Here is a 249,862-nt window from a genome sequence, read left to right on the forward strand (position 1 = left end):
ATAATTTTAAAAAATAAGTACTATGATACTGTACAGTTTATCAGAATTTTCAGAAAAACAGAATTATTGGTCACCTGCAATGTGTTTTTTGTGTTTTTTGACAATTTTAAAAAATTAACAATCGAATTTTCCATTTCAGATTTAGATCTCGCACAACCTAATTAAGCTTTGTTTCCATTTTATCAATAATATATTATTAAAGTTTGATTTCGAAATGGCTATTCTTTTATCATGGTTTTAGAAACCTATTAAAATATTCCAACCAATTAATTCTAAACTATATTAAAAATATAACAGTAAAAAATCAGATAGATCTTAAAATGTAAGTGACTGTGCTTTTCAAGGGAAATAAATCTTAATTACCAACCGGTCGTGCAATGGTTACTTTTAAAATAAAACTAAACTTACATGTTACCCATGTTATTTTGCAGGGGATCCGTCGGACACAATTTTCAGTTTTCGGTTTTATTCAACCAACAATGGACATCGAGCTACGAAAAGCTCAATTGACCGTACGGGTCAGGTGAGCTGTTGCAATTAGCATCTATTGTTCAGTCGTATATTTTTAAATGGATAACGCATTTTAAATAAATGTTGAAAACGTTGTTTGAAGAAGGTTAATGTCGATAAGTGATTAACACTTTTTAACGTGTTTTTTTTCCCCAAAAAATTCTAAAAACTATTAGAGGCACACATTAGTAATATCTTAAGTTTTTGGCCACGAAATTATCATCGTATCTTCTAACAAGCTTCTTTTTTTAGATAAATTAACTTATAACATTGGTTGCAATGAATTACATTGATTTCCAATTGAAATAAAAACCGATAATGTCACATGTAAAATAATCGTGGTTATTTCACTCCTCTGACGTCATACGACAATAAGCATTATCAAGACGGTGTCGATAACGTCGGATTATTAAAACAAATTGGGAATGCGCAGAAAAAAATGTTCCTTATTTATTTATTTATTTATTTCAATTTTATAAAAAAATATTTGCCCTTGCAATAGTAAGAATAGCTAACAAAAAAAATCAAATATCGAAAATATTTTACTCGTGACCTAACAATAAAGGCAACAGTAGTATACCGCTGTTCAAAACTCGTAAATCTATGGACAAAAACAAAATCGGGGTAACAAACTAAAACTAAGGGAAACGCATTAAATATAAGAGGAGAACAACACTGATAATAAACGCATACTACGCGCATCTGTGAATTAATGTTTGTACGGTCACGCTCTATTTGAATTCTTCGATAAGTTATTCATTATTTAAAAAGTTGAATTGACCAAGGAAACATTCAGGTTGTTGTCAGTCATCTGGGTATTGAATTTTTTTAACATTCGATCTTTTCTATACACTACAGAATCATCGTAAAACAATACCTCACTTCAAATTGCACCTAATTGAATATTATGGCGGATCCAGAGGGAGTGTCCGGGGGTTGGAACTCCCCTTTTTTATTTGAACGATCAATGCATTTGAATGAGAGCATATAGTTGGAACCTCCTCCCTTTACCCTGGGTTGGGACACCCCTTTTTAAATGGCTTGATCCGCCTCTGCAACATTATCAAATTTGTCGGCTTTTTCTACAAACTTGATAATATTGAGTAAGGTTCAGTGTGAAATATTGTTTTACGATGATTGTGTAGTGTATAGAAAACTTAAAACATGTATTTTGCAAAAATAATTAAACCAATACATGTAGTAAGCTTGGTTTTGTTTCTTTAATGTGGTACCTAACACTACAGGGAGATAACTCTGTAAAGTCATCTAAACGTTTTGATTACGTTGTGTTGGAAATGGAATATTAAGCTTCTCAGTGATCAAAATTGGTTGTTGTCAAACTGCTATATAACCAGTGTAATTTTTCTGATAAAATGGTTGGTTCAAAATTTTTGAAATTTTTATATTGTTGTTAAAGGGTCAAAGTAAATACTTTGTCAAAATTTTAAGAAAATTAAACGAGCCAAATTAATTTTAGTGAAAGTGTTGGGTACCACCTTAAGTTGCTTCTCTATAACGGAGTACCAACAAAATCATGTTTTCCCTGGCTTTAAAAAGAAATAACGTAACGAAACTATCCACATAACATGCATATCTTTTTCAGGGAATGTAATAAAGTATTAATTAAAAATGATGTGTCATCATCTGAAGGTTATATGCATTTATCCTGCAATTGGGTGTCCTACTATACAGATACAGCCCTACAGATATTGCTATGCTGTATCTGTATACTATACAGATATCGCTTTAAAGCTTCGCCCACTGCCGGACTCAGTATTGTTTGAACCTGTGTGACCTCAGAATGTGTATCCCAGTTGCATTCCAATGACGATGACAATTGTATATTTCAAAACTTGAATGTGTATGATTGTGTTACAAAATCAACCATGTCAATTTCAGCATGCATGTTTAGTGAATGTCAAGTCTGAAGCGTAGGACAACTCTACACTTCTGTTTCAAATTTGACAATGTTTTGTTATTTGTTTTTACGGTTGAAATTAGTTGTTATGTTAAAATAGATAATTATCCATCTTGAGCGATGTGTTATTGTTAACTATTCGAGATTCTTTTTTTTTTGCGAACCCGTCTTCAGCGTAATGTGTGATTTTGATATTACTACTCGGGCCTCAATGGATTACAAATCGAAAATAAATGTTAAATATGTCAGTTTTTGTGTCTTTCAAAAGACAAACAATATACAGAATTAATTGCAGGATAACGACAATAACTGTTTAGTGTCTTTAAAAATCAGCCGTATTTGTACTCGGTTCGAAACAGGTGTAGTAGCTCGCTAAAAGCTCGCATATACCATTTTCCTAGCGTCGTACAAATACAGCTGATATTTAAAGACACTAAACAGTTATCGTCTATGAATCCGGTAATAATAGTTTAAGAAATAAATAATTCACAGAAAATTAGAATATCTAACAAATATCAATACTCAAATGACCGACAACAACCTGAATATTTCTAGTTACTAACACTAATATACAATTAATATATCTTGCAAAGAAAATGGCAAAAGTAGTTGGCACACACACAATCTGGATGTATAAAAGAGAGAACGGAAATAGGGAATGTGTCCAAGAGACAACTACCCGACCATAGAACAGACAACAGAAGAAGGTCACCAACAGGTCTTCAATGCGGCGAGAAATTCCCGCACCCGGAGGCGTCCTTCAGCTGGCCCCTAAACAAATATATATATACTAGTTCCTCGTGTATATTCAAATATAAATTGCCGAAATTATAATTGATTATTCATACGACCTATTCAACCTATTCCTGTTTCCAATGTAAACAACTACTAAAAATTATTTCTTTTGCAATTTTTTGAAGGAAAACATATTTCACTTGTTAATATTTTGGGTTTGTAAACTATAAATCATTATTGTTTATGCTTATTGCTGATATTTTAGTTCATTCTCAAACAAATTCGACAACCATCGATTGCTAGTTTCAACAGGTAATGTACATTTCATCGTGTTTTATATTTCTCCGCCTGCAGGATATGAGGCCATTTTACAAAAGGGGGAAGTTTTCCAATATTTCAATCAAATAATAACATTAACACATTAAACAATAATTTAAATACTTTTTTTTTAGATTGCAGTATAACGACAATAATAGTGCATTGACTTGACATATCAACGATATAAGAATTCGGCCCGAAACGGGGGAAAAGCTCGGCAGAGCCTTGCATTTCCCTGTTTCTAAGCCCCATCCTTATATCGTTGATATGTGAAGTCAATGCACTATTATTGTCTCTGTAATTATAGTCTGAGCTGGGTTAAAGCGTTCATAATCAAGGTTGATCCACAAAAGCACACTTAAATATAGAATATTGAGTGTTTCCATTTTTTTTACAATATTATACTTCATTTAAAGAAAACATCTTTACAAAAATCTCCTAAAGAATAAATAAAAAAGTCCCTGCCTAAGATCTGAAGCCATTGGTTGCTATATTTATGCGTCTAAAGTCATATCAAAATTTATCAAAAATGGTGCACTTTCCCTCGATCTTCACTCGCTGTGATAGTTATACAAATCAGTACATAACTCTTTTATTCTACTTTCTTAAATTTTGTCTTTTTGGTATATGATTTATTAGCTCAAATATAAATTAAATAATCAACAAGGAGACATTCTGAAATAACTTAGAATTATCTATGTTTGAAAAGTCGAAACAGTGAGACTTCTTGAAAAAACGGAGAATTATTTGGTATTTGATGTCAGACTTGCTAGGAGATATTTTGATAAACATATTAAAACATACGGTTGATGTCTTTTGAAAAAAAGTAACTTTTCAATTACGTAAGAACATTATTTTTTTTTAAATAACGTTCAAACAAATCACTGGGGGGAAATAAATAAAAAGTATTTGAATATAGAATTAATGTTTTACAAACGAGTGAATAGAAAATGTTTTGCCTCACTAATTCACTTATTTTCTCCAAAATTCTTATGTAAAAGTCGATTAAAGGTCTTTTTAAAACTACTTCTTGAAATTTAAAAAAAAAATACTTTAATAGTTTAAGAATATATCACATAGTAGCAATCATACAAGAGAAACATCTGAATCTTGAGGTTTAAAGATAATCTATCAATCGTTTGATATCGTTGAATATATCGGAAGTATGTAAGAAAAACAATTATCATATAGTATTAAAACCAATTCTCTCGTTTGATGATGTTCGCAACTCTGTTTCAAAATAACAAGCTTTTAAAAAGAATATAATTATAAATTGATAGTATATAAATATTGAAAAAAGATCAAAATATGGATTAGGGGCTCGTTTTTGAGATATGTCATTGAACATTCGGCGAATTATAATTCTCTCCAGACTTTCATATATTAAACTGAAACACCTTTTTCTTTCAAAAATAACAAGGATTGTATAAGATTCTAAATGAAGATAGTTAATGCTATGTGTATTAAAAAAAAGGAAAGAAAAATAAGGCTTAATGGGTAAGTTTTATTCTTTTTATGGATAAACCCAAAGGATTCAGAATATCTTGCAAAAATAAAAAAACAAAAAACAAAACAGGAGCGAACTATAATGTTTCTTTTTTTTTTGTTTTTTTTAAACAAATAAAGTTTCAACAATATAACCATTTTAAAAAGCTATGGTTTAGTTATATTCAATGTATTTCAAATAAAAACCCAAGGGCCGCGTAGTCTATTTAATATATTGAAATTCGAAAGTACATTGACCCAGATTGTTTTATATTCAAGCAATTAGATACTGTTTTGTCAACAATAGATATAATTGAAGCCTGATAAATATCATAAAACCAAATAGTTAATTATGTTTCCAAAACGAATAAAACAACCATTTAAATGCAGGCAGGAAAAACACATTAAAACGGATGGCACCCTCGTTTCCCCATTCAGAGAAAAACGGCAGCCATTTTGCCTCTATCACCAGAACTGAGCACTTGTATTGGGTGTTGACGTGAATATCGATTGTATGCTAGTTTGTATAAATTAACTGTTTGGAAAAGTATAAATTATTCGAAATACTAGGGATTTTCTTATCCCATACATTGATTACCTTAGCCGTATTTGATACAATGTTTTTGGAATTATTAACTTATCAATTTACTTATATAATTTTTAACTCACCCCTCTGTAATGATCAACCTCAACGTAGACATAACCAATTTCGACTTGAAAATCGCCTTCAGAAGCACAAATTGATTTCAAATTAAGTTCACATAAAAGAGAAGCTCTGTTGTAGTTGTAAGAATGACATCGTTTTCGTCGGATACATTTTTGAAAGCATGCCCGAGGTGATATTTTTTCAAATGTACGATAAGTAAATCCTCGCAATTTTACATCTCGCTTATCTGGATTTATTCGGAAAGTTTCTGATGTACATTGCTCAGCAGACGTTTGAAGGAATTTAAAAAGTAACAACAGACCTTGATAAATACCAAGACGCATTTTCTTCAATCAAACTTTTAGAAAAGTTCTCTCTGGACTATGCCTATCTTTTACAAGGGATGGTATGTGATATAAAATATCAACTGCATATGACGTGTCATAAGTATTTATATGCATGGATCCGTTTGTATTTTAATGTTTTATAGTAAAGAATAAATAATTCACAGAAAATGGTAGTATTTCAACAAAAATCAATAATCTAAGATGTTAAATGAGACGAGGAAGTGTTTTTAAGAACCATTTGTCAAACTGAATGCATATAATTACCATGATTGCTGTTCAACTTCGTTCTTCATTTGGCCATTTTAACATTTTTTTATTCGAGCGTCACTGATGAGTCTTTTGTAGAGGAAAATCGCGTGTGGCGTAAATATGAAAGTTTAATCCTGGTATCTATGATAAGTTCATATACTAATACAGGAATTTAAAAAAATTGGAAAAATGGTTGCAGACAAACAAACTGAAAATAAATGCATTTATATATTAGATGTTAACGAATGTCTAATTAAATTACTTAAGGTGTATTTGGCAAACCCGTACCAAATTTTGGGTTAATATGTCTTCAGAAAAAGGCTAAACAAAAGGTGCGGGAGTTTCTCGCTACATTGAAGACCCATTGGTGGCCTTCAGCTGTTGTCTGATCTATGGTCGGGTTGTTGTCACTTTGGCACATTCCCCATTTCCATTCTCAATTTTAAACTTTAGAACCAGAGAAGAAAATGTAAATTTTAAAGAAAAAAATCAAAACAATCTCTGAATGGTAAATACCAGACAGGTATTCCGATTGTGTCTAAAGTTAAAGTGCACCAACATGTGTTATACCATAAATATTGATATTTTGGGGTGTTTAATTTTGGCTGTGAAATAAAAGGGATTTTGGACAAAAAACATGTCTATAAAACTTTTTAACTTTATTGATATCCATATTTTCGGTTGTCATTTAATGAATTTGGACCCTAAAATGCCTTTAATAACTAGGGATAAGTACATCCCCTCATTATTGATATGGCTGAATCCTTTCTGAATGGAAACATATAGGTTTTTCAAAACAAAAATGCTATAGGTTGCACTTTGTAAATACAGCTGTTTCTCAAAACACGCCTCTTTTGGGGAGATCTTGAATATTCATAGAAAATTAATTTTGTTAACATACTTGTTCCCAGTTATGCTCTCTGTGTTCCATCTCTCAGAGACATAACTTAGCAATGTTACCAGTAAATAAACATGTGCATATGGTTTACATTGCAATCTGTGGTAACCTTTCATTCGAGGTAGGGGTAGTTAAGAAAATAAGTGTTAGTTTAAACTCTGAGAAGTTCAGGGCATATAAACGTTGAAAATATGCCGCACAGCCCTATATTTTGACCTTTGAAAAAAATTGTGGTGCATATGAACATTCAATTCTAGGATAAGATTTTTTTCAAACCTTCATACTAAAAGTGGTACAGTTTTAGCCGTAAAAGGAGTTCCTATGGGAAATTACATTGTCAATATTTACAGAAATGCAGCCTTTATCGTATCAACACGGTAGAAAGTTTCATTCAAGTACTAGTATATAATTATATGAAATGTTTTGTCTAAAAAGAAATATAGTATTATCTTTATTTTCATATTATATATATGTAGGACTCGGAACCCCGATGGTACTCCGAACCGCGATGGTCACGCTGAAGTGCGATGGTCTACGCTGAAGTGCGATGGTTAACACGCTGAAGTGCGATGGTAACATCGTGACGTTAACTTGCTGATATTTACGCTGAAGTGCGATGGTGGTTACGCTGTAGTGCGATGGCCAACTTAGGACTTCGAGTAAAAGCTTGAAAATGCACATGGGCTGTTGTAATAAAATAAAACCATTAATATTTGGCTGCTAGCCTCTTATTTGGAAGATGTTTAAACTTCTGTTTAGATCAAACCAAAGACTTTAATTTTTGTTTTAATCTAATATTCCAAGTCTCTGATTATTCTTTTAGCACGCAAGAGTATGGAATAAGGTGTTCAAAGGAAAAATTAAAAAAAAAGATTCAGCGTGTAGGTCTTTATAATAGTACTAAGAAGTGTCCATCTCATTTACTTAAATATTATGATAAAACTTAGTAATTGCTCACATTTTTCTTCAATTTATATATACATGTTGTACCTTGAATGTCGGAACAGTATCCACGAAGTAAAAATACCGACAAGTAAATTTATGCTTTACTAATAGCGAAGCTTGTCAATTATTTCACGAAAAACAAAGATGAGGATGATAAATTGGGAAGTACAAGTAGGGTTTAGTCAGGTTAATTTCTGTCCGACATGTTTTAGACTGAAACCATAAAAAAACCAAGAGCGACGGTGTTCTTTCAAAACAAAACAAAAATATCTCGGGAACAAAACAACATTATATGAACTTGATATAGCAAAATCATTGAAACATTGCTAATACTATCATATTTTTTTTTTAATTTTTAAATTGCCCACATAAAATCATGTGACGCTTACCGTAAGATAAATTAAGATTAATATTTAGATTAGTATACTGTATTTATCGTACAAAAAGTCTGCGGCATAATTCAGAATACCGGTTAGCCCATTTGGTGACCACGTTCATCTTTCAGCCGCTTTGCTGCCTAAATTGTTTTAACATATTTTTTTAACCTCAACATGTAATGCTTAAAACTGTTCGGGACTTGAATTGTTTGTTTCTTTCTTATTTCCTTACAAAACACTATTCTCCTGCCTGCGAATTCATGTTGTATTTTGAAAACGTCATATTATTCAAACGTCATACACAAAACCATCGCACTTCAGCGAAAGGACCATCGTACTTCGGCGTGGACCATCGCACATTAGCGTGACCATCGCACTTCAGCGTCCCCATCGCACCTCCGAGTCCTACATATACATGCCCATTTAGCATTGCATTTGCTAGAAATATGTTTAAATTGTCATTTTGTTCATATGGCAATGTCATATATGTATTGATACTATGTCATGCATGTAAAGGACAACGAAATGTCAACAAAAGTTTGATTTCTTCCCTTGGAATGTACTTTTTATTGTATTTTTTTCTTTTTGAAACTCTTGTAAATAATAAAACAATAATATGTTTTCCCATGCACGTACATGAATATACATGATAAAAATATAGTTAACAGTGTAACCATTTTGTATCCATGACATACCTCCGTGTCATTCAAATGTCACCAACTCTAATGTATACTGTGGATTCATTATTATTCGTTTGATACCAATTTTCGTGGATTTCGTGGTTTCTGAGAACCACGAATTCTAACGGACAACGAATCACAAACTGTATAAAGGAATGTAAGCAGACTTTTGCAAATACACGAAATTAAATATCCATGAAAATAAAAATATTCTTCAATCCACGCAAATTGGTACCCACAAAAATAAATAAATTCACAGTATTGTACACGTTTTGTATTCATTTTTTTTCTCTCTTCAAATTTGATATAATAGATGACCATTAAACCGTTGTAGAATTCTAAACGATGTTAATCTTTATGCGAGAGAACCCTTTGGATTTAGTTTAGTTTATAAGTGTATTTATTCAAATGAAAAAACAAAAAAAGTTTTTTTACCAGACATAAATTATAAAAAAATCCAGCCTGAAATTATCTACATAGTATAAAAAAAGAAAAAACAGATTGATTTACTAATCAAATATTGGGAATTCTTAACTGATTGAAAAAAAATCTTCGGAGTGAATACAAGTTATGAATAAGGTTATGTAATCAAATACTTTATTTTAACCAGGCTGACTTTGGTGCTCAATATCGTCTCTGTTCTTTTTTAATAACCGGTGCGAAGCCTATTTCGAAAACAAAAATTGGATTCAAATTGGATCATAATCACTAAATTTTTACCAATGTTTGAACGCGATTATTTCCCTTGTTGAAACTCTTAAAAAAGAACAGAGACGATATTGAGCACCAAAGTCAGCCTGGTTAAAATAAAGTATTTGCTGACATAGCCGACAATGGTAGCATTGTTTGGTCCTGTTTTTTTTTATAACTGACAATGCCTTGGCTAAAAAAAACAAATAATAGTATACAAGACACAGCACAGAAAACTAAAGACTGAGCAACACGAACCCCACCAAAAACTTTGGGTGATCTCATGTTCTCCAGAAGGGTAAGCAGATCCTGTTCCAAATGAATTTTAATATAAAACAAATACTTTCATGCATTGAATTGGTTGAAAAAGGAGGAGTAAGAAAACAATTCGTACTATACATGTTTCTAACATCAAATCACGAATTCAATTGTTACTTGCCATTGTACTTCCAAACAGTTTTAGACCTGCAAAGCGGTTTATTTTTGCATAGGAAAATCGATGTCTGGCATATCAAATTATAAGCCTGGTATCTTTGATAACTATTTGTGCGTTTCGTTAACAAACGACTAATTAGCGAAGCTCGCTTTAAAAAAAATAGTGTTAGTTACTAGAAACATTCAGGTTGCTGTCAGGCATTTGCGTATTGATATTAAAGTCACATTCTAATTTTCTGTGAATTATTTATTCTATAATCTATTGTAACACTAAAATACAAACGGAACCATAAATATATAAATACTTATGACACGTCATTTGCAAATTATATTTTATATCACAGACTATCCCCTGTAAAAGACATGCATAGTCTGGGACGGTTTTGAAAGTTGGAGACCAAAGAGAACTTTCCTAAAATTGTGATTGTAGAAAATGCGTCTTGGTATTTATCAAAGTCTGTTGTTACTTTATAAATTCCTCCAAACGTCTGCTAAGCAATGTACATCAGAAACTTTCCGAATAAATCCAGATAAGCGAGACGTAAAGTTGCGTGGATTTACTTATCGTACATTTGAAAGAATATCACCGACGAAAACGATGTCATTCTTACAACTATAACATAGCTTCTCCTAGATGTGAACTTAATTATGACGTGTTTTTGACGGAAATTCTAAGAATGAAATTGGTTATGTCTACGTTGAGATTAATCATTACAGAGGGTTGAGTTTAAAATTCAAGTTAAGCCCCAGTCCCACTAGACCACGATCGCACCACGCTCACTGCAATCTAAGATAAATTCAGATCTCTGTGAGCTCGCAGTTTAAGCGGCATAAAATTGAAAATGTTCGTTTCAATCACGTTGCTACCACGTCCTCAATACATTTCTTCAACTAACCCGCTACGATTATACCACGTTCTCACCACGCTTTTTCTGCGACCTCAATACGATTAATAGATCTTTCTATGATCATTACGTCCTGACTACGACCATACCACAATTTATCCGATTGCAACACAATCTTGCCACGTTTCTATTGCGATTATATCACGCTCTTACCACGACCATACCATGGTCATACCGCGATCCTTCTACGCTCCAAGCAATAGCCTCCACATCGTGTTCCATATAAATACTGTATCATTCTTTCTATTTCTCATCGATACGTAGAACGCAGTCATGCAACCAAAATCTACGTAAGGGTAAAAATAAAGGTAGAGGCAGAAGGATATCTGATAGTAACAAATCATGATCCAGAAGATATATACCAAGCAACCCAATCTGAATCACAACTTATTGCTGGTCCATCAAGATCAAATGACGATGTTTTAGTGAACAATAGTAGGGATGACACAGATGTGTCAAGAATGATTGATATGTTGGAGATAAAGGACAAGAGGTCCAAATTATATACAGACAAACAAAGACTGGAAATCTTTCATAAATTTTGTATGACAATGAGCATGATGATCGTAGTATGAACGTAGTCGGGACGTAAGAACAGCGTGATGACGACGGCATAGGCGTATTTAAATCGTACTATGGTCTTGAACAGTGTGGTATAAGCGTAGTATAAACGTGGTATAGTCGTAGTGGAAGCGTGTTTGGGTCGCGTTAACAACGTGATGCACGTAGTGAGGTCGTAGTAAAGTCGCTGTGAGATCGTACCGCAGTCTCTCCGACTAGAATCGCGCTTACACTACGATGTCGCTACGATAGTACAGCGACCTTTGCGATCTAACCACGACCTTACTTCGCTCTCACTACGCTTCTTCTACGACATGATTTCACCATGACCGCTCCACGATTGTTTTGAACATGTTCATAGTTGGCCACGCTCATCACGATCATGTAGACCTAACTACGACTGTACTATCTGCACGATCGCACTACGATCGTCAAAATCCTCATTTTTTCACAGATCGTAGTGAGATCGTAGCCTAGTGGGACTGCAGTATAAATGAATAGATAAAGAAAAAGTTGGCAAATAAGTTAGTATTTCCTTTTGAATCCAGAGAAAATATAATATTTCTACATGTAACCATTTAAGTATTAAGACATTCTGGAACTCCGTTTCTCCGGTAACTCGTCAAGCAGTCAGTTGGGTTAATATTCAACACATATATAAGTAGTAATGCATGTGGTTGTTTAATTTTGTATTTTTCTTTTTTCCCCCTTCTTTGTTATATATTTGTTTGTTTTATTCTGATTGAGATTGTGACACGGTATTGATGGCTGTATCCCTATTTTCACAAGTTTACCTAGTATGTCTTTTTTGTCACGCATCGTTATAAATATAATGGAATTTGATACGACTGTCATACAAGTGAGAGGTGTAACGCTATACAACCAGGTTCAATCCACAATTTTCTACATTTGAGAATGCCTGCACCAAGTCAGGAATATGAGAGTTGTTGTCCATTCGTTTGATGAGTTTTATCATTTGATTTTGCCGTTTGATTAGGAACTTTCCGTTTTGAGTTTTCATCGGAGTTCAGTATTTTTGTTCTTTTACATTTTAAAACAATCAGACCTAATTAGTGTACAGGTCCAAAAATAAAAATCATAATCCTACACTTTCCTCTTATCATGCTTTTATATCATTAATTTAATAAAGTGCAGGTTTAGATAGGCAAACAAACGAATATTGATGTAGAGAGCAACATTTAAACATCAATGGTTGGGGAGGGAGTGTTTTTTTTTGTCTGAGTCAGAAAAAGATTTTTTTACAAACCCTTAAAAATTTAACAATATAAGGTATTTGAAAAACCTGGATTAGTAATTTCCAAATTGTTATGTGCTTGACCACAATATTTTTTTCATCCAATTTGGTATCAGAATATTTTATTTTGAAGACCCCACCTCTTTTGATGTAAAATGGTCGTACCCTTCTACTGTTTATGAATACTCCTTTATTACGCAGTAGTAATTTATCCCTCATATCTCAAACCATCGAAGGAACTATAAACGATAATCAGTGCTTTCATTGAACAAATTTCTGAATGTTCTTTAAAAACGATTTTCTGCACTTAAATTTTCCTATATATCATACAGTAAAAGGTCCAATAACTTATCTTGAAACTGCTAACAAGCGCTCAGATGATAACAAAAGAGATAGAGAGGACTTTATCTTTTTATATTTGGCTATTTTTAAAATCATTGTCTAACACCAGTCTTTTATCAATTGTTGTTAAATGAAGATTGTTGATAGTTGTCTCATTGGCAAACATATCACATCTTCTTTTTTATATAATGACCTAGATTCAGCACAGTTTAATATTTGTTATTCATGAAATTTCGTTTGCCTAGATTCTGGGAAGTGTTTTTTTTTAAAGATAACCCGATCCCTCGTCTATAGAGCTCTTAAGTGAAAGAATAACTAATCGAAGAATTCAAATAGAGAAAAATGTTAAACGAATGAAAACAGCACATTAATTAACATACGCGTGTAGCGCATAAGTTTATTATTAGTGTTGTTAGGTCACGAGTTGTATATTTTTCGATATTTGAATTCTTTGATTATATATTCTTTTTTTAAAACAAATCGTTTTTTTAATGCAATTAAAGTATATCATATACATTTCAAATCTACTTTATGTCAACACATAAGTAATGACTTACTAACTGGTGATACCTAATTAAGGGAAGAAAACTATATCAGCAGAGACATTGATTGCAGTTATCGATCTTTTGTTCATCTTAATGAAATAATATCATCTCTGGTTAATAAGTTACTTTGTAATTTGTTACGTGCCGTCATGTTGTGACCACTTTGGATCCGCAGGGGGTCACTAAGTTTCATATGAATATCCAGACGTCTACTATTAATAGTGACGTCATAACTATATTATTGTAATGGTATTTTGATATTTATTTTCATATATAACTGGCAGGAAAAGTCCTGTTAGACCCCAAACGGATTCAAAGAGGGTTAGAAAACTACATACAAAGGACAATATACGGACAATAAACTTTTAAATTATCATTTTTAATAAATAAATTTGGTGTATTTACTGTCTTCTGATTGGTTAAAAGTATTAGTATTATTTTCAATGTTGTCAATTTATATTTAAAAAAGAACAGAGACGACATTGAGCACCAAAGTCAGCCTGGTTAAAATAAAGTATTTGATTACATAGCCGACAATGGTAGCATTGTTTGGTCCTGTTTTTTTTTTACTTTTTCCGTTTTGTTTTGTGGAAAACCGATGTACCCTCTTGAAATTAAATCTATGTAGGTGCTAGATTAATCATGTGATAATTTATGATACCTCTATATACTTTAAATAAGATTAAGACCATTTGTAATTGTGTTATACAAAAGAGGGGCGAAAGATACCAGAAGTACAGTCAAACTATAGATCGAAAATAACTGACAATGCCTTGGCTAAAAAAGACAAATAATAGTATACAAGACACAGCATGGAAAACTAAAGACTGAGCAACACGAACCTCACCAAAAACTGTGGGTGATCTCATGTTCTCCAGAAGGGTAAGCAGATTCTGTTCCAAATGAATTTGAATATAAAACAAACCCTTTCCTGCATTAAATTGATTGAAAAAGGAGGAGTAAGAAAACAATTTGTACTATACATGTTTCTAACATCAAATCACGAATTCAATTGTTACTTGCCATTGTACTTTCCAAACAGTTTTAGACACTTCACTTTACTTTAAATCTGTAAGGTATAATTAATTGAGAGCAATTGTTATATAATAATTTCAGAACAGAACAAAGATATTGTACACCTGCAAAGCGGTTTATTTTTGCATAGGAAAATCGATGTCTGGCATATCAAATTATAAGCCTGGTATCTTTAATAACTATTTGTGCGTTTCGTTAACAAACGACTAATTAGGGAAGGTCGCTTTAAATAAAATAGTGTTAGTTACTAGAAACATTCAGGTTGCTGTCAGGCATTTGCGTATTGATATTAAAGTCATATTCTAATTGTCTGTGAATTATTTATTCTATAATCTATTGTAACACTAAAATACAAACGGAACCATAAATATATAAATACTTATGACACGTCATTTGCAAATTATATTTTATATCACAGACTATCCCCTGTAAAAGACATGCATAGTCTGGGACGGTTTTGAAAGTTGGAGACCAAAGAGAACTTTCCTAAAATTGTGATTGTAGAAAATGCGTCTTGGTATTTATCAAAGTCTGTTGTTACTTTATAAATTCCTCCAAACGTCTGCTAAGCAATGTACATCAGAAACTTTCCGAATAAATCCAGATAAACGAGACGTAAAGTTGCGTGGATTTACTTATCGTACATTTGAAAGAATATCACCGAGGGAATGTATCCGACGAAAACGATGTCATTCTTACAACTATAACATAGCTTCTCCTAGATGTGAACTTAATTATGACGTGTTTTTGACGGAAATTCTAAGAATGAAATTGGTTATGTTTACGTTGAGATTAATCATTACAGAGGGTTGAGTTTAAAATTCAAGTTAAGCCCCAGTCCCACTAGACCACGATCGCACCACGCTCACTGCAATCTAAGATAAATTCAGATCTCTGTGAGAGTTTAAGCGGCATAAAATTGAAAATGTTCGTTTCAATCACGTTGCTACCACGTCCTCAATACGCTTCTTCAACTATCCCGCTACGATTATACCACGTTCTCACCACGCTTTTTCTGCGACCTCAATACGATTAATAGATCTTTCTATGATCATTACGTCCTGACTACGACCATACCACAATTTATCCGATTGCAACACAATCTTGCCACGCTTCTACTGCGATTATATCACGCTCTTACCACGACCATACCATGGTCATACCGCGATCCTTCTACGCTCCAAGCAATAGCCTCCACATCGTGTTCCATATAAATACTGTATCATTCTTTCTATTTCTCATCGATAGGTAGAACGCAGACATGCAACCAAAATCTACATAAGGGTAAGAATAAAGGTAGAGGCAGAAGGATATCTGATAGTAACAAATCATGATCCAGAACATATATACCGATCAATCCAATCTGAATCACAACTTATTGCTGGTCCATCAAGATCAAATGACGATGTTTTAGTGAACAATAGTAGGAATGACACAGATGTGTCAAGAATGATTGATATGTTGGAGATAAAGGACAAGAGGTCCAAATTATATACAGACAAACAAAGGCTGGAAATCTTTCATAAATTTTGTATGACAATGAGCATGATGATCGTAGTATGAACGTAGTCGGGACGTAAGAACAACGTGATGAGGACGGCATAGGCGTATTTAAATCGTACTATGGTCTTGGACAGTGTGGTGTAAGCGTAGTACAAACGTGGTATAGTCGTAGTGGAAGCGTGTTTGGGTCGCGTTAACAACGTGATGCTCGTAGTGAGGTCGTAGTAAAGTCGCTGTGAGATCGTACCGTAGTCTCTCCGACTAGAATCGCGCTTACACTACGATGTCGCTACGATAGTAGAGCGACCTTTGCGACCTAACCATGACCTTACTTCGCCCTCACTACGCTTCTTCTACGACATGATTTCATCATGACCGCTCCACGATTGTTTTGAACATGTTCATAGCTGGCCACGCTCATCACGATCATGTAGACCTAACCACGACTGTACTAAAACCTAACTGCGATCTGCACGATCGCACTACGATCGACAAAGTCTTCATTTTTTCACAGATCTTAGTGAGATCGTAGCCTAGTTGGACTGCGGTATAAATAAATAGATAAAGAAAAAGTAGGCAAATAAGTTAGTATTTCCTTTTGACAAGTTTACCTAGTATGTCTTTTTTGTCACGCATCGTTATACATATTATGGAATTTGATACGACTGTCATACAAGTGAGAGGTGTAGCGCTATACAACCAGGTTCAATCCACAATTTTCTACATTTGGGAATGCCTGCACCAATTTAGGAATATGAGAGTTGTTGTCCATTCGTTTGATGAGTTTTATCATTTGATTTTGCCGTTTGATTAGGGACTTTCCGTTTTGAGTTTTCCTCGGAGTTCAGTATTTTTGTTCTTTTACATTTTAAAACAATCAGACCTAATAAGTGTACAGGTCCAAAAATAAAAATCATAATCCTACACTTTCCTCTTATCATGCTTTTATATCATTAATTTCATAAAGTGCAGATTTGGATAGGCAAACAAACGAATATTGATTTAGAGAGCAACCTTCAAACACATAACGAACGCGTGAAGCGCATGAGTTTATTATTAATGTTGTTAAGTCACTAGTTAAATATAGTTTTCCTCTTATATTTGATGCGTTTAACTTATGTTGCGCATCAAGATATTGACAGAAGTTTAACGTAGCATGCATTATAGTTAAAAAGTATCACTACAAGTATTATGTAAGTGATCATATTGATGGTTTTATTATCCTTACAATATGACGTTTTTATCTAAAGTTTTTATTAAAGTTTTTTATCAAACCGTTTAGATCCTTAGAGAAGAAGTGATGTTTCGGTCCATCAAATACAGAAATGTGTTTATTTATTGACTGTTGTCATCATTTCGAATGATTGTTTTGCGTGAGACAGCATCAGTCAGCATAATAAATGCTGACTATGCGGTATGGGCTTTGCTCATTGTAAAGGCCGTACAGTGACCTATAAGTGTTAATTTCTGTGTCATTTTGGTCTCTTGTGGAGAGTTATCTCATTGGCAATCATACCACATCTCCTTTTTATATTGTTCAAACATTATCGTAATGAAATTTCACGTCTGAACGAACTTGTCATGAATATTTTATCATCAGTAAAACTTCATATAGAGAATGTCTAATGAAAGATCGACTTGTAATTTTATATATTATATTTCACACTAAATTATATTTAATTATGAGACAATCGACAAATATAACTACTTTAATTAAATTGGTTGACATATCACGTCTCATCAAGCGGAAACCCAGTTGAAATAGAACAAAAGAATCGAAGCTCTTTGTTAGAGAAGCCGATAAATGTCTACTGTTATGTGTATTGTAGTAATTTTCGTAGTTCATAGACACAAATAAAATGAATGTTTTCGGTTAAATTACGATGTATTTTATCATAAAAACATCATTTGCATAAGCTTTCAATAATATTTATCTATTACATAATTAAGCAGAACAATTAGATATCAAGTCCTTCCATTATGTGACTCAGGAACCAATTTAAAAAAAGGGCAACAATTGCATTGAAAAGAGAAAATCGAGTGCACCTTTTTATGCTAGGGCGCGTTTGCGTTGAATATTTTGTCTTGAAAACGTAAAAAGCAAACGTATTTGATACATCATCTCGCTTCAGATTCTATTATTTTTATATATATCAAGACTACAGGTTGACTTGATAACATAGAAAATTCATAGTACTAAAAGATGAAATATATGGGTCAAGTGAAATACCTTTCTAATGAATCACAAAGACTTAGGTGCGTTCGAATAGCGACTTTTTACGAAAAACACATGACGATAGACTTTAAAGTTGGAAAAAAAATCTTCGAAAAAACTTCATTTTTTGTGTGTGATATCTTCTACAACTGAAAATTTTTAGTATGCCCTTCCACAAAATATTGAATTCTTTTTTTAAGTTTATGATTTTCGAAAATTTCAATTTACAACCGCTCAGACAATAGTTTTAAGAGGCTTTAGTTCTTTAGCTAGAAGATACATTTGTCTTTTAAAATACAATTGGCATATAAGGATCGTGATCCTGCTATGTGGATAAATTTATCGGTTTTTAAGAGCTTAATTGGCAGCGCGTCATCCCTACAATGTTTTCCATTTATACGATCATAAAAATGAGCTGGCGTAATGGGGAGATAATTTTGACGAAGTATAATCCTGACTGTCAATGAACTCATCATGAATATTTTTATCATTATTAAAACTGAATTTACTGACATTGCAAATAAAAGATCGACCTGCGTTTATTTTTGATATCATATTACATATTACATATATATGGGTTTTTTCAATATCACATCCGTATCAACCAGAAACACCAATATAATCCCATGAAATCTGGTCGAGGAATTATATTGGTTGAGGATTATTGTGTCATGGTAAATGTTTTTTTAACATAATATTATTTGTTTTTTAATTTGTAATCCTATATTTTACATTTTTACCTATAACATGTATGTCTGGTTGCTTTGTTTGCACAGTGTTGTCAATATAATTGAAGTTTTTGTGACAGTCATAGAAGTGAGAGGTTTACCTAGCTATAACAAAGTTGGTACATGTACTTCTGGTGCAATAAACAATTATATATCACACAAAATAGGATTATGTCAAAAAAAAATGTTATGTTCCCGTTGTAGATTAAAAAAATTGAATTTTGTCCTCCTTGTAAATATAGAAAAGAACAATCGGACGATATATTCAATATTACCATTATAATTATTTATCAATAGCAAAAATAGGAAACGACGTAAAGACAAACAACGATTCACCGTTTCAGAATCTAATGCACTATGGGTAATATTTTCAAAAGTGTACACCAAAACATCGTGATTGGTTTAAATCGAGATTAACAATAGAAATTCAACCAATGACGTAACGTTATTTTCATTTTGGTAAACAAACAATGAGATTACCCATAGTCATTTAGATTCTGAAAAGGCGAATTACAAAGCATTACACAAAAAAGTGTTAACAAGTTAATACATATGATTTTGAATTTAATTCAAACATTATTTTGTTAAGGAAATAACTGAAATGGATTTGATATCAGGTAACAGCCTATATTCTCCTTGAATTGGTTTACATTGTCATTTCGGGGCCTTTGATAGCTGACTATGCGGTATGGGCTTTGCGCATTGGTGAAGGCCATACGGTGACCTATAGTTTTTAACTTCTGTGTCATCTTGGTTACTTGTGGAGAGTTGTCTCATTAGCCATCATACCACATCTTCTTTTATATATATATATATATATATATACATCCTATCCAATACAAATCAACAAGTACATATGGCATACATTTGTGTACAAAGACAAATACATTGTAAGATAAATAACTCAGATTAAATAATTTCAATAGTATCTCTCTCTAGCAATACAAGAACAATGGTCATAATACAATAAAGATGAACACAATCATGCTGTGGGCAAAATTATGACCACAACTGGTTTTTCGATTTGTTGAAGACCATACGGTGGCTTATAATTGCTTACAGTCACTCCATATTAGCAAGTTTAAATCTGGTGGACAGTTGTCTCATTGGCAATCATACAACATTTGATTATTTTATATGAATCCTATAATGGGAATTATAACATAAAAATCATTAGGTGTGAGATGAATATTATATAGACTTGTACCTAAATTCGTTGCTGAATACTGTTACTTTGTTAAAGGGGACAAGAGATGCCAGAGTGATATTTAAACTCAAAGTCGGAAATAAACTAACAACAACATGACTAAAAAGAAAAAAAAATGCCAACAGAAAAACAGTAGAACGCAAATTGTACATAGAAAACAAAAATACTAAGTAATATACGAACCCCACAAATCACTTGGAATGATCTTAGGTGCTCTATTAGAGGAAAACACATCCTGCTCCACGAGTGGTGCCAGTCGTGTTTCTAATAGTAAGGTTGTTTGTTTCTAATCTCATTTAACCAAGGAATACATTTAACCATTTGAGATTGATAATTTTAAACAGTCTAATTAACTAAGCTTTTTTATATTTAGGTTTTATCAGATTTTCATATATTCAAAAATATGTTAACTCACAAAAATATTGAACTACGAGTAAAATTCAAAACGGTAAGTTGCTAATCAAATGGCAAAATCAAGAGCTCAAATACATCAAACGAATGGATACCAATTGTCATACATCTGACTTATAACATGGAGGATTAAACCTGGTTTTATAGCTAGCTTAACCTATCACTTGTACGACTATCGTATCAAATTTCATTATATTGACATCGATGTGCGAACAAAAAAAAAAATAGGTAAAAATGTCGAAATAGGGATACAGCAATCAACATTGTGTTATAATTTTAATCACAATAAAAACAAACAATTATGCTCATAAAGAAGAACAATAAGGCAAATATATAAAAGACATTCGCAAAATTTAAAGACAAGAACACAAAAATTTACAATAGTACAACATATGCAGTGAAAAAGAAAATACCAATAAACATTTAAAAATATTATAAAGAAAGGTATCCTTTAGGAGTTACCACATGCTAAAACAAAAACTGACCACATGCTAAAACAAAAATGCCTATAATATGGTTTTTTTTTCTATTTTATAAAAGTTTGAAAAGCAAGTATTAATTTCTCCCTTTATCTAATGTTCAAAATCTACTATCATAAATAATAATATGCATTATTCATATTTGGGTCTTTTTCGGCGTTACGCTCCGGGTTAAGGATGCTATATACTTTTAGGAAGAGAACACATGCATAAGCCATTACTCAAAATGTAAGTTTGGCAAAAACGGTTTATATTATTTCCTATAGTAGAAGAGGAATGTTTTTTTATGTTTCATTATTTAAGGTGATGCTCTAACAGTTTTGGTCAAACTGGAAATAATGGTCAATACTTCTCTACATATGAACAGGATAATGACGAGTTTCTATTTAACAGCCGTGCCGTGAAATACCGGGGAGGAGGGTGGTACTAAAATTGCACAAATTCCAATCTATACGGAGACTACCAGACTTTAACACAACCACGAAATCACGTATCCACGAACAGGCAAGTTTTCCGCAATCCACGAAAATTGGTACCCACGTAAATGAGCGATTCCAGAATAATTTATTTCATGACACTTTTGCCATCAATTTAATAACATTTTGTCATCTTTCCTTAGATTGTTATCAAATGGATTTTACGAAGATGAATCTTCACGAACAAATAGTAAAAGTTATCAAAGGTACCAGGCTTATAATTAGATACGCCAGACGCGCGTTTCGTCTGCATAAGAATCATCTGTGACGCTCAGATCAAAATTGTTAAAAAATCAAACAAGTATAAAATTGAGGAGCATTGAAGACCCAAAATTACAAAAAAGTTCGGCCAAATAGGGCTAAGTTTAAATTTTTTCACTGTATGAATTCAGTTATTTTTTTAATCCTCGTCTTAAATTTGATTATGTAGGAGTTCTGGGAACAGTATGCACTGTACGTGTAATGTGAAATGAAATTGCTCACAATTTATTTTTATAAAATATTGGGCGCAAAACTAATACAAATATGTCTGTAAACAGATATATATGGAATATTTTATTGCAGTTTTGTTAAGTAGGACCAATTAAATATAGCAAGGGACAATTTAACTTTCTGGTAAATGTATTCGTCCACCGTTTGTCCCGTTTTAAGTATTAAACTTTTAAATTTACAAAATCATATACAAAATAAGCATTTGATCCGGATTCACTGGTTCATGAGCGTCACTGATGAGTCTTATGTAGACGAAACGCGCGTCTGGCGTACTAAATTATAATCCTGGTACCTTTGATAACTACTACTATCATGGACATGAAAATATATCAATTTGAAGGGAAACAGTTTCTCATGGCCACATATTAATTTTTCAAATATTCATGTACGTGTATCTTTAAAAATATTCATAAATTATTTGATGGTATTGTGGTACCGTTTCCTCGCGTGTGAAGGTGTAGAGTTCCAGTGCCGGATCCAAGGGGGGATTCCAGGGGTTGGAACCCCCCTTTGTGTGGATGATCAATGGTTTTGAATTGGGACATGTCGTTGGAACCCCCCTTTTAAAAATGACTGGATCCGCCCCTGAGTTCGATCATCAGCCGGTTCCAATCAAAGATTGGCTGTCTCTACTAAAGTCGGACAAATATGTCCGGTTAGGATGTTATATCATCGTGTAGACTGTTACCATGTAAATTACAACGTTAAAAATTTGTTTCAGCGAATAATAAAATTGAGAATAGAAATGGGGAAGTGTCAAAAGAGACAACAATCCGACCATAGAGCAGACAACAGCCGAAGGCCACCAAATCTAGATGGAAGTCGAATTTAAAATTCATCTTTTCGTCCTGAATATGCAAATTCAGATTACAATTGCAATAATTACCTGTCTACTTTTATATTTGAGCGTTGTGCAAAGTCTCTTTTTTCTAGTCAGAATTTTAAGAAAAACATAAAAAAAAGAAATAAAAACAGCCTGCCGTTTTGACTCGTTGCGTATCAAAATCTTATATTTTTTTTGTTTTTACTCTATGTTTGTTTTTATGACATTTTCACTTTAACAATTTATGGAGTTAAAAAAAAATCGGCGGTTGACCCCAGACAAATTTTTTTATCAATAAAATACAATAACTTAATGGACATCAACGGATATAAAACGAAACAAGGTTGTACAGTGAAACCTGGCTAAATCGAATCCTGCATAAACCGGAAACCTGTTTCAACCAAACATGTTCTTAAGTACCGTCATATCAAATTGTATGAGTTGTGAATCTGATAAAACCGAACATCGGCCAAACCAGTCAAAAACTTAAGTCCTGAAGAGGTTCGGTTTAATCAGGTTTCACTGTATTTTAACTTTTATAGCATTTCAAACTGCCATTCCTTTTAAACAAAACAGCACAGATGAATCATATATTCTAGATTATTTTAAAAGAAAACATTGATATAGTGTAGGATTTTCTCTTTGAATTTTATAAAAAGAATAGAGTACACTTTTTGAAAAAAGATTGACAATCGACGCTTATTCCAATCTTTTACATTTACCAAGCGACAATTCTGAAAAAAAAGGTTTTGTCATAAAAATTATAAGAAAATTTAAAATAAGAATATCAGATAACATTAAACTAAGCATATAAAATATAGAATAACGAAATGTTCGTCTGCAAAACATATTGACAAAATGATTGTCAATAACAAACCATGAATGATAACTCAAATCGATCACATGAGAGGTAAGGGATACGTATGGTCATACGTGATCTTATGTCAGTGAAACGTTGGACGGGAACATCGAGAACCGTGTGATTAATAAAGAGGCATGTTTTCTACAATTTTTATTATCTTGTTTTTTTTTCATTGAAATATTGACAAAATTTCAAGTGTATTACTGTTAAAGTCTATTCATACTATGTTTAAACTTGGCAATAACCTTTCACGTCAGTTGCGTACTTCGAGTTACGAAAGTATGTAATTTAATATAAATTCTTTACTTTTAGGGAAATTGTTTTTTACATATTATATTTCCATAATTGTATTATATGAACTGTATTAATATATCGTTTATTGTCCCCATTTCCATGGTTCAGTAATTACTTGAAATAAAAATTGTAATGTTAATATTTCTCTTATAATGAGTAATATGATAACTATATAATGTGCGTACCTTGCTAAGTCCTCATGCCCGTCAGACAGTTTTCACCTGACCTCGACCCCTATTTCATGGATCAGTGAACAAGGTTAAGTTTTTGTGGTCAAGTCCATATCTCAGATACTATGAGCAATAGGTCTAGTATATTTGGCGTATGGAAGGATTGTAAAGTGTACATGTTCAACTGGCAGGTGTCATCTGACCTTGACCTCATTTTCATGGTTCAGTGGTTATAGATAAGTTTTTTTTGTTTTGGTCTGTTTTTCTCATACTGTTTGAAAAAGGTCTACTATATTAGATGTATGGAAGAATTGAAAGCTGTACATGTCTGCCTGACATGTTTCATATGAACTTGACCTCATTTTCATGGTTTATTGGTCAACGTTTAGTTTTCTTGGTTTAGACTGTTTCTTAGTAACAGTAAGCAATAGGTCAACTATATTTAGTGTATTGAATAAATGTAAGGCGTTTTCGTTTGGTTTATATGACATTGACCTTATTTTCTTTGATCATGTTCAGTTGATGTGATAGGTTTAGTAAAGCTATATATTTAGGACTCTCAACATAATATTAATGGTTAGTAATGAAGGCGAAGCATTTCAGCGTGTGCACGCTTGTTTAATTATGTGTGTTTATTGACCTCTTGCACACTGTTGTGTCTAAGGATAACACAACTTCGAACCTTAAACGAAAATTATGATTATTGCAATGTTGTCATTATTCTTTGTGGTGAAAAAATATATGTACTGTACTATTGTGAATATGTCAAACACAGAACAACAAAAATACCGAACTTTAAGAAAAAATCTCTCACTTGTATGTCAGTCGCATATGATTCTATTAAATTGTCAAATCAAAATCTTAAACACATCAGATGAACGGGACACAACTATCATATTCCAAACTTGTTACAGGCACTCCCTTATACAAAAATATGGTGGATTCTACATGTACCTGCGTTTATTACTAGAAAAACCTGACAACTGTATGTCAGTCGCATATGATTCTATTATATTGTCAATAATGTGTTCGTAGCTCAAACACATAAAAGGAACGGTAAAAATATTTAGCATACTGTGTAATATCAAAGTCTGCATTTTTCTTCGACTTACTAACACCTTCGGTCGAATAGTATAGCAATATTGAAAAGTATCATTAAAAGAGAGGCGAACGATACCAGAGGGACATTCAAACGCAATAGTCAAAACTAAACTGACAACGCCATGACTAAAATAATACAACAGATAAGTAATAGTACACAAAACACAACATAGAAATCTCAAGACTGAACAACACGAACACCTCTAAAAACTGGGGGTGATCTCAGGTGCTACGGAAGAGTAAGCAGATCCTGCTATGCGTGTGGCACCCGTCGTGTTGCTTATGATAGTCCAAACCCGGTTTTAAGTCTTATTATGTTGTTCTTGAAAAATGGACGGGATTGTAATTAGGTCATAAGGTACACATCCGTTGTCATCTGTGAAAGGGTATGCCATAACGGTCGACCAACTCGTAATGGCGTCTGTAAAACGTACGAAGGGATGATTTCAATTTCACCACTTGGAACTCTTGGTTAAAATAGTACCAGAATTATAATTCAATACGCCAGACGCGCGTTTCGTCTAAATAAGTCTCATCAGTGACGCTCAGATTAAAATAGTTGTAAAGCCAAACAAAGCTTCCTTGTGAGTAGCAATCATCTATCATGTAAATAATTACAGGAATACAAGCCTTGGAATGTCGTATCAACATGGAGATATATGTTCCGTGAGCAGGCACTAATTGAATATTGCTAAATAGAACATTTGTAGAAATGTAAAGTTCATAATTGGGTAGCCGAAAACATCATTTTGACTGTGAAGTTCTGTTCTAAACTGACCTTCATTGTCAATTTCGAGATGTAAGTCACGATATGACAGACTCTGTATTTGCTGTATCCAATATTTTAATTGAATAGATGCATTCAACATAGTCAGCAAACTTTTAAATATCTAATGAGAGATTATCATCTTTATTGCGGATAGTAATCTTACATGTTGGTACTTACTACTTTTCTTTCCTAATAAAGCGTGCCTGTATGAAAGATAAAGTTATTTGCGAAGTTTCAGAGAATTGTTCATCAAAAGTTATAAACAAGCTATATCAAATTTGGTACCGGTCGTCAATATCTAGGGTAGAAAACCCTTACTGTATCGAGTGATGTAATTTACAGGAAATAAAGGACAATGATTATTACATTTCATGTCAGGACAGGAGGAGTAACTGCTTTTCGTGTTAATGCATCTGCCTATGAAGTACATATATACCAGTTGATCTGAAATGCCAGGGATTGAACTACCTGTCATATTTTCTACATGCTTTTAACTATCAAGATCTCTCATATGTATTCTCACAGATCAAAGATGATAGCCGTGCAGTTTTCAGAAAATATTAGCTATTTTATGTTAACATATGTCAAAAATATACTTTTTGAAATGTGGTTTGCATTTTTTTTAAGATAATGCTATATATGCTAATTTTCTTCTTTATAAATTATATTCTGTTTTAGATTTTGTAAACTAATAAAATAATTATTAAACATGTATTTTGCATGAATTAAAGTTCATATAACAACTGCCCTACACGTATGGTAAACACAAAAAGAGGTTGGTTTTGTATACTGCTGATTCATTAATTATCAGGGATGGAAGAGAACTTTCGTGGGTATCTCATGCGTGGTTTTGATAATCTCTACGTACAAAGTCTATAGCAAACTTGCAATTAGTTAAACTTTTGTATTCGTGGGTCACCTGTACCCAAGGAACTCACGGAAATTGGTGTCAAACGAATAACGATGAATCCACTGTGATGCAGAAGTAACTCATGACCTCAGAATCATATCTTTAACCCTTAAGGAGCTATTGAACCAATGGTGCATAATTGTGAAGTCAAAGTCATTTCTCCAAAAAATTTGCAATCGTTTCTTCATTATTAAGTTGAACTTATAAAGTTCCTTGTAAAAAAAGACCGTACACACACTTTTAAAAGTTCCTCTTTGTAAAGAATGACTGCGCACACACTTACAAATTTCCTTGTAAAGAATGACCGTGCACTCACTTATAAAAGTTCCTTTAAAAGAATTACCGTGCACACACTTATAATAGTTCCATGTAAAGAAGACTGCGCACACACTTATTAAAGTTCTTTGTAAAGAATGACTGTGCAGACACTTATAAAAGTTCCTTGTAAAGAATGACCGTGCACACACTTAAAAAAGTTCCTTTAAAAGAATTACCGTGCACACACTTATAATAGTTCCATGTAAAGAAGACTGCGCACACACTTATTAAAGTTCTTTGTAAAGAATGACTGTGCAGACACTTATAAAAGTTCCTTGTAAAGAATGACTGTGCACACACTTAAAAAAGTTCTTTGTTAAGAATGAGCGTGCACACACTTACAAAAGTTCCTTGTAAGGAATGACCGTGTACTCACTTATAAAAGTTCCTTTAAAAGAATTACCGTGCACACACTTATAATAGTTTCATGTAAAGAAGACTGCGCACACACTTATTAAAGTTCTTTGTAAAGAATGACTGTGCAGACACTTATAAAAGTTCCTTGTAAAGAATGACTGTGCACACACTTAAAAAAGTTCTTTGTTAAGATTGACCGTGCACACACAAAAGTTCCTTGTAAAGAATGACCGGGCACACACTTATAAAAGTTCTTTGTAAAGAATAACCGTGCACAAATTATAAAAGTTCCTTGTAAAGAATGACCGTGCACACACTTATTAAGGTTTCTTGTAGTGAATGACTGTATAGCTGGCATATACATTTTTACAGATTATAAGATATCACATGATATGCATGATCTTAACTTGAAAATACTTTTATGTAGCCTTTTTGTCTCTGCTAGCAATTATAAAAAGGTCCGGTAAGGTTGCCTATATGAGACATATATACAAAAGAGTCCAAATGACACGGATTTACACAAACGTATGGAACTAGAGATCACCATATGACCACCTACTACGAGTAAAATGTGTACTGTATATGAGAAAATCTGAAAAAAAATCAATAAAAAAACAACGGCTTGATTTATGACAAAACAATAACAAAATTCGAAAACATGACACACTGCAACAAGAGAAAACCACTGAATTGAATACTTCTTAATTCGGTCAATGTGCGCAGTTGTTTCTCCATAGGCGGTAATGGCAACGTTTTCTTTTGTTGCTCAATCCATATCGTTAACTTGAATATATATGATGGTTCGTTTCAAAGCTGACACATTTTCACATATGTGGTTAAATTTTCGGGGAACGAAGTGAGATTACTTTTCCATAAATTAGCAAACCCCGAGAATCCTTTCGTGATGCAGCTCCTCGTGGTAGAAAAAAAATCCCTTTTTTTACACAATAAATTCTTTGAAAATTTAATATTTTGAACACATTTAATAGCTCCATAGTTTTTACACATTTATTCTTTCTTTCCCTACTTTCTAAATCAACACGAATGGTTAAACTCAGTCACTTGTTTATTATAGAAACGTGTCAAATATCACTACACAGAGATTTTTTGTTTACACGCAACTTTTGTGTTCCTCAATCACTAACGCATTAGGGATATTGATTATAATACGCATAAAAGTACAAATTCTTTATGGCTTAATCGTGGCACACACATTTGTTTGTAGTGTTCCTGAAACATTGTGTTGATCCAGCAAATGAGAGAAAAAAGTGATTAAAAATTTGGTATTGCATTTAAAAAAATTTTGATGGTCAATGTAAGTGCAATTTAAATTGAGCGGAATTGATTAGATTTTTATGGTCAAAATAAGTACAATTTGTTGAATTTTTGGAATATAAGTGTTGTTTTTTTAAACGTAATCAGAATGCATTCGATACATTAACGTTTAAAATATTGACAGACGTCTAACTTAGCATGCTTTATAGTTAAAATGTATCACTACAGGTACTATATAAGCATGGTAACCTTTTTTTTTTTTTTTTATTTCAAACCGGTTAGGTCCTTTGAGAAAAAGTGATGTTTCGGTCTATCAAAAAAAATTTAAACAAAGATGTGCTTAATTATCGACTGTTTTCATCATTTTGAATAACCTTTTTAAATGCATTGTTAAAACATTACCGTAAAGAATTTTCACGTCTCAATGAACTTGTCATGAATATATTATCATCAGTAAAGATCGACCTGCTTTTTTATATATTATATTTATCAAATTTGCTTCTTCAGAATCTAAAAAAACATGGGTAATTCCATTGTTCGTACTCAAAAATGAAAATAAAGTTACGTCAGTGGTTGAATATCTATTGTTTATCACGTTTAAAACCAACCAAAATGTTTTGGTGTACGCGTTGGAAATATTACGCAGAATGTATTAGATTCTGAAACGACGAATTGTAAGAAAATCGAGAAATATTACTACGTTTACTAAATTGGTTGACATATCACATCTCAATGAACTCATCAGGAATATTTATCATTTCTACAACTCAATAGACTGACATTGCAAATAAAAGATCGACCTGCGTTTATTTTTGATATCATATTAAATACAAAATAATATTAATTTGTTTGGCAATCGAGAAATATAACTACTTTAACTAAATTTGTTGACATATCACGTCTCAATGAACTCATCGTGAATATTTTATCATTATTAACTCAATATACTGACATTGCAAATAAAAATAAAATCGACCTGCGTTTATTTTTCATATCATATTACATACAAAATAATACTATTTATTTTGGCAATCGGAACATATTTAACTTAATTAGTTTGTTTACCAGGCCTATAGCCTTTGATTTTGGGAATCTTTTTTTCTCGTATATTTTAGTTCTATCGAAAACAATATAATAAACCAGTAGAATAAGAAAAAGATTAAAGTGAACGATATCAATTCGCCTTTTTAAGATCTAAAGGACTATGGGTAATCTCATTGTTGGTACAAAAATGTAAACAGCATGTCATTGGTTGAACTTTCATTGTTTTGTACATTTTGAACAAATCACAACGTTTAGGTGTACGCTCCTGAAAATATAACCCAGAATACATTAGATTATAATACTTCGAAATATCTTTTTCTAAAAAGATGTGAACTGATTTGAGTTGTAAACAAAATCATGATCACAATTCAAAATGGCTAACAAATGCATAATGGCCAAATCAAGAAATCATCAGCTTGTCCAGTTAATTTGTGTTTCCTTTATGTTATATAAAAAAAGGATTTCCTATGGATTTTTCAAAATCACATCCGTATCAACCAGAAACACTAATGTAAATGGTTTTTTTTTACATATTTGTTTGCTTTTATAGTGAAATAATAACACAATGTTGACTGCTGTAATTCTAATTTTGACATTTTTACCTATAACATGACTTTTGTATGTTTGTCTGCTTTGTTCACACATCGTTGTCAATATACTGGAAGTTTATCTGACAGGCATAGAAGTTAGAAGTTATGCTAGCTACAACAAAGTTACTACTTTGGGGGGGGGGGGGAGGGGGGATTGATCATCGAAGATTCAGTTGCATAGATATGCAATTGAAGTCTTATCTAACAATTAAAGTTCAATTTATTACACAATAACTCTACTGTTTAATAGTAAAGAACAACCAATATTGATTTAAACTGATAAATATGACATCTGTTCTTTTTCAATTTTCATCCAAATCATATATATATATATAAATACGATATATACGATATGTTAGATTTAAGGTTTATTGTTTTCCCTCTTTTTCCAAAACAGAACTTAAAAGCATAAGATACATTAAAGGTTTAATTATAGTTATCAAGGGTACCAGGATTATAATTTAGTACGCTAGACGCGCGTTTCGTTGCATCGACTAATTATCATATTTAATCAACATTCTTAACAACTCCGCGGATACCGTAGATCGATAGAAAAGCTGATTCATCTGAGGTTTCCTGTTTGACAACTCGGCGGATTCCGTAGATCGATAGAAAAGCCAAATCATCCGAGGTTTCCGATTTAACAACTCGTCGGATTCCGTAGATCGACAGAGAAGCCGAATCATCCGAAGTTTCCTGTTTAACAACTCGGCGGATTCCGTAGATCGATAGAAAGGCTGAATCATTCGTAGTTTCCTGTTTAATAATTCGGCGGATTCCGTAGATCGATAGAAAAGCCGAATCATCCGAAGTTTCCTGTTTAACAACTCGGCGGATTCCGTAGATCGATTGAAAAGACGAATCTTCCGAAGTTTCCTGTTTAACAACTCGGCAAATTCCGAAGATCGATTGAAAAGCCGAACCATTCTCGGTTTCTTGTTTAACAACTCGGCGGATTCCGTAGATCGATAGAAAAGCCGAATCATCCGAGGTTTCCGATTTAACAACTCGTCGGATTCCGTAGATCGACAGAGAAGCCGAATCATCCGAAGTTTCCTGTTTAACAACTCGGCAGATTCCGTAGATCGATAGAAAGGCTGAATCATTCGAAGTTTCCTGTTTAACAATTCGACAGATTCCGTAGATCGATAGAAAAGCCGAATCATCCGAAGTTTCCTGTTAAACAACTCGGCGGATTGCGTAGATCGATTGAAAAGACGAATCATCCGAAGTTTCCTGTTTAACAACTCGGCAAATTCCGAAGATCGATTGAAAAGCCGAATCGTTCTCGGTTTCCTGTTTAACAACTCGGCGGATTCCGTAGATCGATAGAAAAGCCGAATCATCCGAGGTTTCCTGTTTCACAAATCAGCGGATTCCGTAGATCGATAAAAAAGCCGAATCATCCGAAGTTTCCTGATTGGTGTATTAAAATATAAATAGACGTAAAATTGTACTTGCTGCTTTTATGTAAGTGACCTTTTAATGATTCTGTCGAAGTATAGTTTCCAATAGCTCTTTTTGGAACATATTGTATTAAGAACATTCTTCATGTATAAGACAAATTATTTAATCTATTTCATTCTACTTCTTTATATAACGAAATGTGTTCAATCGCTGAGTGAAAAGGGAAGAAAATGTCTTTATTCAGATTGCTTTGATATTGAGCAAAACACTACGTTTGAAATCCAGCATATAAAATAAAAAATCAACCTGAAAATCAATATACACATTCACGTGTTTGGAAATTAACGAAATGTTAAATTTTAGGAACACATTCTTATAATTATTCTTTTAAGAATATGAATCATTTCATTTCTTCTTTAGAATACATGTATCTTAGATGCATGTACCGTGATTATACTGTTCCACGGTAGATGAGCTTTGTCCGTTCCGTTTACAAAAGACATATCAGCGACGCTCGATTAAAAAAAGTATATATATAAAAAAAAATGAAAACTAATTACGAAGTTGAAGAGCATTGTTGGCCAAAATTCCGAACGGTTTTGCCAAATACTGTTCTGGTAGTCTAAAATAAATCTTCATTGACCAGTACACTTATATACGCATTGATGTCCAGATTGTTTTTGTGCAAACCGCTTTTGCTCTTTTCTTTGCAAAATACATTAATTGTATATTAATGTTAGTAACTAGAACCATTCAGTTTGTTGTCAAGTATTGATATTTGTTTAATATTCTTACTTTCTGTGAATTTTTTCTTCTTTAACCTATGGTTATACTCAAACACAAACGGAATCATGATTATAAATACTTATGACACGTCATTTGCAATTAATATTGTATATGAAAGACCTTCCCTGTAAAAGATAGGCATAGTCTCGGACAGTTTTGATAGTTGAAGACTAGACAGAACATTTCTAAACATTTTATTGTAGAAAATGCGTCTTGGTATTTATCAAGGTCTGTTGTTACTTTATAAGTTCCTGCAAACGTCTGCTGAGCAATGTACATTAGAAACCTTCCGAATAAATCCAGATAAGCGAGATGTAAAATTGCGAGGATTTACTTATCGTACATCTGAAAAAATATCACCGCGGGCATGCTTTCAAAAATGTATCCGACGAAAGCGATGTCATTCTTACAACTACAACATAGCTTCTATTTTTTGTGAACTTAATTTGAAATCAATTTGTGCTTCTGAAGGCGATTTTCATGTCGAAACTGGTTATGTCTACGTTGAGGTTGATCATTACAGAGGTGTGAGTTAAAAATAAGATAAGTAAATTGATAAGTTAATAGGAGGCAAACAAGTTAATTATTCCTTTTGAATCCAAAGAAAATATAATTGTTCTACATGTGAAGCCAATTTTTTTATTAATAAAGGACGTGATTGTGGTTACGAAAATTGAAGTTTATCCATCTGATACGAACAGTACTTGGCAGTCGACCAACTCGTGATTGCGTCTGCACATGTTTGAAGACATAACTTTAACTTTAACCGTTGAACGCATCGGTGTACTATTAATTGTCTGTTTGTCTTTATTCTATTTGAGCCATGACGTTGTCAGTTTAGTTTGGATCTATGAGTTTGAAAGTCCCTCATGTATCAAACTGCTTCAAAAGAAGACTTACTTCCTTTATCTTTATATAAATCTATTATTTTAATTATTCAAAAAATAAATTGATGAAAAACTGCAACTTTCTATCGAATGTACTACTTGATGTATTTCACTTGACAGGGCTGGATTTCAACGGTTGGCATATCATAAAACCAGTCCATCTATAGAAAGATGTTTTAAATAAACACATCAATGGAGTGTCCAGATATGGTCAACAAAAAAAATTAACAATTATAGGTCACCGTACGGTATTCAACAATGAACAAAGCCCATACCGCATAGTTAGCTATGAAAGACCATGAAATGACAATGTAAAACAATTCAAACGAGAAAATTAACGGCCTTATTTATGTACAAAAATTCAAATATGTAACACATAAACAAACGACACCCACTGATACATATGTATTTCTATAAAACCTGTATAATATTGATCTCACAATTAGAAATGTTGAAAGAACGATACTTTTAAAATATTTAGATGAAGCAGATACATAAGTGCTTTAATTATTTATCAAAGGTGGGCTTATAACTTGCTACGCCAGATTTAAATCTCATCTGTGACGCTCGCATAAAAAAAGTTGTAAATCCAATAAAGTATAAAGTTGAAGGGCGTTGAGGACCCACAATTCCAAAAACATAGTACCAAATACGGCTAAGGTAATCAATGCAAGGGATAAGAAAATCCTTAGTATTTCGAAAAATTTATACTTTTGCAAACAGTTAATTTATACAAATTACCATGAAATTGATATTCACGTCAACACCCAATGTAAGTGCTCAGTTCTGGTGAAAGATGAAAATGCATATGGCTGCCGTTTTTCTCTGAATTGGGGAACGAGGGTGCCATCCGTTTTTATGTGTTTTTTCCTGCCTGCATTTAAATGGTTGCTTTATTTGTATTGGAAACATAATTAACTATTTCGTTTTATGATATTTATCAGGCATCAGTTATATATATTTTTGACAAAACTTTTGCTGAGTATCTAATTGCTGGACGATAGATTGCAAAAGAAAACAATCTGGGTCAATGTACTTTCGAATTTCAATATACTAAATAGACAACGCGGCCCTTTGGTTTTTATTTGAAATACATTGAATATAACTAAACCATAGCTTTTTAAAATGGTTATATTGTTGAAACTTTATTTGTTTTAAAAACAAAAAAAGAAACATTAATGAAGTTCGCTCCTCATGTTTTTTAATTTTTGCCAGATATTCGGAATCCTTTGGGTTTATCCATGTAGTGCCATTAAAAAATAAAAATTGCCCATTAAGGTGGTACCTAACACTACAGGGAGATAACTCTGTAAAATCAGCTAAACGTTTTAATTACGTTGTGTTGTTAAGGGAATATTAAGCTTCTCAGTGATCAAAATAAGTGTTTGTCAAACTGCTATATAACCAGTGTAATTTTTCTGATAAAACGGTTAGTTCAAATTTTTTAAAGTTTTTATATTTTTGTCAAAGGTCAAAGTAAATACTTTGTCAAAATTTCAAGAAAATTAAACGAGCCAAATTAATTTTAGTTAAAGTGTTGGGTACCACCTTAACCCCTATTTTTCTTTCCATTTCTGATTACACATAGTATTAGATATCTTCATTTATAATTTTATACAATCCTTATTATTTTTGAAAGAAAAAGGTGTTAAAGTTTAATATATGAAAAGTCTAGAGAGAATTATAATCCGCCGAATGTTCAATGACATATCTCAAAAATGAACACACTGATCCATATTTTGTTCTTTTTTTCAATATTTATATACTATCAATTTATAATAGTCTTTTTAAAAGCTTGTTATTTTGAAACAGAGTTGAAAACATCATCAAACGATAGAATTGGTTTTAATACTATATGATACTTGTTTTTCTTACGTACTTCCGATATATTAATCGATATCAAACGATTAATAGATTATCTTAAAACCTTAAGATTCAGATGTTTTTCTTGTATGATTGCAACTTTTTGATATATTCTTAAACTATTAAAGTATTTTTTAAAATGTCAAGAAGGAGTGTTAAAAAGACATTAAATCGACTTTTACATAAGAATATTGGAGAAAATAAGTGAATTAGTGAGGCAAAACATTTTCTATTCACTCGTTTGTAAAACATTAATTCTATATTCAAATACTTTTTATTTATTTCCCCCCCAGTGATTTGTTCGAACGTTATTTAAAAAAATTATGTTCGTATGTAATTGAAAAGTTATTTTTTTTCAAAAGACATCAACCGTATGTTTTAATATGTTTATCAAAATATCTCCTAGTAAGTCTGACATCAAATACCAACCAATTCTCCATTTTTTCAAGAAGTCTCACTGTTTCGACTTTTGAAACATAGATAATTCTAAGGTATTTCAGAATGTCTCCTTGTTGATTATTTAATTTATATTTGAGCTAATAAATCATATACCAAAAAGACAAAATTTAAGAAAGTAGAATTATTTACCAAAGTGTTATTTACTGATTTTTATAACTACTACAGCGAGTGAAGATCGAGGGAAACTGCACCATTTTTGATCAATATTAATATGACGTAAGACGCATAAATATAGCAACCAATGGCTTCAGATCTTAGACAGGGACCTTTTTTTTTTTGTTTAGGAGATTTTTGTAAAGATTTTTACTTTAAATGAAGTATAATATTGTAAAACAAATGGAAACACTCAATATTCTATATTTCAGTGTGCTTTTGTGGATCGACCTTGATTATGAACGCTTTAACCCAGCTCACACTATAATTACATAGATAATAATAGTGCATTGACTTGACATATCAACGATATAAGGATGGGGCTTAGAAACGGGGAAATGTAAGACTCAGCTGAGCTTTTTCCTTGTTTCGGGCCGAAAGCAACTTAATGAAACAAAACCAAGCTTACTATTGGTATAATTATTTTTGGAAAATACAGATGGGTGCGGTCCTAACCTTGACAAAAGTTAACTTAGAGTTAACTTGTTGACTGCTTTTTAAGTTAACTTGAGAATTTTTAAGCAGACCAGCAAGTTAACTTCCTCTACGGTGGACCAGACCTACGGTCCGCTTTTTTATGACTGCTGCAGACCTATCGACGGATCTGTTCCAGACCAGACCTGTGGACAAGTCTGCTTTTGACCAGTCCTAAGACAGGTCTGCCCCAGACAAGACCTGTGGACAGGTCTGCTCCTGACCAGACCTGTGGACAGGTCTGCTTCTGACCAGACCTGTGGACAGGTCTGCTTCTGACCAGACCTGTGGACAGGTCTGCTTCTGACCAGACCTGTGTACAGGTCTGCTTCTGACCAGACCTGTGGACAAGTCTGCTTTTGACTAGACCTGGGGACATGTCTGCTTATGAAATTTTATCGTTTTTGCGACTTTTCATATCAGACTTGAGCTTTATTAAAATATGTATAAACAACATTCGCATTGTTCTTCCCAAGAAGGCCTCTGATAGCAAATTTCTTTACTCGCTATACTCTACTATAGACATTTTTAATAACAACACAATTCTTTCTTTTTTTATTTTTATATATTCTTATAAACATTAGTCAATTACATAGAGCTATCATATCTTTTTAATTGGAAGGCGGATAGAAATTAGGGTTATCCAACGCATCGGAACGACATTCATATATCATGGGATATCAACATCTTTGTCGACGTTACAGTAACTTCGTTCCCCGTGATTTACCTGTCCCTTCATGATTTTTACTTTACGCATTTATACATGCATGGATATTTCATTGTTATTCTACTTATTTGGATTGGATTTACTATTCTTTTTCCGCAGAATATTCTTACAAAAATTGTACAGTTGTACAGTGTCCGGATATGTACGATGTGGTAAAACTACCAACAATCTCGACAAATTCGTCAGATTTGTCGAGAGACTTGTACACATGAATGAAATAGTTGTCACTTGACGTTTAACTACAAACAAAATCAATCAACCGACATAATAGATTAACAGTATACTATTACCAGAAGAGAACCTCAAATACATTTTTTATTAAATATCACAAATGAATTCAGTCATGTCAGTGTTGGTACATGTACTTGGATGATGCAGCCTGAATATTTTCGTTTTACACACCCTAGTGACTGTTCAATATTATGAATACAGAGATGAAACGCTGACATTCTCAATGTATGCGGGAAAAAAATTGCATTAATTGTTTTCCTTATTGCTTACATTTGCCGTCCTACTAACATGTTCAAAGGAGTGCCAGGAGAAGACATAATTAGGCACCATCCCAACAGCGGTCATTTATTTTATACATTGAATCCAGACATCAAAAATATGGCTGATTTATTATGCGGATATATATAGATTTTTAAATTAAAGTGCACATATGCAGGTCAGTTTTTGTTCGATGCAGTCAAATAATTTTGTTGTATAAGTCAGCATGAGGTATCAAATCTACTGAAATTTTGTTACGTATCAATATTTTGAATAAAAGGAGGACATGCTGACATCCAAAATTAATGCGAACAAAAATTTGTTGTTATTATCATGATTATATTGCAATATAACTGTCCATTGTATTATACATTGAATCCTGGCATAAAAAATATGGCTTATTTACTACGCGGGTATACATGGTATATAGATTTACAAATTAAAGTGCACATATGGTCAGTTTTGGTCAATGCGGTCAAATCATTTTGTTGTACAAGTCAGCATGAGGTATCAAAACTATTGAAATTTTGTTACGCATCAATATTTTGAATATAAGAACATGCTGGCACTCAAATTTATGCGAAACAAAAATTTGTTGTTATCAGCTGGTTATTGTATTGCAATATTGCAATCCATTGTATTATACATTGAATCCTGACATAAAAAATATGGCTGAATTACTATGCGGGTATATATGGTATATAGATTTACAAATTTAAGTGCACATATGGTCAGTTTTGGTGGAAGCGCTCAAAATATTTTGTTGTACAAGTCAGCATGAGGTATCAAAACACTGTAATTTTGATACGTATCAATATTTTGAATAAAAAGAGGTCATTCTAGCACCCTAAATGTATGCGAACACAAATTTGTTGTTATTGTATTGCAAAATTGCTGTCCATTGTATTGTACATTGAATCCTAACCCAAAAATATGGCTGATTTACTATACAGGTATATAACTTTACAAATTAAAGTGTACATATATGGTCAGTTTTAGTTGATGCGGTCAAATAATTTTGTTGTACAAGTCAGCATGGTCAGCATGAGGTATCAAAACTACTGAAATTTTGTTACGTATCAATATTTTGAATAAAAGGAGGACATGCTGGTACCCTCAATTTATGCGAACAAAAATTTGAAAAAATATGGCTGATTTACTATACCGGTATATAGATTTATAAAAAAAAGTGCACACATGATCAGTTTTGGTCAACACGGTCAAATAATTTTGTTTTACAAGTCAGCAAGAGGTATCAAAACTAATGAAATTTTGTTACGTATCAATATTTTTAATAAAAGGAGGACATATGCTGGCACCCTAAATTTTATGCAAACAAAAAATTGTTGTTATTGTATAGCAATATTGTTGTCCATTGTAATATACATTGAATCCTGACATAACAAATATGGCTGATTTACTATGCTGGTATATAGATTTACAAATTAAAGTGCACATATGGTCAGTTTAAGTTGATTCAGTCAAATAATTTTGTTGTACAAGTCAGTATGAGGTATCAAAACAACTGAAATTTTGTCACATATCAAAATTTTGAATAAAAGGAGGACATGCTGGTACCCTAAATTTATGCGAACAAAAATTTGAAAAAATATGGCTGATTTACTATGCGGGTATATAGATTTATGAAAAAAAGTGCACACATGGTCAGTTTTGGTCAACACGGTCAAATAATTTTGTTGCACAAGTCAGCAAGAGGTATCAAAACTACTGAAATTTTGTTACGTATCAATATTTTGAATAAAAGGAGGACATATGCTGGCACCCTAAATTTATGCAAACAAAAAATTGTTGTTATTGTATAGCAATATTGCTGTCCATTGTAATATACATTGAATCCTGACATAACAAATATGGATGATTTACTATGCTGGTATATAGATTTACAAATTAAAGTGCACATATGGTCAGTTTTAGTTGATGCAGTCAAATAATTTTGTTGTACAAGTCAGTATGAGGTATCAAAACTACTGAAATTTTGTTACGTATCATGTTTAAAGTTTTCTATACACTACACAATCATTGTAAACAATATTTCACACTGCACCTTACTCAATATTATGAAGTTTGTAGAAAAAGCCGTCAAATTTGATAATGTTGCAAAGGCGGATCCAGCCATTTTAAAAGGGGTGACCCAACCCAGGGTAAAAAGGGGGTGTTCAAACTATATGCTCCCTTTCAAATGCATTGATCGTTCAAATAAAAAAGGGGGGTTCCAACCCCGGACACTCTCCCCTAGATCCGCCATAATATTCAATTAGGTGCAATTTGAAGTGAGGTATTGTTTTACGATGATTCTGTAGTTTATAGCAAAGATCGAATATTAAACAATTTCAATACCCAGATGACTGACAACCACCTAAATGTTTCCTTGGTCAATTGATCTTTTTATATAATGAATAACTTATCGGAGAATTCAAATAAAGCGTAACCGTACAAACATTATTTCACAGATGAGCGTAGTATGCGTTTATTATCAGTGTTGTAAGGTCACGAGTAAAATATTTTCGATAATTCCATTTTTTTATTAGCTATTCTTATTATTGCAATGGCAAATGTGTTTTTTTTTTAAATTGAAATAAATAATGTAAGGAAATTTTTTTTTCTTCGCATTCCCAATTTGTTTTAATCCGACTTTATCGACACCGTCTTGATAATGCTTATTGTCGTATGACGTCAGAGGAGTGAAACTATTTTACCTGTGACATTATCGGTTAACTCATAGATCAAAAATAGACTGCCAACGTCATGGTTTAAAAAATAAAAAAATAAATAGACAAATAAAATGAAATAAACACAAAATAGAAGAATAAAGACTAAGCAACACGATCTTAAAAAAAATTATGGGGGTGACATAAGGTGCACCGGAAGAGTAAGCAGATCCTGCTCCACATGTGTCTCCCGTTTTGTTGCTCATGTAAGTACAACTGCGGTAATGAGTCTAAATTGGTAAGTCACATTCGTGAAAAGGGAACGAGATTGTAGTTGCGACATAAGGAAAACATCTGCTATCACCTGTGAAAAGAATATTCTATAACGGTCAACCAACGCATGATGGCGTCTGTACAAATTACCCAAAAAAAAAATGTTTCATTATCACCATTTTAAACTCTTTATAACAATTAGGTAAGACATCTATCGGATTTAATTGAGCATCTAAACAGGTCTCGGTAAAGGCAACAGAATCAAACTAGATGAAATTAATAGATATACCCATGACAATTCATGTTAACTTCAAATTACAATTACTTATATATGTGTCAACAGCTCAGTATTATAGTAAGAGGAACCTTAATGAAGATATTCCAAACAATTCAAAAGCACAACAATTGACATTCTTTCCAATTTTGCAGTAATATCAAAAGTCTGATTGCATTTCACTACTAACCTACATGTTCAATTTGAATAAGGAATACATCCTCCTTTAATTATAAACAGATTATACTGTTCAAAGGGGATTAATTCTTCATATTATTAAGTGTGACCCTTATTGACTTTATCTTCCATATGCATGGAATAACTATTTAGTGTTCTATTGTGTATTTTATTTTATTATTATTTCATTGTCCATGTTGTCAAAACAAAAATCAATGTAAACATTGTATAATAATTAAAACCCGCAAGCGTCCATATTCTGATGAATGAAGTATTTCAATTTTGATTTTTTTACTAACAGACATTGTGCATACATTTTTTTTAGATCAAGAGAAACCACATTCGACTGAAAAACACAAAATGCACCATATATAATATATAAAGCAATATGCTGGACCGTATAACCGAAACAACATTTGGTGAGTTTGGTGTAATATTTCAACAGACAATCTGTATTCTTAGAAATATATTTATTATGCCGTTTTACTCAAGAAGCTACATTTCAGTAAGCGTGATCTTTGTTAAATTTCCTGTATAGAAAAGTATGAATTTATCGAAATACTAAGGATTTTCTTATCCCATGCATAAATTCCCTTAGCCGTATTTGGCACTTTTTTTTTTTTGGAATTCTGGGTTCTCAATGCTCTTAAACTTTGTACTTGTTGGGCTTAACAGCAATTTTGATCTGAGCGTCACTAATGAGTCTTATGTAGACGAATAAATTCATCATAGATACCAAGACTAAAGTTTGTATATACGCCAGACGCGCGTTTCGTCTACAAAAGACTCATCAGTGACGCTCGAAACGCGCGTCTGGCGTAATAAATTATAATCCTGTATCTTTGATAACTATTTACACCACTGAGTTGATGCCACTGCTGGTGGACGTTTCGTCCCCGAGTGTATCACCAGCCTAGTAGTCAGCATTGTCTTCATATTCGAATGAAACTTTGACATCAGAAAGGGGCGAGACCAGGTGCGTCGACAGTTTAACATATAACAACGATTGTTACGTCAGACGCGTATTTCTTTTACACAACTCATAAGTGATTATGACGTTTGAACCAAACATGTTAGCGTCTCTTGCAATGCATGCATGACACCTCCGTGCGAATTCACACTCAGTCTAAGTATCATCAATGGAAAGTTAATAACATATCCGAAAAAGTGCAGACGTTGTGTACTAATATAATTATACTTCCTTGTCTTTATATAAATGTATACACTTCAATCTACCAAATATTCAACATTAGCAAAACAAAAAAAGAGTTAAAACGGATCCAGAAATGAAAATGTTTAAACAAATTTTAGTGGGATATCCTTTATTTTCAAAACCAATATGATAGGTGAAAAATATCACCAATAAAAGAACTAGACAGCTTTGACTGAAGCCATTTATTGAATAACCATCCATAGATGTCAATTTCTGAATACTTTTTAGGGCTTTGCATATGGCATTTAAGGGGAAACAGAACACCTTAGGGAGTTAACTCTTAAAAATCAGCTGAGTTTTTAAATCACATATTGTTAGTTTTTCAACGATCAAAATTAGTGTTTGTCAAACTGCTTTATAGCCAACAAAATAATTCCTGTAAATTGAGTGGTTCAAATTTATAAAAATTTTCCTATTTGTGTAAGCAGGTCAAAGTACAATGTAAATCTTTTGTTAAAACTTAATGAAATTAAACGAGCCTAAATTATTTTAGTCAAAGTGTAGGGTACCCCCTTAAAAAACCCAAATAAACGATGTGATACTTCATGTATTTGGTTTTGATGTTATATATATATGTTATATTTGTTATTCTCGTGGGATTTTGTCTATGTGTGTTACATTTTAGTGTTATGTCGTTGTTCTCCTCTTATATTTAATGCGTTTCCCTCGGTTTTAGTTTGTTATCCCGATTTAGTTTTTTGTCCATGGATTTATGAGTTTTGAACAGCGGTATACTACTGTTGCCTTTATTTATATGATTTTTTAATGTGATCAGTCAATTACATAAGAAAATGTCTGTCCCAATTAATTCAGGAATATGCTAGTTGTTTTCCATTCGTTTAGTAATGTATGTGTTTTTTTTTTGTGTTTTGTTAGTCCGTAGTAGGACGTGTGTTCACACCTTTTTTGTTGCAGGATCGTAATTGTTGTCATATTAACCATTTATGTCTGTTCGAGTTTGCTCACCTAACTTTCTCAATATAACAGATATTGAACTATAGATAACTGTCATCCATCAAGTGGAATATCTAATGAATATTCTATTCTTACAAACATAATGCTTCAGAGAAGTTATATGATAACTTTTGGTGACATCTGCTTCTAATGCTTTTGTACAAAGTCAAATTGTAATTTCTTATCTGATTGATATCATTCATGTTATACCTTCTGTGAAATCTTTACTGTGTATTAACACACTGTTTGTTGATTATTTTGCAAATGTACAAAATAATTAAGTACATGTATATTTGTGTGCTGATATTTTATATTTGATAACAGTTTTACAGTTGACTTTACGTACCACAGAAGCAAATTTCTTTTTTTTCTAATTGTTAACTCTCCCTGATTAACCAAAATGAATATTTTGCTTGTTCGCTTGATGACTGATATGTAAAGTGAGATGAAACATAAATACGCGTAAACCATTGTAGAAACAATGATGAAGTTATCCAAAAAGTGGCGCTTAAAAGGGGCAAAAATCAATCGATCATTCAATGGTAATTAACCCTACCCTTTCAACAATAGGAATAGCGATAATCACGGACAAAAAAGCGGAAAGCCGATACACATACAAGGTGAAACACAATAAAATCGCGAATGAAAATGGGGAATAAATCACAGTGACAACAACCCGACCAAAGAGAAGAAGTCAGTTCATGGCCACTGATGGGTCTTCTTTTATTACCCGTGCACTTTCTTTTTTAGTGGAAGCAAGTGTCATCACACATGTCCAATGTCATTTTGATATGAAGGTTAATGTTTTTGATTTCGCGTGATTGTTAGCCAATGAAACTAACGGATTCAAGTGAAACATACAGTTTCCTGTAATGTAATTATATACCACATTGATGATGAGAACCACACAACTACTTAACACAGCAAAAACAATGATCTTGTCTGAAAATGAAGACAGCAGTATTCATTCGATGTTCAATTCTTATAAATATATTAAGTAAACTAATCATAGATACCAGGATTAAATTTTGTATTTACGGCAGACTCGCGTTTCGTCTAAAAAAGTCTCATCAGTGACGCTCGAATAAAAAAAAGTTAAAAAGGCCAAATGAAGTACGACGTTGACGAGGTTGATGAACATTAAGGACCAAAATTTCTAAACGTTTTGCCAAATACAGCTAAGCTTATATATTCCTCAGGTAGAAAAACCTAAGTATTTCAAAAGTCAGACGTTTTTTCAACAGTTCATTTATAAAGATGACTGTATCAATGATAATTTATGTCAGCACAGAGGCACAGTAAGAAGACACATAGTATGTTAAAAATAAAAAAATAAAAAAAACCTTTAGCTATGGCATCAATATGAGGCCGAATAAGTTGCCGGAGTATGTTACTCTTGATATTAAAATGTTATTCGCTTTGTTATTTTCACACTCAATAGATAATATCAAAATTTGAAATAGAGCATAATGGGTAATTCTTCAGATCAAACGACTATTTTGGTATCAAAAGATCTAACGTTGAGCTACAGACGTATCGTATCAGTGTGATAGTAACCATAACATATTTATATTGGTGATTTCAGTATTTCGTTCTCATCACTCAATATAATTACTCCCTTGTTTATAATCCCCGTACATTGTGAACATATACAAGCGTAACGTAGCAATTGTAGTACATACAACGAGGCAAAATGCACGTTAATGCAGAACGATTGGAAGCTGACATTTAAAAAGTTGAAATCATCACGTTTGTCGTATTTATGGTTTAAACATGCTGAATAAAATTGAGAATGGAAATGGGGAATGTGCCAAAGAGACAACAACCCGACCATAGAAAAAAAACCAGCAGAAGGTCACCAACAGGTCTTCAATGTAGCGAGAAATTCCCGCACCAAGAGGCGTCCTTCAGCTGGCCCCAGAATTGAAGTTTTCAATTTGTGTCATTATCAAGTTTTAAGAATGTGAGATGAGCTGCATTCAATGATGTCTGGTTTAACCGTCTTAAAAAATCGTATCACGGTAATACTATTTTCGATATTCATAGGATACCCGCCTCTGGTTACGGGATTGTCTTACTGTGTAGAGGACCCCTCGGTGGCCTTGGAATGTTTTATACATTGGTTGTTGGGTTGTTGTCTCTATCACACTTTCCCATTTTCATTCTCAATTTTATTGTATTTGGAGTATGCGGCTTGTATATAAAATACTGCAAGTCAAACAACACAATGACCCTCTGCTTTAAAGTTGTGTTGCCAATTATCACACTTTATTTGCGGTATGGGCTTTGCTTAGTGTTGAAGGCCGTATGTTGATTTCTATATGTTAATTGCGGTGTCACTTGGTCTCTTGTAAAGAGTTGTCTCATCGGCAATCATGGCATATCTTCTTTTTTTTATATTTGATTACGTAAATACATTCTCCCAAACAAAACTTACGGAAAAAATAGGCGATCATTGCAATGTTAAATTCCCAAAGAGACATTGGAAATGCTACGTACACACATCTAGACAGTTTCAGAATTGCACGAGGAGTGTGAATCGTGTTGTTATTTTATTTTCTTTAAGAAAATCACTGTTTAGAACAAATATGACAAGTGTTTGTACAAACAAAAAAATTATCATGACTTGTTCATGGACAGCACAGCTTGAGCCAGACTATAAGTCTTAGATGCATGATTTTTTTTTATTAGTTGTTAGTAACTTTGAACTAGCTATGTATAGCTGTCAGTAACTGCGCGTACTCTCAGATCTGTACTTAGTGTCTTTTTGTTGTTGGGATATACAAGTACCTGGCCACGTCCACTCTGTGTAATATTTCTATTGGTATCCATCTGATCAGTTAAGCCGTTTTCAACTAATTTTCATAGTTCGTTCTTATGTTGTACTGTTACACCACTATCCAAGGTTATGGAAGGGTTTGGATCCCGCTAACATGTTTAGCCCCGCCACATTCTGTATGAATGTGCCTGTCCCAAGCCAGGAACCTGTCATTCAGTGGTTGTCATTTTTTGATGTGTTACATATATGTTTTTCGATTCCAATTTTGTGTACATAAATTAGGCCGTTAGTTTTCTCATTTGAATTGTTTTACATTTATCATTTCGGGGCCTTTTAAAGCTGACTTTGCGGTATTGTTTTTACTCATTGTTGAAGACCGTACTGTATCCTACAGTTGTTAATATCTATGCATTGGTCTCTTCTGGAGAGTTGTGTTATTGCCTATCAAACCACATCTTCTATTTATATAAACATATTTGACCACACTATATTAAAATGCCAATTTTCCAAAGTACCGATTTGTTGTAATGGAAACCACCTCGACGGTAACAGGTTAATCAGTAAGACACTAATTCTTGTGTATGGATACAGTTTAAATGTATACTTTTGTATGCTATAATAAGGTCAGTTATGGTTATGGTTTTAGGTCTGATGCCGTCCTGACCTTTCTGATAAAGATTAAAGTATTATTAATCCGTCTTTGAGATAATTATAGCAGGAACTTTTTAAAGTTTTATATACATAAAAGACATTTGGCTCATTTTAGCAGAACGCTTTATGACATATTTATATTAGATATTAGTCATTCTACGGATAAAATAATCAGATGCTTGAATAATTCAGTCGTTGAATTCCGCTTTCTTACGATGACCACATGAACCTTGCATACATATAAAAAAAAAAACACTACGGAGAGGACTTAATAATCCGGGTTAAACCATTAGCAGCTTGTTTGTCATTTCTTTTGCACTGTAGTACTATCATTACAAACACATAAGTAAAATATAAGTTCAAAAGTTAATTCATTATTGATTCAATATATCTAAGTGCAGCCTATAGGACATAATTGACTTGAATTGTGAAAAAAAAAATTTAATCAAATATATTTTTCTTTATAGCAACATATGGCAATCAGAAGATTATTATCCCTTGTAATACATGCCATTTATCTCAATGTTCACCAGGTAAGTTGAAGAAACTTAAAACTTCTCATGTTTATATTTACTTATTTATTAATTTTATTGCGATTTTCCTTAATATTTTTCACTCACATGAAGCAATCGAAATCATTTTAGTATTTCGTAAAAATTAATCAGTTTTATATGAGCACAAAAAAATGTACAATGCCTCTTAAGGATGTTCGCTACTCTGTTTAAAAATAACAAGCTTTTTAAAAGACTGTTATAAATTGATAGTATATAAATAAAGAAACTAAAAAAGCAGAAAAAAATAGAGGGTCCGTGTGCTTGTTTTTGAGATATAAGCCATTGAAAATTTGGAGGGAAATAATTCTCTCTAGATTTTTCTTTCACTTAACATTGGCACCTTTTTTGTTAGAAAAAAATATGAAAAAATAACAAGGATTTCATAAGATTTTGAAATATGGCATTTTAAACAATATGTAATAAAGATATGAAAAGAAAAGTAGGGGTTAGTGGGTAAATTTTTGTAATGTTAATACATGGATAAAATCAGAGGATTCGAAAAATCTGGCAAAAATTCAAAAAATAGAGGAGCAAACATCCTTAATCTTATTAAACTTTAACAGTTAGCTTCAATTTCCCGTTTCAGAACCTAATTGACTTCATAATTATCAACAACCAATACATCTGTCAAAAAACAAAATAACGTCACGTTATTTGTTGCATTTTCATTGTCATGACGTTGTTTTATATGATTAACAAATTACAACGTTTTGTAGTATGCTATGCTAAAATATTACCAATGATGCATTATTTTCAAAAAACGAAAAATGATGTCGTTTGTCCAGTTAGTCGTCAACTAACCCTGTGTGTAATAGCGGGATTTCTATATTACAAGCGCTACGAATATATTCCGTTTTCTGTTGTAAAAATGTCGTCGTAAATGTGAATTCCAAAATAAAATAAAAAATTAATCCTGGTATCATTGATGAGTTTCATGAATAGAAATCACCTTTTCTGTTTTCAGCTTGTAAACAGTCATGTCTATAATTCCAAAACAGACCAGAATAATCAAGTTGTTTATTGTTGTTGGAATTGCCTGCTTTTTTCTTGTCTATGAAAAGATGAACAGTCATCTTCAAATTTATGAAGTACGAGGACTTGATTTATTCAAATCATTAAGAACGACATTTCAACAACAGCTAGATATACAACTTATTACAAAGACCAGACCTCTTCTAACTATTTTTACAACTTGGGTGTCGGACAATACAAAATATGTCTGTCGAAATAATACAGTTAAAAACTGGAATCTGCTACAAGAAAATGTCGCAAGAATTCTATTCACAAATGAGACTGATTTGACTTTAAGAGTGAAATCGATGGGTTGGAAGGTTCTTCCAGTAACTAAAGTTGCTAGTACAACAAAGGTACCGGTGTTAATAGATATGTTTTACTCAACTTTTGAGGCTGAGGATTCAATATTTTATGCTTACGCTAACGGCGACAACCTCTTTACAAACGACCTTCTAGAAACTTTAAAGGTCATCTTGAAATCAAATTTAAGTAAAGCAGACGACCTGTTGCTAATCGGCAGACGAATTGACGTGCGGGATGTTAAAACCGTAGAAGCAATTGATCACGAAGCTCTGAAATATACAGCGTATAAAAGAGGTTCTATTCATACACCTTATGGAATCGACTACTTCATTATTAAAAAATCCTATCCATTTCATGAATTCCCAGACCTGGTAATTGGGAGACCATACGTAGATTCGTTCCTTGTTTCGGAGGCAGTGAATCGTGAACCTGGTCACGTGGTTGATATAACTATGACGTCACTTGCTGTACATCAGGTCACGTTACCTGGAAAACAGGGAGTCGATGAAGGTACAACGAAACAAGACAAAGACTATAATTACAATCTTTTGAAATCGAGAAATCCAAACTACTCTAGAGGAAATACAAATTGTGCTCAATATTATACTTTGTTTGACACAAATATGACAATTGCAATTCGAAAAAGGCAGCATAGCATTGACGAAAGATGTATATGATTAAAAGGTTAATTTTCAAATAAATAATTTTAATCACCGATAAAAGGATTTTTTTTTCATGCATGGTCGTTATCTAAATAAGCTAAATTGTCGGGATGTTTTACATTTTTCCTTTGTTGTGTACTCGCTTATAATATCAGAGCCTATGTACTGGTCGTTATAAATAATTTGTGTGCATTTGACATCGAGTAAGATTCTTCTTTCCGTTTCATTCACCAAAACTATGCACGTTATTTGTTTGGGTGAATAATACTTGTCATTATATTGTGTGAAAATTTAAACAGAAATTGTACTAGAAAACAAATATGAAATATTAAAAATGTGTATTATCGACAGCATTATTGATAGCTTACCTCACCAATTTAAGTTTTCTTTTCTAATCTTTAATATAAAAAAGTCAGATACTGTTCCAATGTGTCTTCATTTTTCTGTATCTTGAGAAAAAACAATTAGCTTTTTATGATGTCATAATTGTTTTGACTAATAATGGCCCCTCGAGATTATGTCGAAAGTATGTATTTAGGACTCAAATCTATGGCGGGTTCTAAATCTATGGCAGATTCCTAATCTATGGCAAATGTGACGTTACAAACGCCAAACAACTCAAATCTATGGTAGATTTTTGTTTTCCCCAAATCTATGGCAAATTTTTTAAATGCGTCACAATTGAATAACGCCATATTACATCGTCGCCCTTGCAAACGTTGGCGGAACCCATAGATTTGAACACCATTCCAGATATAGGCATTTCCCTCGACAAAAAAATTTGCGGATAGTCTCAAGGAAGATGTGACCTGTTACTAGTATCTTGAAGGCAGGCGAAATGTGCTATACCGGCCAAAGCCCGCGATGAACAACGGCACCGCTTTTTTCATCGAATTTTTAAAGAAAGGAGTTATAGAAAACATTTTACTGTCTACGGCTGGCAAAGTTTATAAAGTGAAAGATAAAAATCCGGATATTAATTTGATTTAAAACGTCATTAAATTAAAAAAAATGATGCATTAACGAAGAAATAAATATTACATGTACTTTTGAAACTGTTTCATTTCACTTTTATTTATCATTTCTGTTTTATAAAAGAAAAACTTCTTGTTTGTTAAGGGACTTACTAGACTAGTTGGTTTAATGAATGGGTTAAACAGGTACCATGCAAAGATTAGAAAATGTTTATTTTTAAGGGGCACATCATTTCAATCTTGAAGTCTGTATTAAGGTATATGAATTCGTCATTTACGTTTTATTTTTACCATTACGATTCGGTTGACCACTATGGAATGTTTATTTCACAAATGTTTATAGATATGCTCCCGTTGTTGTACATGTCCACTTATTTATGACAAATCATTGGTCGTATAGGTACTACATTATTTTCCATTTGCAATAGATTTGGAAACCGTGAACATAAATCCGCCAAAGATTAGGAAATTACAAAACTTGCCATAGATTAGGATTGTAAAAAATCTGCCATAGATTTGGGATGCCATGACGTCACATTTGCCATAAATTAGGAATCTGCCATAGATTTAGAACCCACCATAGATTTGAGTCCTACATGTATATTCCAACTTTTTTGTTTTTAGCTTCTTTAATGCGGTTGCGGTACATTTTCAGACACCATTATATGTGTTACGTCTTAATTTGAATTAAAAGTGACTCAAAAAGCTAATTGTTTTTTCTCAAACTGAAGATACCGAGAAATTATTAATGCTTTGAAGCTGCTAATATTAGCCGTTCTTTCATCGTTTCATTTATGAAACAACGTTCTACCAATACATAAACTTCAATTATAAAACGGATAATTAAGTTTATGTTTTATCCTTTTTTTAAACACATGTGACATTCAGTAACTAGGAGAAATAATAGATATATTTCACATTCGGCCTTATAACGATCGATCATGGTACAAAACCAACACAAACTGGCCTCCAATAAGAAATCTAAAAAAAAAATCCAAAATTATAGAAGTGCACACTGAGATAGACACCGTGTCGAGAGGAAGAAGAAAAAACTTTCAATTGATCGCCTCCATATTTGTGAAAATAGACGAAACATATCAATTTGACATTCAAACTCTTAAGTCAAAAATAATTTACAACGCCATTGCTTAAAAACACCAACAGACAAACGATAGTACAAAAATACACAACATAGAACACTAATGAATAAGAACCTGATTTGTCTTTGTATCACATTGTTAATAGTTATTGCATATCAATAATTACATGTTAAATAGTTTGTTAAAATAGTATTGCTTCACAATTTATCATTTGATATGTGCAGTTGTATTATTGTTTGCACTAATAAAATTGCGGTCAAATACTTTTTATTTCTCTATCCATAGAATAATACCGGTTTCAGTGATTTATAAAATCGTAATGTTACAGAGAAATCATTTGTATAGATATCAAGACTATAATGTTATTATATTTATACATGACATCTGCTATTACATAATCTAATAAATTAGATATAGATTTTGAATCATTTACAGGTAAATGAAAGTCTAGTCGCCATCCTTTATTTATTTGTATTCCTTATGTCAATTTCCCATTACAATATACCAAAAAGATTATCGATTATTCAATGATTTCAGATGTTTGCATGTTGGATTTATGATTAATATTTAATTGAAGTTTTACAGTTAACATTAATCCAGAAGCAAATTTCTATTCTATTCTCACATATATCAGGAGAGTAATTTTGTGTATGCTGGATAGCTCAATTTTAAGGTTGAGATAAAACGTAAAAAGTGTAACATTGAAATAACAAAAAATACGAACTTCGAGGAAAATTTTAAACGAAAAGACCCTCATCAAATGGCAAACTCAAAAGCTCAAACACGTCATACGAATGGATAACAACTGTCATATTCTTGACTTGGTACAGGCGTTGTATGTTATATAGAAAATGATGGATAAAATCTGGTTTTAAAGTATGTTAAACCTCTCACTTGTATGTAAGTAGTCGCGTAAAAACCAATCATATGGACAACGATGTGTGAGCAAAGCAAACGGACATAATAGGGACAAATATAGAACAATAACACAATGACGGGATGTATAATTACAGAGCAACTTTATATTAACAAAGAAATGCAAAAATGATCATAGAACACTAACACTATCAATCTGTTGGCCTCATTAATCTGGGTGGATAAGTCATTTTATCAACCTCATAAAAAGTCAATAATTATATGATGTTTGCCTCCAGCCGATTCAAAGATGCAACAACAAATCAATTTCGATATTGTATGATGTAATCAGAAATGTGGATGCACACGAAGCGGATATTTGTTCATTGAATATAATAATGTATTTTATTATCATAAGGGAAATATATATGTTAACATAGCTACTACTGGATTATCCGAGTTATCCAGTTAGTTAATACACATAGTTCAACAAATTTCAATTGGATAAATCTGATAATTCACCGGTGCTAATACAAAACGTAAAATCACGAAAATACTGAACTCCGTGGAAATTCATAACCAAATGCTCAAACACATCAAACGAATGGATAATTTCGCATTACAATTTAACAAAACGTTTTTATCGAATATTTTCACGCATCATTGTAAATATAACGGAATTTGACGAGACGTCATCAAAGTGAGAGGTTTAGCGCTTTCAAACCAGATGTAATCCACCATTTTCTACGTTTGAAAATGCCTGTACCAAGTCAGGAATATGACAGTTCTTGTCCATTCGTTTTTGATGTGTTTTGTCATTTGATTTTGCCATTTGATTATGGACTTTCCGATTGGATTTTCCTCTGAGTTCAGTTTTTTTGTAATTTTACTTTTTCAATGAGTACGGATGTTCGCATGTTGAATTAGTGATTAATATTTTATTGAAGTTTAACATTTAACTTTGCACCAGAAGCAAATTTTTATTCTACCGAATTTGTATATTTCACACATATATCAGAAGTATGGTTTTGTGTCGGCTGGATGGCTGGTATAAAGGTTGACATAAAACATAAAAATGTGTATAAACTAAAATAAAAAAAAAAAAAAAAAACGAACTCTGCGGATAATATAAAACAGAAAGTCCATAATCAAATGGCAAAATTAAATCATCAAACACATCATACGAATAGATAACAACTGTCATATTCCTGGTTTGGTACAGGCAATTCTTATGAAGACAATGGTGGAATAAACCTGATTTAAAAGCTAGCTAGACCTCTCACGTGTACGAAAGTAGTTGAATAAAACCCAACTATATGGACAACGATGTGTGAATAAAACACAATGACATTAAAGGTAAAAATAGGGGCAAAGCAGTAAATATTGTGTATTATCTAAAATTACTATAAAAACAAACGAAGATGCTCTTTGGTCGGGTTGTAGTCTCTTTGACACATTCCCCATTTCCATTTCAATTTTAAAGAAAAACAAAAAGGTGTACTAACAATGCACATAAGGAAAAACGAAAGACAAGAGTACAAAAAAAATTTACTATAACACAATAACACAATGACGGAATGGTGTCATACAACCAAATCATAGTACGTCACATCCGGTTGCATACGAAAAAAGGCGAAAAAAGTAGTCCCTTAAGTTTGACAGTTGGGGGAAATTAATCCTACATTTCATTGCAGTAAAAAAAAATCTGGTGCATGTACATAAACATATATCTTGTGTGTTTCAAAGCACCATTATCTTTTTTATTTGGTATTTTTATAGAATATTTTGGAAACTTGAGGTAACATGTTTACTAAAGGTAGTACACGGATGTAAAAAAGAGGTGAAAATTTGATTTCTTAACTTTCAGTGATGGTTTTTCCTTCTTATATGCAATGAAAATTTTAATGAAAAATTTTGTCTACAGTACTGAACAGTATATAACTTGACTCATACCAAGTATTTGTTTTATTTGAAACAAGGATAAATCATGCACAAGTTTTTAGAAAAGTGCAAATCTAACAAAGACTAATAAAGGAAAATGAATGTTGGTATTACACCTAATACGGGAAGCGGCACATTCACCTTTGACCTTATGAGTACTCTCATATAATAAAAATTGCACGTGATTTAGGGGTTATATTACTTGACAATTATATAACCTGAGTGGATAAAGTCTCAACAACACATTTCATGAGAAAAAAATGCCTCAAAATAGGACTCTACCATGAATGTTAGTAGACAGAGCAAGCCATACTTGGTGTTTTCGTGAGCTTTTTCTCACATTTTTTCCTTATTTCTTATATTCTGCTATAATAGAAAACATTTTCCTAAGTGAATCTTTTAGCCATGGCGTTGTCAGTTTATTTTAGATTTATGACTTTGACTGTCCCTTTGGTATCTTTCGTCCCTCTTTTAAAGCTATATATTAATAAGCATACTTTTTAATCAGAAAAAAAACCAAATAATTCACTAAAATGGAAGCTATGTATGTCAATCTGTGGGGGATGGATAGTTTATTCAGCTTGAAATTTTAAATAACTCAACTATCATAATATTCCTCTCATACAGGAGTAAAAGTTACCGCAAATATTTAATTTATTGGCCTTAAAGTTTTGAAGAAATGATGTATACATGGATCAAAAGAGACATTATAAAAAAGACAAAGAGGTTCATTAGAGGTATTTATCATCCTTAAATCATATTTTGTATAATATTCAATTATTTGTAGGCAGATAAAATAGATGTCGTTTTTCATTATACTAGACCTTTTTCAAACGATTGTACTGACTATGACCACACCTGCCGTGTAGTAATGCATGAAATAACCAGTATTACCAAGCTCATGCAATATAAAATTCTACTCAGGACAATATTTCCCAATATTCATGCAATAACCCTATATTACCAAGGGGGAAAAGTCACATTCAGTTTATTAAACAAAAAACTCTTGTTTAAGTACCGAACACGTCAAATTGATATTACCAAAAGTAGACTCAATAGTAAAAGTAATGATGCGAAAAAAGACAAATAAAAGAATACTATACTAATACATTATTCAGATGATAAATAACAAGTGAAACTGCGAGCTACTGCTCACTGATGATACCCCCGCCGCAAGTGGATAATATTAATAGTGTAAAAATATGCAAGTGTTCAGTAAACAGGAAGTTGTCAAGTGATGAATCTGAAAACGCATCACACGGTATAGCTGACTTATATAAATCCTGAAACCAAATTTCAGAAATCCTTGTATTGTAGTTCCTGAGAAAAATGTGACGAAAATTTTCAACTTGGCTATCATGTGTAAAATCATACAAGTGTTCGGTAAACAGGAAGTTGTCGAGTGATGAATCTGAAAACGCATCACACAGTATAGCTGACTTATATAAATCCTGAAACCAAATTTCAGAAATCCTTGTATTGTAGTTGCTGAGAAAAATGTGACGAAAATTTTCAACTTGGCTATCATGTGTAAAATCATACAAGTGTTCGGTAAACAGGAAGTTGTCAAGTGATGAATCTGAAAACGCATCACACGGTATGGCTAACATATATAAATGTTGATACCAAATTACAGAAAGGGTGGATGTGTAGTTCATGAGAAAAATGTGACGAAAATTTTCAACTTGGCTATCATGTGTAAAATCATACAAGTGTTCGGTAAACAGGAAGTTGTCAAGTGATGAATCTGAAAACGCATCACACGGTATGGCTAACATACATAAATGTTGATACCAAATTACAGAAAGGGTGGATGTGTAGTTCCTGAGAAAAATGTGACGAAAGTTTCATGGGACGGACTGACTGACGGACGGACTGATGGACGGACTGATGGACGGACAGACAGAGGTAAAACAGTATACCCCCCCCCCCTTTTTTAAAGCGGGGGTATAATGACATTTCATAGAAACCACACTTCTAGACCATGGTGTATTGTTTGCGAATTTGATAGGGAATATTTATCAACAGGGTCTTGTTATCTTCAGATGCACTTTAATGGGAAAAGCACAAAACGTTTCATGACATACCCTAGTTTCATCATTTTTCGTTTCAGACAATGGTGACGTTTTACAAGGTCTGAGGAGCAGCTGCAAGCTTTGAATACCAAATGAGTTTTGAAATGTATATCCCAGATGCCAGTGAAGTTGGTATATTGCTACTAAGGTATGGAATATTGATAATTTTAAAATCAAAATAGTCTCTTTTGTCAGAAATACTGGTACTGAGATGACTGATCATGTAAAATTCGAGGCACAAGTCTAAAATGAAAAAGAGGCGCACATTTCGTTCCCATTAGAATATCATTTTTTTTAAACGTCTACTTGAGGCAAAATTTTCCTTTTTGTTACATATAAACAAAATATGCTGTATGTTATTCCAAAGTAATAAAGCCTGGAAATCGCGTTGCTAGTTACATATCATACCTACTAGTCTCATCATAAAAATAAGAAGATGTTGTGTAATTTCCAATGACAAAAATTATACACCAAATTCTAAATGAAGTGGATGTCTCATTACCTATTACGTAACTTTACCTCATTTGCAATCTTTACATGACTTTTGTATATTTATTTAAGTATGATGTTTTGTTAAAATAATGTTCATTGACATATGTATCTAGAAAGGTAAGCAATTTGTACTTAAAATCCAATATATTGACAAAACATATTGAGAAAATTGGCATTGATAGATTATACCTTTTAGAATGTGCTTTATGGTTATATAGGTCCTCAACTGTTTCGGTTTTGTTTATGCTTGGATGTCAAATATTCAACTTCTGTTGAAGGTAAATCCAGATAATCGCTTAGGACGCATGAAATTTATAAAGTGCTTAATTAATTTATATTATTCGCATAAATTTGATGCTATAATTGATTAAAAATGAGGACATATAGATCTACAGTGACACTTTTCTAAACGAAAAATAACACTTTATGAATTCTGGCATCCGGAGCTCTATTGTGTATTAACCTTTATCGAGCCAATAATGTTTAAATACGTAGAAACATTCAATATAGGAGTTTAAAAGAGAATATAATTGAGATGGAAGCTTGCGTGGCATGAGAGAAATTACTGACTTTCAGCAGGAAAACTGAAAATCATAGTTAATTAAGATTGGAGTCGATTGCATATGCAACGTTCGTGATATCTCACAACCTAAGTGTGTGAACAGGCTAGTGATATCATCGTAACAGTAGTTCGACTACATAGACCAATTTGTCACCTAGGACTCACAGAACAAATATGAAAGTAGTCCTTCTGCTACAAACATAATACCGTTGATGTTGTTAACTGTTCAATTAAACTAGCAGATGAATATCATAAACGTATTTTTTTTTATATTTGAATCATTTCGAGCCCAAATTTAAATGATCTTGCAACAAAGTCGTAGGATTTATGTGCTCTATAGTATTCTAGTAAAAGATTTTAGCAACCCAACATGCTATATTTAGAAGTATTAGAATCCCCGACTTTCATGTGTCACTACACACACATGGATTGAATTAAAATTGACATGTTAAAAGTTGTTACATTTATAAATTAAGATAGAAATAGTTTTTCTGAAGTTATACTTAAGGTAAAATATTGACAGGGTTGTGAATTTTTAAAAATTGTGATAAATAAATACTACACAACAACGTTCAATCTGCAAATTTGCAAAGTAAAAAATTGTACTTTCCTCGCCGGGATTCGAACTCATGATATTTTTGTATCGTGACAACACCACCTGAACTGTGTCCATCGCTCTAAACCACTCCACTACCTAGACTGAACTTAAAATTCAGCTTTCTGTGGCCTAGTGATACTTTTCCTCTTCAGTAGAATCTATAACTGTAACCCAGTACATGATATATTAGGCATGAAGATAGAATTGATTGCAGATTAGCTAAATATCCAACGTAAAGGATCGTAAGATACAGCCCAAGAAATATTTATTTTGATAAGTACGTCTAAACAAGTGACACCTCTATAATTAACAGATCAATACAGCGGCTGAAACAAATTCAATATACAGGGATTTTAAATGTGTGGTATGGCACCTTATAAGGGTATATGTTGAGCAGGGAAACCGTACAATCTACATTTCATTAAAAGAGATTGCATTGGTACGTTAACGGGTAAGAAACCGTGACATCATAATATCTCTAAATGAGGCATTACAATTAACACATCTTCCAAGCTTAAAGTGAACTCACTTTGAAAATAAATTACAACCAGCACAATGAAATCCTCTTACGAAGATATTTTACTGTCGGATATAAGTAGCCCGGTGATCATGTTTCTATAACGCATTGAACTTGTCAAGTCGGTACTGGTTTTGAAAGAATCGAGAAATTTAAACACACTATATTTTGCTGTGTATTAAAAGTAATAAGTAACAACCTCCCTCAGATGCTAAACTGAGAAGAAGGAAGAATGGAAAGGCAACGATTTTGACGACATATCTGTTATGTTATTGTTAGTAATTATAACAAATGATGTATCTTGTTTTTGTAACAGGTAAACAATCAAATCAGACATTTGAATGATAGATGCAAATTATCTAATTAAATGACAATATGACACGTCTCGTGCATAGGGTGCAACAAGTGCACTTCGGCGTCTTAAAATATGGTATAATAAGTGTGTTAGGATAAAATGTATGTATTGGCCATAACAGAAGATATGCAGCAGTAATGGATTTTTAATGTCTTACATCATTGTGTAAATTTTACATTTCACATGTGTAATATTTTGCTCGATAAACTTTCCTTACGTAAGGTAAGTAATATAAATGAAACTGTTTTATGATTCTAGATTTTTAAAATATTCTCCATTGAAAAAAATTATTTGACCAAGAATTTAAAGTTTGTAGGATTTCAGAATATCTTAAGATTTTATTATTCAAAATTATTTTTAATGTAAAGATTTAGATTACGAGTCAATTCCCCTAAATGTCATTCACAGTCGAATTGTGTGTATCTTAAAAACTAACCAAAAATTACTAGATTGAACTAGTGAGCTGTTTGGCTAATTCCAGTGGCAAATATTTCAGGAAAAATAAATGGGTCGATTTGAAGGGTGACCATGTTGACTTCCACTGTAATAATATTGATTATAAGATAGGTAGAGAAAGTTTGCCTGGTAGGTAACTTCGAGATTTCCAGAAGAGTTGAATAGGTTCTTTTGCTTGCTAAGACTTGGACATACCCAAGAAGGGGCATCAGAGTTAACACCATCAACATGCAAATCGCAAATGACTTAATTCAAACAATTCACGTTGTCAAGCATTGGTTTTAATCCCTAATGTGAGAAGTCAAGCGATGAACGTATTACGATAATCTTCTGGTACGTACGCAAATATCGATATATAACTTCAACCCTAATAAATCAATTATAAGCTAGAACCATTTCAAGCTATATAAACCAACACAAAAGTTCCGAATTTATAGATAAATCCATAAAGATTATAAAAGAATGAACATAACGGTAAGGATTGTTCTTGATTTTCCTACGATGAAGACATTTTCTTTCAATCAGTTTATTTGAAGTATTGAGCTATCATGTCAGTTACTGCTACAAGTCCTTTGTTAATTTATGTGTCATTGTTATTTTGCTTAGTTTTTTGTGTTACCTATTCTAGCATCGGACTCACACATTTTGTAAACTGATTTTACTGTGCGTATAGTTGTGTGTTTATTTATTCTACATTGGCTAGCGTATAAGAAGAGGGTTGAGATCTCAGAGCTGCATGTTTGCGCCTGTTTCAATTCAGGAGACTCTGGCCTTTGTTAGTCTTGTAATTTTTATAAATTTAAGTTCATCTGTATGTTTTGGAGGTTATTATGACATCTGTTTTCACTGTACTTCAATATAGTACACATTTTGTTGAGAGGTGAAATAAAGCCCGCCACCTGGTGTGGGATTTTCTCTCTGTGTTGAAGACGCATTGATGGCTTTTGATTGTTTTCTGCTCTTTGAACGGGTTGTTGTCTCTTTGACACATTCCCTATTTCCATTCTCAATTGTAATCGATATATTGTTTCTTCCCGAATGATTGACATGATTTTTCTGTTTGATTTCAAATTACTTTTTTTCATAGATGGAAACAACAGCAACATGGATGAACATGTATAGCAATATGACATCGACTCAAAATGGCGGATCATACAATGTGACAAATGATCTAATGGCGACAGACGTTAGCGATCCGACTAAAAGGTTCATTAAAAAGACATCGGACATACTTATGATTGTTATTTTAGCCGTCATATTGATGTCACTCGGTTGTACCATAGAACCAACAAAACTTCTGCAGCAGATAAAGAAACCAGTTCCTCTCATTATCGGAATGGTATTACAGTTTATAGTATACCCGTTGATGGCATTTGGATTTGCGCATGCGTTTCAATTGAATAAGTATGATGCACTTGGAGTACTTATTCTAGCAACCTGTCCTGGAGGGAGTATATCAAATTTGGTAACTTTCTATTCGTCTGGAGATGTGTGTTTAAGGTAATTTATATGTATTCATATAAAAAAAAGCATTGAATGTATATTTTTGCGAGATATTCGAAATCCTATGGTTTTATCCATGTAGTGACATTAAAAATTAAGTCTCATAAAATCCCCTTGTTAAATTTTAAAGTTTTTGAAAGAAAAAATGTGCAAATGTTAAAAGTAAGAAAAATCTATCTAGGGAATCATTTCCATGCAAACTTTTTAATGGATTATAATTCGACAACAAGCTTATAATAAACCCGTAATTTTTTCTGCTTTTTTTTAGTTACTTTATTTACATACTTTCAATTTATCACCGTCTTTTAAAATGCTTGACACTTTGAAAAACAGTAGTAAACATCATTAAGAATACATAAGTATTATACAGAATTTGATAATCTTCGTTTTTTTTTCTCGAAAAACAAAGTTGATACCCATGGACAATTAAAATTCATGTCGCATTAAAACATACACGATGGAAATAAAACGACGAAAAGAAAAAAAAAACAACAATTACTAAACACAGAAAACTAAATATTGTTCAAAACTAACCCAACGAAAAACCTGATTGTGAACGCAGTTGACCCGAAAAGGCAGTTCCTCCATATAATGTGGCACCCTGTGTTTTGTTCATGCAAATAAATCATATTTCAAATTTGTGGACTAAATTTATAAATATCCTTATACATGTTATAATGATTATGATAAAAGAATTATTACCATTTAATTTCAGCGTTTGCATGACCACAGTTGCCACTACAGTTGCAATAGGCATGATGCCATTAAATCTGTGGGTGTATTCCCGTAGTTTCATTACATCGACGCTAAGTGTGCCATACGTCATCATAGTCATCTCTTTGGTTACGATACTTGTTCCTGTAGCTATCGGAATAGTTATCTTGAAGAAGCGTCCAATGCTCGCGTCATATATCTTAAAGGTATTCTTTTACTTTCATATGCCTTAAACAAGATACTAAAGTTACTAGAAATCATTCTTTCTGAGACACGCTAGAAAGGTCACTTGACTAAGTTCTACCTTCAACTATTCATCAACAAATATACCATTGAAATAGGTTTGAATATTGTAAAAAAATCATTTGAAAGGTCAGATAACTAAAAATGCGAAAGATACCAGTCGAAAATAAACGGACAACGCCATGGCAAAAAACGATAAGACCAAATGACAAACAACTGTTTACATGTACAATGCACAACAAAGAAATTGTGTACACATCTATTCATTATTGTGCTATATGCATTGATTGTTATATGAATTGTTCATTTAAATGTGTGAAGGCCTTGTGTGAGACTAAACAATTGTATGTTAATTCAGTTACCTTCGTTAGATAAAGAATTTAGTATTATTATTATAAAACTGAAGACTGAACAAAAGTTAAACAATCCCCGCCAAAAACCAGGGGCATCTCATTTGTTCTGAAAGGAAAAACAGACACTGATCTTCATGTGGCACCCGGTGTATAATATTCTTTTGCAGGCTGTTGGAGTGCTTTGGATGCTTTGCATTGTAGAAGTAATTGCTTTCAATATTTTTTGCAGGCTGGTGGAGTGCTTGGGATGTTTTTCATTGAAGTAGTAATTGTTATCAAATTTTTTTGCAGACTGGTTGAGTGCTTGGGATGTTTTTCATTGTAGTAGTAATTGCTATCAAATTTTTTTGCAGGCTGATGGAGTGCTTGGGATGTTTTTCATTGTAGTAATAATTACCATCAATATGTTTTGCAGGCTGATGAAGTGCTTGGGATGTTTTTCATTGTAGTAATAATTACCATCAATATTTTTGGCAGGCTGGTGGAGTGCTTGGAATGCTTTTCATTGTAATAATAATTACCATCAGTATTTTTTGCAGGCTGATGGAGTGCTTTGGATGTTTTTCATTGTAGTAATAATTACCATCCATATTTCCATATTTTTGGCAGGCTGATGGAGTGCTTGGAATGCTTTTCATTGTAGTAATAATTACCATCAATATGTTTTGCAGGCTGGTGGAGTGCTTGGGATGCTTTTCATTGTAATAGTGATTGCCATCAATCTTTATCTCTATCCTGGATTGTTCCATTCAGATTGGAAAATGATTCTTCTAGCAATTATACTTCCGTGGTTTGGAATGTCTGTTGGATATGCAGGTTCAAGAATTGCATGTTTTTCTCACAAACAATGCCGAACCATCGGTATTGAAGTATCATCGCAGAATGTTGCCCTATCAACGACTTTAATTTATCTATCTTTTGAAACGGATGATGCAACAAAAATAGTTGTCTTTTCTTTGATTTTTGGAATATTTAGCATTATCTCCCTTGTTATATTTACTATTATCTTCAGAATATACATTAACTGTAAAACGAGAAAGAATAAATCGTTGAACGGAAGTGGACCAAAGGAGAAGAAAGAAAACATTTACAATATTTCCATTACAATTGCTTCTCAAGATTGAATTGAAAATTAGTGTGTTATATCAAAGACTTATAATACCAGTGATTAGTGACTCGCCTAGCTATCGTTTAATGACAACCTTAGCTGTATATGGCATTTATGAATATTAGGTCCCCTATGCTCTTCACTTTCGACTTATGAGTCTCATGTAGAGGAAACCCGAGTCTGGCGAATATATAAAATTTCAAACCTGGTAACTATAATGAGTTTATTAATCTCGCGAAATGAGTTAAGTAAATAACATTTTTTTGAATATATATATAAATATGTTTTGAATATTCTTTTGTGTCAAATACTATCATCAAACATGTCAAACGATACTGTTGCTATTTAAAGTCAAACATTGTAACACTCTAGAATAAAATAAATTCATGATTGCAATTTTCCCAATGTAACATTTCTATCATCTAAAATTAGCGATAACGTTCCTTGTTTTATTTTAATGAAAAAAGGGGAAAACACGTTTTTTTTTGTTTTTTTTGTAAAGAATATGACATTTTGCAAATTATTGTTAATGTAAATTGAGATGTATAATCACAGAAAAAAACTATTATCTATAGTGGGAGAACTGTTGATTTTACATGCAGATTTTTTTGTTTTTAATAAAACCGAATACATGAATGAAAAAAAAAACAATGATGAGCAGCATTTCTTCTAAATATGATCAATTTAAAGGGAAGGGGGCATGTTGTCTAGCATTGTTTGATTTCTGATTGTTTGGATTCTATACTAATAACAAGTAAAATGACAAAAATACCGAACTCCGAGGAAAATTCAAAACGAAAAGTCCCTAATCAAATGGCAAAATCAACTGTCATATTCCTGACTTGGTGCAGGCATTTACTTATGCCAATAAGGCGTGTTTACCAGAATTTATTCAATTTATTATACTGCACGTTGAAATGTCAGATTTTGATTAGAGAACGACCATTTGCTATTCTGGTGGGGGTGTGGGGTAGGGGGGTGGGGGAGGAGGATTTTGAAAAATAAATAACTCAGCCTTGATAATCACAAAAATAAATGGTTTGTTCTGTGGTAGTTGGAAAATAAATTACTTGACTTGCTATGTTTTGAAAATAAATAACTCAGCAGGTCTAATCGAAAGTATGAGATGGCACCAGATTCTTCATAAATTCATCTTTTTTCCAAAAATAAAATCGGGAAACACTTCCCAAATCTTTTAATAATAAAAGTATAAATATTATTTAGATATACTTGAAATGTCTGAAAATTGGTTTCATTAATTTATAACTTGATGTATATTTTCTCAGGAACACTTACCTCACTTTTATTACAGGGCCGTAACTGCGTTGAGGCAAATGCCTCATGTATAGGAAATTTCAAAACCAAACGCTTATCTTCATTTCAAATTGTGTTCACGGCGAGTGCCTTGCAAGAAGCAAGTTCTATTCTTCATCAGACGAAACCCTTGAATTTTTGGGATAAATAGTTTTTATTTTTTTGTCTTTTGATCATTGATTGCCCTTCTGTATTCTGTGAGCTTGCTTTAGTAATTTTGTCATTAACTTGATCATGAGTTTAAAAAAAATCAGCAGCCACAGACTTAACTATGTGAATTACATTTTTGCTTTATCATGCATCTTGGTCTTTTGATGTTGTCCCTAGAAACTTAAGTCTTATACTGAATCTTTACATTTTGCTTTGAGACCCATCACCAAAATATTGTCAAAAAATTATTAAAACAGAACTTGCATTTTCAGATTAAGAAAGGGTCTGGGGAACACCCAGAAAGCATGATTTAGCATCATTTTTTCTATAGCTTCTTGGACCTTCAGCAGCATTAAAACTCTTCAAAAAACATGATTGCCAATAATTTTAAAAAAGACTAGTTAAAACCAAACTTTAATGCTGTGTATATATGTGACCAGCCACGACATATCCAGGCTTATGGAGGTAGAACGTCATTGTGAGAAAATCGCCGTTAACTATATGTGACTAGCCATTTCCAGGCTTAGGAGAGTACATTGTCTAAATTAGATTATTGTATATTTATTTAGAATATTCCGAAACAAAACCCTCTGTCATGTTATTATGACATATTTGTTGTAATAGCAATGAAACGAGTCATTTCGAATACCGGTATGAAAATGAGACTGTTCTATGACGACTGCATTTATTGAAGCCACTAATTTATAAAACACAAAATTATTGTATTTATCGGCTTTAAGTGATGTTCAATAGCGTATTTGAACTTAAAGACTTATATTTACTACAATGCAAACAATTCTGAGCTCTATTTTAGAACATGTAATTTAAACTTGTTGAAATGAAGTTAGTTTGAAATTTGACAAAGTAAGCTTTAAGAATTCCTTTTTTTTAATTTAGATTTGTTATGCACGTCTCTAAACATAGTATGCGACGCGTAACAGTTTATAAGTAGGTGTTCTCATATATTAATTTGATACGGTGCATTTATTATGGATATATTTCAAACTTCATTTATGAAAGAAAAACTTTAGAGCTGAGCATTATTTGTTTGTTTGTAGGTCTATTTTTGAACATTTAATTTAAACTTGTCGAAATGAAGTTAATTTAAAATTTATCAAAGTAAGCTTTAAAAATTCCTCTTTTTTTAATTTAGATTTATTATGCATGTCTTTATACATAGTAAGCGACGCGTAACAGTTTATAAGTAGGTGTTCTCTTATATGCATTTGATACGGTGCATTTATTATGGATATATTTCAGACTTCATTTATGAAAGGAAATCTATAAAGCAGAAATTTGATTTTTGTTTTTTGTTTGTATCAATTTAAAATGTAGATTCAAATATTTTTCACTTCAAACGATAAAGTAAAACTTCTTCAAAACTTATATATGATGTATAGTTCGGCGTCCGCAAAAAGGAAGCCAACGAAAGTGTTTATCTCTTCTTCAAAAATACGTATTTCATTGAATCTCGATATTTATCATGTTTGTAATTTTTCTAACAATGACGTTCTACCTCCATAAGCCTGCAAATGTCATGGCGGGTCACATATGCAATACATGTATATGCAGGTGGAAATATAGAAGATTCAATTCTGCTGAGGAGGATGATTAATTCTGATTAAATGGTACATAATGACTTGACTATGCATGTATTATTTATAATAAACAAATAATTTAAAAATTGTATGTTTTCGAATATTATAAATATAGTTGTGAAAATAAATAATCAGTCAGTGATGAAAATGAAAAATCTTGCTTCAAAAATGCAGAAAATAGATAATCTGTCCTCTTAATTTACAAAAATAAATAACCAATCCAAAACAAATCCTCCTGGATCCCCCAGAATATCAATTGGTCGTCCCCTTAGCTAATACGAGGGAGACAATTTACTCTATTCCATGGCCGAGCGGGAGACAATATTTATTGTAACCCTCTGGCTAAGACCAATCAAAAATTGGTCATTTAAATGACAATTACTTGAATTCACAGACAGACGTAAATACCTGCCATGTCAATTCCATTCCTTCGTATGAGCTATCAATACCCACCATATAACTTTTGGACATATCTAAACTTATTTCTTCATGCAACAACAGGGTGGAGATTTGTACTGAAATAAGTTTAAAGTCAGTGAGCACACAATAAATGACATATACTATTTATATGATGTTCGTTTAAGATGGTGGTTTGTTTTCTAAATAATACATTTACGTAAAAAAGTGATATTATCGGTGGTCATATGAAGCCGTATAAATCCCTATGACACCTTTAATGTTGTTAACTTTAAAATAAGGATCGTTGTAGCTGCAGCAGCAGATCAGATTTCGAGTCGAACAATCCAAGAAAAGGACTTTGAAGCTCTCATTCCATCGGTGTAACACAATTCTTGATCCGTTTGCAATACACGGTGCAACTAGAGAGTTGTCATTCATCAGTGAGGCAGAACATGTAATAGTGGTTAGGGAAATCTACCTTTAAAAATTAAAATCACAAACATACTGAAATTCGAGGAATATTCAAAAAGTACCATTCATCGTCAAATGGCAAAATCAAATGTTCAATTCCATCAAACGAATTTTTAACAACAGTCATGTTCCTGACTTGGTTCAGGAATTTTCTTATGGTTTTAAAGCTTTCTAAACCTTTCGCTTGTATGAACCCGATTTACAATTATCTATCTAGATACTAATGGATTTCGATTTTCTTTTAAAGCCACAAGTGTTGTATAATGGTATAAGCAATTATTGTATATGATACTAACTTAGAATTTATTTGCTAAATGTTAACCTGGTATCTATCATAAGCGTATTGGATGTGTAGAATGTTTGTTCGGAAGTCACGTTCGCTTAGGTGTGTAGAATGTTTGTTTGGAAGTCAAGTTCGCTTGGGTGTGTACAATGTTTGTTTGGAAGTCACGTTCGCTTGGGTGTGTAGAATGTTTGTTTGGAAGTCACGTTCGCTTGGGTACATAGAATGTTTGTTTAGAAATCACGTTCAATTGGGTTTGTAGAATGTTTGTTTGGAAGTCACGTTCGCTTGGGTGTGTAGAATGTTTGTTTGGAAGTCACGTTCGCTTGGGTGTCTAGAACGTTTGTCTGGAAGTCACGTTCGCTTGGGTACGTAGGATGTTTGTTTGGAAGTCACGGTCGCTTGGGTACGTAGAATGTTTGTTTGGAAGCCACATTCTTTTTGGTACGCAAAATGTTTGTTTGGAAGTCACGTTCGCTTGGGTACGTAGAATGTTTGTTTGGAAGTCACGTTCGCTTGGGTACGTAGAATGTTTGTTTGCAATTCACTTTCGCTTGGGTGTGTAGAATGTTTGTTTTGAAGTCACATTTGCTTGGGTGTGCAGAATGTTTGTTTGGAAATCCCCTTCGCTTGGATTTGTAGAATGTTTTTTTGGAAGTCACGTTCGCTTGAGTGTGTAGAATGTTTGTTTGGAAACACCTTCGCTTGGGTGTGTAGAATGCTTATTTGGTCGTCACATGTATGTGGTTGTGAAGAACGTCCGTTTAGCGGTGTGGATGTACAAATGCACTCTAGATTTCGTCCGTTTTGCTGTACGGATGTATATCCCTGTCACGTCTGTTTGGTTGTGCAAGATGTATAAAATCTCTGGCATGTCTGTTGGTTTAGTAAAATGTATAAACACGCAGTCAATTGCAAATCGTGTGTTTCGAAATACGTACTAAACCTTAAGACAAAAGAAAGATTAGCAACTTCTTATGTCATAACTTTTGAAAAGAAATCTAAGTTCCTATCCTACTTTGTCTGATAAAACCATACTGTGATTTACACTTGACCTGAAAAGAACTTTTTATCTAGTTTGAATGATTGCCATGTATAGATTACTGAATATAGTTGTTACAGGTATAGTTACATTTCATTATATTTAGTTTCAATACATCTTCCAAAATGATTTCAGAAGACGCATTCTCGTTAAAGCCAATGATCAAAAACGAAGCATAGTTGTGTATTTGATGTAAAATTAGGGGTGTAACGATGACAAACCGGTCATCGAGGAAATTTTGATTTATGAAAAGGCTACAAAATTATTTTAGGGCTATATTGGTCTTCTTAATTTTTCCTTAAAAAAAATAATAAACCTGTACTGTGTTACAACCGTATATAAAACCGACGAGGAACTGTATTATATATGCTGGATACTGACGTTGATTGTGAATGTATTGGCTTGTTATGGTGTTCTTTTGTTTGTCTCTATAAATATATTACTTTTGCTGTTCGGTCTGTGTTTAGTGGTATCCATTAGACGTTGCTCTGTACTTATACATCCCGTCATTGTGTTATTGTTCTATGATAATTTTTGTATTCTTGTCTTTCATTTTTGCTACATGTAATATGCTTTGTCTGTATGCCTTTTTGTGTTTCTTTGTTACATATGAAGTTGCTCTGTACTTTTATAGTCAGTCATTGTGTTATGGTTTTATGATAATTCTGAATTCTTATCTTTCATTTTGCTAGTCTGCCATGTCTTAATGCCTTTTTGTGTTTCTTTGCTAAATATGACGTGACTCTGTACTTTTATATTATTATATTATGGTAAAGTTTTTTTAGATATGTGTTTGCTTTTATAGTGATTAAGAAAATAATGTTGACTATAATCCCTATTTTTGACATTTTTACCTATTTTTTCTGTTTGTTTTGTTCACACATCGTTGTCAATATATTAGAATTGTAAGTGACTTCCATACAAGTGAGAGGTTTAGCTAGCTATAAATCAAGGTTTTACCCACCATTGTTTTCTTGAAATGTCTATGTATGTTGCATTGTTGTTTTGTGTTTTTGTTACAATTTAGTGTTTCTGTTGCTTTGTTGTTTTCCTGTTATAGTTCATGTGTTTCCCTCGGTTTAAGTTTGTAACTCGGATTTGTTTTCTCTCAATCGATTTATGACTTTTGAACAGCGGTATACTATTGCTGCCTTTATTATACACTTTGTTGAAATATTCCTGACTTGGTACTTTAAGAAATGATTGTAATAATTTTTTTCTGTCTATTCAAAATAACATAAAAAATGCGGCGCACATTCTAAAATAACCTGCTAAAAATATATTTCTTTTTTTTTTTTTTTTTTTTTTTTTTAAATTTGACATTTGTTAGTGGATACATCAAATACCGGTACCTTATCCCGGCCTCGTTAACCGTTAGTAGCATATAGTCAATTTTAACTGTAATACATACATTTATAAATCATTGTAAGTTATAATATATCCAACTAAAACATTATCAATACAGAACGATCAATAAATATGAATAGATAAAAAAAAATATAAAGAATAAATAAATAAAAATCACAGAAATTTGGAATTTTGGAAAAAACAAAAAATTAAAAAAATTAAAAAAAATTAAAATAATAAATATATTTTACTTACAGCATTCATAATGTAGCTTGCAGGATTTATTTATTCAAATATTTGCGTACAGGCAATAACTTAGAGGAACATACATGTAGTTATAAACATGGACTAAAACATCAAGCATTATATATAAACCAACATATAACAGTATCAATTCATAACATAGGTGGCGATGTGGATAAGGAAAGAAATGTACATAAAAATAATTCCGGTACATGATGTACCAATTTTTTGATAATCAACCTAGCCTTCTAAAATTGGAAGCCAGGGGTCCCATCAGATATTGGCCATATGAAAAGGTTTTCTTTTAAAAAATAAATTCTTTTCTAGTGCCAGAGATTCTTTGAGGTAGTTTTTAAGTCCTGTTAAATTTACCTTTTTTTTCACATAGTTTTGTTCTGTAAATATAGAATTTTGTCAGGAGTATTATTAAGTTTTTTATCATATTATTTCCGTTGTTACCTAAATTTCCAAATAAAATAATATCTATATTAAATGGAATCAATATTTGTGTTTGGTTATAAATCCAATCACCAAGTTCAATCCATAAATCTGAAATTTTATGGCATGTCCAAAATATTTGCTCAATATCTTCAATAGCTTCATTACAGAAAGTACATTTATCTGATTGTTTTATTTTAATTTTAAATAAAAATTCATTTGTGCCTATGATTCTGTGCACTATTCTGTACTGGAACCAATGAAGTTTAGAGCTTTTTGTGGTGTAGAAAGACATATTATGCACTTTTTTCCAATCAAAATTTTTATTTAATCTTAGAGACCATTTATCTTCACAACTAGGCCTTGTACTAAAAATATACTTCTTACAGTTAAATTCAAAATTCCATTTTAAGCCGGAGTAGACCATAAAAAAAAGTTGATGACGTAACGGTCACATGACAAAATCATGTCTATGAGCTGAACGACAAACACTGTCAGCAAATAAGAAGAAAATTAAAAATTGAATTATTTGCACATATCTTTTTATTTTAGCATGTTTATTTGGTTTCGTATTTAGCCAATGTCAGAATCACTGGATATATCATGGACATTCCTGCTTTTACTTCAGTTCATACCAAACTGATTGGTATCAGGCATCGGTAAGTTAATACGCAACAAATTGGTATCAAACATCGGTCAGTTCATACGCAACTGATTGGTATCAGGCATCGGTAAGTTCATACGCAACAGATTGGTCACAGGCATCGGTAAGTTCATACGCAACTGATTTTTATCAGGCATCGGTAAGATTATACGCAACTGATTGGTCACAGGCATCGGTAAGTTTATACGTATCTGATTTGTTTCAGGCATTGGTAAGTTGATACGCAAATGATTGGTATCGGGCATCGGTAAATTCATATGCAACTGCTTGGTCAAATGCATCGGAAAGTTCATACGCAACTGATTGGTATCAGGCATCAGTAAGTTCATACGCAACTGATTAGTTTCAGGAGTCGGCAAGTTCATACGCAACTGATTGATATCAGGCATTGGTAAGTTCATACGCAACTGATTGGTCACAGGCATCGGTAAGTTCATACGTAACTGATTGGTATCAGGCATCGGTAAGCTTATACGCAACTGATTGGTTTCAGGCATCAGTAAGTTCAGTAAGGGGGTGGGGGGAAGGTTATGTTTTTTTTTCTAAAAAAAATATTCTGGTCAAGCAGATGACAACAGAAATATTCTGAATGCAAATTCCCCTATACCTTGTAGTGTTAAATTTAAAAATAAATCGTTCGTGTTTTGCGAGAATCCCCCCCCCCCTTTTTTTAAGTAAAATTGTTGCTTCCTAAAACCCCTAAAATAAATACTTTTAATAAATAAATAACCTAAAGAATATATGTGTATTTTTTGTGTATTTTTCAATTTTTCAGAAAACGTGTACTAAAGCGTCCTACATGAGAAATCCCAAAGATGTAATGCAAAACAAATTTTAATTGGCAAAAAACACACAGTAGAAATTAAAAACAAAAATGAAGCATGGAAATACAAAATTGTGTGTATTTTTTTAATCGTCCATATAGATGAGTACTATCTGTTATATATTATTATGTCACCCGATCGACAATGTCGGGTGACATATTGCTTTTCCTCTGTTTCTTTTTCTGTATTATTATTATTATACGTCCACCTATTTTGTCCGGCAGTTTTCTCGGAGCCAATGGAACCAATCTTAATGATAGTTAAGTATAATAGGGAAAACAAAATTTCGGGTTTCTGTGGGTCTTAAGACCATCAAAAATGGCTGCTGTTACCATGGAAACAGAACAATTGTGGAAAATTCCAGTTTTTGGTTTTGGTGAATTATTTGGAGATGCTTGAACTCAGAATCATTATATTTTAATACAATGTAGGTGCCAGCCATTTACTGGTTTTGGATGATTTTGGCAATCATTGGAACTACTATGTTGCCATGGAAAATACCCCAAAAGTTTCAAAAATATCAAAATGCTCCAAATTTTTTGAAACTTCATAGTAACGATAAGCAACATTGGTATCTTCAGAATTTGGCGTTGGAATTTCCAAAATGTGTGCCGTTACCATGGAAACAATGCAATAAGGTCAAAATGCTCTAAAAACTTCCGGGTTTATTGAATAATTTTGGTATGCTTGAACCTAAAATCATCAAATTTTCATACAATATAGTTGTCCACTATATACAGGTTTTGAATGATTTTGACAATCATTGGAACTACTCTGTTACCATGGATACAGGATCAAATATTTCAAAATGCTCCAAAATTGATGAAACTTAATATTATTGTTGACTGGCATGTCTGGATGAGACTTTTGACTTTGGAATTTCCAAAATGGCCACTGTTGCCATGGAAACTGCAAAAAAGTCTAAAATTCTCAAAATGCTTTGAACTTAATGAAACTTGATATTATTGTTAAATGGCAAGTAATGATGAGACTTTTGACTTGGAAATTTTCAAAATGGCTGCCGTTGTCATGGAAACAGCAGAAATGTCAGGGTTTTTTTTTAAATGCTGTGAATGTACTTAAAATTTACAGAAAGATGTATTGCCATGCAAATATATGCATTCACTGTTAAACAATTTTTAAATGGCTGCCACTTAGTGGCAATTTGGGGAAGGGTGACATCTGCTATTGCTTGCAATGGCAATTCTAGTTATTATTTAGTTCGCTTCAAACTCTGTTCAGTCATATGTTTAGCAGGTTGCATTTGGACAGGATATCTGAACTGGTATCGGTTTTGATATTTTTACTGGTATCGTTTGCGATATTTGAACTGGTATCGGTTTAGATATCTAACTTGGTATCGGTTTAGATATTTTTACTGGTATCGGTAGAGATAAATGAATTAGAATAGGTATAGATATTTGAATGTACTGGTATCGGTTTAGATAATTGTACTTGTATATCGTTTTAGATATTTAAACAGGTATCGTTTCAGATTATTGATATGTGTACTGCTATCGGTTGAGATATTTGAACTGGTTTACATCGTTTAGGATGTTTCAACTGGTGTTGGTTCAGATATTTGAACTGGTAACGGTTTAAATATTTGTACTGCTATCGGTTGAAATATGTGTACTTGTATCGGTTAAGATATTTGAACTGGTATCGGTTTAGATATCTGAACTGGTTTCGGTTGAGATATTTGTACTTGTATCGGTAAAGATATTTGAACTGGTATCGTTTTAGATATTTGAACTGATATAGGTTTAGATATTTGAACTGATATAGGTTTAGATATTTGAACTTGTTTCGATTTAGATTTTTGAACTGGTATCGGTTGAGATATTTGTACTTTTGTCGGTTGACATATCTGTACTGGTTTCGGTTGAGATATTTGAACTGGTATCGGTTTAGATGTTTCATATGGTATCGGTTGAGATATTTGACTGGTATCGGTTTAGATGTTTCATATGGTATCGGTTGAGATATTTGAACTGGTATCGGTTTAGATGTTTCATATGGTATCGGTTGAGATATTTGAACTGGTATCGGTTTAGATATTTGAACTGCATGGTATTGGTTTAGAAATTTGTTTGCCTTTTTTACTGTTTTTTTTTAAATGTGCAGCATTCAGTTCAATAGTATTGCTTTCAGGGGAAGTGTAGAGAACATAACTCAGTGTTAGCGTTGATTCAGTCTCAGGACGTCAGTGATTGGATAGACACTAAAATAAAAGGACATAATGGTAAGTGCATCTATACATTGCAAAAAAAAAATTGGTTGCAATGAAAAAGACCCTGATTTCCCAGCGAAATAAATACCGATAACTTCATGTGAAACAAATTTGATAATTTCACTCTTCTAACGTAAGATAACAATGTGTGTTAACAATATGTTGTCATCGTCGATTAGTGGAAGATATTAGCAAGCAAAATCGAGGGAATTGTGCAAATGATGATACAAGCATGAAAGTTACCACAAAGCATCATTATCATATACTTTTTAAGAAATAACTGCTGTCCATTAAAAAAAAAAAAAATTCAAAATGGCCACGGTCATTTTCTAAAATGGCTGTTTTCTTCAGTTTGAATATACTGATTTTCTGGAAAACTTTTCTTTGAACTTCTTTTAGTAAAAAACAATTATCAGGTTTGGCGGCTACCTTCCTTACATCACATATTTATAAAAAAAAAAATGATTATTTGACATATCCAGTATTTGCGCATGCGCAAAAATGTTACAAAATTCTTTAAAAAACATTTGAACTATTTACTATATATTTAGTGTTTTTGGATGGCTAATGATATTATGAATTGGTTTAATAACATAATTCAAGGTTATGATACACATGTGTTTAACACTTTTGCGCATGTGCTAACTATTTATAGACATCAAGAGCAATTTGTATGCACTACCAGGCAATTATCAGGTGTTCGATGGATAAGTGTAACCGCAATTCAGCCACTTTTGGAAATGTTTAGTGAGCAAATTCACTTGGAATTGCCTGATTTTTACGGAAAAGATAAGTCTATCGTCATGTTTGGTGGATTGCACATGGAAATGACTTGTTATATATATATATAAACTCTGTATGATATAATGCGTGATAGGGGATGGACGTGTTGTCTTACTGAAGCCAATATTGCAACACCAATAACGGCATATTTTTTTTAATGTATGTTCAAATGTACCTAGGACTAGACAGGCGCATCAGACAACTTCATGTATTTTGCTTGAACTGTTAATTTCGGATTATGAAAGCTAAACTCAGAATGTATAATTATGTCATGTGACGTTCAATGATTTAAAATCCTGGTGTATAGAGTCATCGCAGCCACAGTTTCATTCCTGGCGTTCAATTATAAAATAAGAACGTCTTCTGATTTTGGTATTATGCTAATTTCATGAGTGAGGTTTTGTACTTTACAACAGTCCATATAAAGCATGATAGCGTATTATTTTAGGTCTTGATCGTGTAAATTATGCTCGAGCGTTACCTACCCATCTCCAAGATATGACTTCCCTTCGCGAACATCACTCACAGGTGGCAATGGAATTTGAAAATGATAATTTCACTGTACGTAAGACCAGCAAATCTCTTTCTTATAACACAATTGATCATGCACAAAAACAGAATAATGCAATTGTGAAGGGCGATGTTGGTGCCATAGGATTAACCGAAGATCCAGTTTAGACAAATGGATGGTAGCTGAACCAGGAGTCAGTATACCAGAAGATGAATTTGAAAGATCTTGAGGTTTGGGTCATTCTATAACAGATGAACGACCTAATGAAGACTCTACGAAAACACAAAAAGATGTCTTTAAACAGCTTTTAAGACTTTGTAAAGTGATGAACGAGTTTGGAAATTCAATTCTAGAAGAGTCGTCAGATTTGTAAAAAAAATACTCCATTTAGGAAATTGTTGAACAAGTAAAATATGTAAATAAATTCCAAGATATTGGTCCAAACAATACGAAGATCTTTTGAAGCAAATGCAAAACGAAGGAGAGCCTGCTTTTTATAACCAAATAAAAATATCAACTTCTGTTTTTGGCCGTAAAATGAAACTTGAAACGTCTTTGTCAAAAACAAAGCTAGAAACCTTAAAAGAGATTTCGATATCTTTTCTAGACTTTTCATTTCTTTTCACAGTAGACAGTTTTACTTGGAATATTTCTTTATCCATAAAAACAAACTTCTCCTCCGTCTTTATCTCAAGATGTTTCTTGAAATAGTGGTATTAAATCGCTTCAAATGTGTTTACTTGAAACATTCTGCGATTTTCTGATCCCAATTCGGACGCATTTATTGTTGGTGGGACAGCTATGGTTAATTCCAGGTCACAAAATTGTGGAAAAATATTTGATTTTTATGCAAATGATGTCATACTGCCTCACATAAAATTTTGTATCGATAAGTATTCAAGAGTAGACATTGCATTTGATGTTTACTTAATGAATAATTTAAAGGCTGTGACAAGACACAGGCAAAACTTTTGTGCCAGATGGAAAGGTGTTGGTTCTGGTAGAACACCGAGGGTTTGGAGTAGTATTCTCTGTGAAGATGACAACGAAATGAAATTGTTCAAGTTTCTTGCTGACAAAATTGCTTCTTAAGAGACTAATAAAAATGTGTATGTTATAACTCATGGTGAAAATATTTTTTGCAATTTCAATAAGGATACTTCCTATTTACCCCTTGTAATCATGAAGAAGTAGATACACGAATGATTGTCCATGTTTGGCATGATTATGAAAAGTGTTGTAAAATGTAATTTTATGTAGTACTGACACAGAGGAAATTATGAATTACAGCAATTGCAAAACTCGGTAGGACACATTGTGGATAGGTTATGGAAGGAGTAAAGACTTTTGATGGCTTCCTGTACGTGACTTATCAAATGCGTTTGGTCCTTGTATAGCTGCTCTTCCTTTAGTCCATTCATTCAGTGGATGTGACACTTTGTCGAATTGTCGCGGGAAAAGGAAGAGGTCAGCTTGACATTATTGTTTGGCTTAAGTATGAAGCGAGGCACGATGTGAATTGTTTGCCAGGAAGCAGCGGCATTATGATGCAATTCTGCCTACAAGAGGTTCTTTTCCAGAGCACATCAAAAGAGAAGTTAATCAAGGAGGAGTTGTTTGGGCTCAGCCTGATTCATCTATTCGACAGACAGGTACATGTACCAAGACATGAACACTGGGGTTGGATGAAAGAAAGAATCAATGACAGTTGGAAACCGAAATGGACTTCTGTGACTGCCGTTGCATCCTCGTGTCTGAAACATTTGAAATGCGGAGGCAAAAATTCAGCTGTGTTGGTAACTGTAAATACTACCGTTCTGACCTTCCTTGTACGGGTTGTTGTATAGGCAACTGTCAGATAATTATAAGATAAGCAACCTGTCTTTCTAACCAAACTAGGCATTTAAACTAAACAAAGAGTGTTATCACTTGTTAAGTTGATGGAAATTATAAAAATATTTTCTCCGTATCTGCCTCCATTTTGGAACCTGAAATCACTATTTTTCTTCATTTATGTGTTGTTTTGTCGTACTTAGGAAATTTTTTTTAACGTTTTATCATAACTTACATTGGATTATACCTATAACACATTTTTCAAGGATTTATATCCCATGTGAAGTTGCTTGAAAGTATTGAAATTGTTGACTTTTTTGCTGGCATTTTGAAACCGGAAGTCACCTTTAGTTTCATTAATGTATTGTCTGGTCGCAATTAAGAAACTGTCATTTACTTTTTATCAAATCTAACATTGAATTTTACATATAACACACCTTTCAAAGGAGTAACGAAGTATTGCCGATTTGTAAAGACGCCATTTCCAAAATGTGTGGTGGCCATTTTGAAAAATTGATTTTTTTCTGGTCAGTAGCGGATTTTTTTTATAAGTATCATTTAGTTAACCTTTATACAAAATTTCATGCTTGTATCACGATTTGCACAATTATGTCCATAATATCTCCCACTAGATGACGCTGCATTAATATCATTGATTGATTCACTTCTTAATCGATATACGTTCAGGGGCAAATATTTTATGTATGTTCTGCACGACAAATACAATTGAAAAAGCGTAGACAAAAAAAAGTGCCTACCATTTTTTAATTCATTTCTATTCAATAGTAAATGGTCAGTTTAATAAAAAGTATATCTAATACAATAACTGGAATTTCAACTCGCGACCGCACATCACTGATATTTATATGTCATGCGCGTCGCGCATTCGTGAATTAATATCTTGTTCTGTCAATCGTTAAATATTTTACTATATTTGAATTCTTGGATTATTCATTCTATAATCAATATTATATTGTTTGTTAATGGCTATCGACTTCTAATTTAGATTACATATACTACAATGTATTTTATGCATGTATGTATGTATATGCATCCTCGGGTTTCAATATGCTGTTCCACGCCTAGAATCACAGCAACTTTTATTGACCATGTTGTCAAAGAGCTCGACCATTTACTTGGCCTTTTTAACATTTTTTATTCGAGCTTCACTGATGAGTGTTATGTAGACAAAACTCGCGTCGGGCGCACATTTAATCCTTGTACATTTAAAATGTATCTTTAATGAATTTATTTATTTGAAACCACGAAAACATGTTTCAGATTTTAGTCATTTCGAATTCCTGACATTTTGGTTCGTTGCATGTCAAGGTTGTAGATAGTTTTTCTACATATAGAAATATTGTTTTCACGATTTGTTTTATAAAATCAGAGACTTTAAGATACTTTCACAGGTATGCAACAAATATAACTATAGGTTGATGAATATTATCTTGGAGTTGTGATTTCCTGATGTTAGGAATTATACAATATCCTCGATAAAAGAAAAAAAATATGCAGTTACAATGTAACGTTGATATAACAGCAACACAATAAAAAGAGACACAAGTTCTTTAAAAATAGAGGTTGAGTCAACCAATCTATATGTCATGTTATATACCTGCTGAAGACTACCGAAACATAAATATATACTACTAGTAGTAGTTGTTGCATTTGGTTTGAATTAAAACCTAGTAAAATGTAAACTGATAAATATTTTAGTCGCATATTACGTCGGGGCATCAGATGAGTTTGTGGAGGGAACATGGGAGTGGGCATTTAGCGGGGAACCAGTCACATTGTCTAACTGGGCATCAGGACAAGGTCAAGGAACTAATGCGGATGCTAATTGTCTAGTTATTTTTAACAAGGATCCAAATGTGAGAGGCACGTGGTATGACGAAAAATGTACCCATCTTTACAACTTTATTTGTCAACAAAGGTGAGGACTAATTCTTAACATGATTTTTAAAGCAAAGCGTTAAAATGTCAAAGTATGTAATTTTCGCAAAAAAGGGGCGTATTATTTTCTGATTTCTGAAAAATCCATCAGGTATTCACGATATCAAAAGTTGGAAAATGTTTGAAATATAAAACGTTAAATGCAGGAAGTAATTAAAGAAAACAAAATAAGCGATTTTGGATTAAATTATTGAGGCAAGTAAATAAGTTCCGTGAACAAAACACCACACAGAGAAGTAAAGAAGACCAATTAAACAGACGAAACAATGACAAGACTCGAGTTAGCACGACTGCAGAAATAGTTTTGCATTTACCTTTAAATTATAGGTTTGTTTCCTGGTTTATTGTTCAAAATATACCCGACGCTAACAAAATATTGCATCGTTGTCTATACACTTATAAAGCACAAAAATGTCAGTATTCACCTCAGAAGCTAACAAAACCTTTAAATAGACTTATTAAGAAGGGATATAGTTACGAAACTGTTGTCAGGTCATAAAAGATTGCATATTTTGGCGTTAATATTGATTCACTTATAGGGTCTTTGAATCGGAACTAAACACATTTATTATTAATAAACCAGTTGTTGGCATGACACGGGTTATGTTCTCCTCATATATGTTTGCCTAATATTCATATGATGAAGACATAATTTTTCAATCAGTTTAATTGAAGTCCGGAGCTGGCATATCAGTAAACTGCTAGTAGTCTGATGTTATTCATGTATTACTGTCATTTTGTTTATTTTCTTTGGTTACATCTTCTGACATCAGACTCGGACTTCTCTTGAACTGAATTTTAATGTGCGTATTGTTATGCGTTTACTTTTCTGCATTGGCTAGAGGTATAGGGGGAGGGTTGAGATCTCACAAACATGTTTAACCCCGCCGCATTTTTGCGCCTGTCACAAGTCAGGAGCCTCTGACCTTTGTTAGTCTTGTATTATTTTAACTTTTAGTTTCTTGTGTACAATTTGGAGTTTAGTATGGTGTTTATTATCACTGAACCAGTAGATATTTGTTTAGAGGTCAGCTGAAGGACGCCTCCGGGTGCGAGAACTTCTCGTTGCATTGAAGACCTGTTGGTGACCTTCTGCTGTTGTCTGCTCTATGGTCGGGTTGTTGTCTCTGACTTATTCCCCATTTCCATTCTCAATTTTATATATATATATTGAATTGTCTCTCATGGAAGAGTCTTTGCACAGTCTATGTGAAGCAGAATCTGCTTACCCTTCCGGATCATCTGACATCAAACTAAACATCATGTTTGTTTTTTGATCGTTTTTGCAATGGCATTGTAAGCTCGATTTCGACCTCTGAGCTTGATTTTTCATTTGGTATCCTTCGTCTCTTTTAAGCTTTTATTCTACAACTTTAATCTAACTCATGATAAAAAAAACACACATATATTTAGAAACTTTTTTTTATGAAAATGTAACACTTATGTAACGTCGTTTATCCTCTTATTAGGTAGTGGATGAAACAATCATGTGTTCGATTTTGTGTTTAAAGAAAAGAGTTGTATGAACAATGTCATTTAATTGTGTTTTTATTTTATTTTCAGTGCTTCTGTGCCAGTTGTTGGATAAAGTATAGACGTTACAAACCCCTTATGACTTATACATTTGAATAAATAAGTAAAATAATACATGCATGTATTTGCAGCTTTTAGAAATCAATTAAAGCATTTTCATAAATATAATATGAACCTTCCATGTTGTAATGTTACACTACTGCTGCAGGTTAAGGTGAATATTTGCGCTTGTTAAAATCCGCTTTATTTGTTTGCATATGTCCTTAGTCAGGAACCTGATGTTCAGTGCTTGTCGCGATCGTTTGTTGATGTTTTTATCGTTTCTCGTTTTTATATAGATAAGACCGTTGGTTTTCCTGATTTTTAATTGTTGTACACTGGTAATTTGTGTGCCCTCTATAACTAGTTGTTCGCTGTGAGCCAATGCTCTGTGTTGAAGTACGTACTTTCTGTTTATCAAAATTCATCCCTGAAATAATTGTCTAACCGATATATGCCAGTTGTCTTTATATAAAACATAACCATCGTCCTTAACATGCATGAAATATTTGCCACTGGATGTTAAGCACCCAACAACCAATTATATAATGACGTCTTCTGTTCCTCGATTATGACATTTTAGAATTAGATTTATTAACAAATTTGTACCAACCATAAGCAATGTGCATGACAGGTGCCACATGCTAAACAGGAGTTTCTTATCCTCTTGTTAGACCCCAAATAATGACCCCTCTCTAGTGATGTTTACTTTGCTCATCTTTGTTTTGTTAAATACTGTTTTGCGGACATGTTTGTCTTTTCATCATTTTTCGTCGTTTGAAATGACGTCTGTTTCATCTAATTGTAATTTCTGTTTCATCTAATTGTAATATCTGTTTCACCTAATTGTAATATCTGTTTCATCTGATTGTAATGTCTGTTTCATCTAATTGTAATATCTGTTTCATCTAATTGTAATATCTGTTTCACCTAATTGAAATATCTGTTTCATCTGATTGTAATATCTGTTTCATCTAATTGTAATATCTGTTTCATCTAATTGTAATATCTGTTTCACCTAATTGTAATATCTGTTTCATCTAATATCTGTTTCATCTAATATCTGTTTCATCTAATTGTAATATCTGTTTCACCTAATTGTAATATCTGTTTCACCTAATTGTAATATATGTTTCATCTAATTGTGATATCTGTATCACCTAATTGTAATAGTAATATCTGTTTCATCTGATTGTAATATCTGTCATCTAATTGTAATATCTGTCATCTAATTGTAATATGTTTCATCTAATTGTAATATCCGTTTCATATTGTTGTAATATCTGTTTCAATATGTCATTGGGTTCACCACGCGACTGGCTGGACGTAGGTTACGTAGGCAGGCAATAATTACCATTTAGGCCCTTCTAGTGATACATGTACCTCTGCTGGTGGTCTATCAGTTCCCAAGGATATCATCAGCTTAGTAGTCAGTACTTCGGTACTGACATGATTTGTTACAAACCTTTTTGAAATTATCTGTTGATAAATTTTAAAATTATTAGAAACTAAGGTCTTAACTCCCTTAAGCAAAGTTGACTACTGTTATACATGTACCGCTGTCCCAGGTTAGGGGAGGGTTGGGGTCCCGCTAAAATGTTCAGCCCTACACATTATTTATGTATGTGCCTGTCCCAAGTCAGGAGCCTGTAATTCAGTGGTTGTCGTTCGTTTATGTGTTACAATGTACATCTTTGTTTTCCGTTTATTTTTTGTGCATAAATAAGGTCATTAGTTTTCTCGTTTGAATTGTTTTACATTGTCATTTCGGGGCCTTTTATATGCGGTATGGGCTTTGTTCGTTGTTGAAGGCCGTACGGTGACTTATAGTTGTTAATTTGTGTGTCATTTTTTTCTTGTAGAGATCGAGTTGTCTCATTGGTAATCATACCACATCTTCTTTTTAATGCTTAGATGGATTTGGCAATTTTTTTTTAAGATCGTATTTTGGATATAAAGCTCTTCAATTGTTTCAGTTTTTATACATTTGACTTTCAAATTTCGGCTTTGAGCGTTCCTGACGCCTTTTCTTTGCTTTGGTTTTACAAGGCGGTACGGATTTGTTGTTGACGAAAGCTGAAACGCCCGCATTGACCTCCGAAATTTAGTCAATTAAGTTTGGAGTCAAACGAATCGGTCACGTGCCGAATTCGAACTCACAACCTCAGTGTTAACAGGCTAGATACACAGTAGTTCGCCTAAGCCATCGAGGCCCTTTTATATCACGTTTAATGTCAATGGAAATGATAATTGTGTCAAATAGTCAACTTCCCGACCAATGAGCATAAAAAATCCGGAGGACACGAATGGGTCTTCAACGCAGCGAGAAAATTCCGGCTACGGAGGTTCAATATCTGACACCATGTTCAATAAGTACGAAGACATGTTGACAATAACAAACTATATTTATTAACCTTCTATACAGGAGAGTGTCATAATACATAACAAAAAAGTCCGGATCGTATCCGGTCAAGATATGTCAATATTACAGTATGTGACATCCCCCTTTTTCTAAAAGATGAAATGAAAATGAAATAATTTAATGAATAAATGAATTTGAGTATTACCCAGTTAAAATTAATACTGAAAGATTTTGACTAGAAATTTATACTGCATTGGTTTTGACTAGAAATTAATACTGACTAGATTCATGTCTCTTTTCCAATTTAACTTAAAGTCTATATATTGTCTTTTCTGACAACTAACTAAAACTAGCTAAATGCTTTCTAAAATCTACTTGATAGTTCAACAAAAGTATTTTACATAGTCATTTAATTTGGTTGGCTGTTTGACTGTTCTTCCAGATCTTGTCACAGGTGACTTAGATGGTTCAATACGTTCCTTTTCCTCGGACGCTACGATTTCACTGCGGTCTAATGTTTGTGAAGTGTTACAGACAGTTGAAGTTTTACAGACGGATGTATTGTGATTGTTCTTAGAATGTTCTTTTTCAACTGTGTTTTCATTGTAAGCTGTTGGTCTTATATGCCTACGGTTTCTTCTGTAACGCCTGTCATCTGATGTTTTTACTACATAGGAGCGAGCGAGGAGTGTGGTGTTTTTGAATTATTTTTCCTGCTTTCCATTTTCCATCTGTGTACATTACAATAGAGTATCCTTGTTTTAGCTGTTTTAATTCAGGTCCACAACGTTTATCATAGTTGGTTTTAGTATAATTTTACTGTTGTTGACGTTTTGTGGTATCAATGAAGTAGGAAGTGATGTTTTAATCTCCGATTTAGGAACAATTGTGGTGGTGAAATATCAATTTCCAACGGTGTGTTACGGTAGTCTAAAAGAGCTTTGTGCGGATCCTTGGATTTCATAATTAGCTTCTTGATGGTTTGAACACTTCTTTCTGCTTGTCCATTCGACTGAGCATAGTGTGGGCTGCTCGTGGTATGTTTAAATCCATATTCGGTAGCAAATCTTGTGAATTCTAAACTGAGGACCATTGTCAGACACTAATTCGTCAATATATCAAAATCTTGACATTAGTCCCTAAATAGTCAATGGTGTTTTTGCTAGTTTCATTGTCTTGTTTCATAACTTCTGGCCACTTTGAGTAGTAGTCTACTACTAATAGATAATGTTGTTTTTTAGGTAGCTACTTTTGACCATGGTCTCTCAGGTATTTCCGGCATTAACATCGGTTCTTTTGCGTTGAGAGACTGATATTGAGCGCAAAGTCCACATGCTTTAACTTTGTTCTCGATGTCTTGTCCAATGCCGATCCAGAATAGTACATCACGTGCACGGCTTTTGAACTTTCCAATTCCAAGATGCGATTTGTGTATTTTGTCCAACATTTCATTTTGTAGCGCTTTTGGTACAATAGCTTTGTTTGACTTGTACAATTGTCCATCGATGACTGAAAGTTCATCACGGTAAGTCCTATATGGCCTCAAAGAGTGTAACAGTTCATATTTTTTATTTGACCATCCATTAAATATGACATCTTGTAATTCCTGAAGGTGTTCATCATTTGCAGTTTCGTTCTAGCATACATTTCTGGTGCAATTGGCAATTATGATATCAAATGAATGTCATTCACGTGTAAATCAGGTACTAATACTTCCTTTGTTTCTTTTAGGAACGATCTACTGAGATGATCTGCTAAAATCATCTCTTTGCCTGGTTAATAGTCAACTGTAAGACCATACTTTTGTAATGCTATTAAAAGTCACTGTAATCTAGGCGGTGTTTGGTGAAGCGGTTTCAGGAAGATTGATGGGAGCGGTTTATGATCTGTATCAATTTGAACTCGGCGACCATATACATACTCATGGAATGTATTACATCCATAAACAATTGCAAGAGTTTCTTTCTCGATCTGCGGATATCGTAGCTGTGTTTGAGTAAGAGCACGTGAGGCATACGCAACTAGTTTCTGATTTTTGTATCAGTACAGCTCCAAGTCCTTTTGAACTAGCATCAACACTGAGTGTAAGCGGTTTGTTCGGATTGTAGTATTGAAGCAGTGGTGCATTTGTTGCCATTTCTTTCAACTTCTGAAACCTAGTTTCTTGTTTTTCTTCCCAGTGCCATACTGTGTTTTTCTCTAAGAGTGTTCTTAACGGTTCACTGACTGTTGACATATTTGGCATAAACTTACCAAGATACTGAATAAAACCTATGAAGGTTTTCAGATTCATGACGCACTGCGGTTTTGACATTTATTGACTGCACGGATTTTTTCTGGGTCTGGTTTCACGCCTTCACATGTTAGACGGTGTCCAACGTATGTTACTTCCGGTTTGCTGATTTCGCATTTTCCGGCACTGAGTTTCAAGTTGTATTCTCGCGCTCTGTCTAGAACCTGTTTAAGACGCATATCATGTTCTTTGTGGTCTGATCCCCAAATAAGAATGTCGTCGATAATCGCTTCTGCTCCTTCTATGTCAGATACCATTTAATACACAATTTTCTGGAATACTTCCTATGCTGAATTTATTCCAAAAGGTAAATAAACTCATCATAGATACCAGGACTAAATTTTATATATACGCCAGACGCCCGTTTCGTCTACAAAAGACTCATCAGTGACGCTCGAATCCAAAAAAGTTTTAAAAAAAGGCGATCAAATCTATAACGTCCAAATGGTGTATTAAATGTGCATATCTTTGAGCTCGGTTCTTCTAGTTGAATATGCCAAAATCCACTGATAGCATCCTACTTACTAAAGACTTTAGCGTTTGGTTTTTGCGAGATAACTTCTTCTACGGTTTTTAACGGATAATGTTCACGTTAAATTACCTTGTTCAGATCCCGTGAACCAATGCATATTCGCATTTTGCCGTTTGGTTTAATGACAGTAACCATTGAGTTGACCCATTGTGTAGGTTCTTGCTGTTTGAAGATTAAAACAATGTCCTCCATACGATCAAATTCAGCTTTGATCTTGTCTTTGATAGCTATGGGTATCTTACGCGGTGCGTGTACAACTGGTGCTACAGTTTTCTTGATACGTATCTTATGTGTTACTGGTAGACATCCTAGGCCTGTGAATAAATCTCCATATTGTTGTTCCATATTTTCTGGTAAAAATGGTTTTGTCGTTTCTTGCGGATCGCTTGTGTTAGTGATTGAATGTATGCGCTTTAGGAGTTTCATCGCTTCGCACGTTTTGGCATCTATGACAGATTGTACATTACGGTCTACAATGTGAAATTTCACCTAAGATTGATTACTCCAACAGTGTCAATGATGTGTCCTGAGTATGAACGGTGGTGGCGATACTTGTATTTTGATGATAGGATGCGAACAAATGGTTTTCAGTTTGTTTAGGGAAAGTACGTTGCACTTTGCATCTGTGTCTAGCTGAAATGTAATTGGTACGTCGTTGACGTTGATTGTTTCGGTCCATTCATCGGTATTCAATTGTTGATCATCAATTGTAGCTACAAAAAGTTCATCATCATCAGATTCATTGCATATGTCTAAAGTGTGCATTTTCTTTGATGATTTGTTTGATGACAGATAGACTGATGCAAAGTGGTTGTATTTATGGCATTTGTTGCACTGTTTCCCAAATGAAGGACATTTTCTACGCTCATGTTTACCTCCACAGTTTTTACATTTGTTTGCGAAATTGGGTGATTGCCCCATGTTATTCTGAGGTGGTCCCCTATGTGGTGTGTATTGCTTGCCATACTTTTTACCTGATGATCTTGATCCTTGTTTGTTAAACATTTTAATTGTTTTATCTTCGCTTTCCATAGTTTTAAGTTGAGACTTATAAAGTTCATGAGTTCTAGCGAAATTTATAGCCTTTTCTAACGAGAGTTCGGACCCTTCAGTACTACATTTCTCCAGAACTTTGTGGTCTTTAGTTCCTCCGGCGTCGCATATCCACAATCTTTAACCAATATTTTGAGGTCAGTGAGATATTCTCCGAAAGTGTCAATTTCTTTTTGTACACGGCTTAAAAATTTGTATCGTGAATATATCTTGATTGATTTAGGGCGGACGTGTTTTTAAAAGTTCTGATAGTGCACTTCGAGTTTCTTTTTGTCATCTTCCGAGAGAACCCAGGTTGAGTATATGTCCCTACCTTTGTTGCCTATCCATATCATTTATAGATAGTTACATTTTTGTGCTTCAGCAGTTTTAGCTAGAGGTCTCGCGAACCAAAATTCTGTATGTTGTTGAAAAGATTTCCAAGCGGTCACTAGGTCTAGATCTGTCGCTTCCCAGTCCATTTTAGAATGAGATCCTGATAGTGCATTCATGATGGATGGATCTACGGATGGCTTATTTTCATTATGATGGGCGATGGTTCAGTCTGACACCATGTTCAATATATGACACCATGCATGTTCAATAAGTACGAAGACGTCTGATATGTTGACAATAACAAACTATATTCATTAACCTTCTGTAGTATTTGCATTCCAGAATTTAGGTTGCTCTCTTGTGTACCCTACTTAGGTTAATGTATATAAACAGTGTGATTGGACAAAAAATACAGTATCAACTGAACATACTTTCCAAAACTGAGGGATGAATCAGGTGTAGAAAAATATGAAATAATTTTACATACAGATGAAAATGAATTTTTGAGAATTTTTTTTAATTTTGTATTCACTGCACCGTAAAAGACATAAAAGTACTAGCGGCCTCAGGTTTTTAAAAATAGCAAAAAAAGTAAACGGTCATGATACATATTCAAATTCATTTCTGAATAGTAAAATGTAAGTACTTCAGTAACTGTGAATGTCGATTTTTTTGCAGTGTTAGAAAGTGGTGAAAATTCTAAAAAGGCTATCATAATGATATAGCCTTTTTAGAATTTTCACCACTTATGGGCCAGGAAATACTACCGTGCCACCTATACAGGAGAGTGTCATAATACATAACAATAAAGTCCAGATCGTATCCGGTTAAGATATGTCAATATTACGGTATGTGACACGGAGGCAGCTGGCTTCATCAGGTCCCTGAATAAGAATATGTATTTGTCCAAAGAAAATGATTGTTGAAGCCTTCTGTCCCCTACTTGTGTTCAACTTCTACATGTAAAATTGAGAAAGGAAATGGTGAATATGTCAAAGCGACAACCACCCGACCATAGAGCAAACAACAGCCGAAGGCAACCAATGGGTCTTCAATGTAGCGAGAATTCCCGCACCCGTAGGTGTCCTTCAGCTGGCCCCTAAAATATGCATAATAGTACAGTGATAATGGACGTCATACTAAACTCCGAATTATACACAAGAAACTAAAATTTAAAATCATACAAGACTAACAAAGGCCAGAGGCTCCTGACTTGGGACAGGCGCAAAATTGCGGCGGGGTTAAACATGTTTATGAGATCTCAACCCTCCCCCTATACCTCTAGCCAATGTAGAAAAGTAAAAGAATAACAATACGCACATTAAAATTCAGTTCAAGAGAAGTCCGAGTCTGATGTCAAAAGATGTAACAAAAGAAAATAAATAAAATGACAATAATATATAAATAACAACAGACTACTAGCAGTTAACTGACATGCCAGCTCCAGACCTCAATTAAACTGATTGAAAGATTATGTCTTCATCATATGAATATCAGGTACAATCCCTCCCGTTAGGGGTTTAGTATCATACTATCATAAAATATATGAGAAGAACATAACCCGTGTCATGCCAACAACTGTTTTTTTAGAAATAAATGTGTTTAGTTCCGATGCAAAGACCCTATCAGTGAATCAATGTTAAAGCCAAAATATGCAATCTTTAATGACCTGACAACAGTATCGTAACTATATCCCCTTTTAATAAGTCTATTTAAAGGTTTTGTTAGTTTCTGAGGAGAATACTGACATTTTTGTGCTTTATAAAGAATATTTCCATAAAATTTTGGATGTGAAATACCTGAACGTATAAGATGTCTGCATGTTGAGTTATATTTACGAATTATTTCCTTATACCGGTGATAAAATTTAGTAAATGTTTTGACCAGTTTGTGATATCGAAAACCCTGGTGTAATAATTTTTCAGTAATACATAAATTTCTCTCGCTAAAATCTAATACATTGTTACATACACGAGCGAATCGTACAAGTTGAGATATATAAACACCATAAGATGGTGACAAGGGAACGTCACCATCTAAAAATGGATAATTAACAATAGGAAATGAAAAATCATCTCTTTTATCATAAATTTTTGTATTAAGCTTCCCGTTTATGATATAGATATCAAGATCGAGGAAAGGGCAGTGGTCATTGTTATCATTAGCTTTATTTAAAGTAAGTTCTACAGGATAAATTTCTTTAGTATACATACTGAAGTCGTCATTATTTAGAGCCAATATATCATCCAAATATCTAAAAGTATTGTTAAATTTTTGTATCAAATGTTGTTTTGATGGGTCTTTGCTAATTTTAGTCATAAATTGTAACTCATAACAATACAAAAACAGGTCCGCAATAAGTGGTGCACAGTTAGTCCCCATTGGAATTCCAATAACTTGACGATATACGGAATCTCCAAAGCGAACAAAAATGTTATCAAGTAAAAATTCAAGTGCATAAATAGTATCAAAGCATGTCCAATTGACATAGTTCTTTTGTTTATTGCTACTAAAAAATGATCTAAAAGAGTTTGAACATATGTACTCGCATTCCGACTTTTTAAATGCCCAGTTAATTAGGGATGTGAATTTTTTCTTAATAAGAATATGAGGCAAAGTGGTATATAGGGTAGAAAAATCAAAACTTTGAACAGATTCAAAATCACCAATACATGTATATGCATGCAATTTATCAAGTACTTCCAACGAGTTTTTGACACTCCAAAAGTAATTAATTCCACTATTTTCAAAGGCCTTATTTGAACAATTTATTATCAGGTTTTTTATTGTACCAAGTGTACTAGTAAGTAAAACAGACAATTTAGTAGTTGAACAATGGCTGGAAGATGAAATAAATCTATATTTGTAAGGTTTTTTGTGCAGCTTCGGAAGCCAGTACATAGTTGGGACTTTCATTGTGTTTGGTTCTGCTTGTAAAGAAGTAGCTAAAAGTTTATGTTTGTTACAGATGTCGTTTTCTGAAAATGAAGTCAGTTGGAATGTTGGTGAATTCGTGATTTCCTTTTGCAGAACCTCTATATAAAATTTACGTCAAACAATAATGATATTATTAGCAGCTTTATCAGCCGGGACAAAAACAAATTCCTTGGCTAGTTCTGTTAGTTTATTTTTGATACGCGAAATAGGGTTTTTATAGTTTTTGTTGAGGGTAAAATGTTCTTTGAAATGTTGTATTCGAATATCAACTATCTTCATTACTGAATTAAAAAAAGAGTCCAAAGATTTTTTGTCAGCTTTTTCCCGTTTTACCCATTTCAAACAGTAGGCGCGGAGTGAATCGTTGATGATATTACGACACTCATTCCAGTTAATAGTTGACGGGGGACGATATTTAGGTCCTTTACTGAGGAATGATTTTAACTCTCGGTCGCGAACGATGTTAAGGTCTCCTGTTATAACATGGGAAATTGGTCCATAGGTGTATTCTGAATTACTGCAATTACACGACATAGGTGTATTTTCAGTGATATTTACATCTTTACACAATTGGCTATAATTAAACACATATTTTCGGGTAGATTTCTTGTAAATATAACAAATGAGAGGGAGTTCAGTATTATCAAAATATCCAGGAATTTGGTCTTTAACAGAATGGTCGTTAAAAATACCGGCAATATTTACAAAATCAAAACCTTTATTGACATACTTTATTTTAATAAAATGTTTTTTATGATCTTCAGGGCGATCAATTTTTGGAAACAGTTTAGAATAACAATATGCCATTATAATTTGGACAATTTCATACTTAGGACTGTAATATGAAATTGTGTTGCAATCCTCTAAAATTTTATTTAATTTATTTATAGGTAAAGAACAAAGCTTGGTTAACAGATAATGTCTGCCGTTGTTTTTTGAAATGGAAATTAGGTCCGAAATATTTGTATGGTTGGTCCGAAATTTTCTTTGATTGCGATTTTTTCTGCGTCCATGAGAACGATTTTTACGAACAGTTTTAGAAACTATATCCAAAATGTTAACAGAATCGGTTCTTGATATATTGCCAATGTATATGTCTTATGTAGTATATATGAGGAAGTCCTTTATTCTGGAGACACGAGATTTGACAAAACAAAACCTTCAATATAATTTAAAGAATTTAATTGCGTAATGCCGTTTTTTTTGTTGTTACATGTACATAAACCAATTGCCTGTTACCATGATCATCCAATAACAGGACCTCTCAAACTGAAAGAAAAAGATATATTGACAATTCATTCAATGGAGTTAAACCATGAAACTCTTTCAAGAATCAACGCTTATCCATTGTATCTATATCACTTATATTAAAGACCGTAAACAACCGCTCCTTTTCTTCAAGAAAACTTGACTTGACCATGGTATTAACGTTTTATGATCGAAAATACATATGAATCGTTTTGAAAAATGACAAACATGAATGTTTTTATTTTATTTATTTAGTCAAAATACTTTTTAAAGAGGTTCAGAAGGAAACGATGAATGAGTAGGACAAATATGCTTTATAAAATGTATAACAATTTCGATACTCAACATACATGTAAATGTGTATGTTCCTCTCAAAGGTTAGGTTGATTCAAAAGTTGTCTTGGCTAGAGGTATAGGGGGAGGGTTGAGATCTCACAAACATGTTTAACCCCGCCGCATTTTTTGCGCCTGTCCCAAGTCAGGAGCCTCTGGCCTTTGTTAGTCTTGTACTATTTTAATTTTAGTTTCTTGTATACAATTTGGAAATTAGTATGGCGTTCATTATCACTGAACTAGTATATATTTGTTTAGGGGCCAGCTGAAGGACGCCTCCGGGTGCAGGAATTTCTCGCTACATTGAAGACCTGTTGGTGACCTTCTGCTGTTGTTTTTTTTCTATGGTCGGGTTGTTGTCTCTTTGGCACATTCCCCATTTCCATTCTCAATTTTATTTGGAATATCTTAATGTTTTATTGTTTGGAATCTTTGTTATTGATTTTTATTTATAACTATTCTTCGACACCTGTCGATTTCGACCTTGCCATCTAATACAGAAACCTGTTTATTGTAAAAACTAGCATGTTGAGTTTTATAAATACACATAATGTTTTTATGTACGTGTTGGGTTGCTGTCTCCCGGGAACTATTATTTATTCATTCCACAGCTTAAATTAAATGTTTAAAATTGGATTGGCACACTGTATATATTAACTGGTATGGAATGCACTTAAAATTCAATTTTGTCTTGTGAAGACTCGAGGACCTTTAAAGCTGACTATATGAGTTTTTGAGCATTGTCAAAGACTGCATAGTGACTTATAGTTGCTTAAACCTACGTCATTGTGGTCTCTGGTGGATAAATGTCTCATGAGCAATATTAACATATTTGCTTATTTTTTCATATTAGAGACAAAAATGTTAACATAAGAGGGGCGAAAGATACAAGAGGGACATTGAAATGTCGAGAATAAACAGACAGCCAGACACCGTCATGGCTAAAAAAGAAAAAGACCAATAGACAAACAAAAGAACACAACATAGAAAACGTAAGACTGACCAACACGAACACCACTAAAACTGGGGGCGATATCACGTGCTTCGGAAGGTAATCTACTTACTTTTCCTCACATATAAATTTTCCAACCTGGTTACAATCTACGTCATCCCACCATCCATTATGAAAGTCGCCCTTCGTCATAAGACAATCCTGATGGTGAAGCTGGTTGTCTGGAGCCCCCGGGTACCAGTTTGTGTACTGAAACGGTTGTCCGATAGACGCCCATTCCCATTGTCCCTCTACAAATTCGTCTGAGCCGCCTAGCCAATAACCACCTGAAAAAAAGAATTGTGTTGGAAAATCTTGGGCATATATCATCATTGACATCAACAAGTATATCGCCTGGATATGATTGCATGATTGTTATAATATTGTTTGTTTTGAAATTCCAGTTGCAATTGGTTTATACATGATAGATTAATGTAGTACAAATTATTACAGGAAGATAACTCTGTAAAAATCATATGGCTTCTCAATGATCAAAATTAGTGTTTGTCAAACTGGTATAGTCATATCCAATGACATTTTCCGATAAAGTGGTTGGTTCAAGATTTTTCATTTTTTTATATATATTTTTGTTAAAGGGTCAATTTTGAGAGTTAATATTTTGTCAAAATTTTATGAAAATTAAATGAGCCAAATTAATTTTATTCCAGGTGTTTGGTACAAGTCTGTAGATTCAACTTTTTTCACTGTTTTTAAAAACGCAATTATGAAACCCATATGCATGGTTTGGATAACATTTGTTGATTTCATTACTTCTAGTATAGTATACTATCTTAACATTTAAACAGTATTCTTGAATGTAAACAACAACATAAGTATAGCAATGCACTTAAAGGCTTTTTGTTCATTACTATTCAAGGACTCCAGATTTGCCAAACAGTGAAGCATCACTTATTCAAAATATTCTTATAGATCCCAAATTTGTATACCTACACCCAGTTAACCGTCTGTGCTATTGTGTATTATTTTAGGTTCATATTGATCAACTTCTGGATTTTTTTAGAATTTATAACAGATCGAGAACCAATGACGAAAAAAAATCATAATTCTAAGTTGTCCATTTAATTCATTATGATATTGTTATCATATAAACTCGATAGCATGTCATATTTAAAGCTCAAGAGGGTATGCATAATTGATATGTTTAAATAAAGGTGACCATATTTTATAATTTGCTTTCTTATAATCTCTAAATCACAAAAAAACGTCATTTAACTGTTATATGTATTCCGTATTTTATATCGCCAATGGCAGTCATCAGGGTTAAAGAACATCATCAGTTGTTCGACCTGTTAGTCAAATGCGTTTTGTTTAAATATACCTTTTCACTTTTTTTTGTCTTTAGGAAAATGTTGTTTGTGCTGTTTTTAGACCCTTCTACAACGAAATTTCTTTTACATGCACACGTATAAAAATTGCGGTTTTTATCCAACGCAATCATAGGTTTGAACGTAGTTTTCAATTTAGACTCGTTCCATATTTTATATATATATATATTTATACCTCCAAGCCTTTTCACCTGTGCATGTATAAAATTGTTTTCTGCTGCGGTTTCTATGGCAACCAAATAGGTATTTCGAGTTTGACACAACATCTAAAATGTACAAATCATGTGACATTCACATGATAAAATATTTTACCATATAAAATATATATATATATAATACCTGCTGTATGTTTTTTAAAGGATATAACTATTCACCAAAGCGCAAATGAAGTTGATGTAAGCATTAGTAGGCAATAACAGTCCCCCTACATTAATAATAGAAAACAATTCTCTTGAGAATACTATCACCCAATTCATTACAAAACATATTGCTATTTAAATATCAAGAGAAAAGAGAAAATAATTGTTTATTGCTTAAATATAAATCAGATGTAGACATCTCATATCTTTTGGGCTGATGCCACTCAGATACAAAAAGCCTACACCTAATACATATATAACATTGTTGCGCCTGTCCCAAGTCAGGAGCCTCTGACCTATGTGAGTCTTGTATGGGTTTTTCTTTTCTTTTCTTAAAAAGTTTTTTAGTTTGGTGTGACGTCCGTTTTCATTGAACTAGTAGCCGCAATTTTGCAGCGACCTAAGTCAGGAGCCTTTGGCCTTTGTTAGTCTTGTATGTTTTTTTTGTGTGTTTTATTTTTGTTCATTTTTGTGTTTTTGAATGTGGTGAGACGTCCATTTTCGTTGAACTTGTACATATTTTGCTAAGAGCGACCTGCTGCCCCTTCCCGGATTTTATTTTCTGGCGGTGTTGAAGACCAATTGGTGGCTTTTGGCTGTTTGTCTGCTCTAACGGTTGGTTGTTGTCTCTTTGACACTATTTCCATTTTATTAGAAACACACAGAAAGTGTTGATATGCAAATTAGATGTAATAGATACCGTGGCATGTTTCCAGGTCACGTGATGAGCAGTATAAAAGAAATAACAAGACGAATCAAAGTAAACCCATCCTGTTCTACAAATACTTTCCTGTGCTAAACATCCAGGTGGCGCTGCAATATAAAAAATAATTATTTTTTAGGTCCTTTTTGGTTTTTAACTCCTAACGTTTTCGGTCCTTATACATTCTTATCTTTCGAAAATTCGGCTATGAGCGTTCCCGATGAAGGTTATTCCAGAAAAAAGCGCCTTGGACGCATGACATTTATATAAGTTTTGTTCATGTAGATTTGTATAAAATACAAAATGGCTAAAAAGGTACATGTCTGATTAAACAAATAGTCGCGTCTATGAATACGGTGGGTGTTAGTAGAGAACAAACCCCCGGGTAGTTCCAGCTCCGAGCCGCCTTCTACTCTTCACTCAAGGAAAAAAGTCCCGGAACGGCAACGATCGCTGTACGGAGTTTGGATAGAGAAAGAACTGTTGTTATTTCAGAATCAACTGACTTCGCCTCGGTTTTTGTAAAGATTGTGTTGAATTGTCTCTGATTTTGGATGTACTGTATTGAAGTAAAAATCATGTTACATTTTTGTAATATTGATTATGTAGCCACTCTAGTTTTAGAAATCAAAGTTATACTGTTTTTTCGACATCGCATCGAGTGAAATTATCTTAAGTATTTTTAAGGTGGTAACGAATATCTTGATTAAAATTTATTAGACTTTCATAAAACTTTGAGAAACTATTAAATTTGACACTTTGACAAAAAAATAAAAAATTGAAAATACTGCAACCACACACTTTATCGGAAAAATTTAAATGGATTTATAGCCGTTTGACAAATAAGAACTTTGATCATTCAGAAGCTTAAATTTTCTGAACAATAAAACCTGAGAAAAACGTTCAGCTTACTGTTACCGAGTTGTCTCCCTGTATATATATATATTTAAATTCAAGAGTCTATCTAAAAATGAGGGTACATTTTATATGGCCTTCCAAATACCGTTTCGACCCCTAACATCACTGAAGAGACATTTATTGTCGAAAGCCGGATCTGGTGTACAAAAAAATATTGACACCTTATGTTTGTGGCATAACATCATGGCCACAAGTTAATTGTTTTCTGTTTAGTATTAAATTTGTATTAAGATCCATTTTGTTACATCTTGTGATCAATTTTATTTGGCAATCGCCAATGGCAGTCAGCAAGGTTATAGAACATAAGTTGTTCGACCTGTTAGTCAAATGCGTTTTGTTTAAATATACTTTTTCACTTTTTTTGGTATTTTGGACAATGTTGTTTGTGTTATATTTGACACTTCTACAACGAAATGTTTTTTACATGCACACGTATAAAAATTGCGGTTTTTATCCAACGCAATCATAGGTTTGAACGTAGTTTTCAATTTAGACTCGTTTATATATAGTGTATATATGTTTACAGAATTACAAAAAATTCTTGGTGTTCCTAAATAGAAGGAAAGTACTAACAGAAGAAGAAGAAGTGGTGTTATGTATATACATGCATGCCACCTTGATGTCTCTAATGAAAAAAAATCGAAATAAGTTAATGTCACGATTTTTTTTTAATTGACTAATTGCAAAGCAAAAAAGCATATCGAAATAACAAAAAAGATATCATAATATCATTCTGTCTCGTAACGCATAGAACAGGCTAGCAAACATCAACAGACATGGGGCACACTTCAGAAAACGGCCAACGACCGATATTAAAAGTGGAATGTCTTCGTTACTGCCATCAACACCAATGGCGTACAAGGGCAGTAAGAAAGTAAGTATCCTAACGTGTGTGTGTTGGTGGGTTTTTTTTTTTACATGAAAGATTTCCAGCAAATTTTCAAAATGAAGAGCAACATTACGCTGCGATTCCCTAATTATTTTCATAATAAATCATTGGGTCGTTGTCTTGTGATCTTTCATTTCATAATCTTAATTAAGTTCAGGGATATGATATTATACGAGAGATTATAATCTTTAATGTTCGATTTCCATGCGTAAAAAGTGATAGAACGAATAAATTATAAACTTACAATTGCAACTCAGAATGATTCCCAAAATTACATAATATACTTTTATTAAGATTTCCATCAGACCTATATTGTAATATTCACGTACAATGTAGACCTAAGATCAGCTGATGACCTTATATTTTATCTTTTGATTTAATCTTAGTTTATAATTCATAACAATAGGTACACATTATCTTGCAAAACTGTCTGACATTCTAAAACTGTTATAATTGGAGTTCTTGACTTTGGAGGGCAGCCAAGCTGACTACATGTATAAAAATAGCATACATGTTTACATTAATATCTATCTTTCTTTTATATTTTTCGGAGTTTAGTATGACGTCTATTTTCACTGAACAAGTATATACTTTTCACAGGTGCTTGGGTATATGATATATGTTGTTTTTTATTTTTATTTTAATTTTTTTCAGTTGATTCAAATATTCATTTTTTTGTTTCTTTGTTTCTTTAATAGTAAGGATAGTAAAAAAAACATTTTTCTCTGAGTCTCGAAACTAGGTGAGACATGCACAGAACTGATGAATATATATTGTAAATATAGACAATTGAATATTTTAATCAACAAAAAAGAAAATATTTTTTTTTTGTCTGTACCATATACCCAAGCGCCTGTGATATTTTTTTTGAGGGGCCAGCTGAAGTACGCCTGCGGGTGCGTGATTTTCTCACTGTATTGAAGGGCGCAGGACATTTAAGCGAAAAATTTTGAACTAATAGGGAACATTTGAGAGCCAACCTGAGAGTTCATTTATACGCCGGATTAATCCGTTCACCTGTATTTTTGATGGCCCATTTTAGCGAAAACCTACCTGGTTGAAGTATACTAAGCTTTGGGCAGAAGTTCAATGTATTTTAAAGGGACAAAAAATAATGATCCAGAGTCGTTCAATGACCATTATAATGAGCAATGTTATAGTTGTCACCCAGCTATTTACGTTTTTCTTGATACTATTATCAAATACATGTAGCAAACAACAACACATACAAAAATACGAAATGTAGACGAATGTTCATCAAAATCTAGACAAGTTACAGCAGATTTCATTGAGTATGTAGCCAAAGGTAGTATCTTTGGTTAGCTTGCTTGTTAGCTGAACCGTGAATTCATTATCAGGTCAGGTATACTACCCTTCTTTCGAAATAGCCTAGTCCAACAGACAGATAGATTGGTTACCTGCCGGACTAGTCTACTCTTAAAGGAGGATAGTTTACCTGACCTAACAATGACTTCACGGTTCAGCTAACAAGCAAGCTAACCAACGATATTACCTTTGAATACACACTCAATGAAATCTGCTGTAAAGAGAAAGAATAGTTACTAATGCAATTCAACAGTAGTGTACAGGGGGAATATCTGGAGACCATTACGTACGTTCTCTAAGACATAAATTCCCGGCTAGAACGAACTTTTAACATTTGATTAAATCTTTTAGACATTTAGTGTTGTAATTTAATGGACATCATATGTTTTATATTGTGCTGTCTTGATTCTATTAAAGTTTTTTTTATTTATTATATATTATAAAGGGTTTAATATATTTCGTTAAAATGGGCTTTGACAATTTGAATTTTCGCTAAAATGGGTTAAAAATCAGGCGCTAAAATGGGTTCTACTTTGACGCTAAAACGTCTAATTTTTTTCGCTTAAATGTCCTATCGATGCGCTGAAATGTCCTCCGTCAGTATTGAAGACCCATTGATGCCCTTCAGCTGTTTTCTGCTCATTGGTCGTGTTGTTGTCTGTTTGACACATTCCCCATTTCCATTATCAATTTTGCATAAATTTTGTCAGATATGAACATGTTTTACCCGCCAAGTCATGAACTCATATAATCTATAATGGTTGTCGGTTGTCTTTGTCTTTCAAATCTGTTTTTCGTTCATTCTGTTGTACACAAAACGGTAAAGGAGATACCACCCAATTTCAAACTTGATCTGTGTTTCGGGCTTATAAACAGTGTGTAGTAGTTTAATAACATTAAGTTGAGACAAAGAAATTGTACAGAACGGAAACGACAATGAAATTCAACACTTTGAACGTTTATAAATGGGCATAACCGGTCAGGAACGGTAAAAGTGGCATCATTAATGTTCAAATTTGATCTGTTTTTTTTGGTAATAAGCGCAGTGTATTTTTTTTTTTTGATATTCGGTTGAGGCAAACTTAAGTTAGAAAACGGACACCTATTTGGGAACATATACGACGGACGGACAGGACTGACGAACAAGGGCTAGACTAAGTGCCCCATCGCCTAGCGATTTGTTTAATACTCACAATTCGTAAAAGATACATTTTCATTCATTATTTTCTATTTAAAGTATTCTAAAATGGCGATTTCATTTTGTGTGTCGCGCCCATGAATATATTTTACACTGAGGCAACAGACGTAATTTCGCCAAAATAGTTTATCGAATTCGAAAAACAAGAAAAGAAAATCTAACAGACCAATCAACTAGAAAACAACGAATTTGAATTTAATGGACACAACTTTAAACAAATAATAAGCGCTCCCATGGGAGGTATTTTATCGCCTACATACACAGATTTACATCTGGCCTCTATACTAAAGATGATATTAGATATAATTTAGTTCGTAATTACGAATTACAACATCTGTTATAAATAACGATTTCAACCAATTCGTTATAACAGGTTTAGTCTGTTATAACAAACTATGTAATTTGGGATGACGTTTTAAATTCGTAATTTCGAATTCAAATTATATTTTGGAAGATCCGTGTATTACCTTATCGTTGTCCCGCTAGAACTATTGATGTCATACAACAATTACTCTGATGTCTAGTAATGGCGGACAAATAGTGATAAGGTGTATAAGCTTTTGTAAAAATACAATTATGGTCCGTTGAAAAGGTGAATATCCAAAATTGTCAACACGAGAAGGTCATTTCACTGAGGGCGAAGCCCGAATTGAAATCACTTTAAAGGGTTGACAATTTTGGATATTCATCGATTCTAAGGGGCCACAATTGTAATATTATTCCAAACTAACAGTGGAAGGGCGTCTTGAACACTTACTAGTACTTTATTCTTTAGTTACAAACACAAGCTGACGGTTGAAATACAGTTGTGTCCTAGAATTTATCGAAGGTACAAAAAAGATATCGGTGGCCCTGAAAAGGACCGTTGATAAGAGATATCATCGGCTGCTGGCATTAGATTCCTGTTCAAAGCCTGATTTCCTCGTCTCTCGATTGGCATCCAGTGTGACATGAACGCTGCCTTTTTGTTTATTTACGTCTGTGATGCCAGTTTCATGGGAGATAACACAGGTACAAATCTAGAAACTCAAAAGGTTATTCAGCGGTGAATAATAGGTTAATAATAGGTTATTCACCGCTTGTGTAATATATGTAAGGTAAAATGTTGTAATCTTCATATCTCTGAAGGTGTATTGATAACCAAATACACAGTGCCATGTTGTTCCTAGACTTAACAAAACTTTTATTATTAGCAGGTAAGTAACACTATGTTTGATTTTTTTGTATATAAAAATGTGCTATATTCTTTTGGGCCATTTTATTAAATTTTTTAACAAGGGATGAATCGTTACTTTGTCAAAGACCCCCTTAAGAAAATTGTTAGGCTTAATATATTCAAAATTTCTTTGAAAAACTCTTGTACTGATAGCAAAATGTTCCTGTAATATCAATGTTTCTTTCTGTTTAGTTATTCTACCATCGTACGTAGAAGGATCATGCCAACCTGGGTGGATACATTTTAAAACTTCGTGTTACTATTTTAGCACAAACTCACTAAATTGGCAACAAGCTTCGGTAAGACACTATGTACCATATCTAAATATTTTAACCTTTTTAAATCATTGAGAAAAAAAATGTGTATTGACTGTTGTATTGCATTCGTCTTGTCCATCAGTAAATTATTATGTTCGTTCAAAAAATATTTCCGTTACACTTCCTTTTGTGCTACAAGACAAAATGACTTAATTTTTTGTTAGATGCTTTATAGTGACGAGTCGTTCCGTATATAAACGTTTTAGATACTATTATATCAGACACACTTTATGGAGTCATTTGTCATGATTCAATATGTTAATTAAATTTGAACGATCGTCATACTTAGATTCCATATAATACTGACCTAAATGCTTGGTAATAAAGAGTTGTATAAAGTTAGATATTACCCCAGAATCTACGAACTGTTTACCAATACTTTGAATAATGAGTTATGGTAAACATGTATAATATCTGTTTTGGAATATCATCATTACTTTACCACAGAAGGAACATATTTGTTTCTTTAAATGTCAATTCATGTAGTTCCAACCGTAAGCTAAAAAGTGCTATTGCAAACGTCAGTGAGGCAGTTAGAAATGTTAAGATAACTTACGGCTGTTTTCTGCCCTTAAGTTGTGTTGTTGTCTCTTTGACATATTCCCCATTTCTATTTTTAGTTTCTTTACATGTGAAAGTGACAAGGCCTTGGACAAAATCTTGGAAAATATGTTTGCGTCTTATCCTTACATATTAAAACTTGTAAAAACATGTAAACCATTCAAACAGTAGCAACATGCATTTGTGAATGTAACCTATCGAATTAGACTTTTTACCAGGTTTGTAATAACATAAGCAACACGACAGGTGTCACATTTGGAACAGGATCTGCTTACCCTTTCGGAGCACCTGCAATCAACAGTTTTTGGTGGGGTTCGTTTTGTTGTTGTTCCCCTATTTGGGACTTTTTATTCACGCATTGATGTGGATATACTAGTAATGGAACTAATTGAGACTGTCGTTCAAGTGAGAGGTTTAGCGCTACAATACCAGGTTCAATTCACCATTTTCCTTATTTCTTTCATCACAAATAATACACGATGGTTTTGAAGTATAGATTTTGCGTACTAGTAAAGTAAAGTAATCTTTATTTAAAGTTGGGGTTTCATATATACATAATAACTGACGTTGTTTATCATCTTAATAACGTGTTATAGTATTCTTGTATTTGTCTTTATTAATATTACTTTTACTGTTGAGTCTGTTTTTTCAGATATCCATTTGACGTGACTCTGTGCTTCTACAGAATACATCATACATTGAACGACAAAATTATTTTATTAATTAATAATACTTTTACTTATGTATCTTGTCATACTTTGAATGACAAAATTATTTTATTTATTAATACTACCTTTACTGTCAAGTCTGATTTTAGTGATATACATTTTACGTGACTCTGTACTTATGTATCCCGTCATACTTTTAACCACACAATTATTTAATTTATTATTATTATTTTTACTGTTAAGTCGTTTTTTTGTTATATCTACATTACGTGACTCTGTATTTATGTATCCCGTCATACTTTGAACGACAAAATTATTTTATGTCTACCTGTGCGAATTTCAAACGCGCAATTTTACACCAGTACTTAAAACCTTCCATCCTTTATGGGTCGATTTTACATAGATAAAAACAATCGTATAATATAAGTAAAATGAGGATGTTTAATTTGATGTATGCCTTTTTTGTGCTTCTTCGTTACATTTGTTGTTTTTATAGTGAATAAGATGATAACACAATGTTGACTGCTGTACCCTTATTTTTGACATTTTTGCCTTTTGTGTCTGTTTGTTTTGTTCACGCATTGTTGAAAATATGATGGAATTTGATGCGACTGTCCTACAAGGGAGAGGTTTAGCTAGCTACTTTTTAATGGTTTTTATTTATATTCCTCAGACCGATTGTAAGGGACGCTCAGCAAAATTAGTCAGTGTAGATACATCACAGGAGAATGGTTTTATTGCTGAAGAAGTAGCTAAAGTTGGTGGTAAGTATTATAATGTACTTATAATGATTAGTTAATGATTTAGCTGTTGGTGGACGTTTCGGAGGGTACACCAGCCCAGTAGTCATCACTTCGGTGTTGACATGAATATCAATTATTAGGTTATTTAAAAAACATTCTGTTACAAAACTTTGAATTCTTCCAAAAACTAAAGATTATCTTATCCCAGGAAATAGATTCCCTTAGCCGTATTTGGCATAACTTTTGTAGAATTTTGGGCCCTCTATGCTTTTCAACTTTGTACTTGTTTGGCTTTGCAACTTCTTTTTTTTTTAGCGTCACTGATGAATCTTATGTAGACCAAACGCGCGTCTGGCGTATTAAGGAGGCTCGAGGGTATAAAAATTTCAGAAAAAATTAAACATTTGTTTTTCATTACAAATTTTATTTATTACCTTTTGTAGTTGTTACTTTATCATATGGTACAAAAAACATTCAAAACAATTAATTCGTGTTGGCCCCATATGACTTTTAAAGTGTAAATATCATTGAAAAAGTTCGAAATTATCTCCCTTTGGTGGACAAATTCAATTTTTTGGCTTTAAAATTGAAATATCTCTTTTAACTCATCGGTGACCTATATTTTTTAATATAATTTCGATATATGCTGTACTTAAACTAAATCATTGTAAAATTTGAGCGATTTCTGTAATAAATTTCTTATTTTTATTTCGATATTACCTTTATTTCTCCTATTAGTCCAACAGAAAAAAAAAACACTTTTACAAAGATGTATGCTTCTTTCGAAGGCAGATTGTGAGCGCAAATGAACGGTGACCCCATTTGTTTATTTTATTTTTCTATTAACTATAAGATAAAGTTCATTTATAGAAAAAATATAGAGAAATCCTATATAAATGATTTAGACCCGTGAACCCCCTTAAATTATAATCCTGGTACCTATGATAACTATTAGTAATATATACATTATATTTACGTTGAGTTTTTTTTTTACTGTTTTTATCTCTTTCCTTTGTTAGTAATTGTCCTTCATTAAGAAATAAAAAATGGAAAACAACACGTTTAATAATTTATTGCGTCCAAAGCGCTTATTTTTTTTACCTTTATCAGGAACGCTAAAATCCAAACATTTGAAACCCGACGATGTATAAGCTGACATTGCCAAGGTTGATAAAATCAACAGAACACGAAGCCATTCAAAGCTGGAAATGATCTCAGGTGCTCTTGACGGGTTCATGTTGGTACAACCCCGGTAATTAGCCTAACGGAGTATCACTGTCCCAAAGAGGGAACATGATTGTAGTTACCACATTAGGAACATATCTACTATTATTCGTAAAACAGGTTTTCCATAACGGTCGTTAATCTCGTTAAATAAGTAAAATAAAAAAGATCCAGCGGACACGATGTTTGCATACTTTCAGTATCAGAAAGTTTACTTTGACTAACTGTATCACAGAATTACCACATAGTTCATTTTTATTTGGAAAGGTTCATACTGGTTCGATGGTACAGATCATGATACAGAGGGAAGATGGATATGGGCATCAAGTAAAGAGCTATTTGATTTTACGGCCTGGCTTCCACACGAACCTTCAAATTTTGAGAACAACGAAGATTGTTTAATGACACAGAAAGGCTACAACGGACAATGGAATGACTATGCTTGTTATCATGCTATTCAGTTCATCTGTGAGCTTGCGTAAGTAAAAACGAATAACACAAATTTCTTTATATACAGAAAATGAATGGTTGGAAATGAGTAAGCGACACAAAGACAACTCGAAATAGTCATCAAACGATCCAAATAGTTTTAAGAAGTGCAAACTATAATGATAAATACATAAAATCAAGACATTTAATTTTGAGTGAAGGATGATAGTGATCAAGAATTTAAGCATGTGATAAAAAAAAAAATCGCTATACAAGTGCATTCCTGCTGAAATTAAATAAATAAGTTTTTTAAAGGGCATTATTCATAAAGCATTATTTTCTTTTGAACATTGATATATTCATTGTAACTTGTATTTCTGTTTTCTTTTTCAGTTCAAATGATCCTCCAGTTGGGTAACAGGTTCTCTCGTCTTCACAACTAGTAAACAGATGAATGTTTTTAATTAAAAAAATACAAATACGTTGCTTACTCTCAACGTTTATTTGAAATGTTTTCTGAGTGTAGTCTGTTTTCTTTCTATAACCCATTTTAATTGATCTTTAAGTTTACATTTTGGACGTTTTTTTGTATAAAAATCTGTTTAAGCGGGACGGAAGTGGGTTAATTTCATTCTGTTTTGTCCTATGCAATACTATTCATACAACAACCACAATCCAGAAATATTATTCGGATCTGATCTGTATTGCTTTGTTAATAGAACATTATTTTTTAACGACAAGTTTGAGTGGCCAATATTGTAATGAAATGTTCAAAATTGAGGTATTACTAAATCAAAACATTAAATATATAAAACACAACTAACTGCCTGATTTGTAATAATACAATTTACGATAAAAACATCCTAACTCTATATTCTTGAACATGTCTACAATAAACCTAATCTATTATTTTTTCAGAAATTTAATAAACGTCACAAAAATTACGACACTTTTTGTGGCGGTGATAAATCCGTGTGACGCACAGTTTATGTTTCGTGTTTTGTGTCCTTGTGTGTTGCCGTTATTTCATGGGAGATGTCCGTTGTTATTCCTTGGTTTTCATGTTTTTACGTAACATTATATTATTTATGTCCTGAGTGTCCTATATCAGTTTTTATCAAACACTTCGTTTTTATGTATTGTGATTGATTGTTTTATTTGCAGTATAATGTTTCTGTTGTACCATTGTTTTCCTCTAATAGTTGATGCATTTTCCTCGGTTTGAGTGTGTGATCAAGATTTATTTTCGCTTATGGTTTATCTGAAGGAATTTAAAATATCTACTGTGAGTACAGACAAACTGATGCATCTAGACAAGTGTGAAGGCATGGAGACAAATACAATTTATATGAAGTCTATGTTTCTGAAAATTAACTACTTATGTGGATTTTGATGTGCATTTTTTTCGAGTCTGCAAAAGATAGCAAAACAAACAAGCACACGAGTTTTATTTAATATGGCAGTTACACAGTGTTTACAAGTGTCTGTTGTCCATCTTTTGTCCCTTTAAAGCAATACTGTTCACAACATTGATTATATGAGGGGAGCTTCTCAAATGTTTTCCAAGCCTAGTTTATTTTTCCACCTTCTGCAGGAATGAAAAAGAATGAATATCAAAATCCAGAAAGTTTATAACTTTTTGAATCATAAAATGCATTTGAAATTTAATCATCTAGGTTCTGCTACCTTTGGACACGGGAATATTTTTAATTAAATACTGTTTACATTTTTTCTATATTCCTATCTTTGAAATGTTTTTGGCTTAAGTTATAATATATTAGGAAAAGCAGTTAGAAAATTTTGAACTTGGAAAGCTTATTATGGCAAGTAAATACAAACATTACATCTCGCGTTGTGAAAAATATTGCCATGTTTAAAATTCATTGAAGGATGCAGATTCAAGAATGTCAACTAAATTAGGTTTTTACGAAAGGACGGACTTATGGACAGACAGGTAGAGAGATTGAAGGTACGTTGTTCATGTTGTTTTACTATTAATTGATTTATGACTACTGATCAGCGGTATTATACTGTTGCCTTTTATTTTAGTTTGATATACAGTAACTGTTGATGTAAACACATTGACGTGTATAATGATGTAGTTTTCTGTGCACATAAGGAGTTTGAGAGGGTTTGCTAAAGATAAAACAATGAATTGTGAGGAGACGTCAATACCACACGGCAAAACATAACGGTCAAAACTGTCATAATAATACACTTACCGTCAGTAAAGCCCCGGTCACAACAGATCGTTCGATATTTTGTCGTGGAAGATCTATAAAATAGTTGTCGTAGCACTGTCGTGCAAAATGTCAAAAAAATATTTCGAGTGGTCACATCAGCTACGACATATCCACGATGGTTCCACGATGGGTACACGACAGAAAAGAAGAATTGTAATTGTACAGTCGTGGGTTTGTCGCAAGTCGGTCCTATGACAGTCGTGCGATAATCGTACGACAATCGTGAGTTTTTTGGGGCTATTTTACAGGTTTTCATGTCATGGGATGCGCGTGTTACTGTGGTGTCACTGTTGTGTCACTGTCGTGTACCTGTCGTACGACTGTTGTGCCACTGTGATGCGACTCTCAGAGAAAGCTATTGAAACATGCCAGGCTCCATCTGTATAAATTCAACGAAATCACAGTCAGATTCCCGCTCCAACTCTTGCATCTGTGTACTATACTGCCCAAACATCAGGCGCCGTTCGATCCATGGCTTACCAACCAACGTCGGGCGTTTCGCTGGTTCCTTTACTGTTCACGGACTCGAATCAACGCTTACAGAACGAAATTTTGCCCTTATTGGAGTCCGGGAAGGTGCCTATTCAGCAGGGCCAAGCATAATCATTTTGATGGAATAGCCATCTTCTTTAAACAGTAGACGGTATGTTTTTCCAAGCATTCATTCCAGACTGTATCACGAGTGTATTGCGACAGTCGTGAGACGATTGTTTGATTAAAATGGTTTATGTTGATACTCACGACAATGTGTTTATCGCACGACAGTTGCACGACGGTTGTAAGACACTTTCACGACAGCCACAAGACAGTGACACAACAAAAAATCGTAGAGCAAAAAAAGGTGCATATTCAAATTGTCGTGCCACGACACACGACAGCGCCACGATCCTCAATATATCGTGCGACTGTCGTGTTATTGTCGTATGACGAACACAGATGACCCGCGATTTGACTTAATTTCATGTCATGGCGCTGCATAGATGTATCGTGGGTTCGTTGTGACCAGGGCTTAAGGAAACTATCTTTTTGGGTGATTTATGCTTATACAGATTTCTGTATTTCTAACTTAAAAACGAGCATTTTGCGATAATCTATTAGACATCGTGTTTATCAAAGCTTCTCTGACTGCGGTAAAAGTCCATTTTCGACAGGTTAAACGATTTTATTCAGATATTATTTTGTATTATACCAGCCCAGTAGTCAGCACTTCGGTGTTGACATGAATATCAATTATATGGTCAGTTTTATAAATTTTCTGTTTACAAAACTTTGCATTTTTCGAAAAACTAAGGATTTTCTTATCCTAGGAATAGATTACCTCAGCCGTATTTGGCACAACTTCTTGGAATTTTGGGTCCTAAATGCTCTTCAACTTCATACTTGTTTGACTTGAAAATTGTTTTGGTCTGAGCGTCACTGACGAGTCTTATGTAGACGAAACGCGCGTCTGGCGTATTAAATTATCATCCTGGTACATTTGATAACGGTTTTGTATTATATTCACCAACAAAATATTTTTTTTAGTTATTCTTCCATTGTATATAGATGGTAAGATATAAAAAACATGAAATGATTTCTAAAAACGAGAAAACTAACGGCCTGATTTATAACGACACAAAAAAAACCAAATAAAATAGACATGACCCTTACTGAAGTACAGGCTGACGACATAGGAGATGCATATAATATATATCTTTATTTACCAAAGTCATAACAACTATAGGCATACAACATATAAACTACACAAAGTATACATAGATAGCAGAAGGTAATGTGTTAAACATATTGCATCATGTTAGATCTTTATGTTTGTGCACGAAATATAAATTTACCCAAATTACATAATTCTCTAAGATTATTAGAACTCATTAATTGTATATATTTATACATAGAAGGTTTTCTCCAATAATATGGTTTTATAAAATACGATCTAAGACCTTGATAAGTAGGACATTTTAAAATAAAATGCATCTCATCTTCAATGTCATTTTAAAAAAAAACTACATAGTCTATTACTTCTAATACATACATACATAATCTCTCAGGGTTAAACATATGTGTTAGCACTCAACCATCCTTTGAACTGAAAAGTGATATAACAGCACAAACTTTAAAACAAACTGTAAAAACCAATAGAACTCAGATTGATTGGAAGTACAAACAAAAAATCTCAAAAACAATAGATTCAAATCACCGATTTAAAAGTAGTGTCAGTTTTGAAATCACTGAAGACAAGTCCAACGCCAAGTTCTACTAATGAGCAAATCATGTTCTCCCAGACTACAATATCATTTTGTGCAGATTCAACAGATTTAGGGGAAAGACATCATAGATATTCTGATAAACGAATGAGTGTGTGCCATATCGAAATGTAAACAATATATACAGGTTGAAGGATCCTATATACTGATACATGTACATTTAAAGCAGAACAATTAGTTATTTTTCTATTTTAAAAAAAACAATGTTTGTAAAAGAGGGACGAAAGATACCGTAACGATTTCACAATATTTAAATTATGAATAACACATACTATAATAAAAATTTACATTCAGAAATAGGATTAACAAACATGCACAAATTAATCTGTCTACATGAAGGACATTTTATTACTGTGTTATAATAGAGGGACGAAAGATACCCGAGGGACAGTCAAACTCATAAATCGAAAATAAACTGACAACGCCATGGCTAAAAATGAAAAGGACAAACAGACAAACAAAAGTACACATTACACAACATAGACAACTAAAGAATAAGAAACACGAACCCCAATTGTAACCTTTAATCAAATTTTATTGAAGAAAAAATTGAGTTTATCCGTATTGTATATAAACTTACAGACTATATAAACACCTAATGCTAGTGTGTCCATGCTGTCGTCCTTTCTTCCTCTTGAAATGTCTTCTTCTTTCAAATAGTGTTTTGTAGACTGATTCGTTATTGTTAGGGTTTGTTTTTTTAAGGGGGGGGTCAATTAATGTCATAATACTGTTGGTATTTTTCTTTCTTTTGGTATTTGCCACCATTAATTTGTATTTATTATATTTCACGTTACAAAGCCATATTTTGATTGGCTAATACGAGGGTGTTAATTTACTCTTTCTCATGGCTGAGCGGGTGACAATTATTGTGAATGTCACGCTCTCATCCAGGCCATTTAAAATTCCATAATTAAAAGGACAATGAATTGAATTTACATCAATGAATTAAAGACAATGCTTAAATTCTACTTTTTGGCTCAGATTCTATTATCTGACTGCCAAAATAAGAAATAAAACATCTCGCTTCACTTCTGTTGATTCTCTTATACCCATAACATTGTTATGTACGTGACGTCATAGGAAATACTTTTAAATAAAATTCATCTGTAAAATACAATAATGATTGGACATTCAGTAAAACATATTAAATAACACATAGCTGAGAGGGTGATCGGATCGGTACCCCTCGAAAAATATTGTCAACCTAGGCTTCTCTGCGACTGACAATCTTTTCTCGGGATACCAATCTACTCTACCACCCTCTCAGCTATGTAAACGTCTTTGTTTGTTTTGATCATACATTCGCTAAGAGATGATAAGACATGATCAAAAGTTTCCAAATATTCTGAACATTTTATCTATGATGAACTCCTTGATCTTAAATGCACGTCGACATGTTGTCTAATGAAATTAGAAATTTCTTATCAATAACAGGTAAGTTTGAATTTTATTTTCTTTTTTCTTTAACGCATTCATTTCTTTCTATAGTTGAAACAATCCTTCGCATTAGAACGTCTTGAAAGTATACGCTTAAAATCATATGATACGAGTGACCGGTGAAACATAATGTTAATCCAATCCATGAACCAATGCATATATGTATCATCAACTTAGTCAACGATTTTATCATTTTTACGCATATCGTTTAATCGTCATTTTTTTTTTATCTCGATCTGTTATGATGTGATTTTAGCTTATTATTTGCCGTGTTTAGAAGCCGTAGTTCACCAATTTTCACCATTGTATTAAATAATCAACAAAGAAGCATGGATATTGAGCACGTTTATAACATGTACCATAAGATAATAGTTAATTTCATAACAGATCCATGAGTATTGCGATCACCGGATTTTTACGAGAAAGGTAACTCCAAGTTAACTGCATACGGAAAACATATCAACGAATTATTAACTGGAAGCAAACAATTAAACAAAAGTAAATTTATAGAATTTTCTTGAGAAAAAAAATACAAAAGTTTTATAATAAAAACAAGCCATTTAGTTGAAAAAAATATATATGCATCATTTGTTTTTAGTTTGAAGTTTCATCTGACTTGAAGATAACTATCAAACTCCTTTATATATTTTTTCATAAAATAAATGGACACATTTTTCAAGGCTACATTTGACATTTTGTAATTGGATGAAATAGTATTTTAAATAAAAGAGGAAACGATTTATAAAAAAAAGAAATAAAAAAAAGTAGATGATAAAATTTCATTAAAATGAATTCGTGTAAACACGCAACGCATCTGACAAAATTCCTGTCTTTTTTATTCAATTATTTAATTAACAAAGACAATCTGCGGTTCGATGTACCCATGTAAGTTACTGTTGATGTAAACATAACCACCTTTAACGAATTCGCTTTTGGTAAAACAATGATATCTATGAAGATATAAACAGAAGTCCGTCAAAACTGTCAATCTAAGATTTTAACCGTCTTTCAGAAAAAAAACAATTTTTCTTCGAAATTAGTAACTTTATTGAATGATTTGTGTTGATGTAGATCTCATGATATCTGACTTAGAAATGAGCATTTTTCGATATGTACTTAGACATCTTGTTTATATAGCTCTAACCTGACATGCGTAAACGTCAGTTTTTAAAAGTTAAGTAGACGATATTATTAGGACAATGTTTGTACTCTATTAAAAAATAGTGTTTCTATTTTTAGTTTTTCTTCCATTGTACGTGGGTGCATCATGCAGATCTGGATGGGTTGAATATGAAACGTCTTGTTACTATTTTAGCACAGACTCGCTCAATTGGCGTGATGCCTCGGTAGGGTACTAATATAATCGTAATCATATTTTTCAGTTATCTTTCACCATGTCAAACAAATGTAAATGACGGAGGAAACGCCTTTTGGAATTTTGGACAAAAATACGGCGATAGACTATCTGTTTGTAAAATTTGAATTATTCGAAATACGAAATCATTGCTATACCAAGAAAAGCTGCATTTGACAAAACCGTTCGAAACACTGACCCTCAATGAGTATATATTTTTTTTAATTTAGTCGGCCTAATTTGTATTCCTTAACATTATTTTAAACGTGCATGCATAAAAATAATGTTTGAAATACTTGTTATTTGTAAAACAATAATTAGTGAGCCACACCAGTGAGTCTTTTGTAGACGTAACGCTTGTCTGACGTATAACATTATTATCATTGTATCTTTGATTATAAACGTATTTACACTTTTGGTATTTAGCTGAATTTCGCCTCCGAATGACCTTAGATCACCTCCGAATAACCTTCTGACGTCAAGTAACAATCTCTTTTTAATAATGACGTTAATAATTTGGAATTGTTCTGTTAAAGTTTACGGAAACCTGTGTGATTTTACGTAATGGCGGACAAATTTGCATACAAGTGTAAATACGCCTATTGTTTACATACACATAATCTTTTGACGGTTTGTCAATAATAACACCATTCTATGCCCCCCAAAAAATCAAAAGTTTAATGCTACTGTTTTTTGTTTCTACCAATAGAATGATTGTCGAGCTCACTCAGCAGAATTAGTCATCATAGACTCTAAAGAAGAGAATGCGTTTATTGCAGGAGGGGTAAATAATCAAACAGGTTAGTTTCATTGTCATTAAATATTCATAAAATCTAAATATTAGATGATTTGAACTATATATGTGGCTTTTTATTTTAAAATGTATTTTTAGTTTGTATTCAAATCTTTCTCTGTATGTACTGTCTAATACCGCTAACAATAACAACAGCTTGCAATGCATACAATTTGCCTAACGTACTAAGTTTCATATTGTGTTCTCCTGCTTAAATAAAGGCAACAGTAGTATACCGCTATTCAAAACTCATAAATCCATGAACAAAAAACAAAATCGGGGTAACAAACTAAACTGAGAGAAACGCATTAAATATAAGAGGAGAACAACGACACAACATTAAAATGTAACACACACAGAAACGGACTAAGCATTAGACAAAATCCTATGAGAATAACAAATATAACAATATAACATCAAAACCAATTACATGAATTTTGGATAGATAAGTAGACACGTCTATGTATTGTCTAGTATTGTCTAGTACATATTAAGCAACAACAAAAATCAACAATCAGTCTCTTTCTTGCATTTTAATTTAATGTTTGAATGGCTCTTTCTTACCTTGTTTCTATATTTAATCCTAGAACCGATAATAATTTTTAAATTTTTAATAAAGAAATAATTATCAAAGGTACCAGGATTATACTTTAGTACGCCAGACGCAAGAGACATAGATAGATTGCAAGAAGTACATGCGTAGTTTAAATTGTTTAAATTTAACATCAATAAGATAGACAAATGTATTAAAGACATTAAAAAGATTTTAGGCGAATATGTTTGTTACCTAACTTTTTTTTAAAAGGAAACGATTTATTTTTGGACATTTTTTATGCAAGTGTGAAACAAACCCAAATCTTCGTAGCTAAACCTGTAAAATTATCATTGATGTGACGTTGATAGTTCTTGTTAAGTGATAAATTTTAAAAGGGTACGAGCTATTGTTTGATTTTAGTTTTATCTTTTTCTATCAAGGATCATTCTGGTTAGACGGTTCGGATGAATTTACAGAAGGAACGTGGGAATGGGCGTCCAATGGAGAACCTTTTGGATTTACAAGCTGGCTTCCACATGAACCGTCGAATTACCATCACAACGAAGACTGTCTTATGACACAAAAAGGGTACAATGGCAAATGGAATGACTATGGTTGTTCACACCGAATAAAGTTCATATGCGAACAGAAGTCAGTATAAATACTATTTTATGTTTCTACCATTTATTCCCATAACCTGATAGAACGCCTTTTGAGATATTTTGGTCGTATTTATAGTAACATCAAATATTAAAAATCAATTGTGGTACTTAAAACAGCTAAAACATGAAACTAGCTGGCTGCATTCGATAATTCGTTCGGAAGACCGACGATCACGGATTAGTCGCAAGACTTCCTTTCGACACTTTTTAAATTTAGTTTAAACAATATTTTATTTTACAAAAAGTGCGAGAAGTTTTAATTATACAATATAAATACTAGGATTCGGAAACAAGAAAAACTTATATAAATCCGTCTGCCTTAATCTATTTACATTTCATACAGACATGTACTAAATCCAAAAGAAAGTCATAATATGTGGATCAATTAACATACAATATGATAAATATGACTGGATGGAGGATAGGTTTATCTGCTTTAAACAAATGTTTTGAATTGAATATACAAATGCATAATATATTTCTTAAGTGAACACGAAAAGATACCAAAGGGATAAACCAACTCATTAGTCTGAATCAAACTATCAATACCATGGCAAAAACACTACCAAAAACACCAGTATAATAAACAACAACATAGAAAACTATAAACTCAGAAACACGAATGACACATTACCCGGGAAAACTATCATTTAATTATCAATACAACAACTGATTAAAGTTTATTGTATATATACTTTCTGTTTTCAGTTTCGAAAATCCTATCATTGGATGACTTGTGCAGTTTCATCTTCCTAGAACTCCATACGAACCGGATTAAAACAGATTTATATATCATAAGACTATTGCATTATTTGAATAATATGCATTAAATCTTGAAATTTTGGAGTGCTTATACATTGCCTTGTTTGTTACATTTTGAGAAGGATCTGCTTATCCTTCCAGAGCACCTGCAATAATCATTTGGTTGTTGGGGGGAGGGTCGTATTAATATGTCCTAAATTCTACATGCTGCGTTTTGTATACTGTTGGGTTAGTGACAGATCAGCCTTAGTTTAATTGTACCCAAACTTTTTTCTACCCAAAACTATAAAAATACCCAATAAAGGATTGGCATTAAAGAGGGACGAAAGACCCAGAGGGACAGCCAAACTCATAAATCGAAAATAAACTGACAACGCCATGATTAAAAATGGAAAAAAGACAAACTTACAAACAATAGTACAAATGACACAATACAGAAAACTAAAGAATAATCAACACGTACCACACCAAAAACTTGGGGTGATCTCAGGTGCTCCGGAAGGGTAAGCAGATCCTGATCTGTGGCACCCGTCATGTTACTTATGTGATAACAAATCCGGTAAACTGTCTAATTCGGTAGTTCACTTTCATGAAAGCGAAGGGGATTGTAGTTATGACGTAAGGAACATATCCGATATCATTTGTGAAACGGTTATTCCATAACGGCCAACCAACTCGTGATGGTGTCCATAAAAGTTACGAAAGGATGATTTTAACTTCACCTTTTCGAACTCTTGATGTAATTGCTTCCTTGTGAGCAGCAACCCTCTATCAAGAAAATCATATTGGGAAATGCAAGCACGGGAATATCGTATCAATTGAAAAATATATACCCCGTATGCAGGTGCTGCTGGCATGTTGCTACCTAGAAATGGAAAGTTCATAATTGGAAAGCTGAAATCATCTCTTTTGTCGTTAAGTGTTGTTTTCAACCGACCCTCATTGTCAAGTTCTAGATGTTAGTCAAGATATGAGGCCGTATACTTTATCTCTAGTTAAATGGGGTAGATGCGTTCAACATAGTCACCAAATGTTGAAATAGTTAGTGAAAGAACATCATCTACATGTATATAGCAGAAAGTAGAGTTAAATGATATTGCTAACTTCTTATCTTTCTTCCTAAGAAGTTCCTGTATGAAGTCAGCCTCAAAATAATAAAGAAATAAATCGACAAGAAGAAGGACACAATTTGTTCCCATTGGAATGCCGAAAGTCTGTTGAAAAACACGTCCTCCGAACGTAACAAATATGTTGTTAATCAAGAAATCAAGCATCTTGATAACGTCAGTTTCAGAGAATTTTTTGTTTGAATCAGAGTGATCTTTTAGGTAGGATCAAAGTAGGATTTATCCCTCCCTAAGACAAAATACTTGTATCTACTTTGAACATTCTTTTTTATGAAACAAAGCAATACCAAACTCTTTCAATTTGTCTTTTAGTGTGGAATGTGGAATACTTGTGTAATAACTTTGTTTCAATAATCTGAATATTTCTCATGACGTACAAAATGTTGATATGTATTTTCCACGATATGTTCCTGTTATCAAAGTCATAGATAGACACGATCCCAGTATCCGTTAAGGTAACTAAGTTTTTCTTATCTTATTCGTTAACTGCTAGTAAGCGGATCTCATGGTGCAATATTGACAATTCATTAATACAGATACAATTGAAATTAAAAGTGTCTACATGCATATTCATCTTAAAAAAAATGTACTTTATCGACCACATAGTAACTAATTATTTGAAAAGATCTAGTTTGTGTGAGGTTTAGCCAGCCTAGCTATAAACCAGGTTTAAGCCACTATTCTCTAAATAAGGAAATGTCTGTACCAAGTCAGGAATAAGACGGTTGTTTTCCATTCGTTTGATATATGTTATTTTTAATTTACCTTAATATTTTAATCATTTATCTAAACATGTTTCAAAAAATACAAAATAAACAGATCCTAAAATACAAATGTATCACGTGTAAATAATTTGAGCAGTATAATCGACCTCATTAATGACACTTCGAACTTCAAAAACAGAGACGGTTCATGATGTTATATCAAATAAATCGATATTGTATGATTGCCAATCAGAAAACTATTCATTAGAGTCCAAATGATATGGATGTATTTAGCAGCTATAGATCACTGTACAAACATCAAATATAAACAATAGAAAAAACTTTATTATCCACTCTTATTGGCACGACAAAATATGTGAATAGTTCAAAAAAGAGCAACAACGGCATCACTGACGACAACATAATACACTAAAACAAATATGACACCTACTCTGATTTGTTCCATTGATTAATAACATGACTTGTCTTGGCATGCAAGCTTTTTTGAATGTAAATAACTTTAAAATGCGAACACAACTTTCAAATTCCTGCTTATCCACCAATCATTGGTTTTTATTAATAGCTTATTATATTATTTCTTAAAAACCTTTGACACAAAAAAAAATAGATATAACATTTTCTCATTACGCTTCTGTTTTGCTGTTTGATTTTTCTCTCTTTTTTCTTTTAAAATTTCAGGTTGTCGTTGATTTTTTTAGTTTTGATTGTTAGTTCCATGTATCTTAAAACTGTATTCAGTGATTTTGTTAATTAAAGAATGGCGTTGCGTTCCTCGAATGAATTCTGCACATGTTTACATTTTACATTAACAATCCAAACTTTTCTGATTGAGTTCTATCAATATATCGCCCAGCACTAGAAATTAAAGTAACAACAGACGCGTCTTCCTCCGCCTCATTCTAGACTTATATCTCGAATTTGACATTCATGGTCATCTGAGTGTCATAATTTATGACACACGAGACGATTTAAGTTTTGTAATAATCAATTTCCCCCACTTTAGCAGCAATACACCAACTTCACCTACATATGGAATATACATTTCCCAACTTTTTCGGTACTAAGTATTTATAAAAAGTCACCAGTGTCTGAGCGGAAAGTTGATACACTAGGGGGATGTCCAAGAACGTCTCGTCCTTTTATTAAAAAAGTTTAATGGAAGGTACCAAGACCATGTTGATAAAGATTCCGTATCAACTTCACAAAAATACACGATGGTCTTGAAATATATTTTCTGGATACTGACTTAGTTTATCATCTTAGTAACGTGTTATAGTATTCTTTTATTTGTTTTTATGTATCCAACTTTAACTGTTTAGTCTGTATTTGACATGACTCTTTATCATACAACCCATCATTGTGTTATTGTTCTATGAAAGTTTATGTATACTTGTTTTTTTCATTTTTGCTAATATACGTGCTTTTTTCTATGCTTTGTTGTACTTCTTTCTTACATATTTGTTTGTTTTTATAATGGTTAAGGTATAACAATATGTTGACTGCTGTATCCCTATTTCTGACATTTTACCTATCATGTCTGTTTGTTTTGTTGACACATCGTTGGTAATATAACGGAATTTGATGTGACTGTCATACAAGTGAGAGGTTTAACTAGCTATAAAACCAGGTTTAATCAACCATTTTCTACATAAGAAAATGCCTGTTTCAAATCAGGAATACTGTTATCAAATAATTTGATGCTTGAACTTTGTTTGAGCTTTTGATTTTGCAATTTGATTAAGAAACTTCTGTTTTGAATTTTCCTCGGAATACTGCTGTACTGTATTTTGTGATTTTACTTTTTTTGATATCTTTGACGGATCCCTATTTCCTTTTGTTTAACATTCATTGATTTATAATAAATAACTTTTAAAAACTTTGAAAGTGACTTTATTATCTGTTGTGTCATACATATAATATTTCGTTCTACATTCTAGTTAAGTTTAATTTGTCGTTTTTACAAGAATAGAAACAAATCTTGTTTGAAAAGAATTTTGTAATTTTTAGACAAAGAAGCGCATGCTTTACTCTTTCTTTATATCAATTGAAGAGTATACAGGAAAATATGCTGCACTTATTTGCAGAAATCAATTTCCGAAATTTCGAACGGCCGTCTTCGCAACGACCTATGCTATAAACATTATTATATTGAGATTTAAGAAATAAAAGCGGCATCAAGCATTAAAATAATTGTTTATATGATCTTGTCGAAGCGAAAAGATGAAACTTTATAAGCATATCTCAATCAATACAGCAAATTTCTAGTCCGATTGACCGAAAAATGTTCTTTAAATAAAAGACATTTTGCATTTTGCTGAAATCTTATGGAAGCATATCTTATAGAAGCATAAAACGTTCTAAATGATTTTTTTTTCTTCTCTTATTAATTGAAAACGAAAAATCGAAATTCTTAATAAGAGTATGTTTTTCTATTTATTGTCATAACGTAAGTAAAAAGTTAAATGATTTATAATCATAATCATAATACTGCATTAAGTAAAGACACAGTATAGCGGATATGACACACACTACATAAATAATATCTAATTAACAGAACTTATAAATAAATTAACAATTTATTACACAAACCAATTTTAGTAGGATCGGACCAAATATAAGTTAAGGTGTTCGCTTTTCTGTTTCAAAATAACTTGTTTTTTAAAAGACTTAATATATTGATAGTACATTAATAACAGAAAAATGAAAGGTCACCGTCCATGTTGTTGAGATATGAGCCATAGAAATTTTAACAGGAAAATACGTTCCTATATTTAACATTGCCACCTTTTTAATTCAAAATTATGAAAAAATAACAAGGACTTTATCATGGCTTTTTAAACGAAGTGAAATGAAATTCTAAAAGGTAGCACATGGATAAAACCAGAGGATCCCAATTATTTTCACAAATAGACAAAAACCCGAGCAGCAAACACCCTTAAGTTTGTTCAAACTCAATAACGAGCTGTATTAAAACCTCATAACACAACTAAAGCTAATGTAACAGACACACTTGTATTTTCACACTGCTGTATAGACTTGATAGAATGAAATATGAAGACTTATACTGAGACTAAAATTCCTCTACATGTGTTTTTAACACAATACTAGGCTATCCAACTAACAAATAAATTTCTACACTCAATGCAAAAGAAATAATAAGATCAAAGTCATCTATGAAATGGTTTAAATTGAAACGCGACATCATTGTAAAAAAATGTAACTATCTGATAATACCGAAATAAAATATATTTGTGAAAAATCATTACAGTGGATAGGTTTGCTACCCGGAAACGAAGAACATTAGAAATGCGTTAATTAATGATTTAGTCAGGTGATATTTAAAAAACAACAACTTGAATTTAAAATTGATACTATTAATCAGGAGAGTTTTGTTTATGAGCAAATTAAGCTAAACATAATGATAGGTTATGGTAAACCTTTTCGATGTATTTAATTTAAAAAAAAACTGAGTTTTCCAGTATCTTAGAAAAAATCCGAGGAGTATCAACATATGACAAAATTCCCATTACCTGAAATGACTACATTCTTAATAAATTCCTAAATATCTTATTTATTTATACATATCAATGTAAACTTTTGAAAACATAAAAGGTCACAATTTTCAACACAACAAACACGAGGTATTTGAAACAAAATAACAATGAAAGACAGAATTGAAATAAATATTAAATAAAAACAAATATAAACATTATAACAAACAGGTAAACAGCTATACAAATACAAAGATTTAATTACATTACATGTTAATACAATTTTGTATATAATTTATTTTTCGATGGAAAAATCAGGATGGACTACACTTTTTGTCGTCTTTTAGTATTGTGGTAATCGAATTATTCTGCAAAACATCATATTAAATGTGAACGTATGTGGAATTAAAATTTATATTTGTTTCTTCGCTTATTTTCTTTCCAAACAATATCGTTATTTAAGTTTTAAATTATAAATAAATGTTGTCATACTTGTTTTTAGATTTAAGGTTCCATAATAAAGACTGCAGTCAATTTCTCGTTTTCTTGATAGAAGTGATAAAAACAATAAAAAAAAAATAATCAGACTTATATCTATGATCATTTAGTGTTTTATCATACGGATGTTTCAAAACCTAACACTCTTGACTGTGGAATAATGTCTTGTCGAACAATTGGTTGCTCAAGAAAAGACGGACCTGTCCGAGCTCGCTCTGCAGACTTGGATCTCTGTCTCTTTTTAGATTTGTCTTTCTTGTCTTCCCGTGCCCTTTTTGTTTTTGTGATTTCATCGGCCATCTGAAATATAAGTTAATCAATTATAAACAAGAATGTGTCCCAAGTACACGGATGCCCCATCTGCACTGTTATTTTCTATGTTCAGTGGCCCGTGAAAATCAGGTAATATATAATTTTGCATTACAATTGGAAAGATCATATCATTGGTAACATGTTTACTAAGTTTCAAGTTGATTGGACTTCAACTTCATAAAAAACTACCTCGACCAAAAACTTAAACCTGAAGCGGGACAGACGGACGAACGAACGGACGGATGCAAAGACCAGAAAATGGGACATAAAAACTTGTCATTCTGTTTATTGCCTTTCAAAACATTTTGAATCATACAATATTATTTGCCTTCATTTATACATCATTTGTCTTAATTTTAAAAGTTTAAACACATCTGCATGCATATTTTATAGTGCGTGTTGTAATGCTGCTACAATACTGTTTATGATTAGGTGAGTGTTGGCGCCGGTTGAAACATTTAAATCCGTTGCATTTTTTGTGATCTGTCCTAAGTCAGAAGCCTGTTGTTCAGTGGAATTATAACTAGTGAAACCTCTCACTTGTATGACAGCCGCATAGAATTCCATTATATGACCACCAAAGTGTGAACAAAGAATACAGACAAAATAGGTAAAAATGTAAAAAAAATCAGTATATTGACAACAATTGGGTAATTATTTGTCCGTCGTTTGATGCCATGTAAACACATAATAGGTAAAAATGTAAAAAAAGAATCACTATATTGACAACAATTGGGTAATTATTTCGTTTGATGGCATTTTAACACTAGTTGACTGTTCTTCAATAATAGTCACAGAAAAGAACTTTAAATGTCGGTTACTGTTAACAAGGATATATACCGATTGATATTCTTATTTTCATGGACTATTTTTATCTGTTTCTTTTACAAACGCCTGCTTACAGTGACTTCGAAATTATCTTCTTTTCAATAACGACTAAATTTTATATTTGTCTATATGTTATATCAGTTTAACTTTTAATACTTAATTTACTTACCAAAGGTAATACTTTCCTCTGCATGGAGGAAATCGGTGGAGTTGGAGGTGGAATGAGTATTGATTTTGGAGGTAAGCCTGAGAGAGGAGGTTCGAATGTATTTTTCATTTCTTGAATAGAATCTGTTTTAGAAATGGTAGATGTACTACTAGAATTATGGGATCCATTAGTTCTAACTGAGTGCAGTTCCTTCTCTGATAATGACGAAGAACGTTTAATATTCGTTTTAAATTTGCGTTTTACAGCTGCAAATATGTCCGATGGTGTAAGTGCGGAAGGTGCAGCTGGTGACATAACCGACACTCCAGCTTTTGCAAGTGTCTTCTTTACTGATGAACTGTCTAAACTTATAGACCTTGTTGCTGCTTTCCTTTTCTTTTTATCACTTTTTGATTCCTTGACCGGCGAAAGTAAGTCATTTTCTTCTTGTAGCTGCACTTGATCGTCTATATCAGAGGACAAATTTACATATACGTCAACATTTTCGTTTAACGAATTTTCAGACATAGTTTCGTCTTTTTCTATTCCAATATTACCAACAATTCCTTCCCTTTCTCGTTTTGAAACACTATCATGGCTCCGACTGCGACCGGGCCATGGACGGTGAACACTAGGTTCTGAAACATTATCTGCAAAAAACTGTCGTCTTGCAGTTTTAGGCGTGACGGTTTCTGCACTAGCAGATAAAGCGTTTCTCGATGGTACTATATGAGTAACCGGAATTGGTGTTAAATTTTGCTGAAAACTACAATGCGTCGTTGTCTCTAATGCGACAGGAAAATGTGATAAACTAGACTGAGCACTATCCTGAGGAGACATCTTTGTTGCTTTCAAAAGACACGTGTCAATAGAGATACTTTTAGGAATTGGTCTTACAGTCGTTGTTTTGTTTGTTTCTTTTGAATATCTTGTGACTGTTTGCGATGACGAAAGTGTTGAATTAATGCAACGAGGAAGTAAAAAGCTCGGTGGAGGATCCGGGAACTTTGTCGTGAGTCCCTGTTCCTTGTGAACTGTTGACATGATGTTGTGTCTTCTGTCGGCCATTGAACCCATTTGGATACCAGGGAGAATATCTTCTGTTTCTTCTTTCATGTTCGAACCACTGATGCTTCTTTGGTATTTAATGGGACTGTCTGGTGTAATAGGTCCATACTTTTGCTTCAGGAATTCAAGCTCTTTAGTTCCTAATGTTTCAGTAACAAAATCTTCTTTCAGAGAGTCGAGTTCAGAACTCGACAGACTCCTGCAATATAAATATACTTATAAAAATTGTAAACCTTCTTAGATTTAATTAGTTTAAAAATAGAACAACATAGCTCATGACACTATTGTCGTTACTGATAGAACCAATCTAAATATGCTTCTTTCCTGAGAAATAGATGTGAATCTGTGATCAAAATTATTAAGTATTTTTGTAACATATTAGACACGTATAAATACTGGAGAAAAAGTAACCGCTTGTAACAGAATATTGGAATCAACGTATTGTATTACAACAAGATCTACTATCACCCCCTAAATAACCCAAATAACGCACAATGAAAAGATATGAATCGTTGAATCTTGTTATTTAGAAATCAAAAATTCAACAGAATTTGTTTACAGAATACCGCCATGTGACTGCAGTTATCATAAACCTATAAATGGTTATATAACGTTTGACTGCTTCAGCAGGGTTATGTGGACGAAGGATAAAAATGAAAATAAACAGTTTTCAGGTTCAACCCACTATTTTTGTTTTATTAAAATGTCCTGTACCAAGTCAGGAAAATTGACATTGTTATATCATAGTTCGTTTCTGTGTGTGTTACATTTTAATGTTGTGTTTCTGTTGTGTCGTAGTTCTCCTTTTATGTCTCCCTCAGTTTTAGTTTGTAACCCATATTTGTTTTTTTCTCAATCGATTTATGAATTTCGAATAGTGGTATACTACTGTTGCCTTTATTTATACACTTGCAAGATCTTCATGTAAAAATATTCATAAGAAGATTTTGCAACAATATTTTTTATAAAACAGTCAAGATTAAAAAAAAAACTAATATAAATGTAAACGGGAATACGTCCAATTATTTAAATATGAAAAAAAATTGCAATTTTCATTCCAAACAAAATATTTGCAAACACAAAATACGCGCATATTGGATAAGCGACAGATTATTACATGTTCTTATCAATTGTAAATTAGCAAAAAAAGCGATCTAACATTCAACTACATGAACTCCAGGATTCACAAAGCAGATTTACTAACTGATGGTTTACTATGCATGTCTTAGAACAGAAGGTTAAGCATTAATTACATGTGTTAGTCGACAACCAAATGTCAATGCAAATAACATGGCAATACATTTTTAAAAATAAGAAAAAGCCAACATTTCACGAACACTCGCATTTCCGCACGCAACTAATTGCTATTTGAAAACCGTTTTTAACTAGTGCAGCGCATTCTCTGTAGGATATTTTGGTATAGTATATATGTATATATATGTGAGTTGATCATCTTGATACAGCATTGCAAGACTTGTATATTCTCACAGATTTACAAACCTTATGTTGCGTTCGTGGTTTTCACAATTCTTTGAAGAACTGAAAATTGTTTACGCATTATAAAAAATAATTGGAAATGAATATGTCTTGTATATTTTCTATTGTTAAGTTATAAAATCTGATAGAAAAAATATTATTTGGTTTGTTAATTACTTTGTTCGTCAACTGGAGAGACATCAGTTATCAAAAACCGATTAATTGCAAAATAACAAGACAAAGACAGCTAACTCAGGTTCATTAAATAATAAAATATATCTATATAAATTTCTTAAATCTAATATAAATGACCAAATGAAATACTACCTATCGCACCCATGTAAAGAAACAAGAAAAATGTTAACCAAATTTAGGACAAGCGATCATTGTTTCTTAATAGAAACTGGACGATATACAAAAATACCACGAAATGAAAGAAGATGTAAAATATGTAATATCTTAGACGATGAATTCCATTTTTTCTTTAACTGTAAAATTAATAAAAAAATAAAAGAGAAATCTTTCTAAAATATTATATACAAAAATATGTAAATTTAAATACACTTGATTTTACTGATAAACTCGTGATTATACTAAATCCATCAAAACAAAATGATGTAAAAGCAGTTGTTTCTTTTATTAAAGAGTCATTAGAACTAAGGAAAGGAGACCAATAATTGTTTTTATCATATCTATTATAATATTGTCGAGTTTTCATAATGTTTGTTTTGTCTATGAATTTGCTATAACCAAAATTGGTTTTTGTTTGTTTTGCAAAAATAAAGAATTATAATTATTATGGTCTAATGAAGAGAATTTACAATGGATACTCATTTTATTTTCATTTTATATGGTACTATTTTTTAGTTTTCAGCGTTCTTCATACATGACCACACATTTTGGAAATACAACAATAAGTTATTAACATAAACAAAACACAATATGCCACTTTTATTGGCCAACGACTTTCACATTGTATTTAGATTATGTTGATTGTTTAAATTATCTAAACACAAAAAAGTTTCCTCAATGAAAAAAAATGTTCAGTTAAGAATGATGACAGATAATATCCAAATCTGGCTTGTAAATTACAAAACTAATTGTTGAAAATGATGTTTCATTACGGACGAGGCTGTACCTTCTTTGTTTTAAACTGTTTGGCTGAATGCATATGTTGGAGTGACAATATAATGATTATTATTTTTATCTAGAAACTGTAAACATAACCACTTTCTTCTTGACATTACTGATGCATCAACTAACCGGTTAACTCACAAAGGAATAAACTGAAGGCCAAGTTTACAATCAATAATTTACATGTTTAAATCTAAACATTTGCTTTTGTATTCCAATTTCAACTCTTTAAAAACCCTATGTATCGCGCATGAATACAAAACAGTTAAATCGACAGCGTGTTCATATAGGCTACGAAAACTATTTCGGCAATTTATGCTTTTTACCCCGATTTTGGTTTTTGTCCATAGATTTACGAGTTTTGAACAGCGGTATACTACTGTTGCCTTTATTGATGCTGTCAAAGTGAAAGCCAAATAAAACCATTCTAACAGACCAATAACATTCAAATGTTTACAGATATGTAAATCATATCAGAATTGTCAGTTAGTACCCTACCTTCTCATTTGTTTACGTTGTTCGTCAGATATATCTCTAGGCCGAGCAATGTTCTCAGCTGCAAAGTGTATTTCCTTCAATGCCTGAAAGTTGAAATTAAATCCTTTTAAATGACCAACTTTATTTCCTCCTCCTTCCTGAATATTATGTTTTATTTTATTGCACGTCTAACACTGACAGTAACACAATATTATGAAACTAAATGTATGAATATAACGACACCATGTATATTGCTGTTATTTATTTCTAAATTAGACAACAGGCTTATAGAAGATTCAAAGATTTATAGCCATACACCGAAGACCACTGCCTATCGTGTTTTAAACAAAAATGATATTCGTATGAGTAAAAATATAGAACGACATCGGTAATATTGCTGTTATTTATTTTTAAGTAAGACGAAAGGTTGACAGAAGATTGATGTATGTACGCCAAAACAAAGTCGTGTTTTTAAACAGACAATCGACAGTCATATGGTGCCCCTTTGTTACTAACAATTAAAAACTTAACTTTAAAGGCCAAATCATTCTAAATCTAAAATACGTAGACATTAACTGCTTGGTGTCTTTAAGTATCAACTGCATTTGTACGAGGATAAACACAGGTGTAATGCGAGCTAGAGCGAGTTATTGTTCCCTGTTTCGAACCAAGTACAAATACAGAAGACATGGTATTTTATTGCAATATAAAACTTAAACAGTGGTAACATGGGGTTTGCCCATCTTGGAATTTTTCAATTTTCCAACTTTTTCCCCCTTTGTTTTCCCATGTCACAATTTACAATCCTATATCAAACATCCCCACCCTTCTTTACCTCTGTATCCAACCTCCCAACTGTTATCCCCTATACCCCATAACAGACTAATAATGACTTACCTCTTTTATGTAGTTTAACACAACCTACAAATTAAAATTAAAAAAAATCGTATAAAAAATACATCTTGTTATACAGTGAAGTCATCCAAGGCTGTCCGAATGTGCTGTTCACCAAAAACCAGTTTATTTTTATCTATGAGTTTGAATAACCCTCTGGTATCTTTTGTCCCTCGTTTTTAAGTAATATTTCATTAGAGAGTGGTATGGTTATCATTATTGGTTGGCCGTTCGGGAATATAATGTGTATGAAAAGATTAGCGATATGTTCCATTTACGTTACATATACCTTACCTCAGGTCTGGCTTGTCGCATTTGATTCAAAACTAGATTTGTACTTAACATAAACACAAAACGACATAATCAACCAGTCAGAAAGAAAATGTGTAACATTTCAGCGCCCATGAAGTCATATATGCTCAATTGGGGGCTTTGTGTTGTTCATTCTGTTGTTACGTCAATATTTCATAAATTGGCCTTCATATTTTTGTAGTGTTTACCAAATAATTTAAATCAAGTCTCATTGCTTTTCAGAAACCAGAGACAATTTCGCAGCTTGCAAGAAGCTCTAATAAAACTAAAACCAAATATAAATATATCATCATTTGTATTTTTCTAAAAGAAAACACGAGAGTTGATTTGTTTAACACTTCCGAATGGGATTTTTTATAGAACACAGAAAGCGTACAGACAGACAAACAGAGCGTCTACTATAAAGTAACAATTAGTCGTCGGTCGGAATACAATAAAGGGAAAGTTTAGCACTGTAACAGAATGTCCAGTTATTGGTTACCATGAAAACGATAAACATTTGAACCTTTCATGTCTCAATAATAACGATTCTATGAACATATATATAAACCGATTGCCCTCGAATGAAGGCAAATGAAGAAAAGCGGTTCTGCCAAACGAAACTCATAAAGAGTCATTTACATTTATCAAATGTCATGTGACTTATGTCATGTGACTTACGTCATTTATGCGTTGTCTTATGTCTTCTGTATGGATGGCCGTCTCTTCAGACGCTGCAGCTCCAACATCTCCTTTTGTCTCCAGTGTCTCAAGTCTTTGTTCTAGCTCATTGTCAGATACCTCGCCATTATTCTCTGATGCTACTACAATTGATGCTAGCTCACGGAGTCTTGTTAACTATAGAAGAAAAAAGTTGGTAAGATTGGTTGATCAAATGAATAAGTCTTTGCACTTATTTAAGTAGTGGTATAAGGGATACTAAAAATGGTTCCAATTATCACTTATTTTGCCTAAGCAATTTTGTATTTATATGTTTATCAATTGGACATTGTATTAGCTTACCAATATTAAAAGTTTGTTCAACTGCAAATCAAATATAATAACACAGCATTTAAGTAGTCTAGTGTACATGGCGAGTTGTCTCAATGGCAATCATACCACATCTTCTAGTTTTAGTACGACAATTTAAAATAATTTTAGCTTTTTAAAATTTAATCATTCGTTGTTCTTCAAGAACGTCTCAAGCGAAAGTGTTTCGAGCAAAAATATCTCTGATTATAGTACTTTAGTTAAGCTTTATTTTATATGACTAATTATTTGCCAAGAATTTGAAATATGAATTTTATATGTGTTGATTGACAACCTATGGGTCAAACACACTGTTGGTAGAATGTTGTTCTCCGATGTTAGCATTCTTCAGTAAATTCGTACATTTGTCACTGCACTAAAACAGATTTCTATTTAAGGGCCAGCTGGAGACCCCCTTCGGGTGCATGAAGTTCTCAATGTATTGAGGACCAATTCAGTGGTGGCCTTTGACTGTTATCTGCTCTTTGGTCGGGTGATTGTCTCTATGACATATATTCAATTTCCATACTCAATTTTATTGGCATTTTCAATGATGCAACTCGACGGGTGCCAAACAAAAAGAAGATAATGCTTACCCTTCCAGAGCACCAGAATTCTTTTCCGCTAGTTCGGAAGTTTAGCTTAGGGTCTTTACCATACTTTTTCGTAGATTTAGTGGGATGTTTTTCTTTATATGTTGTGTCTTGTGTTCTATTATTATGTTTTTTTCTTTCTTTTTTTTAGCAATGGCATTAGTTTATTTCGATCTATGCGCATGAATGTCCCTCTGGTGTTTCGTGTACTATTATTAGTCTTTTTATCTTTTATTTCTTTTTTTATCCATGGCATTAGTTTATTTTGATCTATGCGTTTGAATGTCCCTCTAGTGTTTTGTGTACTATTATTAGTCTGTCTACTTTTTTTTTTAGCCATGGCATCAGTTTATTTCGATCTATGCGTTTGCATGTCCCTCTGGTACCTTTTGCCTCTATTTTATAAAATAGTGAAACCTGTTTAAACCGAACCTCTTCGGGACTTAAGGTTGTGATCGATTTTGGCCAATATTTGGTTTGATTAGGTTCACAACGCATGCAAACTGATATGACAGTCCTTAAGAACATGTTTTATTTATACAGGTTTTCGGTTTATGCAGGATTCGGTTTAGCCAGGTTTCACTGCATATAAATATTTACCCCGCTCAGCACATCTTCCATCATTCTCTGGTCACGTTTATGTTGCCTTCTCATCTCCCCCAGACGTCGGACTAAGTCAGCTTGATCTTTAAGTGAAGATTCGTGTTCTTTCTCTGCCTTGTCTTTTACTTCTTTCAGCCTCCGTTCTAAATCGCATAACTGTTCATCTCTTGTCCCTGACTGTAATATAAACAACATTTGATGCTACTTTTTTGAAAGCATTTTTAAGAAGGAACGCGATTTTGTAATAAAGTTTTACCACTATTACACAATTACAATAAGTTCTGAACTGTCGTTTGAATGATAAAACAGAAACGAGAATTTCAAAAAAAGATCGCCTAAAATCAGCTAAATGTAAACAGAATTTGATGGTACTTTCTGAAAGAATAAACGCTTCTTTAAATAAAAGTTTTCCACTCTTTTTCAGTATGTTCTTTACTGTCTATTCAACGCTAAAACAGTAACATGATTAACATAAAAGATGATCTGAGATATTTTCTTTTATCATGTTAATGTGTTCGCCTATTTAAAAGAAAACGGAAAAGATTCCAAAGCGACATTGGATTATAGCTCTTCATCTTTTATATAAGCTTTGGATTTCAAATATTTTGGCCACGAGCATCACTGAAGAGACATGTATTGTCGAAAAGCGCATCTGCTGCAAGAAAATTGGTACCGTTAATTCTATTATCAAACTCATAATTGAAAAGATAATATGACAAGGTAATGGTAAAAAATAATCATCTGATTCATGTACAATGTAAAGAACGAAAACACGAATATCATTAACAACAACAAGCAGAGTAACAGGCACCTGACTTGAGTCAGGCACAAACACAGTGTGACGGGAATAAACTAGTCTGAAGGCGCCAACACTCCCTCTTATATTGGACAGTTATGTAACAGTACATTATAAGAAAAATACTATACAAATTATTTGAAACTCATCAGATCGATACAAAGCAGTAAGACATTTTACAACCAGATGCTCCACAGGGCGCAGCTATATACGACCGCAGAGGTTGAACCCTGAACAGTTGGGGCAAGTATGGACACAACATTTAAGCTGGATTAAGCTCTAAATTTGGATTGTGATTAAATAGTTGACACAGCATAGGTTTCTGACACAGAATGAATGTGGTCTAATGAACTTAAAATATTTTTTTTTGCCTTTGAGCAATTCACTATGCTGTTGAATATTAATCCTCTCAAAAAAATGTTTGAAGAAATTTTCTTTTATTTATGAAATCTGAAATGAGAAACATTTACCCCCCCCCTTTTTTTTTAACATCCCCTTCCCTTTTTCCAAAACTGATCTCAATTCAAATTCCTAATGGAGTTTGCAACAATAACTATTCATTTAAATACATCATAAAATATTAAAATGTAAAATAAAGTGCTTGTTATACTGAATGGTAAAGATTGTTTTAATTTATCAGTTGGTAGTAAAAGTGAATATACATTGTATATTATATAAAACAATGATTTGAGTTGATTCAACTACTATTCTGGACAAAGAAAGATAACTCCAATTGAAAATTTCTTGCTATTGCACAATATTGTGCAATTAGATATTTCTTGCTATTGTGCAATACTGTGCAATTGAAAATATTTGCTATTGCACAATACTGTGCAATTGAAGATTTCTTGCTATTGCGCAATACTGTGCAATTGAAAATTGCTTGCTATTGCACAATACTGTGCAATTGAAGATTTCTTGCTATTGCTGAATACTGTGCAATTGAAAATTTCTTGCTATTGCACAATACTTAATATAATAATTTTGGATCCTGATTTGAACCAACTTGAAAACTGGGCCCATAATAAAAAATCTAAGTATATGTTTAGATTCAGCATATCAGAAAAGCCCAAGAATTCAATTTTTGTTAAAATCAAACTTAGTTTAATTTTGGATCCTTTGGACTTTAATGTAGACCAATTTGAAAACGGGACCAAAAATTAAGAATCTACATGTTAAGACCAAAGTTGGTTGGTTAACTTATTTTTATTTGAAATCAACACTTTATTGTAAACACGCATTTTTAGCATGTTTCAGTCCCCTAATTGAGAGAGTACTTATTTTTGTGAATCGAATGTGATGAAGCTAATTTTGAAGTTAAACGTTTTTGAAGCTATATTAGAATACCATGGTCAACCAATACGGTATGTTTGTTATATATGAGTCAAAGAATATGTGTATTTAATAGAAGTTTTTTGGTAAACTATTATAAGAGTATTTTGACCATTTTATCGTAACTTTTGAGACGCCGTAAATTGTAAAAGAGAAAACATAGAAATGTTTAATATAGAAAAAAGATAGACCTGGTATAAGACATATATTTTGTTGTCAGCATTATATAATGCATATAAAATCACATATAAACTATAAGAAAGTATTATTAAAAGTATGATTTTAGATATTTTATGATCACGTGTTCTTGCTGTATTTTGTTATGGTAAAGTGTTCATTTTGCTGTTTCAATTCTTTATTCTATTTTTGTGTATTTTTTGTATTTCAGTTAATCCTTTCATGTGTATTAAGAGAATTGAAATAATAAAGAACATGTGAACTGATTCGTAACTAATTACTGATGGTATATTTGGGCCCACAACCCTACATTACATTAACGTATTGACTCTTAGTTATGGATATAGAAGCTAGTGAACTTGGTGAAGAACAGACAGACACGGAGGAAGATTTAGACTCAGCGTCTGCAGAAATGGAAAATACTGCAAGAAAAAGAACCTTTACAGAAAAGGGTAAATTATATGAAAAGAAAACAATCGATGACATGTTTGAGGTTATAAAGAGACTATGTGAAAACATTTTGTCATTCGTAGAAAAAAATGCACCATTTGAAGTCATAAGAAGTAAATTTTCACTATGGATGGATAAATATGAACATTATTTGGAGCAACATCAGAACTTTATGGCAAGAATAAGGGAACAAGAGAAGGAAGAGTACATTTATATATATGAAGACAGAGAAGCATTTTTATGTGATTTCAAAAGGACAATTGAAAAGTACTTTTCTGATACTCAGAGCCAGACAAGTTCTAGTCATAGAGGTGACCGTTATACTAGCCGTCAAGGTCCTGCGTCGCATCATAGTGACCAAAGAAGCACACATAGCAGTCGTTCCTCTATATTAAGTAACATATCATCAAAGAAGCTAGCCGAAGAACAACAAAGAGTCGAATTAGAATTAAAGAAGGAAGCATTGAAAAAGAAGAGATTGTTAGAATTGGCAAAAATCAATATTCAGATGGATGAAGAAGAATTAGATTTATCAACAGGAATTGCTGTATCAGATGCTAAGACAAATATATTAAACAAGTATGAACTGTTAGAAAACGTAAAATCAGAAACGCAAAGCATACGTAGTAAGATAACGTTTAAAGAACAAAAACAAGATAAATTTGCTAAAGTTAAGTTAAATCCGCATGCACCACATTTTGAACCGAAAGTTGAGAAAGTGGAAAGGTCAACAAATAAAGGCACAACAAATATCGGTACAGCCACTTTAAGTTCTACTTATTACAAAAGTCCAATAACCGAAAAGAAAGAATATATCACAACTACAACTAATAGACAAGATTCTGGACCTACAGATCAGAACAATAATTCAGAAGCCATTACTGCAATTGTAAAAAATCTGAGAAAACCTATGCCAGAAATTAAAAGGTTCTCAGGTGACCCATTAGAATTTAGAAAGTTTGTGAGACAATTCACAGTTAAAATAGTACAAAACAGTGATACAGAAGATGAAAAAATGAACTATCTAGAACAATTTACTTTTGGAGAAGCGCACAAAGTAGTGTCCGGCTTCAGTCATTTAAGCGGTGAATATGCTTATCAAGCCGCAATGGAACAGCTTGAAGAAAGATATGGCAACAGTGAGGTTATAGCTAATGCCTTCATTAAGAAAGCCCTTGAATGGCCAACACTGAAAGCAGGTGATTCGAAAGGTTTGGATGAGTTTTCACTTTTTCTAATAGAGTGTGAAAATGCAGCACATAGTATTAACGCTTTACGTATCCTAGAGTACTCAGAAAATATAAAGCGACTCATGTGTAAATTGCCGTTTCATCTTCATGATAGGTGGAGAAGTGTTGTTCTTAGAATAAAAACAAACAAAGAGACAGTTCAATTTGGTAATTTTGTTAAATTTGTGAAGGACGAAGCTAAGAAGGTAAACGACTTAACATATGGTAGTACAGCAGTAGGGACAAAAGGAAAAACTGAACCTGCGAAGAATGAAAACTCGAGACGCAACTTTCGAACCGGAAACAATGCATTTGCAACCGATTTAAATCGAGAAGTAAAAAAACCACAGTACACTAGTGAATGTTCATACTGCAAATCTAAGTCACATAAGTTGGAACAGTGTAACGTATTTAAAAAGTTACCTACACCTGACAAATACAATCATATGAAAAGTCAAGCACTATGTTTCGGATGTTTGAAAAAAGGACACATGACAAGAGATTGTAAGTACAGATTAACATGCTCTATCTGTCGTAAAAGACACCCGTCAATATTACATGATGAATCGAAAAGTAGCAATAAAGAGAACACCGAGAAACATTCTGTCGATGAAGAAAACCCAAGTGCTTGTCATATACCAGAAATTGAAATAGTTAATCAATTAGGGGCCGGTAACAAGTCACACTCTTCATGCGCAATGGCCATAATCCCGGTTAAAGTTAAACTAAAAAACAGATCACATGCTATTGAAACATATGCATTTTTCGACACCGGCAGTAGTATTTCTTTTTGCACTGAAGAGATTATGCATCAGTTAGGCGGAAATGGAAAAAAGATGGAAATTTCATTGAACACTATGGGCACCCCGCATAGAATGTCTACCTATGCATTAAATGGACTACAAGTATGTGATATAGACACTAACTCTGTTATAGACTTACCTACTGTGTATACTAAGGATAAAATGCCGGTTGCAAAAACACACATTCCTACAAATGAAGAAATTGTAAAGTGGCCTCATCTGAACAACATAGTACTTCCTGATATAAATGGTACTATTGGCCTGATGATCGGTAATAATGTACCCGATGCATATACTCCATATGACATTGCTACTGGGCCAGCAGGTTCTCCTCATGCTACAAGGAGTAGATTAGGTTGGATAGTATGGAACTTGATTCGAAAGGACTCAATTACAGAAACGAATGCTGTGGTGAATCGGGCACAGCTCACAGCAATCCACGAAAATAATAAATTGGATAGTCTTGTGAGAAAATCAATAAATTTGGACTTCCCAGAACGGCTTATTGACGATAAAAAAGAGAACTCCATTGAAGACAACTACTTTTTGAAACAAGTGAATGAGTCTATTGAATTTGAGGATGGACACTACGAAGTTGCCTTACCTTTTCGAAACAAAGAGGTGAAATTTCCGAATAATGTGTCTCAAGGATTAAATCGTCTTAAAGGACTAAGAAACAAGATGACAAAGAATCAGAAGTTTAAGGACGACTACGTTTCCTTTATGAACAATCTTTTCTTGAAAGGGTTTGCTGAAAAGGTACCAATAACTGAGTTAAACCAAGATGATGGAAGAGTATGGTACCTTCCTCACCACGGAATTTATCACAATAAAAAACCGAACAAGATTAGAGTAGTATTTGATTGTTCTGCATCGTACATGGGAGTCTCGTTGAATGCATTGTTATTGCAAGGACCAGACCTTGCTAATAATTTGATAGGAGTACTTTTACGATTCCGTACTGAAAAAGTTGCGTTACAAGGTGACATAGAAAGTATGTTCTACCAAGTAAAAGTTCCACTCAAAGATAGAAACTTATTGCGATTTTTATGGTGGCCAAATGGAGACATGAACAGCGAACCAGAAGTATACAGGATGACCGTTCATATTTTTGGAGCTACATCTTCTCCAAGTGTTTGTAATTTTGCGTTGAGACAAACTGCACAGAACTATGGAAACCAATTCGAGCCACAAGTTGCAGAAACAATTTTGAACAATATATATGTAGACGATTGTTTAGTATCGACTGAATCAGAAGAAAAAGCAATATCGTTAGTAGATGGTGTTAGATCTCTTTGCACAAAAGGAGGCTTTAATATGACAAAGTGGACAAGCACGAGTTCAACTGTAGTAAAATCAATACCAGACAAGAGTCGCACAAAAAACACTAATCAGCTTGATTTTGAGAACGAATCGTCCATTGAACGAGCGCTAGGAGTATCTTGGTACATCGATAGAGACGTATTTGGATTTCAAATAAATACCAATGATCATCCTCATACTAAGCGAGGAATATTATCAGTTGTAAGTTCTGTGTACGATCCGTTAGGAATCGCATCTCCTTTTGTACTCATAGGAAGGTCAATTCTTCAAAATTTATGCAAACAACAAGTTGATTGGGATGAAGAAATTAATGAGACAGATGAGAAAAAATGGATCAGTTGGTTGAATCAGTTGAACGAGTTGCATAATGTTAAGATTGACAGATGTTACAAGCCGCCAAATTTTGAAAATGTAATGTCAACACAGATTCATTGTTTCTCGGATGCCAGTGATATCGGTTATGGCATGGTTTTCTATCTTCGTTTAATTGATAAAACTGGGAGGATTCATTGCTCATTTGTTCTTGGGAAATCACGAGTTGCGCCTCTGAAAACAATTACCGTGCCTAGAATGGAATTAACTGCTGCAGCAAGAGCAGTTCGATTGAGCAAAGTTATTTTGCAAGAGTTGAATTACAACATCGATAAAGTGTTCTTTTGGACAGATAGTATGACAGTGCTGCGATACATTTTCAACAGAAATTCAAGATATCATACGTTTGTTGCAAATCGTCTTGCTTTAATACATGAAGCTACCGACAATTCACAGTGGAATTATGTAAATACGAAGCAAAATCCAGCTGACTTTGCTTCGCGTGGAATGACTATTTCGAAATTTGAACAAAATCCTCAATGGATCAGGGGACCAGATTATTTGTGGTTACCAGAATGTGAATGGCCACAAGTATGTGTGGACTTGAAATTTCCAGATAATGACTCAGAAGTCAAACGAAAATCAGTGGTTAATGCATCAATTGTGGACGATGATTATGATGAATTTAACAGTTTTGAAACCTTGATTTCTCGATGTTCTGACTTTGACAAGTTGAAAAGAATTGTAGCTTGGTTGTTGAAGGCCGTAAACAACTTTAAGCAAACCTACCGAAGAAAAAACGACTTAGCAAATGAGAATGAAGATAAGTTACCTACACAAGCAAAATCCAAGCGACTAAATGAATCGAAGGAACTAGTCAAAACTCTGAATCTAAAAGTACAGGATGTACACAACGCAGAAATTACTATTATTCGTTTTGTTCAAAACCAACATTTTGATGATGAAGTACAGCGATTAAAAGATAAGTTGAATGTTAAGCGAACATCAAGACTGTTTAAACTTGACTCATATATTGACGAAAAGGGAATATTACGAGTTGGTGGGAGATTAGCAAGATCAAATCTAACCGAAACATCGAAGCATCCAATCATACTGCCAAAACAATCTACATTATCATATTCAATTATACAAGGAATTCATAGATCGATCGGACATTTAGGGAAAAATGCTGTTTTGACCGAACTCAGACAAAAGTATTGGATCATAGGTGCTAACGGCATAATCAAGAATATTGTCTCTAAATGTGTCATATGTAGAAAATATCAAGCACCCATCATGCAACAGAAAATGGCGAATTTGCCCAGCGAAAGGGTGACTCAAGATACTGCACCGTTTACAATTGTTGGTATGGATTACTTTGGACCTTTTGCAATTAAACAGAGAAGGTGTACTGTTAAACGTTACGGTGTGATATTTACATGTCTCAAAATAAGAGCAGTACATTTGGAAGTAGCCGATTCCCTAGACACCAGTTCTTGCATTAATGCAATCCGGCGATTCATTGCACGCAGAGGAGTACCCAAAATTATTCGATCGGACAATGGAACTAATCTCGTAGGTGCGCAAAGAGAACTTAAAGATGAAATTGTTAAATGGAATCTGAATCAGATTGACAATTTTATGCTTCAAAAGGGCATCGACTGGAAATTTAATCCTCCAGCAGCATCTAATTTTGGTGGAGTATGGGAAAGACTCATTCGATCTGTAAGAAAGGTTTTGTATTCTATTTTGCAGGAGCAAAAGTTGCGTTTGGATGATGAAAACTTGCAAACATTATTTTGTGAAGTTGAAGCTATACTAAATGGTCGTCCTATCACAGAAGTACCTAACAGTGTGAATGACTTGAATGTGTTAACGCCAAATGATCTTCTGCTTCTTCGTTCAGGAGAAAGCGCTCCCCCAGGGACATTTGTTAAATCCGACAATTGTGTTCGTAGAAGGTGGCGACAAGTACAATATTTGTCAGACTTGTTCTGGAATCGATGGACAAAAGAATATCTTCCTTTATTAAATCAGAGAGCTAAATGGAACAAGAAGGAAAGAAATCTTAAAATCAATGATCTTGTTCTTATTGTTGAAAACACTCCGAGAAATTCATGGACAATGGGACGCGTCTTGGAAGTCATTACGGACAAATTTGGAACAGTGCGTGTAGCGAAGGTCAAAACTGCTTCTACTGTATTGACCAGATCAATTGGAAAACTGTGTTTGGTTCTGGAAGCTGATATGGACAATGTTAAATGATTGGTTTTTTTTTAATTTTGATAAGACAGTATTGTTATATATTAGTTAGATATATTTTGACATTTTGAAACCACTTAGGTCTACTGTGGTTAGTTTATAAGATAATTGTGTTCTTGCATGACCACAATTAAGGGGCCGGTATGTTAAGACCAAAGTTGGTTGGTTAACTTATTTTTATTTGAAATCAACACTTTATTGTAAACACGCATTTTTAGCATGTTTCAGTCCCCTAATTGAGAGAGTACTTATTTTTGTGAATCGAATGTGATGAAGCTAATTTTGAAGTTAAACGTTTTTGAAGCTATATTAGAATACCATGGTCAACCAATACGGTATGTTTGTTATATATGAGTCAAAGAATATGTGTATTTAATAGAAGTTTTTTGGTAAACTATTATAAGAGTATTTTGACCATTTTATCGTAACTTTTGAGACGCCGTAAATTGTAAAAGAGAAAACATAGAAATGTTTAATATAGAAAAAAGATAGACCTGGTATAAGACATATATTTTGTTGTCAGCATTATATAATGCATATAAAATCACATATAAACTATAAGAAAGTATTATTAAAAGTATGATTTTAGATATTTTATGATCACGTGTTCTTGCTGTATTTTGTTATGGTAAAGTGTTCATTTTGCTGTTTCAATTCTTTATTCTATTTTTGTGTATTTTTTGTATTTCAGTTAATCCTTTCATGTGTATTAAGAGAATTGAAATAATAAAGAACATGTGAACTGATTCGTAACTAATTACTGATGGTATATTTGGGCCCACAACCCTACACTACATACACAGTTAGATTTGGCATATCAAAGAACCCCAATTATTCATTTTTTGATGAAATCAAACAAAGTTTAATTTTGGACCCCGATTTGGACCAACTTGAAAACTGGGCCAATAATAAAAAAATCTAAGTACATTTTTAGATTCAGCATATCAAAGAACCCCAAGGGTTCAATTTTTGTTAAAATCAAACTAAGTTTAATTTGGACCCTTTGGACATTAATGTAGACCAATTTGAAAACGGGACCAAAAATTAAGAATCTACTTACACAGTTAGATTTGGCATGACCCATTGGGCCCCTGTTTCCTAAACAATTGGGACCAAACCTCCCAAAATCAAACCCAACCTTCCTTTTATGGTCATAAACCTTGTGTTTAAATTTCATAGATTTCTATTCACTTATACTAAAGTTATGGTGCGAAAACCAAGAATAATGCTTATTTGGGCTTTTTTTGGCCCCTAATTCCTAAACTGTTGGGACCAAAACTACCAAAATCTATCCCAACCTTCCTTTTGTGTTCATAAACTTTGTGTTTAAATTTCATTCATTTCTATTTACTTAAACTAAAGTTATTGTACGAAAACCAATAATAATGCTTATTTGGGCTCTTTTTTGGCCCCTAATTCCTAAACTGTTGGAACCAAAACTCCCAAAATCAATCCCAACCTTCCTTTTGTGGTCATTAACCTTGTGTCAAAATTTCATAGATTTCAATTTACTTTAACTAAAGTTATAGCGCGAAAACCAAGAAAATGCTTATTTGGGCCCTTTTTGGCCCCTAATTCCTAAAATGTTGGGACCAAAACTCCCAAAATCAATCCCAAACCTTCCTTTTGTGGTCATAAACCTTGTGTTAAAATTTCATAGTTTTCTATTTACTTTTACTAAAGTTAGAGTGCGAAAACTAAAATATTCGGACGACGACGACGCAAGACGACGCAAGACGACGACGACGACGACGCCAACGTGATAGCAATATACGACGAAAAATTTAAATTTTTGCGGTCGTATAAAAACCATAGACCGGACGTGATAGAATATTTATATATCTCCACAACAAACAAGACACTAAATACAAGTCAGAGAGTACTCACAGTTACTGAACGCTAGTCCAACCCCAACACAACCTATTAACAAAAGTCCATTCAACACTAAAAGAAACTAAAACCAGAGCAACACGAATCTAAGTTAAAACAAAGGATGAATCTGGATGCTCCAGAAGGGTTTAACGTAAATTGTTACCTTTGACTGCTGTTCTCGGTGGTTTATTTGCTCTTCGTCAAGTTGTTTCCGAAGAACCCTTAGTTGTTCTAATAGAGCTCGTTTTTCGTGCAGCCGTTCGTCGTCTCGACCCTTGAGCTGCTGTTGTAGATCCATTGCTAGATTGTGTGCCTCTGAGAGAAGACGTTTCTGTTCTGCTCTTTCTCTGTTCCAAGCCACCTCCATTCTAGACTGCATGTCCTTTGTTCTTGACTGAGCATTGTTTATCATGGCTAGTCGTTCCCCAAGCTGCAAAGACAAGAACTCATTTATACTTTACTATAAGATTGAACATACAATAATTCTACAGTGCAGGAAAAAGTGAAATGTGTTTGACAAGCTTTAAAAACAGAGAAAAAAAACGAGGCTAGTAATTTCATATTTTCCTACACTGTACGAATATTGTTTAGACCCTGTAACTCATCATTGATCTTACACGTAATTATTTTTCAATCCCTATCGTTATTTGTTTTCATAATAAACACAGCTTGACTAAAAGGCGGACCGCGATGAGGTGATTTTTTTAAAATTTGTTATAAAGACATAGTATAGGGAAATACCATTTTGTTTCTCTTTCGTTTGATACTTAGAATAGTTGGCAATCTGCCATTATAGTAACAAAATTAAGTTAATTACTTGTACTAAAGTTTGTCAGCTTTAAGAAGACTTTATGAAATGTTTACTGTGAAATTAAGACTTGAGACCCAAATCAAATTTATTATTCAAAAAATGTTAATTGACTATTGTTTTTCATATGTTCAGTGGCAAATATTTCATATGTATTCAGGCCGAGAAATTGCTTTTAATTGTCAATTGAGAAACAACAGTTAGAGATGAAGAAAAAAAGTCGAATATAAAAAAATATATTCAAACTCACTTTTTTTGCTTTTTTAATAAAAGCTACGCACAGCCAATGCTGTCAAAAGATTTAGTCTCGTTAACATCTTCTGACAAGACAAATATTTTTTTAGAGTATTAGAATTAAATCAGTACAAAAACGTGTGTCCCTAGTACACGGATGCTCCACTTGCACTATCATTTTACATGTTGAGTGGACCGTGAAATTGTGGTCAATACTTTAAAATTTTTAAATTTTTAAAATTAGAAAGATCATATTATAGTTAACATGTGTACTTAGTTTCAAGTTTATTGGACTTCAACTTCAACAAAAGTAGCTTGACCAAAAACTTTAGCCTGAGCTTCACACTATCTTTTTCTTTGTTCAGTGGACCGTGAAATTGGGGTCAATACTTTAATTTGACATTAAAATTAGAAAGATCATATCATAGGGAACATGTGTACTAAGTTTCAAGTTGATTGGACTTCAACTTCATCAAAAACTACCTTGACCAAAAACTTAAATCTGAAGTCGGGACGAACGGACGCACGGACGAATGGACGGACGGACGCACGGACGAATGGACGGATGGACGAACGAACGGAGGCATAGACAGAAAACATAATGCCCCTCTACCATCGTATGTAATGCATAATAAAACAGAACATTTACTTACTTCATTGATTTTGCTTTGTTTATTAGATCTTTCTATTTCCCACTCAGATCTTTGTGCTGTGATTTTGTCAACAAGTTCAGCACGTTCGTACTCCTGGTCCTCGAGCTGACGCTTCAGAGACTCCACTTTCTTCTGTAAATCCATAGCTAGATCACGTGCTCCTTCAAGCTAGAATTAAAAAAAAACACTAGATATAAGAAGATGTGGTATGATTGTCAATGAGACAACTGTCCATCAAAGTCACAATTTACAAAAGTAAACCATTATATGTCAAAGTTCGGTCTTCAACACGGAGCCTTGACTCACACCGAACAGCACGCTATAAAGGGCCCCAGAAATGACTAGAGTAAAACCATTCAAACGGGAAAACCAACAGTGAAATCTATATAAAAAAAGTCGTGTAACTTGTCATGTGTTTTCCTTAAGTGCTAACAATATTGAAGGTTTCTTATTTTTGTAAATTCCGTTCTACATAACTTAATAAAACAAATGCGCAATAAAGTTTCTAAGCAAAAATACCTTAAAAGCAAACGGTTCTTCATTTTTCTTAGTTTCTTTCAATATTATTTAATAAAATTAGTCTGCGAGAAACGAGACAAAACAAAGGCGTTAAAAACACTTACTTTTAATTTTCGAAATATAACTGTAAACTGAATCAGTGTTAATGTCCTTATTTATTTCCTTTCAACATTGCCTAATTAAATAAGTGCGCCAGAAAGTTTCAAAACAAATAAATGTATTTAAAACACTTACTTATATTTTGAGAATACAACTGATAGGTAAATCATTAGTTCTGTTAAGGACGTTACCATAATTGTCATGGGAATACATTGCGTGTTTTGGTATATCATTTGAGGTCATAAAAACATTGAATATTAATTATAACTTATCGGAGTTATCAGTTTTTCTGAACCAGTGATGACATATGGAAGATTGATGAGTGTCATGATAATACAATACCTCATCTATCTTATAATGTTTTGTAATGCTTGGTGCTACAGATATGATAACACACAACTTTCACAAAACAATGGGGAAAATCAGAAGGCATCCCTCGATTTATCGTCTTCTTAGTAGTGTTCAACAAAGAGAAGAAAATAATTAAGAATTGAATGCTACTTTCTGTAAATTAATTGGGGTGTTAAAGCGTTGACCAAAGAACATTTTGTATGAAGGTAGATACATATCAAAATAGGTATATTCATAACACTTTCTATTATAAAAATTACGTTAACTGAGTTATCTCCCCTTATTTGGTAAAGTTCGAAAAAATCTTTTCAAACACAAACAAGGTGGTTTTGAGAAATCACAGCTGTAATTATGATAAAACACACAATTTTCTATATCTTTATGAAAAGTCCTTACATAAATTACACAGAACTCTTAAAATTGGCACATTTCATCAAAAATCTAGACCATAGTTATCTGCTATTTCAAAATCCAAGATGGAGGAAGACACCCGAGCCACTTTAACTTCGTTTCGTCATGAATGTTACGTTTCATTTTGAAATAAAAGTTAATTTCAGGATGACGCAAGATTGATGTTAGCCAATCAAAATAAAGTACACAAATGTATTACAATGAAACATACATGTTATGTAATTAATTTAGTGTTGTCAACGGTTAACCGGTTAACCGTTCGAACGACCGAATACCGAATACCGGAAAAAGCTAACCGGTTAACCGGACTTTTTTTTCAATTTAAATAGATTTCATATAAATTTGTATTGAAAACATTATATAGTTGTGTTTTCTTTAAAAAATGTTGTCGTGTTAATTAATTTGACGGATCAACTGTCCAGTATACTGATTGGTATTGTTAATCCAAAAATATAAAATTAATTAAAACTTGTCTCTCAGCTCGGGGCAAGATCTTAAGGAAACATAATTAGTTTCATGTTTTTTAACAGTAATTTTTAATCAGTAATACGATTAAATTTTACGATTTACTTCATTATTTCACTTTTGATCTTATATTGTGTAGACCTACATCTGAATGTGCAATCTCCGTGGTGCAAGTCTTTGTCACAACTAAATGCTAAATGTAAAAAGCAAACCAACGTCAATGTAATCAATACGTGATGGTACGAATATCAGAATTAATCAATTTTAATTGAAACAACTCACATTATATTGCAAAATATTGTAAGGAAAATGGTTTGCGTTAATTGTCTTTCTCTTTTATAAATTTATATAATTTGGCAGCCTGAAATAAGACACATAGGATGTAAATTAAATATATGTATTTACAATAAAGTCGGATAATTAAATACAAAATTTTAAATGAGCCGTGGAGAAAAAAGCAAGATAGAGCTTTTTTCCTATTTCATGGCTATTATCTTATAAATCTATAAAATAATTTACATGACAAAAATAACAAAATATTATTATTGCAAATGCATTTCATACCTTCGAAACGTGTTCTTCTGTCCTCTGAACAATAATTACAGACGGCATACTGATATATAATTATATGGTAGATAACAGATGGAAGACATTATGGCAGAGATGTTTGAATGGCAAAGGCAGAAATGATAGAATTCAACACATTATTTTGTCTTGTATATATTTAACCTAGATTTGTCTTAGAGTATTTTTCATTATAGAAAGACTAAACATGCAACAGTCATTAACCAATATATCTGTCCAGAACAGATTACAACCCCCATTGAGGGTTAGTTCAATTATGTTGGAATTAAGATTAAGACATTCCTATTTTGTATTTTATATCGTGCTAATTATTGTCAAAGTAAACCAAAATAACTTCAAAGCAGAGAAATTGTACGAAACACAACGTTTTCGTTATTTGCTTTGGCTCTGTACTTTGCCAGTTGACCATAGAAAGTATGTATATTATATGGAACAGAAAAGTTTTGGAACAAAACATTTATTTATAAAATTTAATATGTTTTCATAATTCATATATATAAGAATAGAAATTACGTGTATCTTACCTCCTTTAAATAATGTGTAAATGAAAACAGTTTATGTTTATTTTAGTGAAGTTATTGATTCTTTTTTTTATTAACCAGGACTTCAATTATGTTTTATTCGATACGATACAAGAATAGGTTTCCTATTATTTACCGGGGAAAAAATCGTAATAGATTTGATAGATGTTCAAATATGAAATTAAGGAGGTGTGGAATAATTGCAAATGAGACATCTATCCATCAAGGTTCAAATGAAGTGGATTTATGCAAATATAGACAACCGTAATTATATAATGTCCAGAGGATAGTCATATAAGAAAACTCATCATTCAATATGGATGGAATATGAACCTTAGCTGTCTATTAATATATTTATTTATGACTGAGATGCGATCTTTTTTTAATATATAAGATCTCATAAAAATCGCAACAAGTATTCGTATTGCTTATGGTTTACGCGCCAAGTGATAGCCCATGGCCTCGAGCACTCGACGTGAGCAAGCTAAAATGAGCCTGATATACTGGTTTAAACGAACATAAAGGGGACACATTTTTGGGGCACAAGGTGACGTTCAAATATTGCCTCAGGTCGCTGGGTCATTTTTCAAATATGTATCGGTAGCCTTGGGTTGTCTTCTGCTCTTTAGCTGAGCTGTTGTCTCTTTGACACATTCCCAATATGTATTCTCAATTTCATTGAAAGCAACGGAACCACATAACAAATTTAACATGTAATATATATTTTTAATGAGACATGGTCGCCTACAAACCCTTCTAATGTCACAGATCGGATTTGATAGTTTAAAAATTTATTTATAGTGGATCGGGAAACAAGTTATTACAACTTATAAAAACCCTTTTCCACTTTGCGGGTACGAGTTCTGCCTTGTATTGACATTAGCCTGTTCCATTTCGATATCTTTACGTGCAAGGGATATCGCTCTCTCTTTACACGGGTCGGCCATTTACCGTCCACTTCCGATGGACTATCATCGTTTCTTAAGACTTTGTTCCTGAACGTTTAGCAAACAACAATAAATCTATCAATGTTCATATTTCAAGACCAAATGATGTGTTACACGTTTTTTCTACTAATATTTATAAATATAAAAATACCGATACCAACAACATTTTGACAAAGCAAAATAAATACATATCTGGAGAACATCTCAGCCATGACCTTTCTTAATTTACTCGAACACATGTCACCTGCTATATTTCTCATCATGAAAACATGTTAGCATGCAAATACCAGTGAATTTATACCACCTTGAAAATATATACAAGGCATATGACTCAAACTTTTACAATAAACGTTATATTCAGCATTCAATAGTGTGTAAATCCCTTTATATTCTACTTTTAGAATTTTCCATGATTTACACCACTTCCAGTACCATTTGCTTTATAATGGGAATCATTTTTGTATTAGTTTGAGCAGGAAGCCAGAGTACATTGTACACAGAGAGAACCATTATGCCTTTTTAAAGTTTACATGTTCTGACAGGTTTGTTTGTTCATAAATAATTTCATCTTCGTAAATCGATCTGTTAAACTAGAGGCTCTAAAGAGCCTGTGTCGCTCACCCTGGTCTATGTGAATATTAAACAATGGACACAGATGGATTCATGACAAAATTGTGTTTTGGTGATGGTGATGTGTTTGTAGATCTTACTTTACTAAACATTCTTGCTGCTTACAATTATCTCTATCTATAACAGTACTTTCTGTGGAAAATGTTATTGAAAATCTTCAAATTTTAAAAAAATTGTTAAAAATTGACTATGAAGGGCAATAACTCCTTAGGGGGTCAATTGACTATTTTGGTTATAGTGACTTATTTTTAGTTCTTACTTTGCTGTACATTATTGCTGTTTACAGTTTATCTCTATCTATAATAATATTCAAGATAATAACCAAAAACAGCAAAATTTCCTCAAAATTACCAATTCAGGGGCAGCAACCTAACAACCGATTATCCGATTCATCTGAAAATTCCAGGGCAGATAGATCGTGACCTGATCAACAATTTTACTTACTGTTAGATTTGCTCTTAATGCTTTGGTTTTTGAGTTATAAGCCAAAAACTGCATTTTACCCCCATGTTCTATTTTTAGCCATGGCGGCCATCTTGGTTTGTTGGCCGAGTTACAGGACACATTTTTTTAACTAGATACCCCAATGATGATTATGGCCAAGTTTGGTTAAATTTGGCCCAGTAGTTTCAGAGGAGAAGATTTTTCTAAAAGATTACTAAGATTTTCGAAAAATGGTTAAAAATTGACTATAAAGGGCAATAACTCCTAAAGTGGTCAACTGACCATTTTGGTCATGTTAACTTATTTGTAGATCTTACTTTGCTGAACATTATTGCTGTTTACAGTTTATCTCTATCTATAATAATATTCAAGATAATAACCAAAAAAAGCAAAATTTCCTTAAAATTACCAATTCAGGGGCAGCAACCTAACAACGGGTTATCCGATTCATCTGAAAATTTCAGGGCAGATAGATCTTGACCTGATCAACAATTTTACCTCATGTCAGATTTGCTCTAAATGCTTTGGTTTTTGAGTTATATGCCAAAAACTGCATTTTACCCCTATGTTCTATGTTTAGCCATGGCGGCCATCTTGGTTGGTTGGCCGGGCCACCGGACACATTTTTAAAACTAGATACCCCAAGTTTGGTTAAATTTGGCCCAGTAGTTTCAGAGGAGAAGATTTTTGTAAAAGTTAACGCAGGACGACGACGACGGACGCCGGACGCCAAGTGATGAGAAAAGCTCACTTGGCCTTTCGGCCAGGTGAGCTAAAAAGGAGACAAATTAACACTTTTCAGAGATGCATCCGGGTTCGAGACAAAAGGACAGTAACTATCAACTGTACCAAATGGTAAAAACGCCAGCGAACGAATTTAGGCGAACATAAAATTTTACTAGTATTCTACGACTTTAAGCCCCGAAAAATAAATACCTCGACCTCTGTATCATATTATAAATGCTATCAACGCTGCTGTATACAAAAGCTTTAAATCCACCAGAACCAAATTATTGGAATTTTGAAACATTTAAAAATTGAAATAAAACACACAAATACTAAACAAGTATCTCCCCTTCCCTCATTAAAGGAGCGCTAGCTACGCAGTGGGTAATAGATACAACAGACATCCTGCACCAAACAAAAAAATACAGGGCAATCTACCTAAATGAGGACTTAATCTTGAGATATGCTATAAAAGATAAACATTACTCTTACTTACCTCTGTAATATGACGTCCAAGTGTTTCACTGTAATCTTTAGATTTCTCTTGACATTTACTATTTTACTAACCTCTTGGATATGACGTCCGAGTGTGTCATTTTGCTCTTTCGATTTTTCTGACTTTTACTAACCTCTTTGATATGCCGTCCGAGAGTTTCACTTTGCTCTTTTGATTTCTCTAAGTTTTTATGGTAGTTATCCTTCATTAGAGACATTTGTTTCTGAACTCCTTTAATGATTTCATGGTTTAAAACTTTCTCGTGCTGCATTTGGTCTAAAATGGTAAGAAGTCTCGAATGTTCCTTCTGTAAGTTGTCAAGCCTCGTTTCGAATCTGACCTTCATTGCCATATATTCTGCACGTAAGACCTTTTCGTGGTGCTGTATTTGGAAGGCAACTTCCTCCTGAAATGTAAAAGGAGAGGTTGTATGATTGCCATTAAGATAACTATTTACCAGAATGCAATTAATATAGATATAAAACAATTTTCATAGTAACCATACGTTTTTCAACAATGAGCAAAGCTCATACCGTCTCTATCAAGTCTGTTATGAAAAAGGACATACCATCGAAAATTTGAATCAAATCAAACGAGAAAACTAGTAACCTGATGGAAGACACTTCAAGTTTTCAATAAATTTATACCGTGATTTCGTATTATGTCCGTATCATCAACAATGTCATGAAAATGTGTCTATTTAAGTGAATATCGATTCCAGTTTACCATAATGTTCAGATTTTATATCCGCATTTAGATGAACCAAGAATACGAATTATATTTTTATTGAAATTACATTGCGTTGTTTTATTTTACTTTCGTTTTATCTGAGATTTAAATTAGATTTATTCATTACAAGAAGTAGCTATAGTCATCCCAAATTTAATTTGGATCTGTTGGAATACAATTATTTCCCGATCATGCCTAGAACCAAACAAATGTATTGATCTGTAATTAAATGCAATTCGATTTATTGCCCTTTAACCAGCAGCAAGTATTCTTAATGGTTTATCAAATTAACACATTTTTTAGATCAATAAATACCTCTTCATTTTTTTTTTATTATAACTACGACTATGTTTCCTTTCTTTCGAACAATTTATACACATGGACTCTACACATAGAAAGGACAAACTATATGAACAATTAGGTAACAAAATCAAAGTGTTTATTAACATTTTAACATATTTCCTGCTGCAATCAGATACTGCTTCATTGATAAAGACTAAGTTATATATCTAAATACGCAACAAATTACTCATTTCAGTGTAAACTTGTGCATGTGTGTGTATCTGTTTATTACAAATATTATCATTATTATATTTATCGTTTCAACACAAAAGTTTCGAAGACCACAAAACAATTGAATACTGCCAAAGTATATACGGAAAAAAAAAAGAAGACAGAGAAAGCAATACACGGGTTTATACAAATAAAGGCAACAGTAGTATACCGCTGTTCAAAACTCGTAAATCTATGGACAAAAAACAAAATCGGGGTAAAAACAAAAACTGAGGGAAACGCATTAAATATAAGAGGAGAACAACGACACAACATTAAAATGTAACACACACAGCAACGGACTAAGCGTTAGACAAAATCCGATGAGAATAACCAATATAATATCAAAACCAAATACATGAATTTTGGATAGAAAAGTACCGTGACACATAGTAATTTGAATTCACACTCAAATATAGGATAAAACAAGCGACACCACGGAAACACAACGTAAAAATGTTACACACACAGAACGTGACGAACAATGATATAACAATGGCCATTTTCCTGACTTGGTACAGAACATTTTTAAAGAAAAAAAATGGTGGGTTAAACTTGTTTTTGTGGCATGCCAAACCTTGCACTTTAATGGCATTGTTAAATATAACATTAAAATGACAACATAATAATACAGGACTACAATACAAATGAATAGGAGAACGTATTAGGCAAAGAAACACATGAATAATAGATAACAAAAGGCATCAGGTTTAAAATTCAATACGTCAAAAACGCGCCTCGTCCATACAAGACTTACCAGTGACGCTCAGATATAAAAGTTAGAAAGTCAAAAAAAGTACAAAGTTGTACAGCTCTGAGGATCAAAAGTTGAAAAGGTTGTGCCAAATACGGCTAGGGTTTTCTGCTTGTGATAAGAACATCCTTATTATTTAGAACAATTTATGCTATTGCAAACAGTAAATTTTATCAAATGAATATAAAATATTTACCTGATAAAACTGACGTAACAACATCATCTAGCTATATATACCGTAGATAATCTGACACATAAATAACGCCTCTTTCCAAAATCCTGAATCCATATACTCGTTAATTATTAAACGTTCGAAAAGAGTTTGAATGCTTCATTTGTAAAACTATTAAATTCATATCCGTTAAAAATCAGATAAATTTGTCTTTTCGAAAGCCAATAAAAACAAAGGAAGATCACTTATTGAGCAACACAACAATTAAAACCAAAATCAAAAACATTTTACTAAACAGTAAATCAAAAGATCTACATACCTGGTTTTTAAGTCTCTCTAAATCAGAGGCCATTTTATCATTATTACTCATTTCAGTTGTCAGTTGACGTATTGTCTGAGTTAGTTCATCTTGTAATTTCAATTTCTCATTTTTTAAAGTTCGAATATTTGCATCATGTTCCACTTTTAAGATCCTTAACTCATGTTGTAATTTTTCCCTTTGTTCTAAACATTTATGAGTTTCCTTTCGCATCATTTGTGCAGCTTGACTTTCCTTTTTATCGATCGAAGCTTCATAAATCGATAGTTTCTCTCTAGCTACGGTTAATTCTTGGCCTAGTGTAGAACGATCTTTATTCCACAAAACCATTGCTTCACTCAACGCTTGTTTAGTTTTCTCCATTTCAGTTTGTAATGTATTATTATCAGTATGGACTTTTCCAATACTGTAAGCCATATCTTCAAGTTCTAGTTTCAAACGCTCGTTTTCTATTTGAATATTTGACTCTTTCTTATTATTTTCGTAATTTTCTATTCGTTCTGTAAGTTCTTTTAACTTTTCATCTTTTTCCTTTATTTGAGAAATATTGTCAGACATTTCACTATTAAGAAAATTAATTTCTTCTTGCTTCTCATCCGTACCATTATTAAGACTTTGTAATATTTCATCTTTTTCTTTTAATCTATCATCACGACTACGCACACTTTCGCGCAACTCCCGGATGTTGTTATCCCTTTGAGAAATTTGATCCAACAATTGCTGTAAGTCGTCTTCTCTTTGTTTAATAATGTCAACGTGTTCTTGAATTATATCATCTTTTCTGTCAAGCATCGATTGCTTCTCCTTAATCGTATTACTATATTCCTTATTAAGTTTTAAAGCCTTGTCTTCTCGCATTTTGAAACTGTTCGAAGCAACTCGGAGCTGATCACACATTTCTGTCAATTTCGATAATTCCTCTTCCAATTCAAGTTTCTCTTTTTCTGTGGCAGTACTTTTAGATTTCCATATGTCATTGGCCTTCAAATTAAATAATCAGAAAAAAACCAATTACATTTGAACATAATGACAATATAGCATGTGATCACAATTTGGTACCAATTTAACTGCTCCAGATGCAACAAATGTTTCTTTGGTAATGCTTGAAGCCAAGATATTGGAAAATCCGATTTTTTTAAAAGAATGAAAAGTTTATTAATCAAATTGGACAAAACGTATAGCCAAAATCAGGATGTCGAAATGTAGTGAAACAAATACCAAAACTATGAGCTATATTTCTACTTTAATGTTTTTGGTTTCGTGGACAAAACGTATAGCCAAAATCAGGATTTCAGAATGTAGTGAAACAAATACCAAAACTATGAGCTATATTTCTACTTTAATGTTTTTGGTTTCGTTACTATCGTAAATAAAGGCAACAGTAGTATACCACTGTTCAAAACTCATTAATCTATGGACAAAAAACAAAATCGGGGTAACTAACTAAGAAGAACACGACGACTGGCAAGAATAAAACACTGGTCACAACAACCCTTGTAATATTTATAGTTCTAGTAAAGGTAACAGTAGTAAACCGGTGTTCCAAAGACATAAACCGATTGAGAGAAAAACAACACAAATCCGTTTTACAAACCAAAACCGAGGGAAACACATCAACTGTAAGAGGAAAACAAAGGAACAACAGGAACACCGAAGTGCACTAAAAACAAACGGCAATACACATAAAAACGAACTACTTGATAACAACTAGCATTATCTTGACATGGTAAAGGACATTTAAGAAAAAATGTAGGTTTAAAATCAGATAAACGTATAAATGATAGTGTAGCCTAATTAAACATATTCTCACCATTTCTCATTATTTTAAGAGAGAAGCCAAACATACCAAGTAAAAAAAAAAACCACGACGCCATGGCTAAAACAGATAAAGACCAACATGCACACAACAGTAAACAAAACACAACACAAATATGAAAGATCAAGCAACACGAAGCCAACCAAAAACTGGAGGTCATCCCGGGTCCTCCGACAGGGGTAAGGAGATCCTGCTCCATATGTAAAACGTCGAATTGACCATGTTACACACCCATTTAAGTCTAATTCAGAAGTTCACGTTCCGGGGGGGGGGGGGGGGGGGGTGGATAAGTTTCTATTTTTCAAAGTACAAGTAGACACCTGTCGTTTCTCATTGTCACCAACCTTTGTAATAATATCTAAAAAAAGAGGCGCAGTTGTCGTTTACTGATGTATCCATTTTAAGTATTCTAGTGTTTAGATAACAGCAAACCAAAAAAATCGCATTCAAAACAAGAACAAATGCGTGGAAGTTTTATAATTTAAACAAATAACTGCATGTTAAATTTTGCACTATCCCTGCATGTCTACCTTACTTCTCTTCTTAAAGATACGCTAATTGTCTCAAAGTCAAAAACAAACACAATTAATTATATACACCACATTAGAGCGTTTTGAAATAAACAAATAAAGTCAACAGTAGTATACTGCTGTTCGAAACTCATCAATCGATTGAGAAAAAAAAATCGAGTTACAAACTAAAACAGAGAGAAACGCATCAAATATAAGAGGAGAACAACGACACAACTTTATATCTGTCTCTAAAGTGTCATTCACCTGATATGCTCGAGTTTAACATTTAGAAAGTCAACACATGAAATGTAATCAAAAGCAACAAAATCAAAAGAACATTAATGTATGACACAATCAATTGTCACGTTGGGATTGAACCTCAGTATTAGTCTAGACGCATCAAAGATCACTACCGTTTTTTTGTAAGGTTCGTGTTGATCAATGATGACAATCTATTTATGTTGTATTTTGCATACTGTTGTTTGTCGTTATATCTTTTTTCGTTTTTATGTGTCTTGGCGTTGTTAGTTTGGTTTCAATAGTTATCGAAGGTACCAGGCTTATTGTTTAATACGCCAGACGCGCGTTTCGTCTTCATAAGACTCATCAGTGACGCTCAGATCAAAATAGTTCAAGAAGTGAGTTTTGATATCTGTTTTAAATCTGTCTTCCGCGTCTCTACTAAAGTAACAAAAAAATATGCTATGACATTCACAAGGCAGAGAAGATGAATCATTGTGCTTTTAAGGTGGTATCTAACAATTTCACCAAAATTAATTTGGGTCGATTAATTTTCATAAAATTTGGTCAAATTATTTACTTTGACTCTTTAACAAAAATATAAAAATTTCAAAAATTTTGAACCAACGGTTTTGTCAGAAAAATTACACTGGTTATATAGCAGTTTGACAAACACCAATTTTGATCATTGAGAAGCTTAATATTCCTTTTACAACACAAAGTTATTAAACGTTTAACTGAATTTACAGAGTTATCTCCCTGTAGTGTTATGTACCACCTTAAAGCTTTGTATCAACATGAAAAGGATACTCCAAATGGCCAAGTTGAACATGACAATGCATTAACCTATAGTTACTTTCTAATTAATCAATTTGTCTCTGGTGTGTGGTTGTTTCATTTGGAAATCATACAACATCTTGTTTTCGTATTGGTAAAAGGTTTTTTAAATTTTATAAATACTCTAAAAATCAATCGAAAAATGGATTTATGTTTCAAATGTTCTTCCTAAAAACTAAAACAAGGCAGGAACAACGTATAATTGTGCATTTTGATTGGCCACTTCTATAAAATTAAAAAATATAATAAAGATTTATTTTATAACATTTTTCAAATATACAGAGAACTTTATAAATCTAGTTTGAAAATGTCCTAGCTAAAACAACAATTTAACACTAAATTTTGATGTCCAGGTTGGTCGAAGCAATTTTTTTTTATTCCAATGTCACCTTAACTCGGAATATTGCACAGGACAACTGTGTTCATTCGATCTGACACTACCCACACGTGATGTTACGCCACATACCTCTTCTAATCTAGCCTCAAGACTTGCAACTCTTTTCCGGAAATATTCTATATCTTCTTTTTCCCTAGCCTCGTTTTCGACGATTGTGTCAATGTATTCGTCACTGCCCCCTACATCTTCGTGTAAACGTTCCTGTAAGGATCATAATTTGCTATTGCATATTCAACGTAGACGAATATATTTTGGATTAACAACGATTATGCATTATAAACATCTGCATATAATAACTTTGCAATAATATATAAAAATTGAAATATGATTTAACTTTGGCACATTATTTGACATTTATATGAAATTTGAAATAAGATTACTTTTGCACATTTTATAGGATTAAAAATATGATTGTACTGAATGAAAACCAATAACCAATGCTTTTAATCCAAATATCAATGAATAATTTTACAATTAATATCCTATTATAAATAAACTCATCATAGATACCAGCTTATATTTGTTTTTATAGTTATTCACAATGAATTGTAATTTACCATGGATATAAAACTGTTGATTAATGTCATGCATGCTAATATTTTATTATGTAATTAATTTCTATGATCCTCACATTGTACAACTTTCGATTAATAGAAATATTGTTATAACTGATTGTACTGCTATTTTGTTCTACGAGAAGGTTTTCAACTGATATATTACTGCAAACTCTACATTAATGACTTACTGGGAAAATACAAAACATTCTTTACAAATATCCAATTAAAAGAGTACGAAAGGTTAGTCACAGAAAATATAGTATTGATATACTGAAAGTTGATTATATGATCGTACACTAAAATACCTTTAGGACATGCACTCGCAGAGAAATAGTAAACATACAACAACACAGTATCATGCTATAGAAAAATCGTGTTTTTAATTGTTTCATTGCTTTATTTAAAAATATACGGGCTTTTCTTCCAGAAAGATTCTTTTTTTAAATTTCTAACGTACTACATGAACCTAAACGACTTTTTTTTATGGTTTAGAATACACAATAATATTTGTTTGTCAATATTTCTCAATGAATCATCAAGTTTTGAAAATGTTTCAACTGGTCGGCATAAAGCAAACCTATTCAAAAAAAATTAGAAAAAAAACGATTGGTTGTTTGGTAGTTGGTTCACGAAGCATATCAGGGTTATTTCAACAAAAGGACAAAACTATCATATAAAATAAAATAAAATAACTGAGACGGAAATATTTTAGGAAAACTTTATTCAAAATGGTATCAAATACTAATACACACTGATGATCCAACAGACAAGACTGTATCGATGCTACCAGAGGGTGTTCCGACTGACAAGACAGTATCGATACTTCCAGAGAGGGTCCTGTCGTCATCTTCTAATGTAGGCTAGAAAGGACATTGGAATGTTAGTTAAACAGTTTGTTTGTTGTGTTTAAGGTAAGTAAATACAATACTACTGCTAGTTTCAAAAAATTAAACAAAAAATCATCAAAGATACCAGGCTTGTACTTTTTTACGCCAGACGCACGTTTCGTATAAAGACTCATCGGTGAATTTTAGAACAACAGATACTACTGTTAGCCTTACTTTGAATTATCAATGGTAGTGTTTATTGCAAACACTTCTGTCATTAGAATACTAAGTAAATTAAAAACTTCATCAAAGGGCTAACTGATTTTTGTACGTGGACTTTTGAATATTATTTTTACAATATTGGTCTTATCATCTAAAACATTCAGTGAAAATTACCACAATAAATGTTCGAAAAAAGGACCATGAAGTACGAAAAACGACCCACAAATTCATAGAAGACATACAAGTTGAAATTAGACTACACACATTTACATATATCATACCAGTAATAACAAGCAAAGACCATGACAAACCATTGTCTTTACAACTGTAACCGGAGAGCACGAATTTCATTACAAAATTGCTTGTCTCCACCGGGACTCGAACCCGGTACCTCTGTGTTACAAAGCAGCGCGCTAACCGACTGAGCTAAAGAAGAACTTCCTTAGCTCAACCGCTTACGGCTGACTAAGTATCTACTAAGTCTTTCTAAGGGAAGCAATCCCGTCACACAACAAATGTTCGAGCTCAAAGGAATAGTTTTACAATGTAAAATAGAAGGTTTGGGTAAGAAATTGTGTAAACTGTTGAGTGACCATTATTATTGTTATAAGAAATATGTAAGTTAAAATTACAATATGGTTTACAATAACAACATCAATAAGACAGAGAGGTACATTATAGGAAGAGTTTCCTCTGATTGACTTATTTGCAATTGTCAACTATGATCAAAGCAATATCACAGTTTACACTATTGCAGCAGGAACGGATTACCCTTCTGAAGAAGCAGCGTTCCCCATCTGTTTTAGTGGGATTCTTGTTTGCAAATCTTTAGTCTTCTGTGCAGTCTTTAGTTATAATGTTCTTTATTGTTTTGTTTTTTGGTCGTTTTTTTTTCTGCTTTCTATTTCAACATCGTGTTGTCTGTTTTTATTGGACTCGATTAATTATGATTGCCTCTTTGGTAATTACTCGCGTTTCTTCTGAACTCAAATTGTCTAAATGTCTTTGTACTCTTAACATGTACATCTTTATTTCAAGATGTGTGAATAAAAAGATATGTTATGTAAACTCCAATATCAAACGAGTTGCTGTTTTTGTTGGTTAATGCTAATTTAATGTAATCATCTCTAATTCACATTTACCCTCATTCTATGAAATCAATTAGTCGTCTAAGAGATAATACGTCTTAGGAATTGAAACGAATTAAAAGTAAAACAGACCACACAAGAAAGTAACGATTAAGAGATATTCTATAGTTTGGTTAAAAATTCAAAGAGTCTATCTTATTTGATTGACTTCATGTGGATTAATTAGATCTTAATTCATATTACATGTAAATATTCTTTAGTAAGTAGATTTATACCTGATTTTCCCAAAATGAATTCTTCAGTCTGCTATTTTCATCTTCTAGTGACCCAATTCTTTCCTTTAGCCCATGGATCTGATCGCTTGCTATCCTCAAATGTTTTTTTGTTTCTTGCAGCTATAAAGAGATACAAATTTACTATATCTTGTGTTGCTTTGTCATGAGATCGTTAGTTTGGGTTGGTTTTCTCGTTCTAATTGTTTCAAATTGTGTCGTGTTTTTTAGCTGACTATACGATATGAATTTGCTCTTTTAGCTGACTTTACGATATGAATTTGCTCTTTTAGCTGACTATACGATATGAATTTGCTCTTTTATCTGACTATACGATATGATTTTGCTCTTTTAGCTGACTATACGATATGAATTTGCTCTTTTAGCTGACTATACGATATGAATTTGCTATTTTAGCTGACTATACGATATGAATTTGCTATTTTAGCTGACTATACGATATGAATTTGCTCTTTTAGCTGACTGTACGATATGAATTTGCTATTTTAGCTGACTATACGATATGAATTTGCTCTTTTAGCTGACTAAACGATATGAATTTGCTCTTTTAGCTGACTTTACGATATGAATTTGCTCTTTTAGCTGACTATACGATATGATTTTGATCCTTTTTAAAGGCGGAACAGTACACTATGTTTTCTAAAATTCTAGCAAATTGGTCTTTGGTGGAAAGTTGTCTCATTTGCAAGCATACTGCATCTCCATATATTTTATATGCCGATGTTATGTCAAATACATTAAGAGTATTAACAGTCAGATTAATAAGGAATTGAAATATAGTAAGACTGAAGTCGTCGACAAGAGTAATCATCTGTCATTATCAGATCACATCTGGTTTTGGTAGGGTCCGTGTTGCTACGTTTTTTGTTGTGTTCTGTTAACTGTTGTTTGTGCGTATTTATTTACCATGGCGTTGTCAATTTATTTTCGACTTATATACAGTACTATTTACTGAATTTGAATATCCATTCAATATCATATACCTCTCTCTACTGAATAGCCGTATCCATAATATGAAACGTCGCAATGGTTATTTACTGATGTTTAAAGCTAGAAAACCAACTGAACTTGTACCAATAAAGAAAAAAAAAACCAGAAGGAATTACATTAATCACTAATGGAGCGCTAACCGTGAAATGAACTTGATCTTGTTGCGATATTTATTTTTAGATTCTATAATACATTTAAGGGGTATTTGGCTTCGTATGATACTATATGCGGTGGTTAAATCAAATATTTTTTAAGTATACGTAGGTAAATCTTATACCTCTTTGATAATGATCTGCAACAATATTTTTTTCTATGTGACTTTACAAAGCATGGTCGTTTTTTTTTCCCATAGGGAATAGCTAGAATATTTGACGTCATAATTGAATTTCTACAAATGAACAATTGAGATCAAACGAACCACACGTTGATGCAAATAACCGGCTGGGAAAAGTATAAATTAGCTTAGATAATTAAAAAATATAAATACTGCTACTCCATCAAGTGTTAAAGGATATTTAATCCACTCGAGACAATTCGCCCAGCGGTTTAAATATTTAAGAATTAACTGTAAAAAGGGTAATAATATCGTATTGCACCAGATTTGATGACGGAATCTGTTTCTCTTATAATTGTAGACGAATTAAAGACAGTCTCCTGGCAAATAATGTGTTCTTCATACGTGACGTCATTTGTTTTTGACCTCATTATAGGAAATCAGAATAGAGAAGGTAAATTTGACGAAATAGTCGAATTTTGACCTATGAATTACTAAGATCAAACGAAACACCTGTTGATTAATTTTGACTGATTGTTGGTTGCTTAGCAACCAATGACAAATATTTCATGCATGTCCAGGACGACCAGGAAAATGATAAATCAGTAAAAGAAAAGAGAGAAGAGAAATTAATCAACAATTCGTCACTTGATCAGAAAAAACAAACTTTAAAAAATTAAATTATGTAATTTACAAGTTTATAATCCTATGTCCAGTTGTTGTTTCTATTGAATTGGTTGCAATTTCAAAACAGTATCCGATGTATATATGACGTAAATTTGGTATAAGAGTCATACTCACATCACTATGAAGGATTTCTTTTTCTCTTTCATGAAGTTTAGCGTCGTCAGACATTGCTGTAGAAAGCGTTTCCGTGGAAACTAAAGCTAGTTTCTTCTCTGAAGCTGCCAGTTTTTGACGCTCTTCTGCCAGTATTCTTTCGAGGCAATGGATTCTCTTACGAAATTGTCCCTGTGAATATAACTTTCATGTTGATTGAGACTGTAACATATTTCCTATAGAACGAAAAACATATCCTTAAATTCACCAATATAAACTACTACGTTGTAACGCAAGTCTGTGACATAGTTTCTGTTACCTATAATTCATCAGTATTATAAACAACGTTGTAACGCAATAACCCGTCATTAAAACATCATAGAATATACCCCTACTGACCTTAGATAACTACCACATGAAACAAACAACAAAACATTTGTTAATTGGCAATCAATAATCAACTACTAATCTTAATCTATCAGCCGAAACTGACATCTGCTATGCGTAGACTTCAAGTAATCTATTCACCTTTAAAGTACAATCTGACTTTTATCCAAGAAATCTCACTTCCGTCATGCAATATCTTTTCATATATACGGAAATAGTTGTTTACAATGGAGATTAGTGATAATACAATGTCATTTTTAAAGACTATAAATACGAATAACAGATGTACTGTAATCCAAAATACTTTAAAGAATAAAAAAACTCAAATCCACTGGCAAAATCCGAAAGAATACGTTAAAGTGGAAAAATGGTAAAATGACGCAAAATGTCTGGCTTTATACAGGCACTCTTGACTATTTAAAACTGCAATATATGATTTTGCCATTGGTAATTTAGTTATAACCGTTATTTGTTTGTGAGTAAATTGGTCGATTTTATACACAAATAAATTCCTTTAAAAAGACGATTAATCCCATAGTACACGAAAATATTTCTTAAAAAGGTACCAATGATTTTCATTTGTGCAATAGTGCAGGTGCTCGTATATCGGTTAAAGACCTTGTTCAGCAAGGCGGGAAACAGAACACTTACTTACGCGACAGCTTGTAAGTCAATTTATAATTGAACAAGGAATTCCATCAACACCAATGTGTACCAAAACATGACAGGTACATAGGTTTTATATCCTTGATGTAATATTCTTCCCTCCTACATGTTGCTTTAACTTGTCATATGCTTGTGTATTATATAAGCTTGTGTACGATAAAAAGATGCTTGTACAGTATGTGTGTACGCAATTTTGTCAAGACTAAATTCTAAATCGTTCATTCTGGCATCACAAAGTTTCCAAGTTCTTACTAAATTTTATGAAATGCAACAAATGCGGAAAAAAGTATCATCTTTCTGTAGTACATGCTATAAGTCTTTTTTAACATGGTACTCCTCTGGCCAAAATGTGTACTCATGATTTGTAAGTAAAGCTTAACTCTGTTTTCATGACTGGTAAGCTAACATTTGTGCTGATGATTAGTAAGCTAAAATCTGTAATAATGATTAGTAAACCCGTTCTTTATAAAGCAACCTTTTCTGACACAAGTTTGCATTATAATACAGGATATCTAAAAAAAAAAAAGTAAAACTGTTTGGAATGAAAATTATAAGGATTAACCACATTTTATCTAGAAAATATATGAAATAGCCTTCACAAGATTCGTAAATTTCCACCCGCAAAGTCTTTTCAATCATTTAAGTGTTGGTTAATATACCAGTATTAATCTAACAATTAACCAGAATCCTAATATTATCAAACAGTTAAATGATTTTGATTGGCATTTGGGATCTACGTATTTCTTTTAACATTATACCATTTTTTATCTTGTATTTGAGGTAACAGTGTTATGTTGAATGGCACATTAAAAATCAATCATTAGTTAAGAAAAGTGATATTTGATGGGTATAGACACGAGGTTATGGCGGAGGTCTGTTTTGCTCATTACTGTAGCACTGTACTAGGAAGTGATAGATGGCACTGACAGCGACACGTTAATACACGTGATTTACGTCATTTGTCAATGAATCTTAAGGTAAACATGTATATAACTAGAGGCTCTTAAGATCATGTGTCCCTAACCTAGGCTAATGTTTATAGATATTAGAAGATGTGGTTTGACTGTGCCAATGAGACAACTCTCCATCCAAGTCACAATATGTATATAAATAGAGGTTCTTCAGATCATGTGTCCCTAACCTAGGCTTATGTATATAAAAATAAGAAGATGTGGTATAATTGCCAATTAGACAAGTCTCCATCCAAGTCACAATATGTATATAACTAGAGGTTCCTAAGATCATGTGTCCCTAACCTAGGCCAATGTTTATAGATATTAGAAGATGTGGTTTGAGTGCCAATGAGACAACTCTCCATCCAAGTCACAATATGTATATAACTAGAGGTTCCTAAGATCATGTGTCCCTAACCTAGGCTAATGTTTATAGATATTAGAAGATGTGGTTTGGGTAAAACTCTAATTTGGCATTAAAATTAGAAAGATCATATCATAAGAATTCAAATACGGAGTTTACTGGTGATTAAAAAGTAAAAATACAAAAATACTGAACTCGGAGGAAAATTCAAAAAGGAAAGTCCAAAATCAAAAGGCAAAATCAAAAGTCCAAACACATCAAACGAATGGATAACAACTGTCATATTCCTTACTTGGTACGATTAAGTCTAAGTTGGTGTATTTGTAGATCTTATCTTGCTGATAACTTATGATATTTTTAGTATCTATCTACAATGTATCTAGTATAAAAAAAAATGCCATTAATGGGCAATAACATCAAGAAAGAATCGTCTTTCGAGTTTTGCAATTTGTCTTGTATGTATTCTATCACTCTTTTTAAAATTTCACTCGATCTTTTATGATTTTTAAAATAAAAGGCAAACATGAAAAAAGTTTGGTAAAATTAGTTATTTAAGGTGGTACCTAACACTTTAACTAAAATTAATTTGGCTCGTTTAATTTTCTTAAAATTTTGACAAAGTATTTACTTTTACCCTTTTACAAAAATATCAAAATTTCAAAAGAATTGAAGCAACCGTTTTATCAGAAAAAATACACTGGTTATATAGCAGTTTGACAAACACTGATTTTGATCATTGAGAAGCTTAATATTCCCTTAACAACACAACGTAATTAAAACGTTTAGCTGATTTTACAGAGTTATCTCCCTGTAGTGTTAGGTACCACCTTAAGGTCAATATCTTTTCAAACAAAACCGTCTAATAAAATTAACGGTACCAATTTTCTTGCACCAGATGCGCATTTCGACAATACATGTTTCTTCAGTGATGCTCGTGGCCAAAATATTTGAAATCCAAAGCTTATATAAAAGATGAAGAGCTATAATCCAAAAGGTCCAAAAAGTATAACCAAATCCGTGAAAGGAATCAGAGCTTTGCATGAGGGAGATACATTCCTTAATTTAAAATAATTTCTAATATTTTGTAACAGCAAATTTTAATAACACAAAAAATCCGTATTTTCATGCCAGTACCGAAGTACTGGCTACTGGGCTGGTGATACCCTCGGGGACTAATAGTCCACCAGCAGAGGCATCGACCCAGTGGTAGTAATAAAATTAACGGTACCAATTTTCTTGCACCAGATGCGCATTTCGACAATACATGTCTCTTCAGTTATGCTCGTGTCCAAAATATTTGAAATCCAAAGCTTATATAAAAGATGAAGAGCTATAATCCAAAAAGGTCCAAAAAGTATAACCAAATCCGTGAAAGGAATCAGAGCTTTGCATGAGGGAGATACATTCCTTAATTTAAAATAATTTCTAATATTTTGTAACAGCAAATTTTAATAACACAAAAAATCCGTATTTTCATGCCAGTACCGAAGTATACAGTTTCGACGTCAATAGACAGTAGGCAAAATCTAAAATAATTTAACCAATTATCCATATCAGATTTTCTCTATCTATTGCGGTTTTTAAGATAAAAGACAAAATTTGCGTTTTACCACAGTGTTTTATTTTTACCTAATGTCGACCATATTGGATGGCAGACGAGATCGTCGGACACAACATTGAAACATTAGTTACAAGATGCTCCAAGGACAATTCGCCGTTTCAGAATCTAATGCATTCTGCGTAATATTTTCAAAAGCGTACACCAAAACGTTGTGATTGGTTTAATAAGTTCTAAACAATGAAAATCCATCCAATTACGTAACATTATTTTCATTTTGGTGTACGAACAATGGAACTACCCATAGTCCTCTAGATTCTGGAAAGTTTGAATCAAATTTGCCTCGCAGTTTCAAAAGAAAAGACGTTTTAAAGTTAACGGACGACGGACGCAAAGTGATGATAATGGCTCACTTACTACTATAGACCAGGTGAGCTAAGGTAAGAAGATGTGGCATGATTTCCGATGAGTCAACTATCCACCATAACCCTAATGATATAGATGTTTGAAACTTTAGATCACTGTTCCGCCTTCAATTAACAATGAGCAAAATCGAAACCGTATAGAAAGCTATTATAGATACATTCATGACATAATGTACAACAATTCAAATGAGAAAACCAACAATTTTTAAGTACAAAATGATAAAAGTAAACAAAAGTGTTATACAACAACAACGGTAACCACTGAATAACAGGCTCCAGCTTGTAATTAGAAGGTTAATTTTTACCCATAGTACAAACAAACACATGTAGTATTGTTGTTTTTCGGTTTTTATTTACTCATTTAGTAGTGAGATTTTTCCTTTAAGATACTTAATAATAAACGCATAATAGATACTAGAATAGAGATTTTGTATTTGCGCCAGACGCGCGTTTTGTCTACAAAAGACTCATCAGTGATCCACAAAAGAACAAAAAAAAATCATTGTGTAATATATGTTTACTATACATTCAATTAAGTAATACAGATTATCCTGTATGATGCCCAGTCATAGCTACACAAACGTTTCAGAAATTAAGACATTGTATACCATTGAAATTTAAAGAGGTTTTCCTATTCACTCAAATCTGTATCCGATATACAAGCATTTATTTAACAGGTATAATCTAAATATAACTAACAGAAACTGATTGCCATGTTTTATGTAGTAACTTACTGCTTACATGTACAAACTGGCCATTTACAAAGTGATTAGAGAGCTACCATTTGATTTTTAGGATACGGTGGTAGGGGCTAGTATGTAATTGGAAAAATTAGGCAAGACGAGTAAAATAAAATAAAATGGCAGGATGAGCAACTTGGCCAAAAATAGTCAGAATGACAATTTATGTAAAACAAAGTGAGGATATTAAACTAATAAAAAAGGCAGGACCGAATCGGGTTAATAATAAAAAGGCAGGACAGAGGCTACAACTTAAAAAAAATGCATCCTAGCCCTCTATAAAAATCAAAAAGTAGCTCCCTTAAACAGCAACAAAAGACATCCACTGAAATGTTCTTGACTTGGAACAGACATTTGAACATATGGCTGAACATTTAGAATTGACATGTGGGGTTACAATAGGTGTTCACTCAACTATATTTCAACAGTAGCGTAATAACAATAGGTAGGAACAACGTACAATTAAAATCCGATTGGCAATCATACCATGTTTTATTTTATATCGGAATAGTTTTATATTGCAGCGAAAAAATGTACAAAAAGATGCAATTAAAGATATTAACTCAATGTCAAAGATTCACGATGTTACGGAATGCAAGCGCAAAGTATCCAAAGTACTTCTATGCAATAATTCCTTCTTATGCTTTAACATAGACGGCTGTATGGAGGAATGTATTAACTGTGTCGTCTTCAAAATGGCTGCAGGACATCATGATCATATGCAATCCCCAAAAACTATTTCGATAAAAATTACAATAGTTTAAACATACTTTATTGTTCCAGAAAGAGACAAATGGATTAGACACAAGTTTTTCAACTTAGTAACGTCTTCTCCAAAAATTACAATGCAAAACAAAGATAATGAACATTTGTTCTCTATTATCCTTTATCGTAATAATATTATATGCTGGACAAAGCAATATCAAACAAACCCCAAATAATGTTATTGCACGTGAAAACTTTGAATCTATAGTAGTTGAAGACTGGAAATAAAGATAGGCCCTATAGATCCATATCGGTGGAATATCAATGCGGAACACAAAACAGGCTGGTGTTGACGGAATGACCTGATACAATCGTCCGACAAAATCATTGTCTCTGTGATTTAATCTCATTGATAACTAGAACAGTCACTCAGTATACCTAGTCTTCCATAAACATTCCAAATGGCAAATTATTCCTATCGCAGTGTGGCATTTAAATGAGAAATTTAACGAATGCAACAAATGCGGAAGACTGTTTCATCTTTCTGTAGTACATGCTACAAGACTTTTTTTAACATGGTACTCCTCTGGCCAAAATTTCTAATCATGATTTTTAAGTAAAGCCAAAATCTGTTTTTATGATTGGTAAGCTAACATTTGTGCTTGTGATTGGTAAGCCAAAATCTGTACTTATGATTTGTAAGCTAAAATTAGAATTTATGTTTGGTAAGCCAAAATTTGAACTTATGTTTGGTAAGACCAAATATTTTCTTATGATTGGTACGCCAAAATTTGTAGTTATGATTGGTAAGCCAAAATTTGTACTTATGATTGGAAAGCCAACATTTAAACTTATGATTGGTGAACCTAAGTTTGTATTTATGATTGGTAATGTAGTCAAAATGTGTACTTTTGATTGGTAAGCCAAAATGTGTACTTGTAATTGGTGAGCCAAACTTTTTCACTTGGGATTGGTAAGCCAATTTGACCAATTAATTCCTTTAAACCTTCAATTCTGATGAAAAGTTACTACTTTCAAAGAGATAAGGAAATAATTAAGCCTTGTTTATGATATTTTTGTTACTTGTAATAAACATCATATATTACCTCCCAGTCTTTATGTATTACTTTTCTTCTGCTCGCTGACTCCGGGGAACCAGGCGCTGAACTTTCCCGTGATGCACCTTCAACGAAAACTTCGTCACTTCCGAAACTGATGTCACTTAATACACTGACAGTTCGTGCACTATTTTCTGACGCTGCACTAGTAGATCTACTTTCTTCCGCAAGGCGTTCTAATTCTGCTTCCGCTGCGTCTGCTCGATCCTTGACAATATCCAAGAGATTACTTAACACCTGTAAAAAATGACACACAGGAAGTTAGCATTCGAGTTGCAGATTCAACATTTTTCATAGAGATAGGTGAGTTATATTGGGCTCAAACTGATAGGGTGGCGGATTCCAGCCGGCATTTTTTTTTTTACATTTTATGCCCCTTTATTCTGCATTTTTAGAACCCTTTCAGACCTCAATGATTTTTTAGTATGATCGATGGCGGACCCTGGAGTGAACCTACATGTACTGACGAGGTAAGATTCTCCTGTAATGAATGCATTACATACTATACACTTCAATATACGTCCAATCACATCCATGTTCCCGTAAGTCCGGGAAGTTTTACACTCCTACCTAGGAGTCTACTCCCGTACTTCCCGAAGAAGAAGACATGTCCCCGTCAAACACAAGTCACATTATACTCAGATTCTTGATTTTTGAACATGTTAGCATAAATTTTTCAAATGTACACTCGGTACGATGTCTTCTTACATACTTTGTTAAAAATTAATGCATGTAAATGTATATAAGCTCTCTTCAAAACAACATGTTAACATTCAAAATGTACACTTGGTACGAAGTCCTCTTGCATACTTAGTTAAACATTAATGCATGTAAATGTATAAAAGCTCTTTCAAAACAATATGTTATGTAAGATAAAGTATAAATCATCTGGCAGCCAAAAAATTAACGGTTCCTCGTATTTCAAATTTCAACTTTAAATTCCTAAACTTAACCTAAAACTTCTATGACAAGCAGTAGACTAGTAACACTGGCGACTAAACTTGTATATCTGAAAATAATTGCATTAGATGTATGTTTCATTATAATACGTTATTCTGATTGGCTACCACTGCAGTCTCGAGTTATTCCTTAAGCAATTGCATTACACAATAAAATTTATCATTCATGATGACACGAGGTCCCACAATAAAGTGCACAGGTAGATTAAATAAAAACTTGATAAAAATCGTGTTTTCATGATTCTAGCTTTAAAAAAATGTAATTATTAATTGTAGTTATATCTACAACGTGTAAAGTAGAGATTTTACTTAAGAATTGAATGCTTCTTATTGTAACTTCATTGAGTGTAAAAGCGTTGACCGTGAGCACATTTTTAGAACGAAGCGTTTCCGCGCTTCATACAAAATGTTCTTCGGTCAACATTTTTACACCACAATGAAGTTACAAAAAGAAGCATTCAATTCTTAAGTAAAATCTCTACTATACACGTTGTAGATCAGGGAATATCAGGGATGAATCTAACTGACCTTTTTAAAAGACCGTACGTATAAGTAGACAGAAACTGCGTATGTTTCCTATATTTAATAAATAACTTTTTTTTTCGACCAATAACCTTAAGCAATTTCTCTATGAAAATAAATGAGGAATGTGTTAATGGGACACATGTGATGCCCCTGCTTGCATATCATATATAAGTTATAAAGGGACATAACTGAAGTGCGTAAAAGTGAACTTCATCTGAGTTTTGTGGTAATAAGTATTGTGTATAAGTATCATAAAATATGGTTGAGGCAAACTTTTAAGCAAGAGAACGGAAATGAAAAATTCAGCAATTTTTCCATTTGTAAAGGGGCATAACTCTAGAACGGTTAAAGTTACGCAACCAATATTCAAACTTGATATTTGTTTTGTTGTAATAAGCATAATGTATAAGTTTCATAACATTTGTTAAGACAAACTAAAGTAAAAGAACGACGGAAACCAATTTTGGAACATACGGACGGACGGACGGACGGATGCATAGACGGACAAGAGTAAAACTTAATGTCCCCTCCGCTACGGTGAGGGCATAAGACGTACAAGTGAAATAAAGATCCAAGTAAGGTATCGTATTTCATTCTCTTATGTTGTTATAGACAAATTAGAATTGGTAATGGTCCAAATCTTTTGATTTGGGAAATAAAAAATCATGATATATATAAGACAGATTTTCATAGAACTATGAAAACCAGCTACAGAGATACACCTTACTAAAGCTGATTTCATTTAGATTATGTCAAATGCTCAGTATGTTCAAGTTGCAAAGGACGCCCAACATCATACAAGTTTTCTTCTTATAAATTAATTATGACCTAGCATTTAAATCAAGATCAAAGATTTACTTTTTACTATTTCGTCAATCACGTATACCAAAAAGTAAAATAACAAACAAAAAAACGAACTCCGATAAAAAATTTAAAACGGAAGACCCTAATCAAATAGAAAAATCAAAAGCTAAAACATATCAAACAAATTGATAACAACTGTCATATTCCTGACTTAATTGGTACAGGCATTTTCTTATGTAGAAAAGAGTGGAATCAACCTGGTTTTATCGCTAGCTTAACCTCTCATTTGTATGACAGTCGAAAAGTCAACAAGAAAAATACAAAAAGGCATACAGACAATGCACATTAGAAAAAAAGAAAGACAAGATTGCAAAAATGTACGATAGCACAACAACACTATGACGGGATGTATAAGTACAGAGACACGTCAAATGAAAATTACAAAAAAATGACTTAACAGTGATCTCCCCTTAAATGGCTTATTTGAAAAATCAATTCTATAAGCACAAATATTTGGTATTTTTTTAAACAAAAAGCGGTAATGAATGTATAACAAAGTTTTCTTCATATAAATAAACAGGCATTAAAGATTGCATATTTTGGCTTTAACATTGATTCACTGATAGGGTCTTTGCATCGGAACTAAACACATTTATTTCTAAAAAAAACAGTTGTTGGCATGACACGGGTTATGTTCTTCTCATATATTTTATGATAGTATGATACTAAACCCCTAACGGGAGGGATTGTACCTGATATTCATATGATGAAGACATAATCTTTCAATCAGTTTAATTGAGGTCTGGAGCTGGCATGTCAGTTAACTGCTAGTAGTCTGTTGTTATTTATGTATTATTGTCATTTTATTTATTTTCTTTTGTTACATCTTTTGACATCAGACTCGGACTTCTCTTGAACTGAATTTTAATGTGCGTATTGTTATTCTTTTACTTTTCTACATTGGCTAGAGGTATAGGGGGAGGGTTGAGATCTCATAAACATGTTTAACCCCGCCGCAATTTTGCGCCTGTCCCAAGTCAGGAGCCTCTGGCCTTTGTTAGTCTTGTATGATTTTAAATTTTAGTTTCTTGTGTATAATTCGGAGTTTAGTATGACGTCCATTATCACTGTACTATTATGCATATTTTAGGGGCCAGCTGAAGGACACCTACGGGTGCGGGAATTCTCGCTACATTGAAGACCCATTGGTTGCCTTCGGCTGTTGTTTGCTCTATGGTCAGGTGGTTGTCGCTTTGACATATTCACCATTTCCTTTCTCAATTTTAGTGTAACCAATAAATTTAAAATCGGTCTCCAAATTTGCAGATTTGGGCAAAGACCGATTATTTTCTGTGATCGTACAATTCAAGATGGCGGTATATCCCTAAACTACCTTAATGTTGCAAATTGCCATTGGGTTATGCAATTCTTTTTTATAAATTAATCGATGCAAAAACTTAGCCAAAAACTCAAATTGTAAATAAGTCAAAAGAATTAGAACTGCCTCTTGGTCTTATGAAATCGTACTTGTGCTCGGCTCGAGGACAGGATGTCGTGGGGTCTCTCCGCTGCCGGGTCCAACCAGAGACTGAATTCTGTCATTCAACAACTAATACAATATTTTTTTAAATTTTAATTGTGTACCACTGAACTGCAGGCAAGGGCCATTCTCCATTTTTTTGTGACAGTACTCTTCAGATTTTAATTTTTTTTTTTCTTAAGAAAGTGAGGACAGAACAATCTATTCAGTTTTAGATTTCCATAAAGTTCCCAGTTACAACTCTCATCACAGGGATACAGGTACTAATAAAAACCAATATGATTAATGTAAACTGTGTGAAGGTTGTTTCCAGATCCTACATTTGATATATTTGTAAATTTCATGAATAAATAGGTTTAAACTATAAAATGCAACATTTTTTTATTCTTTTTTTTTACCATTACAATGATTATGTTGGTACACAAAATTTAGTTTTAATAAAAGACTACTTATCATATACTAAATGTCACATTTTAAGTTTTCAGATGCATTAACTTTTATTTTAGTGAATAATTACTCATCAATTGAGGTGCTCCTGTATTGGAGGAAGATTCTCAAAACAGAATTTTACAGAAAAAATGAAAAAATTCGTTTCTCTCCCCAATCTCATGTATCCCCACGGCCTTTGATTACTTTGAAAGTTAGAAGTTGACCTACAAATTAAAGCATTGCATGTTGATGTTTGAATCATCTACATAATTATGTTTAAATTTAACAAATACCAATTTTTAATTAGTGCACGAACTCTGGGAATGATTTAAGTAACCAGTGAAGGATATCCCTGCTTCTACGTAGTGTGGCATTCCAACAGTGACGTCACTATAAAATATAATGACGTCACTGTTGGTTGGATATATTAGAATATCTCGTCATACTGATTTTTCCGGATTGTAAAAGAAACGTAAATAGTGTAAAGGAGAGCTCAAGTTACGATAATTTTGCGAGGAAGGGAAATGTATAAAAAAAAGTGTTTAAAGTCAATCTATTCATTTGTGTGTCTCCTTCTCACCAATCTCAGTAAGATTTATTGGGGTGTTTTCCACACTATAAAAACAAAATGAATGACGTGAGGGGATGTCACTCTGATCAACCACATAGGGGATTAGCGGCTTGAAGCCGTCTTTCCCAAAAAACATAACTAATCGGTGTGGGTACGAGTATAGTGACATGTCTCCATGTGGACTTGGAATCGCTCCTCAATTATCAAGCTTTTATCGTGTAAGTCAAGTATAGAAATCAGTCTTTACATTTTGCATATCATATAACCATATTCTTGTCTTGTAAATGCATTTAATTGTCCGAAGGACAGTGAAGGGACATTCGGTAGAAATTAGAAAAACAATGAAAATATATGAATTTTTATTCAAACAATTACAAAAGAAAATAATGAGGGGTCAAATTGGTTTAACTTCACCAAAAAAAAAACTGAACAACTTGCTTGCAAGTTAATTATTCCAACTCAGTTGAATCCAACTATTTGACCTATATTTGAAATTGGTTACGCATGTGTGAATGGTGTCAGCATGTTATTTCATTTAAAAAGACAAGAAATTGAACATTTAACAGAGAAACAAGGGAACCAAGAGGAAGAAAAATTGTCAGTTTACAGTTGCACATGCGTACAAGTCTGTTTATGTCTATTTTATGTGTATAACGGGTTTTATACTGCACTCGTTCTATTTGAGCAGTCAAAATGTGTTGACCGTATAATTCTATGTCATATACAGTCACTGACCTGATATCAACTTGTTCTCATGAATATTTAAATAGAAATTGCCGACATTATAATTATTCATACGACCTATTCAACTTGTTCTTGTTTCCAATGTATACAACGACTCAAACTTATTTCTTTTGCAATTTTTAGAGAAAAAAAAACATATTTCACTTGTTAATATTTTTGGTTTGCAAACTATTATCATTATGTTTTATGATTATTGTTGATATTTTAGTTCATTCTCAAACAAACTTGTTCATCATTGATTGCAGGTTTCAACAGGTAGATGTACATTTCATTGTGCTGTACATTTCTCCGCCAGCATGATATGAGGGCTTTTTTTATAAAAGGGGGAAGTTTCCCAATATCTTAATCAAATATTAACAAACACACTAAACAACAATTGAAAATGTACTCTTTTTAGATTGCAGTATAAAGACAATAATAGTGCAGTGTCTCGCGTTTCCCCGTTTCTAAGCCTCATCCTTATATCGTTGATATGTCAAGTCAATGCACTATTATTGTCTATATATGACAATTAGAATCCTTCAGCGATAATCTCTATGGATAATTATATGACGTCTAGGAGAAAATACAGTTAGAAATGCTGATATATTATTGTAACGTATCCATGTATTGTTAATTGTTTGTTTCTTTTTTTACTTTTTATAGTTTGGATATACGTTTTAGTACATCATGATTCAAATATGAGAATTTGGGTCAAATCAGTGAACATGAATTGGACAGCTAATGCCTCTTTTACTGCCAGCAATCATCATGATCATTAAAAGATTTTTTTTTCATAAGTTTATGAGCACAAGACTCAATTTGCACACGATTGGATCAAGAGAAAATTTTGGTTAATCTTTTTAATTCCGGAACACATAATATCATACCAGTTTTCCTTATTGCGTTTGATGTTGCAAGTTGCAAACTCATTCAGAGTGTTATTTGAAAACTCAGATTTCTCTCAAAAAATAAAGATGAAATTGACAAGATAATTGAATATTTAAAAAGCAACAATGTTTAATATAACATTGTAAAATAAGCACAAGGATTGAGTGCAATAAAAGCAATAAAATGTATATAAATGCATTTTCGATTCTATGTTTGTTCAGGAGGGACGCCATTTTTCTTTAATTATGAAGACAAAAAGGTGAAACAAGTCTAAACCGTTTATCGTAAATAGATAATATATGAAATAATCAAATTGATCAAGGAAAATGCAAGAGGCTAGAAGTATTTAAAATACGTTATCATAATTTGAATTAAATAGCAGAACTTTAACGAACTTACTTACAGCCAAAACAGCTTTAAAGAGTCAATATGTATTAAGCAAAAACCTGTGTTAAAAGACCACTAATATTAGATCCCTCTGTAGTACAATACATATAAATTTAACCTGTATTAAAAGACTACCTGTCTTAAGAGGTCACATTTTTTTCTCTCCTTTATGTGGTCTCTTAAAACAGGTTTGACTGTAATTGAAAACTTACATCACTTTTCTCCTGAGCATAGTCAAGGTCACGTAATAATTCCAATTCCTTTCTACGGAAATCACTCTCCTTAATTTCTACCGTTTTCTTCAGTGACGTAACTTCAACTTGTAACGACTTTATCTCTGCATCTTTTCTCTTTAGTTCCGAAGCCAGATTCTCTACATAGAAAAGTAAGATGATTACAACGAGAATGTATGAAATTATCCTTGTTAATTATCTGCAATGCTGATTACCAACAGACAGGTATCTCTGGCCGTGGGGTGCATGCTAATTCACATATATCTTATCCAGGTTTATAACATGCTATGTACGTACATAGCACAATAATTATGATGTTTTTCAAACACATCTATGTTTTACCAACAACCCAACATTTTTTTGTCAATAAATCTTTGCATGGGTTCCATTCGTTCTTTTTGTTTGCTCTTTGATTGCTTGAATATAGTTTGATTTACGTCCAGTTACAATTAGGTCGTACGATACATATTCAGGACCCAAAAAAAATGATGATACCTTCAATATTTTACCAACATCCCAGTATTAGCTTTTTAAAAAAACAATTTGCATGGATACTATCCGTTCTTTCGATTAGTCTTTGATTACGTGAAGATTGCTTGATTTACGTCAAGTGGAAAACATTTCATACACATTCAGGACACAATAACCCAGTAGCTTTTGTAAAAATCATCTTTGCATGGATAAGATCTTTTTCTTTTCATTGTGGCAAGTAATTCATGTATATTTAGTACCGCACAAAAACAAACTACCAATGCATTTAATATTTTACCAATAATTCAGTAGCTTTTTATTATAAATTTTGTCCATTGATTCGATTTTTTCTTTTCGTTTGATCTTTGATTGATTGATTGATTGCTAGATGATTTACGTCCAGTGGCAAATATTTATACATATCTAGGACAAAAACAAATTAACAGTATCTTCAATAGTTGACGCTGACAGCTGAGTCAACCGGGATAAAAAGAAACACAGACCGCTAGTGAACACATCAATAAAAATACGTTTGCCAGACGCACTTTTCGTCTACATGAAACTCGTCAGTTGCACTCGAATCAAAACAGTTGGAAGGCCAAACCTAAAACTAAGTTGAAGATTATTAAAGACAGAAATGTCAAAGTGCAATTCATATCAGGGGTGACAAAATCACCGAATTTCGAATAATAAAACAGTTTTTAATGAATGTATAGAAAAAGAACATGTTACTTGGATGGAGAGTAGTCGCATTGGTACTCATACCACATCTTCCTATATCTATTAAGTGACGTGGGAAAAGGTTCTATGATGAATAGGGACAGACATTAGCTTCGATTATAATTGTCTTTGCTATCGCACTGCATTGTTATTATGGCAAATCAAGACTGAGTTCTGTGTTCAATTTCAAAATTTATTTCATTGTGTGTTTGTATTTTCAGTAATTAAATATAATTATCATATCAAGTTTCAAACTATGGCATAAAAATGTAAAATCCCGAAAAAGCTAGAGAATAGACTTCTTAAAATAACTTTATCCGCGCATCCGAAGATCAAAGCAAGTATGTAATAAAATGTTTATGTGTATAACGTCATATAATATCATAACATAATCAGTTATTGTTACAGTGAAACCTGGCTAAATCGAATCCTGCATAAACGAAAACCTGTATAAAACAAACATGTTCTTAAGCACCGTCATATCAAATTATGTGAGTTGTTAACCTGATAAAACCGAACATCAGCCTACACCAAAAAAAAATGTTTAGTCGCGAAAAGGTTCGGTTTAAACAGGTTTCACTGTATATCTATATTCTTGGTACAAATCTTCTTGAGAAAATAAAAAAGTCATCACCCAACACGAAACAATTTGTTGTAGACAATAAACTTTGATGTTTATGTTTATGATTATTGTAGATAATTTCTACTACTTTAATAACTACTTATGTTCCCATCTGATAATTAAGAATAAAATTTCGATTGATCAACGACGCACTGACAAAGTGTCTGTGACTTCTATGGTATATCAAAAAGGACAAAAATAAAGAGCCACAGGAAACAAAGCCATCTCGTTTAAAGAGACAAATACAGAACATCAGTATAATGATCTTGGACAATTTATGAGCAAGGCTAATAAAGAGCAAACAGATTAGTTTCCAAATGTATAATATCGTTCTATTTTATTTTCACAAATTAAACATGCATTATATGTGGAATTTTTTTTATTTCTATTTTATCAGCGTGTATTCTCGTATGTATAAATACCACCGCAAACATCAAGGGTAGAGTACAAAATTGATTATCACATACGTTTAATTATTTATATTAACAGCTTTATTGCTGCTTATTTTGAAGCCATCCTTGTTTATATCTTTGCATTTTTATCGTATTTCGTTATTTTTATTTTGCAATTATATCTTTCAACATCTATTGATACTTATTTCATAGCTTTGCAATTTTTAAATGTAATAAATATTTGTAAGGCAATTACGTCTGTCAATGTCTATCTACGCGCACAAATAAATCACAAGATTTAATATATCTTTGAACCATGCTCATAACACATATTCATATACCTCTTTAAAACTTTTTTAAAATAAGCATAGCAAAATATGTAGATCTAAACAACATTTCCTTTCGAGAAATTATTCTTCTGTAACGCACAGTTTTGACTCTAACCCCGACCCAAAAATATCTTGGATCAACTGAGACGTCTACCATAAAGTTATGAAAAACTATGAAAAACTAAAGCTTAGGGGATACTTTTTCGTAGACACGGGTCTGAATGGGGTCTACAGAACAGAGAATGGTAAGTTATTAGTGCAGAATGAATGGTAAAAAAATGAATAAATAATTATAGTATATGGAGAATAGAGAAAAATGAACTAAATGTTAAAGAATATACAGAAGTAAAGGACCCCCGTCAGACCCACTTCTAGTCTGTTCCCCCGTCAGACCCACTTCTAGTCTGTTCCCCCGTCAGACCCACTTCTAGTCTGTTCACTTCAGTACACTTCAGTTAAAACAGTCAAAGAACATTCAATTAAAACACAGGTGAACACCTGGAACACTCGTCTCAGGTATCTATTTAATACTTGTTAAGCTGTGAAACTATTCACAGCCTCGCTATCAAACGAAAATACTTCAACAATATAGATTTTTGTTTACGTTTTTGTAATTGAGCACATTGTTCAAAAAAACATCTCAAGCATTTATGTGAGGATGTTGGTTATTCAGATGATAAATATAGTACAAATTTTGAATTGCTTGCATATGAGTTTGAAAAATTGTAAGCTTTGTAGTTGAACTACTTGAGAACGGATACTAACAGTTTTGATTTACTAACGTTTGCTTATCGACCAGCGTCTATGTTATTCATTTTGAATGAAGTAAATGACCATGCACAACACATATCCTCTTTTTATATTTGAAATATTCAAATAAAATATATTTGCTGCAACTCATTTAAAGCCTTCTTCTTTTATGAGAAAGGCACATATGATTTGTTCTTCGTCGGAATATAAAATTGAGAATGGAAATGGGGAATGTGTCAAAGAGACAACAACCCGACCAAATAAAAAACAACAGCAGAGGGTCACCAACAGGTCTTCAATGTAGCGAGAAATTCCCGCACCCGGAGGCGTCCCTCAGCTATAACATATTTCTACCGGATACATTTGTCTGGCTCTTAATTGGCAAGGATTTGTTTTTACTCACCAACAATTAATCCATCAAAATAAAAACAAAATGCATTTGTTTTGACTGGGTAGAACAGACAATACATCGCAAAACAGCAACATCAAAACAAGTGTAACAATTACAGGCTGTTCAAATTTAAAAAAAAAAAAAAAAAAAAAAAAAAAAAAAAAAAAAAAAAAAAACAAGCATAAACCAACAGATTAAAAAGATGTTGCTCTATTTTATTTAAAGTTCTAAACCATACGTTCAAATAATTATAATCAACATTTTCGAAATGAAATATTTAAAAACATATCAACCGCAATGATTATTTATGTTCCCAGTAAAGGGTTGCTCAGACGTCTTTTTGTCTTCTTGCACTTCAAAAGAATCATTTCATTTAAATTATTTGTGTATGAGTGTACATGAATAAGGTATCCAGAAAAGCGCTCCAGACACAACAAATTCATACAGTGTTATTTTCAATTCTTTTTGTTCAATATGAGATAGATTTTAAAAACATATAAATATCTACTGTTCCTATTAATGCTATGCACAAAGCAACTTTGAAGAAAAGCACAACCATATGTCTGTTATACATGTTCAAGTTCATTACAATACCTTTTAATCTAACAGCTTTTTTGAAAAGGCTATCTTCAAAAGTATATCAGATACCTTGTTTCCATTTATTTGCTATTGTACTGAGATAGCACATTACACGTTCTTAAAGATTACGATTGTTTTAGATTTTATTCGTTTATTTTCATGGTAATTAACTAATATGTATAGATTGTGTTGACGCAAAACTTTGAAGTTTTCTTTCTTTGAGGACTTAGTACGTGAAAAGCTTTCCAGTATTATATAGCCTAACCTTGCTTTACCTTACTTCTTAGGTTTAATTCATCGTGGATATAATTGTCAACATTATCGTCTAATGTTCCAGCTAAATGATCACCGTTTTTATTACACTTATATTTAGGACTATGAAAAAAGAGAAATACAAAGCAACCTCAAATATACGGAAACAGGTGCGATACATCTGTATAGTAGTAGACGATTTAAACAAACAAAAACTATTCTTTCAGCTTATTTTCCGCTTTCTTCTGACCTCTTTGGTGAAATACAAAGGCATGCGATAGTTACAAAGAACAGTTATGTCTAAACATACGGGGTTTGCTACCATTCAAACGTTTAAATTCGTTGCAATTGTTTGCACCTGTCCTAAGTCAGGAACCGGATGTTCAGTAGTTGTCATTTGTTGATGAGGATCATTAGCGTTTCTTGTGTCTCATTTTTTTTTATAGAGCAGACAATTAGTTTTCTCGTTTGAATGGTTTTACACAAGTAATTTTTGGGGCCCTTTATAGCTTGCTGTTCGGTGTTAGCCATGGCTCCGTGTTAAAGACCATTCTTGGACCTATAATGGTTTTCTTTTATGAATTGTGACTATGATGGAGAGTTGCCTCATTGGCACTCATACCACATCTTCTTATATTTATAAGACGAGGTTTCAAAATCATTCTTCCTTAACCCGATTAAAATGAACATTTTCCAGTAACATAGACAATCTTTCAGGGCGGGCTACTTCCAATGTACTACTGGAGGGAACCCCATCGCCGAATTGATCATTTATAAACCATTAATTTAACGGTAACAGTAATTTCTAGTATTAAACACCCGATAGATATGAAAATATAGAAGATATGATATTGCCAAGTGTTATCAGAAATGAAAGTGAGATATCAAAACACAATGTAACAGTTGTTCAATGTATCAAATAGGATATTAAATTTAATAACGTTTGGAAGATGATCAAGCTGACGTGTGGCCTTTATGTGTCAGACCACCAATCCAAAATCCCTATCTATTCATCAAAATTTACAATTTTCACAGCTAACTTTAATATTTAACATAAGTTTAACTTCATATAAGCCAGGTATATCCTGAATTGTACATGTATCACCTTTCTACATGTATCGCCTTTCTACATGCCAATTTTCAACTCATGTTTAAAATCCTGTAGTTAGTATTCTACGAAGCGTATTAATTTTTAATTGTTATTCAAACTCATAGACAAGTAAATTGTTCTTAACGTCTCATACATTTCACACGAATACAATCACCACCACAATTGTAATATAAAGGTACAAAAGTAATAATACAATTGCGAATGGAAACGGTGAATTTGTCAAAGAGTCAACAACCCGAACAGCAGAAAACAGCCATTGAAAACGTTTATTTACCTCAAAGAATATTACTAACTGACAAAATTCTTTGAAGCGTTTGCAATAATGCAAGATACATTTTAATCGATTGTTATTAAGCATTTTAGACTTTATAACAAGTTTATCGTATTTACATTAGAGTTAAGTATGTGTATTGATAACTTTTGATATGCAGCTGACATGCTTAAATTTGATAATGTTTGTTTTAAACTGCTTTTTGCAGTCAATAATAACAAGCATGCTTTCAAAGTGATACTTACAAAAAACCCATGCACCATTCACTAATATCAGTTGGGGGTTTGTCATTCATATATTTGAAACTTCATTTGTACGAAAACGGAATAATTATAGGCTTTAATCATCTCGTATTTATCTTGCACGGAGTTTATTCATTGTACTAATTAAATAATTTAATAATTACCCATTATTGAAGCTGAATGACGATTTCATAGTAAAAATTATCTATTCATTTCGGTACATTGTTACTAAATTTTGGTCCATTTCGATGAATAGACTTAAAAATGACAGACAGGTGAAATCAATGAAAAAATATACATTTTGCTGTTTCAGTGATTTACATTAAAAAATTGAGGGTTGACATACACATGCAGAATTTTCTCGCTGTGTTTGAATACTCATTAGTGGGCTTTGGCTGTTTCTGCTCTTTGTTCGGGTTGTTGTCTTTTTGATGCTTTTACAATTTTCATTCACAATTGTATGCTCCTTTTTTTATTTATACGAGGAAATTAAGATAGCATATAGTTCTACAGCTCCCAATTACTTTTATCAGTTAAATGATTCAAACTATCTAGTACAAATGTATATGATCATAAGAAGAATTTTTGAAAGCAATAAATTGTTGAAATATGTGAACCACGTTACCTTCGACTTACTAATAATTGTTCTTTTATTGTTTGGTTTAAAAGTGCACACTTTTTCATGTCGATTTTCTTTGAATGATATGTGAAAAGGCGTACCGTCTTGTCAGAACACCTGCCTAGAGAATAGTTAACATGCCTTAATGCACATCTATATACTTTATTGTCTGCCTATTTTTCCTTTGAAAGTATAATTTACCGGGATATGAAGTAGTTTTTAAAATATATGCAATCACCAGTATTAACCTAAAATATATAACTTTTGTGTCTACTTTTTTCTACCGTCGTATCTTGTTTCTTTATTTACAAATTGATAAGTATCCATCGTGTTTTGAACGAAAATTATCATCATTAAAAGAAACAAACAGAAAATTATAATGTGAGATGGTCATTTTCTTTAGACATATTTCATATAGATAAAATTGAAGACGAAAAAATGGAATGTGTCAAACAGAAAACTGCAGAACAAGAACAGTTCGTTTTGAAGTTATGAGTTCGTTATGAACATGCGAGTTCGTTCTATAAATCTCTTCAGTACTTCCGGAATAATGTGTCATATATTAAACTGCTATAAACAACAATAGAACGGTTCTACTCTATATATTCAAACTCGACAATTTCTATTCTGTTCTAGGGTAGAACTGTCTAGCTCTAACGTAAAACTGTATAGAAACTGTTCTTGGATAAACTGTCAGGGAATTTCGTGGGTAGAATTGTCAAAATGTGTTCTAGGGTACAACTGTAAGAAATAAATGTATAAAAAAAGGAGCGCACCGAAAATGAACAAAGACCTTTAGGTAATATAAAGTCTGTCCTGAGTCTTATTCAGTTTAAGGGTAGAATTTCAAAGACTGTGTTAGGGTATACAAGCTATTGTCAGAAACTGTTCTAAAAGTGAAATAGGACTGACAGTTCCTGCCAGAATATAAGAGAGGCTACAACTGTATATATTATTTACTTGTTTGAAATTTTATTGTTGTTTAGACAATCGATGTTGTGTTTAATTTATAACCAAATTCAACGGATATTTACAATATTTTGTTGTCGATTCTTACATCTTACATCCGGGGCATCTGAGATCATCCCCAGTGTTTGGTTTGGTTCGTGTCGCCTAGTCTTCAGTTTTCTATGTTGTGTCTTGTGTACTTTATTTGTCTCCTTGTCTTTTCTATTTTAGCCATGGTGTTTTCAGTTTATTTTCTATCTATGAGTTTGAATGTCTCTCTGGTACCTTTCACCCTCTTTTATTCTCTAACGAAATTGTATATAACATGGCTTCAATTGTTAACAATTTTAAATACAATTTTATAGCTGTCTGGCTTAGTATTTAACAAATTCTTTCAAGGACATTACACTTTATATTTAACAGATGAGTTACGTAAGACAAGACATTAGAAGGAGTAACAATAACTACTGTCAGATACATAATGAGGATGTGGTCACAAAATTACGTAATGTAGATCTTCATAATTATCTACATGCAATGAAATACAAATTAAGAAAACCAGTTGGGATGTATATATCTTTTTAAGCATTAAATCGTCTGTCAATTATCGACGATAAACTCAATTTGATTATGCATATCCAGGAAAACTCACTAATTAGGGATGTTGGCCACTCTTGTTTTTCACGTTTTGTCAGATAATGTAAAAATCCATGTATTTCCAATTAAAGTTGTGCCCTCCTACCCCTAGTATTATCTTGTTACATATACATTTTAAAAAAAAAGCCATTTTTGAAAATCTGTTAAAAATCTTTGCTATACATTCACAGCTTTTAAAAGAAAAAAGGTTTCAAAGTTAAACGTATTCTAGAGAAACCCATTTTCCGCCAAAATTTAGAATGATTACAAATATATATCTCGACCTATCATTATTTACCTGCTTTTTATTTTCCATTATCGGAATAGCATCAATTTATAACAATCTTTTTAAAAAGCTTGTTATTTTGAAACAGAGAAGCGAACATCCTTAATATGATAACCGTACAGTAATTTATGGAGACAAGAGGGGGAATATTGGCAGAGCACAGTATGCAAGGATTGCATGTGTTCTATGGCTGGCTTTATAGCTACAGTATACAAATATATGTAAAGATTGCATGCTCTTTAAGGCTGACTATGCAGCTATAAAATTGATATCCTGATTAGAACAACTCAAAAAGAATTGTATTTATGACAAAAAGGATTGTTTAAAAGTAATATTTCAAGGTGGAGCTTTGATAAACTGATTATCTACAAATAATAAATGCAGGTGATAATTATTCGAACGGTAAAGACAATGAGAATCATGTTATGAATTCTTTTATTCATCTATTCGAGTTGATGTCAGCGGCCGAGGATAGGATAGACAAGAGAAGTCATCGCGAGTCATTAAAAAAAAGTTTTTATGAAGAGGTATAAGGACAACAGTGCGTATGTAGATCAAACAATAATTGACTTGTTTCTTTGTAGTGCTTGTAATATTTCTAAATACATTTTGATCGATTGTTTTTCAACAATTATAGACTTTATGACAAGTTTGTCGTGTTTACATTAGAGTTGATTATGTGTATTGATAACGTTTGATATGCAGCTGAAATGCCAAAAAAAATTGATTTTAACTTCATTTTACAGTAACTGATTGTTGTAAAAATTGACCGAACTGTATCTAGGAAGTATATTATTGTGACTATTTAATATACAGAAGTCATTAATTCTTGATACCTTAAGTAAATGTTTCTTTACATTGAGGTAAACTGCAAATCAAATTGAATAGTCCAAAGTGCGACTAATTTGCAGTATGTATCAATAGTTAGATCGGATGCTTATAAAAAGAAGATGCGATATGATTGCCAATGAGACAAATTTCCACAGGAAACCAAATGACACAGAAATTAACAGAAATGGGTCACCGAACGGCCTTCAACAATGAGCAAATCACATAGTCAACTATTAGTTGTCCCGAAAAATCACAAATGTAAAACAATTCAAACGAGAAAACTTACGGCTTAAAATGTTCCAGATATAAAAGGCATTGCCTAAATATGAAGGCATTGATACAGGAATAAGGAAAACATAATATTTCTGCTGTAAAATTACGTTGACTGAACGGTTGGGTAAAATAACGATGATCTACCAAAGTTTATCAAATCTTTTTAAGTTTATAGCTGTCTTGCTCAGTATTTAAAAACTCTTCCAAGGGCATTAAAATTTATATATAATAGATTGGTCATGTAAGACTAGAAAGAAAAGAGTTACAATAGCTACTGTCAGATACATAAGCATGTGGTCACAAAATTACGCATGTAGATCTGCATAATTATCTACATGCAATGAAATACAAATTGAGGAAACCAGTTGGGATATATATATCTTTTTAAACATTAAATCGTCTGTCAATAATCGAAGATAAATTTGTTTTGATTATGCATATCCAGGAAAACTCACTTATTAAGTTTGTTTGTAACTCTTGTTTTTGATATCAGATACAGTTATATGCACGTAGTGCCAATCAATTTTTTACCCGGTTATCCTTACTTTCTTTCGATATTACAAGTTTAAAAAACTTCTAAAAATCCATGTTATATTTTCATAGTTTTTTTTTAAGACCAAACTTAATTGCATGAAAACCTAGAGGTTGAACCATTTCCCGGCAAAGATTCAATGGATTATATAATTTATGTCCTGCTTGTAAATGGGCGTTATTTATAAAGCATTCATTTAGAACTGTCTTTTTAAAAGCTTGTTGTTTTGAAACAGAAAAGCGACATCCTTAATATGATAGCCGTACAGTAATTTATAGGGACATGAGGGAAATTGGCAGAGCACATTATGCAAGGATTGCAGGTGTTCTAAGACTGGCTTTATAGCTTCAGTGAACATTATGTAAATATTACATGTTCTTTATTGCTGGCTATGCAGCTATAAAGTTGATATTCTGATTAGAACAACTCAAAATGAATTGTATGTATGACAAAAGGGATTGTTAAAAGTAATATTTCAAGGTGGAGATTTGATAAACTGATTATCTTACAAATAACCAATACAGATGATAATTTTTCGAATGGTATAGACAATAAGAATTATGTCATGAGTTCATTTCTTCATCTATTCGAGTTGACGCAAGCGGCCGAGGATATGATAGACGAGTGAAGTCAAAGTTTTTTTGAAAAAGTGGTATAAGGGCAACAGTGTGTATTTCTGGCAAACAATAATTGACTTGTTTCTTTGTAGTGATTGTAATATTTCTAAATACATTTTGATGGATTGTTTTCCAAAAATTGTTGACTTTATGACAAGTTTATCGTATTTACATTATATTTGATCGTGTATTGATAACTTTTGATATGCAGCTAACATGCTTAAAATTTTGATTTTAACAACATTTTACAGTTAATTAACAATATCAAGTTAAGGTGGCTGGGGTGTCTTCCTCCATCTTGAATTTTGAAGAAGCAGATAACTTTGGTCTAAATATTTGATGAAATGTGCAAATGTTGAGAGTTTTACGTATTTTATGTAAAAGACTTTTGATATAAATATAGAAAATTGTGTGTTTTATCATAATTACAGCTGTAATTTCTCAAAAACACCTTGTTTGTGTTTCATTCGATTTTTTTCAACTTTGCCAAATAAGGGGAGATAACTCAGATAAAGTCATTTTTATAATAGAAAGTGATCTGAATTTACCTATTTTGATATGTAGCAAGAAAACAAGTTCAGTGATCCCATTTTTTCTTTTTCTGATCTGAAAGCATGTTATAAGAGCAATCATCTCACATTTTATCTTAAAGTTCTAAAAGTACGGTTTCTTTTTATCACACAAAATTTGATTTTCCATGCATAATCTATACACATTCTGACAATTTTGCACAACCTGTAGCGTGAAAGAAAGTCCGGTGACCCATACTTTTTAATATGTTTTTGAAAAAAGCATGATAAAAACTTCATTATGACAAGTTATTAAAAATTCTATCAATTTTAATTAAGACGCCCTAGCCACCTTAATTTCAAAAGAGAATTATTAAAAACGTCATGCTCCATTCCCTTATACCGATTACAGTTTTATCCTGCATGTTTTGAAACTGTACAAAAAAAAAATATTATTTTGCCCAAGAAATATACAGAAGTCATTTTTATTTTGCTGATTTAAGGAATATTGTCTACTGATAAGTAAAATAATAATCAAAATATACCATATTTTACATTGAAGTAAACTGCAATCAAATTGAATAATTCCTAATGCGATTAATTGGCAGTAAGTCAGATCGGATGCTTATAAGAAAGAAGATGTGGAATGATTGTCAGTGAGACAACTCTTCACAAGAAACGAAATGACATATTAACTATCCGCAATAGGTAACCCTACGGCCTTCAACAATGAGCAAATCACTTACTGCATAGTCAGCTATAAAGGGTCCCGAGATCAAAAATGTAAAATATTCTAGATATAAAAGTCATTGCCTTAATATGAAGGGACGTATACAGGAATATGGAAAACATAATGATTCTGCTGTAAAAGTACGTCGACAGAACGTTGGTTTGAATAAAGATGATCTACCAAAGTTTATCAAATCTTTTACAAGTTTATAGCTGTCTTGCTCAGTATTTTAAAACCTTTTTCAGGGGCATTCCAATTTATATATAATAGATGGGTTACGTAATACAAGACATTAGAAGTAGTAACAAAAACCACTGTCAGGTACATAATAAGGATGTGATCACAAAATTACGCAATGTAGATCTTCATAATTATCTACATGCAATGAAACACGCAAATTAAGGAATCAGTTGGGATATATATCTTTTTTATCATTACATTGTCTGCTCAATCTAACCAATCCAATTAACTTTGTTGTTTATGAATACACATAAAAAAAACTCACTAATTAGTATGATTACTGTACAGTAATCTATAGAAAAAGGAGGAGAACAGTATTGACAATGCACATAATGCAAAGATTGCAGGTGTTCAAATACCTGAATATATAGCTATAAAGTAGATTGTCTGATTAGATCAAATCATAAAGAATTGTATGTATGACAAACATAATTGTTTTAAAAGTAATATTTCAAGGTGGAGCTTTGATAAACTGATTATCTTACAAATAACAAATGCAGGTGAGATTCATTTGAAAAGCACAGACAATCTGAATTATATAATGAGTTCATTTGTTCATCTATTCGAGTTGACGTCAATGATCCCCAACATAGACTAATGAATCAGCTATTCAATTTAGATAGAAATAACAAATAATCAGTGTAACTGTCGTCTTTAGTAATGTGAGCCTTAACATCAATTCATAAGTTCGTTTGTTGATGTGGTTTATACGTGTTTCTTGATTCTCGTTTTTCATATAGCTTAGACCGTTGGTTTTCCCGTTTGAATGGTTTTTCATTACACGAGTCAATGTATGGGCCCTTTATAGCTTACTGTTCGGGAGACTGTACTTGGACTTATAATGGTTTTACTTTTACAAATTGTAACTTGGACGGAGAGTTGTCTCATTGGCCCTCATACCACATATTCGTATGTCTCTTTGTTCAATCCACCATTTTCTACATTAGAAAATGCCTGTACCAAGTCAGGAATATGACAGTTGTTATCCATTCGTTTGATGTGTTTGGACTTTTGATTTTGCCTTTTGATTTTGAATTTTCCTTTTTGAATTTTCCGCGGAGTTCAGTATTTTTGTGTTTTTACTTTTTATAATAATTTGGAGAAAAATCTTCCGTATATCAATTAAACAGTCCTTACAATCGATATTACATTACTGTTGACTGTTAGGGTGTCTCAATTGTCGTTGATAAAATTATGATTCTTGAATGAGGGCACTCCAGATCAATTATAATACTTCTATGCTTTTTAGATGTATTACAAATACAGTTGTTTTCAGTATCATTAGTTGTTTTGTTATACGTCTTTTGAATAGGATGTTGACACAGTGACAAAACCCTTAAAGGGATGCAGCTGAAATCCCTGTATTTAGTTTTTATTAAAGGAAATTAACCTCTTGTATAAAGTACAAAAGAGAAGAAAATATGACAAATATCCGCTCATTAAATAATGTTTTCCTTTTACTTGAATATTTATTATCAGTCATTCCGAGTTTACATCATCAATTTTAAAAACTTTCCGGCGTAGTAGAGCACATATTACATTAGTGTACGCTTTATATTCTCTCATCCCTAAAAAAAATTGTCTATACATTTTGATATCACGTTTTTGTAAAATCGGTTTTTCAAGATTATTGAATTAATTTCATATAATGCTGTAGGTTATTTTCCCCCGAATAAATATACCTTGTACACACTGTTAATAGATATCGGTACAATTTAGGTGGCCAACTAAAATCAAAACTGAAATAAAATGTTGAAAAGGTCAGTACCTGAAACAGGTGTTGAGATTTTAAAACCTTCGGGAAAATCTGTAAAAATATAACGGCAAATGCTTTTTGCAATTTACAACAAGGTATCATTAAATGTAATAGAATACTATGCATACATGATGCTCAATCATAAAATAAAATGGAAACGCTACAATATCTCCCTCCTAAGGTATTAAAATCGATTCCTTTGCAATAACAATAACATCTTGATGTCAATTCAATACTTTTTATATTGTTTGAACGAACGAAGTCACGTTAGGCAGATAACATTGTAATTGCGGTCAATAATCACTTTAAGCAGGGGAAGTTGTAACTTTGACATAAAACATATACGTGTCTTACCTTTAGAACATTTGACAAAATAAATTCCATTGCCACTGACAAATAACAAAATAATTCCTTTAAACTTTAGAGAACAATTAACTTCTACTCAAGGTGTTGGTTTTTACTTCGTTTAATATCACGTGATACGGTAATTATGATAAACAATCAGGCTTGAAGTTGATGAGGTGGAGTAACCAGATGCTAGAGCTTTATCAATGGTGGTTTAACCTGGAGGATTTCATTGATAAGATTAACTGATTCGATTTTTATCTCGCTTGATTAAAAATTCTACAAAAAAATTGGGGAAAGAATTTTAAAATTTCTAAATATTTTGTATTTTGGGAATATTTATTTTACAACTATATTTACAGAAATATATGTCTTTAGAGATGATAAAGGTGTGTATAAGTTATCAACGAGATCATTTCATTTAGATTTGTCCAACAGAAAAAAAAACTAATTTTGATAGTAAGAAAACATACGGCACATGTTTTATTTTGCCACATGTCATATTGGAACGAACCATACACTTGTCGAAACTAAAATAACCATGTTGTAGAGGTTGTTATAATGTGCTTTGACATGGCAAAAATAAATAGGCATGTATATTTCCCCACTGCGGATTTTTACTGCCATATTTCAAATTGAAATTATTCCACCGACTGATAAGTGCCTCTAGATAGAAGTTATCATCCCTTATTGTATTGTTTGTTCTGTATGAATAAAAGATGTTGTACAACATTTTATAAGAAAGCTACAACAATTCTACAGTAGTGCATCCAATGAAGCAAAGGATCTATTCTGAAACACGTCTTGAAACAATCAAACTTTATATTTCCATTTACCAATTTACCCTCTATCATTACGGCAGATACAATTAGATCTCTGTTCATGATTTTCACTCTAAACAATTAAGAATCTAAAGGACTATGGGTAATTTCATTGTTCATACAATAAAAAGAAAATAACGTTACGTCATTGGTTGAATTGCCATTTTTAGACGTTTGATATAATCATGATGTTGTGGTGTACACTTTTAAAAGTATAACTAAGAATGCATTCGATTCTAAAATGAATCGTTTTCGTTATCGTATTAAGCAGTTTTATGTCTGTGTTACCAATTGCTAATAAAATACAATAGAGTTTGAAATCGTGTAAAGCAGATTTGGATCTTCCTTTCGTGTTGCGTCTGCCATAACGATAGCAGGTAATAGGTTGTGTGCACATGATCAATAGACGGAAATTTTCCTTCCGCAATCCACAAAATACCGATGTTTAGATATACGCATATATATACAAATATTAATTATAAGATTATTCAATCTTACATAGTCACGGAACATACTTCATTTAAATTTATGTTCTCTGATACGGAAGTATAATTTTGGTAACTTATGTTGGCTCGTGGGGTGAGATAAATGTATAACAGGTATCAATTTGACCTAATAACCCATATTAATAATATTATCTAATATCATTAATTCAAACACCAAGAATATCGCAACGATACAGTGTTTCATTAAATAACTCTATCAGGGGATTTATATGTACTTGGTTTTTTTTATTTATTGAAGGTTATTCGGGAAACTGTTAACAGCCTTGTCCAGGGGTCTTTGTACAGAGTTGTTTTATTGACAACCATACTATACCCGTTATATGGTAACACATTAATTTCATTTGTATATTTTAAGCAGATATAAGATGTGGTAAGGGTGCCAATGAGACAACTATCCATCAAAGTCACAATTTGTAAAAGTTAACCATCATAAGTCAAAGAACTGTCTTTAACATTGAGCCTGCTCATACCAAACAGCACGCTATAAAGGGGATATACTATTCAACGGGAAAACCAACGGTATAATCTATATAAAAAATGAGAAACAAAAAAAAAAAAAAAAAAACGACAACCACTGAACATCAGGTTTTTGACATCAGACAATTAATTTTAGAGGGCCTTTTATATCTTAGTATGCAGTATAAGTTATGCTCATTGTTAAAAGCCGTTCGTTGGCATCATAGTAATATAGATCTTTGAATTTGGGTTTTGCTTTTATAGCTGACTAAACAGTACTCTATCGTACCACAGAAGATATCTAAGAAATAAGTGTTTTGCTTATCAAACTCGAAACATTTGTGATATACATAACCCGACGTACCAGTTTTTAATTTTTTGTATATAAGCAGTTGAACCGGATATTCTTTCAAACCGAAATTGTTTTAGTTTTATTCCAATTGCCATGATTGTCCATGCATCTTATTCAAAAGGCTCTTTCAAAATTCAATGTGTAAAGTTAAAAGAATGATGATGTTTACAAATATTGTAAACGCCAAAATAAATAACTATCCGAAATTGAAGATATAAGAATATTTAGTCTCAGATATTTCGAGCATTTCTTTATCGTTCGACAACAAAACAATGAATATGCCAAAGTACACATCTTCAAAGAATTATTAAGAATTTTTTATGAATTATAAGTTTCATGGATATTAGCCAAATAGCATGATAATTTGTAGCAACAGATGGTTTAAGTCAACAAAAAGGACAGGTGTGTCTAAAGGTAAAATGGAACTATGATGAATGCCTTGGTTCGATATATATACAAAATGTATTTATAATGTGTGTTAACTGCTTGAACATTTCTGTTTGCCTGATATCGAAGTTTGGAATACTTCATAGCTTTTCTAAATCATTGTTAAGATCTAGTATTTCGTTCATATGATCGAATCAATAATAAGGGAAAAGATACCATGCGGTCAAACTATAAATAAAAGCAAAGAGGACAGACAAACCCATTGCCGAAAAGTCAGACAATCAACAGACTACAAAACACCACAACAAAAACAAAAAACTGAAAAACATAAACCGCAAAAAAGGAGCAAATTAACTTAAACTTCTATTGCAGTCAATGTTTCCTTGTTTTACCTTCTATTTTTACTTGCAAAGAGGTGTATATAATTGAGTTCAGGAGGACAAGTATCTCTTGTCAATATAGCACGAAAATGTATTATCAAATACGACCAGACGAAATACAAGTACTTTTAAGAGAAAATTAATATCATACTAGACTTCAAAACATATAAATGAACTGAAATTAAAAATATACAATACTAGCAAAGGCAAGAGTCTCTAGACGTAGAACATGCGCAAAAAGTCAAATACTTGTAGGTAGATGTTTACCCTGACGACGCAGCTGGTCTAGCTCCTCTTGAGTTCATCCGATTTGCCGTTTCAGACTCTAAAGGACTACGGGAAATTTTAATGTTCGTATCCAAATGAAAAAAACGGCATGTCATTGGTTGAACTTCCATTGTTTTGACGGAACCACGGTCGCCTTAACTATATACCAATTTAAACATACAAGAAACGTGACTTTTTTGTACTTTGAATACACTCGTATAAGCTGTAATGATATGAACAGGCAAAGGGTACGAACACTTTCTGAATGGCAATTCAGGAAAGCATATAGAGCAATTAGAAACGAATTGATGCAAGAATTAAAAACATCATATAATTGGTGAAACTAATACGAGATCTTAGAATCAATTTAAGAATCAATAGGCGCCTGTATTATACTTAACCAAGATACGCAGAAGAAACGCCTTTCATGTATGATTCTTTGATTCAAAATAAAATAACCTTTCCTCTGATGAACATAATTCTTGGTTAATGAGATTCTGGAATCAATGGAACAAAAATGTAAAAACTTTTTGTGAATGGGACTGCCAAAAGTAAACAGTAAAAACTGTAAAATGTGGATAATAATTCAATTGTTAGAAAAATGTAAACAAAAAATGCAAAATATCTGCGGAATGTACACCAGTAGTAGTACCAACAGTAGCAGCGTTTATCTAACAATGTATGCCGTTCCTCGAGGCGAAAATCCTTTATCAAGTTTCCCCAAACCATTTCTGGCCATGTTTAGAACCTCGCACTTACAAGCTGCCATTGCTGGTGGACGTTTCGTCCCCGAGGGTATCACCACCCCAAGAGTCAAAACTTCGGTGTTGACATGAATATCAATAATGTGGTAATTTTTATAAATTTCCAGTTTACAAAACTGTGAATTTATCGAAAAAAACTAAGGATTTGGATAATTATCCTAGGCACAGATTACCTTAGCCGTATTTGGCAAAACTTTTTGGAATTTTGGATCCTCAATGCTCTTCAACTTTGTACTCGTTTGGCTTTATAAATATTTTGATATGAGGGTCACTGATGAATCTCATGTAGACGAAACGCGCGTCTGGCGTACTAAATTATAATCCTGGTACCTTTGATAACAATAAAATATACATTTGAACTCGTAGTTGTGAATATGGAAGGAATTGATTTCAGCTAAGCAATTTTAAACATTAGGAAGATACTAATAGAAATAGAAGATGTGGTATGAATGTCAATTAACAACTCTCTATCCATATCTAAATTTGTGAAAGTTAACTATAATAGGTCAAAATATGGTCTTCAACACGGACCCTAAGCTCGTACCGAACAGCAAGCTATAAATCAGTTAATACATTAATTAACGAAGTTAATAGTAAACTATCATAGGTCAAAGTACGGTCTTCAACACGGACCCTTGGCTAACACCGAAGATCAAGCTTTAAATCATGTAACACATTAATCAACCAAATTTGACAGATTTTCACCATGCAGCTAATAAATGAATAAAATAAACTATCCCCCACCAAACATTTATTTCTCGTTTTTATTCCAAAGTGAACTTCCTTGCTGTGTCAACTTTTACCTATCAATTGATGTTACAAAACGAAGCTTATATCATTTCGGCATGTAGTTGTTTGTGTCTAAAAGCAATAAAAATATTACCCCTTAATTCATGATTCTACGTCAATTTAATTATCAGCAAGTTAGTAAACGGTGACACTTATTGCAATTACTATTGATTTAACTTTCTTCAAGAATCTATGTTTGCCAAGATAATAGAGTAGCACAAAACCGTAATAAATGAGTCTCAGCTCTTAGTTAAAGACTTGAGGTGAACTTTGCAGTTATTATATCATAACCTCTATAGATTATAATTTGGTATTGTTTTATGAACGAGGGGCTTTGGTGGCCGAATTGTCTAAGTCCTCCATCAAAACAAATTGACCGCCATGAAATATGTTAGAGTACTGAGAATTGCGTTAAACACCAAACAACAATCATATTTACGTCTATTCCGAGTTTTTTTATACGATTTCCTGTCTATACATATCTTCTTAAATCTGTAAGGTTCGTTGTTCCTGAAAACGAATAATTTACCAAGCCAATAAGCTATCCCTTAACCTTTTAAGAAGTTATTTTTACTTTTACATTTTTTATATTCTTTGGTCATTTCTCCGGAATTTTCTTATCTAAAATAAATAAATGTCTTAATAAAATTTCGAAACATGAAGTATTTGTGGGACGGCACAAATACAGGCAACATTAGTTTGCCGCTGTTCAAAAGTCATAAATCAACAGAAAACGAATCCCGGCCACAAACTAAAACTGAGGGAAACACATAAACTATTATAGGAAAAAACAGTATAACAGGACCCAAGTGCATCACAAACTAACAACAATGCAACATACATAGAAACGAACTATAAGTTAACAACTGCCATATTCCTGACTTGGTACATGACATTTCAAGAAAAAATGGTTGGTCAAATCTATATCTGTGGCTATGGCAATGTTAAATATATACTGTTACACAAAGATAACCAAGCTTACTTATCCACAAAGTGTTCATTATCGGCTTTTTATTTTCTTGTGGTTTATGGATTTATTCATGCTGAAACCACTGAACAAGTAATTAGTTAAATTATGTTATATGGTGTAAGAGTAAGAGAGTTATGATGGTTGTTTCCTTTTCCAATCATATTTTGGGTTTTTGTTCTCTTTTTTTGTGGTTTATGGATTTATGAAGGCTGTAACCACTGAACAAGTAATTAGATAAATTATTTTATATGGTGTAAGAGTTAGAAAGTTATGATGTTATAAACGTATGACCTAACGCTTCAGGTAAACTAACATAATTGAATTACCATGGAAATCATATCCCGAAAATATTTAACTGTCAATCAAGGTAACGTGTTATGATCAATTCAGACTTAATTTTTGCTCATTATAAAAACTACATTGTTAAAGATTATTTTAACAGATTATTATTTTAACGAGATTATATAAGTTGAATTTATATACAATGCATATTACACCTCTATTGCAATACACACTCTAACTCCGCTTTGAAAATGTGGAAGTCATCACTTCAATGTTTTTACCAATTTTACCAATTTAAGAATTTGTTTCATTATCATAACTCATGCATTTACAATGAAAACCAGTCATTTCAACATCATATCTATATCTACACTTTTTAGGACTTTAAATAGAAAAAAAATCAGCTGGTACTAAATTGGATGATTGGATGATAAGTAAGAACTATTATTTGTGTTTCGTATTTATATATAATTATTCAGTTTCGTTTTGAGAATAATAGCATTAAAGTAAGCAAATGAGAAATGATATTGTTGGGATCATTCTAATACTGTGTATTAGTATACCCACGAACAAGAAATTCCTAACAAATTTTCCAATATTATTAACTGCATGAATTTTTTTTTAAAAAGCAGATGTGGTATGATTGTCAATGAGACAACTCTCCATAAGAGACCCAATGACACAGAAATTAACAACTTTAGTTAGATAATCACCCACGCATCCAATATCGAACATTGAACTGTCTTTGAATTCAATACTTTGATATGGCTTGTACCATTCAAATGCTTATTCACGTTGACGTAAAGCGACAATGAACATGTATTAGACCGTTGGTTGTTCTGTTGGAATTGTTGAACACTTGTAAATTTTGGTCCCTTTATAACTTTATGTTCGATGTTAGTCAAGGCTCCGTGTTGAAGGCCGAGTATAATGATTTACTTTTTACAAATTATGGATTCGATGGAGAGTTGTCTTATTGACACTCCAACCGCATCTTCTTATATCCAGTGGCGGATCTAGAAATTTTCATAAGAGGGGGGCCACTGACTACCTAAAGGGGCGGGTTCCGTCACGCTTCAGTGATTCCCTATATAACCAACCATTTTTTTTCTTGAAAGGGGGGGCCGGGTCCCCTGCCCCCCCCCTAAATCCGCCTCTGATATCTATGTAATAGTCTCAATACATAATACATATTGTATTTGTACAGATTTCGAACCATTGGTAATTTCAGTTAACGTCAAACAGGCGGATACCCGATACCGGGGGGCAAATTAAAAGCTCATTAGCCGCAGAGAAACGGACAATGTAATTGAATTTGAATGATTAACAACTACAGTGAAACCTATTTTATGAGACCACTTAATGGTCTCTTACGACAGGTGGTTTTTCAATAAAGGTTCAATCTGTATGAAATGCACTACCGAGGATCTAAAATTAATGGTCTTTTAATACAGATTTGTTTAATACAGGTGGTCTCTTAAGCAGGTTTAACTGTACAATATAAGTATATAAACTAAATCAATTTGTCTGAAACATCATCGACGTTGCAAACATATCGACAGAAATAGAAAAATAATGGAAGTAAATTCAGGCAACAGTAATTTACCGATTTTCAAATATTCGTTAAAGAAGCAAGACCGGTGAGTTGCTGAGTAAGCGCCTTTCAGCTATATCTGAATCACCATCATGCGATCCACATTCAAGTCAAAATGTAACAATTGTGAGTAGAGTTTAAAAAAACTCCACAATCAAATCAAAATACATCACGTCTCCTACCTTAATTAAAGTACAATCATATGTCTTTACCAACAGCTAAGAATTTCTTCATTTCTAATATACAACACAAAAATAACGTAAATTAGTACTTCGTTGTTCAGTGAACCATTAAGCAATAAACAAACCTGTCAATTATTTCTTACAAGAGGAACAAACAATTCATATTATTAAGTCAACAGATTTAGAAAAGCAGGTTATTTTAGGCAAACATGTCAATTTCAATTATCCAATCTGAACATCCAAAGTATAGACAGTAAAGTGCGTTGCAATTGTTACTCTGGAGTTATTTGTACTTTGTCGTCTTTTATAGTTCTTGTTTGAATTTTATACTTGAGCCATTGTATACAAATAACTTACTGGCGTAGTTTGAACAAGTATGTAGCGTAATAGTATTGCAAATGTTATTATGGTTATAATGAACAATTAAGGTGAAGCACTTTATCGATGGTCAAATCTCGCAACATTCATCATGGAAAAGTCAAATCAACATGATCAAGATACCAATTCGAAACCGAGGAAATAGCATAAACTCAAAGAAAAGAAAGACCGAGGGCGTAGGCATGATAAGCTTTTCTCGTTATGCATGTATAGACTGCCATGCTTATTCTTATTCAGTCAAACCGTCACAATTGGGAAAAGAACATAACCGGGAATAACCTGATCAAACTGTAATATTCAAGATCAGAGACCGCGAAAACATGTACTTTGAAGTCATAATTAGTATGATCGAATGATCTCTTAACTAACTAACGATTATTCAACAATGTTTTGAATTTTTGAAATACTAAGGCTTTTCTACCTCAGGCATAGATTACCTTATTTGGCAAAACTTTTAGGAATTTTGGTCCTCAATGCTCTTCAACTTCGTACTTTATTTTGGCCTTTTAAACTTTTTTGGATTAGATTGTCACTGATGAGTCTTTTGTAGACGAAAAGCGCGTCTGGCGTTTATACAAAATTTAGTCCTGGTATCTATGATGAGTTTATTTAATAGCCAATGTGAACACCAAACCCAAAATGAAATGAAACAAATCAGGACAAAACATAAACTGATCTTTTAATTCTTTTTACTATTTAAAAAATACATCATTCATTTCAACGCAAAGAAACGCTAATTGATTATATATAATGAGATTAAAATGAAACAGGTTATATTTACAGATGGATTTTAAAATAGTCGTTAACGATATCAAAGATTTATAAATACATATAACGAGTAAAATGCAGAGATAGCAAACCCAAACACATAGTAATCTTAATTATTCAAGAGTAAACAGAAACATGGTAAGATAAATAACTGACCCCGATCATGCTTCTCCCAACACATGCAGATAGAAGAATTAGCATGGTTAATTAGATGTATTACTAATGTATCTCTTTGTAGATCCTTTATCTTAAAGTCATAAAAAGTTCAAGGATCACAACCTAACGTATGTACTTCTACTTAAATAGTTAGAAGTACAAGACAAACATGAATGAATGTAGGTACTGTGCCTATTGTTTGCGTGGAACAGTTCATGTTTATAAGATAAACATATAGATAATGACCCAGAACATCAATATTATGTTGAACCAGTTGTAGTAACAGTAGTAGTTTATTTATAACATTCGTGAATTATTCTAACTGCCTTCTCGTTCGGAGCACATTAGTTCATCACGGACTGATTTTTATTCCCGATGGGTTTTTTTTTTGTTCATAATGGTCAATCTTAAGTTTTTGTATGGTGAATTGTGAACTATTTCTTAATCTAATCGGTTTATTTATTTAACCCAGTTTGTTTATCATCTTTCTCCAACTATGGCTTTTGATTACAACCTTTGCAATGTATCTCTTCTTTATAATGTTGTTTTGTAGTGGTAGTAACTGTAGTTTCTAATTTTTAACAATAATTGCGATCTGCCTATCTACGGGACGATCATATATCTGACAGTTATTGGCCGTCTATACAACTATTTTGTTTGTGTCGTTGACACAACTTCTATTAGATACTGAGAAACCATGTGTCTATAAACAAACCAAGAAAAGTTCAAATTAAATTTCTGATATCTTTGTTCGTAAAATAGCAGAACGTTGTCGGTCATATTAAAATAGGAGATAGAAACTAGAAACGAATACTATTTAGATATAGACTATTCGTTTAAATGAATAAAGAGTATTAAAGGTTATGCTATATGGTAACACATAATATGGTTTCGTTGGTACCTTACATTGCGAATGACTATAAAGACAGGATTCTGATCGCCAATCAGAATTTGTTCAGCTGATGATTATTTTACATTACCCAGAAACTGTTCAGTATATGTATGTAAATAGGACTTTTTTAAAATACATCTTTTAATACAAATGATAATATTACAGTAAATTTTCGTTTTAAAATATAAAGGACCAAGGGATTGGTATACCAAGGGGTGTTCCAGGGTTGGAACCCCCTCTTAAGTTGCAATCTGTTGGTTTTTTTTTAAATTAATTATGTCAGCGTTTGATAGTGTTCCAGAGGTTGGAACCCAGGGTTTTTGATGGCTGTATCCGCACCTGATGACAGGTAAATTTCTTACGAGTTGGTTGACCGTTATGGAATCACCGTTTCACAAATTATATAGGATATGCTCCTTACGTCGTAACTACAATCCCTTTCCCTTTCATGAATGTGACCTACCGAATTAGACTATTTACCGGATTTGTTATAACATGAGCAACACGACGTGTTCCACATGTGGAGCAGGATCTGCTTACCCTTCCGGAGCACATGAGATCACCCCTAGTTTTTGGTTGGGTTCGTGTTGCTTATTTTTTAGTTGTCTATGTTGTGTCATGTGTACCTTTGTTTGTCTGTTTGTCCTTTTCATTTTTGGCCATGGCGTTGTCAGTTTATTTTCGATTTATGAGTTTGACTGTCCCTCTGGTATCTTTCGTCCCTCTTTGATTATTCGTACCATAACACGATTACAACGTCACGCAATAATTCACATATTCTCACAGTTCCCTTTGTATAATTAATTATACTAATTTGAGTTTTAAAAAGTGAAGTAAAATAACAAAGATACTGAACTCAGAGGAAAATTCAAAACGAAAAGTCCGTGATAAAATTTCCAAAATAAAAGTGTAAACACAACAAACGAAAGGATAACATCTGTTATATTCCTGACTTGGTACAGTCATTTTCTCATGTAGAAAATGGTGGATTGAACCTGGTTTTATAGATTGACAACCCTTCAGCTTTTATGGCAATGTTAGAAATACAGCAAAAAAAAACACAAGAACATTCATCACAGAGAAAGGCACAATTAACTAATATAATATCGACAGACAGCACAGGACATCTTGAAATTCATACTACCAGTTCAAACAATTATCATGACAATGAAATTATTGAAAGGCTAAGAAAAGATATAATTTGATTACATTGTGATAAAATCTTAAACAATTCAAATGAAGGCAAGAGTATATTATACCGCTGTTCAAAAGTCATAAATCGATTGACAGAACACAAATACGGGTTACAAACTAAAATCGAGGGAAAAATCAACTATGAGAGGAAATTAAAGGAACAACAGGAACACTAGAGTGCAACAAAACAAACGCCGACATACACAGAAACGACCTATTTGCTAACAACTGCCTGAATTGGTATAAGGCATTTTAACCAACTGTTAGAGATACGTCTTGTTGTCTGTTCGTTTAATACGTCGGTCAAAGTTGTAAACTAATTCCGATGCAATGTTCGAACAGTACCGATAGGGCACACAAGCTCTTCATCAAGATGGAATGATGTTATTGAATAATTACTAGTATTCTATTTTCCGTGATTTAATGAAAAGTATTATAAAGTAAAAGAAAAATTCAAAGAACTTTTAATTTAATATATTTCAAAGTATCGTAAGAAAGGGCAAGTATGCCAGCATAAAAAATAAGTAAATCGCCACCATGGTACAACTGAACATTTTAAAATTCCAGAACAACTATCAAAATTTAACCATGTCTTAATACATGAAGAAGTTAATTGTAACGAAAGTAGCACTGGGGAAATCTCATTTATCCCCCGTTTTTCGAATTCGAATCGGGATTACGACACAATAGGTAGAATTACAAAACAGACGACGCTACTAATATCTTAAACCGCCAAATTGTGCTGCCAGAGAATTGAGACACTGACACATTCAATCATGTCAGGTTATGATTATTACATACGTACGATTTTTTTAAATGAGTAAAATATCTATCAGGTAGACTGTATAAAAATGGAACAGTCAAATCCGGAATACGTCATTACCAGTTAGCATTTGCATTTATATATGTGTTAAAAGTATGTAATTAACTGCCACATTATTAAGTAAAATTTATCTTTAAGACACCTTGTTCTTAAAGATATTAATATATCAGGGAACCTTTTTCGTGAAGCTGTACCAATAATGTAATGATAACAGCATAGAAATATAGTATATATACCAATACACATAATTAACAGCACCTGGTGATGTTTAATAGCCTGATCGGTTTCGATCCAAAAAGGACCTTCATCAGAGGCAGAATGGTGGATTAATGTTTGCACCCTATTTATATAGATATTTTAACCAGCGGTTCAGATTTAACCGGCGGTTCAAATATAACCGGTGGTTCAATCTGAACCGCCGGTTTACTCAACCGCCGGTTACCATATCTATATAAATAGGGTGCAAACATTAATCCACCATTCTGCCTCTGATGAAGGTTCTTTTTGGACCGAAACCGGTCAGGCTATGAAACATCACCAGGCGCTGTTAATTATGTGTATTGGTTTATATACTATATTTTTATGCTTTTACATTTTTCTCACTAATACACATAGTTAATAATATGGTTTCTACTAACGAAAGCTCCATTTGGAGTTAATGTGTTTAGAGACTACTTATGTCAGTACACCTTTCCTATATTGCCTAATGTAATGATAACAGCTTTAGACTAATAAATTAATTATCATTGTTAAAAAAAAACGATGAATGTTGGTCTTGTCATAATTTTAACTTTTTGGGGGAAGATTTTTCTTTGTTAGCGGTGTGTATCTCCTTATCATTGTAATGAAATATATAAATGTTAATGCGTTGTTTTGGTGTTTTATTCTCTTCCAGTGTATTTGATGGGAAGATATTTCAAGATAGAATAAACTCATCATAAATACCAGGACTAAATTTAGTATATAAGCCAGACGCGCGCTTCGTCCACAAAAGACTCACCAGTGACGCTCGAATCCAAAAAAGTTAAAAAGGCCAATTAAAGAAAAAGAAAAAAACGATTTAACAAGGGTACACTTACAGTTACTCAATTATACAATATTATTGAAGCATGGGTTAACCTTTTATCAAATACGCATTCCTCTACAGGCACGATAACATGTTTCAAAATGCGTTTTATTTGTTCTTTTAATGAACACTGACTTAATATACGTATTTTTCGCTTTTGTCAATCTTGTTACTAGAAAATACTTTAAACTAGTATACACTGTTGTTAAGAAACTGGCTAAAGTATGCTTTCGGGTGCAGGATAATTTCGCTGCGTTCAAGACACTATGGTGACCTTGAGCTGTTGTTTGCTCTATTGTCGGGTTGACAAATTCCTTGATTCTATCCTCAATTCTATTCATTATCTATTTACTTTTAATCTAATGAGGAGACACTAATGGTGTTTTTGAGATGAGTGAAAGTGCCGTTGTTACGTAATGTTCAACGATGATGTATGATATGAAGCATAGATCCCACATCAATGCAATAAAATAAATAATATTCGTATTCCTGTTCTGTCGAAGGCGTCCTATTTATCATTCTCTGTCGTTCTTATTTTTGTAACATTATTACACAACATAGTCATAAAATCATGTGGTATATACAAATTCTTGTTTGACAAATCACATTATATTATCAACACGTAGAACATTCATATTATAAAAAAAACATTTACTGTATCTATAGGATATGTCACCAATTATGTAGCCAAATTCACGAATCACGATTTGAATTTGGTTTATTTTATTAAACTGGAGGCCACATATGAAAACATGTGGCCACAGATAATAAGTTCTAACTTTAAAGTATCAGCTTACCTTTTATAAGCCTTCCGAAATATAAAATAATCTGAAGCAGAATATTAATCGCTTACAAACCACTAGGACGGCAACAAAGGACCAAACCCCTTTTTTCCTCGACAGTATGCCTCTTTTCAGAGAGTTTAAGGTAGACAGTTTAAAAGATCATAATGTGGCCGTCTTTACACCTTTTTTTAAAATCGACATAAATGAATTTGTAAATATCGTTTTGTTTCTTATCCCTATTGGCATGTGTTAAAAGGGTAAGGATTTAAAGTAGAAATATTGCATGGACTCATTCATGAAATCCTGCACAAGACATTTTATGATATGACATTGTATACACCTACAAAATATGTTTTCATATCTTAATAAATTAATGATTCACTTACCAGCATCATCTTCCATGTCTAGTATTTTGTCCATCAATTCTTCTCTTGTCTCCCCTTCCGTATCTTCCGTTTCCGGTGTAAACTTTTCTTTCAAACTCACATTTTCTGCTTCCAATTTAGTTATTTTCTCTTGTAAATTGTCAACGCTATCTTGTAACGTTTTAAGCTGTTCCAAATTATCGTTTGAAAAGCTTTGATTTAAAGAGTTTGAAGGTTCTCTTAACTTACTTCTAGAATAAAACTGAGTTTGAATGGCAAAAGAAGAATTGATTCCATCATCGGGCGATTTATTTATTTCTTGATTCTTATTATCTCTGCTGTCATTACAATTTGTATATGGCTTGTGATGCTGTAATTGTTCTGGAGAATGTGTACCGCGTGCCTCACTAATTACTTTATCTCTAAAATCAACGTTTTCTGACAAATCGAGATCTAAAAGTTTCTTACGTTCTCCATAGAAATCAGTTTCAAGCGATCGACTTTTACGCAGTTTTGATTGGCGAGTTTGTAATACTTCTGCAGACAGTTTTTCGATTTCTCTGTCTTTTTCGATTATTTTCCATCTCAGTTCATCAGCTCCGAAATTCATTTCCTTCAACCTCTCTTCGTAATAGGTGTTTGGAGAGAGTGGTGGTTGTGGAAGAGCCAGTAGATGTTCCTTATGTGATAATTCGTCTTTCAAAACTTTAGACTGCTCTAACAAATTTTCATTTTCATTTTCTAGATCTTGTATTTTACGTCGGGCAACCATTAGTTCTTGTTCATTTAATTCCAAATGAACTTTCAACTCTATTTCCGCTTCCGTAAAATCAGGGTCATCCAGTTTCTTGCTGTCCTTATATTTTGTTATTTTAGAGGCAGACATCTTTTTTAACTGAACGCTCAAATTTTCATTTTCTTCATCAAGCTCGTCTTTTTTCCTTCGGAGGTCCTTTACCTCTTCTTCTGCAAATTGAAGTTGATCTTTTAAATCTGTCTCGCGTTCCATGCTGTCAAACAAATCTCGCGTTAGTTGCGACATGTCTTGTTCTTGACTGCCTTGTTGACCAATACGTCCAATCAAAACCTGAGAGAAAAAAGTATTGGAATTTACAGATTTATTAACTAGAACTCTCAAAGAAAAAAGTAAAACCAGCAAAAAAACGGAAAAATTTAAAATATAAAGTCCTTTATCAAATGTCAAAATCAAAAACTCAAATACATGAAACGACTTGGAAACTACTGTCATAATCCTGAATTGGCACATGCAATTACTCATGTAAAAAAAATGGTGGTTTAAACCTGGTTTTACAGCTGGCTAAACCTGATAAACACCCCTCTCTCAGTCATTTCCATTTGATTAATAGTTTATGCATACTTCAAGTTTTGAATCTTCGTGTTTGGTTATACAAAGTACAATCGATGTCTGATTATAAAATTTAGTTGTATGCATACGTAGACTATATATCCCAAATAAGGCAAGATAAACTAATTAAGGTGGGATAAAACATTTGAGATTAAAATGTATACAACAATAACTCCTATTTTTATACATTAGTGCTGAAAACATCCGGAGTGAGCCACTATCTAGGGTATGAGCAAGTAATCGGTTTTCTATTACAAATTGTGACTTGGGTGGAGAGTTGTCTCATTGGCATTCATGCCACATTTTCTTATAGCTATTGGGTGTATAGATATGCCTGTATGTGAGTGTATATGTTTTACCGGTTTGTGAGTCTGATAGTATTAGGGTAACTTGTGAAAAAGCAATAAAATGGTTTGTGGTCGTGTACACGATTGCCAATCTTATGCTCAACCAGTGTTCTGCTAATGATGGTATTTGCACTTGTGTTCAGCATGTCAGATGATAACCAAACTTTTATGTGTTGGATGAGAGGAAGGCGTCCACCAGTAAAAGTAACATTAAAGTCGCCAAATTCATTTAAGGTTATCTGTACCTGGGAAATTTGGGACCTTAGCTTTTTTAAGCGGATTTTTCTCAAACAGTTAGCTACTCAGATGGAGATATGTGTATGCTAACAGTTCAAGAACAATGTATCTAAATTTGTCCGAACTCTCAAATATCTAAACAACCAATGTGTAAATTATAGCTCGAGTTCAATCCATTTAACCAAACTTAAAAGTTAAAAGTTTAAAGGGTTATTTATAAAGATGTTTTGTTAATGGTAAAAATTATACAATTAACAGAGAAAGGGTAATTAAAACTTCTGTTTCCATGGTTAATCATCTGTTTTCTGTAAAAGCCTATTATTTTGTTAATTATCACGAGTAGTAACATGTAAGTTTACTATTAATGATGACGCAATAGTATTTTTTCTAAATTTTAAAATCATATGCTGTTTAAAAGAATTTTTAAACAAGGTAATAGTTTAGGGGAGACGTTTTACATACCATGCATTTAGTAAAGTGCTTGTTTCATTATAAGCATCTTTCAACTGCATATTGATGTAAATATTTATGATGGGGAATTTGGAATATTGATAGCAGTTGGGTCTGAACCTAAATGTTAAGGTACAATCTTAAGTTTAAACATGTGATTTTACTATGAAGGCATTCTTTCACGATTGTGCACTAATAAATAATGAAATTTCTTTTGTAATTAAATATGAATGAAATTCTGCAGAAAATGAAATACAAATCCTATTAGAAGCCATGTGTACTGCTGCGGCAACATGTATCAGACAGCGTATATACAAATCCTAATGGAGGTTATTGGTACTGCAGGTATCACAAATGAAGAAATAGAGTGTACACGGTTGCAAATTACATTATGATTTTGCAATAATAATCTGAACGACAGACACAAAACCGATGTTCAAGACAGAATAATTATTTTAAATTGAAATTAGGAATGCATCTGCATTGCAATTACGACAATATATATTTAAACAAAAATTCAGTAGCACAAACACATGTTAAATACATGGTCATAAGGCCTATGACATATATAAACATTAAATTTAATATGATATTATAGCAAAATGTAATTAATTATTTTTTAACCAAATATAGATACCTCTATTTATGTTCTAACACCAGTTATTTTGGGTTATTTCTTATACCAAGACAATCTTGAAAGAATAAGGTAGGTAGGATCAAAATATTTACAATCGAAATACCAACAAAACGCTCCGAATACCACAAAATATACAAAACAAAAAATTCAAATTCACATACATTGTTATTCTTTGGTAAAATTTTACGAGTCCTGGTCGGTGAGTGAAACAGCAACTCAGTAACAATATATATGTCTGTATATCAAAACCTGCCATTCACAATCGGGAGTAGTAATAATGTGATTGTGTATGGGAGTTAGATCAGTATGTGACAAAAAAATAAAACTGTCCCTATTAAATAAAGGCAACAGTAGTATACCGCTGTTCAAAACTCATAAATCCATGGACAAAAACAAAATCGGGGTAACAAACTAGAACTGAGGGAAACGCATTAAATGTAAGAGGAGAACAACGACACACCATTAAAATGTAACACACACAGAAACGGACTAAGCATTAGACAAAATCCTATGAGAATAAAAATATAACATCAAAACCAAATACATGAATTTGGGATAGATAAGTACCGTGACACGTCTTATAGTAATGAGAACTCACACTCAAATATAAGAGAAAACAAACGACACAACGGAAACACAATTTTAAAATGTAACACACACAGAAACGAACTATAATATAACAAACACAGAAACGAACTATAATATAACAACGACCATATTCCTGACTTGGTACAGGACATTTTTAAAGGAAAAAATGGTGGGTTGAACCTGGTTTTGTGGCATGCCATTAAACAATGAGTTAAGTCTTCATTGACAGTTCTTCCATATCTTTGTAATTTTACATGAGCTTGGAAATAATCATTTGGACACAATTCAAGCTACAACAAACAACTATACAACCAACCCGTTAAAGATAAAGTAAACCAGCAAAGCCACACAAAAAGGTACATGTAACCCCATTCTGTAAACCTTAAATTTGCACACTCAATAGACGAGCAGCAATAATTCAATTAATAATCAAACGTATATAAAATGTATTTTACATCATTACAACATTTCTGTTCTACGTTGTATCATGAATGTTTGATTGTAAAGACGATCAAATCAATCTCGAGATTAACCGCATATTTCAACTAGAAGAATTACAAAAATGTGACCTTGAAGTAATATAGTTGCACAAAGAGATTTAAAAATATGGCCTGGTTTCAAAACAATAATGGAAACGATGACAGATAATGTCATCAAAGACATCCATTTTAATTGTATTTTGAGAAAAAAATAATTCCTTCTAATTGCTTAACATCTATTCAAAATAAACATTGAAATATCTGACACTTCAGTAAGACAGGCTAATGATAAGAATGCATTGAAGCAATGTGGCCTCAAAGCGAATGGTTATGGGTTACAAACGATAACCATCTTTCCTCTTTTGGGTTTTTTCACGGCGGTATGGATCAGATTATGTTAACTCATTCTGTTTCGTAGCACCCGCATAAAAAACTAGGATACCAGGATTATAACAACGAGGCTGGTTTTAAATGACCTGGACTAACAATTAGGGTCTTGCATAGTCGGGAAATAACTTTGTTTTGTTATAAGTGTGTTCTCCATACGGGCGTTTCGTCTACAAAGGACTTGTCGATGAAAAAAAAATTAAAAGAAAAAATAAAGTACGAAGTTGAAGCCATTTTTGCTAGCCACTTTATGTAACGGGTTGGGTATTCATCGTCCTCCGCTGCAACGTGGATTGAAGAACCAGTTCTTGAAATACAGTCTGACCGTCTGTGCTTGCGTTTATCTGGGGTTTTTTTTTTAGTCTCAGCAGTATAGGTCAATTGCTCTCCTGGCTAAATGGGTTGCGTCTATATATAACGATATCTTAACGAGTTTGAAAATTATACCATATAAATTTACATTTCTTGTCCTTCTTCATATCAACTATGTTTAGAACAAGATCGTTAAGTATTGTTGATTAACTAGTTTTACAGAATTTATGATGCTGCAATGTCTTGCACAGGTTGGACATGAGTTATGCCTCTTGGAAATGTTATATATGGATAATTGCATTTTAAGGGTTCTCTCGGTATTCAGTAATTGATATCAAATGTCAGAGGACCTGATAATGTTTTTAGACATATAACATTAACATTTTTGTTTCTACTTTGACTGTTATGTACTTATCAGTGGCACTTGTTAGCCGAATACTGCATGGTAACATGATAAGTATCATAAACATGCTTCCTGTTTTGGTTTCATTAACAGAAAATACTACATGAAACTTGAACAAATGTGTTGAAAGATGTACCTTTTTTTATTGCAAAGGAAAAGTTGAACATATGTATTGGTACTTTTTTTATAACAAAGGAAATGTTGAACAAGTGTGTTGAAATATGCTCTGTTTCATTACAATGAAAAGTTGAACAAGTGTGTTGAAAGATGCCCTGTTTATTACAAGGAAAAAGTTGAACAAGTGTGTTGAAAGATGCTCTGTTTTATTACAAAGGAAAATTGGAACAAGTTTGATGAAAGATTCTCTGTTTTATTATAGGGAGACTGTCTACCAAACTCATTCAAGGTACAAATGCAAACTTGTTGAAATACAGACAGTAATATTCCATGTTACCGCATGCAAGATAAGCAGTTTTATTATTTCACTTTCTGCACTTTTCTGACATATATTTAAAATCAAACAATTTATTTACCTATCTATCAATCGACATGTGCAGACTGGTGCATTTCCGTGCATTAATAAATCACCACATGTATTTAGTAATTCGACCTTGACCGCATGTCGTAACCTTATCGCTCATAAATTACAGGAAAAATGCAGAGATAGAAAAAATAAACTCCACATAAATTTAACTACAGATAATATATAGATCATCACACTTTTCTAATCAGCTGTTTAGAAACTTGAAACTTTTATGAGTTGTTATCTGTCATAAACGATATATCTGGTCTTTATTGCTAAACAAAAAAATACTTTGAAGCTTAACGAATAGAAACATCTGAGTTCTGTTAAAGTCATTGTAATAATTAACTATGTTTTCATATTATATCATTTTTCTTTCCCCTGTCTTTACGGTATCGCACGAATGTCACTGCCAAGGTTATTAGTTTTGCTTTTATGTTGTGTTTTGTGTGCAAAAATTGAACTTCTGCAGGTCATAGGTAGCTTTAAATATTATATTAATTAACGATGTTTTCACATTACATCATTTTTCTTTCCCCTGTCTTGAATGTCACTGCCAAGGTTATTACTTTTGCTTTTATGTCTTTCTGTGTGTGTAAAAATTGGGGTGATATGTAGCATAAAACATCATATTTATTAAATATGCTTTCATATTATATCCTTTTTGTTTCCCCTATCTTTTCAGTTCGAGGATATCGCATATATGTTACTGCCATGGAACATTCGTTTTTTTGTTTTATGAAACTTTTGTTTTGAGTAAAAGAAATTAATTTCTTCAAGTGATTTGTAGCATCAAATATTGTAAAACATTAACTCTGTTTTCATATTATATTATTTTTAAAAGGGAGGGTTGAAATCTCACAAAATACGCCTATCCCAACGAATTTTTGGGTCTGACCCAATTCAGGAGCCGGGTACGGGATTTTGCTCGCTGTGTTGAAGACCCATTGGTGGCCTTCGGCTGTTGTCTGCTCTTTGTTCAGGTTGTTGTCTCTTTGACATATTCCCCTCTTCCATTCTAATTTTTTTTCAATTTGTTTCCGCTGTCTGTACAGTTCGATAATATCGCACGGATTTAGTTACATTTATGTAAAAGAGGGGCAAAAGATACCAGAGGGACAGTCAAACTCATAAATCGAACATAAACTGACAACGCCATGGCTAAAATGAAAAAGACAAACAGACAAACAATAGTACACATGACACAACATAAAAACTTAAGACTAAGCAACACGAACCCCACCCAAAACTGGGGGTGAACTCAGGTGCTCCGGAAGGAGTTAAAAGTTGTGCATTTTGTGGTGGTTTATTCATTTCTTTTCTATGAACTTTTACAGGTTATAAGTAGACATCTATCATCAAATTTCTTATTTGTAACTTTATATTGATATAAGAAGATGTGGTATGAGTGTGAATGAGACAACTCTCCATCCAAGTCACAATTTGTAAAAGAAAAACCATTATAGGTCAAAGTGCGGTTTTATATATATTTATATATCTCAAACCTATTAAAACGTTTAAACCCGCTGCATTTGTTTGCACCTGTACTAAGTTAGGAATCCGATGTTGATGTGGTTCATATATGATTCTCGTTTTTAATATATATTAGACCGTTAGTTGCGGTTTGAATGGTTTTACACTAGTAATTTGTTATGACCTTTATAGCTTGCTGTTAGGTGTGAGCAAAGGCTCTGTATTTGTTTATATATTCAAATGAGGTTTTAGACTTCCGGTGTGCAATAAAACTATATATCATTCTAGTCTCGTGTCTATTTTTACAGTGAACCATTCCAATCCAAAACCGGTATCGACAATTTTGGTGGAGACTCACTTTATCAAGCAGCACAGAGCTAGATTCCCCAACGTTATTGAACATTAAGCAGGGGCGGATTTAGGCGGGGGCGTGGCGGGCGTGCGCCCCTCCCCCCTGAAATTTGCAAAGCATGGGTTGTCCCCAGCTCAATAAAGTATCTGAACAGACGACGAAGAATAATGTCGTCGCTTTGCAATCTGTTTTATCATTCAAAGAAGTATACAAAACAGTAAGTTTAACAGAACCAATGTGATTACTAATATACTGACCTACGGTTTATCTATAAGTTCTATCATAAATATTGTATACTTCAAAGAAAGGTGTCAAACGCGGTACGTTTGATGACACATATCATAGGCTTTAATTGGCAGTTAAAGTAAACCAATTTATAAATTATAAACAATTTCTTTGATAATCGAAACTCCAAAACATCACTAACTCACTTTCCAACGAAGTAGGTGAAAGTGCCCTACCCGCGGTTAGGTTGGGTATTTCATCATTGCACAGCGAAGAAAACAGTCAAGGTAACTGGTTAAATTCTTTCTTAATGAAAGATAGAAATAGTGGTTCAAGCGAAAGGTTAGTTTTTTATTAATTTGTATCAATATTTAATATATCTGTATCAATATGTGTTTCTCACTTAATTGCAACCTGTAAAGTTTGCCGAAGCATGCATAAACGATCAAGGCTCCAACTCGTATTTCCGTATTACATATAGGATCCCATGAAAATGAAGATCTCATTTTGAATTTAGTGGTTTGCTGTAAAAATAAATGTACAAAAAAAGTTTGGCACGACCTCCGAAAACAACAAAAAATAATAATAATAAAAAATTGTGAAAAGACAATGAAAAATCGCTGGCAAAAGTAGACCGTTTTTTTAAATCTAATATTGGTCAGTTGAGCTATTGTTGAGTCAATGAATTGAAACTCGCACATTTCTTGTTAATTATGGTGATTGTAGATTGACAGGGGTGGATTTATGCGGTTTTAGCTTGAAACTTTAATTTCTCGCTTATTTTAACACAAAATATTCGCCACGTTTTGCTTGCCATGCAAGATATCTACATTGCACCCTCTTTAGAAGAATATTCCAACAATTTCGATAATTATACCTCAAAACAATTTTCGCCTCGCTCCGCTCGGCGAAATGTTAACATTGCCCCCCCCCTAATCTGAAATCCTGTATCCGCCCCTATTAGTTACAAAATCTTGATTGACTCAAAAGAGCTACATGATAATACACTGAACAAACAAATGTGATCTATGACGCAATGTAAATACAAAATGAAGAAAATAAGGGGTTAGATTATACATGTAAACAATTTCAAACATATCTCGGAACAAAATGCCACCATGTACTTGATAGAATGATGTCAACCTTGAACAAAATGCCGCTAAAGAAAATAATTTGCACAAGTAAAGAAAAATAAAATTGAAGAGTAATGGAGAAGGGAAATAGTTTGCACAAAATAAATAACTTTGTTGTTCATAGTACGAGTGCAGGAGTGAAAATTTATAGTAATACCAAACAGTTATCAAAGCTGGTATAATTTAATTACAAATAGAGAGACGAGATACAACTCTTAAAACAGTAACAATAAATGACAAAAAAGCATAACAAATTGTATCAACAGGTCAAATTGACACGAAAGTACGATTTGAGGGTACTCGCAGTTATTGAATGCTAGTTAAAAGCCAAAAACAATTTAAAACACAACAAACAAGAATGTGTCCCAAGTACACGGATACCCAACTAGCACTATCATTTTCTATGTTCAGTGAACCATAAAAAATAGGGTAAAAACCCTAATTTGGCATTAAAATTAAAAAGATCATATCAAAGGGAACATGTTTACTAAGTTTCAAGTTGATTGGACTTCAACTTCATCAAAAACTACCTTGACAAAAAACTTTAACCTGAAGCGGGACGAACGGACGGACGAACGGACGGACGGACCCACAGACCAGAAAAAATGATGCCCCTCTACTATCGTAGGTGGGAATAAAAATCATGCATCAGAGTTTAAAATTAACTAAAACACATCACAAGAAATTTAGTATTTTAACGTCATGGACATTCAAAGAAGACATATCATGACATGTGCAATGCCAAAAATAAATGTATCGATAGGCAGTAGGATATTTAGGAGTTAAGTTCTATATAAACAATGAACGTGAGTGTGTATTTGTTTATCCCGTTTGAAAAGAGTACAAACTTAGTTTTTTTTAATTTGCTGATGACAAAATCGATATTTTTGCCAAAGTAAACTATCTACAAAGATCTAATTACAAAACTAGTAAGATAACCTTTACTAATAAGTTTGTTTAAACGTTCGATGAGTTTACATGGATCACATAGTGATTTCCTCGCTTTAAGTACAACATTACCGTAAAATTTAGGGTGTGAAATACCGTTTTTAATAAGTTTTCTACAGGTACAATCAAATTTACTAATCAAATCTTTGTATCGATGAAAGAATGTACATAAAGTTCTAAGTAATTTATGGTAACCAAAATGTACACTAGTAAACGAATTCGACAATAGTATTGGCAATCCAATATTTTCGAAGTTCAACAAAAATTCTTCCTTTTTTAATCCCCGTTTAGTGGAATTATCGTTTAAATAGCAAATTTGATTATTTTGGACAAAATAGAGACTTCTAATGACCAGTAATTGTTTACTTACATGGAATTAATTTAAGATTGCGGTGAGCGTGGTGCGATCGTGGTCTAGTGTGACTTGGTACATACACCAATGTTATTTTTTTATACTATTTTGCTAGTGGCAAATATTTCATGTATATTTAAGATGACAAGTTATGCACCTAAAACAATTATGTTAGTATCTTTGTTCAAATCCGCGCAATCAAATGATTTTGAATATCTGATATTGTTACCGCTATGGTTCTATGAGCACGCGAGTGTCTATAGATCTAAATTTTATCAGATTGAGACCCAGAACGGTTACTTCACATTTCCTCGAATGTAGAGGTTTTCAATGATCGACGTTCCTCCTGAACATGCATGAAAAAATTACCACTGGACGTTAAGCTACCAACAATCAATCAATCAATGATCGACAAATATTTACATCACACATCATGCTTCGACTTATCAGTTTGTTTTTTTAGACAAGTTATGAAAAATATAACTCATATTAAAACTAAAATAGACGTTGTGTATATTTAATGTATATTTAATGAAACTGCAAGCCAACAAAACAAACGAAAGACCAATGTTTGCTAGAAAAACAAACTGTCCTAAGGTAAATATACAAACACACGAACAATGAGAAACAATAACCGCTGACAAAATTCATTCCCATATACGTAAAGTTACACTAGCAAGAGGATTTGAAGTATTCAGTATTATCACTTTTATACTTCGATCTAAAAATAAATGAAAGTATTCTTTGTAACTCCAACATAAATAAATGGTCTAAAATCCCGCCATATAAAAAAGGCGACATTGAATGATTGCATTCATCGAAGACCAAATTACGTAGACAGTAGGAACTATATACTTGAAGGTCACAGTACGGCCTTCAACAATGAGCGAAACCCATATTGCATAGCAAGCTATAAATGGCCCGACAAACAAAATGACAAGATACTAAATAAAATCGTATTTTACGCAAACAATTCTTTATAATTATTAACTATTGATGATTTTTACGTGTATAAACCCAAGAAAGATAACTCTAAGCATCTACAAACGAGCTTTGCTTTCTAAACCGTTCACTATAAACATGGAAAAGTAATGCTATGAATAAAAGGATATTTGGGAAATACAAAATTAATAAGACAGCAATCCAACGACACAAATAAAATAGAGTAATACAGTATATGACATTAAATCGCTACCAGTCAAAATTTGTTCATAATTTAAAAAAGTGGGATATATATCACTGGCCGACTATTACTAAATAATGTAAACAAAATATCACTCGGCAGAGCACAGCACCAAGTAGAAATTGATTTCTAGGTCTTCGTTTAACAATGAAATTCGTGCTGATTGATTTATGAGTGACATACAGAAAATATACACAAGTGACAAAATATATACACAAGTGACAGAACATATACAAAAGTGACAGAAAATATACACAAGTGACAGAAAATATACAAAAGTGACAGAAAATATACACAAGTGTCAGAAAATATACAAAAGTGACAGAAAATATACACAAGTGACAGAAAAAATAAACTTCCATGACTAAAACGTTTTCTTTTTCTTTTATATTTTGAAAGACAACTCCTCACTAAACATGGTTTATTTTATAAACAATGTATGAACACGAATAATCACAGACCAGGGTCACTTACACTGCATGTTACTGCAGTGGTCAAACTGACCTAACTTGTTGCTTTCTTAACCGATAAGAAAAATAGTATAAATGAGCAAAAATATCTTATGGCAAGGACTGAAAATAAACTTCACGGTGATTTCATTATAAATGGAGGTTCAGTATTGGCAGAATAGCTTTCGTTGCTGTTTAAAGAATGGTAATAGCACACCATTGGTTGATGCAAATGAGATTCCGAAAGTTGGAACCACCTGATTATTTTGTGAATGTTTCTTAAATTGTGGAAAAATCGACAGAAATTGCACACGAACTCTTAAATAAAAAGATTAGATTTTAACGATTACGTATATAATTATATAGAAGTTTTTGATATTTGTTTAACTGTTACATTTAGTACCACTGAACTTTTTATACAAAATGTAGAAAATGATAATTTTAAATTGCATCTTTGGAGAATTTTAACCACGTATATACATTTGTTTAATCTTTCCAATTTATATTCGCAAAACGATATTTGGAAGTGGTTTAATCTGTATTAGTCTCGTATTAGGTGGCAACCAATACGAAATTCTCTCATTAAATCTAGAGCTACATGTATGTATACGTACGTTCACAAAGGTACTCTCTTAAGCTTTTTTAAATTTCCAGCAATTGTTAGCAGGATGCATTAAATTACTCAAATTTCAAATTTGTATTACTGGTTACAATAGCTTAAATACTGTGGTATCTTAGGGAGCACAATTTAACTTCAAGGGTTATTGGGGGGGGGGGGAGTGTATTTATCATTTTTCCGACCCTATCAATCTATTTTTTTCCCAATTTAAGGGCATATCCAACAGTTTATTTCTGACGGTGAGAATTTTTTCCCTTTAAGATGTATAGGCTATTTTTACCTGCTTAAATCAAATATGTAATAAACAATATACCTATTTATTTATAAATTCTATTTTATATAAGTATCCTATAAATTTATAAAATATTTGGTTTAGAAATAACTAAAATTGATCAACTGTTCAAGAATGTAGAAAAAACTCTCTTTTTGCTGTGCATTTATCAAATTTAAAAAAAAAATGCATCATTGACTTTTTCATGAAATTTGGTACAAATAATCATCATACGTAATCAAACTGAATGTCATTTTAAAACAGAGGGGTCCATGAACTCGTTAAAAAGTTAAATCAGTTTGAAAGATAGAAATCAGTCTAAAAAATGCATCTTTTTGTCACAGTTTGACGTAGCGAAAATAACCTTTTACGTTAGCAACGTCATTACTCCCCTGTAACTGTAACATATGCCCTTAACACTATATATAAAGGTGTAGGGGAAATATGCATTTAGAATAAAAAAAAATGTTATCCTCTTGAATTTTTCATCAAATTGGGGATCAGAACATTTTTTTAGGATACCCCCTTTTCGAAATTAAATGGTCTTTCCCTTAGTGGTGATATATAATAATTACTTGTTCACAACCATAAATTATATATAACCTTTGTATATTTCTAATTCTTTAATTTTTATAGGGTTGTCTTTCTTTGGATGATTTACTAGCATATACTGACAATTAATTGTAAAATATAATAAAACCTACACTAAACAAAATTGTCAATGTGGTAATTTAATTACAAGGTAATCAATAATTTGGTGGTTCTAAAATGGCCAAATCCGACGCTTGGAGGGGGACCTTGAAACCAGACAATCTCATTAAAAAAATATCAGTGACCTAAGGCAATTTTTAAACGTTACATTGTGGCATAGGGGGTACCCTACTTGATCCCCATTCTGAGGAGCTCCTTGTTTACTGTATGCTTTAGTTAGTTATTGTCCTGAAATTTGCATGGAATAGTTGTAATTGGACAACAAATCAATCAAACATCGCGCTACTTGAACACAGTATCCCTAACTAATCTCTAAACTAGAGAGCCTGTGTCGCTCACCTTGGTTTATGTGCATATTAAACAATGGACACAGATAAATTCATGACAAAATTGTGTTTTGGTGATCATGATGTGTTTGTAGATCTTACTTTACTGGACATTCTTCTTGCTACAGTTATATCTATCTATAATGAACTTGGCCCAGTAATTACTGTGGAAAATATATTCTACAAATTTACAAAAATTTACAAAAATTTATGAAAATTGTTAAAAAATGACTATAAAGGGCAATAACTCCTAAAGGGGTAAATTGACAATTTTGGTCATGTTGACTTATTTGTAGATCTTACTTTGCTGAACATTATTGCTCTTTACAGTTTATCTCTATCTATTATAATATTCAAGATAATAACCAAAAACTGCAAAATTTCCTTAAAATTACTAATTCTGGGGCAGCAACCCAACAACAGGGTGCCTGTTTTGTTTGAAAATTTCAGGGCAGACAGATATTGACCTGATAAACAATTTATCACTGTCAGATTTGCTCTAAATACTTTGGTTTCAGAGATATAAGCCAAAATCTACATTTTACCGCTATGTTCTATATTTAGCCATGGCGGCCATTTTGGTTGGTTGGCAGGGTCACGCCACACATTTTTTTAAACTAGATACCCCAATGATGATTTTGTCCAAGTTTGGATTAATTTGGCCCAGTAGTTTCAGAGAAGAAGATTTTTGTAAAAGATAACTAAGATTTACGAAAAATGGTTAAAAATTGACTATAAAGGGCAATAACTCCTAAAGGGGTCAACTGACCATTTCGGTCATTTGACCTTTTTGTAAATCTTACTTTGCTGAACATTATTGCTGTTTACAGTTTATTTCTATCTATAATAATATTCAAGATAATAACCAAAAACAGTAAACTTTCCTTAAAATTGTCAATTTAGGGGCAGCAACCCAACAACGGGTTGTCCGATTCATCTAAAAATTTCAGGGAAGATAGATCTTGACCTGATAAACAATTTTACCCTGTCAGATTTGCTTTAAATGCTTTGATTTTTGAGTTATAAGCCAAAAACTGCATTTTACCCCCTATGTTCTATTTTTAGCCATGGCGGCCATCTTGGTTGGTTGGCCGGGTCATCGGACACATTTTTTAAACTAGATACCCCAATGATGATTGTGGCCAAGTTTGGATTAATTTGGCCCAGTAGTTTCAGAGAAGAAGATTTTTGTAAAAGTTAACGACGACGGACGACGGACGACGACGACGGACGCCGGACGCCAAGTGACGAGAAAAGCTCACTTGGCCTTTTAGGCCAGGTGAGCTAAAAATACATATTTGCCGTAAAGGAATGCAAAAGTAATGAAATTTCAGAAACATACGTCAAACAGATTCCGCATCTTTTGTCATCATTATCCGCAAAAAAAATCGACCCCTGTGTTCAACAACTCGGTATTTTCTAACTTTCCAATTTGGTCAAATTCTTTTAACCATATGCATTTGCTTTGTAAATGAATGTTTTTCATTGGATAATTTAACAGTTTTTCGTTTTCTCAGATTAGTCCATTAATACATGTAACACTTCGTTTGCACATTTGTTTAATAAGCAATATCATAAAATTTGTATTCAAAAACTGTATTCACTACTTCAAGTTCAAACAAAAACTGTTATTTTCAATTTGATGTGTTTTTTACGTGAAAGTTGGAAACTCAGGACTTTCATATTAACGTAGTTATATATATGAATCTAATTGTCTTTTTCATTAACAAAATGTTCATATTGTTAATTATGTTCTCTGCAGTTTTGTATACCTATGTATTAATATAAATTTCATGTTGCTTACACATGATAATGTTGTAATTAAAATGTGCTATAGCATAATTGTGCTTATTGCAATTGACGTATTTATCTTATCTAATATCATAAAATGATAGATATAAGAAGATTTGGTATGAGTGCCAATGAGACAACTCTCCATCCAGGTCACAACTTGTAAAAGACAAAGCATTATAGGTCAAAGTACGGTCTTCAACACGGAGCATTGAAATTTGGCTCACAACAAACAGCAAGATATAAAGAGTCCCAAAAGACCAATCAAACGGGAAACAAACGGTGTAATTCTATATAAAAAAACGAGAAACGAGAATCCATTTATCACCTGGAACCACCTTCTATATAAACAACTACAATCTGGCAATATCTCTTGTAACAGCAATGCACATCTATAAACATGATATACATACTGCGATTTAAATATCAGCTGCGTTTGTGCAGTTGTCGATATGTTTCTAAATGCAATCAAGATTGTGAGAAAATAAAACAGTATCGTAAATTCCTCGATAGACTGATAAGAAAAAAAATCACGATTTTGTATACAAATAGTTAACTTCTCGTCTAACCTAATCCAAGATATCAGAATTTTTAAGTATATAAAACCATCTGTTACTGTTTGTGCTCTGTCGCCATGACAACAAGACAAGATACTAAAGGTATTTTGTGTTTTTTACATTCTTCTTAATTGGTTACGGTGTAATAGTTTTGACATAGATTTCACGGTATATATGTATATAAAAAAATCTATTCTGTATATTCGATTATAATATAGACTGCATGCCAGAAAATAACATGTATTTAAGAATTTGATCAGACCGAATGTTTTTATCAAACTTTGGTGAGAGAAGCTAGATGGAAAAGATTCAATACACATTGATGAAAAAGATAAAACACTTCTTCAAATCAGTTCAACCTTGCCACTACTGATTAAATTCCACAAGTACAAACTTGATTGATATTATACATTTTTTTTAATTTGTTTCGGGATGTTTGGAATCAATTTCTATCATATGGTGTTCATTTGTAGTGAGATATAGGTATAAGTCATGACCACCTTGAAAGGTTTGGCGTTGTTTTCTCATTAATTTGTATAAAATAATTTGGTGTCAATTAGTATTAGTATACATAAAAATGAGAATGGAAAGGGGGAATGTGTCAAAGAGACAACAACCCGATCAAAAAGCAGACAACAGCCGAAGGCCACCAATGGGTCTTCAATGTATATATATTCTTTTGTTGTAAATACATTTTGAAAGGTGTTAAAGCTGATGTGTTTCCTTTTGGGTTTTGTTTTAGTTTGTAACCCGAATTTGTTTTCTCTTAATCTATTTGTGACTTTTGTACAGCGTTATATTACTGTTGAATGTTTTAAGCATTTGTATATTTCAGACTATTTTGATTGCCTCCAATACCCTGCTATGCCAAGGACTTGGAATTTTTCGATCATTATAAAAGGACACCCCTTTTAGGGGCGGATCAAGCCAAATTTTAAACGGGGGTAATTCCCATACCACGATAAAGAGGGATTCCAACCATGTGTCCACATTTAAATGTAATGGTCGTAAAAAACGAGAGGAGTCAACCATATGTCTCCATTTAAATGCATTGATGGCAAAAAACGGGAGGTTCCAACCATATGTCTTTATTTAAATGCATTGATGGTAAAAAACGGGAGGTTCCAACCATGTCTCCATTTAAATGTATTGGTCGTAAAAAAAGGAAGGTTCCAACCTTATGTCTCCATTTAAATGTATTGATCGTAAAAGACGGGGAGTGTCCAACTGTGTTTCCATATAAATGTATTGATCGTAAAAGGCGTGGGGTGTTCCAACCCCGGACATCCCCCACCCCTGGATCCGCCACTGCCTTTATTCTATCGATGTTGCCAGAAAAGCATCAGATATATACACTAAGCAATTTTATTGAAGATGGTTTATCTAAACAGGATTACAGAGTTGTTACATATGTTTATATAATTAAGATCTATCCTTTATCTATATCTATATACCACTGACAAACAGTGTGGTAAATTACAGAGAGTACATATACATTGTACATGCATATTTTGTTTTATCCTTCAAATTAACCTTGGCGCTTTACTTTCAATTATTTTGTTTCAGTATATAATTAATTCTCAACTGTTGTCTTTGTATATACCATTATACATACTGATGACATAGATACATGTATATAAATGATCGACATTGCTTAAACGCGGACCGCATGGAGAGGACGACAAAAAAAATAATCTGTGATGTAAAACAATAATTTCAATATCGTCGTTCTTATAATCTGCTATTAAATGTAATTGCATTTAAAGTAATTAAATAAGTGTATGTATATAATGTAAAAAGATACGGTGAAAAAAAGATTGCAAGTGAGACACAACTCTTTCTCCGCCTGCTGGTGCTGACGACCCATAGTAGCCCTTGAGCTGTTTCTGCTTGTTGGTCGGGTTTTTGTCTATTTGACACGTTCCACGTTTCCATTCTCTATTCGTGTATTGTTTATGTGTACCTCGGAAACAACCATAACATGTACGAATTCTTCTTTTGTGGGTCTTGTTCTTGTGCATACGAAATTGTCATAGAACTAGATATAAATCGGTATATATATGGTATATTGATATGAGTGCAAATGAGACAATTCTTCATCCAAGTCATAATTTGTAAAAGTAAACCATTATAGGTAAAAAGCAGTCTTTTTCAGTATTGGCCTATTTACATTATTTGGCCATGGTTAACGTAGATTGTAAATCACTTCGTTTCAATGATTTATCGACAACAACTCGGAAGTGATGGCTGTCAAATATAACGCCAACAATAGTTAACATCTGACATTTTTACTCGTCTAATGACTTTACAATTAAAGTTATTGAGCGTCTAGTGGCAAACAGATCATACATGTTGAGAACGAGACCAAGTCAGTTGTTTAAATTAATACAATAGGTAGATCCTGTTATAGGGGTAGTCCGGGATGAAAATCGGTAAATTTGGACTGCTCCTGTAAAATTTGAGTATATTGGACTTAAATGTTGCCTGGTAAAGGACTACATACGGACCACTCATAGAGTTTCAGAATTGCAAGGGCTTTTAACTTTCGGAGAGTGTGGATCTTGCGTACTTGAGCATACCACTAGTCGAATGGGACAACAAACTTTGCCAAGGGTTTTACTGACGGTCGTTGTGCGGTGGAGTGGGCAACTTAGATCTTTTGAAAGACATTTTGTTTCTATTTACTTATCTTTTGCGCTCCAAAAAATGCTATCGTATATTTGGCACCCAAAACTATTGGACTCGAGCATTCCTTATCAATCACCCGAAAGTGTGTGCCGAGCAGACACCTGTTCAATTCATCTTTTGTTATCTTTATTTAGTCATGATCAAGATTTTTCTTATTGCAATAAGTTCGGTCAAAAGTTAAAAATACAAAAGTCTATATATTAAGTTGTGAATATTTCTAACTGATACAACATTTTATATAGATGGCTGAGAAACTGTAGCTCTTATGATCCCTGTGCTATTGTTTTTGATATAATTTACAGATGGTTAGCAAATTATACAAAAAGTATCACAGGGACCATAGGAGCTGTAGATCCTTAGAGCGGAATGCACCTTATGATATATGTAGTTACAATTTCATTAGCAAATCAAGTTTTTTTTTTTTGGTTGGGTTCGTCATATTTAAACTTAAGTTGGTAATGTTGACCGTTTTTCGTCTCTTTTGTAGTGTTTTATACCTTTTGTAGTGTTTTTAGTGTGTTTTGTAGTGTTTTATGCCTTTTTGAAGTGTTTTTAGTCTCTTTTGTAGTGTTTTCTGATGGTTGTGATCGATTGTGTTGTCTGTTCTACTTTAACACATGATTGTTTATTCTTCTCTGTGTGTTTGTCCCCTTTTTAATAACTTATTAGTTCCAGTTCAACAGCTATTTTCATTGACGTCCTTCGTGCATATGTATTAAGTTCTTTGAAAGAAACCTAACGTACACAGCAACAATGATGCCAATATACTGTCCCTTAATTTTACACAAACAATGTCTAAAACAAAGAAAGTTTTAAATCAATCAAGTCGAGAAAAATTGTGACCTCAAAAATTACCGATCTTACATTAATACCAGATTCTATAAATAATTTAAAAAAAAAAAAAAGATACAACAAAAAAAACAACCAATGACACAATCAATAGAATAGTTTGAGAAGTATTATGATAGTCGGCGCCTCCAAACATGTTAGCTTGACCCTGCAACAATCTGTATGTGCTTGTCCTATAAGTCAGGAGATGGTATTACAGTGGTTGTCGTTAGTTCATGTCTGTCATTATGTTTTCGTGAATTGTTCTGTCAAAGTTAAGCCGTTATAGTTTTCTTCATTGAATTGTTTCTTATTTTTCTTGTCAAGGCCTTTTAAAGACGGTACGGTTTCTTTCAGAAACGAAGGTCGTACGGTTGCCCATAATTGCTTACATTTGAAAGTTGGTGGATAGTGGTCTCATTGACAATGATACATCTTAATTTTATATCATGAGCATTTGAAGGAGTTAATCTAAGCTTTTCAGACAACAAACCACCACATTTAATCTCTTAGTGGATTAGCAAAATATACATAAAAGTTCGAACAAACAAAATATACACAAAAGACCGAACAAACAAAATATATACATAAAAGACCGAACAATATACTGAACAGCGGCAGCTAAATTAATAAAATACCATATAATGAAAGCCAAACAAAAATTAACAATACCGTACAAAAATATGCAGTAACTCAAACTTATATATCACACCTAAATTATGTCGTCCAAGGCTGATACTAATGGAAGTACTTCCGAAAAGATTTAATACAGCTGCATGTGTAATAAATACAGGTAGACTTGATTGTATAAATTTGATCAAAATTAAAAGTTGCCTCAAAATTATAACTAGAGGCAAAAGTAGACGGAGTTGCTCAATAAGTGAAATCCCCTCAATTGTTCTAGATCATAATACTTATAAAGTGGTTCTACTAATTCATTTTTAAATAAAAATTTTAAGTTCAGAGCTGGCAATTTTTGTAATATGTCCAACCAAAATGAAAGATGGTCTTCCACAGTGTTGTTCGAAATCAGATTGTAAACAACAAAGATCATGTGTAGAGTATTTTGTCTATGGCATTACTGTGTAGTTTGGTTAGAACTTGACACATTGTTCCAAAAAGCAAGATAAAAATAATTTTTAATAGGATTTTACTGAAAACAATGTTACTCTCAGATCTGTTTTTGTGCCTTTTTGTGTCGGGATGTATAAGTATCCGGCCACGTCCACTTGTATTTTTGTCCATCTGATGAGTTAAGCCTTTTCAACTGATTTTTATAGTTCGTTCTTATGTTGTATTGTTATACCATTGTCCCAGGTTAGGGGGAGGGTTGGGATCCCGCTAACATGTTTAACCCCGCCACATTATTTATGTATGTGCCTCTCCCAAGTCAGGAGCCTGTAATTCAGTGGTTGTCGTGTGTTTATGTGTTACATATTTGTTTTTCGTCTTTTTTATATATATATAAATAAGGCCATTAGTTTTCTCGATTGAATTGTTTTACATTGTCTTATCGGGGCCTTTTATAGCTTACTATGCTATATATGCTTATATGGGCTTTTCTCATTGTTGAAGGCCGTACAGTGACCTATAGTTGTTAATGTCTGTGTCATTTCGGTCTCTTGTGGACAGTTGTCTCATTGGCAATCATACCACATCTTCTTTTTATATTGTCATAATACCAACATTTTTGTCAATCAACAGAGCTTAAAAACAAGAAGTCCCCCATAAACATCCCTAGAGTTTCAAAAAAGTTCGCAAAGTTGTTTCAGAAGAAAAGATTTTTTATAATCGATGGATCAAAATAAGACAGTGCCTGGTATAACTCGAATAATTACAGCGCCCCTTTACGGTCATTGTCCTCCAGAGTTAATGGAGTGATCGAAGTGATCGTAATATAACGACTGGATTATTCGGGTTAGTGCCTGGTACTTTTTTTATACCCAACCCCTACCTTTGGCCATTTGTAGGCCTTCTATTCAGCAATCGATTATGAAAATAAAATTTGGGTTTCGATACGGTTTAATGAGAACTTTGTGCCGTCATTTCCCCCAATAAATATCCCCTAATCCACATTGGATTCATATAATATAGAATAATAGGCAAAAGGTGAAGAATGAATGAATTGAATAAAACATTAATTAAAGAATTGTGAAAATAGACAATTAATAAATAATAACGAATAATGGGGTACTCGAATATGCAGAATACAGAATTATGGGGAAAATAATTGAGGGATGGAGAAAAATGACATAAACATAAAAGAATAAAGAAAGGAAGACGATCTTCCCTACTCAAGAATGAAAGGATGACTTATTGTAGAAGTCTTCTAATCATCAATATTTAAAAGTTGTAACGTTTCCCGTTATAGTTTCAGAGGAGTACACTTTAGAATTAGGCCAAACTTTTCATCCGAAACGACACTTAAAGAGGATCTGTGATTTTCCGCGCATTATTGCATTTTTCGGTTTAACTTCGATACGTAGATTTTGGGAATCAATTGCAGTATACGGAAGAAATAGTACTCATCATCGATTTATTAATGAGTATATCGGCATTATAGTCAATGGCTAATACGGAATAAGGCTCAAAGAACTTTTTATATTATTTATATTAACAATTACAACGTACACATATCTTGGCGTATGAATGGGCGTGTCGCCATAAAAATTGATAACATTGAAAATAAAAGTAATACTTTTAACCAAAAATAAAAGTAATACTTTTAAACAATCAGAATAGAGTAAATACACCAAATTTATTTATTCGGTATAGTTCCTTTATTTGGCTATCCTTGATAGAATTTCACTGATTAATTTGCCATTTTGGAATCTTTTTAATGGGTATTATCAAAGTTCTAATCCCCTAAATGAGAATAACGCCAAGTCATTGGTTTGTTTTCCATGTTATGGTTTTGATGTACGCTTTTGAAAATATTACCCAGAATGCATAAGTTTTTGAAAGGGTGAATTTTACGCTGTAACGTTAATGAAAATATACATTTATGAAGATTCCTTCATGCCTCTGTAAAATAGTTGCAACAAGCTAAAGTTAAAATGCATATTTTATTAAGCCATGCACCTTAAGAGCATTCCATAAAGAAAACCAGGCATGCAAATCGTTCCGAGCAAGAACACAAGCCATAATGCTTTTAAGGAAAAAACAAGACTTAGCAAAAAACTATTTTATTTTTTTAAAAAGTCTGAACGCGAGTTTTGAGCATCACATATAAATTATCAGTCGGTCTGTAAACTCATGCTACTTTTTGTTAGTTGCGAAAAATTTGCTAATTTAAATTAACCGTTGCACATTTCTTTTCTTCTATTAAATGGAAATAAAACGAGCTGATTTTTCTCAAATGTAAAAACTGATATGTAAATCGAAGAAATGAAATGTGTTCTTAAATGCTTTAAAATTCGAAAGTTTTGTTTCGTCGGAACGATTGACACACACACTGCTGCTGGCTTTCTTCTTGGAGCGCCCTCTATGATGATGGCTGAGATGTCACATGATAGCACATGAGATGTAGGGATGTGTTCAACCGTCGAAATGTCAAAACTGCAAGCAAAAAAAATATATATATTCTACTAGCCTTTATCAAAAGATAAATTGGGTCTTTTCTCAAACAAAAAAGAAAAAAATAACCCCGACAAAACTTCAAAATATATTTATTTATTTACTTTATTGTTTATTTTAAAGTTGTAAATGGTGTATATAGCATTTCTGACCTTATCGACGACTCGACAAAACCAGAATAGAATAACCAGAAAAGACGACTAAATATATGAAGTTGGAGTCAATAACAATTATCTAAAAGGACTTCAAAAACCAAGTTTCATGGAAAACGGTTTACAAAAAATAATCATGCAATCTCAACACTAGCTTCGTTTGATGTGTTTGAACTTTGGAATTTGCCATTTGATTTGGGACATTTCTTTTTGAATTTTCCTCGGAGTTCAGTATTTTTGTGTTACTACTTTTTACATAGTACTAGCTCTACATTATATTACTTTGTCAGCACTTTTTGGTAACTTAATGTTATATCTATCACTGGCTAGTATGAAATGTTGGAAATAGAGGGTCGGGATGGGATTTACAATAGAGAACATAATGCAAAAAGTACAGAATAATGTGCAAAAGTGGAAGAAGAGAGAAATATAAATGTCCGAAAAGAGGAGAGAGCATTATGGGCGGCTAGAAAATAAAGATAGAAAAAAAAATGGACTGCTAGAAAATAGAGAATAATAAATTAAGAAAAATGGTATAATAGAAAAGAAAATAAAAAAAAACGAGGGACCCCCCCCCCCCTCCCCTCCTCTCCGTCCTACTTCAGACCATAATAGTAAAAGTACTCACCCGACGATCCTTAATATCATCCTGAGACACAGGTGTACCGGGGGTGGATTTTTCTGATAACTTTTTTCTCAGTTCTGCTGTCTGCAACATACCAAAAAAGGTCATGTAATGTTTTTATTCTCATATAATTGTTGTGAAAATTATACAACTAATTTGACACATGGGAAGTACGTTATTTATCATATTATATCATCGGCAACAACAAAACACGTATTCATCTACTGATGATCAATATTACCTCATTGGCTATCAAATATTTTTTTTGCGTTCTTGTCTATAGTTATGGCCATTCATGGTTGAAACAAAATTGCTTCATTGCTTGCTGGCTTTCGACAGTTTTCTGGTCTTTGGTCGGGTTGTTATCTCTTTGACGCATTCCCCATTTCCATGCTCAATTTTATTTAATGATATTACCGTGATTTCGATTCCATTACATGAGGGAAAAGATCAAATAAAATAAATGGACATCACCTTTAAAAAAAGTAAAACGACAAAAAGACAAACATCAGTCCTAATAACACCACACAACAATCTAACGATCAAGCAATTTAGGGCCCGTAAAAATGGGTGTGGCAGTGATCTTCGGGGTTCTAAGTAAAACTTCGACAACTAATCGGTGTCACACATTTATGCCATATCTAAGCACCTAAAAGTGCGCCAAATATTTATCCATCCAGACAATGTATTTAAATAACGATACATAACATTATTCTGCGAGTATAATTATAATAGACACAAAACATATGGAATCTATATACACATAGTTTTCCTATCATTCTTTGTTGATTACACACACTAACTAATCATCTCACGTCTGATGCCAAGTAAATTGTAAATCCTATCTATTCTTTTCATTAACAATTGTGTTTCCTAGGAGAACAATAAGTGAGAAGTATAAATAATGGTTTTGTACTATTGAAAAATGTGCGAGTTAGAGAGTCGACTATCAGAATTGGAGGCATAGGTACTTTTATTTCAATTTTGTAAATTTAAGGAGTGCATCCCCTCCCAGAACCCCCCCCCCCCCTTTTTATAAGTTAGAAGTTTTTTTTAATACATTTTAATAGATATTCAACAGACAAGGTACTGAATCAAAATATTTGGTTTTACTTATGCACAGTGTGCGTGTATGGGCTGAAAAAGAGGGGGTAGTTTTAACTCACTCTTTGGGGTGTATATAGATATAGGATGATGTGGTGTGAGTGACAATGAGACAACTCTCCATCCAATTAACAATTTATAAAAGTAAACCATTATAGGTCAATGTACGGTCTTCAACACGGAGCATTGGCTCTCACCGAACAAAAAGCTATAAAGGACCCAAAAATTACTAGTGTAAAACCATTCAAACGGGAAAACCAACGTATATGCACTATATTGCCATGTTGGAATGTAAACATAATATATGCAATGTATCGGGTATGGAAATTGGGAATCTTTGTACATGCTTAGTTTTATACTGCTCCTAACACGACTTTTTAAGAAAGAAATATATATATTCTGTCCCGGTCAAACGTTCTTTTTGCACCTCGTTTCATCTTCGTTGATCTACTAGTATTCTGTATAACCTTCAGTGATTTAGTTTGTATAACCAGTGACCAGTAGAAAAGAACACTGTAAAGATGGGAAGGAGAATGTTAACTTCTAATTACTAGTTTTAAGGATGGTTAGTGCCCTCTTTCATTTTAATTTTAAATCTTGCTATTTCTTATATGTGTTAACCAAAAAAAGGGGACCAAAACATATTTGTAAACTGACTCCTACGTTCCCGTAAGAAGGAGCATCAATATCACCGGACATATCTTATACGAAATACTCCCTATTTCTATAATTCAAACCTAATTGGTTGATCGAGTGTTTTTTTTGTTAACTTTGAGTATTAGTGAAATAGTTGTCACTGCACTTTTGTTAATGTTTAATCGATCACCGATTTCAACAATATTAACTGGCTATTGGGGAAGTTATATCAAAGAATTTCAGAAACAGTAGTTTGAAAGTCTAGAAAATATAAAGACATTGCTGTCGTTTACAAGGGCCTTTTTCGTGTTGGGATGTACAAGTACCCGTCCACGTCTACGTTTTTTTTGGGTTTTTTTTTTGTTAGATGATTTGTATCCATCTGATGAGCTTAGCCTTTTCAAAATATCTTATAGTTTGTTCTTATCTGTTATACATCTGTCACGGGTTAGGGGAGGGTTGTGCAACCGCTAGCATGGTTAAACCCACAACATTCTGTAAGTGTCTGTCCAGGAAAAAAGTCAGGAGCATTTACATGTAATTCGGTGGTTGTCTGTTGCTGTGTTAGATACCAGTATTTGTTGTTGATTATTATTTTTACACATTCATTATGTCAGTTTATTTTCTCGTTTTTCTTGTTTGACTTGTTTACCATTTGTCATTTCGGAGAATGTCATAGCTGACTGTTGCGTTATGGGTAACGGGTTTTGCTCATTGTCAAAGGCCGTACGGTGACCTACATGTATATATAGCTGTTGATTTCAGTGTCAGTTTTTTTTTGTCTCTTGTGGAGAGTTGTATCATTATCAATCATACCACATCTTCTTTTTTATATATCAAATGGTTAAAAGGGAATACGTCAACATTATCAGTTTGTATCTTAGATATTATATTTGTAGAATTCTATAAATAGATAAACAAGAACATCTTGTTTCAAAATTATGCATTCGAATGATGTACGATATTCGCCAGATGTGATTTCTAATTATTCAGCCAGAAAATATATATATTGATAATGGATAAATTTTGCACGTGGTGTATATGCAGACGTCGAGATAATTCACGTGCATATTGACAGGCGCGTGAGTGCATTACTGCTATTATCTGTATATCACGTTATAAAAACATAGGGAGGGTCTAGATTTTACGATTACCCCCCGAGTTGTTTGATATAGCATTACTTGAAGATAAATTTTGATATATTTGAATGGTACAAGGAATTAATTAAGACTAGGTTGTTCAGATTTATTTTAAGACAAGCCACTTAAATTTTGAATGGGGTGCTTGTTTGATTGAAGTACAGATTCTTAAAGCCTTCTTCGTTGAATAAGAGGTATAGGGGGTATGAATGAGGATCTAAATGGGGCTCTTATCTTTTTTCTTTTATCCCATTATTATCGGTTCATTAGAATTGTTTGCCTATTTTTTATTTTGGTTGTTTTTTATTCTGCAGTTTCTGTCCATTAATCTCTGTACTGTAAAACCCATACAGATCATCAGAGGCGGATTTAAGGGGGGGGGGGGGACCGGGCCCTCCCTTTTTTGGAAAACATCGGTTGCTTATATAGATCACTGAAGCGCGACTGGAGCGGGTCCCCTCTTCGGCAGTCATGGGCCCCCACTTATGAAAAATTCTGGTTCCGCCTCTGATCATCATGTATTGCAAAGAAAATGTATGACTTTCCTTGGGAATTTAATGTATAAATCAAAAATCATTAATACATGTTATAATATAATAATATCTAATTCTTTACGGTATTTATTCAGAAAATTGCTGTCAGATTTTTTATTTTGCACCTAATGAATTTTGAAATATGTTTTTTTTTCTTTTAAAAAATCAAAGTTTGTCTTAATGATCTGTATTGGGTGAATTCTCATTAACCATTACATTATATTTTCTTCTTACAACAATATGTACCAGCGAAAACCTCCATACCAACAAACATGTAACCAAGGAAACAAAATTTCCCTGATGAACCCCACCTGCAGATTTAAGAGAAACTGCTATTTTGAAAAGAAAACGAATTTGAACACTTGTTGAATGTTTCTGGTAGATGAGAATAGATAATCGCACACCGAGGAATTTTTCACTATCTCTCAAAGATATTTCGGTATATAATACGATGAAGCTGATATTGTTGATCTAATGTTCATTCAACAAAATTAAATCTCCTCTGGCATTTGATTCATGCCAAAAAGTGAGCGAAAAAAAAACTTTCGGTAAAATAAATTATTAAAGTATCATTACAATGTATAATATAAATAATATTATATACCAAGGAATATTTATAAATACATTTAATTTACATGTATATATGCTAATCTTTACGGTGACCTATACTTGTTAATGTCTGTGTCATTTTGATCTTTTGTGGATAGTTGTCTCATTGGCAATCATACCACATCTTCTTTTTTATATTAACATATGCATGATTGTATAAAGGCTCTGGTGGTAACTCACGCTGTGGGGTTATCCAGTTTAGGGGGTATATAGGGTGACGGCAAACTTGCAATATAAACAAAATAGTTTACCTCAGTATTTCAGATCTTTCAACATTAATTTACTTGCTCTAATGAAACTCAACAAACGAACATCTTACAATTAACTATGAGCATTTTTTATTTGTTTGGAAAACATACGTAATTTCTTATATTTCTTGTTAGAGGTGACTTTCTATTGTGTAGTTTTGTGAACGACATTTACCCCCCCCCTTTTTTTTACAAATATAGTTGACTGTCTACTTATAGAGTCAATCTAATTAAAAACCGATCTCTCATCGCTCCTGTTTCTGATATGTCGCGTGGGAGCTCGGTTTTTAATTAGATTGCTTATAGAGTAACATTCTTTTTCTCCCTAAACCGTTAGTAATGATCATCTCAAAACATAAACAAGCACCATTGTTCTATTGAGCTATTTACCAATAGAAACAATATACGGAAAACATATTTGGAAAACAAAACATTTATTTTAAATATAAGTTGATTATGGGCAGCTTTAGCACGACTCCAGATGCGGGTTTTTTTCCGCTGTATTATTGGTAACCCTGGGCTGCTGTCTGCTCTTTGGTCAGGTTGTTGTCCCTTTGAAATAGTCCCAATGTATATTCTCACTATTCTAGGAGGATGTACGCAAGGGAAAAAGGGGGGTCTGTGACTTAATCCATCATTTATTTTCACTATTTTAGGATAAACGCGGAAACTAAAGAGGGGAGGGGAACCTGAAAAAGGTATACTGATGAAAGGTTAACTCACCTGATCCCTGAGTTTGTCAACCTCCATTTCAAGTTTGAACTGTTTTTTGTCCGACTGTTCTAGAATCTGAGTTAACTGATGGTTTTCGTCCTCAACTTTGCACTTTTTTTCTTCTAAAATGTCTAATTCGTCATGTAGTCGGACAGATACTTCCTTTGCCAGCCTCAGTTCATCTTCGACATCTCGTATGTGAGATCTCGTATCGCCATCAGAAATTTGATTTTGTAATGATTGAATTTTATCCTCGTAATTTTCTTTTTCTGCCTCATATTGATCATTCTGGCGTTCGTATTTTCTCAATTTGAAACTTAAAACCCGACAGTTTTTAGCGTGCATTTCCATTTCCTTTTGAATTTCTCGGAACTCCTCGGCTTCTTGGTCACGAAAAGTGTCGTACATTTCTTCCATTTCAGATTTTAAGTCCAAGATTTCTTGTTTTAGATTTTCATTATCATCTCTTAATTCGTCCACAATATTCTCACCCTTTCCAAGCCTCTCTTTCAGGTAGTTTAATTCCTCCATATGGGCTGATTTGAGGTCCTCAGTTGTTGAAGATTTAGACTGAACTTTTTTTATTCTTTCTACCAAATTTGTATTTTCAGTTTCGAATTTTGAACATTTTGATTCTAAAGATGACAAATTTTTCTGTAAAACTTTGATTTGATTTTCCACATCCTGTTTCTGTTTCATTAACCGTCCGGAATGCTTTTCGTTTTCCAATAAGCCATTTTTCAGATTTTTATTTTCCTCTTCAAGTTCAATGCATCTTTCTTCCATTTGTTTCAATTGTTTTCTCAACTTTTCAGCCTCACTGTTGAATTTTTCGTTGAAAACATTTTCAACGTCATGTTTTCCTTGCTGTTTTTTGGATACAGAACTATTTTCCTGGACCGACGATTTCTTTTGTGACCCTGTTTTATCGTCTGCTTCTGATTTAGCAGACGATTGTAATGATGGTGTCGCCTGCTGAGATGGTGTCGATTTATTACCACTAGTTGTTCGACCCAGGCTATTATATCTACCGTCATCAAAATCATCATCTAGCAAAAACTTGGCAGCATCTTTGATTTTGTTTATCGCATCTGTATTTAATTTCGGTAACGATTCTTTAGATGCTGTTGTCTCTCCTTCGTCCTTGACCTCATCATTGATGCCAGAGAATTCCTCCTTTTGATCCTGAGTGGGTTGGATGATGGGTGATCTACCTATCTTTCGTTGCGTATCTGGAATCTCTGATTGTTTAACGTCACTCGATTTTGATGACAAATTATGCTCTTTTTTGTCACTTGATGGTTGCATTTTGACAGATGTTGACGTCACTGAAGATTCTTTCTTGTCTTTGTCTGTAACTAAAGTGTCTGACTTGCTACGAGAATATGCCTTTTTATCCATAATTTTACCAGGTGTGGTTGCTGTTGGCGTTTTTGATAACTTTTCGTACTTTTCCTTTCGCCAATCGGATACGGACTGTCCACTGTCTTTTCCAGTCGTGTTTACACTTTCAGCCTTTTTAATGTCAAGTTTTAACTTTCCTTCTAACTTTTCATTTTTCTTATTCTCTATTTCAGATTTCGTTTCTGTCCCTCCTGATTTATCATCGGGTGGTTTTGAAATTTTACCGTCCGATTTTTTTAATTCGATGTTGAATTTATTTGTTTTCTTATCATCGATTTTATCGATTTTATTGGTTTCAAACTTTGATTTCGAACCCCATAGACTTGTTTTTTTGTCGTCAAGTTTTGATTTGGAATCATCAGTCTTTTCTTTCGCGTCTTCTTTCTTTTTTGTATCTTTTTCAGCCATTTTTATTTCTTCAGTTTTGTCTTTCAATGTATTTTTTTGTTCAAACAAATTTGCTCTATTGTCACCGAATTTGGATTTTTCGGGTTCTTTATTTACTGCGGTTTTGTCACCAAATTTAGATTTTTCTGGTTCTTTTACAGAAGTTGTTATTTTATTGTCACCAAATTTCGATCTAGTGTTATCTTTTAAATCACCAAATTTGGATTTCTCAATTTCTTTTGGAATGTTTTTATCACCGAATTTAGATTTCTCAGTTTCTTTCAATTTATCACTTTCTTTTAAATTTCTGTTAGCCCATGACTTTCCTTTATCTTCTTTAATATCTTTGCTCTCTGTTTTCTTTGTACTGTCTTCCTTTTTCTCCTCAGCTTTAGTTTTTTCTTCAATTTTGTCTTTGATGCTGGATTCAGTTTTTTTAGTAACGCCAAATAGGTTGCCTGTTCCTTTAGACTCAAATTTTGATCTTATTGAATCCTTTCCACTTTCATTCTCCTTCCCCTCGATTTTCAATTTATCTTCCGTTGTTTCGTCCTTCTTTGAATCATCTTGTTTTTTATTCGCCAAAGTGGAACCCCACGCATTCTTCCATTTCATTTTTGTATCCTGTTTTTCCGGGGGCTTAAATTGTTTAACTCCAGTTTTATGTTCATCGTCACCAACCTTTTTCTCGTCCTTCTTTTCACCACCTATCTTTTCGTCCTTCTTTTCGCCACCTATCTTTTCGTCCTTAACATCTTGTGACTTCGGTTCGAATTTTGATTTTGCTCCCCATGTTTTCGTCTTTTCAATTTCTTTCTTTTCGGAATCGGTTTTATTCTCTTTTTCACTACTTTTCTGTTCGAATTTTGATTTACTTCCCCATTGTTTAGCTTTGTCATTATCTAGTTTTGATTCCGGTTTGTCTGTTTTTGTGTCAACTTTGCCGTCTTTGACGTCGGTTGTTTTGTCGTTTTGTTTATTGTTTATTTCGAACTTTCCCTTTAGTTTATTAGTAACTGAACTTTGATCTTTATCGTCGTGCTTTTCTGCTGCTTTTGTGCTTGTTTCAGTTTTTCCTTTCTCGGAAAGTGCACTTCCGGTAATCTTTTTATTAAATTTGTCGGCAATTGAAGACGTTTTAAGATCATGTTTTTGTGCAGTTTTATCACTTTCAGAATTTGGTTTATCAGTAGAGGGTTTGTTCGATTTGTTCTTATCGTCTTTTGCTAATTTATCTTTTAAAATTTTATCAAATTTCTTGTCTGTGGTTTCATTGTCTTCGGCTTTCTTTAATAAATTTTTCTCAGTATCTAACTTTTCGTGACCCGTTTCTTTCTCGCCGTCTGTCGAATGTTCATCTAAAGAATGGAAACAATTTTTACAAAATTTCTTCCGCCAGGCTTGAGGTTCAAATTTTAAACATACAGCACATATAACTTCAGGTTCTTTAGATCCTTCTCGAGAACGTGCAAGATCTTCGGTACTCATATTGTAGATAAATAAAGTCACTCACCTCGGTTTCGATCTAATAATTAGTATAGTTCCAATTTAATATCCCCGGTATAACCCTTGTCTTAATTTCCTTAGTATACAATATGGCGGCTAATTAATACAAACTTTACATGTGAAATCATATATAAATAGTTCCATCATTAGTATCTAGATATTTCCCCTGCAGTACTTTACAGTCAGACATTTGTCTTCCACGTCATCAGTTTTCGCGTACTGCATAAGCCATATTCGGCCCGCAGGTGACGTTCCTTGCCAACTATCTCATTTCTCATTTCATGTTCATCAACTACACTCATAGAGGTGCGCAATGGGAGCTTCCGCAATTACCTTACACACAGATTAGCAATTACACGGAACAATTGCGCAATTCTGACAAAAGGAATTTTTAAGACAATATGCATATCATAAAAACGTCAAGTCTGCTTCAGACGAAGATAAAATACCGCAATCAGCTCGTTATTATAATACACACGGATTTTTTTATTTCGGTAAAAGTGAGTTCATCGTCGTTTAATCACTTAACAGTAACCGTTGATTTGTGATTGAAAAACAATCTTAATTCAGTGTATATTTTTTTAGCTATGATAAGCTAGGTTAATCGTTAGTTTTCCACATGCAGCCAGTGTAGCTGTGAGACTACCATCGATAAATAAAATAATAGATTAGGCGATGATAACTATATTAAAGAGCAACGAACCAATTTTATATTGAAATATTTCATTTTTGCTAATCTGAAAAAAAGAATTGTGAAATAAACAATTTATATTGATAGTTCTGATATTATCATGTAAAAAAAACCCAAACACATAAAATACAGACTATTGATGCCTTGGCCATGATTAAAATGACATTCCTTCGACGACAAAGTTCAATTATTTGTTGTAAAAAGAATTCTATTTACACTACGTATACAAATAGCATTGTAAATCATGTGATTATATAAGCATGTCTAGTTGTATATTATTTTGGCAATTTGATCCCATATTTATCTGTTTTTATCTGTATTTTACTCACAAACCAAATAACAAAAGAATAGAGAAAACTATATGTATTATTTAATACAATTACATTAATAAAATGTTTGCCATCGGACGTTAAGCAACCAACAATCATAAATAAATAATGTACGAAAGTTTTCTCTTTCTAAGTTTTGTCATTTTAATTTCAATTCTAATTGGAAATTTCATTTTCAGAGTTCGAAATTTTAATAACAAATAAAATTGAGAAAGGAAATGGTGAATATGTCAAAGCGACAACCACCCGACCATAGAGCAAACAACAGCCGAAGGCAACCAATGGGTCTTCAATGTAGCGAGAATTCCCGCACCCGTAGGTGTCCTTCAGCTGGCCCCTAAAATATGCATAATAGTACAGTGATAATGGACGTCATACTAAACTCCGAATTATACACAAGAAACTAAAATTTAAAATCATACAAGACTAACAAAGGCCAGAGGCTCCTGACTTGGGACAGGCGCAAAATTGCGGCGGGGTTAAACATGTTTATGAGATCTCAACCCTCCCCCCTATACCTCTAGCCAATGTAGAAAAGTAAAACAATAACAATACGCACATTAAAATTCAGTTCAAGAGAAGTCCGAGTCTGATGTCAAAAGATGTAACAAAAGAAAATAAATAAAATGACAATAATACATAAATAACAACAGACTACTAGCAGTTAACTGACATGCCAGCTCCAGGCCTCAATTAAACTGATTGAAAGATTATGTCTTCATCATATGAATATCAGGTACAATCCCTCCCGTTAGGGGTTTAGTATCATACTATCATAAAATATATGAGAAGAACATAACCCGTGTCATGCCAACAACCGTTTCCTTTCAAGAAATAAATGTGTTTAGTTCCGATGCAAAGACCCCACCAGTGAATCAATGTTAAAGCCTTGACAACTGTTTGTCATCCGAGAGTGACTGGGGAATATAAATATGGTCACTTGGTCCTCTTCCGACCGGCAGTGGTACACTTGCCAAAATGTGGCGTCCGTCTGTTTGTGCTCTTTGCACGTTAAGAACCCTTGCAACAACTATTTGAGAGGTCCGTATGTGGCCTGTTACAAGGCAAATTTTTTGTCCCTATTAAATATATATTCATATTCCAGTAGCAGTCCAAATTTCCCGACCATCATCCCCGATGGCCTCTATTACATAACCTACCTATTGTATTTATTGATAACTTTTTGTCGTCCTGAACATGCATAAAACATTTGCCACTGGATGTTAAGCAGCAATTAATCATTAAATCTAAAATATTTCTCAAAACTCCAATTTATCCTTTAAATGGTAACTAAATGCTTTTTGGTCATTCCTGTAGCTAGTCAATTTTCTTTAAACGAATCTTATAAAGTTGTGTTAAATGGTTACATTTAATAAATTGTAATTAATAAAATGTAAATCAGGAATGTGTCAAAGAGACAACAACCCATTCAAAGAGCAGAAAACAACCGAAGGCCACTAATGGGTCTTCAATACAGCGAAAGAAAAAAAACAGCATGTTTTGTTTAACAAAAAAAAGATGTTTTTCAAACAAATTACAAGCCACACGGGCCTAAAATTAATTCGGTGTGACTTTACTATACAGTGGCGGATCCAGCCATTTTAAAAAGGGGGGTTCCCAACCCAGAGTAAAAAGGGGGGGGGGGGGTTCCAACTATATGCACCCATTCAAATGCATTGATCGGCCAAAAATAAGGGGGGTTCCAACCCCCCCCCCCCCTTGATCCGCCACTGCTATACAAGAATCATACAATATTTGTACCACATTGGGCAGTGGCTAATTTTTTTATATACAAAATAAAAGGTAATGAATCAAACTAAGTGAAGGTTATATTTTAAAGAGCTAAGTTCGAATGCGATAGATCAATTAAAAAGGGGGCACATGCTGAAATACCTCGCTCGAGATTGAATTTGTGTTATAAGAAAAAAGTGTTACTACAAGTATCACAAAATTTAAATACAACATAAATCTGATTTAATATCAAATGAACACTGTCATGCAGACAGACATACACACCATACAAACATTCCATATACTAAACATAGTACCCATATTGCTTATATGGTCATTATATATTTGGAGTTTAGTATGACGTCCATTTTCTCTGAACTAGTATACATGTTTGTTTAGGGGTCATCCGCTTCCGGGTGCGGGATTTTCTCGCCGTAAAGGCCTATTGCTGGACTTCGGCTGTTCTCTGTTCTTTGGTCGGATGATTATCTCTTCGACAATTTCCTTTTTTTCCATTATCAATTTTATCTTAGAAACAGACCTTACCAAGAAATATTCATGTTCACAAAATGACCATGAAAATGATGTAACGGTCACATGATTTAAGCTAGCCAGACAGGTACACCTAACAATAATTCTATACATCAAATATAGCTGACTGGTTGCGTATGGTATCAACCCTTATGAAAACCTATCCTTGTCGATTACTGCTCCATGGAATGATTTGCGGTCATGTAAACCGTAACTAACGGACATGTTGACCTTGTAAGAATCTCGCATACTAAAATTAAGTATAGTATCCTCACTCATAAAAAGTCAAAAATCTAAATGACCAAATCATTATACTTCGGTGAACCATTAAATTAGATCAAGGTTGACTTGCAAATGACAGACAGAAACTTCGTGACAAAAGGCATCTCTTTATATAAGATAGGAAGTGAAAAGGTCTTCTTCCATTTGAAATGTAAAGCTTTTTTTATAAATTGTTTACGTCGTCGCCTTTTAAGAACCCATAGCTAACACCAGAGACAAGAAAACAATTGAAAAGATTTGTTTCGTAATAGGTGCAATGTATTTCAACGTATAAGCAAATAAGGAACGAATAAGTAACGGTATCAGTCGAGCGCTGAAACGGGTCCTGTCTCATCTCAGGAATCTGTAATTAAGTGTTTGTTGTTTGTAAAATAGTTACATATTTATTTTTCATTATTTTTTTTTTTTTTGTTATTTTCTAGTCTGAATTGTGTTACATTTGTCCTTTCGGGACCTTTTATAGTTGTGTATGCGGTATGGGATTTGCTCATTGTTGTAGGCCGTACGGTGACCCATAGTTAATAATTTCCTGTGTCAATTGGTCATTTGTGGAGAATTGTGTTATTTGCAATCATAACACATCTTCTTTTTTTATTAATATATTTTCATCAGAATGACGCAAAAAACGTCGAATATATTTATTTGATTTTTATTATCTGCATGGCACGTTCTGTCAAATCATTTGAGAATAAACACTGAACTCAGCTTTTTTAAAGAACATTTTTAAACTGACCATGCGCAGATTTATTTTCATATCTACATAAAACACTTGGAATTTTATATCGATTGATTGATTGAAAAGTCGATCGCGATGTATCTAAAGCGTTTTTACATGAAAAAAATCGGTTCATAAAAAATCGGTCTTTTAAAACTACATCTGGAGATGGAATGTTAACGTCCGATTGAAGATCGATCTTTCTCATTTTTGCAATACTAAAGATTGGCGATCTCAGAAATGATCGATCTTTATTGTTAGTGGAAACGGAGTCTTAGATTTCTAATGATTTTAAGTAATTATCAACAAAATAAAAAGGAACAACATTCTTAAACGAAATTAAAATTCATGATACCGGAAGCAAAATTATGTCTTGTCTTTCAGATATACTTTGACTGTACAATGATTTTATATAAAAATGTCTCACTATCTTAAAAAGAATTTCTGTTCAACATTTAAGCACTATGAATAACCTGAAATGAAATGTTCATAGAAGCATTCGTGTGTACAACGCATTGTTTTCCAACCACCGCATTTATATCATATGTGTCTGTGATACTGACTGAAAACTAAGTACTGTCATGTGTAGATTAATGTGAATTTATCGTAGTTTAAAACAAACAAACAACAAAACAGCAAATAACGAGAACTGGGTTGTCCCTAATTTGTAAGAATATAGCCTAAACTGGCCGAACGTCTTTCGACGTTGTTTTTAGAATTGGCGCAATGTGTTCCCGCCAATTCAAATTGTTAACCCCTTTTTAGAAATATCTCTTTTTCCATTACGGTGACCCCATCTTTTTATTTCCTTATTTTATTAAGATATAAACAACGCATATTCTATTGAAGACTCATGGAGAAATTATTGGTCAATTTTTTTTAAACTTATTTTTTCTATAGGTATTTCACAATAAAAAAAAGGCGGGAAAACTATTATAGCAACTTATCATTATTATTTTCCACTCAGAAAATGGTGATATTGTTAAAATAGTTTGTATTAACAACAAGGTTAACAAAACTGACAAGTTTTTATTGGATACGGACTTTAAAAAAAATATTACACTGCTATTGATTAGAAGTCCCAATTTCCAAATTCCGTGAAAAAGATGGCGTTTTAAATCGGAAACGAGGTCGGTGACCCCATTTTTTTATTTACTTATTTTAAAGCTTTTACCTAGCCTAAAGTAAAAATAAAATATAAAGGAGATATTATTGGTAGATCTGAATAGAAGGATTTGTCTTTAAATCTCGCTATGAGATTATCGTCGCAGGCGATACAAAACACAAAAAAGGGGGAGGTTGATAGCGGGTGTTAATATAGGATGAATTCCATCTCGGTCCTGTTGACTTCATTATATATGTAATTTTGGGAATTATTTTTGATATTTATAGTTTCTCTCTACCTAAGAGAAAAATCAAAGCACTGGGGGTGCTGTTATGACAAGCCGTTGGGGAATTTATTCCTTATTCATCAATATCTAAAAATCATTTATAAATATTGAAAAATCATTTATTTATATTAAAAAATCATTTATTATTATTAAAAAATCATTTATTAATATTGAAAAATCATTTATTAATATTAAAAAATCATTTATTAATATTAAAAAAATCATTTATTAATATTAAAAAATCATTTATTAATATTAAAAAAATCATTTTTTAATGTTACAAAATCAATTTTAATATTAATTTTATAAATCGAATTTTCAATATTAAAATTACTTACATTTTTTTAATATTGAAAATCATTTGTTAATATTAAAAAATCGTTTTTGAATATGAATTATTTATTCAAATTTTTTAATATAAATAAATGATTTTTTTTTACATTTCATAATATGTCGATTTTTTAATTTTAAAAACTCAACATCAGTGATCTTTTAATATTTATAAATAGAATCTATTTTTTAACATTAAATCTTATTTGATTATAGTAATAAATCGAATTCATAATATTAAGAATTTAATGTTTGATACAAGAAAATAAAACCTATTTATTAATATTCAAAAAATGACTATTTTTTAATATTAAAAAAATACTTTTTAAGTCCTTTATAAAAGTGCAATAACTGATAAAAAATACCTTTTAATATTAGAAATTCGATTTATTAATACATGTATCAAACAATAGGGTTTTAATATCAATAAATGATTAATTAATATTAATAAATAAGGAATAAATTCCACAACGGCTTGACATATGCTAGTCAATCTAACTTGAATATTTAAAATTTCAAACAAAATGTTGACATAGGGAAGGACTACGGTGTACAATAATACGTCACTTACGTGCGTATAAAAATTAATAACTGTCCTTATGGGAGGGCAATATCTCCTATATTAGGTTGACTTGCTATTTTCTTTAAAATAGGTCGTGACTAGCTGATAGTTTGTGCTGTTGAAGTTTCATCTCTATCATTAAGTTTTCCATTTATAAGCAACCAATGAAAACAAGTGTAAAAATCGATGTTGGCCATTGTTAACATATTTGTATTTCTACATGAATATGGCTGCGACACGCTGGGATGTCTGGTTGATCTATAAAGCTCTTCATAATACCCAACCTGTTGGTGCCATAACCTCCACAATCAGTCCCAACCTTTCTTTTGTGGTATTGAACCTTCTAGTAAAATTGACTTAAACTAAAGTTATTGTTGGGGAAACCAAATGTGTCTTTGGACGACGATAATGACGCAATCAACGGTGTCGGCATGATAGCATTATACAAACACAATTTTTTTTTCGGTCGTATTTACCAATATGGACCTGTTCTGTTTCAGTAATTATGAAGAACAAATTTGAACCTTAAAATAAAATTTAAAAAATACCCGGCTCCCCCACCCAACGTTTTGAACCCCACCATATGTTTTTTAATTTGAATATTAACTACAAATATGAGTGATTTCGGTCCCTAATTCCCAACCTGCTGGTACCATAAACCCCAAAACCAGCCCCTACCTTCCTTTTGTGGTATTGGACCTTCTAGTAAAATTGACTTAAACTAAAGTTATTGTTTGGAAACCAAATGTGTCTTTGGACGACGATAATTACGCCATCAACGGTGACGACATGATACCATAATACAAACGCATTTTTTGTTTGGGTCGTATAAAAAGGTTTTTGACACAGAATGAATGTGGTATGCCGAGTTTATTTACAACCACTGGGCCGATGTCACTGCTGGTGGAGATTTATTTCCTCGAGGGTATCACCAGCCCAGTAGTCAGCACTTCTGTGTTGACTTGAGTTATCATTGATATGTTCATAATGATAAATTAACTGTTAACAAAACTTTGAACTTTTGAAATACTAAGGCTTTTCTACCTCAGGAATAGATTAACTTAGCTGTATTTGGCATAACTCTTAGGAATTTTTGGTTCTCAATGCTCTTCAACTCCGTACTTTATTTGGCCTTTTCAACATTTTTTTATTCGAGCGTCACTAATGAGTCTTTTGTAGACGAAACGACCGTCCGCCGTAAATATAACATTTTAATCCTGGTATCTATGATGAGTTTATAAGAACTTTTGAAATTTGACTTTTACCTATTATGCTCCAATATCCAAAATCTAAACACACGGTTAGATCAAAGACCACATATATTCATCTTTTGTTGAAATAAAAAAACAAGTTTAATTTTGAATCAACCTAAAAACTAGGCCCAAAATTACAATTTAAACACAATGTTAGTTTTTGCCTTTCAAAGAACCCCAATAATTCCATTTTTATTGAAATCAAACAAAGTTGAATATTAGATTCTTTGGACCTCTAGAAATCAATTTGACAAATGTGCACATGCCGAAATGTTTCACCTTCTTTGCTTAAGCCCCAGTCCCACTTGATCACGTTCGCATCACGCCAATAAATTCAGATCGCGGTGAGGTCGCAGTATGAGCGGCATGAAAATGTAAATTTCCGTTGCTTTCACTATGCTACTACGTCCTCATTACGCTTCTACAACGAATCCCGCTACGATTATACCACATTCTCAACGCGCTTATTCTGCGACCTCACTACGCTTATCAAGATCTTTCTACGCTCATCACGTTCTCACTACGACCAAACCACGAGTTATACGATTGCATCCCGATCTTACCACGCTTCTAATGTGACTATAACATGTACTACGAAGTCGATTATACTACGTTCATACCGCGATCTTACTACGTTCTCAGGCTAGCAATTGCGTCGATATCGTTTTCCATATCAATACAGTTCCATCCCTCTATTTCTGATTAATACGTAAATTTCTCGGAAACAATACAGTCATGTCACCAAAATATACTAAAACACGTGGGCGTAGTGGTAGGGGTTGATGTAGAGACAGAGGGTGCTCTGATAATAACGAATCATGATCAAGCAGAGATGTCTCACCGACCAATCCAACCTAAATTACAACCTATTTCAGGTCCATGAAGCTCAAATGACGATATTTCAGTGAACGATAGCAGAGATGACACAGATGAGTGTCAATGAGACAACTCTCCATCCAAGTAACAATTTATAAAAGTTAACCATTATAGGCCAAGATACGGCCTTCAACAAGGAGTCTAGGTTAAAACCGAACAGCAGGTTATAAAGGACCCCACAAATTACTAGTGTAAAACCATTCAAACGGGAAAACCAAAGGTATAATATACTAGTATATAAAAACGAGAAGCTTGCTTGGTTAAGCCGTTACAGAAACTGGACAAGAAGTCCTCATTACATACAAACAAACACAACCTGGAGAGATTTTTAATATATTGTATGTGAAAATTACAATGAGAATGATTGTCGTAGTATGAACGTAATCAGGTCTAGAATCGTACTATGGTCGTGAACAGCGTGGTATCGTCGTAGTGGAAGGGTAGTTGGGTCGCAGTGAGAACATAGTGATGGTCATAGTGAGGTTCTTATAACGTCGCCGTGTGATCGTGCGCTCTCACTTTGCTTCTACTACTTCCTGATTTCGGCACGACCGCACCACGATTGTTTTGAATATGTTGGCCACGCTCATCGCGATCTTAAATACCTCGCCGCGACCGTGATACGACCTTACTGCGATCTACACGATCGTACTACGATCATCAAAATTTGCATTTTTTTACAGATTGTAGTGCGATCGTGGCCTAGTGAGACTGCGGTTATACCATTGATATTATGTTGATAGTCCTTAATCTAAAGCTTTACTAGTACTTCAATTATCACATAAACTTAAGGTTGCTCGGTGGTCTTCTTCCATCTTGGATTTTGAAGTAGCAGATAACGTTGTGTAGATATTTGATAAAATGTGCAAATTTTTAGAGTAGTATGTCATCTATGTAAAATACTTATGATGTAAATATAGAAAATTGTGTGTTTCGTCATAACAACGGCTGTAATTTCTCAAAAACACCTTTGTTGTGTTTTGATGTATTTTTTTAACTTTGCCAAACAAGGGTAGAAAACTCAGATAAAGTATTTTTTATAATACAAAATCTGATAGATTTTTCATAAATTGTAGTGTGAAAAAAAGGACGGTGACCCATACGTTTTAATATACTTTTCAAAACAAGCATGTACTATTGTTTTTCTGTTTGTCTTTTTTATTTTTAGCCATGGCGTTGTCAGTTTGTTTTAGATTTATGAGTTTGACTGTCCCTTTGGTATCTTTCGTCCCTCTTTTAAAAACTTCATTTTGACAAATTATCAAAAAATTCTATCAATTCTAATTAAGACGCCCCAGCCACCTTAACATGATACAAGAAAATGAGGTCAAGATCATATAAACCAAACGAGAAATACATGTACACCTGAAAATCATTAAATACACTTTATATAGTTGACCAATTGCTCACAGTTTTTTAAGAAACAGACTTAACCAAGAAAACTAAACATTGACCAATGAACCATGAAAATGAGGCCAATTCAGATGAACCATGTCAAGCCGACGTGTACAGCTTGCAACCCTTCAATACACCAACTATAATTAACCTATTGTATATAGTTTTAGGAAAACAGATCAAAACTAAACCAGATTCTCCGCAGGGCGCAGTTTTATACGACCGCAGAGGTCGAACCATGAACAGTTGGGACAAGCATGGACACAACATTTAAGCTCGATACAGCTCTGAATTTGGATTGTGATTGAATAGTTGACACAGAATGAATGTGTTCTGAGAAATTAAACAAAAATCATAAATTTTTTAAATTGGACATTTACCTATTATGGTCCAATATCCAAAATCTAAATACATGGTTAGAGTCAGCATATCATAGAACCCCAAGAATTATTTTTTTGATGAAATCAAATAATGTTCAATTTTAGACCCTTTGGACCCCGATTTGGACCAACATGAAAACTGGGCCCATAATCAAAAATCTAAGTACATGTTTAGATTCAGCATATCAAAGAATCCCAAGAATTCAATTTTTGTTAAAATCAAACTAAGTTAATTTTGGACCCTTTGGACCTAAATGTAGACCAATTTGAAAACAGTTCAAAAAATTAAGAATCTAAATACACGGTAAGATTTTGCATTTCAAAAAACCCCAATAATTCATTTTTTGACAAAGTTTAATTTTGGACCCTTTTGGCCCCCCAATTCCTAAATTGTTGGGACCAAAACTCCCAAAGTCAATCTCAATTTTCCTTTTGTGGTCATAAACCTTATGTTAACATGTCATGGATTTCTGTTTACTTATACTTATGTTATTGTGCGAAAACCAAGAAAAATGATTATTTTGGACCTTTTTGGACCCTCTACCCTAAACTGTTGGGACTAAACTTCCAAAATCAGTCCCAACCTTCCGGGTGTGTTTATAAACCTTGTGTTTAAATTTCATAGATTTCTATTGACTTATACTAAAGTTATTGTGCGAAAACCAAGAATAATGCTTATTTGGGCCTTTTTTTGGCCCCTAATTCCTAAACTGTTGGGATCCAAATTCCCAAAATCAATCCCAACCTTCCTTTAGTGGTCATACACCTTGTGTCAAAATTTACTTAAACTAAAGTTATAGTGTGAAAACCAAGAAAATACTAATTCGGCCTTTTTTGGCCCCTAATTCCCAAACTGTTGGGACCAAAACTTCCAAAATCAATCCCAACCCACCTTTCATGGTCATAAAACTTTTGTTTGAATTTCATAGATTTCTATTCACTTATACTAAAGTTATAGTGCGAAACCAAAAGTCTTCAGACACCACCGACGACCAACACGACGACACCAACATGATACCAACATGATACCAATTTTTTTTTTATTTTTGCGGTCGTATAATAATTAGAATCTGAATACACGATTAGATTTGGCATATCAAAGAACCCCAATAATAAATTTTTTGATGAAATCAAACAAAAGTTAAATTTTGGACCCCTTTGGCCCCGAATTCATTGGGACCAAAACTCCCAAAATCAATCCAAACCTTCCTTTGTGATCATAAACCTTGTGTTAAAATTTCATAGATTTCTATTAATTTAATACTTAAGCTATTGTGCAAAAAACAAAGAAAAATGCTTACTTGGGACCAGTTTTTGGCCCCTAATTCCTAAACTATTGGGACTCAAAACTTCCAAAATCAATCCCAACCTTCCTTTCATGGTCATAAAACTTGTGTTTAAATTTCATAGATTTCTATTCACTTATACATAAGTTATAGTGGAAAACCAAAAGTCTTCGGACGCCGCCGACGACCAACATGACGACATCAACATGATACCAATAAATGACCAAAATTTTTTCAATATTTGCAGTCGTATAAAAATTAAGAATTTGAATACAGTCAGATTTGGCATATCAAAGAATCCCAATAATTAATTTTTTGATGAAATCAAACAAAAGTTTTATTTTGGACCCCTTTGGCCCCCTAATTCGTTGGGACCAAAACTCCCAAAATCAATCCAAACCTTCCTTTGTGATCATAAACCTTGTTTTAAAATTTCGAAGATTTCTATTAACTTATACTTAAGTTATTGTGCAAAAACAAAGAAAAATGCTTATTTGGGACCTGTTTTTGGTCCCCATTTCCTAAGCTATTGGGACTCAAACTCCCAAAATCAAACCTTCCTTTTGTGGTCATAGACCTTATGTTAGAATTTGATAGATTTCTGTTTACTTATACTGAGGTGCGAAAACCAAGTAAAATGCTTATTTGTGACCTTTTTAGATATCATAAAATATTTTGTTTGCCTTTGAGCAATTCACTATGCTGTTGAATATTAATCCTCTCAAAAAAAATGATTGAAAAAATTTTCTTTTTATTTATGAAATCTGAAATCAGAAAAATTTAACCCCTCCACCCCAATTTTTTTTCACATTCCCCTTTCCCTTTTTCCAAAACTGATCTCAATTCAAATTTCTAATGGAGTTTGCAACAATAACTACTCATTTAAATACATCATAAAATATTAAAATGTAAAATAAAGTGCTTGTTATCACTGAATAGTAAAGATTGTTTTGATTTATCAGTTGGTAGTAAAAGTGAATACACATTGTATATTGTATAAAACAATGATTTAAGTTGATTCAACTACTATTCTGGACAAAGAAAGATAACTCCAATTGAAAATTTCTTGCTATTGCACAATATTGTGCAATTAGATATTTCTTGCTAGTGCGCAATACTGTGCAATTGAAAATTTCTTGCTATTGCACAATACTGTGCCATTGAAGATTTCTTGCTATTGCTGAATACTATGCAACTGAAAATTTCTTGCTATTGCAAAATACTGTGCAATTGAAGATTTATTGCTATTGCTGAATACTGTGCAACTGAAAATTTCTTGCAGTTGCACAATACTTAATATAATAATTTTGGATCCTGATTTGAACCAACTTGAAAACTGGGCCCATAATCAAAAATCTAAGTACATATTTAGATTCAGCATATTAAAAAAGCCCAAGAATTCAATTTTTGTTAAAATCAAACTTAGTTTCATTTTAGACCCTTTGGATTTTAATGTAGACCAATTTGAAAACGGGACCAAAAATTAAGAATCTACATACACAGTTAGATTTGGCATATCAAAGAACCTCAATTATTCAATTTTTGATGAAATCAAACAAAGTTTAATTTTGAACCCCGATTTGGACCAACTTGAAAACTGGGCCCATAATCAAAAATCTAAGTACATTTTTTTGATTCAGCACATCAAAGAACCCCAAGGATTCATTTTTTGTTAAAATCAAACTAAGTTTAATTTTGGACCCTTTGGACCTTAATGTAGACCAATTTGAAAACGGGACCAAAAATTAAGAAACTACATACATAGTTAGATTCGGCATATCAAAGAACCCCAATTATTCAATTTTTGATGAAATCAAACAAAGTTCAACCATAACTCCCAAAATCAAACCCAATCGTTCTTTTATGGTCATAAACCTTCTTTTTAAATTTCACTGATTTTTATTTACTTATACTAAAGTTATAGTGCAAAAACCAAGAAAATGCTTTTTTGGGTCCTTTTTGGCCCCTAATTCCTAAAATGTTGGGACCAAAACTCTTTAAATCAATCCCAACTTTCCTTTTGTGGTCATAAACCTTGTGTCAAAATTTCATAAATTTCTATTCACTTTTACTAAAGTTAGAGTGCAAAAACTAAAAGTATTCGACCGACGACGACGCCAACATGATACCAATATACGACCAAACAAGAATGTGTCCATAGTACACAGATGCCCCACTCCCACTATCATTTTCTATGTTCAGTGGACCGTGAAATTGGGGTCAAAACTTTAATTTGGAATTAAAATTAGAAAGATCATATCATAGGGAACATGTGTACTAAGTTTCAAGTTGATGTAACTTTAACTTCATCAACAAGAGGCTCTCAAGAGCCTGAATCGCTCACCTTAATTCTTTTGGTTAAATCTCTCATCAATGATTATTTTGGCTTTTCAATTTATTTAAATGTTTTTTGGATCGTCCTATTTTCTTCAAAAGCCAAAAAAAAATAATCATTTTCTCCTATGTTCTATGTTAGCCATAGGAGCTATGTTTCTTGACATACAAGGAAATAAAATATAAAATTTATACTAGATACTCTGAAACTCATTTAGCCTAAGTTTGGCTGAAATTGATACAGCAGTTTCAAAGGAGAAGATTTTTTAAAGTAAGTCAACATGATGAACAAATTGTGAAAAAAGTCTTTAAAGGGCAATAACTCCTTAAGGGGTCAATTGACAATTTTGGTCAAATTGACTTAATTGAAGATCTTACTTTGCTGAACATTATTGCTGTTTACAGTTTATTTCTATCTATAATTATATTCAAGATAATAAACAAAAACAGCAAAATTTCCTTAAAATTATCAATTCAGAGGCAGCAACCCAACAACAGGTTGTCTGATTCATCTGAAAATTTCAGGGCAGATAGATCTTGACCTGATAAACAATATTACCCAATGTCAGATTTGCTCTAAATGCTTTGGTTTTTGAGTTATAAGCCAAAAACTGCATTTGACCCCTATGTTCTATTTTTAGCAATGGCGACCATGTTTGTTGATAGATCATAACTTCGGATACAATTTACAAACTAGATACCCTAAGGAACATTCAGTTAAAGTTTGGAAGTATTTGGCCCAGTAGTTTCAGAGGAGAAGATTTTTGTAAAAGATAACTAAGATTTATGAAAAATGGTTAAAAATTGACTATAAAGGGCAATAACTCCTAAAGGGATCAACTGATCATTTCCGTCATGTTGACTTATTTGTAAATCTTACTTTGCTGAACATTATTCCTGTTTACAGTTTATCTCTATCTATAATAATATTCAAGATAATAACCAAAAACAGCAAAATTTCCTTAAAATTACCAATTCAGGGGCAGCAACCCAACAACAGGTTGTCTGATTCATCTGAAAATTTCAGGGCAGATAGATCTTGACCTGATAAACAATATTACCCCCATGTCAGATTTGCTCTAAATGCTTTGGTTTTTGAGTTATAAGCCAAAAACTGCATTTGACCCCTATGTTCTATTTTTAGCAATGGTGACCATGTTTGTTGATAGATCATAACTTCGGATACAATTTACAAACTAGATACCCTAAGGAAC

At 32.8% G+C, this 249,862-nt stretch overlaps 7 protein-coding genes across 11 annotated transcripts; 5 read left to right on the plus strand and 2 right to left on the minus strand.

Annotated features, from left to right (window-relative positions):
- The first annotated feature begins 48,633 nt into the window (after positions 1–48,633).
- On the plus strand, positions 48,634–51,971 carry LOC139498077 (uncharacterized). Its single transcript, XM_071286398.1, has one exon. It carries the CDS (start codon positions 48,667–48,669, stop codon positions 49,681–49,683), a length of 1,017 nt encoding a protein of 338 aa, XP_071142499.1. The 5' UTR covers positions 48,634–48,666; the 3' UTR covers positions 49,684–51,971.
- A 5,107-nt stretch (positions 51,972–57,078) lies between these two features.
- Positions 57,079–81,290, plus strand: LOC139498078 (ileal sodium/bile acid cotransporter-like). Of its 4 annotated transcripts, XM_071286402.1 has the most exons (5): positions 68,777–68,851; positions 71,352–71,458; positions 74,442–74,532; positions 79,367–79,586; positions 81,170–81,290. In XM_071286402.1, the coding sequence occupies exons 1-5, from the start codon at positions 68,812–68,814 to the stop codon at positions 81,192–81,194; spliced, it is 483 nt and encodes a 160-aa protein (XP_071142503.1). In that variant the 5' UTR covers positions 68,777–68,811; the 3' UTR covers positions 81,195–81,290. The 4 variants fall into 4 exon arrangements, with proteins under 4 accessions (XP_071142502.1, XP_071142501.1, XP_071142500.1 ...); XM_071286401.1 differs by lacking the exons at positions 68,777–68,851; positions 71,352–71,458; positions 74,442–74,532; positions 79,367–79,586; positions 81,170–81,290 and adding exons at positions 57,079–57,222; positions 60,681–61,093; positions 61,812–62,016; positions 63,078–63,914; XM_071286400.1 differs by lacking the exons at positions 68,777–68,851; positions 71,352–71,458; positions 74,442–74,532; positions 79,367–79,586; positions 81,170–81,290 and adding exons at positions 57,283–57,383; positions 60,681–61,093; positions 61,812–62,016; positions 63,078–63,914.
- A 10,545-nt stretch (positions 81,291–91,835) lies between these two features.
- On the minus strand, positions 91,836–97,823 carry LOC139498079 (perlucin-like). Its single transcript, XM_071286403.1, has 5 exons — positions 97,702–97,823; positions 95,648–95,760; positions 94,764–94,854; positions 93,316–93,529; positions 91,836–91,939 (listed from the first exon to the last, which is right to left on the minus strand). Exons 1-5 carry the CDS (start codon positions 97,757–97,759, stop codon positions 91,915–91,917), a joined length of 501 nt encoding a protein of 166 aa, XP_071142504.1. The 5' UTR covers positions 97,760–97,823; the 3' UTR covers positions 91,836–91,914.
- A 3,217-nt stretch (positions 97,824–101,040) lies between these two features.
- On the plus strand, positions 101,041–105,653 carry LOC139498080 (perlucin-like protein). Its single transcript, XM_071286404.1, has 5 exons — positions 101,041–101,177; positions 101,390–101,496; positions 103,417–103,507; positions 104,978–105,188; positions 105,533–105,653. Exons 1-5 carry the CDS (start codon positions 101,138–101,140, stop codon positions 105,555–105,557), a joined length of 474 nt encoding a protein of 157 aa, XP_071142505.1. The 5' UTR covers positions 101,041–101,137; the 3' UTR covers positions 105,558–105,653.
- Positions 105,654–110,963: 5,310 nt separating this feature from the next.
- On the plus strand, positions 110,964–115,270 carry LOC139499384 (perlucin-like protein). The gene is made up of 5 exons (XM_071288066.1): positions 110,964–111,080; positions 112,323–112,429; positions 113,147–113,237; positions 114,206–114,416; positions 115,136–115,270. The coding sequence occupies exons 1-5, from the start codon at positions 111,029–111,031 to the stop codon at positions 115,158–115,160; spliced, it is 486 nt and encodes a 161-aa protein (XP_071144167.1). The 5' UTR covers positions 110,964–111,028; the 3' UTR covers positions 115,161–115,270.
- Positions 115,271–118,915: 3,645 nt separating this feature from the next.
- Positions 118,916–234,919, minus strand: LOC139498076 (uncharacterized). 2 transcript variants are annotated; one of them, XM_071286395.1, is made up of 20 exons: positions 231,275–234,919; positions 226,286–226,366; positions 202,316–203,381; positions 173,645–173,805; positions 166,592–166,840; positions 159,709–159,879; positions 157,626–157,745; positions 155,966–156,073; positions 154,726–154,857; positions 150,855–151,835; positions 148,462–148,734; positions 142,135–142,302; positions 140,603–140,869; positions 129,881–130,060; positions 128,340–128,516; positions 127,371–127,394; positions 126,495–126,577; positions 124,887–124,925; positions 122,340–123,585; positions 118,916–121,330 (listed from the first exon to the last, which is right to left on the minus strand). In XM_071286395.1, exons 1-20 carry the CDS (start codon positions 234,542–234,544, stop codon positions 121,148–121,150), a joined length of 8,979 nt encoding a protein of 2,992 aa, XP_071142496.1. In that variant the 5' UTR covers positions 234,545–234,919; the 3' UTR covers positions 118,916–121,147. The 2 variants fall into 2 exon arrangements, with proteins under 2 accessions (XP_071142496.1, XP_071142497.1); XM_071286396.1 differs by lacking the exon at positions 124,887–124,925.
- On the plus strand, positions 131,860–139,028 carry LOC139498071 (uncharacterized). The gene is made up of 2 exons (XM_071286391.1): positions 131,860–132,043; positions 132,400–139,028. Exon 2 carries the CDS (start codon positions 132,526–132,528, stop codon positions 138,568–138,570), a length of 6,045 nt encoding a protein of 2,014 aa, XP_071142492.1. The 5' UTR covers positions 131,860–132,043; positions 132,400–132,525; the 3' UTR covers positions 138,571–139,028.
- Positions 234,920–249,862: the final 14,943 nt, after the last annotated feature.

The sequence above is a fragment of the Mytilus edulis genome, chromosome 12 (assembly GCF_963676685.1).
Source record: "Mytilus edulis chromosome 12, xbMytEdul2.2, whole genome shotgun sequence".
NCBI classification, from domain to species: Eukaryota; Metazoa; Mollusca; class Bivalvia; order Mytilida; family Mytilidae; genus Mytilus; species Mytilus edulis.

Bases quoted from the DNA above. Each gene is read 5' to 3' on its own strand.
- LOC139498077 (XM_071286398.1), top strand. From the start codon at position 48,667: ATGTCTATAATTCCAAAACAGACCAGAATAATCAAGTTGTTTATTGTT.
- LOC139498078 (XM_071286399.1), top strand. From the start codon at position 59,321: ATGTGTAATATTTTGCTCGATAAACTTTCCTTACGTAAG. The intron at 61,094-61,811 runs GTAATTTATATG...ATTTAATTTCAG, and splicing joins TCTGGAGATGTGTGTTTAAG to CGTTTGCATGACCACAGTTG. The intron at 62,017-63,077 runs GTATTCTTTTAC...TATGTTTTGCAG, and splicing joins TCGCGTCATATATCTTAAAG to GCTGGTGGAGTGCTTGGGAT.
- LOC139498079 (XM_071286403.1), bottom strand. From the start codon at position 97,759: ATGGAAATCTTAATAAAAGTATATTATGTAATTTTGGGAATCATTCTG. The intron at 95,761-97,701 runs GTAAGTTTATAA...TTTATATTGCAG, and splicing joins AATCATTCTGAGTTGCAATT to CGCCACCTGGATGTTTAGCA. The intron at 94,855-95,647 runs GTATCTATTACA...TGTACATTTTAG, and splicing joins TGACCTGGAAACATGCCACG to ATGTTGTGTCAAACTCGAAA.
- LOC139498080 (XM_071286404.1), top strand. From the start codon at position 101,138: ATGTTGTTCCTAGACTTAACAAAACTTTTATTATTAGCAG. The intron at 103,508-104,977 runs GTAAGTATTATA...TTATTTGGAAAG, and splicing joins AGAAGTAGCTAAAGTTGGTG to GTTCATACTGGTTCGATGGT. The intron at 105,189-105,532 runs GTAAGTAAAAAC...TTTCTTTTTCAG, and splicing joins CAGTTCATCTGTGAGCTTGC to TTCAAATGATCCTCCAGTTG.
- LOC139499384 (XM_071288066.1), top strand. From the start codon at position 111,029: ATGCACGTCGACATGTTGTCTAATGAAATTAGAAATTTCTTATCAATA. The intron at 112,430-113,146 runs GTAGGGTACTAA...TTCTACCAATAG, and splicing joins TCAATTGGCGTGATGCCTCG to AATGATTGTCGAGCTCACTC. The intron at 113,238-114,205 runs GTTAGTTTCATT...TTTTCTATCAAG, and splicing joins AGGGGTAAATAATCAAACAG to GATCATTCTGGTTAGACGGT.
- LOC139498071 (XM_071286391.1), top strand. From the start codon at position 132,526: ATGGATATAGAAGCTAGTGAACTTGGTGAAGAACAGACAGACACGGAG.
- LOC139498076 (XM_071286395.1), bottom strand. From the start codon at position 234,544: ATGAGTACCGAAGATCTTGCACGTTCTCGAGAAGGATCTAAAGAACCT. The intron at 151,836-154,725 runs GTATGTGGCGTA...TTTAATTTGAAG, and splicing joins TTGAGGCTAGATTAGAAGAG to GCCAATGACATATGGAAATC. The intron at 140,870-142,134 runs GTAAGTAAATGT...TTGTCTTTGCAG, and splicing joins AACAAAGCAAAATCAATGAA to CTTGGGGAACGACTAGCCAT.